Below are 241,932 nucleotides of genomic sequence, written 5' to 3' on the forward strand. Positions count from 1 at the left end.
AGAAAAGTCATTGTCATGTTCCTGGAACCATTCCATAGTGATTCGAGCTTTATGCACCGGCGCATTATCCTGCTGGAAGTAACCATCTGATTGAGGATAAACTGTCAACATGAACGGATGCACTTGGTCAGCAACGATGTTTAGGTACGAAGTGACATTCAGACGTGAATCTATGGGTATCAATGGACCCAACGTGTGCCAAGAAAACGTTCCCCACACCATAACACTGCCCCACCACCTTGCACAGTAGTCGTCAGACAAGACGGGTCCGTGGATTCATGTTGTTTTCGCCAAATTCTGAGCTTTCCATCAACATGAAGCACCAGGAACTTCGACTTGTCTGACCAAGCAACTGTTTTCCAATCCTCGATAGTCCAGTGCTGGTGTTGCTGTGCCCACAGGAGGCGTGCTCTCTTGTTCTTCGTTGATAACAAAGGTACGCGATGTGGCCGTCGGCTGTTGTAGCCCATTCGCGACAAAGTGCGACTAGTGGTCCTTTGCGATATTATGTTCTGCGCCCCAAGGTTGTATTCTGACGTGATGTGTGACATTGTGGCCCCGTCTGTTTGCTTCCACAATTCTAGCCATCCTCCTCTGACCTCTCTCATCATCAAGCGATTTTTTTCCCCACAGGAGTGCCGTTGAGAGGATGTTTTCTGTTCGTTGCACCATTCTCGATACACCCTTGAAACTGTGGTGTGTGAAAAGTTCAGGAGAACTGCCGTTTCAGAGGTGCTTTGTCCAGCACGTCTTGCACCTAATACCATGCCACGTTCGAAGTCCGTTAGATCACTCCTTTTCTCCATTCTTGCTACGGTTTGTACGCTTAACTGATACTAGAAAGGTTGTTCTGCGGCGCCTCCGTAGCCAGGTGGGCAGGAGCAGCAGTGCGTAGCACACGCTTCTTGATTAAACGGGGGTTCGAGCCCGTGCCCACCAAATACGGAGGATGCGGAAAGGTCAGGGAATGACCACCGCATATCCCCGGAGCAATATGGCCTTAGTTGCTAATGCTCCTAAATAACAAAACAAAAAACAAAACGTTGTTCTGCTGCATTTCTGTATGACCACAGTTGTGGATATATGACAAAGACTTGCAACGTTGTGGGATAAACCATTTGTGTGCACAGCAGGGATGTACCTAATAAAGTAGAAGCGCAGTGTATGTTGAATTGGTAAACAATTATTTTATGATAATTGTTTTCTGGTGCTGCGAGAGTAATTTATGCAGACAGTACTCAATTCAAAAAATTATTTACAGGACCTGAGAACACTTACAATAAGTCTGACTGAGAATTGTGTTGTGGGGTTGCGAAATTTTTTCTAGATATATTAAGATATAATATCGAAGTGTGGATCTGTGATGGTTAGTATCCTGTATGTTCTAATGAAATACTTTTTTTGATGACTGGTATGTGTAAAATGTTGGTATGTTCCGTGCTATATTGATATGGCCAGTGTCCATAGAGGATCGTTATTTGTGTTATTGGGAATTTGCACTGTATCAGCTTGCTTGCAGTTTTGGTGTATTCTTAATTCAACTTGTCTATAGTATCTTTAGTGTGTGCGGCCAACTGCAATGAGATCCATAAACGATAGCCAATCATTATTAATGAAAAACTTCTTGTTTACTTACACCGTTTGCATGACAATGTTCTTTTTCCAGGCTACATTAACAGAGGCTCCTTTTGAACAGTGCTGTTATCTGTATATAAAAGAAAACGCCACAAATTGGCCAGAATTAGGCACTGGAGGAAGTTAAAAAAAGGACCATAACATATGTTGGAAGACATTACCAATGTCTTCCAACATGTGGAAGACCGTGGAAGGTCTGGTTTATATAAATATGCACCCTGTTATGTTGATTATCTGTCCCCCTCCCGCCTCTGGTGATTGTTGCTTCCAGCATATATGCTGTATCATCGACACAGCATTATAGGAGTGGCTCCAGAAGAGACAGTGAATTTGCCTTACCACCGTGTAAGGTTCACTAGGTGAGGGTCGCTCCCTTTCACTCTCCTAGAATTGAGAGATAATCGGTCTGAATATGTGACTCAGCGTAACTGGAATGTCATAAAAACTGGTGTACTATGGCACGGTAGTCGTGCGTTTTCCCGAGAACAAAAGCAAGTTGACAGAAGTAGAAGAGAAAGCAGTTATTACCGACAGTGCATCTGTGGGGAGTGGTCTTTGACAAAATTGTGGTCTCCAAAGACGAATCAACACTGTGTCGGGAAGAGTATAGAGTATTTTCGGGTGTTGGCTGGGTCCGAGGTGAAGCCACGGAAGGTAGTGGAACGTTCTCTTCCAAGCAAATATAGATTTCCAGCCCCTGGACCTCGAGCGACCTCGAGGTCCAGGGGCTGGAAGCCAGTAAGTACCTGCAGGGCATGGGTACTGGTGGTGCAGCACGCCCTGGAGACCAGAAGGATCGGCCGCTGAATGATGTTCAGTTTCCTGCTGTCCACCACTGTGGCAGCTCTGTTAAACCAGATACCGGAGCCATACGTGATTGCAGGTACAAACAGTGCTTCATAGTACAAAGCCAGGGTACACTTCTTTAATCCCCACTCTCGACGAGTTACCCTAGCAACCATAGCCGTGTAGTTTTTTATCTTTTTCTGGAGATAATTTAGATGTGGGATGAAGGAGAGCTTTATGTCTATGACAACCCTAAGGAGCTTCAGTTCAGAACCAGTTTGATTGTTGTGCCATTAATTTGATTGTGTCGCGAAAGAATTGAATGTGAAAAAAAAAAAATGGTGCAAGTTGATGCTGTTTCATATAGGATCGAAGTGGCTCGTTCTGGGTGACTGCCCTGTGTCGCCGGGAAAAGAGTACAGTATTAAGATCGTTTTGTTGTCCAAGAATTAGTTGTTTTTTGGGAGCGACGAACGGGTGGAACATGGGTTACTTCATAATATTCTAGTCAAACCGCGTGCCACTGCTAGACGTTGCGGAGAAGTAAATAATCCACTGCGTCCAGTCCTGAACAATCTTAGTAGCCTGCAAAGATTCTTCCCATCAAATGCAGCAAAAATATTTAACTCACTACACATAGATGCCGAAAAACTGTGTGAGGATGCAGCATACTGGAAAGAGATCTTACAGAATTCGTATAGACTTACCGAAATATGAATCGGCTGCAAAGTACCAAAGAATTGTGAGTAAAAGTGAATTTCTGCTTTCAGAACAATAATTTGGTAAGCTGTTGACTGGAAAAATATACCTTCTCTAACAGTTATGTAAATATGTAAGTTATATATGGAATTATTAGTGAATTGTAAATATATGATTTGTATAATGTATGTACAGAATCATTAATGTGTAAATACTGTATATATTAAACAAAATTTGTATATAATATTTCGAGACGAGACTACGTGTTCGGTATATGTAACCCACTGCACGTAGTATCTCCTATCCTGATATGTACTTAGCACCCTCCTGGCACTTTGCCGTCCCGGGGTGGTTTCCTTTACTGGAATAAACAGATGATAATAATAATAATAATATTTATTAGAAAAGTCTAGAAGAATACAAATTGCCGAAATGTTGAAAAGGGTCAGAGTTGTTGTTCCAGTTTTATCGCAATTGGGTAAGATGGGGGAGCTTATGAATTGGAATTACTTGCAAAAATTGCACAGAGACTTGCAAGACGTGATGAAAATTAGTATCAATTGACCTATCCTTCTTGAATGATGCTCTAAAAATCTATTTACAGTATATAGGTTTTTGTAGGGGAAGGGGCGGACTACTATAGAATCTTAATTGACCTTAAAATCTTTCCAGGGACTAACGAAACATACTCCAAACATTTGTTGTCGATCCGACTTTCCCTCTCGAGTAATATTCGAACATCGGAAACTGATACAGTATATGTTTCTGCAGGGGTGGGGACTTGGGGTCATATGGAATCGGAATTGAACCTTACCTTCCCACCGACTAAGAGAACATGTGCTAAAATATTGGTGTCAGTTTGATATTTCCTTGTCCAGCAAACAGCCAAGCATTCGAAACATGCTTCCATTTATGTACAGAATAACTCGAAATTTTACACATAAATAATTGCCGAAATTCTATTGATCCGAATTTAATGAAATTTGGGTTTTTTTTTTTTTTTTTTTTTTTGATTTGATAGTTGTTGGCGCATCGGCTTCTGTGGCCATATTGCACCTCCCAAGGTTTTTGCAGTACTTTGATCCAAGCCCGAGGCGGGAATCGAACCCGCGACCTTTGGGTTGCCGGGCAGGTACTTTACCCACTCGGCTAGCCCGGTCGGCATGAAATTTGGGATGACCCGACAAATCTTTTTAAAAGACTCAAATATAAAATATCATCAAAATCATTACCCTGTAAGAACCATTCTTACATATATTTAGGATATTGAAATTTACCTTTTTTTTTTTTTTTTAAAATATCTAATGTTTAAAACAGACAAGCACTCAGCAGATTTGCTTGTGCTGTGTACATTTCAATAGGGACCGGATTAGCGTGGCAGCAGGAGGGACGCTGACCGATAGGTAGTACAAAGGGAAGGCCAGTTTTGATGCGGTTCTTGTTTACAGAATGTAGGGCTGTACCGAACTTACGGCAGCAGAGGACAAAAGAATGCCCACACCCTAGAACTTTTTTTTTTTTTTTTGGTAGTTGTTGGCGCATCGGCTTCTGTGGCCATAATGCACCTCCCATGGTTTTTGCAGTACTTTGATCCAAGCCCGAGGCGGGATTCGAACCCGCGACCTTTGGGTTGCCAGGCAGGCACTTTACCCACCCGGCCACCCTAGAACGGTTTCGGACTCCATCAGAAAGGGAAGACCCGAGATCAGAGAGCACACCGTGTTGGAGTGATAAAGAAAGTACAAACGAGCCGGCTCGGAAGGCACTCCAACAATTTCAGGGGCGGTGTCTCGAAAGGAAGTGTGACTAAAAGGTAAGTAGTAGCAGACAGTCCCAGATAAAATTCTAGTGATGATGTAGTGCCCGGATGCTCTCATCACAAAGAAGAGAGCTCGACCTACCAGACGCGGGTCGGGACGACGTAGAAAAAAAAATGAGCGAATGAAATTAAGGAGAGATGGAGGACTACCAAATGATTGGACGAAAAATAAGGAAGGGAGTTTGAAACAAAAAGGTGATGCAGGGGAGCAGACGATAGCGAGAGCCCAAGAGTCAGAGTTCCGAAACCGGAAAGGAAAAGGATCCGGAGGAGAGTCCTGGGGACAGGCGTGAGAGAGTGGCGGAAAAATATTTTGGGAGTGGGGGAAATGCGTACGGAAAGTCAGATCATGATAGTTTAGTGGGTGAAGATAATAGCGAAAGGCAGAATGACCTGGAGAAAGTCTTGAGTGTGGGAAGATCGACGTGGAGGCAGAACAGAGCCGTAAGCCTAGCGGATCAGAGAAGAAATCGGAGAAGAGGCACCCTTGAAAGACCGGAAGGACTGGAAATCAACTACTCTTCCAGGAAGAGTGGGAAGAGTCCAAGTAAGTCAGTTTAGAGAATTTTACTAACGCGAACTGTGTTATAAAGAAATCCATGGGAGAAAATTGGACTGGACAGTTTGAGAAGTATTGTAACATGATGACTACTATATTGTAAGGATAGGAATAAGATATAATAGAAATATATAGAGAGAAAGAGAATGAGTGAGTACGTTACTTATCTGTGATTAGAGGTATTGATAAGAAACTTAAAGAAATGTGTTAAAAGTAAAACAGTGGGTTTCGTGAATTGTCTAATTGCTATTAACGGAGTGAATTGTATTCGGTAGAAATTTCCTCCTTAGAGTATGTAAAAGAGAGTGAAAAATTATTGGAGTTATTCAGTATATGTTGGAAAGGATATATATATATATATATATGACCATATAAAAGTGTATAGGATAGAATATTTATGATTTTGTATTGAAAACATAGTGGAAGTTTATGAATTGCTTAAGAAGAGTGATTAAGGGAGGACACCATTTCATGTATAATAATAATTACTGTGTTGTAAAATTTTGATATCATGAATAATTTAGAATGTGTAAATAATTGTTGTACAAATGGTAAATAAATCCTTGTAATGTTAATATCCCATGTTTCGTCTTAATAGACTAACACCTCAGAGCAATTATTAGTAGTACGAACTATCCAAGCTAGGGAAGCTAGTATAAAGAGAAAAAATAATAAAATAAAGTCCTCAGTACTTGGATCTTCTGATTAACAAACAAGATAAAATAAATGGAAATAATATATTACGCAGCAGGTAGCATGTGGGCCTTGGAAGGGAAGTGAGGACCCCCCTGTTTAAAGGAATAAAGAAATAAAAACAACAGCCTTTGTGGTTCCAAGGTAAAAGGGGGAAAGAAATAAGGGATAGATAAATATAAGAGGGATAGAATATATATAATAAATATATAAAAGAGAGAATAAATAATCATTTATTTACCCCGTTCCCACAATTGGTGAGCCAGTTTGTTATTTTTTTATGAGAATAATCAATATTATTCCCCCCCCCCACAACCCCAAAACCGACAGTTTGTTCGTTTGCGGAAATCGAGTTGTTGCATGCGGACGGACAGTGAAGACGATAAGTGCTCCTTACGCATTTGCAACGAGAGATACTCTGAGACGTTGTTAACATTCTCCTAGATCCTGGATGCGATGACCGACAAAATCTTAATTACGGTGTTAGGTGAGTAATAAAACCTTTTATTAAAACTGCATTAATTGCTATTAATTTGTACATTAATAAGATATACTGGAATGTTTTTGCAGAAATTAATATTTTCTTAAGTCAGCATCGTTTTTAAGAATATGAATTTCTTAGTGCCACAATTTTTGTTCATAATAATAATAATAATAAAAAAGCGACATATTTTTGAAAAAGGCCAGTTTATATATTATATATATATATATATAATAAATCTGAGAACACCTTGCGCAACAAGTTCATTGTGGCTCCTGTTGTATAACAAGTAGCTCCATTTTTCCGAAACCACAACTCGCGTAGATTAATTTCATGCAATTGTTTTAGGAGGAAATTTTGGATCGTGTACCGAGTTCTGTGGCCGTATGAAGTTTGTTCGCTTATGAAAATCATTTAAGTCAAAATGAGCTTCGTCATAGTCCACGTATTCACCATGAAATTTTAAAACCTATAATCTGAAAGAAAAGAAAAAGTTACCGGATAATTACCCCGCAGTTCTTTTCCCTTTATTTGTTAATTAAAGTATATTTTAGTGCCAGTTACTTTTTAATTTTTATAAGCGGTTTTTGCTACATTCAGCTTTTTAAATGTTAGCTCCACTGCCGTAGCCGAGTTGTCCAATGCAACAGTACGCGCTTCTGAACTGACTCCGGTTCTAGCTCACGTGACTGCTAAATGGATGTTCTTATATTCTATATGTCTTGTACAATCCTCTGACCCTATGTGACCCTCTCAGAGAATAAAAAGAAATGTTAGTGCCCGTCGTCTGCAAATATAAACTCTTCGCTCGATATAATGTTCGTTTTCTGATGCAAGGGTGGCTTGTCCTCCATGACCGTATAGTGATTTCGCCACTTGTCACTTGTTTGGAGAGGTTTGGGTTCGAATTCCATCGGAGACCGCAAGAATTTTTAAAGGCGTCTTGAAAACGGAATGGGCTGTAGTTAGTCGATCTCAGGTGGAGGGAACATGGATTTTCCTCGTGCGTTTTTCAGCTTTTTCAATCCGAAAAACGTATACAAATTGGCCCGTGAATAGAAGCATCTATGCAGACATAATACACTGGCGCGGTATGACTCGAGATGCTGATGCGCCGTGAAACCTCCAGCAGCAGTAACAACGGGTTGTCTGGCTTTCACGACCCGCCTACGTAAGATGCAGGCGTTGTTTGCTTGTGCCATTGACCTCCGTTGGCAACCTACGGAAGCAGTACTACTGTCTGTAGATGGGCATATTCCTAGGTCAAAGATAATTACCTAGTAAAATTATGATTCTGTTTCGAAAAAAATAATGATACAAGCATGCAAAGAAGTGGTACAAACGAACAGCTGTGTATTGGATGAAGCACACGTCAATTGCTCCAGTTTTTATGATTGCTCGAGTTTTTATTCAAATGTTGAAAAATGAAAAATAATGATGTTTTATGCATTTCTTCATTCAACATAGGGCGCTCAAAAATGAATATTTTCTTTATAATCACGGTTTTGGAAATTGATGTTTATTGACCTGAACTGCCGAATTGGCAAATCTGAATTAACCTTAAAACTCTTCCGATTCCTCTCCCCTCAAAATCAGTGCAGCTTCATACGCAAACAACGGCGCATATTTCAATGTGCGCGGTCTAGTGTCTTCTCTGTATCAATAAACATTTAATTATCCTCTGCAACGACGAATCTTGTGATATTTACATTTACATGGTGGAGATGGTTGTCATAGCAAGTTACTGTCCAGTCTTTGTCCTTCAGCTGGAGAAAAGTGCTATTCTGTAAGCTGGGCTGTCTTTTGTGGATAACAAGATAGTATTGCCATCAAGAATTTAAGAATCGTACATCCACTACGTTAAAAGAACTGTAGTACCCTTTGCTTATAAATCTTAGCGTGATTTAAAATCTCTAAACCAATTTTGCTTAATCTATGGCCTTCGAGCACTTACCAGGTATCTTTAATATTTATTCTTCAGTAGTGAATTTCGCACACGTTGCTATTGACAACATTTATAAGTCATCAAGTTTTCATTAAATGAATCTAATCAATTAATCTTTATTGTACGTAAACATACCATACATTATACCCATCACGGCATGCTGCCAGGGCTCATATGATGACGTCATACGAACAACGGAAGCCTGGTTTGGGGGGCGGTCCTGTTTCTATTCGACAGGTTTACAACGCTGGAACATCTTTGTAGAAGGTGTATGGAATTGATAGCTGAGTATGTTGAAGAGTTCTTGTCTTGTTGAATGTATGAAAAGTTCCGTCGACATATACAAATGATTAAAATACGGAACCAATCGGGCGGAAGCTTCGGCTGGTACAGAAACGAACGCAGAGATCCTGGAATGCAAAGCAACGCGTGTGTGAAGTTAACAGGCTTCCATCTCGCAGGAACCGACTTCAGAGTGCAAGGAGGTTGTGGAGAATTCCGAGACATCACGTTCAACACCGATATCAGCAACTCAGCGACTTCGACAGAGAGCGATTTGTCGACCTCCGAGAGGCTGGATGGTCGCTTCGTTCGTCGTGTAGCGGTACGCACGGTCCGTTACAATACTACGGTGTACAGATGGCGACAGTGGCTGCGAGAAAGAACTACTGCTCGTTGAATGGGTAGTGGAGGACTACAGAATGGGCGCTCGTCTTATCCATCGACAGGTTTACACCCCACCTACAGCCATACTGGCTACCATCCAACGAGCTGGGAATCAGCTGGCTGTCACTCCATCACTGTCGGCCCTAGACTGGCAGAAGGGGGCCGCTGTGCATACCGCCCACTGCGTCCATTGCCCCTGATCACTGCCCATCGTCAACAGCATCTGGAATTGTGCCTCGCACTGGTCACCTGTAATACAGAATGGCGTCAAGTGGTCTTCAGCGATGAATTCTGCTTCTTCTTTGGGCCCGATGATCTCCGCATACACGTGTGGCAACAATGTGGTGAACGCAGTTATGGTTTGGGTCGAGCGATCAGTTTTTAATAGTTGGCCGTCGTTGGTGTTCGTGAACGGAAATCTGACTAGTCGCCGCTATGTAACAAAGATTCTGAAACCCGTTGCGCTCCCCTTTTTTAGTGGGCGCATGACACTATTTATCCGCAGGACAACACCCAAACACATACTGCAGAGGGTATCCTCTATAAGTGTCTTCGTGTGTAGATGCACTGTTCTAGCCAGCCAGGTGCTTGGATTTCTTCCCCATTGAGCGTGTGTGGACCATGATTGGACGCCATCTACAGAGCCACCTGCAGCCAGCACAGACCATGGATGTTCTGCGGGACCAAGTGAAAGAGGCTTGGTGAGAAATAATGCAGGAGGGCATTCAACACCTGTCCGACAATGCCGAGACGACTAGTTCAATGTATCTGCAAGCCTGGTAGATTTACATCATATTTATCTGTCCATTGTAAACATCATTTTGTGTCATTGTGTTCACACACACGTTGGCGTCTGCAACTTTTATCATGTTTTCCTTAACTCCTTGGCGATCTTTAAGTGGCCTCTGTGTATTCCTGTTCCTTCAAGGTGCTACAATTTCAATGTCATAGAGTGTATATAATTGGATTGTCTTGTTTTTTTGTTTTTTTTTTTTGTTTTTTTCTGTTATAGGTCGATGAACTATGAGCAACTTCTCATATATACTTCCCTGGTACCCGGAACAAATGCCCAACGAAAATAATGTACAGAGAAAGAGAGAGAGAGAGAGAGAGAGAGGGGCCGGCGTCGAGGGTAGGGGAAATATCCCCCATATGAATTAGTATATCCTCCATATGCTCTTGTTTAAAAATCGGAAAAGTGGAGTATTTAAAATTGTTAATATGGAGCATTTTTGAAAATAAAATTACTTTTCTCTTCGGTCTATTTGAAGTACCCCTCGGGGGGGGGGGTTATATTTCTCATAAGCCTTTGTTTAAAAATCTTTGTGTATCAGGAGCATCGAGTATATAGGTGGGAACAAACTGAACTGTTATATCAAGGGTTTAGTGTCAAACAACGTTAACTACAAAATCGCATTTTCTTTTTGCGATAACTTCAGTTTTACTTTATACAAATAACAATGCATATCATGTCATAGAACTGTATCGCTGTTCTACTTTACAAGTTAGCTTAGGCTTAAGTACATTTCCGGTAAACCAAGAAAATGTCAAATGACTTTTTTTTTTGATTAATTACAAAAACATCAACTACAAAATGATTTTGTAGTTAACGTTGTTTGACATGAAACCGTCGACATTAGGGTCACCCGTAATTTCTTCAATTTACAGACACAATACCCGTGTGTATTGTGTCTGTAAATTGCGTGTGTTCTCGATTTGCATGTTTAGCTGGACAAAAAAAAAAAAAAAAAACCCCAGTTCCTGGGGGAAAAAAACCTTGCTATCCACGCATGAGACCGACTAACTCAGCTGCGGAGGGAAAAAAAAGTCTATAAAAGTTCCTTGCGTTATCGAACCCGGGCCTTTTCCACCCGGTGTGGGGAGGACGGTGACAATACCACTGTGCTACCGAGCAGACAGGTAGGCGAGGACAGGTGCATAAGTGTCCACGGTCCGAACATTATGAATGGGACCCCAGTCTCCAATTTTGGGTCTCCCACGGGGAAAGGCGGACCAGCCCAAAGTGGCTGTTTACCTTAGAACCCTACTGGTTCTTAACGTCCCTGTGTGTATGTGTGTGCTATATGTTTAGGCGCGTTCGCATATATATACGAGTATGTATATATATATATATATATATATATATATATATATATATATATATATACACACTGAGTGATCATTGAATTATGACCACCTACCTAATGTACTTCGTGGGGCCTCATTTTGCCCTCAGTACAGTAGCTATCCGACGTGGCATTGATTCAACAAGATGTCGGAAGCGTTCGGGAGGTACGGCCAACCAAGCTGTGTGTAATGCGGTCAGCAATGCACGTATGGAGGTAATTGGTGTATCCAGACGCCTGATATGCCTTTCCATAGTGTCCCTCAAGTGCTCTATGGGATTGATATCGAGGGAGTTCGGAGGCCAATCGATATGCTGGAAGTCAGAACTGTGTTACTCAAACCATTCCTGCACAACAAGTGCCCGACGGCTCGGCGCATTGTCATCTTGGAAGACACCATCGCCATTCGGGAAAAAGTGTAACATAAGCGGGGTGTACACAGTCAGCAAGCAGTTGACGACAGCGAACACCAGTGATACATTGTTCCACCTGCACCAGGGGTCCAAGTTCCTGCCAGTGAAACATGCCCCACACCATACAACCGCCTCCACCGGCCTGCACTTTTGATACCATGCATCATGGATCAAGAACCTCATGTTGTTGGCGTCAAATCCGTAAGCGACCATCCACCGTGTGGAGTAAATAACGTGACTTAATCGACCAGCACACCCTCTTCCAGTCTTCTAACGTCCAACTTGCATGCTCTTTGCACCAGGCGAGTCTTTTATGCCAATGAACCTTGGTTAGGAGAGGATGAAATAGGGGTCTTTTGCTGGTATAGCCCATACGTGCGAGGCATTGTCATGCCAGATGTTGTTCCGGATTGGCCCATGTTATATTGGATAGTCAACTCTTCAACAGTGCTGCGCCTGTTCGCCTGTACGAGTCGTCGGACCCTGCGCTCACCTCTAAACACCAACCTTTCGCTGACCTTTGCAGTTTTGCCGTCGGGTCGTTGTTTGGCCATTTTGACGCCAGTCCTGGTACACTTTAACTACGGCGGCTATCGAACACCCCACCAGTTCAGCCATTTGGGAAATCGAGGCGCCAGCTCGTCGAGCTCCCACAATCTGTCCTTTATCAAACTCCGATAAATTCTTCCTTTTACCCATCACGTTCGGAATTTTACTACCTACTGAACCACTGACACCTTATCTATGCTGCGTAGGTCGACTAACTCCGCCCTCTCGTACTTCACGTGGTCCACGGGATGCATTCAGTTTTCATAGAGGTGGTCATAATTCAGTGATCACTCAGTGTATAACATAAATACTGTTTATATATGCATATGTGCCTATTAACTTCACCATGTCCGTTTGTCTGTCTGTCTGTCTGCATGTAACAACTCCACTCACACTGGATGGCATATTTTTATACTAGAATATGTTTAAAAATTTTGATATATCCTGTATTTTCTGCATTTACTCACTTTGAATTTTTCATGCTGCAACTTATACAAATCCCTCATTTCAGTTCCTCGATGTATTGGCTAGAATTTAATTTACTATATATTTTGCGACTGTATATATTTGCTTTTTTAAGATTTTGCTCTTGTTAATTACAGCATTTTCAGTATTTCTTTTTAAATTCAGAGATTTTCTTTTCGTTTACCCAAATTTTATTAAGAACTGTGATAATAACATTAAATGTTCATAGCTCTGTAAACTTATAAATGTCAAACTCGCTCGTCAGTTGAATTGTGGTTTTTAGATAAGAAATAATATGGAGCTTTTCTTGCTACATTCATAATGTCTATATGCGTGGAATCAAGATTTTATTATAATCGTATAACTGTAATTTTGCTATTTATCTATGCTATTTGCTATGTAATCGAATAACTGTAATTTTGCTATTTATTCTCGTGCTATCATAAGGACAGTTTTCTTGTAAGGTGAGTACTAAATAATTACCTGAAGTGCTAAAATAGTAAATTAATCGTTACTCATCCTATTCTTATGAACTGTAATTATTAACATTACATTTTTTATAATGTTCGGGTTATAATCATGCCGCTAAGAAATAAGCACTGTGAATAGTAATCACCAACCACGCACAATGTTTCACCATTTTCCTCAAACCCTTGAGTCGGCCCTGTCTATAATAGTGGCAAGAACGTAACGAGGAGTCTCTTGTTTTGGACATTCCACTTATTCTTTGTAATCCCCGATACTTTCCCCGAAGATGCCACAGTAAACTTGGTAAATAAATATATTTTCGCAACAATCATTAACGACTAAACATTAACATTTATTTACTTGTGGTATGCAGTCTACCGATGGACTACCAGAGGCACCAACAAAGTAAGGTAACTCTTTCAAAACGTCGTGTTTAATTTCAACGTATGTTAATGTTTACCAGCAGACTGTATACCTTTGGAAATGTTGCTGCTATGTTTAGTCTCTTAATGATCGTGGTGAAAGTTTACCTTTATTTCCCAAGAGTCACTATTTCCCAACGAAAAATGGTTTCGCTCAATGAGAGCGCGATAGAAAGCAGTCCATAATGACTGTTTTAGTTTGCAAAGTACAATCCACATTCGTGAATTGTAGTTTAGAAACTAAAATGCTACGTTTTCATTACTTTACAGTTTCGTCTGCGAGCTTTCACTGAAATATCTATTCTTAGAAAACTAAGCTTATGAAGTTTTCTGAGCAATGCAGACAGGCTGCCAGAGCAAGTCATTGGGTTTTGTCAATGATATACAGGCATTTTTCTAGCAGGGAAAAGGAGGTGATTGTCCCTCTGTATAAGGCAATGGTCAGGCCACGCCTTGAGTACTGCGTACAGGTCTGGGACCTCATTTTAGGAAGGATGTAGATTTGCTTGAGCGTGTACAGAGAAGGGCAATAAGATTGGTGAGGGGAATGAAGGGATCCTCTTACCAAGAGAGGCTTAAGTTCTGCAAATTGCAGTGGCTGAAGACTAGGTACCTGCGAGGTGATCTGATTGAGGTGTATAAGGCCTTGAATGGATTGAGCAAGCTGAATTCTGATGGGATTTTTCCGCTTGTTCAGATTACGAACCTAATGGGGCATAAATTCAAATTGAGGAAAGACAGCTGTAAATTTTTTTTGCGGAAATTTGCCTTTAGCCAGCGGGTGGTTAATTGCTGGAACAAACTTCCATCTGTCGTTGTGGAAGTTGATAGGTTAAATAAATTTATGGAGAAACTGCACAAACATTTAGAGGGAATGGTTGTATGAATTTTTTTTTTTTTTTTTTTTTTTGGCTGATGCTACATAAGCTCATACGCTTGCTTTCTTGCATCACATGCCACAATTACTATTACTATTACTTACACTTAGCGTAGTAATACATTTTCATATTATCCGTATAGATTACGTGTGTGCATCGTATAAATGCAGCGCCCCCGTAGCCAGGTGGGAAGGAGCAGCAGTGCGTAGCACACGCTTCTTGATTAGACCAGGGTTCAAGCCCATGACGACCAAATACGCAGGATGCGGAAAGGCCAGGGAATGACCACCGCATATCCCCGGAGCAATATGGCCTTAGTTGCTAATGCTCCTAAAAACCAAATAAACAAACAAACGTATAAATGCACATCATATAAATAAATACAACAAAAATTTGGACTGTTTATAGTATTTGAATATCTAATTACTGTATATGTAATTATTACGTAATCGGTATGCAGGCTTTAAGTTGTAGTAGTGGCATGGGACGCAAGAAAGCAAGCGTATGAGCTTAGGCAGCATCAGCCAAAAAAAAAAAAAAAAAAAAAAATTACAAAACAATCTCCTCTAAATATTTGTCCAGTTCCTCCTTAAATTTATTTAACCTATTAACTACCACAACGACAGATGGAAGTTTGTTCCAGCAATTAACCACCCGCTGGCTAAAGGCAAATTTCCTACATCTGTTCTACCTCTGTCCTTCCTCAATTTCAATTTATGCCCCCTTAAGTTCATAATCTGAACAAGTGGAAGAATCCCATCAGAATTCAGCGTACTCAACCCATTCAAGGCCTTATACACCTCAATCAGATCACCTCGCAGGTGCCTAGTCTCCAGCTGCTGCAATTTGCAGAACTTAAGCCTCTCCTGGTAAGAGGATCCCTTCATTCCCCTCACCAGTCTTGTTGCCCTTCACTGTACACGCTCAAGCAAATCTACATCCTTCCTAAAATGAGGCCCCCAGAACTGCACTCAGTACTCAGGGCGTGGCCTGACCATTGCCTTATACAGAGGGACAATCACCTCCTTTTCCCTGCTAACAAAATTCCTGTATATCATTGACAAGACCCAATGACCTGCCCTGGCAGCCTGTCTGCAGTGCTCAGAAAACTTCATATCCGATTGCACAATTACTTCCAGGTCTTTTTCATTTTCTACCTCCTTAAGTGTAGTACCACACAGTTGGTACGTTTCTCTGGGGTTACTTCTACCCATATGCAGTACTTTGTATTTTTCAATGTTAAACTTCAGTTGCCACTTCTCAGCCCATCTGCCCAAATTATCTAGATCCTGTTGCAGTAACACACTGCCATTACTGTCATTAACAACCCTGCCAACCTTTGTATCATCTGCAAACTTCGATACTAAGCCTGATATACCTTCATCAATATCATTGATAAATATACAAAACAACAGTGGACCCAACACCGAACCCTGTGGAACTCCACTAATAACATTAGTCCACGAAGAGCAGCACCCATTGATTACCACTCTCTGTCTTCTCCCACTGAACCATCCTTTTATCCATTGTAGCAACTTACCGTTAATACCATCCTGCTCCAATTTGTACAGTAGTCTTCCATGCGCAACAGTGTAAAAAGCTTCTCTGAAATCCAAGTATATGATATCAAAATTATTTGTTGTATCCAGTTCCTTTGTAACCACATCATAATAACCAATCAAATTTGTCAGACAAGACTTTCCTTTAACAAACCCATGCTGTGTCTGAATTATTGCTGCAGTCTTGTCTAGATGATCCTGCAATGCATCTTTAACCAGTGACTCCATTATTTTACCCGGAACAGAAGTTAAACTAACTGGTCTGTAATTACTCGTGTCACTCTTCGATCCCCCTGTGTGAATTGGGGACACATTTGCACACATCCAGTCCGTGGGGACTTCCCCTGAGTCCAAGGATGCTCTCATAATTATGGCTAAGAGTTTGCTTACTTCCTTTGCCTCTTCCTTTAATATAACTGGATAGATCCTATCCACCTCAGGTGCCTTTCTTATGTTTAACTTCAACAATTTCTCCTCCACTTTGCTCTCAGTTATTACAAAATCATTAAGCACCCTGCTACAATTTGATAACCTTCTGGCATTTTCAAACCTTAATAACTTCTCATGTGTGAATGTAGATGCAAAATACTCATTCAGTTTGTTTGCTATCTGAGCAGGATCATCAAGTCGATCCATCGATATCAAGTGGACCAATCAGATTGATCCCCTCCCCTTTAGAGTTTATATAAGTAAAGAAATCCTTGCTGTTTTTCTTAGTATCCTTTGCCAAAGATTTCTCGTAATGTGCCTTCACCTGCCTAACCTCCTTTGTGACTTGATTACAGACTAGCTTATATATATAAGCAAGTGTGGCATTGGAGGCAAATTGCTGCTATGGATAAGGGGATGGTTGAGTGGCAGAAGACAGAGAGTGGTAATCAATGGACACTGCTCAACGTGGACTAATGTTATTAGTGGAGTTCCTCAAGGTTCAGTGTTGGGTCCATTGTTGTTTTCGGTGTTTATGAATGATATTGATGATGGGATATCAAGTTTAATGTCTAAGTTTGCAGATGATACAAAGGTTGGCAGGGTCGTTAAGGACACTACTGACGCTATGCTGCTGCAACAGGATCTGGAAAGGTTGAACAGATGGGCTGAGAGGTGGCAAATGAAGTTTAACATTGACAAATGTAAAGTACTACATATGGGAAACAGTAACCCCAGAGCAACGTATCAACTCTGCGGTACTACACTGACAGTGGTGGAGAATGAAAAGGACCTGGGGGTAATTGTGCAGGCAGATATGAAGTTCTCTGAGCAGTGCAGACGAGCTGCAAGAGTAGCTCATGGTGTCTTGTCAATGATATACAGGAATTTTTCTAGCAGGGATAAGGAGGTGATTATTCCCTTGTATAAGGCAATGGTTAGGCCACATCTTGAGTACTGTATACAGGTCTGGAGGCCTCATTTCAAGAAGGATGTAGAGCTGCTGGAACGGGTACAGAGAAGGGCAACAAGATTAGTAAATGGAACAAAGGGTTGCTCTTACGAAGAAAGGCTTAAGTTTTGCAAATTACAGAGTCTGGAGACTAGGCACCGGCGAGGTGATCTGATAGAGGTGTATAAGGCTTTGAATGGTTTGAGCATGCTCAATGCCAATGGGATTCTTCATCTTTCTCAGAATAATCACCTCAGAGGGCATAAATTCAAATTGAGGAAGGACGGATGTCGGATAGATGTGCGGAAATTTGCCTTTGGCCAGCGGATGGTTGGTTGGTGGAACCGACTTCCATCACTTGTTGTTGAAGTTGATAGCCTAAACAAATTTAAAGCTCAACTGGACAGGTATTTCGAACGAACGGAGGGGTGAAATGGGAGAGGGTTTTTTTTTTTTTTTTTTGGCTGATGCTGAATAAGCTTGCTTTCTTGCATCATATGCCTCTACTAATGCTAAATGCTAATGCTATATCATAGGCTACGATGTTACGAATGCATATCTGTTCGATAAACACCAGCACTATTAAACCAATAAAACGTTAACACGTTTATTTACTTTAAAAATAACTAACGCACGTTCGAATTTTCGAACTTCATCAATGAATTTACATACTGTATTTGGTTACGTATTCATAATGTAATCGTTAGATGGCAGCACATCTTCCTAGTAAATCAGTCCTTAAGTTCGCTTAAAATAACAAGCTAACTAGGTGACGAAGGACAGGCATGGCAATGTCATTGTTAATACTGTAGAGGGGGAGGCGCAGTGGTTTTTTTTTTTTTTTTTCTTTCCTGTTCGTAACAGGAAAAAGCCTTTTAACTGTACAGTATCTTCTTACGCGCACCCAAGATTTTTCTTTTGGGTGGGGTGGGAACTGACGATTCGAGCCTTTGGCCGTCAGAAAATTACATACTGAGATTATTATTTTTTTGTTTTTTTAGTTCCATTCAAGTCAGGAAGACCCCCCCTGGCGCCCACGAATGTTATACTAGTAAAATAAGGTTGTATTATGATATAATGCTTTGTTTCAACAGTATTTTTGTTATAATGATTAACTATCAAACGAAACTTTATTTTTCGACGCTTAAAAGTGGCCTGCGCACGAATTATCCTAGAATAAGTGGGGGGGGATGAATACAGATCGCCCCTCCCCAGAGATCGAGTAAATTGAAATAAACTGTGCGTTTTGTGGTATGAATTTGTTGCATGATAGCTCTTCACGTTGTATTCAGAGGCGGACTGGTCATAAGACTTACAGGGGAAACCCTGGAGCGATGGATGCCGGTGTGATTTTCAATATTACACTCTGACCTCTGATACATTTTATTTGTTTTCCCCAGTAAGAATTTTTGACCCAGTCCGCCACTGGTTGTATCATGGTAACTATTCGTGTGGTATGGTTAAAAATTCGACAAATTCAAGCTAAATTTTCAATTACTGCCTATCATGTATATCATCATCATTATATGCAGTCCTCCTAAAAAAGGTCTGGACTATTAAATAGTTCACTGTACCTTCAACAATGAGGTACAGTGAACAGTACAGTACCTTCAACGCTAGAAGTCCGAGCCCGTAAGGCGTTCGGACTTCTAGCGTTATACCTCATTGTTGTTAAACGGAAGGAACTGGAAAGTTGCTGGAGAGGCCTTCATCCTGCAGTGGATTGAAAATGGCTGATGATGATGTTGTTATTAAAAGAAAAAAAAAAAAAAACCTTGGTAAGTGATATATTGCCATCACAATAAACCCTGCAGTTTGTGTGTGTGTGTGTTTTGTAACAAGGGCAACAGTTCTGTCAAATTATCTGTTTTACGGATAATCCAGAAACTTAACATAGAAGAAAGTGCCCATCTTTCGGAATAACCTTGGAGGGAGTGTTACCCACAGTTACCACACTGGAACTGCCCTTATGCAGCAGGGGGTCAAACAATACTATGTTTGATGTCGTAAAAATTCAGTTTTACGGAAGGAATGATTCGTTATCCATCATACATGTTTCTGTAGAAAAAAGGAATATGAATGCGAACTGGAAGAGGGAGAGAAAGCATAGGCTTGCGCACAGGGGGGATTGGAGGATAGCCTGCTCTGTACTTGTTAACAGGAGAGACTGCTTCTACAGGGATTGGTTACACTTAAATAGAAAGGGTGCAAGAATATTTGCTGATGCTATCGAGGCAGTGTTAGGAGGGTCGGAAAACTGCTAGCTTGGGGGGGGATACAAGGACTAATAGATTAATAGTAGCCACTGGCAGAGGTGAAATTGATTCTTGCACTGCTTCTATTAGAATGAGCAGAAGCCTGGAAAACAAAACGCAGGATATTACAGAGACTGCTGGGAGTCATTGCGGTACAAGTAAACACATGGGTTGTTTTAGGGTAGCTAAGAATAGGAACAGGTGCATGTATACTTGCGTGTACACCAATGCTAGGAGTTTGGTAAATAAATTTGATGAATTTGAGGTATTGCTCAAAGCATCAAAGGCGGATATTGTTGGGATATCAGAGATGTGGTGTCACACAGATATAACAAATGCAGAACTGGAATTTGGGGAGTACAATGTGTACAGAAAGAATAGACAGGATAGGAAGGGAGGAGGGGTTATGCTATTAGTTAAGAAACACATAAAATCCAAGGAAGTGAAGCCAGTCAACATCGCTGGACAGTGCAGTGTCCAGCCAGTTTGGTGTGACATAAGCATTGGGAGATCAAAATTGAGAGTAGGAGTGTGCTATAGGCCTAATGACTCTGATGAGTATAATAAGAAACTGTACAGGAAAATAGAGTGGGCCAGTAAATCAGAGAGTCTTATAATGGGGGATTTTAATTTCCCAGATATTGAATGGAATTTGTGGGTTGGTCACTCACACACTAGCAATGCTTTCATGGATTTATTGGATGATTGTTTTCTACATCAGCATGTTTGGGAGGCAACTAGAGGGAGTAATACCCTTGATTTCATTATCAGTAGTGATTCTTCATGCATTAAGAATCTGCAGATAAAGGAACCACTAGATGGCAGTGATCACAGTGTGCTGAAGTGGGATTTACTCAAAGAGGTAACTACCATCAGGGGTAAAGGGAACGGTTTTTGCTTTCGTAAAGGCGACTACGATGGTCTGAGAGAGCATTTAAATTCTACACAGTGGGACCAACTGATGATGTTACCAACAGCAAATTCAAAGTGGGAAGCATTCAAAGAATTGATCTTGTAAGCTACTAGGCTTTACATACCAACTAAGAAATATTGTTCAAGGTTTGGGCCTAAATGGATGTCAGATGAACTAATGAGACATATGGCACAGAAGAAAAATGCATGGGATACATATAAATTAACATGTGACACAGAAACCTATGATAGATATAAGTTGATCTGTAACCAAGTTACAAAGGATGTTAGGCAGGCGAAGGCAGATTACGAGAAACCTTTGGCAAAGGATGCAAAGAAAAACAGCAAAGAGTTCTTTACTTATGTAAACTCTAGAAGGAAGGGGATGAATCAGATTGGTATCCTTGATATCGATGGTTCAACTGTTGATGATCCTGCTCAGGTAGTTAACAAACTAAATGAATATTTTGCATCGACATTCACACATGAGGAGTTATTCAGTGAGGGGAATGCCAGAGGTATATTCAACTCTGGCAGTAAGCTAGATAATCTGGTAATAACTGAGAGTAAAGTGTAGGAGAAATTGTTGAAGATAAACACAAAGAAAGGCACCTGAGGTGGATGGGATCTGTTATATTAAAGGAGGTAGCAAAGGAAGTAAGCAAACCCTTGGCCATAATTATGAGAACTTCTTTGGACTCAGGGGAGGTACCCATAGACTGGAGATGTGCAAATGTGACCCCAATGCACAAAGGAGGATCAAAGGCTGACACAAGTAATTATAGACCTGTGAGTTTAACTTCTGCTCCAGGAAAATTAATGGAGGCACTGGTTAAAGAAGCACTGCAGGATCATCTAGACAAGACTTGAGTTATAGCTCGGACACAGCATGGTTTTGTTAAGGGAAAGTCTTGCTTGACCAATTTGATTGGATAATATGATGCCGTCACAGAAGAACTGGATGCAGGGAATAACTCTGATATTATATATTTGAACCTTAGAAATGCTTTTGATACTGTTGCACATGGAAGACTGCTGCACAAACTGGAGCAGTGTGGCACTGCAGGCAAATTGCTGCTATGGATAAAGGGATGGTTGAGTGGGAGAAGACAGAGAGTGGTAATCAATGGACACTGCTCATCGTGGACTTATGTTATTAGTGGAGTCCCTCAGGGTTCAGTGTTGGGTTCATTGTTGTTTTCTGTATTTATAAATGATATTGATGATGGTATATCAAGCTTAATGTCCAAGTTTGCAGACGATACAAAGGTTGGCAGGGTTGTTAAGGATACTAATGACAGGAGCTGCTGCAACAGGATCTGGAAAGGTTGAGCAGATGGGCTGAGAGGTGGCAAATGAAGTTTAACATTGACAAATGTAAAGTACTACATATGGGAAACAGCAACCCCAGAGCAACGTATCAACTCTGTGGTACTACACTGCCAGTGGTAGAGAATGAAAAGGACCTGGGGGTAATTGTGCAGGCAGATATGAAGTTCTCTGAACAGTGCAGACGGGCTGCAAGAGTAGCTCATGGTGTCTTGTCAATGATATACAGGAATTTTTCTAGCAGGGATAGGGATGTGATTATTCCCTTGTATAAGGCATTGGTCAGGCCACACCTTGAGTACTGTATACAGGTCTGGAGACCTCATTTCAAGAAGGATGTAGAGCTGCTGGAACGAGTACAGAGAAGGGCAGCAAGATTAGTGAATGGAACAATGGTTGCTCTTACGAAGAAAGGCTTAAGTTTTGCAAATTACAGTGTCAGGAGACTAGGCACCGGCAAGGTGATCTGATAGAGGTGTATAAAGCCTTGAATGGTTTGAGCATGCTCAATTCTGATCGGATTCTTCCACTTGCTCAGAATAATCACCTGAGAGGGCTTAAATTCAAATTGAGGAAAGACAGATGTAGGATAGACATGCGGAAATTTGCCTTTAGCCAGCAGGTAGTTGGTTGGTGGAACAGACTTCCATCTTTTGTTGTGGAAGTTGATAACCTAAATAAATTTAAGGCTGAGCTGGACAGGTATTTGGAACGAACGGAAGGGTGAAATGGGATTGTTTTTTTTTTTTGTTAAATCATAAGAAAAAACATTGTTGAATTTTAAAACTAAAAAATTAAAATAAATAAATATCTAAATAACTAGATCGTATGTATTGCTTAGCTTAATTTTCAGCACTCACCTCAAAGTAATCAGCTTAGCTGGTGGAAAGTTTTACCACATACATAGTGGTTATAGGAGTCTAATAACTTACGGGGATTATGGATTTAAAAACTAAGTTATGGGCTTTAAAAATTTTGCTAAGAAAGGAAAGTGCACCTTCCATTCTATGGTTGCCTAATTAAAATAAATTAAATGAAGAAAGATGAAAGCTAATAGCCACGCACGAGCGACTTTCGAAATCGTCCTCAGTTAGCTGTAGGGGGGGGGGGAGAGCACGCGAGTGGGTTATATACGAGTTGGGTTCCCGAAATGCATTTCAGTGCACGTGGAAACTTAATACGTGCTAAATTCCAAATGGGGGACAAGTTGGCAGGAATCTTTTTGTTTAGTATGTTGAGTGATGTATGGCGCTTAAAGCATTCAATGACGAGGGCTTCGTTTTGAAGGATTTTATAGCTGGAATTTAATTTGACTACTGTGATGGCTGAATCGATGAGTGGGTTATGATTATAAGATTGGACATGTTGTGTTAGATCTCTACTTGCTAAATTAGATTTGAAGCTGTTAAAGTGGTAGTATGCATGCGTGTTGGAAATTTTTGATATCCCGAATTTTTCTGTTGTACTGCCTATGTAACATGCTTGGCAATCTGATTGGCATCTGATCAAATATATAATGTTGTTATCTTGTGTCCCATATTCGTGTGTTGTCTTGTATGAATTGAATTTGGAACTTAATTTGTTATAAGATGTGAATATTAATTTGATATCTGTATTCTTAAAAATCTGTTGAAGTCTTTAGCATATTGTTGATGATATGGGAGCGCGTAAGGGGTTTATGTATCTTATTCTTATTCACGTGGTTATTGATTTTGCTTGGGTTATTAGTGTTATTATGAACTTTGGTGATGGTTTCTTTTACTAGTTGTAATGGGTATTTTCTGGCAATGAATTTTTTTGTGAGGTATTGCAATTCTACAGATAGGTCTGTTTGTGTGTGGCTATATTTTACAGCGTTGTATATCTGGTTGTATAGAACTGCTTTTTTGATGTATAGAGGGTGGTGTGAGTGGTAAAGTAAGAATTTACCTGTATGTGTGTTCTTTCTGTATATTTTGGTGCCTAAAGATGTACTTATTTTGTATATAGTGAGGTTTAGAAAATTAATTTTATTATCGGTTTCTACTTCGAGGGTAAATTTGAGTCTTTCATGTGTTGTATTAAACGTGTTCAGTTAAGTATCGATGGTGGTTCTGTTGCCTATTAAGAGGACGTCATCTGCATATCTCATGTATAGTTTAATTCCTGAGGGAAAGGGGTTGGAGTATTTTTTCTTCAATAGAAGCGAGATAGATTTCGGATAAAGGGGCAGAGATACCGAGGCCCATGGGAAGGCCGAAAATTTGTTCGTAGATGTTATTTTGGAATTTAAATTGTTTGGCATTGAGTTTGTTTGGACTCGACGCTGATTACTCTCTTGTGTCATTTCTGCTTCTACTTTCCCGTGACGTTTCCGGTTATGGGTTCCTATGCGATTCACATTCCTTTAGATGTTACCTACCTCCCCTAAGCATTTGTACCAATAATTTTGAGACACCCTGTATAGCTGAAAGTAACAGCTGATGCAATATTATGTCATCAAATACGCGTGTCAATCTTATCTGATGCAATCTGTAAGAAATATTGCCATATACTTACGTTATTCGGACAATTACAATTTTAAGGGGTGATGCATTTTCTTTGAACACCAGTGTAGATCACTACAAAATTAAAAAGATACCGTACACCTTTTATAATGAAATAAATATATAAATTAAAAAAAAAAAAAGTTTAAGTAACTTAAACCCAAATTACATGGCACCCCTGAAATGTTGTTATGGCACCCTGGTTGAAAACGACTGCCCTAAAGGGAAGTATGACTAGTTATAATGGTGGGGGAAAAAATCAGTTGTGCGGAATTAAATCTGGTTCTGTTACACATCAATAAACTGCTGTTCATGGAAGAGATTAACCATAGATTTAATGAAGCATACATTTTTTTTCCATCTGTACCCCCACTGGGTATTTTCTACTGCTCTTTACCCTCATTTGTTCTATAGTGATATAAAACTGGTCATCAGATCACGCAAGTACTGTATAATCTAATTATATAGGTGTAAAATAGGCTCTCATAAGGCTCATATTAATGGCCGATTAGCCTTTTTTGGCTTTCCCTTTGAAATAAGTGCAATACCAGGGCATCTGTTGTGAGAATTGTAGGTTTCAATTATTTTTTTTTTTTTTTGTGTAAAATGTGCCAGATTTTACTGTGAATTGTTGATCACCACCAAAAAGGCCACGGTATGTAGGATACTCTATAAGGCAGGCAATTCCTGACTATTTTGCAGATAATTTTCCTAACGCCTCTGCATGTTGTGAGAGTGATATTGTATGTGATGTTTGAAGTCGTAAAAGCAAAAAAAAAAACATCTCATGAGATGCATTTTTTATTTGGAAGAATGTTTAAAACGCGTTTTTAAAATATAAGAATAAGAAACTGCATTTTTTAGGTTGTTATTAATAGAATGTACCATTTGAAGTTGTTAAAAAAAATCAGTTTCTTGTTGATTAGAGTTGCCATATTTACTCCCCTTGAAATCCAAGTTACAAAATGCTTCAATATAACAAATACAAAAAATAAATGTCTACCATTCTGCAATTTCCAGGGGCAGAATTAAATAATAATAATAATTATTTTTAAATAAAATAAATTATGAATTTTATTACTATGAATTTGTATCATCTGCAAACTTTGACATTAAGCTTGATATACCTTCATCAATACCATTGACAAATATACAAAACAACAATGGACCCAACACTGAACTCTGAGGGACACCACTAATAGCAGTAGTTCACGTAGAGCAGTATCCACTGATTACTACTCTCCGTCTTCCCCCACACAACCATCGTTTTATCCCTTGTAGCAACTTGCCCTTAATGCCACACTGGTCCAATTTGTACAGTAGTCTTCCGTGTGCAATAGCATCAAAAGATTTCCTATGATCCAAGTATATGGCATCAAAATTGGTTTTTGCATCTAGTTCCTTTGTGACCACATCACTGTATCCAATAAAATTGGTCAAACAAGACTTCCCCTTAACAAACCCATGCTGTGTCTAAATTATTACTACTGTCTTGTCTAGATGGTCCTGCAATGCTTCTTTAACCAGTGACTCCATTATTTTCTCTGGAACAGAAGTCAAACTAACAGGTCTGTGATTACTCGTGTCACCCTTTGATCCTCTGTGAATTGGAGATACATTTGCACATTTCCAGTCTGTGGGGACTTCCCTTGAGTCCAAGTTTGCTCTCATAATTATGGCTAAGGCTGATTCCAATAGAAGCAGTGCAAGAATCATTTCTATCTCTGCCTGCGGCTACTGTTAATCTATTATTCTGTGAATCCCCCTAATCTAGCAGTTTTCTGACCCACCTAATATTGCCTCGTAGTATCAACAAATATTCTTGCACCCTTTCTATTTAAGTGTATCCCATCCCGGTAGAAGCAATCTCTCCTGTTAACAGAATTTTTTCCTGTTAACAAATTTAATTGCCACATTTCGTATATGTAGTTAGGACTATTCCATTATCTCATATGTTTTTGTAGTCAACAGGATTTAAACTTAATGTAATGATCTCAATACTCAAAATTGCCTTGCCAATGAGTTGGCCCGGTGTTGCACTACTTTAAAAGAAATGAATTTAGTTAGGTTAGGTGCGTGTGCTTGTAACTGCGTGTATCTTTCGTTAAGTTTAAAGGAGAATAAGCCTGTGGTACTGGATTCCATGATTTAAGAGAATAATACCACACATCCAGTGAAAACAGTAACTAGATTTTAATAAGTAAGTTAAGTTAAAATTAATACAAGTAGCTTTCAGGGTTAACAAACCCCTTCTTTAGCAAGTGAAAATATTTTCACTTACAGCTAGAGCTGAATGCATGAACAATGTAATTTTTGCTCACTCCCGCTACTTACTCTACCGAATTAATGTTAGTGATAACTAAGATACATACGCCTGCTGCTTACTCTGCTGAATCAATGTATGGAAGAGGTTAGGCCAATAACTTAATTAACCATTTGATTGTAGTCATTTGTTGAATAGCATGATTGCAACAATACAAATCTTTGTATTGTTACAATCATACTATCACATTGGATCATGTTACTCTGTTATGCTTTATTGCAAATTACACATGCAGCGCTAACGAGATCTGCAAGAAACAACATATCCATGCATAATACCCTATCGAAACTATGACTTGGCTCAGGATCTCAACGGGTACAAGCATGAAATGGTAACCCTGCACATTCCATTACACAATGAGGAAGCAGAGATACTGTCAGAGAAGAAATAAGTCATCTACAACAACAATAAAGAGCTCATACTAGATCGTAAATTGTATGAATCAGACTTGGACATTTGCAAAACAATTGAAATATGTAAGACAATGTGTCAAGACAAGGACGATGTTGACCCTGATGAAGGATGCGGTAATGACCTGCGCAGCCTTGTAACGCGACTGAGAGAACAATACCCCTTTAAAAACTTTTACAATCATCCAAACAGCGAGATGAACGAGGATCTAAAGCTCTCCATGCTCAACCGATTCGATGCAATTGCAATTGCAAAGAAACACAAAAACTAGATGATCCACGAGGACTTCTGCAACTTAATGAGAATGATCAATGACAAGCATAAGATTCTACCCATACATGCAATTTGGAGTCTGCTATCTCCCAATCACGAACCAATTCAAATAGTTTTGACCGGCCTGGCTAGTTGTCGAAAAATGTTTATAATTCGCCTCTTGATAGAAATATACAACCACTTCAGTAATACAGACAGGTACTGTAATGCCTACATTACATGCGCTTCAACTGGTAAGGTTGAAATGCATGTAATGTAATGATCTTGGATGTGCTCAGAGCTGGCATGAACCAGCTCTGAGCACATCCAAGATCACCTCCCATGATCCTTTGCGTGATCTCCTCTCCCAACTCCATTTTTCTTTGTTATGTAATGGAAATGATGTCAAATTATGTAATTTCTGCATTGCAAAATCGTGACAGATCGATTTTATTACTGTCCGAAATTTAGTAGGTGCCTCCAAAGATGTTTACAGATTCTTGGTAGAATCTTTGTAGAATGTAAAGGTGCAGGGGATCACTGTAATTCTATCTATAAGATATTTACTGAGAAAGTTTACTTTGATGATATCAGTTACACCATTATCTCTCATGGTGTGGAGAATTTATGAGTTGTTCTGACATAATACAGTCAGCACCGAATGAACTTTTTTCCATGTGGAGGGAGTAATGGTGTAGTGATGTGGGCCAGACTGCATACATTGAGGCCCAGATGCCCACCTATTCCTCTATACATGGGGAGTCACATATTGGCATTACTATATGTATTAGCTCCTTATTCATTTAATGAGTTAGAAAGTAAAAGATCGATAGTTTATTAGTGACTACTGTTGTATCACCTTTAAAATTAAACAAAGCTGTGTTAATAAGAAATATGCCAGTTTGATGTTAGAAGTTTTAAGTATTTGATAATTTTGTTAATAATCAATTTGTGCAGTCAGTTGATGAACCAGGACATTAGCATTAGTAGAGGCATACGATGCAAGAAAGCTTATGCAGCATCAGCCAAAAAAAAAAAACCCTCTCCCATTTAATCCCTCCATTCATTCCAAATGCCTGTCCAGCTCAGCCTTAAATTTATTTAGGCTATTAGCTTCCACAACAAAAGATGGAAGCCTGTTCCACCAATCAACTACCCGCTGGCTAAAGGCAAATTTCTGCACATCTGTTCTACAACTATCTTTCCTCAATTTGAAACTGTGCCCCCTCAGGTTCTTAATCTGAGCAAGATGAAGAATCCCATCAGCATTCAGCTTGCTCAACCTATTCAAGGCCTTATACACCTCAATCAGATCACCTTGCAGGTGCCTACTCTCCAGGCACTGCAATTTACAGAACTTAAGCCTTCCTTGGTAAGAGCACCCCTTTGTTCCCCTCACCAATCTCGTTGCCCTTCTTTGTACTCGTTCTAGCAACTCTACATCCTTCCTAAAATGAGGCCTCCAGACCTGCAAACCATACTCTAGGTGTGGCCTGACCATTGCCTTGTATAATGGGATTATCACCTCCCTGTGCCTGCTAGCAAAATTCCTATGTATCATTGACAAGACTCCATGACCTGCCCTGGCAGCCTGTCTGCACTGCTCAGCGAACTTCATATTTGGCTGCACAATTACCCCCAGGTCTTTTTTCACTTTCCACTTCCCTGAGTGGTACATTATGTACCACCCAGTTGGTACATTTCTCTTCGGTTATTGCTACCCATATGCTGCACTACTTTGCATTTGTCAATGTTAAACTCCAGTTGCCACTTCTCAACCCATTTTCCCAACTTATCTAGATCCAGTTGGAGTAGCAAATTGTCATTACTGTCGTTAACAACCATGCCAACCTTTGTATCATCTGCAAACTTGGACATTAAAGCTGATATACCTTCATCAATATCATTGATAAATATGCAAAACAACAATGGGCCCAACACCGAACCCTGGGGAACTCCACTAATAACATTTGTCCATGAAGGGCAGTGTCCACTGATTAGCACTCTCTGTTATCTCCCACTCAATCATCCCTTTATCCATTGTAGCAGCTTCTCCTTGATGCCATACCTTTCCAATTTGTACAGCAGTCTTCTATGTGCAACAGAATCAAACGCTTTCCTGAAATCCATGTACAGTATATGATATCAAAATTATTTTTGGCATTCAGTTCCTTTGTGACCACATCATAGTAACCAATCAAATTGGTCAGACAAGACCTCCCTTTGACAAACCCGTGCTGTGTCTTAACTATTACTGCAGTCTTGTCTAGATGATCCTGCAATGCTTCTTTAACCAGTGATTCCATTATTTTCCCTGGAACACAAGTTAAACTAACAGGTCTGTAGTTAATTGTGTCACCTTTTGAACCTCTTTTGTGAATTGGTGATACATTTGCACACCTCCAGTCCATTGGGGACCTCCCCTGATTCCAAGGAAGCTCTCATAATTATGGCTAAGGGTTTGCTTACTTCCTTTGCTGCCTCCTTTAATATAATTGGATAGATCCTATCCACCCCAGGTGCCTTGCTTATGTTTAACTTCAACAATTTCTCCTCCACTTTGCTCTCAGTTATTACAAAATCACTTAGCTTCCTGTTATCGTTTGATAAACTTCTGGCACTCCCCTCATTGAATGATATAGTCCTAAGGAAAGACTGATGAAGTGCAAAAAACTTTAGTGTCGGCTTCTTCTTGATCTTTACCAAGTAGGAAGTACCAATGAACGATACCTTGGTGAATGGACTTGGACATGTGAATTAACTGAATTAATCAGAGGATTGCTAGGAGATTGCAAAATGTGGAAGATTAGGACTAAGATATTTAGACTGAAAATAGAGATTAAAATGTATAAAAAGATTCTTGGTAAAATTATGTAAAAATAGAGAAAAATGTGTATCCTTGGAATTCAGTCTATAAGATCGTAACTGAGAAAGTTTGATTATGTCATTTACACCGTTATCTCTCATGGTGGAGAATCTATGAGTTGGTATGACACAACACAAAGCAAAGATCACAGACTAGCGAGAGTACTGTGACTTGGGGGAGAAACGAAGGGGGCAATTCTCCAAGGCATCACAGTCTCAAAAAAATATGCTAAATGTGAAATGTTTGCCGACATTTCTAAAACAGGACATGATCTAGCCAAGGAGGATGCCTTTGTGTGTGCTAGGTGTCTACAGTGTCAAGAAATTAGGTGCCAACTCTGTGTTCTGATGGGCATCTATGATAGCTTGAGGTGTAGGGTAAATGCCCTCAAAGAAATTAATATGAGGGGCCCATGCATCTGTCAGTTGCCCACCTCAACAGCAGAGCTCACTCTTGTGCATCAGGCAACACAAAGGCGATCTCTAAGGCAGAATGCACTGGTTCCACAGGAACTAGTTATTGTTGGTGGCTCTATTGTCAGGGAGACGGGGAATATACTTTGCAACAAGGATAGGCGGAACAGGACCAGGGTATGTCTGCCAGGGGCAAAAGTTGATGACATTGTAGAGTATATATCATCTTTAAAGGGCACAAAAGTTGATATTGTTGTACACGTTGGAACTAATGACATGAAGAGTATGAGATCTGCAGATTTACTCAACAAGCACAGGTCAATGTTGAAAAAACATCTTGAGTTGGGGTTGAATGTGACAGTGTGTGAAATTCTGCCCAGACACGAGAGGAGAGAGTATATAATGAGAGCCTTGTCAATCAATTTGGCCCTGGAGAGAGAGAGTGTGAAAGGCTCATGGGGTAGAATTTTTTCAGTGTGGTGTGTGCCTGTTGACAGGAGAGACTACTTCTACAGAGATGTAAAAAAAAAAAAAAAAAAAAAAAAAGAGATGAGGTACACTTAAATAGAAAGGGTGCAAGAATATTTGCTGATGCTATCGAGGCAGTGTTAGGTAGTTCGGAAAACTGCTAGCTTTGGGGGGGGGATATACACAAACTAAAAGGTTAATAGTGGCCGCAAGCAGAGACAAAAGTGATTCTTGCACCGCTTCTATTAGAATGAGCAGCAGCCTGGAAAGAAAGGCAAAGGAGATTTTCAGGACTGCTGGGAGTCATAGTGGAACAAGTAAATACATGGGCTGTGTTAGGGTAACTAAGAGTAGAAACAGGTGCATGTATACTTGCATGTACACCAATGCTAGGAGTATAGTTAATAAATTTGATGAGGTTGAAGTGTTAGTCAAGACGTCAAAGGCGGATATTGTTGGGATATTAGAGACATAGTGTCCTACAGACATAAGCAGTGTTGTTGTTTGTTTGGTTTTTAGGATCATTAGCAACTAAGGACATATTGCTCCAGGATATGCGGTAGTCATTCCCTGACCTTTCCGCATCCTCCGTATTTGGTGGTGACGGGCTCGAACCCCGAGTCTAATCAAGAAGTGTGTGCTACGCATTGCTGCTCCTTCCCACCTGGCTACGGAGGTGCCCCATAAGCAGTGAAGAATCGGAATTTGAGGAGTACAATGTGCAAAGAAAGGACAGACAGAACAGGAAGGGAGGAGGGGTTATGCTGTTAGTTAACAAACACATAAAATCTAAGGAAGTGGCATCCAACTGATGTTGGTGAACAATGCAATGTTGAGTCTGTTTTCTAACATAAGCACTGGGAAAGAAAAAATGAGAGTAGATGTGTGTGTTATAGGCCTAATGAATCTGATGAGTGTAATGCGTAATTTTACGGAGAAATAGAGTGGGCCAGTAAATCAGAATGTCTTATAATGGGGGATTTTAAATTTCCAGATATTGACTGGAACTTGTGGGTTGGTTACTTGCACACTAGCAAGACTTTTGTGGATTTATTGGATGACTGTTTTCTACAGAAACATGTTCGAGAGGCAACTGGAGGGAGTAATACTCTTGATCTGATTATCGGCAGTGATTATTCATGCATTAAGAATTTGCAGATAACGGAATCACTAGGTCACAGTGATGACAAAGTACCGATGTGGGAATTACTTAAAGATGTAACTACCATTAAGGCTAAAGGGAAGGGCTTTTGCTTTCGTAAAGGTGACTACAGGGGTCTCAGAGTTTTTAAATTCTGTACAGTGGGATCAACTGATGATGTTGCCAATGTTGAATTCTAAATGGGAAGCCTTCGGGGACTTAATTTTGGAGGCTACTAGGCTTTTCATTCCAACTAAGAAATACAGTTCATGGTTTAGGCCTAAATGGATGTCAGATGAACTAATGAGACATGTGGCAGAGAAGAAAAATGCATGGGATGCATATAAATTATCAGGTGACACAGAAGCCTATGAAAGATATAAGCTGGTCTGTAACCAAGTTACAAAGGATGTTAGGCAGGCGAAGGCAGATTACGAGAAACCTGTGGCAAAGAATGCAAAGAAAAACAGCACAGAGTTCTTTACTTATGTAAACTCTAGAAGGAAAGGGATGAATCAGATTGGTACACTTGATATCGATGGTTCAACTGTTGATGATCCTGCTCTGATAGCTATCAAACAATGAATATTTTGCATCTACATTTACACAAGGAGTTATTCAAGGAGGAGAATACGAGAGGTGTATTAAACTATGGTAGTGAGTTAAATGATTTTTTAATAACTAAGAAAGTGGAGGAGAAATTGTTGAAGATAAACATAAAAAAGGCACCTGGGGTGGATGGGATCTATCCACTTATATTAAAGGAGGCAGCAAAGAAAGTAAGGAAATCCTTAGCCATAATTATGAGAGCTTTCTTGGACCCAGATTGGGGGGGGCACCCATGGACTGGACATGTGCAAATGTGACCCCAAATCACAAAGGAGGATCAAAGGGTGACACAAGTAATTATAGACCTGTTAGTATAACTTCTGTTCTGGGGAAATTAATGGAGGCACTGGTTAAAGATGCACTGCAGGATCATCTAGAGAACTCTTCAATTATAGTTCGGACACAGCATGGGTTTGTTAAGGGGAAGTCTTGTCTGATCGATTTGATTGGATACTATGATGTGGTCACAACAGAACTGGATGCAAAAAATAATTTTGATACCATATACTTGGATCTTAGGAAAGCTTTTGATACTGTTGCACATAGAAGACAACTTTACAAATTGGAGCAGTATGGCATTAAGGGCAAAATGCTGCTATGGATAAAGGGATGGTTGAGTGGGAGGAGACAGAGTGGTAATCAATGGACATTGCTCTTCGTGGACTAATGTTATTAGTGGTTCAGTGTTAGGTCCATTGTTGTTTTCTGTATTTATTAATGATACTGATGAAGCTACATCACGCTTAATGTCTAAGATTGCAGACGATGATGAAGGTTGGCAGGATTGTTAATGACATTAATGACAGTACGCTACTGCAAGAGGATCTAGAAACTGAGCAGATGGGCTGAGAGGTGGCAACTGAAGTATAACATTCATAAATGTAAAGTACTGCGTATGGGTAGCAGTAACCACAGAGTAACATATCAACTGTATGGTACTACACTCAAGGTGGTAGAGAATGAAAAGGACCTGGGGATAATTGTGCAGTCAGATACGAAGTTTTCTGAGCAGTGCAGACAGTCTGCAAGAGTAGCTCATGGTGTCTTGTCAATGCTATACAGGAATTTTTCTAGCAGGGATAAGGTGATTATCCTGTTGTGTAACAGGCCACACCTTGAGTACTGTATACGGGTCTGGAGGCCTCATTTTAGGAAGGATGTAGAGTTGCTGGAATGAGTACAGAGAAGGGCAACAAGATTGGTGAATGGAACAAAGGGATGCTCTTATAAAGAAAGGCTTAAGAATTGCAAATTACAGTGTCTGGAGACTAGGCACCTGCGAGGTGATCTGATTGGGGTGTATAAGGCCTTGTGCTGATGGGATTCTTCTTCTTGCCCAGATTAATCGCCTGATGGGACATAAATGCAAATTGAGGAAAGACAGTTGTAGAATGGATGTGCAGAAATTTGTCTTTAGCCAACGTGCGGTTGATTGCTGGAACAAACTTCCATATGTCGTTGTAGAAGTTGACAGCTTAAATAAATTCAAGGCAGAACTAGACAAACATTTGGAGCGAATGGACGGGTGAAATGGGAAGGTTTTTTTTTTTTTTCTTTCTTTTTCTAGGTTGTTGCTGTATAAGCTTGCTTCCTTGCATCATTTACCATTACTAATAAATTGAAATGTTTTTAGTTCACCTGACAACATAATTAGATCCACTAACCTGGCCTGTGACACAACATGCCTGATCTTAACTAATTCTTAATAAATTTCAGTTTATAAAACTATCTTGCATGTATATTGGTATACTTGCATGTATACCAATTCTAGAAGTATAGTAAATAAATTTGATGAATTTGAAGTGTTGGTCAAGACAACAAAGGCGGATATTGTTGCGATAGCAGAGACGTTGTATCACACAGATATAAGGAATGCAGAACTGGAATTTGGGGAGTACAATGTGTACAGAAAGGATAGACAGGATAGGAAGGGAGGAGGTGTTATGCTGTTAATTAAGAAAAACATAAAATCAAAAGAAGTGCATCCAGTTGATATAGATGAACAGTGTACTGTTGAGTCAGTTTGGTGTGACATAAGCACTGTGAAAGCAAAAATAAAGAGTAGAGTGTGTTATAGGCCTAATGACTTGAATGAGTATAATGAACAATTTTACAGAGAAATAGAGGGGGCTAGTAAATCAGAATGTCTTATAATCGGGGATTTTAACTTCCCAGATATTGACTGGAACTTGCGGATTGGTTACTCACACACAAGTAAGACTTTTGTGGATTTATTGGATGATTGTTTTCTGCAGCAGCATGTTTGAGAGGCAACCAGACAAGGTAATACTCTTGATCTGGTTATCAGCAGTGAGTATTATTGTATTAAGAATTTGCAGATAAAGGAACCACTAGGTGGCAGTGATCACAGTGTACTGATGTGGGATTTACTTAAAGATATAATTACCATCAGGGGTAAAGGAAAGGGTTTTGCTTTCGTAAAGGTGAGTAGTGGTCTCAGACAGTTTTTAAATTCTGTACAGTGAGATCAACTGATGATGTTACCAACAGTAAATTCTAAGTGGGAAGCATTGAAGGAATTAATCGTGGATGCTACTAAAAGGTTCATACCTATTAAGAAATACTGTTCAAGGTTTAGGCCTAAATGGTTATCAAATGAACTAATGAGACTCATGACAGAGAAGAAAAATGCATGGGATGCATATAAATTATCAAGCAACTCAGAAGCCTATGGCAGATATAAGCTAGTCTGTAATCAGGTCACAAAGGAGGTTAGGCAGGCGAAGGCAGATTACGAGAAATCTTTGGCAAAAGATGCTAAGAAAAACAGCAAGGATTTCTTTACTTATACGAACGCTAAAAGGAAGAGGATGAATCTGATTGGTCCACTTGACACCGATGGTTCGACTGTTGATGATCCTGCTCAGATAGCAAACAAACAATGAGTATTTTGTATCTACATTCACACATGAGAAGTTATTAAGGTTTGAAAATGCCAGAAGGTTATCAAATTGTAGCAGGGTGCTTAATGATTTTGTAATAACTGAGAGCAAAGTGGAGAAGAAATTGTTGAAGTTAAACATAAGAAAGGCACCTGTGGTGGATGGGATCTATCCAGTTATATTAAAGGAGGCGGCAAAGCAAATAAGCAAACCCTTAGCCATAATTATGAGAGCATCCTTGGACTCAGGGGAGGTCCCCATGGACTGGAGATGTGCAAATGTATCCCAAATTCACAAAGGGGGATTGAAGGGTGACACGAATAATTACAGACCAGTTAGTTTAACTTCTGTTCCGGGTAAAATAATGGAGTCACTGGTTAAAGATGCATTGCAGGATCATCTAGACAAGACTGCAGCAATAATTCAGACACAGCATTGGTTTGTTAAGGGAAAGGCTTGTCTGACAAATTTGATAGGATATTATTATGTGGTTACAAAGGAACTGGATACAAAAAATAATTTTGATATCATATATTTGAATTTCAGGAAAGCTTTTGACACTGTTGCACATGGAAGACTACTGTACAAATTGGAGCAGGATGGTATTAAGGGTAAATTGCTACAATGGATAAAAGGATGGTTGAGTGGGAGAAGACAGAGGGTGGTAATTAATGGGTGCTGCTCTTCGTGGACTAATGTTATTAGTGGAGTCCCATAGGGTTCGGTGTTGGGTCCTCTGTTGTTTTGTATATTTATCAACGATATTGATGAAGGTATATCAGGCTTAGTATCGAAGTTTGCAGATGATACAAAGGTTGGCAGGGTTGTTAATGACAGTAATGGCAGTGTGCTACTGCAACAGGGTCTAGATAATTTGGGCAGATGGGCTAAGAAGTGGCAACTGAAGGTTAACCTTGACAAATGCAAAGTACTGCATATGGGTAGAAGTAACCCCAGAGAAACGTACCAACTGTGTGGTACTACACTTAAGGTGGTAAAAAATGAAAAAGACCTGGGAGTAATTGTGCAGTCATATATGAAGTTTTCTGAGCAATGCAGACAGGCTGCCAGGGCAGGTCATGGGGTTTTGTTAATGATATACAGGAATTTTGCTAGTAGGGAAATAGGAGGTGATTGTCCCTCTGTATAAGGTAATGGTCAGGCCACACCTTGAGTACTGTGTACAGGTCTGGAGGCCTCATTTTAGGAAGGATGTAGATTTGCTTGAGCGTGTACAGAGAAGGGCAACAAGATTGGTGAGGGGAATGAAGGGATCCTCTTACCAAGTGAGGCTTAAATTCTGCAAATTGCAGTGGCTGGAAACTAGGCCCCTGCATGGTGATCTGATTGAGGCGTATAAGGCCTTGAATGGGTTGAGCATGCTGAATTCTGATGGGACCCTTCCACTTGTTCAGATTACGAACCTAAGGGGGCATTAATTCAAATTAAGAAAAGACAGATGTAGAATAGATGTGTGGAAATTTGCCTTTAGCCAGCAGGTAGTTAATTGCTGGAACAAACTTCCATCTGTCGTTGTGGAAGTTGATAGGTTAAATAAATTTAAGGAGGAATTGGACAGGCATTTGGAGGGATTGGTGTGATTTTTTTTTTGGCTGATGCTGCATAAGCTCATACACTTGCTTTCTTGCATCAGATGCCACTACTACTACTATCTCTTGATACCGGCCACATTTGTAGGCCGGTTTAGTAAAATTCTGAAATAAAAAAAATCAAAAAAAATCTGAGAAAATATCAAATTATTCTTGTTTCATTCAAAACTTCTAAAGGGGACAGTTCTTCTAATAATAAGCTATTTGGATTTATTATCTGAAAAATTGCCCTTTATTTCAATATACCTTGAGCTTCTTTATCCTTATTAACTCTCATTAATCAGTTTCAATTTTCCTACAGAAAGTTCCAGGCCAAATTGTTCCATTATCACAGTCATTAAAATTTCTTGCTTTCACCGGGTGTATGCCAGATGGCACCTATATAAATAAATATAAATAAATTATCTGTTTATACTCTGGGACAACCAAATGGTCAGAGGAGTTCACAAGATAGACAGAATACAAGAAACAGCACTGTATTCAGCAGTCACGGGCTTGAACCTGGTCACTCAAGGCACGTGTACTTATGCACCCGCGCGCCTCACCACTAGGCTACGGTGGCCTTCCATAATGTGTGTGTGTGTGCTGGCAAGCATTAAAAAACACTGATTGGTGTCTACTTACTCTGGGTGGCAGTTTGTTGTCCCCCCATCCACTCTCATAAAAGTGTTCTCACAGCAGGTTATAAATGTTACCATTCCACCCAATTGAAAAGTGCCGTCTAAGGCTGTCTACTTCGCTAACCTAACCTATCACTAGTACTAGCCCTTCTCTCATCTGTGGCTCTATTACAGAGGAATTTATTTACGTGATGCCAGAAAGGATACCAAAAAACAAGTATATCAAAAAACACTTTTTTTTTGCTGTTCTTATTGGTATCCTGTAAGTAAATTTTGGACAGTTATTTAAACTACAATTAAATTAAAATGCAATATACCATTACTTCAAACTAGTTATTTATGCATTCATTCTTCATCGTGCTGTTCAGTTCCTTTGTAGCTAATAGTAAAGAGAAATTTATCAGAAATTCCTCCATGAAGCCTTTTATTGTTATTGAAAATTGGCTATTATGTAATGTTGGGTTATGTTTTCCAGTGAATATTTATATTCTCATTCATTATGAGATAATTTTGGTATGGCAATTAACATTCAAGAAATTTGTGTGTTTTCTTAAGAAAATTTTACACAGTAAATATTTAAATTTCTCTGCTTCGTGTAGTACTCCTATTACAAAGAAATGTTTTGTGTCATTTTAAGCAAATATAAATTAGTAAATCAATAAAACAAGAAAATCTTCCTAAACATTCAATGTTTAATCATCTGCAAAACAGCACTTCAATAAAAATAACAATCCAGTGACTATCTGATAGCCAGTTTTATCAGTTGAACACAAAAATAGATTTGTTCCCTTTCATGGTAGCCTATTTTTTTTTCTACCAGCTGTGTGATTGTCTGGACGGATATGTTGATTTAGACAAAGCTTCTAGCTTTTGTCTTTTTCAGGTAATGCAAACTATGTACAACTTGAGGTGTTCTTTTTTACACATCTAAAAAAGTAGTCTCTAACTTAGCCATGGCCTAAATAGATTTCTAGTACAATCAAAAACATCAGTTTTATTCTTCATCGCCACCACTGCCACTACCATTGTCCTCTCCATTACTACTTTCTTTCTTTCTTGTGACACGTGGATATAGCTAAAAATAAAGAATTAAAAAAAAGTATTAATAAGGTGGCCATAAGTCAGCATTCTAATGCTTTTATAAATGCTTGTACTAGTATGTATCAATTTATTTTATCAACAAAAACTTCTGGTTTAAGTATAGATTATTAACACTAAACAAGCGTTTGCTGGTGCCAGGACTTGTGTTATTCTATTATTGGACAGTTCACTGACAGAATACCAAGATAAGACAGAATGATTATAAGCATCAAACTGTATACAAGATAAACCTATTCAAAGTATAAAGCAAGCAAGTTATCTTACTGCTTAGAATGTGATAACTGCTTGGCAACTTTGTTTTCTTTGTATTTCTCACCTGTTGGATTCTTGTTTGCCCTGCTTTGCATAGAAAATTGTGACCAATGGCCCAAGAAATTGGATCAGTGGTCACAATTTTAAAGAAAATCAAAAAAGAAATTTAAACACTTTTCACTTTCATTCTGTGGGGGTAGCCTCCCAGACCCACCCCCTTGTTATTAAAATGGACAGACTGCTTCTATTTCTCTACTGCAAGTTTATCATTTCCAGCTTAAGCCTAGTCATATAGCCCATTGGCAAGCATTTTGTGGGTCACACATCAGAAAGAAAGAAAGAAAGAAAGAAAGACAGAGAGAGAGTTGTTGTTGTTGTTTGGTTTTTAGGAGCATTAGCAACTAAGGCCATATTGCTCCGGGATATGCGGTCGTCATTCCCTGACCTTTCCGCATCCTCCGTATTTGGTGGTGACGGGCTCGAACCCCGGTCTAATCAAGAAGCGTGTGCTGCGCACTGCTGCTCCTTCCCACCTGGCTACGGAGGCGCCCAGAGAGAGAGAGAGAGAGAGAGAGAGAGAGAGAGAGAGAGAGAGAGAGAGAGAGAGAGAGAGAGAGAGAGAGAGCAAGCGAGCACACAATAAAATCTCATGAATCTAGTACAGGAACTTCCTGAGTTACGTTATACGCGACTTACGCAAATTGACTTTGCATGTTTTTGCAGGCCGGTGCAAACTGGTTAAAAAAAAAAAAAAAAAAAAAAAAGGAAACATATTTTGCATCTCTAGGGATAAATGGAGGTATTGTGAAAATATCGTATTAACACTTTTTTTTTTTTTTTTTTTGGTAATTCATTCCAAGACCTTGGAAGTTGAAATTTTCACTATATAACTAAGCTATTTATCTCTAAAATATGATTTATATAATGGAATTGCACTACACTCTCATCATTATCATATGTTCCGTTATAAGAATCAATTTTGAATGCCTTTATGATATTTTTCTAAAACATATTTCTGGAGGTCACTACCATAAAACAATAAAAACAATTTGCACTTTCCGGTTTATTGGGCTTTTCTGTTAGCCCAATCTATTATAAAAGGGTAGTAAACTCGATCTTATTGCATTTGCGGTAATACCCATAACTGCAATCATGTGGGTTTTTACACTGTTATGAAATGAGTTCCCCTTCACTGAAATCTTCAATCATATAAAAAACATAAATAAATTTTCAGAATCGTCTCTTCATTCCTATTTATTATTATTATTATTATTATTAGCCATGTGATGCAAGGAAGCCTGAGGCTTATGCTGCACCAGCCAAAAAAACAATATTTTTGAGTTACCCTGAGAGAGAGAGAGTCAGAAGTAAAAGGGAATCACCAAGGATGAGAAGAATGATGATATCCAGCTCAGGACCCTGGGTGTGCCAAGCCCATACTCACCAGATGTGAGCCCCTGGGGGTACTTATTGCAATGGTGAAGGGAAAACAACCAATGGAAAGTGTAAGTGAAAAGGAAACAAAACTGATTTAGAAATGAAGATGATTAATTAAGAAGTACAAAGCAGGACAAAGTTTGTCATCTATTGCATGGAATTAAGCCTCACTGCTTCAACAGTGAATACTATTTTAAAGGACAGTGCACGTATAAAAGAACATATCAAAGGATCAATGCATTTAAGAACAACAGTGATCACAAGCGGTGTTCGGGTGCTATATCGAAGATGGAAAAGCTATTAATAATATGGATTGAAAATCATATTATTAATATGATTTTCAGTATGATTTTGAATGGCCATTGGATTCAGGGGCACTTGCCCCTGAATCCAATGGCCATTCAAGCAAAAGCAAGAAGTATATTTATGAAGATATTAAGGATAAGTACAGCAAACTCCAAGCCAAGTTTGTGGCAAGCAATGGGTGGTTTAATAGGTTCAAGCATTGTGCTGGTTTCCAAAACATTAAAGTATGCGGTAAGTCGCCAGTGCCGATTCTGCAGCTGCAGAGAAATTTTGGGTTGTGTTGGAAAAAATTATTGATGAAGGTGGTTGAAGGTGGTTATTCAACGCAGCAAATTTTTAACGTCGACAAGACTGCTCTGTATTGGGAAAAAATGCTGGATCGAACATACATTGCCAAAGAGGAAAAGACAACGCCAGATTTCAAGGCTTCAAAAAATAGGGTCATGCTCTTGCTTGGGGCTAATGCAGTGGGAGATTACAGATTAAAACCACTGCTTGTGTACCATTCTGGACATCATCGTGCATTTAAGGGCATCAATAAAGCCATCCTACCCGTGAATTTCTGATCGAACCAGAGAGCATGGATAACAATATCTCTCTTTGAGGATTGGTTTAAATGCTGCTTCATTCCCGAGGTTTAAAAATATTGTAAAGACAATGACGTTCCTTTCAAGATTTTGCTTCTATTAGATAATACTCCTGGACATCCTATGCATCTAGATGATTTCAATTTGAACGTGAGAGTCATATTTCTACCGCCAAACACAACTTCACTCATCCAACCTATGGATCAGGGTGTTATTTCGAATTTAAAAGCATACTATTTACGCACACTGCAACGGTTTTGGCAGATCAGCAGCTTAAATTTATTGCCTTCAATAGAAAAAGAAGCCTCAAAGCTAATTAGCCCGGCTGTGGTGGTATCTGCAACCAACAAGATCTGCTGATGACGACATATACTAAACTAGCCACACTCAATATTTTGACACTGTCGGGAAAAACTGGAGTTTGTGGACATATTAAAGGACAGAAAAATAAACATACTTGGATTGAGCGAATCAAAATGGAAAGGAAATGGGTGTAGAGAATTACGAGGAGGCTATTACCTACATTGGTCTGGGGGGATGTAGTGAGGAAGGGTGTAGCCATCAATATAGACCCCAGGATTAAGGAAAGGCTACTGGAGGTGAAAATATCAGCCACAGACTCATGTCAGTTAAACTGCAAATGAATGACAGCGAAACATTGAAGGTAGTACAATGTTATGCACTGCAAACCGGTTGTGAAGAAATGGAGAAGCTGGAGTTTGAGGACAAGCTCGAAGAGAACATCACAGGTGAAGATATAGTTATCGTGGGTGACCTGAACGCAAAAGTCGGAGTGGAGAGACAAGGACTAGAACACGTTATGGGTCCGCATGGTTGGGGACCTAGGAATGATGGTGACAGGCTGTTGAATTTCTGTTTACGGAACAGCTTAGTCATAGGAAACACCTGGTTAAAGAAGAGAATGAGTCACAAAGTGACAAGATATGGTTGGGACAGTGAACAGGAATCCCTCCTTGACTATATACTCATGGATAAAGAGCACCACAGAAGACTAGTGGATGTCAAGGTCATTCCTAGTGTCTCCTTGGATAGTGATCACAGGTTAGTTGTTGGAGTTTTAAGATTCCCTAATTTGAAGAGGATCAAAATAACAAGAGAGAGAGAAAACTAAGGGTGTGGAAGTTGAAAGAAGAGGAAAAAGGGGCGATGTTCAGAGAAGAGTTCAGGAATGTGTACCTAAGACAGTGGTAAACAGCGTGGAATCAGAATGGAAAGCATTCAAAGACTGTATAGTTGGACTGACAGAGCAGGTTTGTGGAAGGAAAAGCAATAGAAGGAGATGGAAAGAAACCCCATGGTGGAATGATAGGATGAGAAAGGCTGTGAAAATCAAGAATAATGCATTCAGGACCTACTTTCAGAACAGAAATGATGAGAATAAAGAGATATATGAAACCGTGAAGAGAGTGGCTAAGGGGATAGTTAACGAGGAGAGAAGACTGTGGTTGGAAGAATGGAGTGAAACTCTATGGCAAGGTATCGACGGTAATAAAAAGACGTTGTATAGTATGGTGAGAAATAGAAGAAGAGATGGTGAACAGAGCAAATACCCTAATAACCAAGGATGAAGAGGTAAGAGAAACATGAAAGAAGTATTTTGAAAATCTGTTGAAGGCAGGCTGATCGTAGAAGAGGGGATGGAAGAGAAGATACGGAGGGGGGGGGGAGAGAGAGAGAGAGAGAGACTTGATGTGGAATGTAGTGCAGGCATGGAAATACATCAAGACAGGTAAGTCTGCTGGTATGCATGAGATAAATGGAGAGATGGTGAAGGCTACAGGTGAGGCAGGGATAGCATGGACATACAGACTGTTACGTAAGATCTGGGATGAGAGACAGCTGCCGAAGGACTGGAAAGAAGGTTTGATCATCCCATTGTTCAAGAAGTGGAACAGGAAAAAGCGTTCCAATTATATAGGCATCATACTGACATCACATGTGAATAAGCTGTATGAGAGAGTGTTAGAGCGGAAGATAAGAGGAACGATTGAAAATAGGATGGCCGAGGGACAGTATGGCTTTGGGCCTGGCAGATCGACGATGGATCTAATTTTCTGCATCAGGCAACTGATGGAAAAGTGTTATGAACACAATAAAGAGTTATGGATGGCATTTTTGGATATAAAGAAAGCGTGTGATGCCGTAAAGAGAGAGAAAGTGTGGGAGGTTTTGAGAAACTTAGGGATATAGGAACATCTTGTGGAGAGAATTGAGAATATGTGCACCAACGCAGTGAGCAAAGTTAGAACAGTGATGGGGTTGACGGAGAGCTTCGAAATAACATCAGGTTTCAGGCAAGGAGGTATCCTGTCACCACTACTATTCATAGCTGCCATGAATGATGTGCAGAGTGGTGGAACAACTTGGACAGTACCAGATGAAAGTCATGCTCTTCGCAGATGACCTCTGCATATGGAGAGAGAGCAGGGAACTAGTGCAACGGCAAGTTGATATATGGGCTAGTGTGGCCAATGAATTTGGACTGGTTTTCAGTCAGAAGAAGAGTGAAGTAATGGTTCTAAAGAGGAGTGGCAGGCTGGATGGATACATTACAATGGAAGGGAAAGAGCTAAAAATGGTTAACAATTTCAAGTATCTAGGAAGCACCATTACAAAGACTGGAGTGATAGATGAAGAAATAAGTAGAAGGATACAAGTGGACAGAAATTTCTATAGGCAGATAAGAGATCTGATCTGGAACAGGAACATACCACTGAAGTGTAAGAAGGCTATATATCAGGCCTATTATGTACCAATTCTGACGTATGCATCTGAAACTTGGACTATGGGGAAAAAGGATGAAAGCAGAATTCAGGGGGCAGAGATGAGATTTGTGAGGAGCATAGCCGGAAAGACAAGACGCGACAAAATCAGAAATGATGTGATTAGGGAGAGAATTCAGGTTGAAAACCTCCAGAATAGGATTGAAAGGTCCCGTTTTAAATGGTTTGGACATGTCAAGAGGATGACCAAGAGGTGTTTGCCAAGAAGAATGTTTAATTTACAATTAAGGGACAAAAGACCAAGTGAGAGACCAAGAATGAGATGGCAAGACATGATAAAGACCGATGTCATTAAGAGAGGAGGAAACTGGAGTGAAATCATCGACGGAGAGAAGTACACGGACAGGGCATGGTGGCAAGGCTTCATATGTCGACCTGTGGAATAGTGGAATGATGAAAAATGTGACTATTTACACACAACATTTGTTCAGGCCTTGTCTGCAGTAGACGGTGAGGAAAATTTTATGTTAAGAGACTTTTGGCAATCTTACAACATTTACCACGCCATCGTAAACGTTAATAAGGCCTGAACAGAAATTAATAAAAGTTGTTTAAATGGCGCATGGAAGAAAATATGCCCGGGCATGTAAAAGGCTTCGAAGGATTTCAAAAAAACAAATCATATGAAGAGGTTACAGATAAGATTGTAAAGGTTGCATAGTTACTTCAGCTGGAGGTAGATGCCAAAGACGTGGAGGAGTTAATAGAGGAAGAAGAGAAGGACTTATCTAACAAAGAACTTATTGACTTGCAGGCAGCAATAGTGAAAGAAAAAAAATGCTGATGACACTCAAGGCGATTCTTAAAAGTTAACAGAGGGGTGAATGATATGCTTGCTTGCTACAAAGAAATCTACGATGAAAAGAAAAAAGCCACCATCCAGTCATCCATTAATATGTTCTTTTGTAAGGTTGTGCGGCCAACCCCTTCTAAATCTCCACAGCCCTCAACCTCTTGCTTATGAGCATACTTATGAGCTGAAGACGTTGATTCTGGCAACGATGCTAGAGAGGTAAAACTTACTGACGTTATGCCTCTCTCTTTTTTTGTAATTTTATAATTTTTAAAATTGCACACTTTTGTAATTTTTCCTCCGTATGAGATAAAAAATTGAATAAATACAATAAATAATTCTATTTATAGGTTCGTAGAACATTTCTTTTTTGATTCAATCAATTCAGCGAGCACAGTTGTGAGTGCTGCACAAGCATGGGGGAAATTACAACTTACGTAGAGTTCCACAGAATGCAACCCTTATGTGATTCGGGGAGTGGCTGTATTCAAAAATTAATCACATTTTGAAAATATTACGTAAAAAAAACCCTGATAATATAGAAATATCACTGTAGTCCCCATGCTTCATTGAGTGCTGCTATTTTGGGTGATTCAAGAGTTGTCATTTGTCAGCAGCAGTGACAGCATTTTGCTTTTGTTTAATTTCAGTTTGGATTGGGTTCAAAAAAGCAAAATGTAAAATCACCTTTAAAAGGAACACCTCTTGCTATGGACATGCAGGCTTGATCCCAGCCAGAAGTATTAGAAATTATATGTTAAATAGCATCTTCAAACAGGCATTTCAGTAGGTGTCCTTTTGTATTTTCAACTGCCCTGTATTGGACACTTTAAAGGATAATTGGCACATGTTCAGTTTTCATAGGTCAGTGATTTGCTATGAAGGCAAGTGAAGGTCAAGCTCATTACACTAATACTAATTCGAGCTGTGATGGCTGTGGATTACTCACAGAACAGATAGCACAGTAAGTCACTAACACTGAATAGTCCAAATAAGGCTTGTCTGTTAGCAGTCCTTATTTAGACTGTCTGATGCAGTACCACCAATGAGCATCATTTAACAAGGTAGTAAAATAGACAAACTGAGAGATGCCATTACCAGAATTAAAAAAAAAAAATCAATTTGTGGGACTAACTTTTAAAAAAAGTGTCGGAACACAGTTGTAATATATTTATTTAAAAAAATAATAAAATAAACAGAAATAATAAATAAATCTGCCAACAGACTACATAGGTAATTTTGACCAGAAGCCCATGGGAATTTTCCATATCCACGAATATACTTAGATTTAAATATATATATATATATATTTATACTCTGGCATGACAACCAAATCAGAAGAAGTTAAAATTATTTTGACAATGAATACAGTCATTAACTGTATTTGGCAATTAATATGTGATACTTAACATTACTTTCATAGCTGTACTTTTTAATTTTTAAATTTAAATTGATTTAAATTCTTTGCAGCATTCATTGAAGTGAAGAGTGCCACAATGGATGAAGTGGAATACAGATCAGTGATCAAACTTCTTTCTGCAAAGGAGTGCACCCAAAACAATCCATGTTGCAACACATGATATACCATGATGTAAATGCATGATAACAGATGTCTAAGAATCACTTTGATATGTGAGAAGCTAACACAGAATTAGAGAAACCACAGGACTGCTTAAGGCTACATTATTCAGAATGTTATAAGATTTTAGAAGATAGAGGAACCACCTAAGATTGAAATAACTGTGGCAGAAGGAAGATATTATAGAAGAGGACAGGGAGTTGGGTAGAGCTTCATGTAGAATTGTGATTTCAACTTAGGCTGAAATCAACTCATATTTATTCAAACAAATGTGCAAGAAACTGAAACCTGTGTCTGGTGATCATCATCCTGTCTATAAACCACTTGTTTCAGCCAAAAATTAGAAACGGCAGTGGTGTTCGAGTCACTGTAGTTGGATTGTCAAAGACTGATAATAGTTATTGTGGCCTGATACGGCATGAATTCGGTCCATTCATGTCTGAGAGGATAACAAAAGGTTGGTACTTATTTAAAAAAGTTATTGCATTGTGTTCCACCCTGCAATGCTTCATTTTTAATCCAGATGATGACCACTTTCAAGATGATAATGCAAACTATCCATCACACTGATCAGTTTGACCTTAGGACTGAGTGATGCTTCTGTTTCAAGACCTGCTAGACACATAATGTAAAACTTACTATGCACTTGTTTAACCCTAATAACAGACACAACCATCAAAAGCCTAGATCATACAGGCAAAACTTAAGAATATTTCTACTGTCTCAGAAATCCGTTAAATCAACATCAAGACTGTAAAGCTTTTGTTTCAAGACCCACTAGACATGTAATGTGAAACTAGATCTGTTTGTAATTGGTTGAAGTATTGTAATGGAGAATTCAATTAATGTCCATGTCCCTCTTCCTTATATCCAAATCTGGATCCTATTTAAAATTTGTGGAATACATTAGAATATGGTGCAGTAATAGTTCCAATTTGTGAATATTCAATCTTATGAACAAAAGTTTTTGACACCAGAAATTTAGGAGCTCAAAGATTGATCTCTTGCTGAACTTCAGTAATTGCATGGTATGTTACCTTACAGTAGTAAAATGAATGAGAATGAAATACTTTCAAGATTTATGTATTTTACCTATAACACACACACACACACACACACACACACACACACACACACACACACACACACACACACACACACACACACACACACACACACACACAAAGCATAACAGAGTTTTATATTGCAAAATTAGCAATTATTTTGTAAAATTTTGTTTTATAAAGTAAAATTATAAAAATATTATACAATTAATGTATTGTATGTTGCTACTATATTTTCTTGTTAATATAGCATTAGTGTAATTGCAAACTTTTGTGAGACCAAGAGCATAAAAATTTGTAATGCCATAATTTTTGCAGCTCCGGCGAACACTACGTTTCTATATATATTTAGTCATTTTATTGACTTAATTGTTATACTAAATTATTTTCTATACGTAGCTTTATAGTTCTAGTCAAGCTCCTTGGTTTATTTGAATTTAGATAGATTTTTTTGAAAGGTAATACTTATTGTCCATAGATCTTACTGTTCATAACTTGCCACCATTGTTATATGATACGGAATAGTGTAATGTAAACCCTGAACTTAATAGCATAAGGTTTAATGTAAAACTAAATAGCAAAATAGGTGGCACTGTATTAGAAATCTAGATTAGTATAGTATTATCAATTAATCAGTAAAATTAATTAAACTTATTAAATTTCACTGTTAATTAAATTATACTTAAACGGAATTATGACAGAGACTAGAGCAGCAAAGCAGCGTTCACAAAGTAGCAGTAGTACTGTGGCTCGTGGAAGAACTGAAGGGGGAGATTGTCCAATGCATCACAGTCTAAAAAAATGTGCAAAATGTGAAATGTTTGCAGACCTGTCTAGAACAGGACATAATCTAGCCAAGGAGGATGTCTTTGTGTGTGTGTGCTAGGTGCAGAGACTGTGCACTTGAACATCAGGCAACACAACGGCAATCCCCAAGGCAGAATGTGCTGGTCTCACAGGAACTAGTTGTTTTCTGTGACTCTATTGTCAGGGAAATGGGGAATATATGGTGCAAAAAGGATAGGTGGAATAGGACCAGGGTATGTCTGCCAGGAACAAAGGTTGATGATGTTGTAGAGCAGATATCATCTTTTAAGGGCACAAAAGGTGATATTGTTGTACACTGGCACTAATTAAGAGAGTTTGGGGTTTGGGTTCGAGGGTAGCCTGTGCGGCCGCAGCTATTTTGCAGCTCCTGGAGAAGAGAAGTTTTTTCTGATTTATTTTCTGTTTTATTAGCTTAAATTGGCATATTTACTTATTTTCTAGAGTAGTTTTATATTCATAGTTACGATACTTAGTTTAAAGTTTAACATGATAGAGATTTTGTGGGTATTACTTAGTATCGGTAATGGTATCAAATCCACGTGTTACAAATTGCAGCTCCATTAAACGAGAGGTTTTAGCCGATTTATTAACCAATTGTTATATCAAATTATTATCTATAAGTAGCTATAGACCTAGTCAGGATCCTTAGTTTATTCTAAATTGAGACAGCGAGATTTGGAAGTTAATCAATACTTAAGAGTCTGTAGAAGTACCGTTCGTAATTACCGCCATTGTAACACGATACAGCATATCCGGAATTCGATAGCATTAGCTTTGTATAGTATAGTGCATAATATAATATTGTCAATTAATCAGTAAATCTATTAATCTTGTTAAACTTCATTGTCAATTAAATTGTATACAGTATTCAAGTATTCAAGTATCCAGACCTGTATACAGTATTCAAGGTGTGGCCTAACCATTGCCTACGGCAATGGTTAGGCCACACCTTGAATACTGTATACAGGTCTGGAGGCCTCATTTTTAGAAGGATGTAGAGCTGCTGGAACGAGCACAGAGGAGGGCAACAAGATTAGTGAATGGAACAAAGGGTTGCTCTTACGAAGAAAGGCCTAAGTTTTGCAAATTACAGTGTCTGGAGACTAGGCACCTGCGAGGTGATGTGATTGAGATGTATAAAGCCTTGAATGTTTTGAGCAGGCTCAATGCCGATGGGATTCTCCCTCTTGCTCAGAATAATCTCCTGAGAGGGCATAAATTAAAATTGAAAGACAGTTGTAGGATAGATGTGTGGAAGTTTGCCTTTAGCCAGCAGGTAGTTGATTGCTGGAACAGACTTCCATCTGTTGTGGAAGTTGATAGCTTAAATAAATTTAAGGCTGAACTAGACATTTGGAGTGACCGTATGGGCGAAATGGGAAGGGGTTTTTTTTTGGCTGATGCTGTATAAACTTGCTTTCTTGCATCATATGCCTCAACTAATGCTAATAATAATTTAAATAATCTATTCAATATTATTTAACAGTGAACATACAATAATTGTGTTACACAATTATTGTAATGTAAAATTATATAGCATAATATGCATCACTGCATTTAGGAGTCTATTCGATAGTGTAGTATTGACAATTAATTAATTAAATTTATTGATCTTATTAATTTAAAATATCGTGCCCCACACTAGAGCAGCAAAGCAACAGGCACAAAGTGGCAGGAGTGCTATGACTAGGGAGAGAAGGGGGGGGGGAGATTCTCCAGCGCATCACAGCCTAAAGAAATGTGCAGCTTGTGAAATGTTTGCCGAACTTTCTGGAACAGAACATGATCTAGCCAAGGAGGATGTCCTTGTGTGTTACAGGTGCAGAGAGTGTCTAGAAATTAGGCGTCAATTCAGCGTTCTGATTGGCGTCTATGAGAGCTTGAGGTGTAGGGTAGATGCCCTCGAAGAAATTGATATGAGGGGCCTGTCAAGCTCTCAGCTGCCCAACTCAATGATGGGATTCTTCCACTTGTTCAGATTACGAACCTAGGGAGGCATAAATTCAAATTGAGACAAGACAGCTGTAGAATAGATGTGTGGAAATTTGCCTTTAGCCAGCGGGTTGTTAATTGCTGGAATAAATTTCCATCTGTCGTGGAAGTTGATAGGTTAAATAAATTTAAGGAGGAACTGGACAAATATCTGGAGGGAATGGTTGTGGGAATTTTTTTTTTGGCTGATGCTACATAAGCTCATATGCTTGCTTTCTTGCATCACATGCCACGATTACTATTACAATGCAAGGGCTGTATTTTGTTGTGTTCATTCTGCCAGCTCTACCTGGCATAGAAAATTCTTTTCCTGATGTTCACTGTGTGGTACAGTATATTAAGATAACTAGATATGCAACACAAACTCTCAAATTTGGTAATGTTGGGAACAGATCACTTTCAGATTTTGGAGTGAAACCTTATTGACACTTGGGATGGCCTTCTCTATTGTACTGCCATTGATAAATTTGTGTCATAATGCTCTGCTGCTATATTGAAAATAAAGTGTAATGCATGCATTAAAGAATGCATCAACTACTAGCTTCCTTGTATCATTTATTTATTCTGATATTAACCATAATGTAACAAATATACAAAAAAAATTTTTTTGCATGTTTTTCTTTTCTATAGTTGGTATTATTTTTGGCTTGCACCCTCCCAGTATATATGTTTTTTATATAATGACAAATTGCTTCCAATTTATGAGCATTAAAACCACTCCTTAGGAATTTATGGTGTACATAAATCAGAAGGTTACTGCTTACTTCTGGCACACAGTCCACTATTCTCATCATTGAAAGAACTAGAATAATTATTGTTACTACATCAATAGGTCAATTCAACATGGCATGTATTAAAATTTTAATTTAGATATGCAAAAGACCTACAAAATATGGAGATTCTTTTCTAATATTTTAGCTGGGTAGCATGGTTTACTAATCCAGCTACTTTATCTAAGTTACAGGATTAGCATTTATTTTTACATATAAGGTGATATAACATATTGCTATTTCATGTAGTGTCAGCTGCTTCAACTATTCTGAAAAACAACATATGAAAATAAACCCAAAGTTTGTTGCAAGGATTACTTATGAATGTGTTGGATATGCATATTACAATTTTTATTGTGCCAGAGTACAATTTATATTTATATATTAAAAATATATCCTGCCATATATGAAAATTTTCTACACCAAAAATATGTTTATATGGTCACTTAATGACATACCCAGTGTGAGTGGGTGTGTGTCTGCACGAGAGAGAGAGAGAGAGAGAGAGAGAGAGAGAGAGAGAGAGAGACGAGAGAGAGAGAGAGACGAGAGAAGAGAGAGAGAGAGAGAGAGAGAGAGAGAGAGAGAGAGAGAGAGAGAGAGAGAGAGAGAGAGAGAGAGAGAGAGAGAACAAACTGCTGTAGATAGTTAACATCAATACAGAATTGGTGAATAGAGCTTTTACTATATAGGCCTACAGTGCAATATATTATTTATATGAAAAAGTTATCAAATAATTCTGATTTCCTTTTACCCAAGTAGGTTTCGTGAATGTATCCTTCTCTATCTTGTAACCTTGACCACCACCATTCTCGCTCTTGATCATCTCCCTTCCGTAAGACGACTATCATATCACTGTCCTGAAAACTGAGTTCATCTGCATTCTGAGCTTCATAATCATATACAGCATAAACAGCACCACCATTCAGAATTCCCAACTTCTCTTGCATACCTACAAAATATAATAATTACATTTTTATGAAAATACAGTACTCACGACAATAACTTAATGATTTTTGGAATGATTACTAAAATGTCAATATGCTTGTGTAATATGCAAGTACAAACATACAAGTGCTTTTCCCCTTTTGTTCTCAAAGGAACTGAAAAATCTTCTGGCCTAACAGTTAAAGACAGTGTAAACCAGGTTTAAAAACAATATATATATTCAAGGTCAGACTGAACTAGAAAGATATCAAAGAAAAATCTATGGGTTCTTATCTTCCTCTGAGCACTGCTAAGGCCTTCTGTATACTTACTCACAAATCCAAACAAAAAGACATTTTCTCTTGGGACATTTTTCTTTCCAATCTCAACTTGTAATTTATGAATAATACTGGTCCAAAAGATTTTAATACAGTTATTTCTTATCTGTTCAATTATCTTTAATACTGGTGCTTTAATACAAAATATTAGTGTAATATTTTGTTAATCAGCATTCAAATGAAAAATACTAACAAGTAAAATATTTGGTAACTAAAATAAGATTAAATATTTTTTTGTCAATAGTTTATACAGTATGTACAAAAAAACATCTGTTCTCATTTCTGACATTTATATTCTATAATTAGATATGAATATGGGTTAGAGCTCGTAATCTGTAACATCTTGACATTACAGAAAGAGTTTCTGGAAGTTAAACACCTGAAATGCTTTTAACTTAAGAAAGTAAACTTATTGAGTGGAATGGTGTTCTAGCATATTACAGCCCAAATGAAGACTATGTGGAAGTCTTCAAATTGACATTTCCATGGTGTAGTAGTTATCGCGTATGCTTCACACGTCCTCACATGTGCTTCAAGGTCCCCAAGTTCAATCCTGGACAGAAATAATTGGATAATTTTGCAGGGTGATAACTGTCATTAATGACAGTTATCACCCTGCAAAAGTTATCACCCTGACAGTTATCACCCTTACCTTGATAACTGTCATTAATGACAGTTATCAAGGTAAGCTATTGCAACAAGATCTAGAAAAATTAAGCCAATGAGCTGAGAAATAGCAGTTGAAGTTAAAACACTGACAAATGCAAGGTACTGCATATGGAGAGCAGTAATCCCAGATTAACATACCAACTGTGTGGTACTGCACCCAGCATAGTGGAAAAGAAAAAAAGATCTGGGGGTAATTGTGCAGTCAGATATAAAGTTCTGTAAGCAGCACAGACAGACTACCAGAACAGCTCATGGATTTTGTCAATGATATACAGGAACTTTGCTAGCAGGGATAAGGAGGTGATTATCCATGTACAAGGTCGTGGTGGCTGCATACTGTATACATGAGTATTTTATACAGGTCTGGAGACTTCATTTTAGGTAGGATGTAAATCTGCTGGAATGGATGCAGAGAAGGGCAACGAGATTGGTGAAGGAAACAAAAGGGTGCTCTTACTAAAAAAGGCTTCAGTTCTGTAAACTGTACTGCTGGAGAAATGGATTGAGTAAGCTCAATGTTGACGGTATTCTTCCGCTTGCTGAGACAACACACATGAGGGAGAGCATAAATTCAAATTGAGGATGGCACATACCCAACAGAGGGGTATGTGCCATCCATTTTTTTTTTTTTTTAGTTGATGATGCAAGAAAGTGAGCTTTATAAGCTCACTTTCTTGCATCATTTGCTACCACTTATACTAATTGGACTGTTTCATTACCGAGCATGGCAAAAGCTTTATAGATGAAGAAGTTATACCACACTCAAGGTGGTAGAGAATGAAAAGGACCTGGGGGGAGGGGTTTGTTTTTTGGTTTTTAGGAGCATTAGCAGGCCATATTGCTCTGGAGATATGTGGTGGTCATTCCCTGACCTTTCCGCATCCTCCGTATTTGGTGGTCATGGGCTCGAACCCCGGTCTAATCAAGAAGCGTGTGCTACACACTGCTGCTTCTGCCCACCTGGCTACGGAGGCTCTGGACCTGGGGGTAATGTGCTGTCAGATATGAAGTTTTCTGAGCAGTGCAGACGGTCTGCAAGAGTAGCTCATTGTGTCTGGTCAATGATATACAGAAATTTTTATAGCAGAGATAAGGTGGTGATTATCCCCTTGTATAAGGCAATGGTCAGGTCACACCTTGAGTACTGTATACAGATCTGGAGGCCTCATTTTAAGAAGGATGTAGAGCTGTTGGAATGAGTACAGAGAAGGGCAACAAGATTAGTGAATGGAACAAAGGGTTGCTCTTACGAAGAAAGGTTTAAGTTTTGCAAATTACAGTGTATGGGGGACTAAACACCGAGGTGATCTGATTGAGGTGTGTAAAGGCTTGAATGGTTTGAGCATGCTCAATGCTGATGAGATTCTTCCTCTTGTTCAGAATAATCGCCTGAGAGGTCATAAATTCAAATTGAGGAAAGACAGTTGTAGGATAGATGTGTGGAAGTTTGCCTTTAGCCAGCGGGTGGTTGATTGCTGGAACAAACTTCCATCTGTTGTTGTAGAAGTTATTGCTTCCGTAAAGGCGACTACGATGGACTGAGACAGTATTTAAATTCTATACAGTGGGACCAACTGATGATGTTACCAACAGCAAATTCAAAATGGGAAGCATTCAAAGAACGTATCTTGGAAGCTACTAGGCTTTACATACCAACTAAGAAATATTGTTCAAGGTTTAGGCCAAAATGGATGTCAGATGAACTAATGAGGCATATGGCAGAGAAGAAAAATGCATGGGATACTTACAAATTAACACATGACACAGAAGCCTATGATAGATACAAGTTGATATGCAACCAAGTTACAAAGGAGGTTAGGCAGGCGAAGGCAGATTACGAGAAATCCTTGGCAAGGGATGCAAAGAAAAACAGCAAAGAGTTCTTTACTTATGTAAACTCTAGAAGGAAGGGGATGAATCAGATTGGTCCACTTGATATTGATGGGTCAACTGTTGATGATCCTGCTCAGGTAGCTAACAAACTAAATGAATATTTTGCATCGACATTCACACATGAGGAGTTATTCAGCAAGGGGAATGCCAGAGGTGTATTCAACTCTAGCAGTAAGCTACAGAATCTTGAAATAACTGGGAGTAAAGTGGAGGAGAAACTGTTGAAGATAAACACAAGAAAGGCACCCGGGGTGGATGGGATCTATCCAGTTATATTAAAGGAGGCAGCAAAGGAAGTAAGCAAACCCTTAGCCATAATTATGAGAGCTTCCTTGGACTCAGGGGAGGTACCCATAGACTGGAAATGTGCAAATGTGACCCCAATTCACAAAGGAGGATCAAAGGCTGACACATGTAACTATAGACCTGTGAGCTTAATTTCTGTTCCAGGAAAATTAATGGAGGCACTGGTTAAAGAAGCACTGCAGGATCATTTAGACAAGACTTCAGTTATAGCTCAGACACAGCATGGTTTTGTTAAGGGGAAGTCTTGCCTGACCAACTTGATTGGATACTATGATGCAGTCACAAAAGAACTGGATGCAGGGAATAACTTTGATATTATATACTTGGATCTTAGAAAGGCTTTTGATACTGTTGCACATGGAAGACTGCTACACAAATTGGAGCAGTGTGACATTGGAGGCAAATTGCTGCTATGGATAAAGGGGTGGTTGAGTGGGAGAAGACAGAGAGTGGTAATCAATGGACACTGCTCATCGTGGACTAATGTTATTAGTGGAGTCCCTCAGGGCTCAGTGTTGGGTCCATTATTGTTTTCTGTATTTATAAATGATATTGATGATGGTATATCAAGCTTAATGTCCAAGTTTGCAGATGATACAAAGGTTGGCAGGGTTGTCAAGGACACTACTGACACTACACTGCTGCAACAGGATCTGGAAAGGTTGAGCAGATGGGCTGAGAGGTGGCAAATGAAGTTTAACATTGACAAATGTAAAGTACTACACATGGGAAACAGCAACCCCAGAGCAACGTATCAACTCTGTGGTACTACACTGACAGTGGTAGAGAATGAAAGGGACTTGGGGGTGATTGTGCAGGCAGATATGAAGTTCTCTGAGCAGTGCAGACGGGCTGCAAGAGTAGCTCATGGAGTATTGTCAATGATATACAGGAATTTTTCCAGCAGGGATAAGGAGGTGATTATTCCATTGTACAAGGCAATGGTCAGGCCACACCTAGAGTACTGTATACAGGTCTGGAGGCCTCATTTCAAGAAGGATGTAGAGCTGCTGGAACGAGTACAGAGAAGGGCAACAAGATTAGTGAATGGAACAAAGGGGTGCTCTTACGAAGAAAGGCTTAAGTTTTGCAAATTACAGTGTCTGGAGACTAGGCACCAGCGAGGTGATCTGATAGAGGTGTATAAAGCCTTGAATGGTTTAAGCATGCTCAATGCTGATGGGATTCTTCCTCTAGCTCAGAAAAATCACCTGAGAGGGCATAAATTCAAATTGAGGAAAGACAGATGTAGGATAGACATGCGGAAATTTGCCTTTAGCCAGCGGGTGGTTGGTTGGTGGAACAGACTGCCATCCCTTGTGGTGGAGGTTGATAGCCTAAATAAGTTTAAGGCTCAGCTGGACAGGTATTTTGAACGAACAGAGGGGTGAAGTGGAAGTGGGTTTTTTTTTTTTTTTTTTTTTTGGCTGATGCTGCATAAGCTTGCTTTCTTGCATCAAATGCCTCTACTAATGCTAATGCTAATGCTAAGTTGATAGCTTAAACAGATTCAAGGCAGAACTAGACAAGCATTTGGAGCAAGCGGATGGGTGAAATGAGAAGGTGTGTGTGTGTGTGTGTGTGTGTGTGTGTGTGTGTGTGTGTGTGTGTGTGTGTGTGTGTGTGTGTTTGTTTGGCTGATGCTGTATAAGCTTGTTTTCTTGCATCATGTGCTAATGGTAATGCTCACGGGATACAGGGTGTGATATAAATTTTGCAGCAGCATAGTTAATGATCAATGCTAAGCAGTGCTTCTTCAGGATGACTTGGGATTCAGAGGATGATTTGAAAAGTGGCAGCCATGTTTTACTGCAGTAAAATGCATTTGGAGAACAACAACCTCAAAATAACTGTACACTTGGTGGAATTGAATTAAAAACAGTATACAAAGAGATTTAGGGGTTAGGTAAACAAAATATAATGGATAATAATATAAAAATTGACAAGCTAAATACTCTTGGTTAGATTTAATTGAACATAATAGGTGAATAGCACAAGGGGTGATCATTTTGCAGTGGAATATTTTATGTTTACCTTGCAAACTTTCCATAAGTGCCACTAGAGGCACTCTCCCCTAATCGCTAGTGAGCAGACTGTGTGTGCATGCCAGTACTTGTCGAGCTAATGTTGTGTGAAGAGTTTTTTTAGCCGCATGTCAGTGACATTCATTTTGAAGCAAGTATCACTTCAGACATACAGATTGAACAGCTTGTTTGCTATTGTTTTTTAGTTATTTGGTTTTTAGGAGCATTAGCAACTAAGGCCATATTGCTCCGGGAATATGCGGTGGTCATTCCCTTGACCTTTCCGCATCCTCCGTATTTGGTGGTGACGGGCTCGAACCCCGGTCTAATCAAGAAGCGTGTGCTTGAACAGCAATATGCAATTTGTTATTGTGTCAGATGGGGCTTAAATGCATCAGAAACAGTTAAAGAGATGAATGAAGCATACAGTATGAGCGTCTTGGTAGGAAGGCCATATTTAAATGTCACAAGTGATTCAGTGGCCTTGAGTCTGTTGCAGATGACCCAAGGCATGGTCGGTCTTCCTCCTCAACAACTCCTGAGCAAATCGCAAAAGCCCAGGAAATCTTAGATGAAGACATGCGAATTACACTTTGTGAATTAGCTGTTAGAATGTCCATTTCATAACCGGTAGTGCTCACTGGATTCCACACAATTTGACTTCAGAGCAAAAATAGCAAAGAGAAGACTTGTGCAAAAAGAAATGCTTGATTGTTTTGAAACATAGGGTCAAAACTTCTTAAATAAAATAGTGATGTTATGAAACTTGGATATTTCACTACGATCCAGAGACAAAACAACAGTGGAGTGAGTGGAAGCGTTCTGATTCACCAAGACCTCTGAAATTTAGCTTCTCGTTCGGCAGACAAACAAATGGTTCTTGTGTTTTTTGACATAAAAAAGGCATTCTTGTTATATATTTTGTGCCTCGTGGAACAACTATGAATAAAGAAGCATACTGAGAAGTTCTCAGAGTCAAACTTCACCACACCAATCATGGGAAATGTCAAGAACTTTCTGGTGTGAAGTGGTTTCTCCATGAAAACAATGCCAGGCTCCATATGGCTAATATTGTGCAGCCAATAATCACTGCCTTAGGTGCAGAGGTTCTGCCACATCCCCCTTATTCACTGGACTTAGCCCTGTGTGATTTCTTCCTGTTTCCACGTCTGAAGAATGCTCTGAAAAGCAAGTGTTTTGTGTCCGAGAATTATTATCGCAGAACCACAATGGAAGCACTTTGCAGTCTTTTGAAAAATGGCCTGCAAGAAGCATGGAAGTGTGTCAAGTTCAAGGTAGAGTACTTAGAGAAGGACAAATCCACAGAAGATTTAGATGATGGCAATTAGGATAAGATCTTGCACCAGTCTGCAAATTAAATGATCACCCCTCGTAGAATTAAAAAGAGAACAAGGTAATTTTAGCATATCACGGGTCAGATTCCTATACAGATTTCCTGTGAAGATTAATTAGTTTCATACCATCAAATATCTAACTCCTAGATGAATAGTTCAGTCAAAGAAGAGGCAAGGAGAACGTGTATTGTGAATAAGAACCTGCAAACCAACATGCTAAGAAATAAGACTTAAAAGAGCACTAGAACCAATAAAATTGTGGACTAAATTGGAAAGACATGAAGTTCTCTGCAGTGCAGGCTGGAGGCAAGTAGGACTCATGGTGTCCTATTGATGGTTTTTTGGATATTTGCTTGTAGAGTTAAGGTCCTAATCCCACTATACAAGGCAATAATGGTTACTCTACAGATTGAGTAATTGTAAGACAACATTTGGGATACTGTCTAGATATGAAGACCACACCTAAAAAAGCCTAGAGCTTCTTAAAGGGTGCAATTTAGCAAAAGAATATAGAATTCTTTCTATTTCCTTATCAAAAAATTATTAAAAGCAGAGTTCAAATTTTGATTAAACTAGCCAAATCTAAAGATGCTCAACAGGAAAGAATATCACCGTGTATCATGATGTTGAAGAGTTCCTTTTACAGTGGTCCTCATCAGTAGAAGTCAAAACTTATCTGTAAGTTCTCCATTCTACAAGCAAATGCTTGTGATCTTATACTCTAAAAAGTTTGGGTCAGCTTTAAGGTATAAAACTTTGAGCCAAGAGAGTCACTGCAACCAGCCACTGCTGGTAGCAGTGACTGAAAAATTGATATAGCATATATTGTAAGGCTATGTAAGGATTTCAAACTCAGATCTTGTCACATGGTTATCCTTTATCAGACATTTATAATGCTGATTAAACAGAACTGTCTGTTTATATTATCATTATTTGGTAATCTATAATAGACTGTGCAATAACTTTAATCAAGTTAAATTCTAATTACAAAATACTCCAGTATGAAGCCCTTCCTATAGAATGGTTTTGACAGAATGCATCACATGAAATCCTAAATGCTAAATTAACGGCAAACCTTTCACCAATATGGTGTCTGACACATCTCAAATTTCCATGTGTTTAACTTTTACTTTTTTACTTACTTTACTTTTGGTAGTTGTTGGCGCATCGGCTTCTGTGGCCATAATACACCTCCAAAGGTTTTTGCAGTACTTTGATCCAAGCCCGAGGCGGGAATCGAACCCGCGACCTTTGGGTTGCCAGGCAGGCACTTTACCCACCCGGCTAGCCATGTGTTTAACGTGATGCATCCTGGGAGTTAAAGATACTATAAATGACTACCTTCTGCTTATGTCACATAACCAACTGATGATGACAACATTGTTGTTATTTGGTTTTTAGGAGCATTAGCAACTAAGGCCATATTGCTCCGGGAATATGCGGTGGTCATTCCCTGACCTTTCCGCATTCTCCGTATTTGGTGGTGACGGGCTCGAACCCCGGTCTAATCAAGAAGCATGTGCTACCACTGCTGCTCCTTCCCACCTGGCTACGGAGGCGCATGACAACATTGAAAGTCTCACATTTAAGCTCTTGGTTTTTGACACTCCATCCTAGTTATTTTTATGCAGTTTTCTTTTATAGACGACAACCAGGGAAAAAGGCGGTGCACTTCTTCCTCAGATCATGTTCTTATTTAATTTAATGTAGTTAATCCTTCACCTTTACTTTTGCTTTTTATGAATTTTAAACCCTAATCATGATCTCAGAGGTGAGTACTGAAATAATAAGCTTTTGCTGGAAATTTTATGAGTAAATTTACAGTACTTCAAGCCTTAGCTGTATATTATATAACTGTCATAATACTATACTCTATTTTCATCCAATTTGTTGGGGTTTGTCTATAAGGAATTAAGATTTCATAGACTCCTTTGAGTTTGTTACAAGCAGGATCATGCATTATATAAGAAAAGGACATTCATTTGACATAATTTAAAAATTAGATGTAATTAAACGATAGCAAAAAAAGTGAATTAAATTATATATAAAGTACGTACTATACAGGTATTCAGAGCAACCATCAAATCCTTCCTCTTCCTCTTCGCACTTTTCAGCTGCTGTTTCATGATCACTCAAAGTAGTTGCAAAAATGCAGGCACCTCGTTCTACCAGAAACTTAACCATTGGAAGATTATTACAAGAAGCAGCACAATGAAGGGGAGTCCTGCAAAGAAGATTCAAAAATATACAAAATTGACCATTCTGAAAGTTTTTGTGATGAAACATTCACACAGCACATTTTTTTTGCATTGATATTAAAAATTTCCTCAATTCTTCAATAGAAGAAATTTTAAAATACGTTTAAGGCTTAACAAGCTTTGTGGGGAAAGCATAAAAAATAACTAAAAATGCAGATCTCTCTCTCTCTCTCTCTCTCTCTCTCATAAATTCATTCAAAATTCTGCAAAAAAATGGCACATGCTCATTTGAACCTCAGAAGACAGATCAGCAGCATCTACTTCAGTGGTTCTTAACTATTATCAGCTGGATTGCAGATTAAGTTTGGGTGTCAGCTTTGGGACTCATGGCTTGGGTTTGAATTAATAATGTATTTTCTCTAATTACTGTTTACAAATTAAGTATGATGTTACTATTATTAAAATATAACTAACACTTGGGAAACTAGGTAATTTAAAAAATATTAATATTAAAATATGGTTAATAATTAATTTATTCATTAGTAGTAGTTTTACATAATAACTTTGGTAGCAGAAAATATACATATGAAGTGAAACCACAGCCTGCTAATTTGTTCAAGGTTAAATTAATACTTAAAATCAGCATATTTCAATCCATAACACTAAGTGAGCAGGAAAAAAAACATGCTTAAGTAGGGCAAAATTTAAATTTATCAAAGGTGATCATAGAGATCATACCTTAAACTACATGGTGACCCCTTTTTGGATCATGATCCACAGGCTAAGGACCCCTGATCTTTCTATATGAACCAAATATAAAATTCCAAGAAAGTCTATCCACTGAGAGTCAGATTGTTAAATACAGGTGGGTGGGTGGATGGACGGACAGACAGAGATGTGGTAAAGATAATAGGTGCTTATGCACATATACTAATGCGGCTAATAGCAAGGAAAAAATTGTGAGATCAGTGACTTTTCAAACAGCAGATGCTTGTAGTCTTTATGTTGTGCATTGCTATATAGGAAATTAGAGGCAGAACCTCCTTGTCCTTATTTACTTGCTTATAAGGTTCTCAAAAAGTGAATTGCTTTACAAATGTGAGTTGATTTGTAAGTGATTCTTTGCAGTTATTATGGTGAGACCAAGAATTGATCTTGCTATAATATTTAGTCTCGTTAGTATAATGAAACTAAAAATGAATAAACAAAAGAAAAAAAATGTAACAAAATAGAAATTTTCATGTTATATTAAAATTATTTATGAATGTGATAAATCATACCACTCAGTTTTAATTTTTAAGCTTATTATTCCATAATCCATACATATTTCTTTTTAATACATAAGATTTCCACTCACCATCCATCACTATCCTGTGCATTAACATCACAACCAAATTCTACAAGAAATGTAACTATCTCAAAGTGACCAGCACAGATAGCATTATGCAGAGCTGTTATTCCTTCATCATTAGCTGCACTTGGGTTAGGAACCTGTAAATGTAAAGGTTGGAACAATAAAACTTAAATTAACATTTGGTGTAAGTTTGTGCTTATGAGTTATGTTATTAAGTGTCAAACTAGGCATGCTGGGAAAATTTATCAACTGAAAAAAAAATTTTTTTTTAAATTTTTCCTCCATTAGAACTTTTCAGTTGTAGCATGGTGTCTAACAGATACCAATTTTTAATATACAGTGTAAGCTCAATATAATGTGGGTATCAGAAAAGTGCGTTATAGCCAAAAAATATTTTATAATTTTTTCCCCATTTTTTTTTTAACAAAAATACACTTAATAAATAAATACTTTATTTACTAATGTTTTATGAGTATACAAACTAAAAGACAAAGTATTAAAGGTTATATCATTCCCTTCACATTCTAATAATACAGTGCTGCTATGGACTTACATTTTACACACCCATTTTGAAATAGCCATGTAATTTAGTTGCTGGAACTGATGACAGTGTTTTATTAATACATAATTCTTAATAATGGTCAGATGCAATAATTGAAGATGTGTACTATCACTGATGTTCTAATCATGCCATTAAGATTTATTAATGTTTTCAAGCACTTTGTTAATTTCTGGTGCTTTTTCCTTACATCCGCATTATCTTCTGAGTCACATCCTGTGTAACTGGACTTCTGTTTGTCTATTGTCTTCCCACTGCTCACAGAGGGTGCAATTTCTTCCTCACTCAGATAATGTGCTGGAGCTTCTGCATCGACTTCAATCCAAGCAGTCAGATCATTTGCTCCAAGACTGCCACCAACAACATTACAAGCAGCCTCTACTTCTTGTTCTGAAAATGCTACTAATTCATGGTTATTATCTTTTCCAATACATTTTTTCCAGCAGTTTTAAATTGATGTTGAAATTACTTTCTCCCATGCTAATCCAATATTGTATTCAGCATCTTTCAGTGTTAATGTTTTCAGAAATTTTTGAATTTGAATTTCTGAGTTCACAACACCAGCAAGTATCTCTCCATGACAGTAGGCTTTGAAGGCTCGAATAATGCCTTGATCCATAGGCTGAATTAGTGTAGTCGTGTTCCTTGGCAGAAATGTAATACTGATCTTGCCTTCTTTTGATTTCAGGACATCAGCCAAAGGATGAGTTGGGCAGTGCTCCAGTAGTAACAGAGCCTTTTCTTCAAGTTTTTTGGAAAGCAAGTGGTGTCTCACCAGAGGTTAAAAACTCACTTTCAAGCCACAAAGCAGAAATATCAAAGCATTGAAGTATTTTTTTATAAATCATAGGTAGAGATTTTATACTGATTGTGCTTAAAACACTGGAGACTGACTTTTATTGATGCACAATGGCTTTAGCTTGTTGTTTCCAGTCTTGTGTGTGCACAGTAACACAATCAATTCTCTCTTGGTTAGTTTTCCCACCTGCTTTGTTGTGTTCCTTTTTAATATCCAATGACTTGTCAGGAAGAAGTTTACAGTATAGCACTGTTTCGTCACAGCTGTACAACTTTTTATCTCTGAATTCATCATCTTGAATCATACACCGATGAACCAAAACATTATGACCAATGAGTTGTTATGCAAATCGAAGCAACTGCAGGTGATTGGTTTGGTTTAAAATTTTTATGCCGCATTAGCAGCAGTGGCACAACTGCAGGTGAAAAACGGGGTGTGCGCAGGTTGGGACATGGTATATAAAAAAAAACACCTGATACTGAGCTCCGTTAATCAGTGTTACTCTTTTTTTTTTTTTTTTTTCCCAGATGGGAAAGGCAGCGGTCTTAAGTGAGTTTGACAAAGGCCAAATTGTAATGGCCAGAAGACTGGGTCAGAGCATATCTGAAACGGCACAGCTGGTGGAGTGCTCACGGTCAGCTGTGGTTAGTACCTACCAAAAGTGGTCTGAGGAGGGGGAACCCACGAACCGCTGGCAAGGTGTTGGACAACCGCGGCTCATCAATGCTCGAGGTAAGCAAAGGCTCTTCCGGATGGTACATGGCAACAGAAGGGCGACTGTGATGCAACTCGCCAGTAATTGGAATGCTGGCGACGGGAGTAATGTGTCACACACCATTTTCAGCAGGGTTCTGAAAATGGGGCTGCATAGTCGCAGGCCGTTCCAAGTGCCCATGCTAAACATGGTTCACCAACAACAGCGCCTACAATGGGCACGCGAGCATCGAAACTGGACCTTGAGTGATTGGAAGAAGGTCATCTGGTCTGATGAATCACGTTTCCTGTTGCACCATGTGGAAGGCTGGATACGTGTATGTCGTTTACCTGGGGAAGTGATGCTGCCTGGATGTACCATGGGATGAAAACAAGCCGGTGGTAGCGGTGTCATGCTTTGGGCAATGTTCTACTTGGATACCCTGGGTCCAGTCATCCATGTGCCGGACACTCTGAGGTCTACCACTTACTTAAACATCATTGCCGACCAGGTACACCGTTTCATGGCAACTCTCTTCCCCTCTGGCAGTGCCGTCTTTCAGCAGTATAATGCGCCATGCCACACCGCCTGGATTGTTCAAGACTGGTTCGCAGAACATGAGGAAGGCTTCCAGGTATTGCCCTGGCCTCCAAATTCTCCAGACATCAATCCCATTGAGCATCTGTGGTGTGTGTTGGAACAGCAACTCCGATCTGTGGCATCTCAAACCACAGACCTTACAGGAGTTAAAGGATCTGCTGGTTACATGTTGGTACCAGATACCACAAGACACATTTAGAAATCTTGTAGCGTCTATGCCTCACCAGGTATGAGCTGTTTTGGCTGCACGTGGAGTACCAACATCATATTAGGCAGGTGGTCGTAATGTTTTGGCTCATCGGTGTATTATGCAGAAATTCAGGAAACACTTCTGCTGCTGTAATGCAGATTCATCTACAAGACTGATCTAGGATATTCTGCGATTAGCCTCCCATCACCAAAACCACCCTTCAGAAGCTTTAAATATGTCATCTCCACTAAATAGCTTATGAATTTAAGTGCCTGTATTTTGAAAATTACCCCCATTTATTGGTACTCCTTCACTATGCTTCTGTAGAAACCACTTGCATAGCAATTCAAAGCCAATTTCTAATTAATTTCCCCCTCTTGGAAATACAGCAGTAGGATACAGCAGCATAAGTATATACAGTGTTCACTTTTTCTGGTTTCCAATATGAAATTGCTATGAATTAAGAGAAATTAATTTTTCTGAATTATGTAAATATATATTTTGTTTGGCATTTAACAGGCTCTCATATCCCACCTTATTCCTTGCAAGATATTTGATTGATGACACTGAGAGTTATGCAACTTTACATATGGCATTTGTTTTGCTGGTATCAACATTACTCTGATATTTAGCATTAGCATTAGAAGAGGCAAAGATGCAAGAAAGCAAGCTTATGCAGCACAAGCCAAAAAAAAAAAAAAAAAAAAAACCCCTCCCCATTTCACCCATGCATTCACTTCAAAAGTTTGTCTAGTTCTTCCTTGAATTTATTTAATCTCTCAACTTCCACAACAACAGATGTAAGTTTGCTCCAGCAATCAACTACCTGCTGGCTAAATGCAAATTTCTGAACATCTATTCTACGACTCTCTTTTCTCAATTTGAGTTTATGTCCCCTCAGATTCATAATCTGAGCAAGGGGACGAATCCCATCAGCATTGAGCCTGCTCAAATCATTCAAGGCATTATACACCTCAATCAGATCACCTCGCAGGTGCCTAGTCTCCAGACTCTGCAATTTGTTACTTTCTCGGTAAGAGCACCCCTTTGTTCCCCTCACAAATCTTGTTGCCGTTCTCTGTACTCGTTCTAGCAATTCTACATCCTTCCAAAAATGAGGCTTTCGGACCTGTACGCAGTACTCAAGGTGTGATCTGACCATTGGCTTATATAAAGGGATAATCACCTCCTTATCCCTGCTAGCAAAATTCTTGACAAGACCCCATGACCTGACATCATGAGGTCTTGTCAACTACAGATCTGACTGCACAATCAACCCCAGGACTTTTTCATTCTCCACTACTCTGAGTGTAGTACCACACAGTTGGTACATTTCTCTGGGGTTACTGCTACCCATATGCAGTACCTTGCATTTATCAATGTTAAACTTCAGTTGCGACTTCTCAGCCCATGTGCTCAACTTTTCTAGATCCTTTTTCAGTAGCATACTGTCATTACTAACCCTGCCAACCTTTGTGTCATCTGCAAACCTGGACATTAAGCCTGATATACCTTCATCAATATCACTGATTAATTTACAAAACAAAAATGGGCCCAACACTGAACCCTGGAGACTCCACTAATAACACTGGTCCACAAAGAGCAGTTTCCATTGATCTTCTCCCACTCAGCCATCCTTTATCCATTGTAGCGACTTGCCCTTAATGCCATACTGCTCCAATCTGTACAGTAGTCTTCCACATGCAACGGTATCAAAAGCTTTCCTGAAATCCAAGTATAGGAAATCAAAATTATTTTTTCCATCCAGTTCCTTTGTGACCACATCATAGTGTCCAATCAGATTGGTCAGACAAGACTTCTCCTTAACAAACCCATGCTTTGTCTGAATTATTACTGCAGTCTTGTCTAGATGATCCTGCAATGTTTCTTTAATCAGTGATTACATTATTTTCCTTAGAACAGAAGTAAACTAACAGGTCTGTAATTACTCGTGTCACCCTTTGATTCCCCTTTGTGAATTGGGGATACATTTGCACATCTCCAGTCCATGGGGATCTCCCCTGAGTCCAAAGATGCTCTAATAATTATGGCTAAGGTTTTCTTACTTCCTTTACTGCCTCCCTTAATATAACTGGATAGATCTCATCCACCCCAGGTGCTTTTCTTATGGTTAACTTCAACAATTTCTTCTCCACTTTCCTCTTGGTTATTACAAAGTTTTGATTTAGCATTGGTAGAGGCATATGATGCAAGAAAGCAAGCTTATTCAGCATCAGCCAAAAAAAAAAAAGGAAAAAAAAGCACAACCACTACTCCCATTTCACCCCTCCGTTCGTTCGAAATACCTGTCCAGCTGAGCCTTAAATTTGTAGGCTATCAACTTCAACAACAAGTGATGGAAGTCTATTCCACAAACCAACTGCCCGCTGGCTAAAGGCAAATTTTCGCACATCTATCCGACATCCGTCCTTCCTCAATTTGAATTTATGCCCTCTCAGGTGATTATTCTGAGCAAGAGGAAGAATCCCATCGGCATTGAGCATGCTCAAGCCATTCAAAGCCTTATACACCTCTATCAGATTACCTCGCCGATGCCTAGTCTCCAGACTCTGTAATTTGCAAAAATTAAGCCTTTCTTCGTAAGAGCAACCCTTTGTTCCATTCACTAATCTTGTTGCCCTTCTCTGTACTCGTTCCAGCAGCTCTACATCCTTCTTGAAATGAGGCCTCCAGACCTGTATACAGTACTCAAGGTGTGGCCTGACCAATGCCTTATACAAGGGAATAATCACATCCCTATCCCTGCTAGAAAAATTCCTGTATATCATTGACAAGACACCATGAGCTACTCTTGCAGCTCGTCTGCACTGCTCAGAGAACTTCATATCTGCCTGCACAATTACCCCCAGGTCCTTTTCAGTCTCTACCACTGTCAGCGTAGTACCACAGAGTTGATACGTTGATCTGGGGTTACTGTTTCCCATATGTAGTACTTTACATTTGTCAATGTTAAACTTCATTTGCCACCTCTCAGCCCATCTGCTCAACCTTTCCAGATCCTGTTGCAGCAGCATAGCATCAGTAGTGTCATTAACAACCCTGCCAACCTTTGTGTCGTCTGCAAACTTGGACATTAAGCTTGATATACCATCATCTATATCATTTATAAATACAGAAAACAACAATGGACCCAACACTGAACCCTGAGGAACTCCACTAATAACATTAGTCCACGTTGAGCAGTGTCCATTGATTACCACTCTCTGTCTTCTGCCACTCAACCATCCCTTTATCCATAGCAGCAATTTGCCTCCAATGCCACACTGCTCCAATTTGTGCAGCAGTTATTTAGCTTCCTATTAGAGTTGGATGAACTTCCACTTCCCTACAGATTTCCTCATGTGTGAATATATATGCAAAATACTAATTCAGTTTATCAGCTACTTGAGCAGGATCATCAATAGTCAAACTATCTATGTTAAGTGGATCAATCTGATTCATCCCCTTCCTTCTAGAGCTTACATAAGAAAAGAACTCTTTGCTGTTTTTCTTTACATCATTTGCCGAAGATTTCTCGTAATCTTCCTTTGCCTGCCTAACCTCCTTTGTGACACATATTTACTTTCCTAGTGCTTATGTCACACCAAACTGACTCACATCGCACTGTCCACCAATGTCAACTGGATGCACTGCCTTAAATTTTATGTATTTCTTAACTAACAGCATAACCCCTTCCAATGCTGTCTATCCTTTTTGTATACATTGTGCTCCTTAATTCCAATTCAGCATTCCTTATATCTGTGTAACACCACATCTCTGATATCCCAACAATATCTACCTTTGATTCCTTGACCAGCGCTTCAAATTCATCAAATTTATTTACTATACTTCTAGCACTGGTGTACATGCACTTGTTCTTACTCTTATTTACCCTAACACAGCCCATGTATTTACTTGTTTCATGATGATTCCTAGCAGCTCTTGAGATCCCCAGCAACTTGCCTTCCAGGCTTTTGCTCATTCCAGTAGAAGCAGTGCAAGAATCACTTTCAAGAATCACTGTATGCCCCTACCAAGCTAGCAGTTTTCTGACCCACCTAACACTGTCTTGATAGCATCAGCAAATATTCTTGCATCCTTTCTATTTAAGTGTATCCCATCTCTGTAGAAGCAGTCTCTCTTGTTAACAAACACAGACCCCAACCACGTAGTGCAAAATTACACAATCTCTCCAGAGCTGAATTGATTGACAAGGCTCTCATCATGTACTTCCTCCTATCATGTCTGGGCAGAATTGCAGGCATTTTCCAATTTAACCCTAACTTGCGGCTTCTTTTCAGCATTGACCTGTACTTGTTAAGTAATTCAGCAGGTCACGCAGATTTCACAATGTGGTAATCAGGAAAAATTTTTTGGATAAAAAGACGGCATTACCTCACTTAAAAAGTATTATTTGTTCATATTATCCAATATCATGTCAGAATTAAAGAACTTATTGGTAATGTGCTGCCTCTATGTGGCAGTCTTACTGGTGCTTGTCATTCAAATTCAACAGTTTATGTGAATTTTCTTCCCCACTGTTCTTGTTAAATTTTTTTTTACATTTTTTATTATAAGCTTATTTTTGTTCTGTATACCTAATGCATGGTTTTAAATTATAATTACAGCAGTGTAAAAACAGACATTATTAAAAGCCACATTCTGAGGGCCCTCTAATTCTATCCCCCCCATCTGAAGTCAGAACTGAATCAAATTAAAACTTCTGCTAGCTAATAACTGCTATTCCCCAACATTTGGTCCAAAAAAAAAATCCAGAAACCTATTCAACAACTTTCACAATTCCCTCCATCTCTCTCCAGCTATCATCCTTTCCTGTTATCCCAGCATTGGTTAGAAAGTGACCAGAATAATCAAGCTTTGCAGCATTTCAAGTGCATTTCCAAGAAAATAAAATGTTAAAACAGATACTGATATCTTCATTTTCTTCTCCACCCACCACAACTGGAAACCAGGGACATTACTTACAAAGTTAATGTAACAAATTTTGCATTAAGCATATGTTCAGGAAAATTGAATGCAGGAAGAGTACACTAATAATGCAATGTTTGGACACCTGCATTCAGATAATGTTCAACCAGTCTATAGACGCACATAACTCTTTCATTCTGCAGATTCTAAATTATTAAAAAGGAAAACAACACTAGGAGAAGAGGGGAGTTTTGGAAGCATTTTACATTCAGTCCACAGCATATAATAAACAGAAACAATGGGTATGTAGCAATCTCTCTTTGCTGCTATGTCTGTTCTCATATTTTCATAAGGAGAACTTCTATCACAAACTTCTTTACCTCTTCTCTTCCAGCTCCCTACATCCCCCCCACCTCCAGGTGCCTTCAAACTCCACAGTAACCTGTTAAAGACTGCCATATTAAACAGCAGAACAGTGAAACCCAAATGTTTGGCCAGATTAACATCAGTAAGAAGTAGCCAGATAGCTTCCTACTGTTGTTCAAAAAACAGAACGACAGTGGGAAGGTATCGGGTACACTGTCGTTTGAACAGAAGAAATCAGTCTGTCGTTTAGACAGACTGATTTTGTCTGTTCTGTCTCAGTTTATAACATGTAACCTTGATCTAAAATTGTTCTTTCTCAGTGATAAAGATTAGAAATTAAAGATTGCAGTATATGGTTCTTTCACAGCATATTTATATATTTTCCCATTAAATTTCAGTTAATCTATTAAAATTTAATATCAATGTTTTTACACAGTTCTTTTGTTCATATTCATTACTATATTCTATATAATTGGATCTTTTAAAGATCACATTAAGTTGTCATTGTGAGAACTAATAATAGCTACAACCCACTCTCAGACTACATAGGCCACAAACATTTTGTGATTGTAGCATAAAAACAGTATGTTTAATGACTAATTTAAATCCATTTTCAAGTCAAAGTTCATCCTCTAAAAGAATCTACTTAATTGACAATCACTGTACAGTTTCTGGTCACCACTTTGATGAGAATACAGGTTATGACAGTTAAAATAAAAAAACAAAAATTATGTTGGTAATAAATTACCTCTTGTGCTGTCTTTTTCACCAGTTCCAATTCACCCTCCAGTGCTGCATCTAGTAGAAGAGCAAGAGGATCAAAGCTTACCCTTCTAGGATTTCGAACTGAATCTGAAGTTTTCAGGTTACCTTTCTTTACCCTCCTTAAAGCTGCACTTTGATATGATGGAGTTTGTTCTACTAGTTCTACCTCAACATTTTCTAATGCTGCTGGGTCTTCTGAAAGGGCATATTATATAATTTCAATAGTTGGATTAATATTGAAATTGGGTGAATCAGAATATACTAGAGGTACAAGATTAAAACATGACAGCAGCACTTAAATATGGAAAAGAGCAAACTAAATCTGCAGGAATTAGGGAAAACAAATTATTGCATTACAAGTAAAAGTAACTTTGCTTTTAAGAATTATTGCTATTTATCAGTAATACAATTTAACCCCCCAACAGTTGTTTTGACATTGCAGATTCCATAGATGCTATTCCTCTATAAAAAAAAAAAAAATAGCTAAAATTGGACATAGCCATAAAGTACTAAGAAATTTTCAGGAGTTTACAGACTATACGGACAGTATATATTTATTTTATGCATAAAATATTCCCATTTTGACTAATTTTTGAAAATGGCCGGAACCATTCTTTTAATGGATGCAAATAATAAAAAAAAAAAAAAGGATAAATATAACTTTAGTTGCCTTGAAATAAAAATTGTGCACTCTCACATGCTGCAGTTTGCAATGTACATGACTGTCTTACTCCCACTATTTTTCTGTCATTAACAGGATTTCTGCAGTAGTGCAGAAATCCTATTATGCTTACAAACATGCATAATTTCATTTAGTACTTTTTTTGCCATTAAACTTTATAGGCTTGTAATTTATGACCTTTTGAGTCACTTGATATTAATTAAAAATAATGCAAAAAAAGTGAATATTTATAAATTTATACAAACTGTAAAAAATAATTTTTGGAGATTGGAAATCTTGGTATATACCCCCCCCTTTTGCTTCACACATACTTAGAAAAACAGATAAATGGTATCTAAGATATTATAAATAGAGACTTTTATTTGTAATTTTTTTTTATTAGTAAGAAAGGGAACTTATGTTTATCCTAGGTCTGCTATTAGACTAGCACAGCAAAAGAACATTACTCCATGCTATTATTACCTATGTTTACTGTTATAAAACAATATGAAGTTTGATCAAAGGTTGACTTTTTTTCCTAAAAAAAATTAAGAGTACATACAACATTCTTATAAGCAGTTCCCGTCTATTTGGTTCCGTGCAAGCATACCAGTGCGTTTGTCACTTCTGAAAGCATCAGTGACAGTCTTCTGTGAGCTGGTTGAGTTTCACCATCATGTTCTGTTGAAATGTCATCATATCTTCACCTTTAAGCTTCATTTTGAGTTTAAGGAAGAGAAGGAAAAAAAAAACACCTTGCAATCCCGCAGTTACGAGGTTGCAAGGTTTCAGTCAGGATCCATTTTCTACCTTCTTTTCCGCTCCTCACTTGATGACAAACTTTGATCGTTGTTTGGAATCTTGGAATGAATTTTGTTGGCACATGCTGAGATTTTCAGTCAAAATCACCAGGCATGATCCAAAGAAGATGCCCATTTCATCAGTAATTTTTTGAATGGTTAATCACCAATCAAACAAATTTTTACCTTCACTTTCATCACCGCTTGAAGTTGAAGCTTATCTTTGATAGATTCTTGGCCATTTTGGAGAGTGATAAACAACAGCTTTACTTGAAAAAGCATCACCAAGTGTAGTTTGTAATATTTAGAGAAATTTTTATGCTCTGTTTTTCCCCATTATTTACATTAAACTTGCTGCACACATGCTGTTCTGCTTTTGTATCCATTACAATTGTGGCAGAAACCTAAGACGTGCACTACCCATTTTGTTGATCTGATTTGGCAGAGTGGGAAGCAGCTTAAACAAGTAATGTGATGACCTCCTCTCATATACTTATGCATCATCTTGGCCCTGTGCCTTCACTGGATCTTTTATGAAAAATAAAGGCTTAGAACTTCATGATATGGCTTTTTAGTCAATTGTTTAAAGCTCATTTATTCTCAGCATCCTAATATACTCAAAGAGGTAACTACCATTAGGGGTAAAGGGAAGGGTTATTGCTTCCGTAAAGGCGACTACGATGGACTGAGACAGTATTTAAATTCTATACAGTGGGACCAACTGATGATGTTACCAACAGCAAATTCAAAATGGGAAGCATTCAAAGAACTTATCTTGGAAGCTACTAGGCTTTACATACCAACTAAGAAATATTGTTCAAGGTTTAGGCCAAAATGGATGTCAGATGAACTAATGAGGCATATGGCAGAGAAGAAAAATGCATGGGATACATACAAATTAACACATGACACAGAAGCCTATGATAGATACAAGTTGATATGCAACCAAGTTACAAAGGAGGTTAGGCAGGCGAAGGCAGATTACAAGAAATCCTTGGCAAGGGATGCAAAGAAAAACAGCAAAGAGTTCTTTACTTATGTAAACTCTAGAAGGAAGGGGATGAATCAGATTGGTCCACTTGATATTGATGGGTCAAGTGTTGATGATCCTGCTCAGGTAGCTAACAAACTAAATGAATATTTTGCATCGACATTCACACATGAGGAGTTATTCAGCGAGGGGAATGCCAGAGGTGTATTCAACTCTAGCAGTAAGCTACAGAATCTTGAAATAACTGGGAGTAAAGTGGAGGAGAAACTGTTGAAGATAAACACAAGAAAGGCACCCGGGGTGGATGGGATCTATCCAGTTATATTAAAGGAGGCAGCAAAGGAAGTAAGCAAACCCTTAGCCATAATTATGAGAGCTTCCTTGGACTCAGGGGAGGTACCCATAGACTGGAAATGTGCAAATGTGACCCAAATTCACAAAGGAGGATCAAAGGCTGACACAAGTAATTATAGACCTGTGAGCTTAACTTCTGTTCCAGGAAAATTAATGGAGGCACTGGTTAAAGAAGCACTGCAGGATCATTTAGACAAGACTTCAGTTATAGCTCAGACACAGCATGGTTTTGTTAAGGGGAAGTCTTGCCTGACCAACTTGATTGGATACTATGATGCAGTCACAAAAGAACTGGATGCAGGGAATAACTTTGATATTATATACTTGGATCTTAGAAAGGCTTTTGATACTGTTGCACATGGAAGACTGCTACACAAATTGGAGCAGTGTGACATTGGAGGCAAATTGCTGCTATGGATAAAGGGGTGGTTGAGGGGGAGAAGACAGAGAGTGGTAATCAATGGACACTGCTCATCGTGGACTGATGTTATTAGTGGAGTCCCTCAGGGCTCAGTGTTGGGTCCATTATTGTTTTCTGTATTTATAAATGATATTGATGATGGTATATCGGGCTTAATGTCCAAGTTTGCAGACGATACAAAGGTTGGCAGGGTTGTCAAGGATACTACTGACACTATGCTGCTGCAACAGGATCTGGAAAGGTTGAGCAGATGGGCTGAGAGGTGGCAAATGAAGTTTAACATTGACAAATGTAAAGTACTACACATGGGAAACAGCAACCCCAGAGCAATGTATCAACTCTGTGGTACTACACTGACAGTGGTAGAGAATGAAAGGGACTTGGGGGTGGTTGTGCAGGCAGATATGAAGTTCTCTGAGCAGTGCAGACGGGCTGCAAGAGTAGCTCATGGAGTATTGTCAATGATATACAGGAATTTTTCCAGCAGGGATAAGGAGGTGATTATTCCATTGTATAAGGCGATGGTCAGGCCACACCTAGAGTACTGTATACAGGTCTGGAGGCCTCATTTCAAGAAGGATGTAGAGCTGCTGGAACGAGTACAGAGAAGGGCAACAAGATTAGTGAATGGAACAAAGGGGTGCTCTTACGAAGAAAGGCTTAAGTTTTGCAAATTACAGTGTCTGGAGACTAGGCACCAGCGAGGTGATCTGATAGAGGTGTATAAAGCCTTGAATGGTTTGAGCATGCTCAATGCTGATGGGATTCTTCCTCTAGCTCAGAAAAATCACCTGAGAGGGCATAAATTCAAATTGAGGAAAGACAGATGTAGGATAGACGTGCGGAAATTTGCCTTTAGCCAGCGGGTGGTTGGTTGGTGGAACAGACTTCCATCCCTTGTGGTGGAGGTTGATAGCCTAAATAAGTTTAAGGCTCAGCTGGACAGGTATTTTGAACGAACAGAGGGGTGAAGTGGAAGTGGGTTTTTTTTTTTTTTTTTGGCTGATGCTGCATAAGCTTGCTTTCTTGCATCAAATGTCTCTACTAATGCTAATGCTAATGCTAATATCTCAATATTCAAAGTCCAGTTTACATTTGAAGTAAGCTACAGTCAGAATACCTAACAAAATTTCAAATTCTCTTGTACTGTAGTATCTTACAGTTTTCACACTTCATGTATGTGAGTTCCACATAATTCTGAACATTCTGAAGTAACTCAGAAGGCATTAAAATCCCTAATGGCAATTATAAAAACTTTTTTCATTTTGTCTTTGAAATACAAAAGTCAAAATTTTACCCTGGAGTGGGCTCTCCTGTCTCGAAACTTACAGAATTTCAATTTCAAGAAATACTCATGTGAGGAATTCTTGATATGCAGCAAGGTCCCAGATTCACTTGACATGAAATACTGATTTTATTATTTTCTGTATTTTCATGTGAGGTTTCAACAGTGTAGGCATTGGCAAGTTTATAATAAAGGAAAAAGTAGCTGCAAGCGTTTGAGGTTAGATCATATAAGAGAAATGATACAAACTGTAAGGGGTGTCTGGAAAGAGATAAATAGGCATGTTAGGAAATGGATGCATATAATAGAAAGCATGATTTCTTCACATGATAGGGTAGTAATAGCATGTGCAGCATTTCACATATACAGGTTGTTTCATAAAATATGGGTCATACTTTCAGAGGCTGAAAACAATTAAAAAGTTTATATAATCATGAACAGTTATGGAGCTAATGGCTGTTTGAATTTTAAAAAATGGCTGTGCAGTTTTAAATGGTAAAAAATAAATAAATAAATAAGTATAAGCATACACATACTTAGTAAGATGTTTATTCATAATAGGTTCACATTTGCTCGTTATCTATTATTTTATTAGTTTTATTATTTTTTCTATTGAAAACACCATAGCCATTTTTTAACATTGAAAGAATTGAATAGATGTTTAAATAAGCTTTTTCATTATTTTCAGGTATCTTGATTTGATCATGAAAGTATAGCTAACACATGATGAAACACTCTGTATTTATATGTGCATATAATGTCAGTAAAAAATATGGTGGTAATAACAGACATAGGGATAAACATTGAAAAGAACAACTATTAACCCCACTCATACTGGACAGATTGAGTGACATTATGAAACACTGTATTTATATATGCATATGTCAGTAAAAAATATGGTGGTAATAACAGACATGGGGATAAACATTGAAAAGAACAACTATTAACTCCACTCATTACTGGATAGATTGAGAGATGCTGTTCTATCCATCAAAAACAAACCCAGAATTGCTACAAAAATGTGCAATCTTGCTTTATGATAAGTGAGTTTGAAGTTGGACAGTAAAAGGATTATGACTGGTTGCGCCATGTGTTCGGACTGCTTTGGAAGAGAGAGTGGGAATTATAGAAGCCAATTCAGAAGAACAGTAGCCATGGAAGTATCTATAGAAAAGGCATGAGACAGAGTGTGAAGAGATTCTGTTAGAGATGAGTCATTAATTAGACTAACTGCCCTGTTTTGAATGGAATCTAGAAACGTGAGAGAGGTTTACAGAGCACTGTACAGAGCGAACAGCTGTTTGAAAGAAAACTAATACCAGAGCAAAAGAGAAAACCCAGTTTTTTAGATGCAGAAGAAACAATATTTGTAATGTGCTTATGCCAAGAGAGATTAGAAGTCAGGGTAATCCCCAATAGAGATATATGACCTTGCCTAGAAATCAGAGTGTCATTGAAGATAAGCATAAGAGCAGTAGAATCCTTTTTGCGAGATATAAGGCAAGACTGAGTTTTAGAAGGATTGTAATCAACTAAGTTGTCTTTGCTCCACTGGATAATTACCTGGAGATCAGCATTTAAGGAATTGGTAGTGGATATTCGAGTAGTTGAAGCTGATCGAGCAGGGCAAGGTTTCTCAAAATGGAAAGTGGAATGCAATGTGCTATCATTGGCAAAACTATGGATAGGATTTCCAGTCAATGGAAGAAGGTCATTAATATACAAGAGGAAAAGAGTGGGGGAAAGAACTGAACCTTGGGGGCCAGCATTAGTGAAGAAGTTAGAAGACAGAGAGCCATCTACCATCACCCTCAGTGAGCAATCAGAGAGAAAACTGGATAATCAATTACAAAAAACAGTTGGCAAACCATAAGATGGAAGCTTGTTTAGAAGCCTTTTATGCCAAACATGATAGAAAGCCTTTGAGATGTCAAGAGCAACTGCTTGTGTTTCACCGAACTTTTCCATTGACTTTGTCCATAAATGGGTAACATAAGCCAGAATATCACCAGTGGATTGAGACTGATGGAATCCATACTGGCAATCATTGATCAGATGGAAAGTTTCTAGGTAGTTTAAGAGTTGCCAGTTAATTGATTTCTCCATTACTTTAGAAAGAGTAGAAGTAATTGCAATGGGACGATAATTGGATGGAAGGGATTTGTCACCCTTTTTAGGAACTGGCTGGATATGGGCAAATTTCCAAGCAGAAGTAAAAACACCTTTGGAATAAGAAAGTGAAAAAAGGCAACAAAGAACAGGACTAAGTTCAGGAGCACAGGTTTTGAGAACAAGTGGAGAAATACCATCAGGACTTGGAGCTTTCTTAGCATCAAGATTTGTCAAAATCCTTCTGATGTCCTTTTGACGGAAGACCACAGGAATCATTGAATGGAGCGTGCTAGGAATGCTGCGAGGTGTTTTACCAAGATCATTAATACACAAGTTGGAAGAAAAATGGGATGCTAGCAGGTCAGATTTATCCTTGGCTGAAGTGACAACAGAACAGTCTGGTTTTGACAGAGATGGGAGCAAAGATGGGCAAAAGTTGCGGCCAATAGCTTTGGGAAGAGACCAGAATGTTCGGCTACCATTAGAGCAAGAAGCAAGTTTTGTACTCTTTGCCTGTTCAAAATCGAGTTTGGAGTGATTAGTAACTGCGTTACAATTGTTGTGAGCTTTGGTGTAGGCAGAAAATGAAACTGAAGAACCGGAAACAAGCCAATTACGATATGCAACACTGTTCTCTTGAACAGCCTTATCACAATTATTGGAAAACAAGGTTTAGATAAAGGATGAGATTTTAAAGTGGAGTGTGGGATAAAGCATTCTATTCCTACAAGAATAATTTCACTGACACGATCTGAGCAAACGTTGACATCAGAACTTTTGAAATAGTAGCCTGACCAAGGAAAAGAAAAGAAATCTGGCAGGTCATCCCATTTTGCATTCTTGTAAAGCCAATCAACATGAGGTTGGGAATAGCCATGAGATAAAGGCTCCATTGCAGAAGAGACAATCACCAAGTTCTGATCTGAGGTGTCTAAAGGGCCACTCACTTCGACTGTGTACTTAGAAGGGTTGTTTGTGAGAAAAAGATCAAGCATGTTGGCTGTATGGTAGGGATTGTCTGGGATTCTTGTAGGTAAATGAATAATCTGTGAAAGGTGTTTAGTAATTGCAAAAGCCTCAGCATCTCAACCAGATGGGTCGGTGTGACTAGAAAACGGAAGCCAGCTGGAGTTGTGAACATTAAAATCACCAAGGAAAATTACCTCACTGTTAGGAAAGTTGGACTGGAAAAGTCAACTTGCAAAGAGAGGAAGTTAAAGAGCTCCAAGTGATTAGCGGAGTTGGGAGAACAGTAGAGACGACAGATGAATTTGACAGACTGAGGTAGAGAGATTTTAAGCCAGAGATGATCGAAAAGAGGAGATACCAAATTACCAAGTCTCTGACAAGGAATATCAGAATGGATATATGCACAAGTACTACCTTTGAGGCAAAAGGAATCATACAGCGAATAATTTGGGCAACTGACATGAGCAGTAGTTGAATCAACTAATAACTGAGATTCTGTCAGAAAAAGTACAGGGGGTTTGGCAGACTGCAAGTGGAAATGGACATCGTTAAGATTAGAATTGAGACCATATATATTTGTGAAATGAACTAGGAAGTGTTTGGGAGGTTTAGATCTTTTTGCAGATAAGCTTACTCTATTAATTTGACAATTCATGGTGTATTCAATAGTAAGAAAAAGTGGGGGGGGGGACATGCTGTATGAAGTAATGAAATTTTTGGATATAGCGTACACATGGTAAGAATATACCCAGAACCTTGACATAACATGGCCTCAACAATGCCCCCCCCTGCACACACACACACTACTCAGACTCCCTCAGTCACTATCTGGCAGAGTAGAGGTAGCAAGATTATACGCTAGTTGATCCGGAAGCCTCCTAAGGAGTTACCAATAGGTTCGGTCCGGTGTACTAACTAGCAGCCGGCCTGCAAACACTGTTTTAGAGCTGTACCCTTGAAATGTAAGGAAGATTGGATTTCACCATGATATCTATCATAACCTCAAAAGTCATCAGTCATACTGCATGATGGAGAAGGGTTGCCGGAACTTAGCTCTGGAGACTAAACATGGGTTCCACCACTTCAAGCCTCCAATATGTTACGAGATTACGATATGAAGAATGCAATGAAAATAACATGGACAATTTTTGGAAACATTTTAATATTCAGCACAGTATAAAAATGATTGGAGAAGCTTGGAAAGAAATTTGTGTAGATTAATGAACAGCTCATGGAAAAAGTTATCCCTTGATTCCTTTCGTGAATACGAACAATGCAATTGACCGGGTTACAAAATGAAATTGTTTGGTTGGTTGTTGGGTTTTAGGAGCATCAGTGACGAAGACCATGTTGCTTCGTGCATATTGTCTGCAAATTGCATGTGTTCCGAGGGAAATTTTCTGTTCAGCAAGGATGAAAAACCCGAGTTTCCGGGAGAAAGAAACCATGCTACCCTCACCCGAGACGGACTAACTCAGCCACATTGTGAAAAAGACCCATAAAAATCCCACACCAGGTCTTTTCCACCTGGTGTGGGAATTCTGCCCACTGTGCTACCCACGAGGGCAAATGAAATGGTCTTGCAAAAGAAGCGGAGTTCCACGAAGTTAATGATTGGGATATTCAAGCGCAAACCACTTACAATTGAGGAGCTAGCAGAATTAGACCAACTACCCACAGAAGAATAGGAAGTTAAAAATGATGACCACCACAGGTTAAAGATTTGAAAATTAAAGAATTAAAGGAATCCATTGAGAAAATTGACCAAGCACTTAAATATTTTTGTGAGAACAATCCTCTTCATTATCGTGCAACAAAAGTTAAGCATGAATTTAAAGACAACTGAATGCTAAGACAAATTTTTTCTGAAAAAATACAGCAAAAAAAAAAAAAAAAAAAAAGTGTAACTTCAATAAACCTTTTTTTTTACCTTAAACTTACATTGTTCAACAAAGTATAAAAAAAAAAATGTCTAATAAAATAATTGTCTCATTTTTCAGTTCCTTAATTTTTTTTTTTTTTTTTACTATGTACAAGTACATAATACACATTATGAAAATTGGTTCCCGTTTTAAGTGGCTTTTTTTTTTTAAGTGGAATTTTCTGGAACCAATTATCCTTGGATAATGAATATCCCTGTACTACCACTTTCCTATGAAAAAACTGAGGCTGTGGAGCTCTGTGCATAATGTGCTCACACAGATCACAACCCTTGTTGATGCTTTGCTTTACAGCAGCGGTTCACAACCTTTTTTGCTTTGCAAACCCCTTTTCAATGTAATATTTTTTATCGCAAACCCCTTTCAACATAATATTTTTAATGCAACCCACTAAGCCTATATTCTCTGAAATCGCATAATATTTCTGAACTTTTATTACTTTTATTACTTAATAAAAATTATTATTAAGTATTATTTATACTTTGCAAAGCAGTTATTAATAAGTCCAAACTAGATTTCGAACAGGCTAAGAGTAGAAAACTTTCTTTTAGTCCAAATGGTAGCTGAGCATTCTGGTCTCTTGCCAAAGCTATTGGCCGCAATTTTTGCCCATCTTGTTTCCACCTCTGACAAAACCAGATGGTTCTGTTGCCACATCAGCCAAAGATAAAGCTGACCTGCTAGCATCCTATTTTTCTTCCAGCTCATGTATTGATGATCTTGGTAAATCACCTCCACCCATTCCCAGTACACTCCATTCAATGCTTCCTGTGGGCTTCCGTCAAAAGGATGTCAGAAGGATTTTGATGAATCTGATGCTAAGAAAACTCCAGGTCCTGATGGTATTTCTCCACTTGTTCTCTAAACCTGTGTTCCTGAGCTTACTCCTGTTTTGTGTCGTCTTTTTTCACTTTCTTATTCCAAAGGTGTTTTTTCTTCTGCTTGGAAATTTGCTCATATCCAGCCAATTCCTAAAAAGGGTGACAAATTCCTTCCATCCAATTATTGTCCCATTGCGATTACTTCTACTGTTTCCAAAGTAATGGAGAAATAAATTAACAATTAACCACGAACTCTTAAAACTATCTGGAAATCTTTCATCTGATCAACGATTGCCAGTATGGATTCTGTCAGTGTTGGTCCACTGGTGATATTCTGGCTTATGTTATCCATCAATAGACAAATTCAATAGAAAAGTTTGGTGAAGCTCAAGCCATTTCTCTTGCATTTCAAAGGCTTTTGGTTGTGTTTGGCATAAAGGTCTTCTAAAAAAGCTTCCATCCTATGATTTTCCAGCTGTTCTTTGTAACGGGGTATCCAGTTTTCTCTCTAACCGCTTACTGCAGGTGATGGCATATGGCTCTCTGTCTTCTAACTTGTCCACTAACGCTGGTGTTCCCCAAGGTTCAGTTCTTTCCCCCACCCTTTTCCTCTTGTATTTTAATGACCTTCTTCCATTGACCGGAAATTATATCCATAGTTTTGCTCATGATAGCACATTGCATTCCACCTTCCAGTTTGAGAAAACTTGCTCTGCTCAAACAGCTTCAACTTCGAGTATCCACTGCCAAATCCTTAAATGCTGATCTCCAGATAATTCTCCAGTGTGGCAAAGATAACTTAATTTCAATCCTCCTAAAACCCAGTCCTGTCTTATATCTCGCAAAAAGGATTCTTCTGCTCCTCTTCGATGATGCTCCGATTTCTAGGCAAGATCTTGGGGATTACCCTGACTTCTAATCTCTCTTGGCATAAAGCACATTACAAATATTGCTTCCTCTGCATCTAATAAACTTTCACTCTTGGCGTTACCTTTCTTCCAAACAGTTGTTGACTCTGTACAAATCACAAATCCGCCCTACCATGGAATATTGTTCCCACATCTGGGGCAGTGCCTCCAAAACCTCTCTCAGGCTTCTGGATTCCATTCAAAGGAGGGCAGTTAGACTAATTGATGTCTCATCTCTAACAGAATCTCTCCACTCTCTGTCTCATAGACTTTCTGTTTCTGTTGCATGCCTTTTCTATAGATACTTGCATGGCACTGTTCTTCTGAATTGGCTGCTATAATTCCTGCTCTCTCTTTCAAAGCAGTCTGAACACATGCCACAACCAGTCAACATCATTTTTCTGTCCAAGTTCAAACTCATAGAACCAACTTTTCTTCTTCCTCATTTATTCATCCAACTTCTGTTTTCTGGAACCATCTTACTTCATACGTATTTCCTGAAAATTACAATCTATAGAAGTTCAAATTTAATGTCAGCAAGTATTTTCTTTCAAATTTTGAACCTTCAACCCATGTATGATACTAAGTACTATAAGTTCTAAAAAAAAAAAAAAAAGTACCTATACATAACAATGATCCTTGAGAATGAAAAAAAATTTAGTATGGAAAACATATTTATTTAACATGATACACTGTAAGATAGTAAACTAATTATAAGGAATTATGGGAGAGGTGGTTTCTTTATTTTGCAATTTTTACTTTTTATTTAATTTTATTTTACTTTATTGATTATTATTAGTTATATTTTGTAGTTTACAATAATATACCTATGTAAATCTAAGCAGACACCATTACAGAATTTTTATTGCGAACCCCCTGGAACACTTTTGCAAACCCCTGTGGGTTTGCAAACCACCGGTTGGGAACCGCTGCTTTATAGGAATATCTGAAGAGATTATTATACTGCCCTTCTGAGTATCCTCTGATCACATGGAGTGAACTTCATTGGGTTGCCTGTGTGTTACTGAATGGTGGTGGTGGTGCCATCACACTTCCATTACATGATAACATCATTGATGTTATCACTGATTTGATTTTGGATGGCGTTGGCTATCAGCAATTGCACAAATCAACAAGCCAGTCAGTTGGCATCCTACAAAAATACTCCTCTCGGAATCAGTCAGTTTTGATCTCATGATAAGTATAACCAAGAGAAGTGGCAATGAGGTTTAACATTGAAAAATGCCAGGTATTGGCATATGGAAAACAGTAATCCCAGAATAACATACCAATGAAGCAATAATACAACCAAGGCAGTGGAGAAATATATAAAAAAAAAAAAAAAAAAAAAAAAAAAAGGCCCACGTGCGTGCGGTAGATGATTTTATGTGAAACATCCTTTGCATTTCTTTTTAGATATTTTGATTTGTATATATTGATTACAAAATAAAAGAGCTTTTGTATTGTAAATATTTTATTAATCATCCACAAATTTCCATAATATCAGCTGGAAGATGAGATACAATGGATTTATGATAGCTAAAGTAAGAGATGTGTACTTGTGATTGCAATGTATCTAAATTTCTCTGGAAAACAGCATTGATTAAGGTACACGCTTTAACCACTTACTTCCTTACTAACTCAATCACATAGCTGAACTTGTGTTTTATATACACTTTTATACAATGATCATTGTCAATCTCTCTTGCAAGCAATGGACCATTGTGTTGACTGAAACAGGCACATTGATCACTTGGCCCAGAATGCTGTATTGTCCATATGAGTGTCTCAGGTGTCTTAATCTGCCTGAACAGTAAGCGAGGAGAAATGAGCCTCTCTTTCACTAAATTCAGCTTCAGTAAATGCAATGGAATTTCTTGATAGACTTAGATATTGGTGGAATGGTGTTGTTCTTAAGTGATCCTCTACAGCTATTGCACACAAGGATAACATCAACATCAGTAAATGCATTGCGTATCAATGGTGCATCTTTAGCAGCTGGTTTCTTTGTGCCATTTTTGAACCATAGATGATCGCAAATGTAGCATATAGAATAAATATACAAAAATAATTTTTCATAAATCTCCTTTCAAACTCTCGATGCACATTCTTATGCAAATTCACTCTTGGCGTTACCTTTCTTCCAAACAGTTGTTGACTCTGTACAAATCACAAATCCGCCCTACCATGGAATATTGTCTGTGTAGTCTGTGTAAGGAAAAGGAGCTTGATCACTTAAACTCATCTGCTCCACAATTGGAGAAATGTTCTCTTGTACATAATTAATAGTCACTTCAGGTACATCATTGTTAGATGGAGCAGCATTGCTGGTTGAAGGCACTGCTAAATCCAGTGCTTGATTTTCTGTTTGTCTTTTATGCAATCTCGATAGTCTTTTTCATTCTCATGCACTCATTGCTACCTTCGTCTTTATTTTCTTAAGTTTCTTAGGTCTTGTCACTTTCATTCTTTCTTGATAATTTCAGGAATGCATCTTGACTCCATCCTCATTTACCACTGAAATTTTATTTTTGAAAATTATTTGTTTTATTGTGTTTTTCTAATGCAGTTTAACGAAATTCAAACGAATGCCATTTGAATTTTGTAAATTGGTTCACCAGAACATGAGATATTGTACTGGTCACGAAAATATGTGTCACACTCTCCAATCACACTACAGTTGTGTCGAGTGCTCAGCACAGACTAGTGGTGGGAGCGTGGGAAGTGCCTCTGGTGGAGACTGTGGATGATGTAATCACTTCAATGATGCATGTTTTGGATTTACTCAGTTGAACATTTTGTAGATGCCCGCAAGGATGTTTCACATCAACAAACTGGGGGTAATTGTACAGTCTGAAATGAAGTTTTTCAAGCAGTGTAGATAGGCTGCTAAGACAGCTCATGGGTTCTGTCAATGATATACAGGAATTTTCCAGTAGAGACAAGGAGGTGATTATCCCACTGTATAAGGCCACACCTTGAGTACTGCATACAGGTCTGGAAACCTCATTTTAGGAAGGATGTGGATCTTTTGGAAGGGGTGCAGAAAAGAGCAACAAGTTTAGTGAGGGACACAAAAGTTCTGAAATTTGTAGCATCTGGAAAATAGGTGCCTGTGAGGAGACCCGATTGAAGCGTTTAAGGCCTTAAATGGATTGAGTAAAGTAAATGCAGATGGCATCCAACTCTTGCTTGGACAAAACATATACGGGGACAGTATAAATGAAAAAGGGATGTAAAAATGGAACAGATTTATGAAAATTTGCTTTCAGCTAGAAAGTGATTAACTGTTGGAACAAACTTCTATCTTATGTTGTGGAGGTGGGTAGTTTGAATAAATTTAAGAAAGAATTAGACAAATTATTAGAGGAGGTATATGGATTAGGTGGATAGTTTTTTTTTTTTGGCTGATGCTGTATAAGTTGCTTCCTGCCATCATTTTCCACTACTATTACTAACTTGTGTGGCTTGTAGACCTTATACAATATATTGGTCTTAGTCACTTGTTTATCTGGGAAGGTCTGGTAGACTTTGAAAAGAAAGGTGTCTGGACACTTTTTTGAGGGTAGCGTATATCAGCCTTAAATGCTTTAAACTATTACCATTCCTAGGCTGGTGAAACATCCACATTTGCACCCTAATTCTTTCTCTGCCCATCTTAAGTTTTCAATAAATCATTATTAATTTAAAATTTCTGTTTTAAATAAAGTCATTACATGATAGCATTTCTCGATATAGTTTTAAATGCTATCCATCCATGATAGCATTTCTCGATATAGTTTTAAACCAGCTGAGTTAAATTTAAAAGTGAGCTGAATTTCAACAGCTGTGTATATATAATTTTCAAAGAAACATATGTATAGTTTTTATTTTCTTGCTGTTAGAAATTTACATTTCTACGTTGGCAGCACACTGTGATTCAAATAAAATAACACATTTACAATATAATGAAATAGTTACCAGAAGATGATCCAGCTGGTGGTGCTACATCACCATCGCCTTCTGTTCGAACTTCATTTTCCTGTACACCTCCATCCAAAATGTCAGGTAAATTTCCATTACACCGATCCAGCTGTTCTTTACTATAGCATGGCTTTTCAGCTCCATTCACTTGATGCAACTCTAATTCAGATTCTTCACTTTTATTAGTCCTATTGTTGGGATCGAGACATTTTTCTATTGTTTCAATTTCTGCATCAGATTTACTTAAAGGATCAGTTTGAGGTTCCTCAGCAAGTAAGAACACAGGTGGGATTTCAATTTTACGAGTATTATTAATGTGTGGCTGAACATTAGTATTTTCAAAAAGTTTTTTGTAAGATGCAATATAGTTTCCTTTAGATTTTGTTAATTCTGGTCCAGAAGTTTGGTTTACTTTTAATCTGGGTGGCTCAAGTCCTGGGGTTTTTCTAATGGTTAATGGCTTTGGACGAATAGGAAGCTGAATGGGACTTCGTCGTTTTCCATTATCTGTTGGCTTTTCATTTTCATCAACTCTGTTACTTAGAGACACTTCTGATGGTTGATCTGACTTTATACCACCTGCATGCCTCTGGCAAGAAGATGCTGGAGTTGGCACTTGACCCAGTTTAATTCGAAACCTAGCATAAAAATAAATAAGATGCTCAAATTAGGTAAAATACTAACTGGTGTTGAAAATTAATAAAGCTTTAGTACTTATGCACATACATTCATGCACATGCACACTACTGTACACTTTTTACTGAGTAAAATGCATTTTGCACTTTTTTAACATCATTATTGCATTATGGTTAGAAAAATCATTTTATATGATTTCACAGATTAATAATGATAGGAGGTAAAATCATATTTAATATGAGGTCAGATAATAAGGCAACCAGATTAATTTTCTGTGCAACTTCTGGAAACACTGGTGAGGGGGTAGTGTTTTTTCGGATTACACGAGTCATCACTATTGTGTAATATGAGTTGTTCTGATTGAGCTTGTTCTGTGGTAGGAGTCTTATTGTGGCAGGTTTGTTTCTAGTCAAAAAAAAAAAATGGGCGATTGTCAGAACAGAGAATTAATCGACATTAAATTAAACTGAATTTGTATAAAAATGCCATGGCCCATTTTAAAAGTGTTATAAGTTCATGGTGACAGAACAATATACAGATGTTAACAAAGATATCAGTGATGAGGGATCATTCAGTCATCTGGCGTCTTCAAAATCTTATTCAAATGTATGCAAAATTTAACTTAAATGGTGAGAAATGGTTAATGACTGGCTGTTCAAAAGTTAGCACAAGAACTGAATGTGAATACAAAAATTATTAAACTGAGCATGGCCAGAGATCTGAACATGATTAAGTCTGTGTCAAGGCATTTCCAAAAAATTGCATGACAAAAAAATTGGAAAAGAAAAATCTGTTCAGCTCTTTCAGAAAGGAATTTAGAAGAACCAGACCTTTTGGCAAAAACTGTAACAGGTGATAAAACTTCAGTTTTGCAGTATGATCCAGAAACTCCAATAGAAAAAGTGTGCATCAAAATTAAAGGTCAAAACCATGTTGCTCTCCTTTTTACATTTGAAATTAATCATCCATTATTATTTGTTCTTTCACAACAGTTATTCAGACATTATCTTCAAGTTTTGGAACAATTTTATCAGTGCTCATTAATCAAAAATGAGCGAATTTTTGACTGGATAAATACTTAAAAGCCTGAAAACCTCAATCAGATCTCCTTACAGGTGCTCAGTCTCTAGAGTCTACAATTTGTAGAAATGAAGCTTTTCTTTGGTAAGAACACCCTTTTGTTCTCCTCACTAAATCTCACTGCTATAATCTGCACCTGTTCCTACAGATTCACATTCTTCCTAAAATGAGAATTCCAAACTTATATGCAGTACTCAAGATGTGGCTTAACCATTGCCTTATAACAACGGAATAATCACCTCCTTATCCCTTCTGCCAAATTTCTTGTATATCATTGACAAAACCTCAGGAGCTGTCCTAGCAGCCTGTCTGCACACTGCTCAGAGAACTTAACATCCAACTGCACAATTATGCCCCAGATCTTTTTCATTCTCTGCTACCCCTACCTTGAGTGTAGTACCATACAGTTGATATGTTATTCTGGGATTATTGCTACCAATATGCTACATGCATTTGTCAACCTGCCTAATTTTTCTAGATATTGTTGCAGTAGCCTACACTGATTGCTGTCATTAGTCAACCTTCCACCTTTGTATCATCTGCAGCCTTTGACATTAAGCCTGATATGCCGTCATCAGTATCATTAAAAAATAGAGAAAACAACACTAGGCCCACCACTGAACCCTCAGGAACTTCATTAATAACAGTAGTTCAGAAGAGCAGTGCCTATTGATAACCATTCTCTTCTCATGCTCAATCATACCTTTATTCATAGCAGTAACTTGCCCCTAATGTCACACTGCTCCAAAATTATACTGTGCTTACTTAACTTTTAGGCTTTACTGAGAAGCAGGAATATTATTTTGGTTCTCATTATTCATGTAGTGGGAACCGTATGTTGAGTTGGAGTGGGCTGATCTGGAAAAGTAAGAGCTTTCTCTGGAACTCTGTGGTTCATAAGCAAGCTAAGTTCACAAAAACAAATGGAAATAAGTATCTAAATATGAAAACATGCATCAAAATGCATATTTCAATAGCCAGTTAGGAATATTCCATAATTTATGTGATAGCATTCAGATGAACAAGAAACAGTAGTGCCACTCTTGCTGGCACACCCAAAACTAATTAGACTTTTTTAACTCCTGAAAAGGTCAGAGGTTTGGTATGTGTGTGTGTGTGTGTGTGTGTGGTGGGGGTAGTAGATATACGATTCAAAAGTTGAATCAATGCCATCGCTGAATTGTGCATTTGATACATAATCTACAAGATGGTTAAATCTTAAGTTTTCTTTTCATTACAGTTATTTTCTTTTCTCTCTTTTTTTTTTTTAACATGTGAAGAATAAATATTTAAAACAAATGATACGAAATTATGATACGAACAATTATTATTACATATTTTGCAGAAAAATTTAGTAAGGAAGTAATAATGAATATTTATTAGGTTTTGCATTATTTTGAATCATGCATCTGATAGTTTTTGTTCCATACTAACAAACACTTCTTCAGATAAATAACATGCAAAATAGGATATTAAAATCCTATAGAAAATCAGTTTGGGCAACCAGTTAGTATAACAACCACTATTCTATCAACGTGGTTAATACAGGCAAGACAACAGGTGATACTGTGCAATAAAATTTTGTAGTTACCTCTGCATACACTGGTAATACAGCAGACGTTCTCTGAAGTCACTGAATAAAGAAAATACATAATTTTCAGTCATTGCTATAAATAATATTTCTGGTTGGTATACTGTTTTCAGAAAAATGTGTTTCGTATTCATTAAATTTTTTTTCCAAAAACCAGTATGTATGCGATTAATAATGGAAAGTTTCAGTTATGTTTAACAGCAATTTATAAGTAATCCCTCTCCAACCACAGGTTTGCTCACTGCAAATTTGAGATAACATGGTTTTATATTTGGTATACATCATAATTTTCCAAAAGAGAGAGAGAGAGAGAGAGAGAGAGAGAGAGAGAGAGAGAGAGAGAGAGAGAGAGAGAGAGAGAGAGAGAGAGAGAGTGTGTGTGTGTGTGTGTGTGTGTGTGTGTGTGTGTGTGTGTGTGTGTGTGTGGTGCAGGCATTTGATTGTACAGTAGAGCATCAAAAATCCAAACGTCAATAATCTGAATGAGCCAGCATTTATTTTTTTTTATGCTGGTGCCATAAAATAATTACAGTAAGTGCCAGTTATTGTGATCACATTTTCAAATTGAATTTTTATTCTATTAAATGGCAATTCTAATAAGCAAAAATCAGAGGAGTATCATCCACAGGCTATAAAAATTAAGATATAAAGCACAAATTTACACCTTTTTTTCCCCTTACCAATTAACAAAATTAAATGATATGTGAAAATTGAAAGAATATCATCTATAGGTTAGCAAAATAAAAATAAACTTATGCTTACATACATAGCTTTATTAATATACGTACAATATTAACTGAACATAATACTTTGTAATCTGTTATTCAGTGCACTTTTTAATCCGATATTTCTGTTCACTGACATTTTTTTAGGGGGTTGCAAAATCTAAAACAGTAAATCGTCAATCAATAACAAAGAACATGGCATGAAGAAATTGCAACTAACACGATACACACAAGTGAGATACAGAGTAAAAGATTCTGAACAGAGAGTTTTTACAGAGTTTAATTTTATAATTTTACTGTACTCTAATTTTCTTTGTCTTTTAAAAGGAAGCGGAAATTTTTAACAGTTGAATCGAAGATTGATATTTTAAACACTCTTTCAAAGGGAGAAAGCGAGTCTTTATTAGCAAAATTTTATGAGGTTGGAAAGTCAACTATAACAGACATTAAAAACAACAAGGAAAAAATTTTAAAGTTTGCATTGAAATTTGATTCAGATAGTGCAAAAAAAAAAAAAAACCTATGGGAACAGCTAATGACCCATCCCTCAGAGATGCCTTTTATTTGTGGTTCAGACAGAAATTAAGTTTAAGAGAACCCATATCTGAACCTTTATTGTGTGAAAAGGTGCTATATTTTAACAAAAATTAGGCAGTCCCTCAGATTTTAAAGCCAGTGTTTTTATTTCTAAGCTTACTAAACCTCTTTTTTTTTTAGTTTCCAGAACAGTATTTTTGATAAGTTCGAAAATCAGAAGTCTGAACTACCCCCGGTCCCAATTAGTTCGTATTATCGACTCCCTACTGTATTCTAGTCTAGTAGTTTCAAAACTTTTGTCACCCAGGTCACACTGAGTTATATGACTGTATTTGTGGCACGCTTAAAGGTAGCGGCACACTGTGGTGCCAAGACTGTTTTGGAACAACTGCAGGCTAACCTCTCAGTGAAGTACTCATCAGTACCATATATAATATTGCTGCTTCTATGTAGATTTTCATGTTTTTGGCTTTTAATGTTTTTCCAAAGCATATTTTGTATTGGTCTTAAAGATTACCATGTTTCACGGTATAAAATTAAGGTGTGACCTAGGAGTATAGTTGATATTTTGCATGTGTGTGTGGGGCCTCCGTAGCCAGGTGGGAAGGAGCAGCAGTGCGCAGCACACGCTTCTTGATTAGACCGGGGTTCGAGCCCGTCACCACCAAATACGGAGGATGTGGAAAGGTCAGGGAATGACCACCGCATATCCCGGAGCAATATGGCCTTAGTTGCTAATGCTCCTAAAAACCAAATAACAAACAAACAAACAAAACAAGCATATGTGTGTATATCTTGTTCCATCACCTTGTTCTTATCATTTTTGCTTGGGGGTGGTTCTAATGTCAACCTTATCATCATTTTTATGTTATACGAGGGATGATCATTTTGCAGACTGGTGAAAGATTTTATGTTTACCATGCGAAGGAACTGAATTTAAAAAAAAGTAGAGGAAGAGATTTAGGAGTTAGTTAAACAAAATATAATGGATAATAATATAAAAATTTACAAGCTAAATACCTTGGTTAGATTTAATTGAACATAATACGTGAATAGTATGAGGGGCGATTATTTCACAGACTGGTGTAAGATTTTAATGTTTACTTTTATTTTTATTTTATTTATGTTTATTTTATTTTTATAGTAAAAATTTTTTTATTCCTTGGCTGGTGTTTGTCTTTAATTATTGCAGTATTTTATGTTTACTGTATGAACTTTCCATAACTACTGCTAAAGGCACTCTCCCTGATCACTACTGAGCAGACTGTGTGTGCATGCCAGTACTTGTTGAGCTAGTGTTGTGTGAAGAGAGTTTTTTAGCTGTGTGTCACTGATTTAAGCAAGTATCATGTTGGATATAATAACTGAACAGCGCTATGTGATTCATTATTGTGTCAGATGGGACTTAAATGCATCAGAAACAGTTAAAGAGATGGATGAAGCATATGGTATTGAGTGTCTTGGTAGGATGGCTGTATTTAAATGGCACAAGTGATTCAGTGAAGGCCATGATTCTGTTGCAGATGACCCAAGACCTTGTCAGCCTTCCTCCTGAACAACTCCTGAGCAAATCGCAAAAGCCCAGGAAACCTTGAATGAAGACAGGAGACTTACACTTTGTGAATTAGCTATTACGATGTCCATTTTATATGGTATTGCTCACGATATTGTGAAAGATCACCTGAAAATGTCGCGAATCTGTGCCCACTGGATTCCACACAATTTGACTCCAAAACAAAAACAGCAAAGAGTAGACTTTGCTGTTTTTGTTTTGCAAAGAAATGCTTCATCGTTTTGAAACACAGGGTCAAAACTTCTTAAATCAAATAGTGACTTGTTATGAAACTTGATTTTTCACTATGATCCAGAGATAAAACAACAGTTGAGTGAGTGAGTGGAAGCATTCTGATTCACCAAGATCGAAGAAATTTTGAGCTTCTTGTTTGGCTGACAAACAAATGGTCCATGTGTTTTTTGACATAAAAGGCATTCTTGTTAGATATTTTGTGCCTTGTGGAACAACTATGAATAAGGGAGCATACTCCGAGGTTCTCAGAGTCAAACTTTGCTGCACCATTTGTGAGAAATGTCAAGAACTTTTTCGGTGTGAAGTGGTTTCTCCACGAAGACAGTGCCAGGCCCCATACAGCTAATATTATGCAGCCAATGATTGCTGCCATAGGTGCTGAGGTTGTGCCACATCCCCCTTAATCACTGGACTTAGTCTTCCTGTTTCCAAGTCTGGAGAAAGCTCTGAAAGGCAAGCATTTCACGTCCGACAATGATGCTCACAGAGCCACAACGGAAGCACTTCCAGTCTTTGGAAAAATGGCTTGCAAGAAGCATTTAATGCATGGGTACGATGGTGGAAAAAGTGTGTAAAGTGTAAGGGAGAGTATTTCAAGAAGGAAAAATCCACAGAAGATTCAGATGATGACAATTAAGATAAGATCTTGCACCAGTCCACAAATTAAATGATCACCCCCTCGTATAAAAGGAAAACGAAGTTTGTGTTATTTTATGTATTATATTGGCATATTTATTGTTTTTTTTTCCACAATTGCCTATTTTCTGTGGGACCTTAGTCTTGCCAGCTGTGGTTCCATCAGGCATGGTACTTTTCATGAGCCTATTCCCCATAGGTAGTGAGGGATTACTGTATATTAATTATAATCCTGATTCCAAACAAAACACAGTGCTCACCTGCAACAATTGCAGATAACTATAATTGTTTTGGAATAGTATTGAAGATTTAGAATTACAATATATTTTCAATTTAAGAATAAAGAACAGAAATTAGCAACAAGACTGGAATTTTTATCATTTTTAGTTGAACAGGACACATCTGTTCTATAATGGGACTAAATGAATAAAAATTTGCTTTGGAAACAACGTAAAACTATGCCTAAAAATGCTCATCTCTTATTCTTATGCTGTTGTAAATTGTCTTAATATTGCACTATACATAAATAGCACTTTTCTTTTAAGATATACGCTACTATTTATTTGTTATATGGTGTTGTCATTCTTGAAACTTTTACAATACTTTTTTTTTTTTTTTTTGCGATCACCAGATTGTTGGACGATGCACTAATGGATACACAGCCCCTCTCTGAGAGACAGCAAAACTATGAAAACAACTGTAAATAATAAGTTGTGGTGGCACTACCTTACAAGCACTGCAGTTTGAGGGACCAGTGTCTTTATATTAAGCTTCTATGACAGAAAAGCACTAAGTCATCTGCTGTTTGTTTTCCTTAGTTCACATCTTGTTGGTCACGAAAGGAACCTACTAAGGACAATAAATTTCGTTTGTTTTTTTTCTTTTCCCCCCCACAGTTTATGAAGCAGTGGTTTATATATAAGGTGAAAACTTGCACATGTAATGTACTGCTCTTGTTTTTTTGGCACCGTCAACCGCTTTCTTTCTTTCTTTTTTTTTTTTTTTGCTGAAAAAGAATGAAGATTTTTTAAAAGGATTTTATTAAATTAAAATAAACATATAATAATAAAGGTTGGAATTAAATATGAAATGCACTGAGAATGATTTCTATAAAGTAAACAAACTGCATGATTAACAATTCCTAGAATTTAGTTTCATCATCTCTTTCTCAAAACCAAAATTCAAGAGAAAGGAGGGTCATGTCAATGTTTATTCCTTCTTGGGACCTTAAAAAAAAAGTGAGATAAGCAGGAAATCATTTAAATGAAAGTGCTACAGCTATTAAAAAAAATGCATGATGTCATTTCACAGAACTGATGATGAGGCCAGAAGAAAAAGTGTTAAAAGCGATAGTTGACTGTATTATAATTTTCTTGGTGTGTTGGTAACTGATTAACTAACTAACTAACTAGGACTGGGTTTTCATTGGGCACAATGGGAATAGTACCCACGGTCCTAAAAAACGTTTTAGGCTTAAAAAAAGTTCAGATGACTTAAAAAAATTGGAAAAGGAAAACTGCCAAATCAAACTTTAATTGAATTACTGTACAAACCTTTCTCATTACAGTAACACTGTACATCCAAGCAATATACACATGCATGCTTAACTAAATCATTAGTCTTTATATAACTTTTTTTTCAGTGTATTCCAATTGAAAACAAGTTTGATGGACATATTTTCACTCAAAGCTACTCGGGAGGAAAAATGTGTGTGTGTGTGTGTGTGTGTGTGTGTGTGTGTGTGTGTGTGTGTGTGTGTGTGTGTGTGTGTGTGTGTGTGTGTGTATAAATATATATACACACACTAAACCCCCGCTATTTGCGGTATCTGTATTCGCGGTCACTGATTTAATAAAAAAAAAAAAAAAAAAAAAAAAAAAAAAAATGTGAATTTTAAATCGCCGTGAACATTTTCCGCCATAAAAAAAAAACATGGGCGTGGCTAAAATCATCTTTCCCGGTCAAAACAGTGCTCAGTGGGTGGGGGGGTGACAAAATCACGAGCGTGGATGTTTCTCGCTAATCCTTGTTCAGTATGTGCTATGCGCTTGTCATGGAAGATTTCGTGGTTTGCTTTTAATTTATAGGCTTATAAATTGAATAAATTTATCAATTTATAAATTGATATGCTTACACAAGGAGGCGCCTCCGTAGCCAGGTGGGAAGGAGCAGCAGTGCGTAGTACACGCTTCTTGATTAGACCGGGGTTCGAGCCCGTCACCACCAAATACGGAGGATGCGGAAAGGTCAGGGAATGACCACTGCATATCCCGGAGCAATATGGCCTTAGTTGCTAATGCTCCTAAAAACCAAATAATAACAACAACAACAGCTTACACAAGTGAGAAATCTACCGTTTTGAGTGTGTTAGTGTAAACAGATTTTTTCGAGTGTGTTAACGGAAGAAAGTGACTTTATTGTGTACAAGTTCTTTTCTAACCCCTACAAAAATATGGCTACGAATAACAATGGAATTGTGAAAAGATCAAAGAAGGTGATGACATTAGTGAATAAAATTTTTGTCTAATAACTGAATAAAATTCAGTTATTAGACAAAATTTCTAATGGTGAAAGTGTCTCGTCAGTGGCAAAACATTATAAAATCAATAGGTCAATGGTACGATCAATCAAGAAATTGGAAGAAAAAATCCGCCGTAGTGTCCGTGAAAATGCGCTAATTGCTTCAAAAATTTGCTCTGTAACTAGTGATGTTAAATTAGAAAAAAATGGAAAAAGCTATAAATCTGTGGATAGAAGACCGAACTCAAAATAAAATTCCCTCAAGTTCACTCATCATTCGTGAAAAGGCAAAACACCTTTATCAACACTTTAGCGAAACTGGTGATAGCACTGGCACGATAAGTTTTTTAGCTATAGCAAAGGTGCTGGATTGAAGGATTTGTTTGAAATTTCTAATAAATATTACATTTAATATTAAATTGTTTCTTATTTTCATTTCAACGCCTTATGCTTGCATTTCACTATGTACTGTCTATGTACATAGTCATATTATGAAGGTACATATAATACATACATAGACAAAATTTTAGACTAGTTTTTCTTATATATTTCATACTTTGGAATGGAACCCCTTTATTACTATGGGAGCCATAACTCAGTATTCGCGTTTTCGGTATTCGTGGCATTTCTCGGGAACATAACCCCCTCGAATAGCGGGGGTTTACTGTATATATATATAAATATATTCATAAGATGTTCATGTTCTTATTTAAACTTTTCTCTCTATTAATGGTTTGACATTGCTTTTTTGAGTGCTCTATATTTTAATTTTCACTGTATAAAGGCTACTTTTATACAAATATATAGATCAGAGTGCTGATTAAAGTAGCTGCATTTATTTGTTTAATGTTTGGAATGCAGTGGTTACATGGCCATCATTGCCTTCTGGTCTTCTGGTTATTTGTTATTTGGTTTTTAGGAGCATTAGCAACTAAGGTCATATTGCTCCGTGTGGTCTTCTGGTGAGATGAGACTTAATGGCCAGTCCATTTTAATTTATTTTTACTTCAAATTACTGGCCATGATGTAGTAGGTTTTCCTTTCTGTAGTGATATTTCATAATTCTGATGGTGTCATTAAATGTATTTCGATTGACTTTTAACTTCTAGATTATTTTAAAAACATATTCCTTCTACAACACCTTTATTATTAATTTATTTCCTTCCCCCACCTCTTGATGCTGTAGCATTAGCATTAGTAGAAGCATATGATGCAAGAAAGCAAGCTTATGCAGCATCAGCCAAAAAAAAAAAAAAAACACTTCCATTTCACCCCTCTGTTCATTTGAAATACCTGTCCAGCTGAGCCTTAAATTTATTTAGGCTATCAACTTCCACAACAAGGGATGGAAGTCTGTTCCACCAACCAACTACCTGCTGGCTTAAGGCAAATTGCTGCACATCTATCCGTCATCTGTCTTTCCTCAATTTGAATTTATGCCATCTCAGGTGATTATTCTGAGCAAGAGGAAGAATCCCATCAGCATTGAGCATGCTCAAACCATTCACGGCTTTATACACCTCTATCAGATCACCTCGCTGGTGCCTAGTCTCCAGACACTGTAATTTGCAAAACTTAAGCCTTTCTTCGTAAGAGCAACCCTTTGTTCCATTCACTAATCTTGTTGCCCTTCTCTGTACTTGTTCCAGCAGCTCTACATCCTACTTGAAATGAGGCTTCCAGACCTGTATATAGTACTCAAGGTGTGGCCTGACCATTGCCTTATACAAGGGAATAATCACCTCCTTATCCCTGCTAGAAAAATTCCTGTATATCATTGACAAGACACCATGAGCTACTCTTGCAGACCATCTGCACTGCTCAGAAAACTCCATATCTGCTTGCACAATTACCCCCAGGTCCTTTTCGTTCTCTACCACTGTCAGTATAGTACCACAGAGTTGATACGTTACTCTGGGGTTACTTCTTCCAATATGTAGTACTTCTCATTTGTCAATGTTAAACTTCATTTGCCACCTCTCAGCCCATCTGCTCAATTTTTGTAGATCCTGTTGCAGCAGCGTACTGTCATTAGTGTCATTAACAACCCTGCCGAGCTTCATATCATCTGCAAACTTGGACATTAAGCCTGATATACCATCATCAATATCATTTATAAATACAGAAAACAACAATGGACCCAACACTGAACCCTGAGGGACTCCACTAATAACATCAGTCCACGAAGAGCAGTGTCCATTGATTACCACTCTCTGTCTTCTCCCACTCAACCATCCCTTTATCCATAGCAATTTGCCTCCAATGCCGCACTGATCCAATTTGTGCAGCAGTCTTCCATGTGCAACAGTATCAAAAGCCTTTCTAAGATCCAAATATATGATATCATATGTTCCCTGTTTCCCTAACAATAGAGTCACCGACAACAACAAGAGGAAGTATGTCTTTCTCTTGTTGTCTCTCTAACATTCTACCATAGAAAACAGTCCTCTCCAATAAATCCACAAAAATCTTGCTATTGTATGAGTGACCAACCAACAAGTTCCAGTCAATATCTGGAAAGTTAAAATCCCATTATAAGACATTCTGATTTACTGGTCCACTCTGTTTCTCTGTATAGTTGTTTGTTTATGCGCATCACAATCATTAGGCCTATAACACACTTCTACTCATTTTTGTTTTCCCAGTGCTTATGTCAACACCAAACTGAAACTTTATCCATAATTCTTGGTATATATGACAATTGTGACACCTGCAGAGTGTGGCTAGCTTTTCTTTCTTCTGGTAACAGGTTGTTAACATTCTCGTATATCTTTTTATAGTAGTCTGTTTTCAAGGTTCTGGAATGCTTCACGATTTATGGCATCCCTAGTTTCTATATCATGAATTTTACTGTGGCTTGAATCTACATAGATGAGCTAGAAAATCTTGGGTTGGCATGGTGCCTGGAGTAGGTTTGAAATTTATACCTTTGTTAAGAAATTGAAGTTCAGCATTAGATAGAGGCTTAGCTAAAGTGGCTAATGCATTCATTAATCTCATTTGCTGTTGCGGGAGTGATTGGTAATGAAATTGTTCTCTTCATTAAAGGGAACAATTTCATTACTAATCACTCGACAAGGTTCTGGTGGTTAGAATGACAGTATTCTGAGTGAAATGGTATTGATTAGAATCATTATTAAGATTAAAATTATTGCTGTGAATAAGATTATATTTATGGTTAAAATTATTTTCTTGATTAAAATTATTTGTAGGCTGCTAACGATGTCTAAAACAGGGAAAACTTTACTTAACTTATTCTATCTAAATTATTCAAGATATTCTCAGCTGCAACATGTACTTAATACATTGAACCTCTACTTTACTTATGTCGCTGTAAATACACCACTAATTTTAAATGATTACCTGTAGTTCTTCTTTTCTTGATCTGAACCTCTTAAAACAGATAAGGCTAAATTGATATCACCCTTCTCTTGTGGACTACCACCTACTACATGTGTTTGCCGGGGTGGTGGAATTGGTTTTACTGGAATTGATGGTTTTGGTGGAAGGGCAGGTTTAGATAAAGAGTCACAAGAAAGTGAAACTTGTCTTTCTTCAACTGATTCTGTTGCTTTAATGTTCTGAGACTGATCACCATTAGCTTGTGGCAGTTGGGCATCTGATGAACAGGAATGCTTAGTTGGTCCCTCTGTGTTTTCTTGGTAGGGTATTGATGGAGGCCGTGTATCTTGATGAGTACCCCTTGACACAGGTAAAATATTGAGTGAGGAGTTAGAAGTCTAAAAAGAAAGAAAACTTCTTTTTAAGTTGTGATTATATTTATATACAAAAGAAATTTTATGATAAGATTTCTATATTGAAGGAAACTTATAATATCTGCAAATTTCACATTGAAACTAGTAACCAAAGAATCTCTCTCTCTCTCTCTCTCTCTCTCTCTCTCTCTCTCTCTTTTTCCAAGTTAATCTCAAACATGAATAGTTATCAAAACCTGTAGCACTCTAGTAAATCGTGAGGAAATATCTGTACAAAGGCATGTAGCATAAATTGAACATCTATGTGATAGGGTTTGAAATGAAGATTCATTAACCTGACTACTCTTCTTTTGGATAATCTAGTTTTAGAGAAGTTCCGGAGGAATCACGCAGAATGGTAATTTTGGCAAATTTGCGATTTATGCAAAGTTAAGCAGCTGTTTAGAAGAAAAATAATGCCAAGAATGAAGAAGAAAGTAAAGTTTTTTCCCAATACTTGTGATATACTTACATTAAAAAAAGTTGGACGTTAAAGTTATCCCTATTAAAAATAGGTATTCTTGTATAGAAATTTGAGTGTTGTTGATGTTGAGCATTGGGTTGGTAGATTCTTTTTGTGAAAAATAAAACAGGACTGGACTTCTGAAAGATTAAAGTTAACTAAGTGTACTTTTCCCCACTGGAGACTTAGCTGAAAATCAGCATTTAAGGAATTATGGTGGATATTTGAGAAGTTGGGGCTCTTTGCACAAAACATTGTTTGTAAAACTGGAATGTATTTCATCAGCAGAATTATGTGTGGGATTTCTAGTTAAGGGGAAGAAGGTCATTAATATACAGGAGGAAAAGAGTTGGTGAAAGAATGGTTAACATTTTATTTTAAATATTATTTGTGGATATTTAATAGTCAGAATCATTAGAAAAGTTGCTAATTAATTTTACATTTTATTTAAAATTTTATATCCTTTCTTTGATATGCAAGATATGAAAAATCCAAACAAAGTCATGGTGAGCCTTCAAGAAAATGTTTTTTTTTTCTCTTTGTATTGAGTTGTTTTCTCTGATCAACTCGGTGTTATTTTTTCAAAATGAAATAGAAAATTAGGTATATGCACGCAATTTCATATTAAAAGAACAAAACTTTGAATTTAATCAAAATGATTTTAAGCAAAAGTGCTCCTTTGTTGTTTTAATTATGAAAGGCAAGATTGGATGGGGAAAAAAAAAAGAAATTACTGTTTTCACAGCTCATGATTTTTATAAGTGCTGCACTTTTTTAACTGTTTCAAATTATTCTTTTATTATGAAATCTAAGTGCACAAAGAAAGGCTACATTTTAAAAGCCTCAACTGCATGGCACAAATACAAGTAACTGATATGACAGGTTCATTACTCCTTGATCACACAGCAAAGGTTTGCTAAACTTGCACTCCTTTTTAAATCTAAAATCAGAATACAGCAATAGCTTATTATTCTTGCCAATTTAAATAATAAATAAAAGCAAGAAAGAAAGACTTTTAGAAAACAGTAGCGAACATCCTTACAAAGATTATTCTATTATGAAAATATCAAGATTTTTTTTCAGCTATGAGAGAACAATAAATCCAGTTATGTTAATGAACTATATATATGTGCTGTAATTAAAGTTTTCATCTGTGTATTCCAGAATGTCTTGTGTACAGGCATGTGAACATTATATGCAAATCATAAATATGTTACAAACTGCAAATGGGAGGCTGGGTCAAATTTACAGTATAAGTTGAAAAATAACTATAGGTTGACCGTCACTAATCCGGCAGCATTGAGACCTGTGGAGTGCCGGATTAGTGAGTTTGCCAGATCACCGGTAGTTATTTTAGCACATACAGTTTACCCAACAGCTAACCACCTCATCCTACCTTTAACATGTTGACTGCCAAGCTAGTTTAAGAAAAAAATTCCCCGGGGGCCAAAAAATATTTAGCAAATAATTTGATTAGTAATTCTAAAATACAAATTGTAATGTCAGTGTTGTCGTTTTTTTGCTTAAAATATCAAAAAAAAAAAAGTCTTTTTCTTTTTTTTTTCTTTCTTTTTTTTTTTTTTTTTTGTCGCATATATGTGGCCAACGTAGGTTACTTTATTTCTTGAGAAGCTGTGTTGGCCACATACATATTACTATTATGGCATATGTATGAAGATCGTTTGTGATTATTTTATTGCATGCGCGGTGAGCGCATGCAATAAAACTAATTGCGATAAAATAAACATTCAAATGTCGCAAAAGTTTGTCAGTATTGTTAGAGATTTTGTGAAAACAAGTTTGTTAGTATGCTGTATTATCCATCATATTGCGTTGTGTTCTTCCGCAAGTTTGTATAAGTGTGTTGTAAAAAAAAAAAAAAAAAAAAAAAAAGGAATGGCTTAAAGAAAATTACTAAAATAAGAGGAACTGAGAGAAATTGCTGGAATTTACAATTAAGCAGAGTTAAACTTCTCACAGACACACCACTGTCACATTTAGTCCCAACCATGGCTGGGACTAAATGTGAGCAGGTTAAAATAATAAATGCAGAAAAATAAGTGGGAATGGCTTGCCAGTGTTTACGAGTTTGCGCCAACAGCTGATGCTGCAACCAATGCCACCAAAACAGTGGCGGCAGGTCGGTGCGCCGACCTGGGAAATTTGAAATTATGTTCGTGGAAATTAAGTCCGAATTAGTGGTGGAACCGGATTTCCAGTGGCCAGATTAGTGATGGTAGACCTGTACGTGCAAATAAGAAGCAAGTTCTGTCAGTTTCTGGAAGAACAAAAGACAAATACTAAGAAAACTTTGAATGTTAAGATCTTAAACAAAAGTTTTTCTCTCTTTGTTTTAAATAAAATAATTAAATTTTCTGTTTATACTCCAAGACAACAACATAAAGTCAGAGTTCACCAGATAGAGAGAATATAAGAACATTATACTGTATTTAATAGTTATGTGGACTTGTGAAAATAGTTTCTGCTACTACCACCAGATTTGTTGATCTTTACTCATTTTAGATTGGTAAAAGTTGAAAGTTTTAAAAAGATACAGTAATGCAAATTTTAGACACAAATATACTGAATTCTGTTTGAATCTGAGCTATTAATAAAAACGGCGTGAAATTGTAATTACGTATTAATTTAATTCATAATTGCCTAAGGGCAATAATCTAAGGGGGCTTAGAGGGGAACAGGTATCCTGTGTGTTATCAGACACTCAGCCTAAAACACTGATGGATCCATATCTCTCTATTACAGAAGATTTAGGAGAAGTCCGGTTGGCCTGCCTCCCTAAAATCCACTCATGCACACCTTCTCGATGGTAAGCCCTGTTACGTCACTTAGGTGGCAACGAACGTGTAGAGTGGTTCTCTTCAAGACGCCTGGTCAGCGTGAAGAGGAAAAGACCAAACCCTCCAGCAATGAGAGCACAACAATACAAATGGCCCTCAGTCCCCAGCAGCTTTCACTCTCCCTCTTACGGCAGTGAGAGGATCAGAGTGGAAGCAGAGGGTGCTAAGAATCTCTGGGTACAACCAGGCTGCCATGCACGGAAATTGAACTTGGCCTGTTATAACGTACGATCACTCATCAGTGAAGACAGGATATTAGAGCTGGAAAAGGAATTAGAAAATGTGAATTGGAATATCATCGGTTTGGCTGAAACAAGAAGAAGAAATGAGTCACTTATAAGTCTATCAAGTGGAAATCTGCTGTACACCAATGGAAACAGTGAAAGGAGCGAAGGTGGAGTTGGGTTTCTGGTCCATAAAGATTTAAAAAACAACATTTTGGAATTCAAAAGTACATCACCAAGGGTGTCAAGACTAATACTCAAGATTTCTAAGAGGTACAAGCTAAAGATTATAATGATTTATGCACCAACATCGAGCCATGATGATGAAGAGGTTGAAGAAATGTACACTGAAATTGAGAGTCTTCTAGATGAGCAGAAAACCCACTACACTATTCTTATGGGGGACTTCAATGCTAAGGTTGGAAAAAGGCAAAACAGCACAGAAAGAGGAACTATAGGAAATTTTGGAATTGGTGAAAGAAATAAAAGAGGTGAAAGACTTGTGGAATTTGCAGAATCTCAAGGACTGTCAGTAATGAACACTTTTTTCAAGAAAAGGGTGAACAGAAAGTGGACATGGAAGAGTCCAAATGGATTAACAACTAATGAAATCGACTTCATCCTCACTAACAGAAGATATATTGTGAATGATGTTACCGTCCTGAATAAGGTAAATGTTGGAAGTGATCACAGAATGGTAAGATGTACACTTGATATAGATGTAGGAAAGGAAAGGAAAAAACTGACTCGAGTAAATAATACAAAGGTCTTTGAAATAACAGAGGAGGAGAAAAAGCAGTATGTACTGGAACTTAAGAACAAGTTTGAGCTTCTGCAGACTGCTCAGGACCAAGATATCGACGAGGAATATTACAACTTTCTGAAAGTGATAAAGCCCAAGAAACCTATAGGGAAACAGAAATCCAAAGAAGAAAAAATTAGTCAAGAAACACTTGTCATGATGAACCAAAGACGACAAATGAAGAGCAAGAAAAACACTGACAGGGAGAAAATTGAGTATACTGAGTTATGCAAAGCCATTAGAAAGAGACTCAGAGAGGACATAAGAAGATTTAACACAAGAAAAGTAGAACAAGCATTAAGGGAAAACAAAGGATTTAAATCAGCAGCCATCAGCAGTAATACAGAAAGACAAATGATACTGAAACTGAAGAATAGCGATGGTGTACTTATAAACAGCAGAGAAGGCATAATTCAAATAGCAGAAGACTACTATAGAGAATTATACAAGGAGCGAGGGAATGATACCAGCAGTGGGGAACATGGATTGCAAAGTAGCAACACATACGACATACCCGATATTCTTCCTGATGAGGTAGAACATGCATTGAAGAAAATGAAGAATCGGAAAGCCCCTGGGGAAGATGAAGTTACTGTAGAGTTGTTAAAATTGGGAGGAAGAGACATAACACAAAAACTGGCAAGGCTCTTCACAAAGTGCATTAGAAAAGGTGTGATGCCTAAGCAGTGGAATAATGCAGTCATAGTTTTGCTGCATAAGAAAGGAGATAAATCAGAAATTGGAAATTATAGACCAATTAGCTTGTTATCCCATATCTACAAGTTGTTCACAAGGGTCATTACTAACAGATTAGAAAGAATACTTGATGAGAATCAACCGAAAGAGCAAGCTGGCTTTAGGACAGGATTCTCAACTATGGATCACCTTCACGTAATATCACAGCTAATGGAGAAAGCAAATGAATATAAAACACCATTATGCCTGGCATTTGTGGATTATGAAAAGGCATTTGACTCCATACAGCATAAGGCAATGTTTCGGGCACTGGAAAGACAAGGCATAGATACTCCATATATTATGATTTTGAAGAAAATATATGAGAGTGCTACATCCTTTATTAGACTGGACAAAGACAGTAGCAAATTTAAAATCGAGAAAGGAGTTCGACAAGGAGACACAATATCTCCGAAGCTGTTTACTGCTGCCCTTGAGGAAGCTTTCAGAAGATTAGACTGGTCGCAGAAAGGAGTCAATGTGAACGGAGAGTACCTAAACCATTTACGATTTGCAGATGACATTGTGGTCATAAGCCACGATCCCAAAGAATTAGAGGAAAATCTTAATCAGTTATGCACAGTTAGTAAGGATTTTGGACTAAAGATGAATATGGATAAAACAAAAGTAATGATGAACAAGTATGCCACGGAAAGGGAAATAATGATTGAAGGAGCAGTAATTGAAAAGGTGGAGTCATATACTTATCTGGGACAAGTTATTAGCTGTAATAATGATAAATGGCTGGAAGTCAAGAGAAGAATAAATTTTGGATGGATAGCATTCAGGAAATATAGCCACATACTGAAGAGCAATATCCCAGTTTGTCTGAAACGTAAAATAATGAATCAATGTATACTCCCCACCATGACTTATGGAAGTGAAACTTGGGCACTCACCAAAAGAATGGAAGAGAAGCTAAGAACTACACAGCGAAGAATGGAACGAATTATATTGGGAATCAGACTGTTAGATAAGAAGAGAAACACATGGATTAGGCAGCAAACTCAAGTAAAGGACATTCTTATCAAAACTAAAGAACTAAAATGGTCTTGGGCAGGACACATAGCTTGAAGACATGATGACAGATGGACTAAGAAAATAACCGAATGGTACCCAAGAGGGGCTAGAAGAAAACCTGGAAGACAAAGGCGGAGATGGATAGATGAAATTCATGAGTTTTTGAGTAGTAAATGGATGGCCAGTGCTCAAAACAGAAGGAACTGGAAAGTTGCTGGAGAGGCCTTCATCCTGCAGTGGATTGAAAATGGCTGATGATGATGATGATGAATTGCCAACTGTTCTGCTTTGTAATGGAGAATCTGTCTTTTTGACTTGTTTTGATCCCTTCTCCATCTTGTTGTAACATATTTTTTCTTTGCCTTTTACTAAAATTACATTAAAACTAGAACCTTTTTAAAAAAATTCTGTGAATTTCTGCTTATTTTTGTTAACACATTCACTGTCAACTTGAACCCTACCAGACAAACTCGTTTCCCGCTACAGTAGTTTCTCCCTGCATTCTCGATAAACAGATGGTGTGTATTATTGGTAGTGGCAGTAGAAGTCATTAACAAGGTACTGATTAGTTTTTTCTCATTAGTAAAAGCAGATTACTGGAGTTCATGAGTGGGCTAAAATTTACTAATGAGTACAACCCTCCAGACTGTTTACCGAGAATGCATGGAGAAACTGCAGTAGCGGGAAAAGAGTTTACCCAATAAGTTTTCCGAAGTTTGCCATGGTTCTCATGTTGGCTTTCTTTACCTTCACCGAAAATGGTTCTTAGAGTGTTATCCCCCCCCCTTCTTGTTGTTTTAATATAAGAAAACGACTTCTACTGCCACTACTGATAACACGCACTGTCTGTAGAAGTCGTTTTCCTATTTTAAAACAGCAGGAAGGGGGATAAACACCAAGACTGTGGCAGTCTGGAGGGTGAACTCCAACACTCATGAACTCCAATGATCTGCTTTTGATAATGAGAAAAAAAAAAATAAATAAATAATCAATACACCGTTATCGACTTCTACTGCCACTACTGATAATATGCACCATCTGTTTACCGAGAATGCATGGAGAAACTACCTTCGCCGAAATGGTTCTTAAAGTCACATGGTTTTTCATCCAGATTAAAAACCCCTTCGCACATATATGCATTAATTTGCAGTGAAAGTGTTAATAAATTAACCTTCAGGTACACCAGTCTACTTTGCAAAATAGAATAACAGCATTATTCTATTATACAAAACAGAATATCCTATTTTGTATGGGATAACAGCATTATTCTCTGTAATGTGACTGTTTCATTGTACTTGTGTGGTGTGAAGCTAATTAATAATGTCTTTCAGTATGATGCCAAAGAAAGATAACATACATTTCAGAAAACACATACAGCCATACCATACTGGAAATACAGTATTGTAAAATCTGGAAAAGGTTATGTGTGTTGTATATAGATGTGATTTTTCAATTTCAAGTGGAAGGAAACACAATGTAATCAGCATGATGTCTTTCTGTTTATTTGCAAACAAATAAACAAAGACAATGTGCAGTACACAGAAACAAAAATTAGACATGGTGTTTTAGAGTGTCAATGATATTGTCATATTAGTATTAGTAGTGGTAAACAATGCAAGAAAGCAAGCTTATACAGCATCAGCCAAAAAAAACACTGTATATATCATGTGTCTGCACCACTCTAATAGTTTGTTTTCTGATTCTTCCTTGAATTAATTCAAACTAATTACCTACTTCTATAACCCCAGATGGAAGCCTGTTCTGATAATCAACTACCTGATAACTGAGGGCAGACTTCTGCACAGCTATCCTGCAACCATCCTTCCTCAATTTCAGTTTATGCTCCTCATGTGTCATTATGTATGTGGTCTGAACAAGAGGAAGTATTCCATCAGTAGCAAGCTTACTCAGTCCATTCAAAGACTTAAATACTTCAATCCCATCTCCTTGCAGGTGCCTAGTTTTCAGATGTTGCAGTTTGCAGAACTTTCCTGGTAAGAGCACTCTTTTGTTCCTTTCACTAATCCCACTGCTCTTCTTTGCACCCATTCCAACAGATCCATATCCTTCCTAAAATGAGGCTTCCAGACCTGCTGCAGTACTCAGGATGTTGTCTAACAATTGCCTCATACAATTGGATAATCACCCCTTACACCTCTGTTGGCAAAATTCTTGTATATCATTGACAGAACCTCATGAGCTGTCCTGGCAGCTTGCCTGCAGTGCTCAGAGAACTTCATAGCTGATTGTGGAGTTCCCTCCAGGTCCCTTTCATTCTTCACTACCCTGAATGTGGTACCATACAGTTTGTATGTTAACCTGGTATTACTGCTACCCATGTAGTACCTTACATATGTGATAAATGTTTTTTCATATTGTTTATCATAGAATATAAGCTTCTTCCAGTTCTGTAAATCAAGCTGGCTTGCTGTCCAGAAATGTTTCCCTGACAGTGAAATAGCAAAAAAAAAAAAAAAGGTGTGGAAGAACAAAAACAGCAAACACTGTTTACTGAAATTTCTCAGATAAGGAAAGAAGTCATAGTGATGGCTCTAAAAAAAATGTGCCATTGCTATAGATGTCAAAATTCAAAGTTATTCCAAGCTATATATGATTGTGGTGGCCTCTCCTCATAATAAAAAATCATAAAATTGAAAGCAACATGTTCTCAGTGCCAGCATTGGATGATCATTCTAGAGGCTGAAAGCATTTAGAATTCCATTAAAAAATTAATCTTTCACCTACTTTTGACAATGCCCCTGTTACGGTATGCATAAAAATTGAAGTGGCAACAGTCTTAAAACAGGAAACTGAGTACTTGGTGGTAATAAGCTGTCTGTCTGGGTCATCTCATGTGCTGTAAAAGGGGCAGTTGTTGTTGTGTTTAGATTTTTCTGGTGCAAAGGCTATTCAGGCCATATTGCACCTATCATAGTATTTAATACTAGTTTTATTGGCTTCTATGGAAGCAGTTAGAAACAGTTATATAAACCTATTTGTTTCAGAAAGAAGAAAAATTCTGCAAGTTTTGAATTTTCCCCTATCATATGGCTAAGTGACAATTCCTGTAAGTTTGAAAGAGAAGTGAATGAAATTAGACGAGAGTTGTTATACAAGGTGCATTCCAGGAGTATGTGTTTTATTGTGAGTGACCTGTGGCAATGCGAACACTGTGGAGGGTCATTACCTGATAACAGGAATAGATGGGTCAAATGAGTGTGGCCTATTCCGGCTCTGGCCAGGACTATCTCTTCTTGTCTGTTTGTGCGAAAATTGGAAGCCCATAATTGCAGTACAGGTTTAATTTCAAGGAGTTTGTTATGTATATGTATTTGCCACTGAAGTGTCCATCGTTTCTTACATATATATATGCATTTTGTAATCACTGAACGGGACCAGAAAATTCATTGGGGCTGTGCTAGATGGATGCTTGGCAGCAGCATCTGCAATTTTGTTTCCTGGTATTCCAGTATGACCTGGGATCCAGCAGAAGACAACCTTTTGCTGATGATCTCTGAGACAAATCAACTCTGATCTGATGAGCTGTAGTAATGGATGAGTAGGTGGGGAAATCTTCTGCATTGCTAAAGGGCACTTTGCGAGTCTGTGTAGATTATGCTCTTTTCGATTGAGAGATGGAAAGTGTTTTCCAGAGCAAGCTTTATGGCATATAATTCAGTGGTGTAACTACTGCATTCAGTCGGAAGTGATACAGAAATTGTAGTGTCGTGGAATACTGCTGCTGTACTTGTTCCACTCTCGGACTTCAATCCATCAGTATATATTTTAGAGAAGTCAAGATAACATTGTATATGAGCAATGTGCAGCTGTTGGATGTTATTATCCGTTAAGGCGTGTTTTCCCCATTGGTGGAAATAATTGTCACAAGACGGCATGATGATAGACCATGGAGGAATGTGATCTATACGTTCTTGGTGGACTTTATTGAGTTGTATATTCCAGTTTTCTACTAGTTCCATTAACATAATACCTGCAAGCCTAGTTGCTTGTGGTTTGTTTCTATAAAAGGTCGTGAGTTGCAGATCATTAAATATTGACCAGTTAGGATGGGTCAACTGGCTTTTGATCTTGGTTGCATAGTTCAGTAATAACATCTTTCTTCTGATCTTTAGAGGAGCTTCATAGGCTTTTACATACAGACTTTGCACTGGAGATGTTCTGAACGCACCTAGGGCTGTTCTAAGAGCTGAATGTTGAATAGGGTTCGGCGAGATAAAGCACTTTCCCTAGTAGAATCGAAGACAGGTGTGCCATAGTCCAATCGAGATCTGATTATGGATCTATATAAGTGAAGCGAGGTGTAACGATCTGCTCCCTAGGTTGTTGCTGATAAGGCTCTGAGTAAGTTCGTTTTTTTTGACAAGCTTTCCAGAGATGTTCAATGTGTTTTTGATAGTTTAACTTGCTGTCAAAATTAAGCCAAGCATACGAATACTATTTGCTATTGGAATAGGATGGTTATCTAATTGGAGTTCAGGATCAGGATGTATTTTACGAATGGTACAGAAGTGAATGGCAGTCGATTTCTGGCTGGATAGTCTGTAACCGTTTTGTGTCATCCAGATCTGGATCCGATTTATTGATATCTGCAATTGTCTCTCAATATAGTTCATGTTTTGAGAATGGCAGGAGATTGTGAGATCATCGGCATAAAGGTGAGTCCACTGTTTCTGGAATGAGTTCAGTTAATTGATTAATTCTAATTGCGAATAGAGTGGTGCTGAGAACAGACCCTTGAGGGATTCCTTCTTCCTGGACAAAGTTTTTAGAAAGAGTTCCCTGATAACGAAATTGAAAGGATCTTTGTTGTAAGAAATTTTGGATGAAATATGGCAAATTTCCTCTCAGGCCAAGAGAATGTATATCCTTTAAGATGCCGTAATGCCATGTGGTGTCAAAGGCTTCCTCAATATCCAGACAGACCATAACGAGATGCTCCTTTTTGATGAATGCATTTCTGATGTTTGCTTCAGCTTTAATCATAAGGTCCAGTGATGATCGATTTTTTCTGAATCCAAATTGATTGTTATTGATCAAATTTTGGGATTCAAGATACCAAGTCAGACGGTGATGAATCATTTTTTCAAGGGTTTTGCTCAGACAGCTGGTAAGTGAAATTGGTCTATAGTTATGAGGAACAGAATAGTCTTTACCAGGTTTTGGGATAGCCAGTATGTAGAAATGATGCCAGGAGCTTGGGAATGTATGTTCAGTGAAGATTCGATTGAAGAAGATGAGTAGTGATGAGTATGATTTTGGATCTGAATTTTTGAGCATAACATAAAATATCCCATCAGGGCCAGCAGCACTGTTCCTTGGGTTGGTAAGGTTATGCTGCAGTTCAACCATAGTGAATGGTTGATTATATGTTAATGCACATTTGTCAGTGAATTCAGTTTGGATTTTTTTAGTTACATGTTTAATTTTTGAAATGATTAGTCATAAGCAGTTGAGGAGGACAACTGAGAAAATACAGATCCTAGTGCATTTGCGATTTCTGCAGGGGTAGAGAGTTCCTGTCCATTCCATTTAATTAGTGGAGTAGATGTTGGACGAAATTTGCCATTTAACAGTTTTATCTTGTTCCAAATCAGTCTGATGTCTGTATTTTTATTAACTGAGGAAGCGAATTTAATCCAAGATTCTTTTTTTGCTTTTCGTCTGATATAACAATCTCTTGCTCTAAGTCGCTTATAATTAATAAGATTGGAAGTGGTTGGATGTTTGTGGAATTGATTCCATGCTTTGTTTTTCTCTTTTTTTTTTTGCATTGTTGCACTCTTTGTTCCACCAATAATTTAATTTTTGCCTTTTTCTGACTTGGTATTGTGGAATGGCAGCGGTTGCAGCTGTTAGAATTTGGTTTGTAACGTGTTCAGTAACATGGTTGATAGAAGAGCACTGTATGATATGGTTGTTGAACGAGACAAGCCTGCTGTATTTTATCCAGTCAGCCTTTGGAAATTTCTATTTTGCTGGATTATCTCTTGGTGATGAACAGGAAGTTTGAACTTTGCATATTATTGGGAAATGATCACTGTTGTAAGGATCATTAAGAGTTACCCAATCAATACTTGGATAAAGCACTGGAGAGCAAATGGAAAGATCTACTGTGGAGGTTGATCCGGTAGGAAAATGAACATAGGTAGGAGAGCCAGTATTCAACAATGTTAAATCCTATCTGTCTATCAACATTTCAGTAAGCTTACCATGCCTGTCTAAGCTGGAGGAACCCCATAATGGGTGGTGAGCATTAAAGTCACCTAGTAGACAGAAGGGAGGTGGTAGTTGCAACACAAGATCTTCCATTTCCTGAATAGAATATGGACAATTAGGTGGAAGATAAATTGAAACTAATGTAACAGTGATTCCAATTACTATGCATGTGGCAACAGCTTCTAAGGAAGTTTACAATGGAATGCATCTGGATGAAACTCTTGAGTCCAACAGGATGGCTACTTTTCCATGTGTGGTATTTTTTCATTAGTGTGGCTACTTTTTCATTAGTGGTATCTATCCGTAAAAGGGGCTGCATGCCTTCCAGTGAAAATGGAAGCATATTGGTTGATATTTACTACTATCTATAAAGAAGTGCTAAAAGGAAAGATAGAACAGATTTAAATAATTTCAATTAATGCACACTGAAGCAAGAAAAAAGGTTTTGAAGCATGTCTGTATGTGTTGACTGTCTTTGGGTAAATGTTTAACCTTCAGTTTTACACAAAATTCCTACTATAAGAGAGACCATTAATTGTAAATAAAATGTTACATACAACATTGACATCAGTGTCACTTTTAGTATTCCTCAATGTGATTTCCACAAACAAATAAAATAACATGTTTTCATTAAATCTAATGTAATTTTAAATTCATTAAAATGAATTTAAAATTAGTGTAGTTTTTCAATTTAATTCTGACAGTGTACTACCATCATGTACTTTACAAGCAGCTCATGTATTTAGAGCACAAATAATGAAGAATGAGAGGGTTTCATTTTCATAATCGTAAACAAGGGGTGCTCATATAAACAAATTGAACACCAGTAATGAGGAAATGCAGGAGTTCCATTTTTCAAGAGTTCCACAATCTGCTATTCTCGGTGGTGTGAGCCTTAGCAACTCATACTAATTCCCCCAGCAATAAATGAACCTCATGCCCAAGGAAGGGAGGAGAGTTCAAATGTTAACAAATGTGCATGCTGCAAAAGTTTTATTTTAAAAATATCCATTTTCAATATAAAGAAGTGGATGTTCATAGATGTGTCCATAATAGCTTTAAAATGTAGAGTGGTGTTAAAAAGTGAACAATTTTGAATTATTTTTTGCTGATAAAAGGTTTTAAAAAAGTAACACTTTGAAGGAAAAGCATTTCCCAGTGTTAAGGGGTAGTAATGCCTGTTTGGTGTTTTAACTTTAAAGTGCACTAATAGGTTTTGAATGGTATATCAAACAAAATGTTGAATTCATTTCTGCAGAAGAGTTCTCTTTGGTTGGGGAACTGGAAAGTGCACAAGGAAACTGAGATATAACAAATTATCCCAAGTCATGCTTGGCATTTTAACAATTCCTCACCAATTGTGAGAGGTCTAATCTTCACCAGAAAGAGAAGATGTGAACTCAGGGTATGCTGCATGTGAGAAACACATGCAGCATAGCTTGTGTTCACATCTTCTCTTTCTGGTTAAGACTTAGAAATGCTCTTGACAGCCAAGTATAAACAGCAGTAGCATTATTATAAACAAAACTGTGATGCTCAACATTTCAGAAAAGGGCACTCTGCTTTCTAGAAGCAATCTTATTCAGCTGATGTCAAACAGACAATGTGAACAGAAATCCACAAACAAAAATCCTGTTACAGTATGAAAGCATACTGTACTAGTAAATAACCCTATGGCTGTATTTTAATGTAAGATGTGCATATTGTTGGTGAAACTTGATTTTTAGTGCAGTTTGGACTTAAAAAAAAAGCTCCTGCTTTTTCTGAAATACAGCCCCTCCCTGGCTTATGTAATACTAGACTTACGGAAATTTGACTTTACGTAAGTTTTTGCCGGCCAGTGCAAACTTAAAAAAAATCGTGTAAACGTATTTTACATCCTGTAGGAATAAATGGAGGTATTGTGAAAATATCATTATGTGAACCCAATTACACGTTGGTTTTTTTTTTTTTGGTAATTCGTTCCAAGACCTTGGAAGTTGAAATTTTCATTATATAACTAAGTTATTTAACTCTCTAACTAAAAGGTCATTTTTATAATGGAAATTGCACTACACTTTCATCATTATCATAAGTTCCATTATAAGAATCAATTTTGAACACCTTTGTCATATTTTTCTAAAACACATTTCTGGAGGTCACTACCACAAAAAACAATAAAAACAATTTGTACTTTCCGGTTTATTGGGCTTTTCTGTTAGCGCAATCTATTATAAATGGGTAGTAAACTCGATTTTATCGCATTTGCGATAATACCAATAACCGGAATTCTGTGTGTTTTTACCTTACAGTATTATGGTGAAATAAGTTCCCCTTCACTGAAATCTTCAATCATATAAAAAAATATAAATAAATTTTCAGAATCTTCTCTTCATTCCTATTTACTTATTACAATGGTGAAGGGAAAGGGACCAACAGAAAGTGCAAGCGCTGGCAGTGCTAGGAAACAAAACAAAATTGATTTAGAAATGAAGATGAAAATGATTAAGAAGTACGAAGCAGGACAAAGTTTGTCATCTGTTGCACAGAATTAAATCTCGCTGCCTCAACAGTGAATACTATTTTAAGGGATAGTGCATGTATAAAAGAACATGTTAAAGGATCAACGCATTTAAGATCAGCAGTGAGCACAAAACAGCATTTAGGTGCTGTATAGAGGATGGAAAAGCTATTAATAATATGGATAGAAAATCAGATTCAGAAGCAAGTGTCCCTGAGTCTAATGGCCATTCAAGCAAAAGCAAGAAGTATTTATGAAGATATTAAGGATAAGTACGGCGAACTCCAAGCCGAGTTCGTGGCGAGAAATGGATGGTTTAATAGGTTCAAGCATCACACTAGTTTCCAAAATATTAAAGTATGCGTGACATCGCCAGTGCCAATTTTGCAGCTGCAGAGAAATTTTGTGATGTGTTGGAAAAACCCCCTTCTAAATCTCTCTCTCCAGTCCTGAACTTCCGTAGCAGCATGCTTATCAGCAGGAGAGTTAATTCTGGCAATGATGCTCAAAAGGTAAAACTTGCTGATGTTATGCCTGTCTCCTCTCTCTTTCTGTAATTTTATAATTTTGAAATTTTTGTAATTTTGTACACTTTTGTAATTTTTCCTGCACATGAGATAAAAAAAAAAATTGAATAAATAATTCTATTTATATTTGTGTCAAACATTAATTTTTTGCTTCAATTAAATTCAATCAAATTTGTCAGTGCTGTATAAGCATTTAGAAAAATTCTGACTTACGTAGAGTTCCGCGGAACGCAACCCTAATGTAAGTCGAGGAGTGGCTGTACTCTTTTTTTTTTTTTTTTTTTTTTTGTAGTTGTTGGCGCATCGGCTTCTGTGGCCATAGTGCACCTCCCAAGGTTTTTGCAGTACTTTGATCCAAGCCCGAGGCGGGATTCGAACCCGCGACCTTTGGGTTGCCAGGCAGGCACTTTACCCACCTGGCTAGCCCGGTCGGCGTGGCTGTACTCATTTTTCAACCTGATTTTTTGCTGAAAAGGCTTCCATTTTCTACCTGTTACGGCCAAAAAAAAAAAAAAAAATCTCTCATTTGTCTCCTGCTTACAGTTACCCAGCTTTTTGAAAATCAAAAGTTGGCAGCTGTGTGTATCTTGCACATTTTGTAAATCTAGAATTCAAATACTAATTATCACATCTTAGAAACATTCTTTCATCTTATTCATTGGTACTCATTCTTCTGTTGAGACAGAATTATGTTTGTAACTGCTTAAACTTATCCATAATGGTAAAGCAGCAGTTATGAAGACTATTTTATTTAAAAATACATGAAAATTAAGACTTTATTATTAAATAATTTCTACAGAAACTTATTGGCTCTTTGCTGCTTAAGAGGCATTTGCTAGTAGCATTGTACAAATTGTGTTTAGACTGGAAGTAAACTTTCAAATATTTTATCATTAGAAATATTTTCTTAATGATTTTTTCTGTTGTTGTCATGTACTCTTGTCAGCACATGGACTCACTGCAAGTGTAAAGAATATAGTGGCACCTCTGAAAAACAGGACTTAATTTAATAAAGACTTTAATTTTGGACTAATACACTAAAGTATGCTATTATGAATTAAATTTTATAAAATTATTTTCATACTTCTATTGAAAAAAAATACATACAATATCTATAAATAAGGGTGGGGTGCACAGAAGAAATTTAAATTAGAGGGGTGTAAAATACAAAGATATAGTGCCTTTTCAGCCAAATATTATATTTTGCAGAAGGAAATCTAACATACCGTTACTGCAGAGAGTGAAGTTGTTACTAAAGGTGGTATGGTGGCAGTATTATCGTTTGACTGCTGTTGTCCTCTTGTAGAGGATAAGAGAGTGGCTGCCAAGGGTCCAAGGAGGGAAGAACTGTATGTTGTGCCAAATGGGCGGGGAGTGAAGTTGGTGAGGCTGTGCGTAGGTTTAGAAGGTGTAACAGGAGATGCATAATTTACCGATGAAGAATGCTGAGAAACAGAAAGAGGTATATTTCCATTCTGTATAGGAGCAGAATCCCTTTCTGTAGTTGGGATCCAGCTGTCTGTGTTCTCATTATCAGCTGTTTGTTGAACATCCTCTTGGTCCTTAATACCCTTCATCAAAAACTTGGTATTGTATGGCAGAGTCTGATATTTTGGATCATTCTTAGAGGGAGTGAATTCTGCAAAATCATCAGCTTGCTTTGAACCATGCAATTTTGCATGAAGATCATCCTGACTTCTATCAGGTTCCTGAGAAGTTCTCTGAAGGGGTTCCACAGTTGCAATATTTGTGCTAAGTGGCCGAATTCGAGTCTTATTCTGAGTCTGCATGTGAGGCTGTTTAGCAACTGTAGCGGAATGGATCTGATTTGCTAGCTGTTGATTGAGTATCCTTTTTCTCTGAAGACGTTGTTGTAATTCTGTTATTTTTTGATCCATGTGTGAAGCTTCTTGTTGCCGTTGTGCTAAAAGTTCTCTTTGTTGGGCAATGCGTGCATTTTGCTGTTCTGTTAACTTTGTTTGATACTGTAAAAAAAAAAAAAGAAAGAACTTTAATAAAACAACTTGAGTAAAAATGTTATCACTACATATTCTCACTAGCTTTAAACTGGTATGTGCACACCGTGATACATATAGAACTGTATAATGTAATTTTATGCAAAACTGAAATTTAATAATAATAATATAAACAAATTATAAAAAAATAACAAAAAGGTTTAGAAATAATTTAAAAATAAATTTATCCATACTACAAGAATTTTTTCTTACATTATATTTATCTACTTGTTTCATTAAAATGATACAGAAGATTATTCAACTATAACACCAAATTACTTAGGTCAATACATCAGTGATTCAAAGGTTTTCAGATTTGTAGACAAACTAGAATGACAGTGAAATTTTTGAGGAACAGAATCACACATGGTACAAACAGGATCGATCATCCATTAATTAAATTACCAAAATAATACAACATAATTTGCTTTTCTATCTGCTACTCTGAAATCTAATAGGAGGCAATATAGTTTCTTAATTTTTGCAGGCTGGTAGTCCTATCTCAGCTGATGGAAAAAAAGACCACACTATGTGGATAAAGGGAAAATCACTATGCTTAATGCAAGGTTCATAACTGTGCCAATAAGCTTACAATTAACAAGATATAATGAATTCTGAATTTGGAATGAGTGAAAAACAGTAACTTGAAATAAATTTAGAAACAAATTTTAAAAAAATTTTGCAAAATGGCTTTCATCTGTTCATTAGCGGAAAAAGTAAATATAAAAGTTAAATACTATATATAGGATTGCAGGTTTGAAAAAGTTGCATTATTTGATGTAAAGGATTTTTTTATTTTTTTTTTGTATAGTTTCTTTTTAGGAATGGTACAGGAACACATGCATATCCTTTTGTTCTCTGACACTTTTTGTTTAACTTTTCTACTGCTTTTTTGCCACTGACCTGAAAGTCAGCTTAATGTATGACTTATGGCCATGTTTTTAAAATTTATTCAGAATTCAATTAGCATTAGCAAGGGCACATGATGCAAGAAAGCAAGCTTATATAGCATCAGCCAAACCCCCCCCTTATTTCACCCATCCACTTGCTCCAAATTTTGTCAAGTTCTGCCTTGAATCTATTTAAGCTATCAACTTCTACAATGACAGATGGAAGTTTGTTCCAGCAATCACCCATCCGCTGGCTAAAGGCAAACTTCTGCACATCTATCCTACAACTGTCTTTTCTCAATTTGAATTTATGCCCTCTCAGGCGATTATTCTGAGCAAGAGGAAGAATCCCATCAGCATTGAGCATGCTCAAACCATTCAAGGCTTTATACACCTCAATTAGATCACCTCGCAAGTGCCTAATCTCCAGACACTGTAATTTGCAAAACTTAAGCCTTCTTCGTAAAAGCAACCCTTTGTTCCATTCACTAATCTTGTTGCCCTTCTCTGTACTCATTCCACCAGCTCTACATCCTTCTTAAAATGAGGCCTCCAGACCTGTATACAGTACTCAAGGTGTGGCCTGCCCATTGCCTTATACAAGGGGATAATCACCTCCTTATCTATGCTAGAAAAATTGCTGTATACCATAAGCATTAACAGAGGCATATGATGCAAGAAAGCAAGCTTATGCAGCATCAGCCAAAAAAAAAAAAAAAAAAACTCACTCCCATTTCACCCCTCTGTATCATTGACAAGACACCATGAGCTACTCTTGCAGACTGTCTGCACTGCTCAGAAAACTTCATATCTGCCTGCACAATTACCCCCAAGTCCTTTTCATTCTCTACCACAGAGTTGATACGTTACTCTGGGATTACTGCTTCCCATATGTAGTACTTTACATTTGTCAATATTAAACTTCATTTGCCACCTCTCAGCCCATCGGCTCAACTTTTCTAGATCCTGTTGCAGCAGTGTACTGTCATTAGTGTCATTAACAACCCTGCCAACCTTCGTATCGTCTGCAAACTTGGACATTAAGCCTGATATACCATCATCAGTATCATTTATAAATACAGAAAACAACAATGGACCCAACAGTGAACCCTGAGGGACTCCACTAATAACAATATTCCACGAAGAGCAGTGTCCATTGATTATCACTCTCTGTCTTCTCCCACTTAACCATTTTTTTATCCATAGCAGCAATTTGCCTCCAATGCCACACTGCTCCAATTTGTGCAGCAGACTTCCATGTGCAACAGTATCAAAGGCCTTTCTAAGATCCAAATATATGATATCAAAATTATTCTTTGCATCCAGTTCCTTTGTGACTACATCATAGTATCCAATCAAATTTGTCACTCAAGACTTCCCGTTAACAAACTCATGCTGTGTCCAAGCTATAACTGAAGTCTTGTCTAGATGATCCTGTAATGCTTCTTTATCCAGTGTCTCCATTAATTTCCCTGGAACAGAAGTTAAACTAACAGATCTGTAATTACTTGTCTCCCCCTTTGATCCTCCTTTGTGGATTGGGGTCACGTTTGCACATCTCCAGTCCATGGCTACCTCCCTGAGTCCAGGGAGGTACCCATGATAAGCTCTCATAATTATAGCTAAGGGTTTGCTTACTTCCTTTGCCGGCTCCTTTAATATAACTGGATAGATTCCATCCACCCCAGGTGCCTTTTTTATGTTTATCTTCAACAATTTCTCCTCCCCTTTACTCTCAGTTATTACAAGATTATCTAGCTTACTGCCAGAGTTGAATACACCTCTGGCATTCCCCTCACTGAATAACTCCTCATGTGTGAATGTCGATGAAAAATATTCATTTAGTTTGTTAACTACCTGAGCAGGATCATCAACAGTCGAACCATCGATATCAAGTGGACCAATCTGATTCATCCCCTTGTTTCTAGAGTTTACGTAAGTAAAGAACTCTTTGCTGTTTTTCTTTGCATCCTTTGCCAAAGATTTCTCGTAATCTGCCTTCGCCTGCTTAACCTCCTCTGTAACTTGGTTACAGACCAGCTTATATCTATCATAGGCTTCTGTGTCACATGTTAATTTATATGTATCCGATGCATTTTTCTTCTCTGTCACATTAAATTTGAATTTTTCACTTAATTCTGAATTCAAAGTTGTAGCAGTTATAATTTTGTATTAAATATTGTAATTTTCCTTCAGCCATGCAGTGCACATTTTTTATCAGCTTTAGTTTCAAAGTAATACTATTATTCCATTAAATGAATATATCAGAAAAAATTCTATTTTTTTGAAAGAATGATGGAGAAACAAACAACTGTTATTAGAGGAAAGTCACTGATGAGGCCACACAAAATTCCATACTTGAACAGATTCTACAATTGTATTGCTAAGTTAAATTATCCTTGAAATTATTATAAATTTATCAAAGTCATTCTTGAATATATATTCATCCACAATTTTACCTTTGAGTTTTGTATCTGCAAAGACATTATATATCATTCAGAAGGCCTTTATGAGTATTCGAGTTATGATACTAATCATAATTAAAAAACATTTAATTTTTAATTATGAAATTATCGAAATGAATGAGACAAATGCTTTTTGTTCGTCTCTGATAATTTGGAAAGTTTGACTCCTTGATATTATGACATGACAGTACAACACTGTGAGCATATGTATTAGTGTTAGCAAAGATACTAGGAAGCATGCACCGGGGGGGGGAAACCTACCAAACCTCATCTTTCCATCTCCCCTAATAATTTGTCTATAATTCTTTCTTAAATTTATTAAACCTACCCACTTCCACAAAACCAGATGAAAGTTAACTCCAGCGATCAACCACTCTCTGGTTGAAAGCAAAATTTGCACACCTATTGTACAACCATCCCTTTTACAGTTTAAATGTTCTTGTTTTGGAAAACACACGTGAAGTGTGTTTTCCAAAACAAGAATAAGGATGCCATCAGCATTTAATTTATTCAATCCATTTAAAGCATTAAAAACTTTAATCAGGTCTTCTTGCAGATGTCTAGTTTCCAAATTTTCAGAACTGAAGTCTCTCATGGAAAGAGTACCTTTTTTGCATCCTTGGCTAATCTTGCTGCTCTTCCCTGCACCTGTTTCAATAGATCCACATCCTTCTTAAAATGGGGCATCCAGATCTGTGTGCAGTACTCAAACTTAAACATTGTCTAATACATGGGATAACCACCTCCTTGTCCCTGCTGGCAAAATTCATGTATATCATTGGCAGGTCCCCATGAGCTGTGCTAGAAGCTTATCCACAGTGCTTAGAGAACTTCTTCTCATCTGCAATACCCATATTCAATACCTTGCATTTATCAATGATAAACCTCAACTGCTATTTCTCAGCTCATCTGTCCAGTTATTCTAATCCTTGTTGCAGTGGTAAGCCTTGTTTCCTGTCATTAACTACCTTGCCAACATTTTTATCATCTGAAAACTTAGACAATAAACTTGATATGCCTTTATCAGTATCATTAACAAATATTAAAAACAGTAAGGGACCCAGCACTGAACATCTGTCTTCTGCCACACAACCACCCCTATATCCATATCAGTAACTTGCCCCAATAGTAAACTGCTCCAATTTGTACAGCAGTCCTTCATGTGGAACAGTGCCAAATGCTTTACCAAAGTACACAATGTTTATTTTGATGAATTATTTTTTTGCATCCAGTGCCTTTGTTACTGTGTCACAGTAACTAATCAGAGTGGTCAGACAAGATTAGCAAATCTTGTCTGACCACTGCTTAGCAAATCTTTGCTTCAATTTCTGGATAACTGAATTGCTGTCAAGATGATCCTTAAATAGTTCTTTAAACTGGCTCCATCATTTTCTTTGTAACAGAAGTAAACCTAATGGGTCTGTAATTACTCATTTCTTCCTTTGATCCTACTCCTTTGTGAATAGGAGAGGCATTTGCACATCTACAGTCCATAGGGACCTCCCTTAAATAAATGGATGCTCTTCTCATAATTATGCTGCCCTTGTGGGTAGGCACAGTTGCTAGAATCACTGTCTCCCCCCCCCCACACACTGGGTGAAATGACCTGAGTTTGAATTCCTTTGATGATGTGAGGAATTTTTATGAGCCTTTTTTCACAATGTGCTGAGTTAGTTAATCTCAGGTGAGGCTAGAATGGTTTTTTCATCCTGGAAACTGGTTTCTCATCCAGCAAAGAGGAAAACTGACCAAAGAACACGTGCAATTTACAGACAATACATATCTGGTGCAATATGGCCTAAGTCACTGATGTGCCTTAAACCAATGCTGTAGTCATAAAATTAGCAGAAGATATACTCTATGAATGTTACAAAAAGCAGAGTATATCTTTCATATCAGGCTTATTAATCGAATTCCAGAGGGTATATGGTGTAACCTGTGTGTGTGTATATATATATACAGCATATTTACTCACTTAAATATATGGCATATATATATTAAAAATAATAAAACTATAAGTACTGTCTAAAATTAAATTCTAATAAATTTATTTTTTAATTTCAGTAAATATTTTAATAATACTTGTTTCTTCAAGTCATTCAAAAACCAGAAAGTATACACTATTCACCTAAAAAAATCCAGAAGGTATATGGCATATACCCTCCACTACAGCCCCCTAAAACCCTACGACAATAAACAAAAAACCTCGTTTGCTGTTTCTGTTACTATTATTGGATAGATTCCATCATCCCAATGCTTTATTTACTTTTAGCTTAAAATAATTTCTCTTTTATTTCTTCTCAATTATCACAAAATCATTTAGCTCCCAGTTACAACTTGATATACTTCTGGTATTTCCATCCCTGAAAACTTCATGCATGAGTGCAGATGCAAATTATTTATTCAATTTGTCAAAAGTCTGAAGAGGAACACTGGTAGTTATCCATTTATATCTAGTGGGTCAATGTGGTTTAACCCTTTCCAATTAGTGTTAGCATAAGCAAAAAATTCTTTGCCTTCTTAGTCAAGAACTTCTCATAATCTGCCTTATCTTGCCTAACCCCCTTAGTGATTTGATTTAAGATCATTTTGTGCTTACTTGTAGATTATCAGTCTTCCCTGATAATTTATAATCATTCCATGAATTTTTGATCTCTGCTACTAGTCTCATCAGTTCACTTGATACCCTTTAGGTCTAAACCTCGAACAGTATCTCTCAGTTAGCATAAAAAGCTTAGTAGTTTCTATGATTACTTCCCTGAATATTTCCCATTTAGAATTTTCATTTGGTAATGTTATCACTTATCCCACTGAAAAGAATTTAAAAGCTGTCTAAAGCCACTGTAGTCACCTTTATAAGAGAAATATCCCTTCCCTTTATTTACCCTTGACAGTCATTATATATTTAAACCCACATCAATATTTTATGATCACTACCACCTAATAGTTCCTTTATTTTTGGAGATTCTTAATGAATGAAAGGTCACCATTGATAATCAGATCAAGAGTATTGCATACTCTTGTTGTACCTATAACATGCTGGTATAGAAAGCAGGCATTCAGTGCATCCAGAAAAGCTCTGCTACTGTGGGGAATGTTGTTGACCAACATTAGCAGTAGCTGATGTTAGTAGTTGGCCTACAACATTCTCCTACTCTCTTTTTGTTTTCACCACACCAAACTGATTTAATATTGCACTAGCCACCTGCATCAACTGGATGCACTGCCTTAGATTCTATATGTGCTTCTTGACCAAGATCATAATCAACCCCCCCTCCTGCCCACATTGCACTCAATATAATCAAATTCTGCAACTCTTATGTGTCAGTGGCACCATGTTTCCAATATCCCTATAGTGTTGACTTTGATGACTTCACCAATACATCAATCCTAACTCTATACTTTTTCTCAACATTGCCCCATATCTACTATATAAATCCTCAGATCTTCTATTGATTCAATTAATCACTGAATATTAAAATTCACCTTTTTTATCTGACAGGTAAATTAAATAAATAATTTGTGTAAAATGCTTGATTAAATTTAGAGTACTTCACCTTTCCAGCAGAATTCTGTGAATCTGTGATCTGGTTATTTGTTATTTCAATGCTACCAATAATAATACCCCCCTTGAGTTTCTATATTGGAAAATGCATTTCCAACTTTAATCTTATAATATTTATTGAAATCTAATAATTTAACTTGGATAATTCTTCAAATATCCCACTATGTCTGGTAATCTTTATATAAACATATAGAAATTACATATATGTAATTTTTATATGTGGTAAATGAATGTAAAAATTGTTTAGAAAGCTGAAGTTATAAACCTCAAGCCAAAACAAATCTTGTTACTAAACAAAAGCTTTTTTACAAATTGTCAATAGATGAACTAGGACTAAATACCAACAAAATGGCTACAAATTCATCTTGATAAGCCATTGACAGTTTCACTTGATATGCAGAGGCTAACATTCATAGAGGGAGAGCTATGTATCCTGACATTTAAATTGAATACTTCTCCATATTTTGTTGTCCATGTTTCCCCTTTTCTTATTGTTAACATGTGTAAGTAAAAGGCCACCAGACAAATCAACTATGATCAGCAAGCAACCAACTATTCCATTTAAGCTGCCTCAATTCGAACAAACCAAACTAACATATCAGTTTTATCTACAGTTGTACAAAATCTCTGTTTTAGATAAACGGCAACTCTGTAAACATCTTAACTTGTATGCTAGTAGTGATATAACACAAATATAAGACATAATTTACATTATGAATGCCCTTCAACTTGTAACTGGCAATAAACACCTTAATATATTCAAAACTTTGAGACGTTTAACAACAAAATGCCTTGAACTTAATTTAAAAGAGAAAACATGCTACCCAGCCCAATTTGAAGTTAAATTTTGAAGAGGCAAACTCAGTATGTATGTGTGATGTTCCTTGCTTAAATTCCAACAAACTTGTTAAACTGAGAATTTGATTTAATTTTTGAGAAAGCTTTGTCTGATCACTAAACTTAAAAGGAACTGATCACATTACCACACCTCTGAATACCAAACTACTACATTTGACAACTGGAATTCAGTAACAAATTTGTGGAGATATTTACATATTTTTTTCTGTAGCTGCCAATACATTAATAATCCATTCTTGAATGGAAAAAAGTGAAAAGCAAAAAAAGAAAAGAATCTAAAAGGATAAACAATGTTTAGTCTCGATAATACTGTAATACCCAGCAATGGATATCATGGCATTAGGATTATTCAAATGGATTAGTAATATGTTCGACAGTTGCAAGAATTACATCTACAGCAAACAAAATAAACTTACTACTAATTCTCTCCGTAATTTTTCCAGCTCAGCAGCTGCCACAGAAGCGGAATTAACATAATTTCTTAACCCATTACTTCTTCTCAATTCTTCCAGCTGCCTAGTTAATTCTTCAACCTTTGCTACTGCAAGAGATAATTCTTTCTCTTTTTCATTAAATAAGGCTCTTATTGATTCTAATTCAGCACCTAAAAAAAAAAAAAAAAAAAAAAAATACACATATATATATAAATAAATAAATAAAAACAAATAATGAAAAGAATAAATAATCCTGAAATTTTTTTTTTTTTTTTTTTTTTCATGTGAACCCCAAACACGAGAGGTATTAGCATTAGCATTAGCATTAGCATTTAGCATTAGCATTAGTAGAGGCATTTGATGCAAGAAAGCAAGCTTATGCAGCATCAGCCAAAAAAAAAAAAAAAAAACCCACTTCCACTTCACCCCTCTGTTCGTTCAAAATACCTGTCCAGCTGAGCCTTAAACTTATTTAGGCTATCAACCTCCACCACAAGGGATGGCAGTCTGTTCCACCAACCAACCACCCGCTGGCTAAAGGCAAATTTCCGCACGTCTATCCTACATCTGTCTTTCCTCAATTTGAATTTATGCCCTCTCAGGTGATTTTTCTGAGCTAGAGGAAGAATCCCATCAGCATTGAGCATGCTTAAACCATTCAAGGCTTTATACACCTCTATCAGATCACCTCGCTGGTGCCTAGTCTCCAGACACTGTAATTTGCAAAACTTAAGCCTTTCCTCGTAAGAGCACCCCTTTGTTCCATTCACTAATCTTGTTGCCCTTCTCTGTACTCGTTCCAGCAGCTCTACATCCTTCTTGAAATGAGGCCTCCAGACCTGTATACAGTACTCTAGGTGTGGCCTGACCATTGCCTTATACAATGGAATAATCACCTCCTTATCCCTGCTGGAAAAATTCCTGTATATCATTGACAATACTCCATGAGCTACTCTTGCAGCCCGTCTGCACTGCTCAGAGAACTTCATATCTGCCTGCACAATCACCCCCAAGTCCCTTTCATTCTCTACCACTGTCAGTGTATTAGAACCTATAGTACTTAGTACCGTGCTTGGGTTGGAGGTTGAGAAGACGAAAGAAGTTATTTGTTGACATTGGACTTGAACTTCTGTAGATTGTAATTTTCAGGAAATACATATGAAGGTTGTTCCAGAAAACGGCAGTTGAATGAATAAATGAGGAAGATGAAAAGTTGGTTCTGTGGGTTTGAAGTTGGACAGTAAATGGATGTTGGCTGGTGGCGGCACGTGTTCGGACTGTTTTGAAAGGGAGAGCAGGAATTATAGAAGCCAATTCAGAAGAACAGTGCCCATGGAAGTATCTGTAGAAGAGGCATGCAGCAGAAACAGTACGTCTATGAGAAAGCGAGTGGAGAGACTCTGTTAGAGATGAATCAATAATTAACCTAACTGCCCTCTTCTGAATGGAATCAAGAAGCTTGAGAGAAGTTTTGGGGGCACCACCCCAGTTGTGGGAACAATATTCCATGGCAGGGCAGATTTGCGATTTATACAGAGTGAGCAGCTGTTTGGAAGAAAAGCAACGCCGAGAGCGAAAGAGAAAACCAAGTTTTTTAGATGCAGAGGAAGCAATGTTTGTAATGTGCTTGTGCCAAGAGAAATTAGAAGTCAAGGTAATCCCCAAAAGAGATATATCATTTTGCCTAGAAATCGGAGTGTCACTAAAGATAAGCATAGGAGCAGAAGAATCCTTTATGCGAGATATAAGACAAGACTGAGTTTTAGAAAGGTTGAAATCAACTAAGTTGTCTTTGCCCCACTGGGGAATTATCTGAAGATTGGCATTTAAGGAATTGGTAGCATATTTTCTTAAAGTTGAAGCTGATTGAGCAGGAAAGGTTTCTCAAAATGGAAAGTGGAATGCAATGTGCTATCATCGGCAAAACTATGGATAGGATTTCCAGTTAACGGAAGAAGGTCATTAATATACAAGAGGAAAAGAGTGGGGGAAAGAACTGAACCTTGGGGGACACCGGCATTAGTGGAGAAGTTAGAAGACAGAGAGCCATCTACCATCACCCTCAGTGAGCGATCAGAGAGAAATCTGGATAACCAATTACTAAACACAGTTGGCAAACCATAAGATGGAAGCTTGTTTAGAAGACCTTTATGCCAAACACGATCAAAAGCCTTTGAGATGTCAAGAGCAACTACCTGTGTTTCACCGAACCTTTCCATTGAATTAGTCCATAAATGGGTAACATAAGCCAGAATATCACCAGTGGGTCGACACTGACGGAATCCATACTGGCGATCGTTGATCAGACGGAAGGTTTATAGGTAGTTTAAGAGTTGGCGGTTAATTGATTTCTCCATTACTTTAGAAAGAGTAGAAGTAATTGCAATGGGACGATAATTGGATGGGAGGGATTTGTCACCCTTTTTAGGAACTGGCTGGATATGAGCAAATTTCCAAACAGAAGGAAAAACATCTTTGGAATAAGAAAGTGAAAAAAGGCGGCAAAGAATAGGAGTAAGTTCAGGAGCACAGGTTTTGAGAACAAGTGGAGAAATACCATCAGGACCTGGAGCTTTCTTAGCATCAAGATTCATCAAAATCCTTCTGATATCCTTTTGACGGAAGACCACAGGAGGCATTGAATGGAGCGTGTTGGGAATGGTGGGAGGTGTTTTACCAAGATCATTAATACATGAGCTGGAAGAAAAATGGGATGCTAGCAGGTCAGCTTTATCCTTGGCTGAAGTGAAAACAAAACCATCTGGTTTGGACAGAGGTGGCAGCAGAGATGGGCAAAAGTTGCAGCCAATAGCTTTGGCAAGAGACCAGAATGCTCGGCTACCATTAGGGCAAGAAGCAAGTTTTCTACTCTTAGCCTGTTCAAACTCTAGTTTGGACTGATTAATAACTGCAGTATTAACATAATAATAAGGCTCTCATTAATGAGAGAGAGAGAGAGAGAGAGAGAGCGCACACCAAAGTTAAAATTTAATAAAGAGTACCATTTTTATCTTAGCATTAGCAGAAGTATATGATGCAAGAAAGCAAGCTTATACAGCATCAACCAAGAAAAAACCTTCCCATTGCACCTGTCCATTCACTCCATATGTTTGTCTAGTTCTGCCTTGAATTGATTTAAGCTGTCAACTTCTACAACATCACATGGAAGTTTGTTCCAGCAGTCAACTACCCGCTGGCTAAAGGCAAATTTCCGCACATCTATTCTACAACTGTGTTCCTTCAATTTGAATTCATGTCCCCTTGGGCGATTAATCTGGGCAAGAAGAAGAATCCCATCAGCATTGAGTATGCTCAAACCATTCAAGGCCTTATACACTTTAATCAGATCACCTCGCAGGTGCCTAGTCTACAGACACTGTAATTTGCAAATCTAAGCCTTTCTTTATAAGAGCAACCCTTTGTTCCAGTCACCAATCTTGTTGCCCTTCTCTGTACTCGTTCCAACAGCTCTACATCTTTCTTAAAAGGAGGCCTCCAGACCTGTATACAGTACTCAAGGTGTGGCCTGACCATTGCCTTATACAAGAGGATAATCACATCCTTATCCATGCTAAAAAAATTCCTGTATATCATTGACAAGACACCATGAGCTACTCTTGCAGACTGTCTGCACTGCTCAGAAAACTTCATATCTGACAACAATTATCCCCAAGGTCCTTTTCATTCTCTACCACCCTGTGTGTAATACCACACAGTTGACATGTTACTCTGGGGCTACTGCTACTCATACGCAGTACTTTACATTTATCAATGTTAAACTTCAGTTGCCACCTCTCAGCCCATCTGTTCACCTTTTCTAGATCCTGTTGCAGTAGCATACTGTCATTAACAACCCTGCCAACCTCCATGTCATCTGTAAACTTAGACATTACGCCTGATATTCCATTATTAATAAATACAGACAATAATGGACCCAACACTGAACCCTGAGGGACTCCACTAATAACATTAGTTCACAAAGAGCAGTGACCATTGATTACCACTCTCTGTCTTCTCCCACTCAACTATCCCTTTATCCATAGCGCAATTTGTCTCCAATGCCACACTGCTCCAATTTGTGCAGCAGTCTTCCATGTGCAACAGAATCAAAAGCCTTAACAAGATCCAAGTATATGACAGCAAAATTATTCTTTGCATCCAGTTCCTTTGTGACCACATCATAGTATCCAATCATATTGGTTAGACAAGATTTCCCCTTAACAAACCCATGCTGTGTCTGAACTATAACTGAAGTCTTGTCTACATGATCCTGCACTGCTTCTTTAATCAGTGCCTCCATTAATTTTCCCGGAACAGAAGTTAAACTAACAGGTCTGTAATTACTTGTATCACCCTTTAATCCTCCTTTGTGAATTCTGGTCACATTTGTACATCTATAATTATGAGAGTCCAAGGAAACTCTCATAATTATAGCTAAGAGTTTGCTTACTTCCTTTGCTACCTCCTTTAATATAACTGGATAGATTCCATCCACCCCAGGTGCCTTTCTTATGTTTATCTTCAACAATTTCTCCTCCACTTTACTCTCAGTTATAACAAGATTATCTAGCTTACTGCCAGAGTTTAATACACTTCTGGCATTCCCCTTCCTGAATAACTCTTCATCTGTAAATGTAGCTTTAAAAAACTCATTCAGTTTGTTAGCTACCTGAGCAGGATCATCAACAGTTCAACCATTGATATTAAGTGGACCAATCTGATTCATTCCTTTCCTTCTAGAGTTTACATAAGTAAAGAACTCTTTGCTGTTTTTCTTTGTATCCTTTGCCAAAGATTTCTCGTAATATGCTTTTGCCTGTCTAACCTTTTTTGTGACTTGATTACAGACCAGCTTATGTCTACCACAGGCTTCTGTGTCACCTGTTAATTTATGTGTATCCCATGCATTTTTCTTCTCTGCCACATGTTTCATTAATTCATCTGACATCCATTTAGGTCTAAACCTTGAACAGTATTTCTTAGTTGATAGAAAAGCCTAGTAGCTTCCAAGATTAATTCTTTGAATGCTTCCCATTTAGAATTTGCTGTTGGTAACATCATCAGTTGGTCCCACTGTATAGAATTTAAAAATTCTATACAGTGGGACCAACTGATGTGTCTCAGACCACTGAGACACATCAGTTGGTCTACAGTGTCTCAGACCACTGTAGTCACATTTACAAAAACAAAACCCTTCCCTTTATCCCTGATAGTAGTTAAATCTTTGAATAAATTCCCCATCAGCACACTGATCACTGCCACCTAGTGGTTCCTTTATCTGCACATTCTTAATGCATGAAGAATCACTACTGATAATCAAATCAAGAGTGTTACTCCCTCTAGTTACTTCCCGAACATGTTGCTGTAGAAAACAATCATCCAATAAATCGACAAAAGCCTTTCTGGTGTGTGGGTGATCAACCCACAAGTTCCAGTCAATATCTGAGAAATTAAAATCCCCCATTATAAGACAATCTGATTTACTGGCCCACTCTATTTCTCTGTTCAGTTGTTCATTATACTTACCAGAGTCATTTGGCCTATAACACACTCCTACTCTCAATTTTTCTTTCCCAGTGCTTATGTCACACCAAACTGACTTGACACTGCACCATCCATCCATGTCAACTGGCTGCACTTCCTTAGATTTTATGTGTTTCTTAACTAATAGTATAACTCCTCCTCCCTTCCTATCCTGTCTATCCTTCCTGTACATATTGTACTCCCCAAATTCCAATTCTGCATTCCTTATATCTGTGTGACACCATGTCTGTGATATTCCAACAATATCTGGCCTTGATGTTCTGACCAACACCTCAAATTCATCAAATTTATTTACCAAACTCCTAGCATTGGTGTACCCCAATATACATACACCTGTTCTTATTCTTAGCTACCCTAACACAGCCCATTTTTTTACTTTTTCCGTGATGACTCCCAGCAGTCTCTGAAATCCTCCGCACCTTGTTTTCCAGGCTGCTTTTCATTCCAATAGAAGCAGTGCAACCACTTTCATCTCTGCCAGCGGCTACTGATAATCTATTAGTCTGTGTATTCCTCCAAGCTAGCAGTTTTCCGACCCACCTAACACTGCCTCAATAGCATCAGCAAATATTTTTGCACCCTTTTTATTTAAGTGTATCCCATCCCTGTAGAAGCAGTCTCTTCTGTTAACAAGTACAGACCAGTCTGAAAAAAATTCTATCCCTTGAGCCTTGCACAATCTCTCCAGGGTTGAATTGATTGACAAGGCTGTCATCATATACTCGCTCGTATCATGTGCGGGCAGAATTGTAGACACTTTCAAATTTAACCCTAACTCATTGCTTTTTTTTACAACATTGACCTGTACTTGTTAAGTAATTCCGCTAGTCTCTTACTCTTAATATCATTAGTGCTAACATGTATAACAATAACACCTTTTGTGCCCTTAAAAGATGATATCTGCTCTACAAAGTCATCAACCTTTGCCTCTGGCAGACATACCCTGGTCCTTTTCCTATATACCCTGGTTCTGTTCCAAAAGCATTGAGTTAAATATAAAATAAACCAGTGTTATTTTCATTGAAAATCATTTCTACGAAGTAAACAAACTGCACCATCAATAATTTTATAATTTAATTTTTATCATCCCTTTCCCAAAATCAAAAATTAAGAGATGGAATTATATCTGAGTATTCTTTCTTAGAACTTTATTTGTTGAGGCCCTAAAAAAAATATGTGGGGAAATATATTAAATGGGAGCACTGCTCTTATGTTAAAAAATGCATGGCACTTCATAGGATTTAATGTGAAACCAAAAGAAAAAGAGTATTTAAAGCAGGATTGTCATAATTGGAGCTTACTATATTATTAGCAATGAACTGGATTAGTTTATGCACCTATGGGCTTTTATTAATTCTTTATAGAAATAAATTAATTTTTATTATTACAGTGAAACTGCACTTTATTGAACTATATGGGAATAATGATTGTCTGCTAAATCCGAAAGTGCATTAAACTCAAAACAAATATACATAGTTGCTGAAGTTGCTAGAATATTATGAAAAAAAAAAAAAGTGCTGTACTACAAAATAAAAAACAAAATTGTTGAAATACTAAATTTTATTGCACTAGGAGAAGAGCAGTGATTATTCATGCATTAAGAATTTGCAGATAAAAGAACCACTAGGTGACAGTGATCAAAGTATCTAACTACCATCAAGGGTAAAGGGAATATATATAACTACCTCAAATATAACTCAAATATATAACTACCATCAAGGGTAAAGGGAAGGGATTTTGTTTTTGTAAAGGTGACTACAGTGGTCTCACTGTAGTCACCCACTGTATAGAATTTAAAAAGTTTTTAAATTCTATACAGTAGGATCCAGTGATGATGTTAAAAACAGTGAATTCTAAATAAAGGAATTAATCAAGGAATTCAAGGAATTAATCTTGGAAGCTACTAGGAGTTCATGCGGGATGGTAACAGGTATGGGCCGACTAAGCAGTCACCGACAATACCTGTCCACACATTTATTGCAAAGCGATGTTGTGCCGCATGGGGGCGCACACCGTGTGGGTTGTTGTGAGTCCACACATGAGCATTGTGCTGATTGAATAAGCCTCATCCGTGAACAAAACATAAGCTGGAAAATTCAAGTCTTGAACACTTTCTTGGAGAAACCACTGCGCAAAAGCCACATGTGCAGGATGATCTTGGGGGAGCAGTAACTGAACCCTTTGGAAATGAAAGGGGTGTAAGGAATCGTCGTGCTAGACACGCTGTACACTCCTAAGGCAGAGGCAATGGCACGTGTGCTGGTAGTAGGATTATTCTGGATGGCATTCAACACACTTTCTTCCATGGCGGGAGTTCGCATCGAACGTGGTCTGCCCGCACTACTCCTGTTACCTCTAAATGACCTATAATCGCACAAATTTTGATGCACACATGCAAACAAACAGTGGTTCGGTATATGTCTGTCTGGGAAGCGTTCTCCATAAATTCGTTGAGCGGCTCGTCCATTGCCCTCTGCTAATCCATACACTAGGTGCACGTCTGCCAGCTCACAGTTTGTATATCGATGCATGCTCTTCATGTGGCGGCTACTGCTTGAATGAGTAAACCAGAAATTTTCCCTCTTGCGAACTGATGAACAACACCGTCTACTGACTTACGGTGATGTTTACGGTTATGGGTTCCTATGCGATTCACATTCCCTTAGATGTTACCTACCTCCCTTAAACGTTTGTACCAATATTTTTGAGACACTCTGTATACATATACCATCAGGCATCTCATATTGTAGATTTATACTTCACAACTGTTTTGTCATCATTATAGTACCTACCCATCTACCAAAGAAGGGCCAAATAGTCCTGAAATGGTGCCGTCTGGGTGGTGGTATCCGCTGAGAATAAGTAACAGTCTTCTCCTTTGGTGAAGCGTTACTTATTCGAAGTAGTGCAATATCATGGCAACTCATTGTGAAGGTATTCACAATATGAGATATAACTTAAACAATGCCACCTTTGCAAAAGTTTGCTAATTCAGAGATTAGCTGTGTACTACTTTTTGTATGATGCATTTGAACTAACTTGTATGTATATCACTGAGAATTATTTCAAAAGTACCATTACTTATTCAAATAATTCTACTACACTTTTTTAATATACAAAAGTAGGGAATTTCCATTTTATTTTACTTAAATATTGAATTTAAAATCAATAATAAATACTATCGAAAGTTGTAGCCCCTGAAAGCTTTTAGTTATCAAAAAAAGAAATTTCTGAACATATTTTTAATCAGTAATAAATAAATAAAATTACAAAAAAAATTACTGAAAAAAAAAGTAAAAATATCTGTTCTGATATATCATCTTTTTGAAAACATATTGTATTTATGATTAGTATTAGTAACGGCCGCATGGTGCAAGAAAGCCTATGGCTTATGCTGCACCAGCCAAAAAAAAAAAAAAAAAAAAAAGATAAAAAAAGAAAATGATAAAAAAATAAATGATAAAAAAAATAAATAAAAAAATAAAATATAATAAATAAAATAAAAAAATAAAAAATAAATAAAAAAAAAATAAATAATAATAATTAATAAAAAAAAGGAAATTAAACCTATCATCCTATGCGCTTCCCTTACCGGAAAGTACTATCCAGATGACCTTTGAATTTCCCCAAACTGTCGGCCTCTACCACCCATGAAGGCAACTTATTCCAGTAATTTATAACTCGCTGGCTAAAATAAAACTTCCTGCAGTCCAATCTAAACATTTCCCCCCCGTAACTTGAATTTATGTCCCCTAGTTCTAGCATCATTTATAATCTTGAAATTATCATCCTCATTCATTTTACTGATGCCTCTCAGAGCCTTAAACACCTCAGTCAAATCTCCTCTAAGGTGTCTAGTTTCCAAACTCTGCAACCCACATATTCGAAGTCTTTCTTCATAAGGACGCCCTTTTGCCGATCTCACCAGGCGAGTTACCCGTCTTTGCACCCTTTAAAGAAGCTCGATGTCTTTCTTTAGGTGCGGTCTCCATACTTGAACACAGTATTCCAAGTGTGGTCTAACATAAGCCTTATATAATGGGATTATCACATCCCTATCTCTACTTGCAAAAGTTCGATAGATCATCGATAGGACACCATGGGCCTTCCTTGCAACCTGTTTACAATGCTCAGAGAATTTCATGTCTGACCGTATTGTAACACCTAAGTCCATAATAATTACTATAGCATATAAAATTTTATAAACTCACACATTCAGAAATATGGTACAGTAAAAATTTATTATAACTTTGTACTTATTAATTATTATTATTTTTATTATCTAACATTTTCTCTCTTGCATTAATTCAAATATTTAGTGCAACTGAAAATATGCATTGTTTGAGTTGCATTATGTTAAATTAGATTATATTCTAATGGTAGTTTATACTTATCATTTTGAAAAATGAGCAAACCCGTTTTCTTTGAGTGTTCTTTCCTGCCAGATAAAAAAAAAAAAGAAAAAGAAAAAGAAAAAGAAAAAAAAAAGTAACTAGTGAAAGTCAGTAATCTGTTGCATTCACTCCTTGCATATTCATCATCTCACATCATCTGCTTTTTGTTCTATTTTTTATTTTTTTTTTTATTTTTAGGTTTGGGAGAAAAAGGTGCCATATGCTGTACCAAATTGGATTTTTGCATGATAATTTAAAAATGTAGAAAACTTAGGGGGTGTGAGGCTGAGTTCTTTAGCCACATCTATTAAAATTAATTTTTTTTCTTCGCTTTAAAAACCATCTATTTCTTTATTTAAATTATGTAGGTCTTTCATAGATAAGTAAAGCGAAACATAGGTAAAGTGTCATTCGTAATTTTCACATATGCATAGGTGGAACTCTGAAAATAATTTATTGTATTGAATTATTCATTACAACTATTTTTCTCAAATGACATTTACAAAACATTAATAAAGAATTAACAAAACATTAATAAAGAATTAACAAATTATTAAGAAAGCTGGGATCTGGAAATATTTTTGTTACTTTCATTAAAACAATATTCTTTATAATAGGATTTTACTGTATATAATTTTGCTTTATATAATTTTTAGATATATATACATACTGTTATTATTATCATTATTTTTCATGTGCCCCTGGTGAGGCTTCATGTACATCCCTGGGGGATACATGGACCTAATGGCGAATAAGTAAACCCAATTTCTCAATTTATCACCCAAGCATATTGGAGGCAGACTGGCTGGATAATGTCAGTGGCATAGCAGAAGATTCTCCACTGCAGGAGGAGGCTCCAAATAGGTTTTGAAAAATATCATAAAAATGTTCTGAAAGTATAAGTATTCACCTAAATAAAATATACAAGGTTCCACTTAAAGATAAGAATATACATTTCTTCCCTTAAGGTTCCTCACTGATCAGTTCAGCAGGAGCATCTCCCCTGCTAATCAGTGTTGTGTAAGAGGAGGGCCCTTTGATTTCCCACTATGCCACTTGTGTGCATTTCTTCATGTGGAAAAGAAAGCAAAAATTATACAATCAACATGTCATATGAGCAAGTCGGATTGCTTAAATTATAACATGGCAGCAGTTCACTTACAGAACATAAGCAAGTCAGGGACTGTTTTTTTTTTGTTATTTGGTTTTTAGGAGCATTAGCAACTAAGGCCGCATTGCCCCAGGGATATGTGTTGGTCATTCTGCATCCTGACCTTTCCACATCCTCCATATTTGGTGGGCATGGGCTCGAACCTCGGTCTAATCAAGAAGCGTGTGCCACGCACTGCCGCTCCTGCCCACCTGGCTACGGAGGCAAGTCAAGGATTGCCTGTATTTATTTCTTCTCATATTAATGAAATGTCTTCAATTAATAAAAATAAAGCATTTTATGTAGTAACATTCTCTTTATACTTAATTTTATTTTAGTATTCACCTAGATTGCTGTTGCTTGATCGTTGTTGATCTACCTGTCCCCTAAGTGCCCTCAAGCGGCGAAGTTTCAGTTCTTGTGCCTCAACTGTCTCTCGCAGTTGCCGTAACCGTTCAGCCTCTGCCATATCTACTCCTTGATGATGACGAGCCTCTTGCTGTTTTAAAAATTTAAGCCTCTGTTCTTTAGCTACTAAAAGTTGCTGTTGAGCTTCGATTTGTTGTTGTTGACGGGCTGCCATCTCACGAAGCTCTGCAAGAGTCAGCTCTCCTCCTTCTGGTAACTAAAAAAAATTAAAATTAGTTACTAAGGATACTATAATTAACAGTATTACATTACTAATACAAATACTGTATAGAAATTAATAATTTAATAAAACAACCATAAACATTTAACTTGATTCAGCTGCAGTAGTAGTAGTAGTGTCAGTAATAGCAAACAATGCAAGAAAGCAAGCTTATACAGCATCAGCCAAAAAAAAAAAAAAAAAAAAACTCATTTCATCTATTTATTCCATCCAATAGCTTGTTCAGTTCTTCCTTCCATCCACTGTTATCATCCATTGTTATCAAAGTGGATAATTTATTCAAATTATCCACTTTGATAACAATGGATGGAAGTTTGTTCCAGTAATAAACCACCCTTGGCTGAAGGAAAACTTCACATTTATTTTGCAACAAGTCTTCCTCAATTTGAATTTATGTCTCCTCTTGTGCATAGCCTGGGCAATAGGAAGAATTCCATCAGCATTGAGCCAACACCTCAATCAGTATTTTCTGATTGAGGTGTTGAGTTGATTTTTAGTGTGTGGTGGAGGGAATGCTTAATGCTCTTCCTTCACCACTTAGCAGACCATGGTTTGAAGAATGAAAAATAAGTTTCTGCAAGGAAAAGAAAAGCCATCTAACAACTCACCTACCTCAGCTGCAGTAGGAAAACTGCCCATAAAAGTTCCATCTTCACAGGATATGAATCCTGTCAAGATGGAACTTTAATGGCCTTGATTACATCCATGTGGCACAAGCTGTGGCTATGACTACTGTCGTAACCAGAGCCAGTACTAGCCTTAGTAGTATCCCAACAATAAGCTAGCTTAAGTAGTGCTGGCCCCTAACAGTACTAAATCATCTTTAAATGGTACTCAGGCACATGGGCACACCCTGAGCAATCATCACTTTAGGGAGTCTTATCAGCATTGACTCTAACCATTATGGTATCTGCAAGAGATTTTCTATCTATACAAAAGAGTGCAAATTGAATTCATCAGTCCAAAATACCAGTATCAATCTTTTATAGTCCAATATCGTTGACTCAAACACCACTAGTCCTTGTTTACAATTTTTGTCTAAAATTAGTGGTTTAAGAATAGAGTGTGACTGCCAGATTCAGAGGTGTAGGGATAAGAGGCCATTTAGGACCTTGGAAGGGGGGACTGTACAAGGGTGGCTGTTAAATAATGAGACTGCACAGGCAGGCACTACACACCAAGTTCCACCTGTGAAAAAGGGCACAGCAGTTAACCTTGAACCCTTCCCTAGTTCTCTGCAAAGTCACATTCCAACACACTCATTTGCTTTGCAGGGAGATAGGTTCATTATAATTTGTGTTTTTGCAGTTTCCAGAAAAATGACAGACAAAAGAATCGAACAACAAATTTTTAACAAAACTAAAGAAAACACTAACTGAAAGTTATGAGCTATTATGTCAAGTTTATAGGGAAGATATTATGTCAAGAGCTTGCATGTTTGAATGGAATAAAAAGATTTTTAGAAGAAAGAGAGAATGTGGAAGGCTATGAATGACTAGGCTGTCTGGTATCCATGAAAACTGATGAAAATGTTCACTGGGTAAGAACATTAGAAGTGATTGTCATTTAAGCATTGGAATGGTTGCATCAGAACTCAATATGGACAAAGAAACAGAGAAATTTTAACTGAAAATTTAGCAAGAGAAGTGTGTGCCAAGATGGTGCCAAAAATTTTGAATGAAGATCAAAAAGAATAAGATGTTTTGAAAGAAAACAAAGATCCAGAATTTCTGAGTACTGTAATTACTGGCAATGAATATTGGCTGTTCCAGTACAACCCAGAAACTAAAAGACTGTCAATGCAATGGCAGACAAAACAATCCCCCAGATCAAAAAGAGTAAGAATGTCAAAATCAAAAATGAAAACCATGCTTCTTGTTTTCTTTGATATTAAAGGAATTATTACGGCTGAATACATCCCACCAAATCAGACTGTCAATCAAACCACTTACTACATTGAAGTTTTGACAAGGCTGTGGGAAAAAATTAAGTTCCAAAAATCAAATCCCTGTGTTAATATGCACAATGCTTGCCAGACCTAGCCCCCTTGTGACATTTCCTCTTCCCTAAACTGAAAAAGTGTGCTTAAGAGAACCATTTTCAGTCCATTGAAGATATTCAGGAAAAAAAAAAAGCAGCAACCGAAGTGTTAAAAGGGCTTAGATAAGATGACTTCCAGAAATGTTTCTGTGCTTGGATGAGATGTATGGAACAGTGTGTGCAAGCCTGAGGCAATTATTTTGAAGGGATAACTTGTAAAGTATGAACTATTTCATTATATTTATTTTAATGCAACAGTCTTGTTATTTAATAACCACACCTCATATTATTATTATTATTATTAGCCATATGGTGCAAGGAAGCCTGAGGCTTATGTTGCACCAGCCAAAAAAAAAAAAAATTCCCAAGTTACCCTGAGAGACAGAGGGAGTTTGTTTGTTTAAGAATTTTTTTAGGCGCATGGGCATCTATGGCTATAGTGCACCAGACAGAGAGAGAGTCAGAAGTAGAAAGGAATCACCTGGGTTTACCAAGCCCATACTCACCAGATATGAGCCCCTGGGGTTCTCTAAGAATACTGTCAAGATCTAAGACTTCTGTCATTGAAATATACTGCATACAAATGTCTCAATGTTAATTCATTAAAAACAAAACTTTCATGAGCATTGTGCAAGTAGGTACATTGTTAATGTAATTTTTACATGTTTACAATGCTTCACCCAAAAAATGCACTCTCATTTAGGATCTCACAAGTTCTACAGCACTTACTGGCCAAACCCTACATTCCATAGTTCACTGCGTACATACTGTTTGACAGATGTGGGTTTACCTCAGCCTGGGTTGAAGATGTTTCACAAACAGGTTGACAGAAGAATTCTGATTTGGCCTCACAGTTCCTTTGCATATCTCTGCAATCACTCAGAAAACCCTTGAATTTCACAGTGCTTGTTACTGAAGGCTTAGCCTCTCAATACCCCAGTAATAAGTGCTTTTTAGAAATCAGTTATAACACTGATTTTTTTGCTGGCTGCAAAAAAAACATGCGAGGACAGGATGCTCCTCTGAACTCCATATAATTTAAAAATTATTTTATTTTTATAATCTAATTAATATTAAAATTAGATTAATATTATAACTATATTTATAGTATATTATGAGGCTTCGCCCCCTGCTCGCTTTGCTCACCAACCCTCACACACTTTTCTACATAAAATGTAGAGGTATGACATAGTAAGTTCAAATCTTTTCTACATAAAAGATGCACATATTGAAATGCACTGATTGATATCTAATCAGGAAATGACCTATGTAATTATTTACCTGTGCATTTGTAGTGACGTAATTGCCCCACTCACTTGTACCATGTGACCTGCATCCCTCTTCTTCCACTGGCTACCCCACCCCCACCACACGTCATTCTCAAGGTCAAATAAATATCACTATGTAATTATTTACCTGTGTTTACATAGGTCTTTGGCTTCAGATTCCATAATGCATGAGGAATATTATTATTATTAGCCATATGGTGCAAGGAAGCCTGAGGCTTATGCTGCAACAGAAAAAAAAAAAAAAAAAAAAAAAAAAATTTCTGAATTACCAGAGAGAGAGAGAGAGAGAGAGAGAGAGAGAGAGAGAGAGAGAGAATCACCAAGAAAGAGATGAATGATGATATCCAGCATGGGACCCTGGGTGTGCCAAGCCCGTACTCACCAGATGTGTCGCATCTGAAAGAGCAGGACTAAAATATTTACAAACCATACAAATATTTAAAATATTTACAAAATATTAAACTATTTACAAATATACAAACTATATCGGGACGATGGGTCCCTTCATCAACTGACATTAATATACAAAACATGTTACAATGAAACATCAAATGATGCCAGGCATGGTCATGTATTAGACAGTGAAGCATATGCAAGAGGTTGGTGAATGTTATGGGGACAGTTGTCTTGCAATGCGATGAATGTTGGCATGCATCCCACATATGCACTCTACATGATCAACAGCAAGTGTCTGATTCTGCCCAGTAACCCATTTGTGTTCCTTCCATTTAACGTTCACCAACCTCATGCACATGCTTCACTGTCTAATACATGACCACACCCAGCATCATGGAACATCAAGTTCCATTGTAATGTTTTTTGTATATTAATGTCAGATGGATGAAGGAACCCATCGTTCCGATATAGTTGAGATATGATTGTAAATAGTTTAGTATTTCGTAAATATTTTAAGTTTTTTGTAAATATTTATATAGTTTTCTTATTATTTGTATAATAATAACATTACTGTTTGTTGTTTTCATCCGTTCAGTCGCAGCCGACTTTCGGAGACTTCATTGGCGAGCTGCCGCCATGCCATCCGGTCTTCAACAGCTTCTTCAAGTCCTTCATGCTCATGCCAGTATTGCTCTTGATGGTGTCAAGGCAGCATGTTCTTTGCCAACCTGTTCTCCTTGTTCCACTGACCTTTCCTAGCATTATCGATTTTTCCAATGAATTGGATTGCATTACGTGACTGAAATACGTCAATCGTAACTTGGTGGTCTTGGCTTCCCGTGATGTTTCTGAGATTCTTGAGCTCGTTCCTAAAATTTTCCGGTGAAAAATACCGGAGTAGGTTTCCATGTCTTTCTCCAGTGGTGATGCTATTATATGGTAGGCCTTTACTAATTAAAACTCAAGTCGTTAAAAATCTATATCTTTTCCGATAAGGTGATATTTTGTCCCAAAATTAGATACAACTAATCAATGTGACAAACTCCTCAGCCTAATTAAAGTCCCCTGCATTCATAACTTGTAGAATTTAAAAAGCAGCTCTTCAAACACCAGTGCTATGCTAAAGCATAGGCATCTGAAATTGACAGTTACAACAAAGAATGCTCTAACGGCCAAAACAGAATTATTGGAAATTTAGCATAAATATTATCTTCCCATGATTATAAATAGTCAAACCTTATGAATCTTATCACACTATACTCGAGTTTCACAAAAGAATTTAAAATAAACACCTTAAAACCATATGTATAAACTATTTAGCAAGAGCACATATAAAAAAAATCATCACAGCTAACCACCATTGTTGGCCACGTAATTATTTATGTGGCCAACAAAATAACTTATGTAATTATTTACTTGTGCATTTGCACCACCCTCTTCTCCCATTGGCTCGAATGCAGAATGGTAGACATTTATTTTTTGTATTTGTTATATTGAAGCCATTTTGTACCTTGGATTACAAGGGGGAAATATGGCAACTCTAATCAACAAGAGATTGATTTTTTTTTAACAACTTCAAATGGTACATTCTATTAATAACAATCTAAAAAAATGCACAGTTTCTTATTCTTATTTATTATATTTTAAAAACACGTTTTAAACATTCTTCCAAATAAAAAATACATCTCATGAGACTATTTTTGCTTTTACAACTTCGACATCACATACGATTTTATTATTTTTTTTTTGATTAGTTGTTGGCACATCGGCTTCTGTGGCCATAATGCACCCCCCAAAGTTTTTGTATTTTACTCTGATCCAAGCCCGAGGCGGGATTCGAAACCGCGACCTTTTGGGTTGCCAGGCAGGCCCTTTACCCACCTGGCTAGCCCGGTCGGCGTCATCACATATGATATCACTATCACAATACAATATGCAGAGGTGTTTGGGAAAATCATCTGCAAAATAGTCGGGAATTGCCTGCTTTATACAGCAGCCTATATACCTTGGCCTTTTCTCGGTGATCAACACTTTACAGTAAGATCTAGCAGCACATTTTACACAAAAAAAAAAATAATAATAATAATAATTGAGACCTAATGCATTGACAATTCTCACAACAGATGCCCTAGTATCGCACTTATTTCAAAGAGAAAGCCACAAAAGGCTAATCGGCCATTAAGATGAGACTATTTTAGGGCGAATTGGTCCATCAGGGAATGGATAGTCAGTACAGCATGTGTAGACAACAAAAGTTGTAAAGAATTTGTTCGATGTGAGCTGACATGCAATACACAAAATTAGAGTCTTCAAAGTTGTGATATGGTTAAAGCTATCTTTCCATCTGAGTGTTACCACTATAGACCACCTGCTGTCTGATGAGACTCTAGTCAATCCTGGAGCAGACTGTTATAACAGACTTGTCTTTTAAAGAAATAGTCACACATTTGGCAAGGCGATCAGTTTGAAAGTAGTGCAATACTAAGGAAACTTATTACAAAGGAAAACTTGTTCTACTGTGAGAATTAAGACCCTTTCGTTATCATTGCAGTTTAAATCTTTCTGGATAGTTCTACAAGCAAGTTACTTCTCTGAAGCCAAATAGCTTTAGCTATATTATAACTTTGAATTTCTTTCTTTTAATGCTATTTCTTATTCAGTAAAGTTTGTAACTTAGTGCAAAGAGCTCTTGAATATTACACTTATATATGATTAGGTTATACCAGGGGTCATCAACCTTTTAATTCCTACCACCCACTTTTGTATCTTTGTTGATGGTAAAATTTCCTTACTGCCTACCGGTGCCGCAGTAACTCAATTTAGCCTCGTCCACGAGTATACTTCAAAAAGTGTCCAGTGAATTATTATCTATATTCAAAGTTTAGAGATGGAATTCAAAAGTAAATTACAAAAGCATTTTAAAAAGTAAAACTCGCAAAGTTGTTAGGAATGTATTCGATATATGGAGGAAGAACAAAATTTGTAACAACAGACAAAAACCCCCACCGCCCACCATGAAAGTTTTAATCACCCACTAGTGGGTGGTAAGGACCAGGTTGACGACCACTGGGTTATACAGTGCTTGCATGAGCTGATGACCAGTTTTATGTCACTATAGAACAAATGAGGGTAAAGAGCAATAGAAAATACCTAGTGGGGGGTACAGATGGTAAAAAATGTATGCTTCATTAAATCTCTTCCACGAACAACAGCTTATTGATGTGTACTAGCAACAGATTTAATTCTGCGCATTTTTTTTCTCCCACTATTATAACTAGTCATACTTTCCATTAGGGCAGTCGTTTTTAACCAGGATTATACAACAACATTCCAGGGGTGCCACGTAATTTGGGTTTAAGTTACTTGAACTTATTTTTTTTTTAAATTTATATATTTATTTCATTATAAAAAGTGTACAGTATCTTTTTAATTTTGTGGTAATCTACATTGGTGTTCAAAGAAAGCGCATCACTCCTTAAAATTGTAATCGTCGTCCAAATAACGTAAGTATATGGCAATATTTCTTACAGATTGCATCACATAAGATTGACACACATAAATGATGACATAATATTGCCTCAGCTGTTACTTTCAGCTATATAAACACGCTCGACAGGAGTTGCAGTCACTCCTTGTTTCTGTCAGGATGACGAGTTACGTGCAGTTTACGCCATGAAGAAAGAGTGCTATTGTTGCTTTACGTGAGGAAGGATGTTCTTCCTGTCATATTGCTTATAGAGTGTCTTGTAATCAGTCGACAATGAGTAGATTTCTTTCCAAACTCAAGAATACTGGTTCTGCTGATAGGATAAAGCTTCTTCGTCTGAGCTGAAAGGAGAATGGGAAGAACATATAGGCCTGATAGCAAATGCAGTAACAGTCAGAAGACGCCTCTTCAAAAATGGACTTGTAGCCCGTCGTCCTAAGAAGAAGCCCCTCCTCACACAAAAAATGAAAAAGGCCTGATTAATTTGGTATAAGGAGCATGTCAAATGGACCTCCAAGCAGCGGAGGTCAGTTATTTTCTCGGATGAGAAGAAATTCAACCTGCATGGCTCTGACGGGAGACAAATGATTCGCCATAGACATGGTGAAGAATACCATCCAGACTGTATTATGTTTACAGTGAAATTCCCTACCAGCTAAATGATATAGAGGTGCATTTCGTATAGCGGAGTAGGTCACCTGTGGTTTATAAAATGTTCTGTAAATGCCAATGGATACCTGGCTATATTGGAAGGCTTGCTTGTTTGTTATTTGGTTTTTAGGAACATTAGCAACTAAGGCCATATTGCTCTGGGGATATGCGGTGATCATTCCCTGACCTTTCTGCATTCTCCGTATTTGGTGGTCACGGGCACGAAGCCCAGTCTAATCAAGAAGCGTGTGCTATGCACTGCTGCTCCTACCCACCTGGCTACGGAGGCGCCTGCTATATTGGAAGGCAAATTGCCGCCAACTATTAGAGACCATTTCAACCTGCCAAGTAATTGCATCTTTCAGGATGACTCTGCTCCTTGTCGTCAGGCAAAAAGTAAGCAGGCAATTCTGTAGTTACTTTAGCTTCATTTCTGCATTAGAGGTTCGACAGTAATGTGTTTACATTTGTTACAGGTAAAAAAATGGTTGGAAGAACGATCCATTACAACTCTTAGCTGGCCAGGAAACAGCATCATGTGGAATCTGCAGTTGCCAGAAAGAAACCAAAGACCCTTTGTGAACTTTGGGAAGCCATAATTCGTGTTTGGAACCACAAACTATCAGTTGATTGTCTTCAGAAATTGATCTTGTCAATGCCTCGACGGTGTGCTGCTGTCATCACGGCCAGAGGCAGTTCAACTAAATATTAGTTTGCACTTGGTGAACTTTTCATTTTGTTTTCCATTTAAAACGATAAACTAAAGCAAATTGAGGGCTTCTCATAACATTTCAGCCATAATTGTCGTGTTTATCAACAGATGCTGATTTTGGAATATTTTGATTGTACCTATCAATTATTACTTAGCTTTGCCATAAATATCTTTTGTTTATATTTCTATTTGTGATGCTAGTCATTAATGTAACATACCATTGCGAAAAAGGGTTAGAAATGTGAAATTCGTAGGTGATGCACTTTTTTTGAACACCAGTGTATATAAATAAAATATTTATTTATATTAAATAGAATTAAACAAATAATATAATTAAACATAAAAAATATAGGTTCATACCTGTGTTTGTGAATTTATCTGTATTCACCTCTGAAGAAGTGGAATAGTGGAATCCACAAAATCAGATTATTCACTCACTCTCCTAGCATTACAGCCCCTGTACCGCTTTGGGTTCCTGAACAGTGCCTTCTCTTTTTTCTGCTTCTTGCCTTCCTTCACCAGCCACAACTCCTATTCTTCTCAGATCTTCTATGTCATTGAGCTTTCTGTGGTCTTCCATCAGAGTTACTCATGTATAACAGACAGCAGCTCTGTTCTCTTCCAGCCTCTCCAAATGTCTCAGCCATTTCAGTCTTCCTTTCTTTATTTCTGTTACCAGATTTAGGTCTTTGTAAATCTGGTACAATTCCCTGTTTGTTCTTATCACCCTCCATCTGTCCTCACTGAATGCTCCATACATTTTCCCGAGGACTTTTCCTTTCCACACTTGAAGCATGTTCTCATCTCACTTCTTTGGTGTCTTATGTTTTGGTGCCATACGGAACAACTAACTGGTCTTATTATCGTTTTGTGAATGGTCAATGTAAACTTTTAACTGATGACAAGAAGCTATTGATACTGTTGCATAGAAGGCTGCTGTACAAATTGGAGCAGTATGGCATTAAGGGAAAGTTGCTGCTATGAATAAAAGGATGATTGAATGGGAAAAAACAGAGTGGTAATCAGTGGACACTGATTGGTGGACTAATGTTGTCATTGGAGTTTCCCACAGTTCGGTGTTGGGACCATTGTTGTTTTCTATATTTATCAATGATATTGATGAAGGTATAATGGGTTTAACATCCAAGTTTGCATATGATTCAAAGGTTGGGAGGATTGTTAATGACAGTAACAATGGTATATGGCTGCAACAGGATCTAGAAAAGTTGGGTAGATGGGCTGAGAGGTGGCAACTGAAGTTGAACATTGACAAATGCAAAGTACTACATATGGGTAGCAGTAAACCCAAAGTAACGTACCAACTGTACAGTATTACACTCAGGTTAGTGGAGGAAGAAAAAGATCTGGAGGTAATTGTGCCATTAGATATGAAGTTTTCAGAGCAGCTCATGGTGTCTTGTCAATGATATACAGGAACTCTGCTAGCAGGGATAAGGAGGTGATTATCCATTTATGTAAGGTAGTAATCAGTCCTGTACTTCATATAGGTCTGGAGAGGCTTTATTTTATTATTATTATTATTATTATTATTATTATTATCATCATCAGCAAGGTGCTTATGCTGCACCAGCCAAAAATAATTCCCCAGTTACCCTGAGAGAAAGAGAGAGAGAGAGAGTCACCAAGAAAGATGATATCCAGCTCAGGACCCTGGGTGTGCTAAGCTCATTATCCCCTTGTATAAAGCAATAGTCAGGACACACCTTGAGTACTGTGTACAGGTCTAGAAGCCTCATTTTAGGAAGTATGTAGAGTTGCTAGAATAAGTACTAGACACCTGCGAGGTGATCTGATTGAGGTGTATAAGGCTTTGAATGGTTTGAGCAGGCTTGATGCTGGTGGGATTCTTCCTCCAGCACAGATTATGCATCTGGGGGGGGGGGGCATAAATTCAAACTGAGGAAAGTCAGTTGTAGAATAAATGTGTGGAAATTTGCCTTCAGCCTATGGGATTGCTGGAACAAACTTCCATCTGTCATTGTGGAAGTTGATAGCTTATATAATTTCAAGGAAGAACTGGATAAACTTTTGGAATGGATGGAGAGGTGAATGGGAAATAGGTTTTTTTTTTTGGTTGATGCTATATAAGCTTGCATCATATGCCACTAATAATGCTATTCTAGCTTTTACCTCTGCAGTATTATCACCCAAGTACTTAAACTGCTAGTCTCTCAAATCCCTTTCCTTCTCCCATCCCAAAACTCTTGATGTCTTCAAATTCCTTTGTTTCTGGTGTAAATCATATACTGTACTTGGCTTTATCAGTGTTGATCTCTAGGCCCACCTCCTTTGTTTCCTCGTCCAGTCGCTGTATACCTTTCTTTCAGATAAATCATCACCTGGGGCGGAAACCACTATTTGCTGCACCTGTCCATCCCCTCTAATAATTTGTCTAATTCTGAAATTTATTAATATCACCTATCTCCACAACACCAGATGGAAGTTCATTACAATGATCAGTCACTCTCTGGCTGCAAACAAATTTTCACATGTCTATCCTGCAACCAGCCTTTTCAGTTTAAATTTATGTCCCTTTATGTGTGCCAATTGAGCAAGGGTTAAGATGACATCAGCATTTAAGGCTTAAACACTTAAATTAGGTCTCCTCAGGGATGCCTACTTTCAAGATGTTGCAGTTTTCAGAACTGAATTCTTTCTTGGTAGGGGTACCCTTTTGTGTCCCTGACTAATCTTGTTGCTCTTCTCTGTACCTTCTCTATAACAGCATCACCCTTCCTAAAATGAGGCTTCCACACCTGTATGCAACAGTCAGAATGTATTGCCTTGCACAGTGAGATAATCATCTTGTTCCTTCTGTCAAAATTCCTATATACCACTGACAGAACACCACGAGCTGTCCTAGCAGCCTCTGTGCACTGCTCAGAGAACTTCATGTTAGAAATAAATTTATATTTTTTTCTGTTGTAATGCCAATTCAAAACTTAATACTTGAGCATTGTAATAATTTGGTAATTGTAACTGTAATATTCTAGAATATTCAAAATTTGTAACCTTTTCTATTTTCTATTTCCCCAGCGGCATGGTCTGATGATGGGTATTGGTAAGATACCCGAAACTTCACTTTAATGTATAGTAATGTAGGTGAACAGCCTAATAAACTATATTATTGATTTCACGTGGTATAAGAGTGGTATTAATATAATAATAACTTTAATGGAAAACAACCGTGTAGCATCCTTCCATAACTATATTAATAAATTTATAATTTCATTTATTTAATAATTATTTAATTCTGTCCATGGAAATATTGAATGGTATATGTTTGTTTTCCATATTCTTTATGCTGACGCCAATTTGTCCATGGTGAAAATAGTGGGTGAAAATAGGGGGTGAAAATAGTAACCCTGTAGTCTGTTCACTCTAATTGTAATCCAGATGCAGAGGATCTGAAAATGTTGGGCATCCTGGGGTGGAGGATTTATGAAATGTTTTAAGGAAGAGTGCAAAATACAACAGTTTTGGAACCTCAGGAGTCAAGTTCTACTACTGTATTGTTTGCAGCTGCCCAACAAGAGTTTTACTGGATGGCATATGTTTGTAATGTCAAGACTAATGTTACCGAACAGAGTAACCATACCGCGTGTACATTTTACAGATTTTTTTCTCTCTCCCAGGATTCAGTCATCCATTCAGCGATGCATAATTTTGCTAGCGTGCCTCTCCCAACTCCTAATGCTGCAGCCGTTTTTTCATAAACAGATTTAACTTCCATTATGAGGCCCGTTGCACTTGCTTGTAAAATAATTGATGCCGCATAATTTGGGGTGTCGTTTGTAAATTTTTCCCTTTCAGTAACACGGATTGTTGCATATTTTCGCTTTAGCTAGTAATCATATTAATTATACAGAGTATCACTAATTACTGCCATATTATATCACAACAAATACGGTCCCAAAAATATCACGCACTACTGAACGGGTTGCTTGAATGTCATATTAGCGCGCTCGCTCTCCTGGGCGGATCCAGCGCAATCGGTCATCCAATCACAAATGGGCTAATTAAAAAGAACACACCTCACTGTCGTAAGGTGATTAGTATGTGTGTGTGTGTGTGTGTGTGTTTTTTTTTTTTTTCTCCCCAACTGTACTTTGTTTTAATTAACGTACTTATGTTTGAAGGTTTCTATCCAATCTGGCAGCCTTTTACTGAGTTCGACTTTAGTAGTCTACTTTTTAAGCTGACATAAATAGGTCAAATAAATAAATAAATGAGGTGGTTGATGTACCATCTCATTGGTCAGTTGCCGAAGTTCTACTGTCCAATACTGATTAGCTGTTGACAAACTAGAGATTTTGTCAACCACGTGCATTTGTTTATAACGTAATTCTAAATAAACAAGGTCAAAGATGAAAAAAAGCCGATGAAAGTTTTACCCGTCAAAACGGGAATTAACTCAGAACCTTTTCCACACGATGGAACCCAAAATAGTTTATACCTGTGCCACAGTTACAAGAGCAGAGCCAGGGGGAGAATACCCCCCCCCCCCCAATTATTCCAAAAGCAAATTTTGTTGGGTAACCAGATTTTCAGGTATGAAAATCGAGACAAAACGCACTCTGAAAAAGATCTGGATATTTCCGGAACCCATTTATAAAAGTCAGAGCGATGTCATTTTTATTGCTCTAGCTTTTCAAGCATTTCCTAATATTAGCAATGCTATTATTCTTCATAAAACATTGCACAAAAAAAAAAATAATAATTTTATTTTTGGTTCAGGTAAAATCAGTTAAGGGTCGTAATACAAAAATCGTGATAGTGTGCGGGGAAAGGCGCCTCCCGTGGTTTCCCACATCTGCGCCATATGAACTCTGTGGAGACAAACAGTATCACTGTGAAAGCCAGAAAAAAATTTTTGTGTTGTAAATGAAGTATTCTGCTGGGTTCTGTTGGGTGTCCTGGCTTTTGGCCGCAGGGACCACACGTTGCCCGCATGCACAAACCACTAGGAGGTAGCCAGGCTGCCCATAATTCTCTGATAGTCTCCTCCAGGTCGCCTGAGCTTCCTGGAAAGAGACCAAGTGAAAAAAAAAAAATAGGGTACAGGGAGTACAGGATGTACCGGAGAGGGTAAAGGAAAGGATGTAAGGGAAGGCATCCTCCGCAGGTTGGGTGAGAATTCTCCCGCCTAAGCGGAAGTAGAAGAAGAGGGCCCTCGAGAGGGTGGGAAGACAATCACGTATCAAGAGAGACACGGATGAAACAATTCAAGCGACCTGAGTGTCAAGTTCAGTAGCTAGAAGTGGTCACAATCTAGGTGAAGATGTTCAGTATATGAGAAAATGGTGTTGATCAATGTGCATCAGTTCCAGGACGTTGTACCAGTGATCTTCTTCTGGTGAAGAGATCATGGGCGAAGGCAGAGAAAGCGTGGTACTGGTCTTCCTCATTTATCAGAAAATATTCATTTCCTCGAGGCAAGGCATGTATTTTTGATATGAGCAACGTTCGCAGGTCCTCGTAGAGCGGGCAAACATAGAACAGGTGATCCCAGTCTTCGTTTTCACCACAAAAATCGTGATGCAGATGCAATTATCATGTTTTATATATTAAAAAAAATAATAAAAAAATTATTGTAACAAAAATAAGCAAATTACACTGATATAAAAAAAAATTAGAAACCTTTATTCAGCGCTGCACGCGTGGCATGGTTTCTACTAAGGTGTCTGAGAGAATCCAGCTCGAGATTTGCCTGTTCTTCCATCAAGATATTTGTCAGCTACTGTATTGTGGTCAGTGAAGAACTGCGAAGCCGAACTACCCTTTCCAACAAAGGAAATCACCCCATGATTTTCTTTGTTTTTTCAATTGTGGCTCCTGCTAAACGTGCTCCAACAATAACACCTTTCTGAAAATGCGAAATATAACTTGTCTTCCGTATGGCCGGATTGACCAATAAGCCCCGGGAAACCTTATAGTATTTTATACCAAGAACTTCTGATCATACCATGTAACAGCTTATATTTGCATACCGTACGTTTAATTATCTGTTGACGCCAACTGTAAAAGGGTTTTAATTTTCTGGCCAGTGAGTCTACATTGTACATTAAAAATACTAGATAATCCTGTTCATAAGTGTATGTATTTGTATTCTGCACTATATGCTATTTCGTTTAGATTTTTGTGTTTTGTAGCAATGTTAAAACAAGTCGATTTGTAATCAGTTGCCACCTGCAACTGATTACAAATCGCTTGCAGAATCGCTTTCAGTGTGAAGACGCCCATCCGATTTCGCATTTCTGTGCAGTGTGTATACAGTATTCGAAAAAAAAAAAAAAAGACAATACAGTACTTCATATTGGCATAATGTTAAAAAATTTCGGAGGGAGGGGATATTAGCACAGCTTTAAGTCTTCTGAGTATGTAAAAGACCTCAGTTCGTATTTCGTATCGACAGGAGAAAATTTGAATAGCTTGTTTCACATGGTCGAATCATAGTCCGTCTTGGCCGGTTTGCATGACTTTTATCACCTGAAAACTTGGGTTTTTTGTTCAGTAAGCAATAAACCGATCGAAGAATACACGCTATTTCATAACCGTAGTTGCTTTGGCACTTAATGCACTCCACCACCTTTTGAGTATTCGTTCATATTTTGTAAAAGAATGGTACCATCCTTGCTCTCAGCATTTTGCTTTCAGGATCATGAAACCTACAGCCACCGTTAACCTAGAGGCCGCTACCTATAGGTGTCATCTCTCATCGGTGACAAAAGAGTATGTAGTTTTATTATACTCTTTTTATGTAATGAGCGGCGTAATTTGCTGTTTGCATCCAGGCATTGGGATGGCTTGACACGGGCCTGCAGTGGCAATTTTGCAATTGAGGAAACAATTTTTCAATCATTTATCGATAAATGATTGATAAAAAAAATTCGGATTATCGATAATTATCAATAAATTTTCTAATTAAAGTAGCTGTCTCATTGATAGAAGGAAAACACAAAATTATAAGAACAGATTTTAATGATCTCATTCAACATTGTGACAGCCATTAAACATTATTTAAACAGATTTTAGTTTTTTATCCTTATTAAGGAAGTAACATTTTGAAAAGCATGAGGCTGGAGAGAGACTGCATCGAATCTTCGTTATGAAAATTCCCGCTGAAGAAAATGTACGTTCTGCTTCACGGCTTGTAGGTTCTTAATGCATCGTACAATCGATCTAGATTTTCGCTTCTCTTTTTTCTTTACTTCGTACATTGCGAATTCACGGCCTGCATTGAACATAGAGGACTTACTTAAGGACTCGGAAGTTTTTGATTCCAATTTGCTCATCTCATGATAGAGGCATTTTTTGAAATCCTCCTCTTCTTCGTCGTCATCATTTACGTTGCCCTCATCTGGAGTTTCTTCTGCACTACTTATATCCGTAGGAGGTTCAGGAAACAATCGAAAATATATAGAAGTGGCATATTTCTTCAAGGAAACTGGAGAAGATATCGCAAAAGGGAAACAGTATTTTGAACTCTTCCTGATTCATACCGTTGCTTGAGAGAAAGATGTACTTGACGAGCTGTTCCACTATTTTTCGTTGACAACTTTTTAAGAAGAAGCATCATAGATTTGTTTGCTTTCAATAAGTTTGCATCTTTAGAACACAAAGAAGTTAATACTGTTTCAACTGGCCTTAAAGTGTCACATAGACTCTTGATTGCGGTCCAATCTTTTTTAGAAAATTCTTCAAAGCAGCAGATTTCTAAAGCTTGTGTGATGCTGGATTTCAGTTTATAAAACCCTTCGCACATTTCAAGTAAACTGTTCCAGCGAGTTCTGACATCAAGGATTAATTGTAGCTAATTTCCGTGTTTTGATTTCACAAATCCTTGGAGAATTTCATTCTTTAAAGTATACTGATCAAACCAAAATAATCGTCTTTAAGTGTCAATGACTGAATATTGTCTTCTTCGCTGTCTTCATGAACATCACATTCATAAGTCTCTTGATCTACTTCATCTTCAATGACATTTTCCTTATAAAGAACGTCCAATACAGCAAGACGAATGCTGTGCGCCAAACATTCTTGGTGTTCTGGGAGTATTTCTTGGCCAAATTTGACCATGACAGATGCACCGTCGGTTGTAGAGGCCGTGATGTGCTGATTGATGTAGAGTCCGAATTCTTTTAATCTGATATTGACGAACTCCTTACATTTAGCGCTATTTAGTGATCCTCTGATTAATATCATTCTCAAAGACCTATGCTCATTTTCATCATGGACATTTATGTTCATAAATCTTTTATTTTGAAGAGACGTATATTCATCTAGAGTGAAGGAAAATCGTTGACCATTTTTCACTTTCTCTTTGAATAAGTCAGTTAATTCCTTTTTCTTTTCCTCATAAAATGAAACAATTATATTTTTGACTGTATTAAGACAAGTTGGTGGAGGATTATCGTATTCATCCCTTCGTTTTTTTAAACAATTTTTATAAAGTCACTTTTTGCAATATGTTTAAAACTGAAACCATGAACACTAGCCATTTTGGATACTTCTTCTTTCATTGAAAATTTAGTTTTGTAGAAGTCGAGTTTTCTGTCTTTTTGTTGCCACTTCGTCATCATCACTCAAATCAATATGGTGAACATTCTTTATGTGAAAGGTTAATCCTGTTGTTATACTTCCAGCACATTTTAATGTTTTATTGCGTATGTTACACTTAGCTTCAACACTACTAGATTTGGTAAAATAGTTCCAAACATTTTGACTTTCTTGGCATTATTAGGCTTATATATAAAAAAAAAAAAGTAATTTAATTTGTATACTGTGTGAAGAAAACGTTTTGAGTGAAAAATAACACGCACCCTAACCACACTTCATGTTTCCACATTATGAATAATTAAATTCGTGGAACTTCAGCCAAATCTTACGCTTTCGCACTTTGATTAATTAATTACTAATTAGACTAATTTTTACAGAATCAGTAAACTGAGATCATGCCTCTACAAGAACCTCTAAGTAAAATGAAGGGCTGCAGCATTCCTGGCGTGCACTTATAGTGCAGAACTGAAATCGATTAGATAAATGACAGAAATTGAAACAAAATCCCAGAATTGAAATCAATTTAACACATACATTATCACGTTCGAACTTTGGTGAACGCAGTAACATGCAACGCATACGCTAGTTTTAGAATTAAGGGACGTTTGCGTGTTGCAATTAATTTATAGAATGGGGAAATTATAGGATTGTCTGTTGCTATTTGTGTGCAAAATCAGTGAGAATAAAATAAAAAAAAAAACTTTCTCCCTCCCGTGTTTTCATACATGAAATAACCTTCTTATACGTTTCCATTCACCTCTGGGCTGGAAACGCCTCCCTTGGAGCCATCTTTATGATCACTTGTATGGAAAATTATAGTCTCGCTAGTGATATTGAAGTTCTGTAAATAGTCAAATTTCACTTTGAGCACATATATGGAAAGCAGGAAGTAAGGGGAAAGGGCTCAAATAATTCTGGTTGAAAAAGTTAACCGTAGGGGTTGTATCACCGTGATGAAAAACAAACTGCAGCTCGCAGCCGGTCTGATCTCATTTCGTGCAAACCAGGAAGCAGTTTCTTGTTAAGAACAACTGAAGAACTGTTTCGAGATTTCTAAAACTGTCTCGATGCGGCGATACCTCACAAAGTCACCTCTGTTGTAAATATGTCCATAATATTTTGTTTTTCATCGATTCACGTGTATTCAGCTGGGCTCCAGATGCAGTATAACGGTTCCCTTCCTGTTAACAAATCGAGGTGAGAAAATTGTATAAGCTGAAGAATAAATAAAATTTTAAAATTTAATAAAAAAATTTTAAAAGTGTTACCACACTTTTAAAAATTCTTTCCTCCCCGCGTCTCTCACATCAAACGCGCTTATTAATTAATTCAATATACAGTATTACAACTCTGTGTGCGGTATTTTATAATTTTTATTGCTCAGTTGAAACCGTTATTAGATGTAAACTATTACAGACTATTTGAAAATATGAAGGAGTTGGTTTATGCATGGGTAATGCACACATCATTTCTACCCAAGGTAGTTTTAATTATATCTCATATTGTGAACAGCGAGTTTCCATGGTATTGCACTACTTCGAATAAGCAACACTTCACCTATGGAGAAGATTAATGTTACTTATTCTCGGCGGATACCACCACCCAGACAGCACCGTTTGCAAAATGGGATAAGAAACGGTGGTATCCACATAGGCCTGACATAGCCGACTGGTCAAGAGCGCGAGTCCAGTAGCACGCGCTCTTTGAGCGGACCGGGGTTCAAGTCCGTGACTACCAAATACGATTAACATTTGTATTGATTGATTTATTGTAAACTCCACTGAATTGGTGGTCGTGCCGGAGTATAAACCAGAACATTTTTTTTTTTTTTTTATCATCCCTATTAGACTTAGGAAAGCAAAAAGGTGTAGAAAAGTGATAGTAGAGGAGGAAGAAATGACGTCCAAAGAGGAAAGGGACAGTTACTCCTCACACTCACTCACTCTCATAGATCCCCCGAATAGACAACGCTTCCCCATGAGGAAAGACTGTTACCTATTCGCGGTAACGAGGGCCCCATCAAGTATAACTCCGCAATATGAGAGATGCCTGATAAATAATAAATAAATAAATTTTCTGTTTATACTCCGGGACGACCAAACGGTCAGAGGAGTTCACACTATAGACAGAATACAAGAAACAGCACCGTATTTAGCAGTCACCGGCTTGAACCCCGTTCACTCAAGGCACGTGTGCAAATGCAACCGCGCGATGACCGCTCGGCTACGGATGGTGTGCGTGGTTTAATCTAAAAGATATTTCTTGGCTAAATGCCTAAGATTATGAAGGAGTTTATGCATGGATAATGCACACACACAATTTCTAATACCAAGGTAGTTTTAATGCATCGTTTTAATTATATTTCATATTGTGAATACCTTCACAATATGAGATATAAATAGATTAAACCACGCACACCATCAGGCATCTCTCATATTGTGGAGTTATACTTCATAACTGGGTTGTCACTATTGCAACAACAGGGTACCTGCCTACCCACCGATGAGAAGCCAGTAAGCTTCGAAACGGTGCCGTCTGGGTGGTGGTATCCGCCTAGAATAAGTAACATTACTTAGTCTTCTCCATAGGTGAAGCGCTACTTATTCGAGGTAGTGCAATACCATGGAAACTCTTTGTGAAGGTATTCACAATATGAGATGTAATTAAAACATTACTCATGCATAAGCAGCAAACACCCTCTCTACTTTTAGGCATTTTGCCAAGAAATATCTTTTAGATATTTGAAAATAGTTATAAATTAGTGCGTTTTCGCTGTTCCGAAAACGACTGTTGCTTGCTATGAATAAAAATGTTCGTCCAATGAGTTAAGTTATACAACTTGTACTGTAACAGCCAAAAACCAACCGTTAACTGGCAATGATTGGCAACATAACACTTTGAAAGAAGCGCCTGTCAGCTGACAACATAGAACGCTCCTGTGGTCGCATGAGTCTCGAATTATAAAAGTGCGAGTAAATAAATAGGGCGTGACTGGGTTGCACAACCGGTCGCATTTATTTATTAGTGCTGTATTTATCATCAGCATAATGTATTCGTATTTACAGCTGGAGGAGACACCATATTAACGAATTAGTTAACTTTGAAATACATTTCAAGCGAATGTTTCAATACCGAGAGTGTTACTATCCATATAAATAATTATCTCCTGCGCCTCCACCTGTTCTGGCAGGCAATAGACACGTGTTTTCTTAATTAAGAAAAATTCTCATCTTTTGAAATAATAATACCGTAACATAATAAGAATTCTAATGGAGAAAGATATATTTTTTATTATATAAGGTCTCTATTTAAAATATAAAGAAAGCTACTAACTATATTTCGCACCTAGAATTTCTAGCCTAAGAAATTAGCAATGTCCACAACCGCTTCTTCTCTCTTCCCCCCCCCCTTTATATATATCAGCAAAAGGAACCATTATAATGGAACCATTAAGGTGCCCTTGGAATTATTTATGTACAACTTATATAATTTTACTGCGTAGCTTTTTATGAGTTGTTTTGAAGAGAAAATTATCTTTCACATCCAAAAATTTGGAAAGTATATTAAAATAAAGGTTAAATTTTCCATTTTAGCCCTAGTTGCAAAGTGATTTTTAGACTCTTAAAACACACTTCCCCTCATGGTTACATGGTGAAATGCTTATTATTTTTTTTTTAAATAAAAAAACATGCTAATATGATATTTGTGGGACCAATCTTTCTCCACTTCGAATACATATCAACATTTTATCTACTCCCGTCCTTGTGTTACGTAATTTGGTGAATAGCTTTTGTGAGATGTTAAAATGGATGTTGAAACATGAATTACTCGTATGATTCCAGTTTTAAAATATTACATCTTAAAAATAAATAAGTCCTATATTAGAATGTTAATTGAGGACGAGTAACAAACGTTCATTTCGTATTTTGTTTAAGGTATTTACACATTAGAAAGGAGGACAAGGACTAAAGAATGAGTCATTAATTAATAAAGAATGCGACTTAGAAACACGACCTCCTTTTAAGTCAGAATTTTTTAACCTTTCAGTTACGTTTTCTTATTCGTATTTCTTCAAAATCTTGTATATATTTTTTTTTTTAACTGGTAAATATGAAATTTCTTGCCGTTAGAAAATGTAATTTTTTTTTTTTTTTATATAATGAGAAAAGTTGATCGAAAACGGTTGGAGGGGAGGCATTAAGTAATTCTGTAACAGATTTGCGATATGAATTTATACACCAAGACCCAGTCAGTCAAATACAGTAAACATTTCATACGAGGCCATGAAAGAAGAAAATCATATTTTGGTTGCTTTTCTTTTAACTGCCACAAAAATATGAAAATTTGTAAAAATAGTATAAAAACTTTGCTCGGTCAAGATCAAAACCTGTTCGTTGGCATAAATATTTTACAGACTGAAAAAGCTGGCGTAGAACAGGATTTCTACACCCAGACGCCTTTTCACATCAGTCAGACATGACTTGTGGCAGTTAGCGCAGTTGCTCTTGGAGACAAACAACCCGTGTTTAGAAAGCTCGTTGAACATTTCAAAACATAACACTCTCTTCCCCCCTCCGAGGGCTGCTGACTCGAGGATTTGCAAAGCTGGGTACAAAATAGTGTGAGACGCGAGTGATTGGTATTTACCATGATCTAAAAAAAAATTAAAATAATAATACATGTAATAATAAAGCGGCATATTATAAAAACAAGAACATTAGTTGCAACTTAATTATAACCGTAAAAAGTACATTTTCAAGACATAAAATAATTATTTTAGCACACTAGTATAATATCATATATTTTATGCCTTAAATGTACAGTTTATGTTTATAATTATAGATGAATACTAAATAATTTAGTATTTTATTGTTTATTTGTTTTAGACGTCAACTGCGCCACAGATACATTAGTCTGCAAATTGCATGTGTTTATGATCGATCTGCCTCTTTGCTGGACGAAAAACCTGAGTTTCTTGGAGGTAAAAAAAAACCATGCTACCCTTGCTTGAAACCAACTAACTCAGCCACGCTGTGAAAAAGGCCCATAAAAATTTCTCCAAACCTGGTGTAGTGAGGAGTGCGATTATATCCACTGTGCTACTATCCGCGAGGGCAGTGTTTTATTACCTGCGTAATTATTTAGCATTTATCCCAGAAGAACACACTCCTTGCGCTAGCATGAAAATAAATTTACACTACAGGAATTCCAGTTAATGGAATACTGATTATCCGAACATTTTGAATTAACGAAAAATTTTTCAGCTTTTATTTTTCCCTGCATAATTTCACTCAAAAGAAACTGAGTTATTTAATATTTAAAACTGTGGGAGTTTACGCTTTCTCTTTCGCTCTCGGCATTACTTTTCTTCCAAACAGCTGCTCAATCCGTACAAATCTCAAATCTGCCGGTAGGGCAGATTTGAGATTTGCACAGAGAGGTTTTGGAGGAGGTGCCCCCAAAAAGTCTCTGTCTTCTACACTCCATTCAAACGAAAGCAGCTAGTTAATTAATGACCCATCTCTAACAAAGTCCCTCCACTCTGTTTCATAGAAGTGCTGATTCTGCTGCATGCCTTTTCTATAGATACTTCCATTGGCACTGTTCTTCTGAATTGGCTTCTGTAATTCCCGTTCTCTCTTCCAAAGCAGTCCGAACACATGCCGCAACCAGTCAACATCCTTTTACTGTCCAACTTCAAACTCACAGAACCAGCTCTTCTTTTATTCCTTCAACTTCCGGTTTCTGGAACAACCTCCTTCATACGTATTTCCTGAAAATTACAGTCTACAGAAGTTCAAGTCTAATGTCAACAAATATTCTTCTTTCGTCTTCTCAACCTTCCCACGCACAGTACTAAGTAATACAGATACTAACACCTCTTGTGCTTGGGATTTTCATAAAAAAAAATATATAATAATAATAAACTTGATTCCATTCGTATGAAGCATTATGAACGTAGCAAAGAAAGGTTCCTTGTTTCTTTTCGTCTAATAATAACCATAGTGATACATTGCATAAAAACTTTACTATAAAAAAATAAATTATTATTAAATACTATTCTGAATCAGACAGGAACTGAAAATGAAGAGGGACAGTTTGATGTATACACACAACGAAAACCAACAGCTAGTGAAGCAATTATTTTACTCCTGCTAGGTCTGAATCACAAAAAGAATAGGTGATCTGAATCATAAAAAGAAACTTTTCTGAATAGAAAAGTTTCAAACACATTGAAATAAATCAATGTGTTTGAAATGAATACGGTATAGAATTATGTAGCGTAAAAACGAGTAGAAACCATTGGCAATTATTTTAAAGCAATTATTTTTAAATAATTTTAAATTATTTTTTACATAATGTATAAATAAATGCAAATATAATTTACTTTAATTTCTTTTCCTGCTTATCTTTTTAAAAAAAGGGGGGGGGGTGTAAATTAAATAGGATCAGAGGAGCTTTAAATACAATTTTTGCTCCCCTCCCCCATTTTTTTTTAAATACAGTGTAATCGGAACGCCAGCTACAGTACCCCATATTCTAGTGCACTATTGTTTATCACCTATATTGTAATGCTGTATGGATTGCAGTTAAGCGCGGGGTTATTCAATGCTCAATGGCCAGAACAAGCAAAATTCTAAAAAGCAGAGCCAATTAAGAGCGATCTGAAATACATCCTACCCTATGTTTCGTACAAAATCATCTACAGAAATAAAATGATTAGAAAGAGAACAGAAGAGGGTAGAATTTATTAAAACCGCTTTATACAACTGTTATGCGTTTATGTTCATCAATTTCAAATATTGAAATAAAATATGCTTCATAACTGGATTAGTGGCGTGGTTTGTCCATATTTCGTTAAAAAAAAAAAAAAAAAAAAAAAAAGCTTCATAAAAACAACACGCCCCTCCCCATAAAACAAATGCACCCCAAAGGGGAGATGCCCCACATTTTGGGAACCCGTAGTCTTTCTCATTCAACTTCACAGACTGCAGTTGATCTGAACTTAATATCATACGTTGCATTGAATGCTTTTTCGAATTACTGATGCCATAGAACTTATATTATATATTAATTTTATTTTATAATATAGTTTAATAATTAAATTAATTATGTTGAAACCACTTAACTATCACTAAATTTAAAGAGGATGATATTGGTTCTTTCCCCCTACCCTTATTCCTTTGCAGATGCTACATAAACTTGCTTCTTTTCATTATTTTGCTAATACCAATTTTTGAAATTTATCAGCATATTTTACCTTTATAACTGCAACTGTCTTGTTTCCACGAAGCCGGCCTATGACTCTCTCAAACTGGTTATAATTTCTTCAAACTGTTCGTGTGGAGTTAACTTTATTATCTGTAACCAAACGAAAATGCCTTCGAGTTTTTCATCGAATAAACTTGGAAATTGATTGCAGAGATACTGGAAGCAATTACGTGCACATAATGCCTTCATTAATTATTATTATGGTTGTTATTATATTATTTCTTCCTGATGGGGAAGGGGTTTCCCACACCGTGACGGTACTAGTACCAAGTGCACAAAGCAGTTGTTATTTCCGATGTTACTGTTGGTCGAGGAACTCTCTGACTGTCCTACAGGTGTTCAGAATTGCGACTTTCTGGAGTTCCTTGTAGGTGTTCTCTGGGAGACCTATTGCTGCTAGGCCCTAGGGTCTTTGGCACGACGATCGGGATTATTATTATTGACATTTACCGTAATCCGTTATGAAGTGGAGGTAACAGGGCTTAGAGTTCAGTACTTTTTGAGCATAGTACAGTACATGACTGTTCCTGATATGGCCAGTGCTTCCTGGTCCAGTGTTTCGTGCTTCGTAGTCGCATTCACTTATGAAACATGGCATTTTAGTGTAACCTGATTGCTGACCTAACAACATACACACGTCCTTCAAGTCTCCACAAAGAAGCTGATTATATCATTCATATTTAATCTTATCAAGACGTTTGAAGTTTTCATACGTTACCTTTAAGTTAACTAAATGTACGACTGAAACAGAAGCATAAATGTTCTCCTTATGAAGGAGAACTATTGTGTGTGCGTTCAGAGGGGAGGAGTTAAAGTGATATGCGAAACTGAAAAAAAAGAAAATTGCTGTTTGCTGTGAGTTTCGTTTAGTCAAATAAGCGATCCATAGTTCGGGGAAAAACAAACACGTACAGCTGAGGAAGGAGGATACGATATAAACGACAGATCACCAGTTTCTTTGCTTGAATAATCACAAGTTGCAGAATTTTTATTTTAGTTTTTATATAAAGTTTACATTTATTGCATATAATTATTTATTGCGTATGAATTACAGGAATGTTCGCATGATTTCTTATGGGGAACTGTATCCCAAGTTTAAAATAACCGATTTACTAACAAACTTCTGGAACAACTTGCTTGTAAGTTGGGTAACACGATGTGTTTCGATTGAAAATTCTCTGTTGCTCCTCAACCACACAATGAATACCTGCCAATTCTTAGTCCTCCTTTCAAAGAAGAGAGGAGACCTCATTTGAAGTCTGTTCAAATAAAACCACATTTTCTTAATTATCAAAAATTAGGTGACTTTGTTGTGAAGGTATGAACTTACAACATTAAATCCCTTAACTCCTGCCCCAGTTCGCAAGATTGGAAGGCTCAGAAATTAAGGGACTTAATGATGTAAGTTCATATGATATAGTTGGGGTTATACTCCTAGCCAGAGACAGCATTCATATCTATATAGTGTTTGTTTATATATTGTGCGGGTTGAAAAAGAAATAGCTTATTACAGAAAAAAATAAAATCGTACTCCCTCCGTCTGAGATCGGCTGACTACATCCTCGATTGAAGATTCAAGTTATCGACGGGAATCGAGAACACAAACCTCTCCAATGTACCCTTTCAGAAAGTCGAGAGTGAGTGGTGCCACATCATTCATTGTTTCCTATTACACCTCAGATGGGGGTAATAAAAGTGTGGATATGCTGCTACTTAAAGCTTAGTCTTGGACGCGGCTTTTGGTGTCTCGGTTAGAGCTAGGACGAGATATTTCTGCAGACGAAGCTATTTAGAAGTAGATTCTCTCTCCTTCCTAACTATATAGTACGAACTTGCACTATTAAATTTCTTAACTCTTGTGCCTGAGGCAGGCTCCTTGATTGGTACATCCTCTTTTCTATAATTAAGTTTCTCAAGTCGTAGGCAAACTCAGGAATGATTTTTCCCCTCCCTTGAAATAATACAGTTTAGCTTTTTTGATGTTTCATCAAGTGAACTTTAACCTACAAACCCAAAGTCGTTCCCAAACACTTTTGGTTATAACAGAAGTCTGAAACATATTTCAAAATTAACTGTTTACAGGATGATTGTGATGTTGATGACGTCGAATTACATTGAGTTAAACCTATTAGGTACACCTACCTAATAGCGAGTAGGCCTCTATCCGTTTACCCCTCAGAACAACCTGGATTCGTCAAGGCATGGACTCAAAAAAAGTGGCAAAAGCGTGCAACAAGGATCCAAGTCCTTATTGACTTAGTTGCTTCAGAGTTGGTGCAAATCTCTATCCCTAAGAGTTCATTCCCAACTACTCAATTGGATTGAAATCTGGTGACTGGGGGATGTCACCACAGTAAGCAGGATTCGCTATGATGTTCTTGGAAACAGTTTAATTCTGGCCTTATTACACTGTGCATTATCGTGTTGGAAGAGTCCGTTCACAGATGGATACTGCAGATATGAGGGGATGAGCCTGATCGGAAAAAATTTCCAAATAACCTATAGCATCCAAATGTTTCTCCACTGCTATCAAGGGGCCCAAAATACATCACGAAGACACTCCCCATACCGTTACATTACCAGCTTGCATTATTGACACCAGGAAGGATGGGTCCATGGATTCATGCTGTTTTGGTCATATTATGATCCTCCATCAGCATAAAACGAATTTCAGTGAGGATCATCAACTTAAAACAGTAACTGGATTCCTCAGACCAGGCAACCTTTTTGTAATGGTCTGTCTAGTGTTGGGCTGAGTCCACTGTAACCGAGGGGTGGAACGTGGTTCCGATGTCGCTTCGATATCCTATTCTTGACAAAGCATGACGAGTTATGTATTATGAAGTTCCTATTTGGTTACCACTGTTGTACTGACCTCCGCAACTGAGTGGTCAAGCGCGAGGGTGCATAAGTACACGCACTTTGAGTTGCCGCAGTTCAAGCCCGCAAGACTGAAGAATACGATGTTGATTCTTGTATTCTCTATCTTGTGAACTCCTCTGACCATATGGCCTTCCGGGAATATACAGTACACAGATTATTTATTTATTTTCTTTAAGTGCTACGGTCAAAGGTTTTGTCAGCCTTCATTGGCCTCTCGCATCAACGAACTGTTTCCTACCACAGGATCGCCATTTGCTGAATTTTATTTGCTTATTTGACCAATCTTGATACATCGGAGACCTAACAGTACTTTAAAACCCCATTAGAGATACAGTACTCTAATCTCAGTATGAGTATCTCAGCTTCTGAGATACTCGCACCGGCGCGTCTGGCACACCTCGACTACCATGCTACGTTCAAAGTCAGTTAAATCTTTTGTCTTCCCCATCCTTGCACTGAATTGCACACATACGTATTTACCCACCTTTACATCGCAAGGTACTAATACGTGTGCTATATACTGAAGTTGCCCTTTCCCCCGTAGCTCAGCGGTTATAATTCCACACCCGATATCATGTGGACATGTGTGTATATGTAAGGGCGGCACCTAGAACGTCGTTCAAATCCGCCTCGTGTCTATGTTAATTGAACAAACTTTATAATGGTCTCAGATGAGACAAAACAAAAGCTCACTCCAGAGTTAAATAAAAAAATAATAATAATAAAATAAAAAATAAATAAATAAAATAATAATAATAAATAAACTAAAACAAACTCTCAACACTACACCTCGACAACAGTCTCTGATGATCAAGACTCCACCATAATGAACCCAAACACTAAGTACGTAAAATTGGCATTAAAGATCTATGTTCGAACACTGGTTTTGAGAATTCTTGAAAAAGATCAAAATTCTTTTGATCAGCCAAAAATAATCTTTCCTGGCCTGGTATCAGATCCTCCATTATTCCTCGAATTTGAATCCTTAAGTTTTCGTAAAAAGCACAATCATAAAGTATATGGTCCCAACTTTCTCGCGCCACAAAAACATATATCATTGTCCGACAATCCCAGGGCAAACAACTTAGCATTAAGTGACCTGTGTACCATCATTAAAAACAAGGATTCCAAACTTGGTGTAAACCATTTTGTAATCTGTCCACTGTTTAAAAATGTGAATTCAGGTATAAAACACCAGGTAACCCGTCCAGCCTCAACATTATCTCACCTATGCGCTACAATTTAAAGATTTCATTCAAGCATCGGTTCTTTTCTTGTTTAATACCAGTATTTAACTCTATACTCAAGGTACTAATGGGCATTTGTCTCTATATAGTAACAAAGACCTCTGTACACCAAGAATAAATCCCACGGAACACACCCAGCAAGCACCTGTAAAGCAACGGTTGAAACAGTTCTACAAACTCTCATGATAGTAAGGAACATTGTTCGCTGTATAGTGTTCAACTTGGCTTGAAACTGTGTAATTGTAGCACGCCGAAACCAGGCTCCTGCTGCGCGTGGTTATAGGAAGGAAAACCGCCCGAAAACTTCAAAGTTTTCAATGATAGGCCTCAGTCCGATTTTGATATTCTAATAACAGATCCAGAAAACTTCCTAACTTTTTCACTAAGATAATTCAGGTGTGAATAGAATAATAATCTGTGATTAATAAGTACTCCCAAATATGTTATCTCAGCCACTAACGGTATTTGACATCCTTGTAGCTTTATTTGTGGGGGACGATTTAAATCTAATTTAGTTTTAAAAATCATCGTTTTAGTTTTCCGAGAACTTATGCAGCAGTAAGTTTGTTAGTTTGAGAACAGGAATATAAATCATTCAATATGTTGTTAGCTTTCTGTTCTAGCATCACCCTGGACCTTCCGGCAATCACTATAGTAAGATCGTCTGCGAAAGCAAACATTTTACAATCCGAATAGGACCGCTCCAACCAATCTTACAACACCAAATTCCAGATGAGAGGCCCCGGCACCGAGCCCTGGGGGCACCCACGTGCCACCTGTCTTTTAACATAAAAGTATTTAGATTTAACTATAACACACCTGTCAGAGAAATAACTTTTGAAGAGACGATAGATCTCAAATGAACATTCTGCACGCCGCAACTGAAACAGGGCAGCCTCCCACCAGACTGAATCAAATGCCTCTTCAAAATCTATATATATATATAGCTAATTCATATTTAGCTTCAGAATTCTCAGTGTGCGCTAAGAAATCAACCAAAGCATCTTCACAAGATTTTCCAGGCGTGAAGCCATACTGTCTAGAGGATATCAAGTTTTTAGATGGCAACAGTTCAGAGACTCGTAATGCCATAAGCCGTTCAAGTATTTCTTCCAAGTTAGCCAAGAGAGTCATTGGGCGGTATGATCTAGGGTCCAATGCTGGCTTCCCTGGTTTCTTGATGAGCTTTAGTAAATCCATTTTCCAATCACTGGGAAAGACATCTTCAACTAAACATTTATTATACATCAGAAGTAGCACATTTGGAAACAACTCGTGAAACCTCACAATGAAAGCATTTTCCAATAAATCCAGTCCATTAATCTTAACTTTCTTTATGGCTGCCAATAATTCTTCATATAAAAAATAGATCTGTAGCCGCATTTGTTCCATATTCACGATTTCCAGATCTAATATCCAATTGTAATTGAATGTCATGTGTGGAATCATCCTTTGGCAATAACTGATTTAATATAACTTCAATGGAATCTTTCCAATCAACGGTCTAATGATTGCCTTCCGTAACTGTTCCAAAAATCTCTCCAGTTCGCAGTTTACCACTAGTTATTTTATAGAGTAACCCCCATGGGTTAGCATTCTCAGATTCCTGAACAGATAAACGCCATGTGTCAAGCTACCTATGTGCAATTTCCTTCCTGTATGTATTTTTTAACTGTATGTGGTGTAGACTTCATGCAGCCGATTCATCTCACTAAGAGACCAATTCCGATGAAGTTGATATTGACGCCTAGCTTGGTTTACAGATTTATGTAAAACAGTTAGTTCTCTTGACCACCATAGACAAGTTCTTGAATTGACAACTTTCTTTTTAGCAGATTTATAAGCTGCTCATAATATAGATTTTTGTACAAAACTAACTAAATCTACTGCAGTTGCCAACTAATTGATTTCGCTTATACACAGGAAAATCAAGACGAATAGAATCATCAAATGAAGATCAATCTATTGTGAGAACCTAATAAGTTCGGGAAGTCGAGGCTCCCCAACTGAAGACTGTGGAAGAACATCTATAAAAAACAAAATAGCCCGATGGTCACTCGACGTCCAATCCGCTATTGTTCGCCAATGCGTACTTGCCCTCTCAGTCCCGCGGTTATTATGGTATGCATTTTTCTTACATCCGATGTCAGTCTTAATTCTGTCAGCGACGCGAGGAATTGTTATGGACGTTTTTTTTTTTTTTTTTTTTCCCACAATCTGGCTGAGTTAGTTGGTTTGCTCGCGGGTTGCTTTTTTATTTAATTTTTTTTAATTTTGTCCCGAAAACCCCAGTTTTTCGTCCAACAAAGCGACCAAAGAATATAGATTACAGATACAATACACCAACACCGCATAGCCTGAGTTGCTTTGGCTCTTAATAAACATACACTTTGTTGTTGATGCAGCGTTCTATTTCATAAAACGAGGTGTGCCTAATAAAGTGGCAACTCAGTGTAATCGCATATTACTAACACGTCGTGCTGTTACTGAAGGAATGTTCCATTTCACGGAAAGGATAGGTATACCTAATAAAGTGGCCACTGCTTGTATTCATTTCGAGTTAGGAAAACGAGAAACCTCAGAAGTTTTATAATCATCTGCAGTTAGTCATATAAATTATGTACAAATTTTTCCACGAATGAAAGTTCAATTTAAGCTGATTAAATGAGCTTCAATTAACTAGTTTTATTGTTTTGAATAATAGATTATTTTTTTAGTATACAGAAAATAGAAAGAAGGAATAAGTTAAATGATTAAAAACAAAAATAAACAAAAAAGTAAGAACGGTGAAAGTGCGCGCGCACACACTTCTTCACAGCTTCTTACAAAAATAAGCATATACTTATTTTTGAGGCACCCTCCAACTTCTTAAAAATATACAAAAGGCACCCGGCCAGCTAGCCAAAAAGGTTGGACAGCGCTGAGCTATATTTTTCCAGGTTAGGTAATGTTCTTTATAGATTTATTACGAAATCATAAATACAAGTAAAATAAATAGATTGTCACTTTAAGAATTGCCTTAACTGTGCAGTAACTGTAGCAACAACTGAAAGAAGTTTCTCAGAACTAAAAGTAATAAAAAATTATTTGAAGTCTTCCAGTAGGAAACGAATAATTAATAGACTTTACACTGCTTACAGATTAACATTGGACTGCTAATAATGCCGATTATACTGAAGAAAACGAGATTTGAGCTTCGATGAAACGTACAAAGATAGTTTTAATGCGAGTTTTGAGTCACGAGTTTTACCACAACTTCCTAATGACAAGTATAAACTAATGGTTTTACTAAAATATAAGTTAAAATGTAGAAATAGTTTGTTTGTTTTTTTATCGTCCATTTTTTCATGTTTATATAATTCATAAAACACTGAATCAGTATTTAAAATTTACGTAAGTTTTTTTTTTTTTAATATTTATTTTACATTAGTTGTAATTAATGTATACAGGGTATTTCAAGAGCATGTGCAAAAAATTGTGGGACAGATTCCAGAGGCCAAAATAAGATAAAATTATAATAAGCAGACAGGTACAGTAAAATATTTATTCACTTTAGTTACGCGTCTACTTATTCTTATTTAGCATTTCATTATTTTTTAAACTTTTAAACTACATAACTATTTTTGACAAAACAGCCATAGCTCCGCCCTTCAGAATAGGACACATGTTTACATTACCTTTTTTTTCCCCCTCTTATTTTAGGCCTTAGAATAAATCTAAGTTTTTTGCACATAGTTTTGAAATATCCTGAATATATACAAATATATAGTATAAAAGAAATAAAAAAGCAAACCAGTTTTTCGTTATTTATATGATCCACAAACATTTAAAGGAAAAAAAAAAATAGTCTTGTATGCACCCATGAAAAAAACAGCTCCTTAAAAAATCTGTTTAATTTGTCCATGACCAACGTTCTGAATTTTGGTTGTTATTTGTACATATAACTGATATGTACATATACACTAACATACCAAAATTCGTAGGACATCCTCTGCTTGTAGGAAGTTGTGTACGCATATGAAGTATGCAAACATTTTGGCCTATAAAGATGATCACCGGTTATCCGGAATTCAATTCAAATGTATACGCTGAGCTAACACTTTCATAGGGAGAATATGGATGTCATGTGAGGGACAATGTCTGTGTATGCTGCTGCTCAGTATCAAAACATTCACAAGGTTAAAATTGGCTGCGTGCTAAAAATGTAAGTCCAAAGGTGACACTAAGCCCGAAAAACGACCAGGTAGGCATAAAATACCGACAAACAGAAGCCGACATGACACCCCTTGAGGCGGCTAGTTACCTCATCTCGCCATGAAGCCCTAGAGAGAATTTGAGTTTAGCTGCGATCGGCCACAGATAAGACTGTAAGTGTTTCAATGACACTTACTGGCTTAGCTGTGAGCCGCTGCATAGCATGAATTTTCACGAAACAGCTATAACCCCCAAGCCTTTGATGGAAAAAAAAAAAAAAGTGCACCTTTCTTTAGCATGGCACACCAAACCTAGACTGTGAATAAATGGAAATCGGATAGATTTCCATTGATTCACAAGTTGATTACAAGTACTACTGAGACTATCTGACAGACAGGAGTAACTTGTACTACCTGAGTACTGTATATTGTCCCAACTGTGAAGTTGGAAAGAAGGAGTCATAGATCTCGGGGGACGGATTAAGTACAATTGTCGCAAATCATGAAACTATGAATGCTGTTTCTCACATTTACCCTTACACTTTCCAACACGACAGTTCTCCATATTACAAAACAAGATTTGAAGAATACCAAAACACAATAACTAGCAGAGAGCACAGACTTCAACGTAACAAACATCGTTAAGCTGAAATGGAATGCAGAGTTAGGACAACTCCAAGACGACCTTTGTTAGTGGAGCATGATTGATACTACTAGCTTTCTACCAGAGATTACAGTCTTCCAAAAACTGGACTAACACACTATTAATTTCTTTGAATAAAGAAATTAAAAATAGCAGATTGTCTCATAGCGGGCATGTCTGTTTACTAGGTGGAATACAAAGTAACGCGATCGTTCACGTTTGGAGCCAGGTAGATGACCATGGTGGTCATGCAGCCAATTCTCGGGAAACAGCTTCTAAGCCGTCTCACCGACAATGCACGTCATCCCCTATTCTGGCGCAGAGAACGGAAGTATCAGACGTTACAGGTAACTCACGTGATGGGGTGTGATGAATTACACTACACAATCCAGGCATCAGCTGGACGCACCTGGGTGTGGTGTATGCCCAAAGAACGCTTTCACCTAGAGTCCTAGACTGTACTACATCAACAATGTAGTTTAGTAGTAGTAGTTGTTGTGATGTTACGAGGTTGTTTTACGTGGTTTGGACTTGGCCAACTGGTTGTCGTCGAAGCAACTATAAATGCAGCTGCCGATGTGACAACTGAACAATTCTGCCTTACCCGCAATTGTGGTAAATCTTTGGAGTGAGATCGTATTTGTGTTAGAATAACAACGCACCCTCTCACAAAGCTCGCCCAGTACGACCTTGACAAGAATAATGTTGTGAACGTACCATTTCCAACCCAGAGCCCAGATCTGAAATCAGTTGAACACCTTTGGATGCAAAAAGAATACATAAATGAAAAAAATAATGAAGAACATACGCGCAATTGGCCTGCACCAATTTATAAAACTATTTTTTATTATTACTCAGTGCCGTATTAAGGTATGTTAGTGTCTAACGGCTCCTGGGATTTCTCCCATCTCCGCGGGTGTACATTGTATCGGGGCCAGAGATTTGAAGTGTGTGGGGGTCATGTGCTGTGTATTGTGTTGTGCCCTTTGTTCCTCCGGTCTATTAGCCGCCGAGCCCCTAGTGGGACCCGACGTTACCACACCATGCCACGGGGAGGCTGACCGGGTGTACCACTGTAGCTAGAGTACTCTGGCGGGTCCTGCCACCTACTTTCCTGGGATTTCAGTGGCTAGGACCAGATTTGAGAATGAGATGATCGCTGTTTGGGCTGTTAAGGCTCTTGTCCGGGGCGCCAAAAAACAGAAGTACAATGAGAAAAGAAATATATATACAAATTTGTATATCCTTAATAAAAGGGCGCCGAAAACATTTCTGCACAGGGCGCGGAAATACCTTGGTCCGACACTGTTATTACTGCTTGTAGACGAGTTAAATATTGTACTGCATCTATTTCGCTTACCACCTGACGGTCAGTTAGTAAGAAAACAAGATAAAGAAAATAGGAGTCTCTGAAAAATAACCTGCATTGGCCAAATCGTATATACAAATACACTGTGCTGCCACTTCATAGGCTGCCGTAGCCTAGTGGTCAGGCGCGCGGGTGCATAAGTACACGTGCCTTGAGTGACCGGGGTTCAAGCCCGTGACTGCTGAATACGGTGCTGTTTCTTGTATTCTGTTTATCTTGTTAACTCCTCTGACTGTTTGGTCGTCCCGGAGTATAAACAGAAAATTTATTTAAATTTATTTATTTTATTTATTAGGTACAGCCCTGCTGTACACACAAATGGTTTGTCCCACAACGTTGCAAGTCACATGACCACAGTTGTGGGTATAAATGCAGTAGAACAACCTTTCTAGTGTCAGTTAAGCATACAAACCGTAGCAAGAGTGGGAAAAAGGAGTGATTAACGGGCTTCGAACGTGGCATGGTAGTAGGTGCACGACCTGCTGGATCGTGCACCTACTACCATCACGCACCACAGTTTCAAGGGTGTATTGAGAACGGTGTAACGAACAGAAAACATCCTCTCAACGGCACTCCTGTGGAAGAAAATCGCTTGTTGATGAGAGAGTTCAGAGGAGGATGGCTAGAATTGTGCAAGCAAACAGACAGGCCACAATGTCGCACATCACGTCAGAATACAACCTTGGTGCGCAGAACAAAATATCGCAACGGACCACTAGTCGCACTTTGTCGCGAATGGGCTACAACAGCCGACGGCCGCATCGCGTAACTTGGTTATCAATGAAGAACAAGAGAGCACGCCTCCTGTGTGCACAGCAACACCAGCACTGGACTATCGAGGATTGGAAAACAGTTGCTTGGTCAGACGAGTCGAAGTTCCTGGTGCTTCATGTTGATGGAAGGCTCAGAATTTGGCGAAAACAACATGAATTCATGGACCTGTCATGTCTGACTACTACTGTGCAAGGTTGTGGGGACAGTGTTATGGTGTGGGGAATGTTTTCTTGGCACACGTTGGGTCCATTGATACCCATAGATTCACGTCTGAATGTCACGTCGTACCGAAACATCGTTGTTGACCAAGTGCATCCGTTCATGTTGACAGTTTATCCTCAGTCAAATGGTTACTTCCAGCAGGATAATGCGCCGGTGCACAAAGCTCTAATCACTATGGAATCGTTCCAGGAACATGACAATGACTTTTCTTTGCTGCAGTGGCCCGCTCAGTTCCTCGGATCTCAATCCTATTGAACATCTTTGGGATAAGCTAGAAAGGGCTGTTCGCTGCAGGCCTACACCTCCGTCGAATCTCAAGGAACTGCGTGACACACTCATGTCTGCATGGTACTGCATTCCTGCACAACGTTTTCAGCATCTCGTTCAATCCATGCTTAGACGAACTGAGGCTGTTTTGAAGGCTAAAGGAGGCTCAACACGCTACTAGGTAGGTGTATCTAATAAAGCGGCAGCACAGTGTAGATGTGCACACATGATTTATGTACGTACGTTCTAGCAACCTCACCAGATTTACATTTACAATGTCATACATACAATATTACGTACATTTACAGTGTCATATATATATATATATATAATATTACAGACACAGATTTGCAATATACAGGTAACCCTCGTATAACACGGTAGTTTATTTCCTACAAAATCTCGTGTAATGCGAAACCGTGTTATACGGGACTATGAACCAGTACAAAAAGGGGGATTACGTTCCAAAAGCTAACAACAATAGACAAGTTTTTTTATAACTATCGGAAACTTAATTTTATAGTAGTAATAACTTAATATTTTGGTTTAATATTTTTATATTTAATTTATAATTTATATTATAGTTTAATTATAATTTACTTTATTATTTAATATTATAATATTTAATATTTTTATAATAGTAGTAGTAACTTAAGTAGTAATAACTGAACAAACGTCTTACCTTACAAACTGCTAAACACAATCTCCTCTGCAGCATCTAGATTTCGTGTACCTTCTGCTCTCTTTAAACGTCGCGAACTGCACGCTTGTCACAATTTTTTACGGTCTCAAACAAGCACAAGTTCAATAGCGCAGAACTTAACTCAGTGATCTCCCAACAAAATACAGTAAACTCCCGCTTTAAAGATAATAAAGCACACATTTAACTTTATTACCTTACCAATAAACAAAGTTAAATGATACGTGAAAATCGGAATATTTTCCAGTTAGCAAAATAAATTTACGCTTACGTATACGACTTAATTAATTAATACTTACTGTAATATGTACATAATAACTAATTGATATTTCTGTTTCACTGACTTTTTTTTTTTTTTTGTAAAATTTAAAACAGTAAAAATAATAAAGATCACGGTACGCACAAGTGAGATACGGAATACTGTAATTAGTTTCTGAAAATTTATTTATGTTTTTTATGATTGAATATTTCATGAAAGGGGAAACACATTTCACCATAATAACTTGAAAACCCACAGAATTCCAGATATCGGTACAATAGCAATTGCAAGAAGCCCAATAAACCGGAAACTGAGTATTGTTTTTATAGTAGTGACCTCCAGAAATGTGCTATAGAAAAAAATATCACGAAGGCGATAACGACTAGTGAGTCAACAGCGGAGATTCACAAAAAGGAATGGAACCGCTGAAAATTACATCTAACATAATAGCAGGGTTTTCCCCCAGCACCAAAATACACATACCGTGTTATGCGAGATTTCCAGGAATTTTCTAACCGTGTTGTAGTAGTACCGTGTTATACGGGGGGGGGGGGGTTGCCTGTAGTACAGAAAATGAGGTACAACCGTTCAAAAATAGGCAGCAATTTCCAGAGTCCATCTGACTGATTCAGAATTCAAGAACAGGCAGCAAACAATACTGTAATGTACTGAGCCACTGGGATTAGGGTCTTGTCCATATCCGATTATGCTGTTCTCAACGCTAGAATCACTACTGAGCTCCGAAATATGAATTCTGAGACTTCAGTCAATCACTTCTTCGGTTCTCGGTAAGAAAATGGAGAAGCTTGTTGTATGGGACGCAAGTTGTAGTGTTGTTGAATAATGTATTTTCTAATGACGATTTGTGTATTAAAATTCAACAATTATTGGATCACTGAAACGGACATTTGGTTCCCATCATTGGCCGAAGTTGCAAGATGCTTCTTGTCAGAAGAGCAAATACATTTATGGGACTACCCCCACCATGTCTTATTTAATTTCCCTCATGTGAGGGTTGCATGTTTTTCCCCCAAAATATTTTTAATCCTGCTAAACGTAACACTGAATACACGAGTTACAGATACAAAGCGGTATATTTTAAATCCTAACAATATCAAACTGAACGGGGCACGTTTTTTAATTAGAACAGCGAAAGCCACAGAAAGGAAGCGTTAGTTTGAGATGTCCAATTTTGATATGACACATATCTTAAATTTTTTTTCTGTTGCTTCTGGCATGTAAAACGTTACAACCTACAAAAATTCAACTCTAATGTCAACAAGTATCTTCTGTTGGTTATATTCCAGATTATGGGTACACCTTCGGAGGAAATGGCTTCTTTTGCTTGAATCCGTCCCGAATTACTGGCGTAAACTAACCTTTTTTTTTTTTGTTAGCCCAAAATGAAAGTCTGTTTAAAAAAAATTCTTTTGCTTGAATCTGTCCTGAATTTGGCCATGCCCGCAACGCAGTGACAAGGTGTACCCATAATCTGGAGTTCAGCCCTTTTGTTTTCTGTCTTCATTCATGAACGGTACCAAGTACTATTCAGTTCTAATACGTTTCATGTTTGTAGTTGCAGAAAGAATACGCAGTTGCTGTTGTTGGGTTTTAGGGGGCATTAGCGACTAAGGCCATATTGCACCGTGTATATTGTCTGTAAATTGCGTGTGTTCTGAGGTCGATTTTCTGTTTTGTTGGACGAAAAATCCGAGTTTCAGAGAGAAAAACCATGTTGCCCTCGCCTGAGGCCGACTAACTCAGCCACGTTGTGAAAAAGCCCATAAAAATTCCTCACGTCATCGACGGGACTCGAACTCAGGTCTTTTCCACCCGGTGGTGGGTAGGACAGCGATCCTACCAACTGTGCTACCCACGAGGGCAATGCAGTTGCAAATACACTCATAAAGCAGCATATTCGTGAAAGTGCTAGTGTGACTAAAGTGGCAACAAAATCAGTGAAAAGACTAAAGTGAAAACAAAGTGCCGGCACACTGCTTCGGGTAGGAATCATCGTCTGCAACGTAGTAGTAGGTTATACCACGACAGGATGTGCAAAACTCTCAAGAAATTAAGGTGAACTGCGAAGCGTGACAAAAGCATGCCGAATGTGTACCGCTACCTACCTGCAAATATCTTAACCACAAATTCAGTCGCGTCATCGTCTGGTTAGTGAAAATGTCAAGGGTGGGACACATCAGCCGCCATATCTGCATAAATGTACTCACCATTTTCTCCACGGAATAAAAACTTGTTCCCTGATCTCCAATTTACTTGGTATTCTTCCCGTTACGAGCCTCTCCCCAAGAAAAGGATCACAAGAATAGTTACCGTATCTGGGTCGGGGGTCATTATAGCATAAGTACTCCTTTAGTTTGGGCGTCTAACCGTCACTGCCCTCCCCAGGTCCCGTTTCGTGTGAACTCGGGATACCCTACTGTGGACACGGAGCCAAACGGAAATAATCCAAGGCCGGAGAGCGATATTTTTGGAATGTGTTTCGGGGAGGGGTTACTTCGGTCTCTAGGTAACTGCAGACGTCAAAAACGTGTAATTGGGGAGTGTCTAGATTAGTGAATGAGAGCAGTGTACCCCCTCTGCTCCCTTCCAGCATAAGCGTAAACTTCACCGATGCGCAAAGTGTGAATTTGGCAAGCTGTAGGTTCCAATTTGTACAGAAAAAAAGAAAAGGGTAATCACATTTCGTATTCTTACTATATAGTCTCTGGAGTGACGACAACTTTCTTTTAATTATCCCTCTTGATTAAAACAAATTACTTGCAGAAGGTTTAAATCGTTCTTATTTGAGGAATCATTAAAGAGAACGTTTGAAAAGTAGGAACCAGAGCTTCAGTCAGTCTGGAAAGCATTTGAAGCTTTTGATGGGGTGAGATGATTAGCAATGAGGATATCAGATACGTTGTAACACTAATAGAGAAGAACGTTGATCTTAAGAGGTTGACAGACCTAAATAGTCTAGAGCGCAGTCCTATTAAAAAAGAAGCTCAATATTTAAGTACATGTGTGGTGTAAAAATAAAATCTCAGGGTTCGCTTTTCCTCGGGGGAAAAAAGTAGTTGAGAGTTACTTTGGTAATAGCCCATTAAAAACAAATATCCATAATGCTGAAATGGTTCCTCTTTCTATTGGGACGGCTGTGCAATCAAAATATCCATATTAGCTAAGAGCTGGAGAAAGTTATAACCATCCATCATTTGCCTTTTCTAAAAGTAATAATATAATATATGCATTTAATTCACCGGAATACTCCCATCATCTTTATGACTGGAGATCCCTCTTGGTAAGTACATCACTTAAGTAACAAAAAAATAAATAAATAAATAATAAAAAAAAAAAAAAAAAAAAATATATATATATATATATATATATATATATATATATATATATATATACACACACACTGTGCTGCCACTTTATTAGGTACACCTCCCTAGTAGCGTGTTGAGCCTCCTTTAGCCTTCAAAACAGATTCGTCTAGGCATGGATTGAACAAGATGCTGAAAACGTTGTGCAGGAATGGAGTACCATGCAAACATGAGTGTGTCACGCAGTTCCTTGAGATTTGACGGAGTTGTAGGCCTGCAGCGAACAGCCCTTTCCAGCTCATCCCAAAGGTGTTCAATAGGATTGAGATCCGAGGAACTGAGTGGGTCACTGCAGCAAAGAAAAGTTATTGTCATATTTCTGGAACCATTCCATAGTCATTCAGGCTTTGTGCACCGGCGCATTATCCTGCTGGAAGTAACCATTTGACTGAAGATAAATCAACATGAACGGATGCACTTGGTCAGCAAAGATGTGGCATTCAGACGTGAATCTATGGGTATCAATGGACCCAACGTGTGCCAGGAAAACATTCCCCACAACATAACACTACCCCCACCACCTTGCACAGTAGTCGTCAGACGTGACGGGTCCATGGATTCATATTGTTTTCGCCAAATTCTGAGTCGTCCATCGACATGATGCACCAGGAACTTCCACTTGTCAGACCAAGCAACTGTTTTCCAATCTTCTATAGTCCAGTGCTGCTGTTGCTCTGCCCACATGAGGCGTGCTCTCTTGTTCTTCATTGATAACAAAGGTACACGATGTGGCCGTCGGCTGTTGTAGCCCATTCGCGACAAAGTGCGACTAGTGGTCCGTTGCGATATTTTGTTCTGCGCACCAAGGTTATATTCTGACGTGATGTGCGACATTGTGGCCCGTCTGTTTGCTTGCACAATTCTAGCCATCCTCCTCTGACCTCTCTCATCAACAAGCGATTTTCTTCCACAGGAGTGCCGTTGAGAGGATGTTTTCTGTTCCTTTTACCATTCTCGATACACCCTTGAAACTGTGGTGCATGAAAATTTCAGGAGAACTGCCGTTTCAGAGATGCTTTGTCCAGCACGTCTTGCACCTACTGTCATGCAACGTTCGAAGTCCATTAGATCACTCCTTTTCCCCATTCGTGCTACGGTTTGTACGCTTAACTGATACTAGAAAGGTTGTTCTGCTGCATCTATACCCACAATTGTTGTCATGTGACTTGCAACGTTTTGAGACAAACCATTTGTGTGAACAGCAGGGGTGTACCTAATAAAATGGCAGCACATTGTGTGTGTGTGTGTGTGTGTGCACCTGACACCACGAGACTTTATCGGATTTAATGCTACTTTAAAAGGTACCAATAATAGAGTACTGTTTCGATAATCCGAGATAAATGGGAAGGGACGGCTGGAAATATGAATTGTGATGAAATAAAGTGTATTTCATTATTTTATTTATTAAAACTTTGGGAACAATTATTATTAAAGAAAAAATTTCATATTTTCGTTTTTAATATCTGTGCAAATCCATGATCGTACTAAATACGAAGGGGTAACCCGGATTAACGGGACTGCTGTATATACATTTCATGTTTATACACCACAACGGTTCGATTTCATCTTCTACTGGTGTTGCTAATTCGATGACAAAATAATACACTGAAAGTGGAAAACTTTCTCTTCACATCCACCATTCTTCATTTGATTGAGCGTTTTTAGAACGGGTATTTTCATCGTTATACGATTTTATAAAACCTAAACCATAATGGAATCACTGGTTAAACAAAAAATGCAGGAACATCTGGACAGGCATGCAATTATACTGCAATCACAGCATGGAATCATTAAGGGCGGTTTTATCTAACCAATCTGATAGGATACTATCATGCAGTGACCACGTAACTCGATGCAAAAAAATAATTTTGACATCATATACTTGGATTTCAGAAAGCTTTTGATACTGTTGTGCAAACTGGAGCAATGTGGCATTAAGGGCAAGACTGCTATCGATGGTTGGTTAAGTGGAAGAAGATAGAGAGTAGCTTGCTCTTCGTGGACTAATGTTATTAGTGGAGTTCCCCTGGGTACAGTGCTGTGCCCACTGTTGTTTTCAATATTTATCAATGATATTGATGAAGTTGTTGTTATTTGGTTTTTAGGAGCATTAGCAACTGAGGCCATATTGCTCCGGGGATATGCGGTGGTCATTCCCTGACCTTTCCGCATCCTCCGTATTTGGTGGGCACGGGCTCTAACCCCGGTCTAATCAAGAAGCGTGTGCGACGTACTGCTGCTCCTGCCCACTTGGCTACGGAGGTGCCGGTACTACGCTTAGCGTAGTGGAGAATGAAAAGGACCTGGGGTAATTGTGCAGTCAGAGATAAAATTCTCTGAAATTCTCAATGCAGTCATGCTACCAGGGTAGCTCATGGATGATATACAGAAACTTTGCTAGCAGGGATAAGGAAGTGATTATCCCTTTGTATAAGGCCATGATGGTTAGGCCACATCTTGAGTATTGTATAGAGGTCCGGAGACCTCACTTTAGGAAGGATGTAGATCTGCTGGAATGCAGAGAAGAACAATCAGCTAGTGAAGAGAACAAAATGGTACTCTTACGTAGAAAGGCTTCAGTTCTGTAAATTGCAGCGTCTCGAGACCAGGCATATGTGGGGTGATCTGATTGGTGTGCTTAAAGTCTTGAATGTATTGAGCAAGCTGAATATTAACGGCATCTTTCCAATTGCTGAGATTACACGCATGAGGGGGTATAAATTCAGTTGAGGAAGGGTGAAGTTGCGGGATAGATGTGCAGAGTTTGCCTTCAGCCAGCGGGTGGTTGATTGTTGAAACAGGCTTCCATCTGTTGTGGAAGTGGATAGGTTGAATAAATTCAAGAAAGAACTAGGCAAATTCTTGGAGGGTAGAGATGTGTGAACTGTGCAGGTTTTTTTTTTTTTTTTTTTGGCCGATGCTATATATACTTGTCTTCTTGCATCATTTGCCATTACTACTACTACTATTTTGTTTTTTGTTAATAACAGATGTCAATAAATTCAGTGTAAAATGTAATACTAATAGCAATGTTAGGACTACAGAAAGTGTCCAAAATTGGCTATGTGCATACAAACAGGCATCCACACGCGCTTGCATATTCTCGAAGGTACGAATCAAATCAGACTGGGTGATAAAGTTGGTAATGGCTTCCTTCAACTCTTGCAAATGTGGGGATTACCCTTATAAACAGTGTTTTCTATTTCTCCCACCACGAAGAGAAAGTCTGGGGGTGTGAGATCGGCGAAACGCGGTGGTCAAATTTTCTCTGATATCGCTCCAAACGCGCACCACATTGAATTGGACTCGTAATAACTTTCTGATGACAATACACAGATATTTTGGCTATTAACACAGCTGGATAAATGAAGACAGACTTTAATCAATGAAAAAGGTCATCCAAAATATCCTTTGCAAAGATAATCCATCACCCTTCATGAGAGATGGTGGAAGCCATTACCAGCATCAACAGTACAGCTCAGGTTGACTTTATTCATTTCTTCGCGATAACTTAATAATTGCATTTTTGAAGTCTTCACATTATTATTACTATTTTTCTCAGGGATTAAATTATTTGAACGTTCTAGAATTGCGTAGAGCTTTACGAACACCCAGTGTGTCTGGATTCTGTGACTGACATCGGCAGCAAATTCCACACTTGTCTGTTTAGTTGAAGCTTTCTTCGGATATCTGAAGTGAGTAAGTCTTGGTACCTGAAGGTTGTCCTTATCTCTTGGATTTTTCCCGGATATGTCCTTGATGAAAGATTTCCTAACTCAGGACGGTGCAATGCTTTCTTGGGGACCAGGAACACGAATGATTATTGAGACTCCTACTTTTGTTATAATTGTGTCATAATTTAGCAGACATTTAGAAGAAATCCTCTTGTGTTCAGATCCGGATGCTTTACTTCCATTGTTTCTTCCCCTCACTATCAAAACCTTTGAAGAACAATGTCCTTTCCTAAGTAAAGCCATAATTGTAAATTTACTTACGTGTTGTAATCCCTGTATAATTACAAAATCACATAATATTCTTGTACTTTCAACCTTTGAAACTACTCTCATCCTTATGTGGTTGTCCCAGATTATAAAGTGAAAATTTATAGAACCAATTTATTGAACCGACACCATTAAAAGTCCAGCTTTTAGTCTTTTCTTTACAAGTACGGTACCAGTTTACGCTTTTTACGTTTTCCCCCACTTTTAGGTCGAGTATAACTATAACTATAATATCAGACCTTCTTTGGGGGCGCGGGATTCCTCCATGGAATTCAGAAGATTTCATTCCACTTACCACACTCTGCTATCGCAAGAAACTGAATAGCACTTTCTGGGAGAATACGCTAGCCTTGACCATACTACATAGACTTGCGATAACACGATTATCTTGCATAAATACTGTGTGAATAACCTTTAGCAGATTATAGGCGTAATTCTTCAGCGTTGAAGTCCAGTCAATTACTGTTATACGCAGTCGCTACCATCGTGCTACAGAACAAATCTCTGTTTTCCTTTCCTTTGTGTTTTCTAATACGAAAGTCATGTAGGTGGTGCCGTGAGAGGCAAGGGCATTCACGTCATCAAAATACATACACACAAGGTACTGTAAGATTGATATGCGTGTCTGCAATCATGACGAAGGATAATTTTCCCTTTTTCACCTAGCCGTTTCCCGTCACGAGATAACAATGACGGAGCTGTCGGAAGTGGCGATGGCTTTGTTAAAAAATCAACCACAAGAGGCGAAAACGAAAAGAGCGAGGTTAACAAAAAAAAAAAAAAAAACTGCACGGATGTACTGTTTCCTTCCGTAACTTACTCTACTCATTGTAACGGCACAGCATTGAAGTATGCGAGTGATTACGGTACTGTGGAAAGCGAGGAAACGACTGATCAGAACAGCAGAGGACCTCCGGGTGTGGATAGAAAAATCGTAATCTGGCCATTTCTGTATATACAGAAACAGAGGAGCACAGTACAAAATAGGATTTGCAACCAATTTCCGTTAATGGTTGCTAACAAGAAAGAAAAAAAAAAATTGCAACAAAACTCCATTTCAGTTAAAGGTTACTATCAAAATAGTTCTACTAAGTTCATGACATTGAGAACGATCCCTTTTGTTGCATTTCAGCCAAGGAATGTAAAACTGGTTTCAACTAGTTTTTCTCTGCAGAAACAGAACCTGCTGCTGGAATCATCTTGAAAAAGTGGGGGGGGGGGGGGGGGGGGTGCAGTTATGCCGATTATATTCTCCCGGTGAATTTACCCTTGATTTTAACTTTCTCTCTTTTCATAGTGAAAGCAGAAACGCCAGTTAAATCTACATAAGTGGCATAGTGTTGACGGTAAGGCGCCACCTGTAGTCTACAACATCACCATCTGTACTCTTGTGAAGTATACAGGACTCTGTAAATGCCAGAAATGTGTGGCATGTATGCGTATAGTATTGTGTTCTGTTGTTTCTCTGGCTTCTTGGCCGTAAGGCCCCTAATGGAACCCTACGTTGCCCGCCATCGCTAGTGGGAGGTGAGCCAGGCTGCCCATCATACTCTGGCCGGCCTCCGCCACAATCGCCTGAGCTTCCTGGCGGAGACCACAATTAAAAAAAAAAGAGAGTTCACAGGGAATAAAAGAGGAGGAGGTCGTCAGACTGTGGGGTGAAAGAAAGGTGGACTAATAGAGGATAAACTCCACTGACCTGGTGGTAGTGCTAGAGTATAAACAAGAACTTTTTTTTATAAAGTGTTCATTGTCTAACGGCCCCAGGGGTTTCTCCCATCTCCGCGTTGTGTACAGTACCTTGTTTGTGTGTCACAGTACTCTGCGAAGGCCAGAGATTTCAAAAGTGTAAGTGTGTGTTAGTATTGGTAGTGTCGTGTTGTGTTGTTCCTCTGGTCATTTAGCCGTTGGGCCCCTAGGGGGACACTCCGTTGGACTAATAGTGAAGACAGTCCACCGTGGATTTAGGCGAAGTGGGGGTAAGGAAGAGAATTAAAAGTTCCAGTAACAGTTGCCCCTGTGCGAATGCCATTGGCCAAGCGCTCTGTGTGTTGATCCCGCACTCAAAAGTGGGTGCCAGCATGTATAGTACCCATAAAGGGTTTGCAGTATAGTTTCCGTAGATTTACATTTATCCTACTCCCGAAGGTGTTAGCAGGGAGTGGGGAGTATTCTGGACTGACTGTCTTAGCAGTGGTGAGCTTGGCACGTCTTGTGGTGAAGACAGCCTGGGCAAATCGAGTGAATGCAATATACACTGTTTTGCCACTTTATTAGGTACACCTACCTAGTAGCATGTTGAGTATCTTTTAGCCTTCAAAACAGCTTGAATTCGTCTAGGCATGGATTGAACAAGATGCTGAAAACGTTGTGCAGGAATGGGGTACCATGCAGACATGAGTGTGTCAAGCAGTTCCTTGAGATTTGACGGAGGTGTAGGCCTGCAGCGAACAGCCCTTTCCAGCTCATCCCAAAGATGTTCAATAGGATTGAGCGGACCACTGCAGCAAAGAAAAGTCATTGTCATGTTCCTGGAATCATTCCATAGTGATTCGGGCTTTGTGTACCGGCGCATTATCTTGCTGGAAGTAACCATCTAACTGAGGATAAACTGTCAACATGAACGGATGCACTTGGTCAGCAAAGATGTGGCATTCAGACGTGAATCTATGGGTATCAATGGACCCAACGTGTGCCAGGAAAACATTCCCCACAACATAACACTGCCCCCACCACCTTGCACAGTAGTCGTCAGACGTGACGGGTCCATGGATTCATATTGTTTTCGCCAAATTCTGAGTCTTCCATCGACATGATGCACCAGGAACTTCCACTTGTCAGACCAAGCAACTGTTTTCCAATCTTCTATAGTCCAGTGCTGCTGTTGCTCTGCCCACATGAGGCGTGCTCTCTTGTTCTTCATTGATAACAAAGGTACACGATGTGGCCGTCGGCTGTTGTAACCCCATTCGCGACAAAGTTCGAACAGTGGTCCATTGAGATATTTGTTCTGCACAACAAGGTTGTATTCTGACGTGATGTACGACACTGTGGCCCGTCTGTTTGCTTGCACAATTCTAGCCATCCTCCTCTGACCTCTCTCATCAACAAGCGATTTTCTTTCACAGGAGTGCAGTTGAGAGGATATTTTCTGTTCGTTGCAACGTTCTCGATACACCCTTGAAACTGTGGTGAGTGAAAAGTTCAGAACTGCCGTTTCAGAGATGCTTTGTCCAGCACGTCGTGCACCTATTACCATGCCACGTTCGAAGTCCGTTAGATCGTTCCTTTTCCCCATTCTTGCTACGGTTTGTACGCTTATCTGATACTAGAAATGTTGTTCTGCTGCATTTATATCTACAACTGTGGTCATGTGACTTGCAATGTTGTGGGACGAATCATTTGTGTGCACAGGAGGGGTGTGCCTAATAAAGTGGCAGCACAGTGTATGTATCCTCGTCATTTACTAGATCTTGCTCCTGATTGCGGGGAGTTCCTCGGATTGCTGTAAACAGTTGTAACCGGTGGTTTTCATAGGAGAGGCACTCATAACGTGGGCCCAGGACTCCTCAATTTCCGCAATGGCAGAAGGGATGTGACTCGATACCCATAGAGTTGAGTTTTTTCTGGAATGATCCGTGTCCTGTTAATAAAATGGCTGCTTGCAATCCATGTGAGTACCAGGGAGGAGACTTGGGAAAGGTGAAGCTAACTGAGGAGAAGAACTTCTTTGTTATTTCTCCTTTGTGGGTTGAGTTAAATCTACTGTTCGAGCAATGATTTCGTTATGAGGTATACCGAACTTCTTTACAGAATTCATTTCAAGCTTGCCTACGTATATGACAGGTGGAGCGACCTTAGCTGACTAGTTAAGATTTGCACACGCTGTATGCAAATACATGTGATGCCATTGTGAAAAATAAATCTCACCTCTAACTTACTGTATTTTATAGCGTTAAGTGCAGTAACATGACATTTTCTTAAGAAAATGTCATGTTACTTTTAAAGGTTTATTTTAAAGGATATTTATAAACATTTTTGACCTTTTAAATACGAGGTTCCATGTGATGCCTATTCCTCATCATCCGCTACACTTTTTTTAAAATAAATAAATAAATATATATATATATTATTATATTTCCACTCCTGGCAACCATATAGGGCTAAAAGAGTTTACAGTATAATTAAACTGTTGTCAAATATGATGCTCGTCATATGTGTAGGGGAAGAATTTGTTTGCACTGCAATCTGGTTTTCTTTTGTATGCACTGCTATAAGAATGCCTACAATGGCGTCAGTGACAGGTACTTCAGTCGGAAAGCGAAAAGAACTTGTATTTTTAAGTTAATTATACAGGGTACCTTTTCTGCTTGGTCACGAATAAGAACCAGTCGTAACTGATCGCGAAAAATAAGGAGAAATACTTGGGGGAGGGGGAGATATTTGGCAAACTGGTTTTGACAACTTTCTTCACACACTTTATCAAGAATGACAGATAAATCGTGAGCATGTTAATGCAATAAAAACAGAAATACGGTATTGATAAAGAAAAGTATCAAATGAAGACCTCTCACGAGGGACAATTAACGTTAAAACATATAATTCACAATGTGTACATACTGTACATATTTATGAAGAAAAGTTGTACACATTCAAGAAACAGATGGCGGTGTTGTATTCAGGTATATTTAGAAAAAACTGAAAATACACAGAAGGGGAGGAGAGAAAAGGGGAAAAAGCGAATTATCAAATTTCTATATGTTCGATAAAGTCTAGAATGGCTACAAAAGTTAGGTTATTTTATTTATTTAAAATAAGTTAATTAAAGTAAAAAATAAAAAAAAAAACGACTGTATATCGGAATAGGCAATATGGGACAAGATTATAAAAACAAAAAAAAAAAAAAAAAAGCCTCTTTAATAAGTTAGGTAATAATGCAGTGTTATATTTCAAGAAGTACGTTCGATTTTTTTTTTAATTGAATATTTTTCATTTGTTATGATTAATTAATAGAAGTGAAATGTAAATACCATATATTCCGGAGTATAAGTCAACCTCCGTTGTCTTAAATTCATGCTTAAGAACCAGAGTCCACTTTTTAATTCTGCATTTTCTTTTAAACGTTCACAGTGTGACGTTTTACTACATTGCATAGTAAAGTGTAAAGAAAGCGGTAAGCGTATATAGTATTCCCTTCTGTAGAAAATGACAAAACGAAAACATACGGGCACAGGTGGCGAAGTGACATCGCTCTTATTGATGGCTCATCTGTACATGGGAGGCTGATTATGCAACTGAGCCATTCGTTGTTATCTGTTATTACAACCAGAAAACTGGTTTCTATAAACTATGTCTCGATATGGAAATGCGCTTGCTTTATCAGAAACTGGCAATAGTTTACTTTTCGAAAACTCGAAAATAAATCCTTAGAGATAATTTCGACGAATTGCATGAACTGTTTTCATTTTATGAAGAAAATGAAAAATATTATTGGGATTGAGAAGGTAAGCAACAATGTAGATTTGTGTAATAAATTGTAAATATATTGTATAATTCATGTCTTTCCAACCCTAAGCACTGCTTAACCCCGCTTTGATCCGGCCCCTTTTAACATGCTCAGAATTTGAACTAAAAATTTCTTTTCTGCGCGTCCGCCATATTGTCTGTTTATTCTTCCAATCAGTCCGATTTTAATAAAATCTATAATGGCTACAAAACTTTCTAAAAAAAAGCCAAATACTGTATAAAACTTTATTGGAAAGGGAGTCGTGTATGTATACAATATACAGTGTGTGGTCTACTGAAATCATGCAGAAGCGGCCCCAGGTCTATCAGGGCCCTATGCGAGATTTTTTGGTGCGCCCTCTCCGACTTTAAATTTACAGCAAATCAGTGAATTTTAGCGCCCTGTTCATGGGAATCGCTCGATCGTGCCTTAAGCAGCCCCTGCTGAAATGGAATATATTTTACTCTAAAGATTTGTTGCTTCTTAGCCTAAAATTATATCTTTCATTCTGTTCCCTGTTGCAGTCACTATCTCAGGGAGAGGGCCAATGATTTTTAAGGAGGGGGAGAGCATGTAGCAACCAAAGACATTCCTATGAACAATAAGTCAGTCAATTTCACGGTCCACGAAGTCCAGACTCATTCTTCCGGTATCACGCGTAGAATCTGAATAAATCAAATCTGAAGGAACAGTAACGCTGTATTAAGCTATTGTGGTTGTACCCTCCAACAGAAAAGTATAACAGCGAGATATAGTAAGCAAGGCCTTAACAGTAAGTCCAAGAAATTACCGTGGTAAACCACCAATTTAATTCCATATTATTAACCAATTGAACATAATTAGGCGCATTCAGAAGCTAAGCGAAAGAGGGCGCAATGAAAGATAACTGTTGTTAATAAAGAGGAAACAGACCAGACAATTGTAGAGCGGGTATGTTGTCTTGGAGGTAGGCAGATATTGAACATGGCAATTTAAAATATTTGTGTTTTCTCCTATGAGGTGGATAATTTGAACGAACCATTCGTCACCTTGAGATGAAATTTAACTATATGCTGTCATGGAGACTAATGACTCAAGGAGTACTTTCATTTCATCTACCTCCAGAGAATTCCATTGATTTGCTCCCTTCGTATCGTACGTTAAATAAGAGTTGTCTTTCTTTTTTTTTTTAAACCTGGACATTTAAATTCCTTTGCTGTATTAGTACATGAAACTATGCATGAAAGACGGATAGTTTCAACAGAGTTTGATTTTAATTATAATGCTTCATTATTCATGTCAATGTCCGCAGTAAGAGAAGGCCCATCAAAGTAATTAACTGATTTGGCTTCCATGGTGCGTTTACCAAGTAGAAAAGTTTAGGATTTAAATTCCTTCAGTGATTTGGGGGGGGGGAAGGAATTTCTTCTAGTGCCGATTTAAATTATCACAAAAAAGTAGACAAGAGTTAACTAAACGACCTTTTTTTTTTTTTTTTTTTTATCCTACCGAGAATTTTTCTGCAATTTTCATATAAGTCGACAGCTTGGCAACCTTACTGTATAATGTTTGTCTCTACTGATAATGACTGACAGATGTCAGCCAAACACCTCACAATACATTTCCGCAGGCCAGTTTTGTAGAAGTCCTCTGACTGTCATTCAAACCACGACTCGGCAGCAGAAATCACCTTGTCATCAGCAGCAAAGGGTTTTCTACGAAGAAAGAACTTCAGGGCAGGAAAGAGGAAGAAATCAAAGGGTGCAAGGTTGGGGGAATAAGCAGAATAGAGCAATATTTCAGTTTTTCCTGGCACATTGACATTTCATGTGCACATTGTGCCCTTCCCTTCTTCTGGTAAGTGGTCAGAAGCCTGGAAACTCATCTAGCCAGACACTTTACTCATATGCTGATGAATGACAGACCTTACACTAATTTCGAGCTCTGCAACCAGTTCTTTGACGCTAACACGGCGATCTTTCAGGATTAAATCAACACTCTCTGGGCAGTCTTCTCCATAAACAGCGGCCATTTCTTCATGGATTGTTTTGGTTGTTTTCCCTTGCAGAAAGATTAACCGAATCACTGATCGATATTCCATTGTGATACTTCATTTCATTCAGCGCTGCAAAGAAAAAAAATGAATTATCAATTGGGGCTGTAGTTAACCATCTCAGGCGGAGGAAGTAAGGTTTCCCAATGAGTTATTTCAGCCCGCACAATATGTAAATCGTTCCGTGTACACACACTTATACAGACATAACACACGATGTTCATGCGCTATAGCAATCATGATAACAATAACAACAGTTTCGCCACGTCCATCCACTGATGAGAAGGCAATAACCTTCAAAACAGCCTTGTGGACGGTAGTTTTTTGGATAGTGCTGGTTATTCGCATTTCAATACTGCGATTATATCTAGCGATCGATTTAAAATACAAGTGATAAATAATGTAGTTAAAAGACTTGCCTTTTTTGATGAAAACTTTTTTTTTGGTTTACATAAGTATAAATAAATTACTATAATGCTGGTCTTCAAAATTTAGTAAGCCTAAAGTTAATATGCCCTAAAATTATTTGAGACTGGGATAATATAATTTAAAATACTATCAGGAATTATATTTTAATGAAATGAATTATACACAGTACATGTATCTGTTCATACATTTAAAATGAATTCTTCGCTGAAGACCATCTGTTCATCGACCTTTTATAATTATATATCAGTCTGCTATTATTTGTGGAACTTATTTCCAGAAACTAGGCAAACAAGTTTCATTACAACACTGTTGGCAAAGTTACTTGACCGTAAAAATATCAGTAGCAGAGAACATACGAACATTCCAAGATAAAGTAGTTTCTCTGACGTAACCGGTTTATTAGTAAACAATCAAAGAACAAATTAAAAAGATACAACATCAACGGAAGATAAACAAAGTTACAGCCATACTTGTAAATGAATTTTAACTTTTATCCGAAGAGACAAGTAAAATCTTTTGAATGCGGAACGAAATGATTTATAAACCATAAAAAGCAACCACCCTGAGGGGATGGAGGTTGACCTAAAAATATTTTTCGGCCAATCCTCGTACCATGAAGTACTTATTCGGTCTCCATTATTAAATGAAATAGTGCCAATAAACTCGCGATATTATGACTTGCTTTTATTGGCATAGATATCCAACTGCACCCATTGCAGATTGATAAGAAGAAACAATTCGAGGCCTTAACTGCTATCCCTCTCCATAATAATTTGAGGCTTTATTTTTGATTCTTTCAATTTTTTGCAAATGTTGGCCAGATATATAAGTAAATTTTATTTACTTTATAGCGCCCTCTTTCATTTATAACATTGACATTAATTATTGTATTATCACGCATATTTTCTAAATTCGATTTAAAGTTTCCAGTAAATCTCAGTAAGTGAAAGATGTTTTCGTTTAACGAGAAAGAATATTTAATATACTTCACATAACTCAACTGATTCATTAATAACATCTATATCGCAGATTTTTCAAGCAAAATTGTAGCTTTTTTTTTTTTTTTTTTTTACTTATCGTCGCGAGTTGTTAAAATGACATTTATAGCGTCCTCTTTCGTTAATAGAAGGATGACCTTTAATTATTAATATTGCAATCGATAATGACGTTAATTAGAAAGAAATTTCAATTCATTAAAATAATTAATGCATTAAAAATAACACGGAGGGGCACACCCCTAGGATGCAATATGGATGTAATACGGCGCACACACGGGCTCTATTATTAAAGATGATGCAACGTAGGGCTGAGAAGCTCGTACTTTACTTTGAAGTTGGGAGATTGTTTTGACTATTGCATCTTGCACTGTTGAGACTTCATGGTTGACGCTTCAAATTCCCAACCAGGGAGTTTAAAGTCACGTTTTTCTTTCTGAAGCTACTCCCCATTCATTTGACCGGGGAGTCTCCGTTTTGATCAGATGAAAAATGTGGGCATTACACAGCATTCCTCACAAAGAGAGAGAGTACTTGGGGGGACAAAATAATGGAAACACTTGGTATGAAAATAGTTTTTGTAATGGCTATATGACATATTTATGAACATGCAGCGATGATTTTTTTTTTTTTAATTTCTTGCAGTAGTACTATGAAGGAAAGACTTAAAGTGATGTTTATTCAGAGGCTGTTGTTGTTTTTTTGGTTTTTAGGAGCATTAGCAACTAAGGCCATATTGCTCCGGGATATGCGTTGGTCATTCCCTGACCTTTCAGCATCCTCCGTATTTGGTGGTGACGGGCTCGAACCCCGGTCTAATCAAGAAGCGTGTGCTACGCACTGCTGCTCCTTCCCACCTGGCTACGCAGGCGCCTTATTCAGAGGCGATATAAAAAGGTACATGAAGAAAATTACTGATTGTCCGCATTCCAAAAAGATCTAATTGTTGGTGCACGTTTAGCAGAAAGATCGATGACTAAAACTGCTGATTTGTTTAATGTATCTAGAGCAACTTTATCGAAAGTGATGTCTGCGTTCACCATATGGAAAATCCGATAGGACGAATTGTGGCAGAAAATTGAAGCTGACTGAAAGAGACCGCTGAACAGGATTACTGGAACAGGGCTACAGCCCGAAAACATAAAACTACTGCCTCGAAAATAACTACAGAACTTAATGCGAGTTTCCTTGCAAAGTTCGGCGAGAACTTCATAAAACTGAAATATATGGCAGAGCCGCTATTGCCAAGCCATTCCTCATAACACTGCATCCTTTTTCTAGCAGTATCAGTAACGAGTGCTTACTGATGGTAATGCTAATACTGTATCAGTAAATCATCAAGCACACAACAACTGAACAGGATGATTGCAAACATGTAATTTTCAAGCGAATCATTCATGGTTTTCCCAACATCAGGGAGAGTATGTTTAGCGAATACCAAAGGAAGTACATCATCCTGAGTCCTGACTGTCTTGTGCAGACTGTCAAACATGGAAGAGGATAAACAATGGTTCGGGCAGCAATAACTTGGTATCCTTTAGGTCCTGTCATCACCCTGAACGGGCGAATTACTGCCACTTAATTACCTTCATATTCTGAGTGACCAGGTTCGTCCAAATCATTCAAGCTGATAATGCTCCAATACACAGCCAGATGTGTCCAATTTTGGTTTGAGGAGCATGAAACTGTGATCCCATAATCATCAAACTTAAATGTAATTGAGCTATTGTGGGCATATTTGGAGAGGAGCGTGAGAAGCAGATTTCCTCCATCTTCATCACTTGAAACGTTCCTCCATGAAGAATGGTCCAATTTTCTTCTTAAGACAGCTCAAGATCTATTTGAATAAATCTATTCCACCAAAGGGTGGATCAACGCCATATTAATCCATACCTATACTCTTATCACAGATATTTTCATTATTTTGTCCATTTCTTGTGTATTATTAACGTGTTGAGTCTTAATAGGCATAAAAATGGTGAGATATTCAGTGGACATAGCTTAATGTGAAAGAAAAAAAACATCATTAAATAAATTTTATCGTTAAAACTTTATTCGATTATACTTATATATTGGATCATTGATGGGATTACTGTGTTAGTAGCTGAGTGATAATCTACATAATTTTTTGACAAAAATTTCCCCCCCCCCTAGACTCTGGATTTATCTTTTAGGACAACAATCAAGCATTATGTGGTTGATATCATCTTTATTATGCACTGCGTACATAAAAGACTAACATCCACCTATATCACTGTTGGTTATCAAGAAACTGTTAAGGACCAATTCACACGAAAGTTATGTTTGGGAAGACGATCGTGAATTCATGTACACCAGCATTTCTCAAACTGTAGTCCAAGGACCCCTGAGGGTTCGCGAATTATTTCCGAAATTTCTTACAAGTATTTAAAAGGGTGGAATAATTTACAGCATAGAAGCAATTTTATTAAGTTTGTTGTCCGTGGAAAAAGTTTTCAGACTAAAAGGAGATTGTTACATCATTAAAGATTGAGAACCGCTACTTTAAAGGGTTTGTTAATTTAGATGTTCAGTGGCTGCATTTGCCTAAAGCCTACTGGAATTACACCCACGATTAATTCAGCAGCTGTCCTTTTTGTTGCCTCCGTTACTATATGACGTGTCACACACTAAAGAGCAGCTAGGTTTTTCAGAAGGCTACCGACCTGCATGTTTTGACCACATTTTCTTTAACCACAGCTAGAGTAAAAAGGGTTTTAGGATTGAAAGCCTCAGACTACGGAAAATTTACTAATCGAATAAGTTAGTGCATAGCATCGTTTTCGTTATATTTCGTATTGTGAATGCATTCACGACGAATTGTCCTGATATTGCACTACCTCGAATAAGTAAAGCTAGTAGAGAAGACTAATGTTACTAATTCTCGGCGGATACCACCACCCAGACGCGTTTCGAAGCTTGTTGGCCTCTCATCAGTGGGCGTTGCTTATTCGAGGAAGTGCAATATCATGGCAACTCGTTGTGAAGGCATTCACAATATGAAATGTAACAAAAACGATGCCATTTCACCTACTTCGGTGATTTACTACGAACTAAAATGATGCTTGGCGCTCACTCGTTCGACCACAGCTAGAGATAAGAAATATATATATATATATATATATATATATATATATTAAAAAATTACTTCTAGAATACCTTGGGTTCATAAGGAGTATGGAAGTTTTATGTAAATTTTCCAGGAAAACATGTGGGTAAATACCGTATAAATTCCCTCTGAATAAATTACCGTATGCCCCAGTCTATAGTCTGGGGCATACGGTAATTTATTCAGAGGGAGTTGTTTGTTTTAAATATAGCATTGAGGCAGGTGTATCTAAAACAAACACGGGGCATAAGTATGTATGAAGGCTGCTTGAAAAGTTTCTGACCTACCATAGAAAGAATGAAGCAATCTAGAAATAGATCCACTTCTACTCGCCATAGTTATATTAAGACCTACGCGTACTTGATGCAATGTTCTCTCACCTTTTCTACACCCCTCTCAGTCTTGCTCTTAGCAACCTCTCGGCAGCATGAATGATGCCAGTATTTGTCCCTAAATATCGCGCTTAACTATTTTTCAGTGCAATAAACGAGTATTATTTTAAAAGAGCCACATCTGATAAATAGGGCGGGTGTATCGTTGTTGGTTTTATTATTATTATTACTAGCCATATTGTGCAAGAAAGCCTGAGGCTTATGCTGCACCAGCTAAAAAAAAAATTTCCGAGTTACCCTGAGAGAGAGAGAGACAGAAGGGAATCACCAAGAGAGAGAAGAATGATGATATCCAGCTCAGGACCCTGGGTGTGCCAAGCCCATACTCACCAGATGTGAGCCCCTGTGGTTAACAACTGCATCAACATCTTAAGCCATATTGTACCAAGGTATTCTCTCTATACTGTATATGTATTCCGGGCAGATTTACTTGTTGTTCTGGCTGAAATAACTCAATGAAAAATCGCCACTCCTTCACTCCTAGAGCAGCATTTAGCTTCCCAATTTTATCCTTCAATCGATAATGATTATTAGAATTGGAAATTTTAATAACTCACGTATAAAATTGAAGCGAAAATTTTCAGGTATAGGTTTCATAGTTTTCACTATGGCGCTGACACACTATTATAATTATAGGTTATTATTTCATAATACTGTATTTATTTCAATGATATATCCTTTTTTTTATCTCTTTCTGGTTGGATAACAAAGGCATGGATGTGCTATTATTTTCGTCATTATGGTCTGCTTACGAATTGGAAAAGTGATTTAATTTGATATTTTAACTGCTCCTTCCATATGATAATTTAACTTTTCCAAGGATAACTTTATATTGTAAACAAATTGACTAATAAAAAAGTACACAATCAGTTAATTTAAGCGTAATGCATTTTTGGCATCACGCCAAAATAAATCCATTAATTTGAGTGTAAATGTATTTACATATTATTGTTAATCATTGTAAGAGTGAAATTAAAACACTATTAATACCAAGTAGCCCTTTCGCAAAAGCGAAAAATCTGTCGTAAAATAGGGCTTAAACAGATTGCTTCATTAATGAGTTTGCCATTTTAAAATGCCACGCTTTATTTTTGTAACAAAAAGAGGCAAGTTTTGTATATATATATATATATATATATATATAAGAAGAATACAAATGCGTTAATTTACATTAACCTGTATTAATTTACATTCATTTATTTTGCAACGACTTTTTCCGATGGAGAACAAAATTGACTTTGGGTAATGAGTTTTATTAATTCTACAAATTTCCAATTTCTGTTTTAAGGTTAACAAACAGAACTGGACGAAAATTGTTCACACAGTTGTTAGTCATCTCTGCCTGATCTCTTTTAGATGTTTTTATTATTAGCCATATGGTGCAAGGAAGCCTGAGGCTTATGCTGCACCAGCCAAAAAAAGTTCCTGAGTTATCCTGAGAGAGAGAGAGACATAGTAGAAAGGAATCATCAAGAAAGAAAAGAATGATGATATCATTCTTTTTATACCAGCTCAGGACCCTGGGTGTGCCAAGCCCATACTCACCAGATGTGAATGTGTTTAAGGATGTCGAATATAAAATTTAAAATGTGTTCAGCCAGATCTCCACTGTCATGTGTATACGAACAGATTGATGCAGTTGACAGACATCGTATACGCATGACTGGATTAATGAAATATGGTTAGGGGGAAAAAAAAGAAAAGGAATTCAATGCATACAACAGTTCTTTTACGATTTTGGCATTCATTAAAATGATGATTTTTTACGAGGATTTTCAATCTAGTTCCGAGTCAATTGTACGCATGTCAATGCACGTAGGACCATGGTGCAGCAAGCCGTGGTAGCTAACTTACGTCCCTACAGGGTCATTTACTTATCGTAAGTCGTTCGCATGCAGTCTTGTTAGAGCTATTGCGTTATTCAGCGCGATGTCAATGTGTTAAGCGATAGAACAAGGACGAACTTATTACTTACAGTAGACTGTCGAAATAAAGGAACATTCCAGCCAACGGCACATTGAAATCGGATGTTTACATATAGCGCAAATGTCTTGCAGTACCGAGAAAAAAAAAAAAAAAAAAAAAAAAGGAAAGTCAAGTGATTATTGTATTTGTTTACGTTCGCCATTTTGAAAGTGAATTCTGTACTGATATCACGGATTATATCGATGTTTTATATTTATTTTAAATTAAAAACCCCTCACTATGGCTCCTAAAGTTAAAAAACCACATACAGAGAAGAATAGAAGAACATTAAAGCTTAGTGACAAACTTGATATAATCCAAACTATTACATTAGGGTCACTCGGAAAGTTTATTCATGTGTATTGCGTCTCTAAACTGCGTGTGTTCTTTGGTCGATTTGCCTGCTTTGCGTGATGAGAAAAAAAAAAAAAAAACCCAGTTTCTGGGAGGGGGAACCTTGCTATCCATGCATGAGACCGACTAACTCAGCCACGGAGTCAAAAAAGACCATAAAAGTTCCTCGCGTTATCAACGGGATTCGAACCCGGACCTTTTCTACCCGGTGTGGACGGTGACGATACCGCTGTGTACCGCGCAGACTAAACTTGATATAATAAAGAAAACAGAAGGGGGCGTAAGCAGGAGTGTATTAATGGCAGATTATAACACTGGATCGTCAACATGTTTATGTTTTTTTATGTGCAATTAATAAAATTGCATTCTTAATCTCTCTATTTCTCATTTAACCTCATTATTTCTGCATTAAATATATTAAAAAATAAAAAAACTTTCTAGATAACGGAAAAATCGAAACAATGGCACCTTGACGCCCCAAAGGTGCCGTTATTCTGAAAGTCTACTGTATTATATTCCATTATGTAAGATAGTGAATAAGGCGTACTATTCACCAGTTAGTTTAAAAGAACTGAACGAGTAGGGCCACAGTTTCTATACAATGCTCAAACCGCATTCTGCGCTAATTATATATATTTTTTTTTTGTCGGGGGTGGAGGCTTCGGAGGTACATTCCCTTGATTTAACCTTCCGTACCCCAAATCAAATCCGCGCTGAAAGAACGACAGTTTGAGAGGACATTAAAAATAATATGACAAACGAACTGATGGCGGTAAGTTCAAATGTCTTTTAGCTTCCAGCAACCCCGCAAGCGATCTGACAAGTGTTTAGCTGCTAAGGAGATTACTTTGGAAAATATTAAATTAAAAGCTTTTTTCATTCTACCATCTGGTTTTCTGTAACTTAATCGTAGAACTTAATTGTCAGACCTCGTACATATACTTTATGCAATTCGAAAATAAAGAAGCACGATAGGGCAACTGTAGTATAACGTACAGTAGAAATAAAATACTGTACAACTTTAATTGTAAGCTTTCAACTAACAATTTCTCAAGGTAAGCATAAGTAGACAAAAACTTTCTACCTTAACTGTTTATAAACTTTTTTGTGACAGAATACACCAGATTGTTTATATTCTTGTGGTTATGTCTGGGTCCGTTAGGCACGCGCGCGTGACTCTACGTTATTACAATTAAATATAACCTTGACAAACTACTAGTAGCAGAGGTTAACAGAGTCTAGAGTAGGAAAAGTGCACGGTAGCAGGCGCAGAATCAGGTAGAAAAGTTTCTGTAACCAACTTAATTACAAGCCGAACTGAAGGCCGCAGTAGTAGACTGTTGAAGAAACAACGATAGAAAAATAATTGGGAGGAAAATTCTGTTACAGAACGTGATGTTCACGTGATCAAGGCTTAACGGATGAAACATGTTACTCAATTCGTGCTTTTTACACTGCTGACGGAGGAGGGGAGGGGTTCCCGTGCCAGGAATCCCAAGGTCCCTTTTCGTTGCTGTAGACACGTAACATTACACCATACACTGTGCAGTCAAAACATTATGGCCACCTACCTAACAGTGTTCTCCTCTTGTTGCCACACGGCGAGGTATGAACTCTATAAGGCCTCAGAACGTTGTTTTACCACATCGCCAGGATTGCGTCCCGGAAATCTGCAGTAATCTGTGGTTGAGGATTCAAACGCCGGATCTGTTGATTGATTATGTACTTTGATTATGTTGGTTTAAATAATCAGAGAGATGTTCTATGGGATTTATATCTGGTGAATTCAGCGACCAAAATAACACCTGGAAGTCACTTTCATGTTCGGCGAACTTCTCTCGAACAATACAGGAAACGTAGCATCTGGGAAGACAGTCACCTCGAAGAGGTGTACATGATCGGCCACAGTGGATAGGCAGGTTTAGCATTCAGAACGCGGTCTAGGGGTATGAGGACTCCAAGAGATTCCCAGGAAAACATCCTCCCTACCAAAACACTGCCGCTGTCTGCTTGTTTCTGTTGGACCGAGACATCGGAGCGTAGGGCTAAACCGCTGGGTGTAGGGAAATCCCTGGTGGCCCAAGTCAGGGAAAGGGTTAAAAATAAATAAATAAAATAGAAAGAAAAGTTACCGTTAGCAGCAAGAAATCATAGGTCTAGATTGCTCAAAATCTTAGGTCTAGTCTTGGATATTTACAATTACAGTATATATATTGTATTTTCAACTATAAAGTAGCCTATAAGTAGGTAACAAGTTCAGAAAATGATGATTACAATATTTACAATCGACGGCAGCTTAACAAAAGTTCCACAGTCTTTTAGAAAAATAATCTTCTAGTTTTAACATTTTCCTTCCTGGCAGTTAACTTCAAACTTCTTTCATCTGTGGTTTATCCTCTATCCAATTGTCAAATATCTATGAAGTTTACAACTATGAGTTGCACTGTACTAGATTATATGATACAGGATTTGGATAAGACAACAAATACCGTAAGATAGAGTATACTAACTTGCAGAACTGTTGGCAGTTTTTGCAAGGATGGTAGGTCGTGTAGTGAAGAAAATATCACAAGTAAAGGTTTGAAACTCCTAGAAAATTGAAGCTGTCTGAACCAACCAGGATTCTTGGTCAGGAATGAAATCACAATCTTATTTTTAAGTTTTATATAATATCGATAATCAAATAGTATATGCTTCCAACTTTCAGAAAGACCACACGGCCACAAATCAGTACTGGAAAGTCCAAATTAGTAGTGGTCTGACACCAAGGTGTCGCTCAAGTACTCTGTATAGATCGCATACCACGAACTAGTAAACAGTAGTCTTGATGTCAGCCCGTTTACTATTTAATTGGTAAATCATAGATTCACTGACGTTTTTCAGTTTGTAAAAAGAAAAACTTATCTATCAAACATCGTGAACACTTAAGTATTGTTACCGATGGAGAAGCTAACGTAATGTGTGTTGGTTATCAGCTTAAATCGAAATCGAAAGTCTGGTTTATTGATATTGTTCATTGTCCGAGAGAAATTCCCTTAACTCACTGGCTACATCTTGTTAGTGATCATGTTAACCGATAAATAAAATGTCATTTTACTTAAAAATGTTGCTGGCTGAACACAATTATGTCAAATTCAAGACGATCCCCTACCCGACTTCCCGTTTGTACAATTTTCAATATGTCTGACGTATGCAACCATCTTAAGAGGCCCTTACGTTTTTTTATACATGAGAGTCAAATGCATAGCTAATAATTCTCGTGTTGAAATCGATAAATAAACGTATTAAAAAAAAGGAAAATTAATCTAATTATTTTGTGTGGTAAATTAACCCAGTCGATGTTTCCTTGGCTTCCGTTACAGTATAGTAGTTTCGCCACTAATCACTCGTTTATAGGTCTAGATTCGAATAGGGTCGGAGATCAGATGAATTCTCAAACTTCTCTTCAATCGCTACTATAGTTAGCCAACCTCAGGCGGAGAAAGCAGGTGTCTCTTCTTGAGTTATTCCGAGTTTTTCAACTCACACATCATCCAGTGAACTACACAGACAATTCACACAGCGCAATATATGGCCTTAAATGCTAATACTGTACTCTATACGAATCCTAAACAACAACGTCTCCTAATGACAGCAGTTTTTTTTTATTCCTTAAACTCAGCGTTTACCTAGCATAAACCCCAGGGGCTCACATCTGGTGAGTATGGGCATGGTACACCCAGGGTCCTGAGCTGGATATCATCATTCTTCTCTTTCTTGGTGATTCCCTTCTCTCTCTCTCTCTCTCTTTCTCAGGGTGGGGCGCGCCGTCCCTGTGGAGAGGGTGGGGGGATTGCTTGTTTTCGTGAAGCACTTTTAATATGGGCAAACGATCCTACTAATCCAGGTACGAAGCGTTTTTTATGTAATTCTATTCTTATTTTATTCTTTGAGATTAAATGTATCGAGAATTAATTTATAAAATTATGTGTATATATAGCGGGTCAAATCTCTTTATTTGCAGTTGTTCTGGAACTTGGGGGGGGGGGGGATTTGAAATTTATGAAAATTTCAAGGGGGCTCAAGGTATAAAAGTTTGGAAGCCTCTGAGATAAAGCAGTACAGGACGTGAAAAATTTTTGCTCAGAAAACAACTGTATTAAATTTATAAAAAAACTGGAGAAATGAGAATATCTTTGTCAATCGCAATAAAAGTTGTACACATTCTTCGATTATGTATTTTTCATAAATGGAACACAATCCATGTCTTTTTAATCAGTGTTTCTCAACGTAACAAAATCATCCACTGTGCTTTTGGTTTGTTTTCTTCTTGTTAGTGATTAAAAACTTCGAACTTTTCTCGCTGATAACATGCGATGTGTTCTCTCATTTCGGCTCTTCTGGATTGTTAGAAGGGACGCAGATGTTGTTTCTGGTTTTCGCTATTTCATCAGTTTCTGGAAATATCAAACCCTCGAAAGTCTGACTAACCATGGATTGCAACTCGTGTTGTGTTACATCACTAGGTAGACAGCTGAATGACCCATCACACATCTCTCAGTAGTTTCAACGATGGCACAGTTGATGTGAGCTGATAGAGAAACAAGGACCCGATGCTTTAAACTTTGCGAAATGATGCACACCAATTCACCAAAACATTGCGCAGACACTGGAAATTCCCATTAGTACGGCTTCCTTCATTGGCTATCTCACATGTTACGAAACTTTGATTCTACTACATCTTTCTTGATCCCGCTGAATCACAACTAAAACCAAGGTTGAATAAAAAAAATAAATTAATTAAAAAAAAATTCTTGATGAGCTTGAAGATTTAATCACAAACTGGCTGTAACCAATTTCCTACTTGGCCTATAACAAATTTGGTTCCAGTCCAATTCGCAAACTGATTACGTGCGGTCAACCCATCAAATAATTTCTGGGATTAAATCTCAATTATTCATGCTATACTAGTAAAGGAAATTAAAAAGGGACGATCAAGAAGGAGTTAAGTATGTTCAACCAGTACAGCTATCGCAAAGCCGTTTTATGCTCTTATGAATTTAATGTGCAGGTTTTTTAATTTTATTTTACTGTTCTTAAGCTTTTATAATTGATAAATGAAGGGGGGAAAGACATCTTTATGCAAGCAGCACCGGTCCTTCACACCGTTTCTGGGACAATATTTAAACTGCTAAGAATTTTCACACTTCCAAGTTTGTACCCGTGAAAGAACTGAAGAAAATTATTGGTATCGTTTATCAAAGGTACTTTCTTTGATAAACGACGTCAGTGATTTCCTTAAGTAATTTTTCCCTAAGTGATTTCCTTTTTAATAACCATGTCCAATTCCAATATACTCGAGAGAAGAAAGCGTTATGGAGCTGTTGGGCTCTACAGAATTAGTGCCAAGCAGTGGCGGCGACAGGTATTTTCCCGCCCGAGGCACACCTGAATTTTGTCGTCCCTTTAAGACATCATTTGCTAGAATTCCACCTTCTATATACATATATATTTTTTTCTGTTACCCGGAAATCTAGGAGAGGGGTAGGGGTGTCGTTCTTGAAAAACATGTTTGAATTTAAGATGGTAATTTATACGGGGAAGCTTGGAAAGTGCAAAAGAAATATTTTTTTAAATCTATTATCATTTTTTGCTGCCTATAAGGTTTTGGCACTCAAAGGATCACTGACTCGAGAGATTAGAAGTGATGTTAATACCCTACAGATTATTCTGAATGTCATCGAAGATGAACATAGGAGAAGTAGATTCTTTTTTTACGAGAAATAAGACAGGAATGAGTTTTAGAAGAATTGAAGTAAACGAAGTTTTCATCGCCTCATTGGAGAATTAAGGAAGATTATCTCATTATCAAGAAAGTTAGATTGAAGAAAGTTCAACGAAAGAAAGTAAAAAAAAAAAAAAAAGTTCCAAGTGATTTGTGGAGTTGGAAGAATGATAAAGGCAAACAGATGAATAGAATGGGTTAAAGAGATCTTAAATCAAAGGATTTCAAAAAGAGGAATTTCCAGATTACGAAGTTTCTGACAAGAAATATCAGAGCGGACATATGCGCAAGTACCTCCTTTAAAACGAAAGGAATCATAGAACAATTAAAGCAACTGAAGTTGGGGAGGGGGATAACTGATAATTGAGATTCCGTCAGAAAAAGTAAGTGACCACATATGTTTGTGAAATGAAGAGGCAGTTTTTGGGAGATTTAATCTTTTTGCAGATAAGTTTTTTCGATTAGTTAGACTATTCATGATGCCTTCAATAGGTAGAGTAAAAGTATACGTGGGAACATGTTGTATGAAGTAATGGATATTGCGCGCACACATGGGGCTCGCTCATTAATTTATTGCTTGATACAACTGTGTTTGTCTCTCAAAAGCTACTAGATTTTGCTTGGTCAGTGAGACTTTTTTCCTGCTAACTATGTCCTTCAATCCTCCTATTCTGATACAGTGTAGACATATGCTAAAAACTGCAAAGAATCAGGCCATGGTGTCAACTACAAATTTAGGTAGCTGATGTATTTGTCACCCTCATTCGCAGTCACCATGGCCCGATTCATTGTCAGATATATCGAACACAGATGGGGCCATAATATACGAGAAATAAAGCAATGGATTAATATTGGCTAAACAGAAAGGAACTACTATCTGACACTTACAAACTACAAATTGAAAACTAAGAATCGGCGAGGGGAAAAAAAAAAAAAAAAAAAAAAGTAAAAAATGAAGAGTAGCAGAATTTTGAATAATTTTGATTTTACATTAGGGCGAAAAATCAAAATAATTCGTTTCTTACCATTTATGAAAAAAATAACTTTGTTATTGTGTATATCACCCTACATCAGTAACTGTCAACTGTTCCCCTCCCCTGCACTGACAGCAAATTATTTGCATTCGAGACAAAAGCCAGTCCTGTGTGGCTGTTGGGTCAAGTACTATTTATGGTTTAATGCTACACCAGTCCTCAAATACTGTTTTTTTTTTTTTTTTTTTTTTTTTTTGTCTGAAAAAATTTTTGTCTGTCAAAACGCCACTCAGGATCAGTGATCTTCAGAGGATTCGATAGAATCCGTTTATATAAATTCTGGGTTCGACGAATCTATTGATTCAAACATTTTTATTCAGAGGAGAAATTAAATATATTTTTCTGCTCGTCAAGTCTCTTTCCCACCCCCCCAAATAATTAGCAAACAGTTTAATAAAAAAAATAGCAACTTGCAACTACTCAGGATACACTATTTGAAACAAAAGAGGGCGTAACCTGTGATAGACAGAACTGTTTAATTTGAACTAAGAAAGGAATAATTTGTAAATCAGCTCAAGTGCAAAAATGGTTTGACTAAACTGTTAATTAAACTGAGGGCCAATAGTATCTCCTGTAGTGTTATAATTTATTTATTGTAGATAATGTGCGAATCAATGAATTGCATGTTATATATTTGTTTTTATTCGCCCATGCACTAGAATTTTTTTTTAAAACCAAACTGTTCTGTTATATACACACTTTCCTTGAGGGTAAGATGCAATTCTATTTATTTCACGGGAGTGAATGGGGAGGAATTCAATATTAGGAGATATATACACCTTATTCCTGGCCTGTTAATCGGAATTTTTTTTTTATACAAAAATCAGAAAGGGGAGTTCCTCCCCCACCTGTACGTACGCCCCCGGCATCATCTCCACGAACTGGCTACTGCATTACCTGGAGAAGCAGTTATTCCGCGACACATACCTCAGAGAATGCAACCGGCTGTGTAAGGGTTGACCGATGAATATAGGCTACCATTCAAGCGAAAGGAAATATGACCCATATTACATCAATTATAGAAAGTTCCATGCATGAGTAGGCAAGTTACTTTTGCTTATGTGTAATGGAAGACCTATTATGCCGGTGTTTTGCCTGACTAATTTGCTGTAACATTACGGTTAGTTTGTTTTAAAAATGATTATGATTTTTCTTTCACTTCAGTGGAGTTCGTACGTTAAAGAATGATCACTCATCTAGTCTGATCAGCGTGGAGATATAGCAGGCTCTCTTAAACGAACTGCATCTACAATTAAAATTTCTTGAGCAAACTTTTCATTTAAAATAACAGTTCATCTGAGCAAATGACAAAAATATTCTAAATTTCACCGATTTGAAAACTAATAATATGAACGGTGCGCGCAACAGAAATCGATGAGTGTACTGAATATTCCCATTGTGGAGCAACACATTTATCAAACTTTTACTTCAATTGTGTATGAATTAGCCACCTTTCAGGAGTGTGACTAATGCCAATTTCTTTATAAAGACCAATGAAATCAAAACAATAGCAAAGGGATTATGCAACAGTGTGAAAATGTGCATACACGATATCTTTTTTTCTGTATGTGGAAGTCTTGTTGGTAGGATCCTGTAAATTTCACTCTTTTTAAATCAGATATGTGAAGTTCTGCACTGGATTTGTTTAGACCTAAGTACTGAATTCTTTCTGATTAGGGAAATGTCGTAGTTCTTTACTTGAACAGGTTTTTGAAGTGTAATGTAAATTATCCTACCCACCAGATTCATCATCCAATTCTGAACACTGTTCTCTGGACAGTGGATAGGGAATCGTCAGGTCTCCTTTGTAAACCACCCTAGTAATGGAGGGTGGTATGTTGGGATATACTTAAACTTTGATATATATATTGAGGTATAGCAAAAGCAGCATACACGTACAATTACTACGAAACCATCCCTCTAATGATGACCTGCAGCTACCACAGCAGACACGAGGTTCCCACAATTTGTCTTAATCACGCATCAAGCATAGGTATTCCAAAAGAAGCTTTATCCACCACAAACCTGGTACACCAAAGATGTTCTTCACCTCCTTCGGACCTACATAATATCCACAAACATAGTAGTACGAGTTAGGAGATAATACACACCTTCCTTAGTAGACACAGTAAACTTCAAAAAAAAAAAAAAAAAAAAAACACGAATACTAATAAATCACACCGTTATTGAACGCACTTATGTAATACATATAATTATCGCAAGACAAAACCCTCAATTGTTGACAAAATATTGATACTAGAGAAAAACCAATGATACCATTGGAAGCAGCACACAAAATATCTGCCAGAAACAGTTAAACATGAACACATTTTTTGTTGCATAGTTTACTGTAGTTTGCATATTCATCCCACATATTTAGACACGTAATGAACTTTTACGCTTCTAGATCGTGGATATAGCTTAGTTTAATTCTTTTACGCTTCTTAATTAATGGCTACCACCATGAAGTGGGTGTTTGTCCAGTACAGTAAACGCGCTCGTACCGCCAAAACAATTACGTGCAGTTGGAAGCCATACCAGCGAATTAACTGGAGTTCCTGTTTGGACTTTCCTGAGAATAAAAGCTGCAATGACGTCATTGGAAAATTAACTGTCTTGAATAACATCAGTCAGGAACAGAAAGATTAACTTGAATAGTTAAACTTTTCCGTGTCACAAGCTGGCTTGCTAGTTAGTAACCACGCAGTTTCAGGGGTGTACGTTGATTACTTTTTGGTACTGTATTGTTATCAAGTACGGTACATAGAGCCGTGCGAAGGTGTGGTCGATGGGGGTGCTCAAAATAAAATACATATACTGTTTGTTTGTTTGTTATTTGGTTTTTAGGAGCATTAGCAACTAAGGCCATATTGCTCCGGGATATGCGGTGGTCATTCCCTGACGTGTCCGCATCCTCCGTATTTGGTGGTGACGGGCTCGAACCCCGGTCTAATCAAGAAGCTTGTGCTACGCACTGCTGCTCCTTCCCACCTGGCTACGGAGGCGCCACACATATACTGTAAATGATATTTCAACCCTTAGGGGCGTAATATGAACAGTTCGCTCCGGGCGCTAAATTAGCCAGGAATGTCCCTAACAGTATATAGTATTAAAAGAATCTCTTGTACATCAAAAGAAAAAATCCACGCTTTTGTTTATTTATGAAAGCAGAACATGAGCTGTATAATAAATTGTTCCTTGTGAAACTTAAAGGTAATTATATTATAGTGCCTTTTTTTTTTTTTTATTAAAGAAAGACGGAAATGTGAAACATTGTTAAAGAAGATCAAATACTGTATATAAATGGAACGCCCTTTGGGGTTGCAGGGTAGTTTTTCATTACGTTCCCTCTCTTTCTCTGCAACACAACGGGGGAGTAGATCAGCACTAGAAGAGAAAAGAACGGTTTGCTAGGATTGAGTTTCAGCCTGACGCCCTCAATTTAGTAAACACTACCTAAGAAATAACGCATTGCTTCCAACGCTCCATATCTATCTCAGATTGGTCAAATAATTTGCTAACAGCAATGGATCTTTGAGATGGCACTGTCAAGCATATGCGATCTGCATTTCCTGAATTGCGTGATGCAGTAGTGAAAGGTAGCAATTTTTATTGTCTCCACAAGAATTGGAAGCAAAACAACTAATGCTGAGCGAAATTCCTAGCAGTCGTAATCGTTTCTCCTTATATTGAATATCATTCTAGGTAATAACATTAAGAGTGAAAATTACAAAAAAAAAAAAAAACCTGACAGATTGATAAAAAAGTAGAGAAAATGGGATGAAAAATTACAGTCAAGGATCTCGAAATTCTTACCGAGGAGTAGATTAAAAGAATGTTTTTAATTTTATTTTGCGTAAATCAATTTCGCCTAAAAAAAAAAAAAAAACTAGTTAGGTAACTACTAATAATTTCTTCAAGTGCAGTGTTTCTTAGTGAGCCATGAAGTTCTCAACACTTAGGCCAATAACCAGACGAAAATTTTTTTGCCTGATTTCCAAGGCTAAGGGCATACGAAAAAGGTTTGCCCTACTAAAACAAAAGTTTAAGTCCTTGGCTGACTTTCTTGCGCTACATAAGCTGGATCTGCTGTGCCTTAAGTTCGGAAATAGGACAAAGAATTTTTATTTAACCGCACTTGTAGGGATACTTAACTTAAGCCTTTTTTTGGCTCTAAAATGTCTGTCACCATAGGCCGATCAAGCTTCTGATCACGATGAATCATTTCTAATTTTTTTAAATATAACTTGCACCTTTTTTGTTATTTGATGAAAATATTTTGAAACGCGAAGCGTATTAGTAAAAATGCAGAGCGTAGTAGTGGCAGAAGATAAGCAGACGTTTGAATTTTGACATTAATATTTTGATTATTAATCGTTTGATTAATATATTGTATTTATAACAAAAACCTCAAGTCTCGTAAATGAAAGAAATAGCTTATATATTTGAGACTCACTTATTAATTCATGCAGTTAGACTTTAATTAAAATAAATTAAATTAAAAAGCGAGTTGCAAATACCGTACGAGTTTTTTTTTTAACGGTTCCTGAAAATGTATGCTCATATAGTAGATTTACGAGAAGGTTTCATAATAATATCCATTTTAGAGGGGGCGTCGTAATCGCAAAATCAGTATTATTTGCAAGACGATATCAAACACTAAATATTTTCACGTTTTTAAACTAGATGCTGAAAGAAACTCAAAAAGTTTAGATGTTAAGAAGGTAATTGCTGATTGTGTATACTAATTTCAGAAGTATTTTGTAATGATTTTAAAATAAGTAATTTTTACTTATATAACAGTGATAAGGTGCTACGAAATTAGTTTCATAACCAACAAAAAATCATTTTCTACTGATATTAAAAAGCTGTTAGACCATACTGACTTTTTTACAATTTATTTGAAATTCCATTTACACAGCAGACTGAATTCAATGAATTGTTAAATACAAAAGCAGCATTACATCTGAAATTTCTCAACTAGCCACACTGATTGGATCAGAGGTTCTCAGCAGCAGATCAGGACAATAAGGAGATTTGATGAATATTATGGGGATAAACGTACTATAATCAGTTAAAACGGTCTCAAATGAAGAAGGAACCATGATTTTGCAACAGTAAGAGCGGATTTTAGTTCGTTCAAAGAGGGGTCAGCAGAAGTAGCAGAGAAACATGCATTTAGGTCCTTATTTTTATATACGAGGGGGGAGGGGGTTGAAAAGTTCATGGCTTCAGTGTGAAAGGGTAGTAGTAAAGTGTTAAAAATTTCTGTAATTAATGTATAACACTTGAAATAGTAACCCACCAAGTTTAATGCAGTTTCAATAACGATTTTTTTTTTTTTTTTTTAATTACAGGTCCTAAAGTCAAAGTTGTGTGAATGAGGAAAGATGGACAAAACCGTTCACCGTGCAGTCATCCAGTTGGGAAAGGAAAAAAAAAAAAAAGACTAATGCCAAAAGCAATTCAGGAGGATATGGTTATAACATTGGGGAAGGATATCCATTCCTATTCCCTAGTTAAGAAATGGGCAGCAGAATTTAAACGAAAGAGGTTAGACATCTCGTGTAAACGTTTGTACCACGTAATAATGGAGCTGACACTTTTTCATAGAGGTTTTTTTCTCTATGAAATCGACTTTGAAATCTTGGACCATCCCCCATATTCCCGCATCTAGCACAATCAGACTTTCACCTATTTCCTAATTTGAAAAAAAAAAAAAAAAAAATCCTGACTGGCATCCATTATCCTTACCGACAGTATCATTGCCGCAGTGGATGCATTCCTGGAAGTCCAAGCGAAGCCTTTCTTCGCAGCTGGAATCAACGCATTGGAGTATAGGTAGCAAAAGTGGACTCAATACACTCCAAATGGACTCAATACATTTTTGACTCCTATGTTGAAAAGTAACATATCAAACTCAAATAAACCCTTCATATTCAGGCCACAAACTTTTCAAACTCCCCTCGTAACGTACAAGAGATTTCGTTACTTCTTTTACCTAGTACATGTACTGTATATTGACTTGAAGAGCGAAAAAAAAGCAACTACCCAAATACAAATATCGAACCAAGAAATCCTACGTGTTCAAGGGTCTATGTTTCAGGGTCATGAGGTTTACTTGTATAATACCTCACTCAGATAAATTGCTTTTCTTCCAAGGGAGAAATAAAGGGCTCAGAAACATACTACGCCAAAATTTTATTTATTTCTCTATCACCAGACAGCAGCTACAAACTGAATGCATTTTTGTAAAGCTAGCACGCGTATACAACTGGATAACCTGTTTAAAGGAAGTAGTTTCTGGGCGCACACCCACAACCTAACGGGCGTTTTATAGTAAATACAGTACTTCTGTTTGTTGCCATGACAACAGCACAGACACGAAGTTTAATTATTCCGTTGTGTAAATAAATAATTTAAATTTTCATAAGTTATATTTAATATTATTTGCTATTCGCGGAAGAATGCTCTGCTTTGTAAATTTAAGAAATTGTCTCATCCACTAGTTTATAAAAACCTAGAAAGATATAAATAAAATGAGGAAATAACTGGCCTACATCTTATATTTCCCGAATTATATTTAGGAATGCCCTACTTAAGAGACAAGCTTTTACTAAATGGTTGGTACTTTGGTTGTTAATCTAGGTAAGATTCTCCAGTCAGAGTTATCGTTCTCATCAGAAAAACAACTTTTGCAACAGTGACCAAATGAGCGATGCTTCTTAGTAATGGCCAAGGACAAGTAGGGTTTTTTTTTTTTTTTTAACCTGAGATAAGAACCTTTTTTCAAAATAAAACGATTGCTTCATTCTGCACTAATTTTTTCAGCTTTCGATGATCCCAAAAAGACTTTTTCGGAACCATCGAATGACCCAGTTTCACTCACAGTCACAAAGTAAATTCACGTAAAAAAAAATAATAATAATAAATAAATAAAAATTTTTTTTAAATTTTAGGGTTATATTGGAGCATATGTAACGAACAAAACAGTTACTTCAGAGCTTTCTTAAATATCTTAATACCTCAAGTCTTGATTCTTTAGAATATCTATTTCAACATAATATTCTGGTTAAGTTGCCATTCAATGTTTGGATTGCTTTATTTATTTAAAACAGCGATAAATAATTCGTTATTTTTATTTAATTGTTTTCTGCATAACACAATAGGAGTACATAATTTCTTTATAATTTTGTTTTCGATGGCTTATTTTTGTTAACTTATTTATACCATATTAAATTTCTTAATTATTAAATTAGGCTCTGTAAGACATAGTTAAACCTATTTTTTTTTTTTTTTTTTTTGGTTGGTTGGTTTGGATTTTATTGGCGCATTTGCAACTAAGGCTATATAATGCACCAAAACCAGTACGTTAGATGAGATTTCAAAATAATGGTAACCCTAATTGTAGACTGAAGAAACTGCATTAATTAAAGACTTGTTCACATGCAGATGTAACTAACTTGTCGGGCGTCTATCCCAGTCAGTTCGGATTTTTAATACTTCAAAAAAACTTATATCCGAAGCCCCATCGACGTTAAATAAACAAACACATGAACAAAAGGAGCTATATTAAGCCTAACTTGTAATGCCTTAAAGCAACTGTTTTAGATCTAACTCATTCCCTTCTTGACGGGATTCAAATTCTGGGTTTTACCAAATGGTGTGGAATGGTTGTGACCGTACAAATCGCTGGAGGGGTTACATACCCCTTACCACTACCACTGGTAAGGGGTATGTAACCTGGTATAACCCCTTACCAGTGGCAAATCAACAATCGAGAACTGAAGAAAGGGTCTATTTTTTTAATTAGTCGCCACAAAACTGATGTTAATATATGGTTATGTTATCAGTTTTATTATCACGTGCTGATCGTTTCTTTACACATACAGTATAGTGTTCATACTCTCACCGTAAAGTAAATAAACAAAATTCTTAGTGCTATTTCACACATTATTAAAGAAAATTAAATTGTTTTACAATCAGTAAACACCATCAAGGACTGCACTGCCTATTGATGTCGAAACTGAAGTTGTGGTATGTGACTTCCCTGAGGCACTAGCATACCGGAAACTGCCCTAATGAGTTATAGTCTATCTGTTGAATCAGATGACAGAACATTCGGGCAATTAAGATGATCATTATCAAAGTTTTTGAAGAGCTGCAATCCAGCTTATGGTTTCTTTCCATGTGCATGTCTCATTAGAAGAAAAATTCGGACTACTGAGTTCTCGCCTTGAGAAAATTATGGAGTGTAAAGCCGATGGAATTTCCTACTTCGTAAATCCCTAATTTATACGTGGATGGCTTTTGAAGTCATCACCAGAGCTGGGGAATGGGGATTGAATATAGTTGATTAAATGATAGGTTCAGGTAAAAACTAAAGATTATAGAGGAAAGTGGAACGCTTATAATCACACATCAGGGAATGCATTTTGATTTTATCTGGAGTTAATTTACCCTTGAACTCGGTTATGTACGCATCACCGGAAAAAAAAAAAAAAAAAATTCAAATATAGGTTTAAATGTTTCAATAATGAAACAATTGAAGAACTCCCAAATGATAAATAAATATTCTGGGTCCTGCTGTCGTTTCTTGCTTTCGCAAAATTTATTTAAATTTCCGTTACTTCAAGATTATATTAATTCATTTAAAGGTTAAACTTCAGAACAAGATTCTTACCCATGAATCTCTGCGACAACAAATAATGATCACGTTTAGTTTTTTCCCCTTCTTCACACTGATTGGACAATCTATTCTTTCGCGTAACTTTGTTTCCCGATTTAAAACCAGGGATAATGGAGGGAAAATCGTTTCCTGATTTTAAACCAGCACTGTGAAGGGGGTAAACTCGTTTCCAGGTAAACGGATTAGGGGTTGCCCCTTAACACTGGCTTTAAATCTGGAAACAAAATTATTAGGCGAAGGTATAGATGGCCCAATCACTGGGAGGCAGTAGGAGCTAAACTTATCCATTGCTCCGTGCTACAAAGATCCATGGATAAGAGCCTTGGTTTAACCAAATTATATATACTATATTTTTAAACAGCTATTTTAAAGTCCTATTCTGCTGTTTCTATTTCTATTTAGGATCTGATTCGTTTAAGAAGTTCACAGAGCAAATCACTCTAGTTATGGGGCAAACAATAAAATTTCCAGTATTTTCAATACTGCCTGTAACTGTTTTGGACAAGAAAGCTGGAAAAATGCTAATTACTGGTGTTTCATTATTTACATCTGCACCACACATAAATATACAAATAAAGATCTGATTGGGAGAGTGGTAATATTTTAAGGAAGTTACGACAATTATAATAAATAATGAACATAATAAAATTTGAGGTGAACTGTTCTAAGGTTAGTTAGGTCAATTATTTGCTATACAAATAATTATAATATTTACCGGCTACTCGGATCAACAAAATATTGTTTAACAGATATTTATTTAAAGTATACCCAGTAAAATAAAATAAAATAAAATAAATATATAAAATAAAAATAAAATATAAAATTTTTCATTAAAAAAAAAAAAAAAAAAAAAATTCTGTCAGTTGAGAAAGGGACACGAGTTCCGAAAGCTTCTGGAAATATTTTATTTTATTTTATTTTATTTTACTGGGTATACTTTAAATAAATATCTGTTAAACTATGGACCCCAGTACTCCAGGCCCATTTGTCAAAATATTGTTTGGCACAACGTAAAGTCTATCTGTTTTTAATATAAATGTTAGATTCATTAACACGTGTCTGCTGAAAATAATACCATTCTGAACAAGAATATCATAGACGTCAATCATTTTATTGATTTAAAATCTGTGGAAAGCTCTGCTGTAAGCTGTCACAAAAAATGGACTGCCCGTTATTAATTGTAACACCGATTTATGAAGTTGGAAATTCCTGTGGCCTCTTAAGAGTATAAAATTAATTTTATTTTAAAATACTGTACTATTCCCTCACTTTAACTCTTATTAAAGTGTAAATACATCGATAATGTAAACATTATTTTTAGAATTTTAATTATAATTTAATTATTTTCGTAATAATTCAAACAAATACTTCTGATGATCATACGATTGTAAACAGCTGTATTTTATGTTTGCGTTATTATTATTATTATTATTTTCAGTATGTAGACCTATTGAAAAACATTATATTGGGCGCCAAAATCATGCATACAGAACCCAACTATTGCAAGAAAGAGGAAGACCCAGATGGTTGGGGGGGTTAATTTGATGGGGAGGAAAATGCCCTTTGAATGCTTTTGTATACACAACGTTATTCTCAATGGGGTTCCAAATAACAAACACTTAATTGATTGTACTTATTGTGGCGTTATTAATTCATTATCAACCATGCAAAACCTACACCTATAGCGATTGACGACCTCTTTGACCCTACTGCCTATAATAATCGTTCTCCCACCGGTTCACTTAACCACTCATTAACACCCACTCACCATTCGATCGCAACTAAGCACATTGACTCGAGCGGAATAGCAAATCACATGGAACTGCCACGGGTTAGACAAGTCTACTCGCAGATCAAAAGAAGCCCTAGAACTCTTACAAGTTATGTATGATAATTGAGCCAGTGAAGGAGCAGTTTATCTTAGAGAACTTAAGGTCAACGGCACCGAAAGTAAATTGTCACACTGGGCTACTTACATTAGTAAGCTGTATTCACATAACTTGAGAATCCGTTTCAAATTAATACAGGAAAGAATGGCATAAAGAATACATTTACACTAACAGCAATAAATACGTATTTACTTAAAAAAACAGAGACCATTTCAACCGATTTCCTTCAGGTAATGTAAATATTTGACACGAACAATTGTTTGTCAAAGAATTTATCTCCAGTTGAGACGCATAATAACATACACGCACCCGTGTTCTACTTTATTCACCTTTGGTAGCTCCGATAAACCAGGTTCATTGTATTAGAAATCAGTTCACAGACGTGATAAAGCACAACAGTTTCAACTTATCGTATCTGTATCAAAAGGTTATCAAATTCATAAGGTTTACAGAGCAAACGCGTAGTTATAAATGGCAACTTCTTGGTACAATTTTTTTCTTTTTTTAAATAATGGGCAAGATCATCACTTACCAAGACCATGGCGATTATATCCACGCGTATTTCCGTAACCGTCTACCTGTGGTGATAACCAGCTTTAACTTTAACCTCTCCTTTCGAAGTTTTCCTTCGCTGAATATCACGTGGCCATGTCGGCAGTGACGTCACGACGTGTCGTTATATTGGGTTTGTTTTTGTTGACTGTTACGACCAGATTAGGTTGATTTCAGTGGTCGTCCGGACGAAAATACGGCCGGTCACATCGTTACATTTGTCACCTCGACTCCCAACGGTTCAGTCGCGAAGAAGGACGCTTACTATCCCGACTGACGGCCACATTCCTGTTCGGGACGTCTGTTGCCGGAGCGGCATTCCACGGTCTCTACCACTTGTCAGCAAAGGGGAGTTGGGGGAACAGGGAGAGAGAAAACAAACGGTGGGAAGGTCGTTCATGCTTGGCTGATACAGGAGGTAGACCACCACATCTTGAAGTACACAAAAGCAGGGATGTTCTGGTTAACGTAAAAACTTCACGTAAAAGCACCTTGGCTCCTGTATGTAGTCTTCTTCTTTTAAAGAGGTTACTTAAATGGAGGTTGTGATCGTAAGATGAAGAATTACAGATAAGGATAAGACTGTTGAGGATTATCGATTACAACAGTGGCCATCCGAGATTTGTTATTATCAGCTCGGATAACTTTACGTGCCAGTATTACAATAATTACTCTAACGTCCATAGGATTTATTTTAATGATTAGAACTGTTCCACATATTTCTAAAAAAATCTTATTGTATGGTGGCCTGAAGGTTAGTTCAAATCCATTTAGAGAGCATTTTTTTAAATGGTATCGATCCAAAATGTGCGTTTATAACTGTAAGTGTATTATTTCTGTAGAAGTGTGACTCACGGGGGGAAACCATACAACCTCAATGATTTTTAAAATTCATCCAATCATCGACAGGAATCGAGCCCAGGCTTCGCTTTTCCAAAGTTGCAGACATATTGTGTCGACTAGACTGCCACGAAGAGCGCTTAAAGAGCAGGGAGGGATAAAATTTGTAGTTACTCATTAGGCTGAAATTCTCCAATACAACAACAGATTGCTGAACACCAAAATAAACTTGGAACAAAAAACATCCGAGTATAAAAGGCGTGCAATAAATGGGGATGGATAAGTGTGTTTCCCTGTTCTCAGAACTGTTTTGATCGTCTAGGCCACGGTTTACCAATTAGTTTTCTTCACAGTCCGTTAAAAAAAAAAAAAAAAAAAAAAAGGCGCAATTCTTCGCGCGCCGGATCCCTGTTTGGCATAAAATTAATAGAAGTTAATAAAGTACAGTATCCTCAACAGTTTGCCCGATTCTGAATTGTCGACAACAAGACGGGTTGAATGCGGTTTTATTTTCTAACTCATCTTGTTGGTGTATTCAAGTAAAATGTGCTGAATATCTATAAGGCGACGCCTTTCGAAAACATTGCATTGTAGCAGGTCCGACGGGTGGGAAGGGGAATAAGGGAATACAGTACCCGGCCATGCATTTCTTTAAATGACCCGACCCAGACTTTAACCTCACATTTTTAACTAATTAAATTAATTTTTAATTAACAAAAAAATTCTACAGACAATTAAAATATATTTTTTTATCTTATTGATTTATTATATATCAGATTTCACTTGTCTTTTAACCCTCACATCCCCTATGAGCACACATGCCACTCGTCAAGCACTTTTCACCGCTGCCCGCGTTAGCTCTAGACGCCCCATCAGCAGTCTGTGCGTTCATTTTTTCAGAATGTTACATCATGTTTAAGATACCTGCGTGCTTTATTTGTGTATATCCAGGGCCGAACCGAGGTACTTTCGTTCACGGGCAGAAAGATTTTTCGGCGCCCCTTTATTAAGGATATATATATATATATATATTATTTATTTATTTATTTTTTTTTTTTTTATGATTTGTAAAATTTGGCGCCTCCTTAAAAATGGCGTCCCGGGCAAGAGCCCTGCTACCCTGTACCTTAATCCGGCACTGTATATCTTCTATTGTAAGCCCTGAAGCTCGCCGTAGTCACGTATTATGTAGTTGTACTTCCCTTTAGTGCATAAAGAGCATTCATTTATTATAAATATTACGATAATATGCAGTATTTTTATTTCCTTTTATTACAGAAAACTTATGAAACCTATTTATTAGGAGCGTGTACTAGAAAGGTAATGAATCATTCCCTTTTTTCTGTATTTAAGCAAGGGCATGGGAGGATATTCCATTCTCCTATCCCCGAAAGGTTGTTGGATAATGCAGTAGTTTGAAAAGGGAAGCAATGATCATTTGGAAAATTAACGCTTCATTCTCTTACTGTAGTAGTAAGTCAGTTTTATTAATCAGTTTTAATGTGAGTCACCGACACGAATGTTTAAAAACGAAAATTGAAGGATATAATCAAAAACGTATAACAGACTACAATTTGTTAAATGTTTAGGGTAATGTTTTAAAATGAAAGTTGTTTTTTAAAACACAGCTGACTTTTATTTTTTTATCATAATACTTCCTTATATGTAAATGGTTAATCCCCTGCTTGGTGAGCTATTTACCAGTAGGATAGAAACCCTAATCTTCCTCTTGGTGCGAATATGCAAAACAAAAGAGTTATGTACATATTATTCAGCTGAAAAGATGTTTCAACTCTTCTGACCTTATGTAGTCATCCCAGAGTATAAACATAATACGTATTTTATTTAAATCACTCCCTGTTCTTGAAAAATCGTTAGCGATCTGCTATTTGGTGACCTCTGATTTATATTGATGCCCTCGTGGGTAACACAGTTGGTATAATCACTGTCCTCCCCACACCGGATGGAAAAGACCTGAGTTCGAATCCCGTCAATGATGCGAAGAATTCTTATGGGCCTTTACAGATTGTGGCCGACTTAGTCGGCCTCAGGCGAGGGTAGCATGGTTTTTTTCTTCCAGAAACTAGTTTTTCGTCCAGCAAACAGCAAATCGACCACAGAACACGCTAAAGTGCTTTAAACCCAACAACCAACTAGCCAACCTATAATGATAATAAAGTACTGTGATTTAGGTCTGTCTTCCTAGAGCCATGTAAATAAAGCGTCCACCTTGTTCTGAAAACCCATTTCCACCACTATTTTTTTTTAAAATACATTTCTTAACAAAAAGTTTTTTTTTTAAATTACAATTTCGAGGAGTTGCAACCTTTAAAATAACGTATAAATCTAGTAGCAGTGACAAATCCCATATTATTGTGCTACCTAACGATTGAGGTCCTCAGGGCTCAGAATGAACCGGAGCGCACCGAAACACCGTTCCGGTTCGTTACACATATCGGTACTGTTATGTACTTACTCGATTATTATAGATAAGATATTTTATTACCTAGCGTTCTGTTTCGTAAAATTTCCCATTTTGTCCCCTGGGTAGTACGCGCAGATCAGAATCGTTGAACTGCAAATAAGGCACAGGTGTAATAATAAGCATTACAATCTCAAAGAAGAGAATTTATCTATTTCTGTGCCTGGCCTAGTGGCGTATCCAGGTATCGTCGTAAGGGGGAGCAGGACAACCAGGTCCTAGGTATCGTCGTAAGGGGGGGGGGGGTATGACGACAAGGCTTTTGAGTTTTTCTTTATAACGCCTCCTACATTCTTTTTCTTTAATTTCAAAATTTTGGTTAAGGGGCATATGCCCTCTGCGCACCCCTGAATACGCCCCTGGGACCCTGACCCATCATACCAGTTAACTATATTATATGAAGTATATCCAGTGTGTGGAGGACGGTGATTATATCAACTGTGTTACCCACGAAGCAGAAGTGGCCCCAGGCAGTGGCGATAGGGGCACTGGGGTACATGCCCACTTTAAATTCCCTTTAGCTACAAAAAAAATTTTTTTTTCATTGTTAACGTAGGATTTTATCTATTTTTGTATTGTGACTCAGCTATTTTCAACTGACTACACTCGGCAACACTGATGCTAATGTGATCGCCATTCTAGTGCACAAAATGGTGCCCCAGTTGTGACAGAGGGGCACCATTTGTGACATTTTTTCTGGATCCGGTCTAGATCTGGTCTCAGGTGTATCAGTACCCTGTGCGAGGTTTTTTGGTGCGCCCTCCGTGACTTGAAATTTACAGAAAATCAGTAAATTTTTGGGAAATTTTGCGGCTCCTAAAGTTTGGCGTGTTGTTCGGGGGAACGCTCGATCGTGCCTTAATAGCAGATCGCTAACGATTTTTCACGGACAGCGAGTGATTTAAATAAAATATATGAAGTGGTTTATACTCTAGGACGACCATGTAAGGTCAGAGGAGTTAAACATCTTTTGATCCGAATAATTCATAGTCAATTTTGCTTCACCTTCTTTCACTCGCATGCCCTTTCCTTTATTTCTTACCTGAGCCCGCTATTGTCAGTCGTAACGTTAGAAGAAGTCGGTTGCAGTCTTGATCCCCTATCAAAGTGAATGAAGGACTTTTTGTTGTTGTTGTAGGGTTTTAAGAGCATTAGTGATTTAGGCCATATTGCACCACATACACTGATGAGCCAAAACATTATGACCACCTACCTAATATGATATTGGTTCTCCACGTGCATCCAAAAAGCTCGTACCCGGCCAGGCATGAACGCTACAGTTTTCTTAATGTGTCTTGTGTTATCTGGTACCAACACATAACCAGCAGAACTTTTAACTCCTGTAAGGTCCGTGGTTGAGACGCCGCAGATCGGAGTTGCTGTTCCAACACAAACCACAGATGCTCGATGGCATTGATGTCTGGGGAATTTGGAGGCCAGGGCAATACCTAGAAGTCTTCCTCCTGTTCTGCAAACCAGACTCAAACAATCCGGGTGTTGTGGCATGGCGCATTATCCTGCTGAAAGACGGCACCGCCAGAGGGGAGGACTGTTGCTATGAAAGGGTGTACCTGGTCAGCAATAGTGTTTAGGTAGGTGGTAGTCGTCAGAGTGCCCGGCACATGGATGACTGGACCCAGGGTATCCCAGCAGAACATCACCCAAAGCATGACATCACTGCCACAGGCTTGTTTTCATCCCATTGTGCATCTAGGTACCATCATTTCCCCAAGTAAACGACGCACACGTACCCGGTCGTCCACATGGTGTAGGGATATTCATGTGTTGTTGTGCAGACCCAAAAGTTTCCCCCATTAGCCGCTATTGAACTTCTTGTGTTGAAGCTCACACCAAAACCAGCCATTTGTATGTAGTGTGTTGAGTGTGTAAATGTTATGATGTGTTCTGTTGTTCTGTAGTCGGTCGGTACCTGGGACTTAGTAGGTGGGAAGTGGCAATACTTGGTCACAGTGTCCCCTTCCCTATCCCCGCCACATGGAGGCGGCCAGGAACTACTACCTTCATGCTAGTCTATACCGGAACACGGTTCTAGGATAGGCAAAGTTATGGAAACAGCTGGAAAAGTTAGGGAAGGGTTGGCAAGGAAATACGGGAAACGGGGGGGGGGGTCAGAGAAGAGACCGCCATAGCAAAAGGAAGTTAAGAGAAATTGAGAAAAGATAAAAGAAAAAAATGATATCCAGCTGAGGACCCTGCTTATGTCAAGCCCATACTCACCAGATGTCAGCCTCAGGCTTGAGAATGTTAGCTCCCTTCAGTTGGGCAGCTTCTGCCAATCAAGTTGAGGCATTAGGGTCACGTGACCAAACAACGTCAACAAAAGCCCTTTGTTCTCAGTCGTCGAAGAAGAAGCAATAGCTGTCTCCAGGCAACATAATTATTCTAGTCACTAATTCAATCACTCATAAAACCAAAATAAATAACTCTAACATTATTAAACCAGTAATGATTAGATGACCTGAGTTCAAGTCGGGTCATCTAATGAAGGTTTAATCTAGTAGAAAATGTTACAAAGAGCATAAATTAACTTTAGCAACTTCCAATGTTAATTAACGGACAAACCTATATGGCGTTGCCATGTTGCTGATCGCCGACACGAGCGATATGTAAAAAGAATTTAAAAACTTTCATATCTTTTCAACGCCTTAGAAATTCGGCATGGAACAAACGTCTGTGGACTCACCATCACCTGGAGATCTTGATAGACACGAAATAAATCCAATTTGAGCGAATTAAACCACTAAACAGAGCACTCTCCACATGGTGCAACAGGAAACGTGATTCATCGGACCAGAGGACCTTCTTCCAATCACTCAAGATCCAGTTTCGATGCTCGCGTGTCCATTGTTAACGCTGTCGCCGGTGAACCGTGGTTAGCATGGGTATTCGGAGCTCAGCGCCATTTTCAGCAGGGTTCGATGTACTGTGTGTTGTGACACATTTCTCCCATCACCAGCATTCCAATTACCGGCAAGTTGCGCTACAGTCGCCCTTCTGTTGCCATGTACCATCCGGGAGAGTCTTCGCTCACCTCGAACATCCATGAGCTGGGGTCGTCCAACACCTCGCCAGCGGTTTGTGGGATTCCCCTTCTTGGACCACTTTTGGTAGGTATTAACCACGGATGACTGTGAGCATCCCACCAGCTGTGCCGTTTCGGACATGCTCTGACCAAGTCGTCTGGCCGTTACAATTTGGTTTTTGTCAAACTCGCTTAAGCCCGCTGCCTTTCCCATCTGAAGAACAAAAGTAACACTGATTAACGGAGCTCAGTATCAGGTGTTTTTTATACCGTGTCCCGACCTGCGCACGCGCCGTAGTTCATCTGCAGTTGCTTCGATTTGCATAATGATTCGCTGGTCATAATGTTTTGGCTCGGCGGTGTATATTATGTCTGTAAATTGTGTGTGTTCTGTGGTCGATTTGCAGTTTGCTGGATGAAAAACCCGCGTTTCCGAGAGAAAAAACCACCCTACCATTGTCTGAGATCAACTAACTCAGTGATGTTAGTTGTCTGACGGCACCGTGGGTTCCCCCTATGTACTCAGTGATATTGTGAGAGAAAGAGAAAAAAAAAAAAAAAAAATCCTCAAGTCATCGGTGGGGTTCGAACTCAGGTTTTTTCCAGCCGATGTGGGGTGGACGGCGATGCTACCAGCTGAACGACGGAGGAGAATAAAAAAAAACCAGCCGAGCCAAAACCAGACTACTGTAGGTTCATCCATTCCAAAGTACGTGACTTGTTCAAGGGTTATTTTATGTTCTGTTCAATTAATTACTTCAAGAGAAGGTAGGATTCTTTCTTTTCTTCCTCTTTTTTTTTTTTTTTTTTTTTGACTATTTCAGAATATCGCAGAACTTCTTTAAAAAATTTTGAAAGTTTTCTCTTTCTGCAGTCCAGTGGTTATAATCACCGTCCTTGCACATCGAATGGAAATGGATTCAGTTAATTGAGTTAAAAAGTGAGCTAGATAAATCTTCTGTTATTCCCTAAGAATTTATATTTGTGCCTCCTAGTTCTTCTCTCACCTAAGAAGGAGAAGAGACCTTCCTCATTGATTTTGCGTTACCCCTGAGCACCCTATAGGCCTCAATGAGATCTTCCCGATGTGTAACTGTTAAACTTTGCAGTCCACCCCTTCTAAGTTGTTCTTCATATGGGCAGCGACTTCCAGTGATCTAGGCGCTCTTCTTTAAATCCTCTACAGTAGTTCCTCGTCTTTTTACACAGAATGGAAAATTCAGTGTAAAAAGACAAGACCTTTCACTTGTCTAATGCTCTCTTGAAGATGACATCCGAGTAAATGTTAAACAGGAGGGGGAAGAGTACACATCCTTGCCTCACTCCACGTTCAATGATGGGTGGATCAACTCTTATCTATCTATCTACTTACACTCTATCCCCTTTAATCCCTTCTTCTTCTGTGTCCCATTCTTCATGCGCTCCTTTATTTTTATTATTACTATTATTTTATTTTTTTATATTTGGTCTCTGTCAGGAAGCTCAGACGACCCCCAGCGGAGGCTAGCCAAAGTATGATGGGCAGCCTGGCTCACCTCCCAATGGTGGTGGCGGGTAACGCGAGGTCCCACTATGGGGCCCTGCGGCCAAGAAGCCAGACACACAACAACAAAACATAACACTACTCTGACAGAAACCAGACATTACACTTTTTCTGGCTTTTACAGAGATTCTGTTTTTTTTTTTTTTTTTAATGGAAACCCCAAACACGAGAAGTATTAGAACCTATAGTACTTAGTACTGTGCTTGGGTTGGAGGTTGAGAAGACGAAAGAAGATGTATGGTGACATTAGACTTGAACTTCTGTAGATTGTAGTTTTCAGGAAATACATATGAAATGAGGTTGTACCAGAAAACGGCAGTTGAATGAATAAACGAGGAAGATGAAAAGTTGGTTCTGTGAGTTTGAAGTTGGACAGTAAATGGATGTTGGCTGGTGGCGGCGGCACGTGTTCGCACTGTTTTGAAAGGAGAGCGGGAATTATAGAAGCCAATTCAGAAGAACAGTGCCCATGGAAGTATCTGTAGAAAAGGCATGTAGCAGAAACAGTACGTCTATGAGACAGAGTGGAAAGACTCTGTTATAGATGAGTCATTAATTAACCTAACTGCCCTCTTATAAATTTCTTTTAAAAAAAAAATATTATATTATTATTATTATATATATAGTGCAAGGAAGCCTGAGGCTTATGCTGCACCAGCCAAAAAAAAAATTCCCGAGTTACCCTGAGAGAGTGAAAAGTAGAAGGGAATCACCAAGAAAGAGAAGAACGATGATATCCAGCTCAGGATCCTGGGTGTGCCAAGCCCAATACTCACCAGATATGAGCCCCTTGGGTTAATAAGAGTAGTATGATCTATAATACAGAGTCAAAAGCTATACATTGTAGTTATGAACTCGCTAGGCACTCTTTCTGAAGTCATTTCTGTCACAATGCTAGTATCCTCGTGGGAACAAGGGATCATGATCATTTTTGCTCATGACCACTGTATGGCTTGGGTTTAAAGAGAAGGAACTTTTATCAGGTTTTTTTTTTGTTTTAAAATGTGGCTGACTGAATGGTTTTATTCTTCAGAAAACTTAGGTTTTTCATCCAGCAAACAGGCAAACTAACTTTTATACATGCAGTTACAGACACAATATATTTTATACAGGAAGTTAGCATTAGCATTAGCATTAGTAGAGGCATACGATGCAAGAAAGCAAGCTTATTCAGCATCAGCCCAAAAAAAAAAATAAAAATAAAAAACCCTCTCCCATTTCACCCCTCCGTTCGTTCGAAATACCTGTCCAGTTGAGCTTTAAATTTGTTTAGGCTATCAACTTCAACAACAAGTGATGGAAGTCGGTTCCACCAACCAACCACCCGCTGGCCAAAGGCAAATTTCCGCACATCTATCCGACATCCGTCCTTCCTCAATTTGAATTTAAGCCCTCTGAGGTGATTATTCTGAGAAAGATGAAGAATCCCATTGGCATTGAGCATGCTCAAACCATTCAAGGCCTTATACACCTCTATCAGATCACCTCGCCGGTGCCTAGTCTCCAGACTCTGTAATTTGCAAAACTTAAGCCTTTCTTCGTAAGAGCAACCCTTTGTTCCATTCACTAATCTTGTTGCCCTTCTCTGTACCCGTTCCAGCAGCTCTACATCCTTCTTGAAATGAGGCCTCCAGACCTGTATACAGTACTCAAGATGTGGCCTAACCATTGCCTTATACAAGGGAATAATCACCTCCTTATCCCTGCTAGAAAAATTCCTGTATATCATTGACAAGACACCATGAGCTACTCTTGCAGCTCGTCTGCACTGCTCAGAGAACTTCATATCTCCCTGCACAATTACCCCCAGGTCCTTTTCATTCTCCACCACTGTCAGTGTGGTACCGCAGAGTTGATACGTTGCTCTGGGGTTACTGTTTCCCATATGCAGTACTTTACATTTGTCAATGTTAAACTTCATTTGCCACCTCTCAGCCCATCTGTTCAACCTTTCCAGATCCTGTTGCAGCAGCATAGCGTCAGTAGTGTCCTTGACGACCCTGCCAACCTTTGTATCATCTGCAAACTTGGACATTAAACTTGATATCCCATCATCAATATCATTCATAAACACCGAAAACAACAATGGACCCAACACTGAACCTTGAGGAACTCCACTAATAACATTAGTCCACGTTGAGCAGTGTCCATTGATTACCACTCTCTGTCTTCTGCCACTCAACCATCCCCTTATCCATAGCAGCAATTTGCCTCCAATGCCACACTGCTCCAATTTGTGCAGCAGTCTTCCATGTGCAACAGTATCAAAAGCCTTTCTAAGATCCAAATATATAATATCAAAGTTATTCCCTGCATCCAGTTCTTTTGTGACTACATCATAGTATCCAATCAAATTGGTCAGGCAAGACCTGCCCTTAACAAAACCATGCTGCGTCTGAGCTATAACTGAATTCTTGTCTAGATGATCCTGCAGTGCTTCTTTAACCAGTGCCTCCATTAATTTACCTGGAACAGAAGTTAAACTAACAGGTCTATAATTACTTGTGTCAGCCTTTGATCCTCCTTTGTGAATTGGGGTTACATTTGCACATCTCCAGTCTATGGGTACCTCCCCTGAGTCCAAAGAAGCTCTCATAATTATGGCTAGGGGTTTGCATACTTCCTTTGCTGCCTCCTTTAATATAACTGGATAGATCCCATCCACCCCAGGTGCCTTTTTTATGTTTATCCTCAACAATCTCTCCTCCACTTTCCTCTCAGTTATTACAAAATCATCCAGCTCACTGCCAATGTTTACTTTACCTACATCATTCTCCTTCCTGAATAACTCCTCATGCGTGAATGTAGATGCAAAATACTCGTTTAGATTGTTAGCCACCTGAGCAGGATCCTCAACTGTTGAACCATCAATATCCAGTGGACCAATCTGATTCATCCCTTTCCTTCTCGAGTTCAAGTATGTAAAGAACTCTTTTCTGTTTTTCTTTGCATCCTTTGCCAAGGATTTTTCGTAGTCTGCCTTTGCCTGCCTAATCTCCTTTGTGACTTGGTTACAGACCAACTTATATCTATCATAGGCTTCCATGTCACCCATTAATTTATATGTATCCCATGCATTTTTCTTCTCTGCCACGTGTCTCATTAGTTCATCTGACAACCATTTAGGCCTAAACCTTGAACAATATTTCTTAGTTGGTATGTAAAGCCTGGTAGCCTCCAAGATTAGTTCCTTGAATGCTTCCCATTTTGAGTTTGCTGTTGGTAACATCATCAGTTGGTCCCACTGTATAGAATTTAAATACTGTCTCAGACCATCATAGTCGCCTTTACGAAAACAAAAACCCTTCCCTTTACCTCTGATGGTAGTTACCTCCTTGAGTAAATCCCACTTCAACACACTGTGATCACTGCCACCTAGTGGTTCATTTATCTGCAGCTTCTTAATGCATGAAGAGTCACTACTGATAATCAGATCAAGAGTATTGCTCCCTCTTGTTGCCTCACGAACATGCTGGTGTAGAAAACAATCATCCAATAAATCCACAAAAGCCTTGCTAGTGTGCGAGTGACCAACCCACAAATTCCAGTCAATATCTGGGAAATTAAAATCCCCCATTATAAGACTCTCTGATTTACTGGCCCACTCTATTTCCCTGTACAATATCTTATTATACTCATCAGAGTCATTAGGCCTATAGCACACTCCTACTCTCAATTTTGATTTCCCTATGCTTATGTCACACCAAACTGATTCGGCACTGCCCTGTCCATCGATGTCGACTGGCTTCACTTCCTTGGACTTTATGTGTTTCTTAATTAATAGCATAACCCCTCCTCCCCTCCTGTCCTGTCTATCCTTTCTATACACATTGTATTCCCCAAATTCCAGTTCCGCATTACTTATATCTGTGTGACACCACGTCTCTGATATCCCAACAATATCTGCCTTTGATGTTTTGAGCAATACCTCAAATTCATCAAATTTATTTACCAAACTCCTAGCATTGGTGTACACGCAGGTATACATGCACCTGTTTCTATTCTTAGCTACCCTAACACAACCCATGTGTTTACTTGTAACGCAATGACTATCAGCAGTCTCTGAAATATCCTGCATCTTGTTTTTCAGACTTCTGCTCATTTCAATAGAAGCAGTGCAAGAATCACTTCCACCTCTGCCAGTGGCTACTGTTAATCTATTAGTCCTTGTATCCCCCCCAACTAGCAGTTTTCCGACCCAAATGGAATCTAGAAGCCTGAGAGAGGTTTTGGGGGCACCGCCCCAGATGTGGGAACGATATTCCATGGCAGGACAGATTTGCGATTTATACAGAGTGAACAGCTGTTCGGAAGAAAAGTAGCGCGAAAGAGAAAATCAAGATTTTTGGATGCACAGGAAACAATATTTGTAATATGCTTGTGCCAAGAGAGATTAGAAGTCAGGGTTATCGCCAAAAGAGATATATCATCTTGCCTAGAAATCGGAGTGTCACCAAGATGAGCATAGGAGCAGAAGAATCCTTTCTGCGAGATAAAAGACAGGACTGAGTTTTAGAAGGGTTGAAGTCAACTAAGTTGTCTTTGCCTCACTGGAGAATTACTTGGAGATCAGCATTTAAGGAATTGGTAGCGGATATTGGAGAAGTTGAAGCTGATTGAGCAGGGCAAGGTTTCTCAACATGGAAAGTGGAATGCAATCTGCTATCCTCAGCAAAACTATGGATAAGATATCCAGTCAATGGAAGAAGGTCATTAATATACAAGAGGAAAAGAGTGGGGGGAGAGAACTGAACATTGGGTAATACCAGCATTAGTGGAGAAGTTAGAAGGCAGAGAGCAATCTACCATCACCCTCGGTGAGCGATCAGAGAGAAATCTGGATAACCGATTACAAAAAACAGTTGAAAAACCATAAGATGGAAACTTTTTTTTTTTTAGAAGACCTTTATGCCCAACACGATCGAAAGCCTTTGAGATATAAATGCCCAGGTTTTCCGAAATATTAAACGTAAAAAAAAAAAAAAAAAAAAGTAAACTGCAGCCATTATCAACCCACTGCAGGATGGAAGCCTCCTCAACAATTCATGTTCAGGGAAATGGACCATAATCTGCCACGCTGGTCCAGTGCGGGTTGGCAGATCGACCGTATTTAGCAGTCAGGGGCTTGAATCCCGGTCTACTCAAGGAGCGTGTGTTTCTGCACTCTCGCTTCTGACCACTCGGCTACGGAGGCCTTTCGCAATTTTTAGCATATCCGTTTGCACAAATTCTAGTTTCAGTTTCAAACTAGATCTTGTTCGATTTTATAAAAGTCAGTTGCATTTCTATCTGTGAAAAAAACACGTATATGTTAAGAGCTGATTCTAAGAAAATATGGTTGACAGCCGGGCATACGAGGTATGGCAAATAAAGTTCCCGAACAGTTGCAATAAAAAGAACACAAAGTGAAGGAACTTAAAATGATTTTATTTTTATTCAAAGCAATCACCACCTGATTGAATGAACTTATTACACCGTTCTAAAAGAGTTAGCGAAAGAGGTCAGTGTATAAAGAGATGATGTTCAGTTCCGCGGTTACGTTTTTCTTTATGTCTTCAGCTTCCTGAAATCTCTTTTCTATGAGGGCAGTTTTCACCTTGGGGAAGAGAAAGAAGTCCGCTGGTGCTAGTTCAAGAGAGTAAGGCGAATGGTTGATCCGTACAATGCTATGTTTTGCCTTTCTCTCGAAATCGCGGCCTCACTAGGGAAATGTGATTCAAGTGTCTTCGAAGCACTGTACGTAGAATGAAGCATTGATTCTCTCCCCTTCAGGTACAAATTCCTTGTGAATCACACCTTGTTCGTCGAAAAACATGATTAGAATAGCTTTGACCCATGACTTCTGTAAACGAAAATTTTGGGGGCTTGGTGGTGATTTTGAAGTCCACTGCATTCTCTGACGCTTCGTCTTTGGGTCTTGCTGAAACACCCAACGCTCATCTCCAGTGACCATACAACATTCGATGGAACTGTAATATCTGCCACTCCTACCCATGCAGATTTCGTAATAGTATTTGACCCAAAACTTCACTTCTATGTTCATGTAGACAAGCTCACGTCCAGAGCAGCCTATCTTTGATGGGCAGCTAAATAGCAGTTAATCTATGTCAAGGATACTCAAATAATTAGGAAATTCATTAAAACAGTAATTTATACGCCACTCCTCTATGCCGCTGAAGTGTGGGCATTAGCAGTTACTGCAACGAAGAAGCCAATCCTTACTGCAGGATTCTAGTTCCTTAAATGGGCTAATCGAAAAGCTTGTCTCCCACGCAGGACAGAACTACAACCGTAGCTATTTCAATAGGGATACAGCGACTACCTGTAGTACAGCGACTGGTAGCCACAGTTAAGATGGTCATAGACCAAATCTCAACACCATCCATTTGGGATTCGTGTTGCCGGCGAATACCCAAGCCAGAACTTCTGTCGACCCCGATGCTCTGCGCGAAGCATCGGAGACTTTGTGTTTCAGGTCGCTTCCTCCCAAATCAAATGCTAACGGAAGTACAGCACCTCGATGCCGACTTGAATAAGTTCTGGAAAATCTATAGGAAAAAGGTCTTAGCAACTTGCTCGAATCACAGAAGCCAATAAGAAGCTCGTGCTTCTCGTCACACCATCTGCCAAGCTCTCTTGTACTACGACAAAACTGTTTGCTACGTGTAGGGGAAAAGTCTCACCACACCCACGCGTCTTTAAACAAGAGCACAGATGCGTTTTCACTCATAGCTGCTATAAATTACACAATTTTGCACTTGTTTCGTCCATGCGAACACAGTACCACACGATGTGGGTAAGAAAACTTTTCGTGTTTTTTTATTTATTTTTTTATTTTGTATTTTTGTATTTTAAGGTTTAGGACCATGTTATGTCTGTGCAGGTTTGTATGTTGTGCAAGCTGAAAAAGTTGAGATAACTGACGTGGGGAGGAGGGTACTCTACTTCCTCCGCCTGATATCGGGTAACTACAGCCTTGATTGAAACTGTCTGTAGGACGAGATTTAGCTATATGGCACAAGGAAGCTCGCGGTTTGCCGTACCAGCCATAAAAATCAATAAAATAAAATAAAGAAATAAAAGATGTAAATAAATAATAAATTAAAAGAAACTCTTTTAGAAATTCCTCCAGTCATAGATAGGAATTAAACACAGGCCTCTCTCACAAGTTTTCCACTCGTTTGGGGCAAAGCATTGATACTGAGTTGTAAACGTTCTGCAAACCTAACAAGCCGTATGGCTCTGAGGAAGATGCGATCATTGAATATACACTTTCAAATCAAAACATCATGACCACCTACCTAATAATGTATATGCCCTCTCCTTGTCTGCACACGACGAGGTATGGCTTCTATAAGGACTCTGAACGTTGCTGGAGATATGTTGTTCCATGTTGTCAGGACTGTGTCCATACATCTGCTATAGTCCGTGTTGGTGTCGGCGCAGATGTGGGAAACTAAAGGAGGCACCTTTCCCCTAACAAAAAAGAAAAGAAAAAAAAGTCCATGGTGGAGGATCCAAACGCTGGATCTATCGACCTACGTAGTCCCAGAAATTCTATGAAATGCAGTTTCGAAAGTCGAAAAGTAACACCTGAAAGTGGCTTCCAGGTGTTTTCAAGTAGCATCTGGAAACCATTTTCGTGTTTACCTGTACAGCGTGGCTGTCCGCGTTTGACAGGTAGTTTTTAGCATTCAGCGTAGGGTCTAGGGGTATGAGGGCTCCAAGCGATTCTCAGGAAAAAATCCCCAATACCATAAACTGCCGCCACATGCCCGTTTCTGTTGGACTAGGAGGATATCGGAGCGATTCTTCACCGCAGTTTTTCGCCTTACTCTCCATCTACCGTACACACGGCATAACAGAAAATGTGATTTAACAGAAAGGGCAACTTTTTTCCAGTCGTCAATGGTCCAATGATGACGTTCAGATGCAAACTGGGGATATCGTTAGCGATGTGGACATGTGGACATGTGTTTTGTAAAGGGCGGCTCCTAGAACGTCTGTTCAACTCCCCCTCGTATCTCTGTGAAGAGCAGTATCACTACAAATGGGCCAGAATGTGAATGACGTAGGTTTGTGTGTATTATGTGTGTGTTCTGTTGTTCTGTTCTGGCCTCTTGGCTTACCCAGAAGCATCAGTCACCTGGACAGATGATTCTGGGTACTCGTCCACACCACGGGAAGGTGGGCCAATCCCAATAAAACACGTACCATCTCAAAAGAAACTCTGACCCACCTGATGTTGTCAAAAGGTGGACCAGGTTCCTCTGGGGGCCCATTCCAGAGGAAGTGAGAAAAAAAAAATAATAATAATAATTTAAAAAATAAATAAATAAAATAAAATAAATAAAAATAAAAAATAAATAAAAAATAATAATAATAAAAAAAAAAAATCCCGTGGTGTAATTTAAAAAAAAAAAAAAGAAAAGAAAAGAGAGAGATTAGTTAGTTAGTTATTTGATTTTTAGGAGCATTAGCAACTAAGGCCATATTGCTCCGGGATATGCGGTGGTCATTCCCTGACCTTTCCGTCATCCTCCATATTTAGTGGTGACGGGCTCGAACCCCGGTCTAATCAAGAAGCGTGTGCTACGTACTGCTGCTCCTTCCCACCTGGCTACGGAGGCGCCAAGAGAGAGAGAGAGAGAGAGAGAGAGAGAGAGAGAGAGAGAGACTACACTAGTGGGGAGAGGAATGAAAAAAAAAAAAAAAGTACGTTATCACGAAGAAAAATTAAAAATAAAATTTTTAAGCTGCTGTCAGGGGATCCCCATTAGTAGCCTGCGTTAGGAGGCTATTCTGTAGGAGGCTAGCAATGGGTGGCATTGGTACCTTGACCGGTCTTCTTCTCCTGTGGCCCATACGGAGGAGGATTTGTTGAATTGTGATTTTGCAAACACCGCCGTTCGTCCCCTGGTTATCTATGTATGGTACAGTAGGATGGCTCCGCGGATTAGATCAACTCCGAAAGTTGAAATTTGAGAAGGATTAACGTATTGTTTGAAACGAGTCAATTATAATATTTCAAGAAAATCCATTCATTGGGGTTCGAGTTATTACATGCGGATGGACGGACAAGAAAATAATAATTGTCAGATTTCTGTTTGTCCCATTTAAATTAAATTTAGAGTGGTTTGACAAGTCTTTCTAAAAGTTTCATATATAGGATTTCATGAAAATCCATCTACTGGGGTTCAAGTTATTACAGATGATGGAAAAAAAAAAAAAAAAATAAGAAAATAAAGAAAGAAATAATAATTACTGGATTTCTATTGTTCCAATTTTAATGAAACTCCGTCCACTGGTAGTTGAATTCTTACATGCAGACAGACAGATATGGTGAAGAAAACAGGCGCGTTATGCCTATATGCTAAGGCGCTTAAAATAGAAACATAACTCACCTCTTTGACCGTGAAGTTGATAGTCCGATGAGGAATGTAAAAATAAATAAATACTGTAAATAAAATAAAATAAAATGTACACGAACTAAAAGAATTCCCCAAGAAAATTTCCAAATGATGAGCCTAAAGCTAGCGCACTCTTTCTGTAGGTTAACTTATTTTCCAAATATTTATTTATTTATTTAAACAGTTAGAAAACAGCAAACATGCCTTAGTGCGCAGCAACAAAAATAAAGTCACACAGCTCCAAAGCAGAGACTTGAATACAAATTTCATCAGGGAAAAAATGGCAAAAGTACATAAATGAAGAAAAAAGCAATAGCAATGGCTCAGGTAAGTGGTGTGCTGTTGGAGATTTTAATTGCCTCTTGAAGTGTCCAGGGGTATCGAATATCTCAAAGTTTACTTTATTAATTGATCTTGCAGTCCTGTGGTAGTGTTTGTAATATCCATAATTTGTTCTTGCATAGGATGGTTTCTTAAATCTCTTTTCGGTGCGCTGAAGTTAATTTGTGAGACAAGGTGAGGGCAATTTATGGTACCATTTACTAGCCGGTTAAAAAGGAGTAGATTGGCTTTGTATCTTCTTTCTTCCAGCGTTTCAAATCCTTTAACTTTCATTATGAAAGTTAAAAAAGGAATTTTTATTTTTTTAGTTGGCTATGGCACTAACGTGTCTTTTAACTTTCATAATGACGAATCTACGAAAGTGTTTACTTTAAAAACATTGAATATCAAAATTCTTTATTATCCGATGTATTTCATTAAATAGTGCAATTACTTTGATATATGGCACGTGCCGTGAAATTGAAAATACCCATGTATATGGAAGCACTACAATTATGTTTAATACACAACTATAAAAATACTGCATAAAAACTGATTCTGCTATAACGTTGCATTATTAAAAGTAATGTGTGTACCAAGTGTAAAGAAAACGGTAACTTAACTTCATTAATAAATAAATAAAATAAAATTTTTGTTATTACAAAGTCTTTTTTGCATTGCTTGCCATAACGAAACGTCCTGCAAAAGACCCGAGCAATTCGGGAAGGTTGAGTTCAACGCACAAGTAAAATGCAATATTTCATGCCTGCCACTTTCTTTCTCTCGCTATCTTCACGGAGCTGGAAAGAAGAGCTTTAATACTGCACTGAAATGGAAGAGTGAGAAAATTGCACCCGTGGTTCTTGTGGAGGCACGAGTAAGTACACCAAAAAGAAACTACGTCACTTGGAACGCAGGAAGTTTACCTTAACGCCCCCGTACGTCTCGTTTTCATTGTCGAAGCGATATATTAGAGTTGTCTACATGTGGGTTGTAAACTGGTGGAATTAAAGGGGTCATAGTTCGATAGTGAGCAGTGCACGACGAAATCACAATAAAGTGAGGTGGGTAAGGAATGTAGAATAAAAGACGCTGGCAGCTCTCCTCTTTGTGCCCACGCAAAAATCCATTTCTTTGTTCATCTTTAGTATTAGCTCACTGTTTGTATCCCTAAGAAGGGAAAGGCTGACTTCCAGGTGGGCGTGCCGTGGGCTTATTAGGACCTAAATCAGATCTTCAGATTAAAACTATTGTCGATCACGATAGAACGAGTTTTGGACTTCTAACAAGCATCGGAAAGAAATAAAAGAGGAAAGAAATCCTCTCTGGATTTTATACTATTTTTTTTAACATCATGCATTTTATAAGATTATCGATCAGACACATATTGGATGTCATAACCTACGTTATGATATACAAACAACAAAAATATGGGAACACTCGTATTCGCATATTATTTAATAGTTTGCAAGAAAAGTAGAGATGTAGCATGGCAAGGTAAGAAGAAAACCCAGGAAGAAAGTTTGACAAGCTTTTGGTACAGTAGGATAGCATTATTTGAAATTGTTTTTTTCTTGCACAACCTTCTACTAATCTAAATTTTCTGTGGGACCGTAATATCATTAAAAACAACAACAGCAAATCTGAAAACCTTGAGATCTTGAAAACGTTTCCAAATATGGCTCATCTATCTCTGCAGGAGCATACAGAGAACACAAAACAGAGCTTGCATACTACATTAAATTGCATACGGACAGGGCCGGCCCTAGGGCAAGGCAATGTGCTTTGGGCTCTGTGCTTTCAAAAGCTTGCGTATTTTCTTTCTCTGTATTTTTTTAAAGTTTTCCTATTCGTTAGTCACCCACGTGTAACAGTTGAGAAACGTCAAAATATTTCTATAAAGGTTAAAAAACGAATACTTGACAACAGCAATTACTGTTTGCATAGGCGCAACAATTGTCAAATATTTTCAACTTATAGTAGTAATAGCAAATGATGCAAGAAAGCAAGCTTACATAGTATCAGCAAAAAAAACCTACCCCACAAAAAAAAAAAAAAAAACACAGTTCACCCACCATGTACCCACCAAGAATTTGTCCAGTTCCTCCTTGAATTTATTCAACTCACCCACTTCCACAACAACAGCTAGAAGCCTGTTCCAACAATCAACCACCAGTTGGCTGACAGCAAACTTCCGCACATCTTTCCTGCAACCATCTTATCTCAACTTGAATTTAAGACCCCCACATGTGTGTAGTCTCACCAAGTGGAAGGATGCCATTAACATTCAGCTTACACAGTCCATTCAAGGCTTGAAACACCTCATCCAGATCATCCCACAGTTGCTTAGTCTCAAGATGCTGCAATTTGCAGAACTGAAGCCTTTCTAGGTGAGAGCACCCTTTTGTTCCCTTCACCAGTGTGGTTGCCCTTCTCTGCACCCGTTCTAGCAGTCTACATCCTTTCTAAAGTGAAGCCGCCAGACCTGTATACAATACTCAAGATGCGGCATAATCATGGCCTTGTACAAAGGGATAATTACCTCCTTATCACTGCTAACAAAGTTTCTGTATATCATTGACAAAATCCCATGAGCTGTCCTGGCAGCATGGCTGCACTTCTCAGAGAATTTCATGTCTGGCTGCACAATTAGCTCAAGGTCTTTTTCATTCTCCACTACCCGGAGTTGATAAGTTACACCACACATTTGATATATTACTGTGGGGTTACTGGTACCCATGTGCAGTGCCTTGCATTTGTCAATGTTAAACTTCAATTACCATTTCTAAACCCATCGACCCAATTTTCCTACATCGTGTAGCAGCTCACCCTGATGACTGCCTTTAATCACCATGCCAACCTTTGTATCATCTGCAATCTTAGACATTAAGCCTGATATACCTTCATCATTATCGTTGATAGATACTAAAAACAGCAATGGGCTTAGCACTGAACCCTGAGGAGCTCCTCTAATAACTCCTCTGTCTTCTTCCACTTAACCCTCCCTTTATCCATGGCACTAACTTGCCCTTAATGCCACATTGCTTCAGTTTGTACAGCAGTCTTTTATGTGCAGCAGTATCAGAAGCCTTTCTGAAATCCAGGTATATGATGTCAGAATTGTTTTTGGCATCCTGTTCCTTTGTCTGTCTGACATTGCATCATAGTAACATATGAAATTGGTCAGACAAGAGCGCCCTTAACAAATTCATGCTGTGATTGTCATAGCCAAACAGAGCGTCCACTAAACAGAAAATCAACCTCTGAACACACGAAATTTACAGATATACACGGAGCAATGTGGCGTTAGGCGCTGCTGCTCCTAAAACCCTGTCACAACAACAGCAAAACTAACATGCTGCTGCTGTAGAAAACAGTCATCCAAGAAATATATAAAAGTCTTGCTAGCGTGTGTGTGACCACCCACAAATTCCATTTAACATCTTGAAAGTTAAAATTCCCCCTTATAGTAATAGTATTCGCTGTATAGTTCAAGGAAGCTACAGGCTCTTGCTGCAATGGGGGAAAAAAGTAGACAAGAAAATACAAATTATGTTTCGCTCCTCACATAGGTAAGTATCCAATTGACCCTTGAATTTATTCAAACTGTTAGTCTCAACCGCCTGCGAGGGCAACTTATTCCATCTATCAACGACTCGCTGGCTAAAAGAAAATTTCCTATCATCTGATCTAAACCTCAACACCTGTAATTTGAATTTATGATCCCTAGTTCTGGAGTTCTTTATAACAGTGAAAATTTCACCTTCATTCATTTTACTAGTCCAACTGAGAGCCTTATAAACCTCGATAAAGACACCTCTGAGATGCCTGATTGCCAAGCTTCGTAGCCCACATAATCGGAGTCTTTCCTAATATGGTCGTCCTTTCGTTGATCTCACCATTCGAGTTGCTGTCTTTGGATCTCTTCAAGAAGCTCGATGTCTTTTTTTTTTTTTTTTTTTTCCAGATGAAGTCTCCATACTTGAACACAGTGTTCCAAACATTGTCTTACAACTGCCTTGTAAAGTGGAATTCTGATCTCTATCTCTAGAGGGTAGCGTTCGATAAATCATCGATTGGACACCATGAGCTTTCCTGGCGGCCTGTTTGCACTGTTCAGAAAACATCATATCTGCCCGTATTGTAACTCCCAGATTCATTTTCTTCTCCACTGTTTTTATTATAATTTATTTAATATATTTGGGTATAATTTATTTGTGGGTTGCTATTCCCCAATTGTAAGACCTTGCATTTAGCAGCATGAAAATATAGCTGCCACTTTTCTAATCATCCTTGAAGTCTGTTCAAGTCATCCTGAAGGAGCGCTGCTTAGCACTGATCAGTAACGACTCTGCCAATCTTTACGTCACTGCAAATTTTGACATCACCAATTCTATCCCTTCGCCAATGTCATTAATGAAAATGAGTAACAACAGTGGTTCAAGGACCGATCCCCACTCCTGACGTTACACCAATCAGAAGAGTACCCATTACTCACAATTCTCTGCCTTCTTCCCTGCAGCCATCTATAAATTCATCTTAGAATCTTACCAGTAATCCCAACCTGTTCAAGCTTATACAGTCCCAATAAACTATGTCGAAATTGTTTCCTAAATCCAGATCATGAGGCTGTGTCAAAATAGTCTACTAAGTTATTTAAACATAATTTTTCCTTACAAAAGCCACGTTATGTGTCCTTCAGAATGTCATATGTATCTAAATGTCCCTGGATTGTACTCTTAATCATTGCCTCTAAGATTTTTCCTAACATTGAAGTCAGACTAACCAGTCTGTAATTACCAACTTCACTCTTAGGACCGCTTTTATGTATTGGTGATACATTGGCACTTCTCGAATTGAGACGAATCTCCCCTGAATCTCTTACTTGCCTTTTTATACTGGTCTGTAAAACTTAAGGACCAACACTATCTCTAAAGGTTACAACCACAAAATCTTTACTTAAGATACTCTTTACTGATGAGAGTAGATTCAGTCTCAGCAGCGATTCTGGACGTCAGCTAATCGGGCGAGACGTCGGCACACGGTATTACCCCGCAAATATCACTGAAAGGGATCGATATGGCGGTCGAGGTGTTCTCGTCTGGGGATGCGTTATCTTGGATGGACATACACAAATCCAGATACTGGAAGTCGGTACTGTAACCAGTGCATGCTACTGTACTGAGGTAATCCTTCTACATATTCATCTGTTCCGAAGTTCCATTGCCCCGGAGTTTCTTGTTTATGGATGATAACGCCACACCCCATCGCTCTGCAGCTTTTGATATTCTTTTTGGAAAGTGAGGACATTGTTCGTATGGATTGGCCTGCCCGTTCCATCAATCTAAATCCCATCGAACACATATGGGACGCTCTGGGGAGACGCCTAGCTGCACGTCCACACCCACCAGAAAACGTTCACCAGCTGAAGATGACGCTGACAGAGGAAGGGACGATGTTACCGCAAGAACTTATGAACAACATTGTTGTAAGTATGGATAGGCGGTGCAAAGCCTGCATCTACATTAGGGGTGGCCACATCTCCTACTGAGGACCACCTCTTCCCTTTGTTTCATCTTTGGCAGTGATGCATCTGTATCATGGCAGCCAGCGCTATGTTGCCATTTTTGAATCAAGTCCCTCTGTACCGTTGTGTTGGTGTTGTTTCCTTCATAATTTCTGTACCTCACGAGGTTCCTTTGGTATGCTTTTCCGATATCCAGGCCACTCCTATGAGAAGCTACAGGTGAAAACCTGACGGGTCCTTACATTTTGCACGCCAGTATACTCAAAAGCTTTTCTAATAAACAGTCATCTGTAATCACGACACCATTAACTTCATTTAGCTCAGTCTCTTCTCAGCACGAAGAGCCTTTCGTCAGTATAAAGCGACGCAAAAGTACATATTCAATTAATCCACAACATCAGCTGGGTTATCTAAGACATTTCCACACGCAATGCTCAAGGGTACGATCTGTTTAGACTTCTACTTTGTTGTATTCACATACATGAAAAATTCATTTCCCCATTCTTTGCTCTCTTAGTCAATGTTTTCTCATACGCAGCCTTGACCTCTTTGATCTTATTTGTGGAACTATTACAGATCAACTTGTACCTATTGTAGGCTTCAGTACTTTCATCGAAACGTAACTGTTCCATACCATTTTTTCTGCTTTATTTCACCAACCAGTTCCACAGTCATCCATTTTGGCATCCACCTCCTGCAATATTTTCTTAAAGGTATGTATGAGTTCATGGGCTCTGTGATTTTTGCTTTGAAAGTATTTCATAATTCACATGTATTCGCCATCCTACGGCAATGTGCCCAATTCATAGATGCCATATATCGCCTTAAACTGTCAAAGTCCCCTCTTATAAAGTTAAAACCCGCGCTTTTACCTTTAACTACTGCAGCCTCTTTCTTTATCCTCCAACTGACGATTGCACGACCACTTCCTGACAATGGTTCCTGTACTTTAAGCACTGTGATATCATGTGATTCGTTAGTAATGATGAAGTCAAGAATATTCTCACCCCTAGTACTTTTTCTAACATGCTGGTACAAATAATAATCGTTTAGTTTATTTAAAAAAGTTTTTCCCAATGGTGAGTTTCCCTCTCACTTATTCCGATCAATCTGGGGAAGATTAAAGTCACCCATAATAAGATATTCACGCTTGTCTACCCATTCTATTTGCATGTAAAGACCTTCGTCATATTATCTACAATCTTCTGGTCTGTGGATTACTCCCACTCTCATTGTTTCTTTGCTTCCAACTAACTTATTATGAGACCATCTGATTTGCTGGCCCACTATTTCTTATAGCTGTTTGGTATACTCATCACACTCATTAGGGCTATTGCATTCTCCTACCCTCAGTTTTGTTTTGCCAGTGCTTATATCACACCAAACTTACTCAACATTGCACTCGTCACCAATGTCAACTCGATGCATTGCCTTAGATTTAATATGCTTCTTAACTAATATACTTTAATATACTTCTTAACTAAGAACATAACACCTCCACCTTTCCTGTCCTGTCTGTCCTTTTTGTGTACATTGTACTCTCCATATTCAAATTCAGCATCACATATGTCTTAGTGAAACGATTTTCCCTCTATTCCTACAATGTCAGCATTTGATGAGTTAACCAGTACTTCAAATTCATCAAATTTATTTACAATTCTCCTAGCGTTAGTGTTCATGCACATGTTCTTATTCTTATTTACTTTAACACACCAGATGTATTTATTTGTTGCATGATGACCCACACCAGGGCCTGAAATCATCAGACACTTTGCTATCCAGGCTATCTAGGCTGATGCATATATCAATAGCAGCAGTGAAAGAATCACTTTCACCTCTGCCTACGGCTCTAGTAAGCTATTAGTCTGTGTATCCCTCCATCCCCAAACTGAGTTTTACTCAATTCTCGCCTTCTCGCTGCGAATGGCTTTGCCTCCACTAATGCTAAGCCATTCTCGCCTTCTGGCTGCGAATGGCTTAGCATTAGTGGAGGCACATGATGCAAGAAAGCAAGCTTATACAGCATCAGCCACAAAAAAAAAAAAAAAAAACCCTTCCCATTTCACTGATCCATTCGTTCTAAATGTTTGTCTAGTTCTGCATTCAATTTATTTAAGCTCTCAACTTCCACAAAAACAGATGGAAGAATCCCACCAGCATTACGTCTGCTCAAGCCATTCCCTTGTACAACAGTAGTGTAAGGTACAACAGTGGTGTTAATTTGGCTCATTATATAATAAACAGTATTTTGATATGATGTTTAAAAATTTTTCGAGCGACTGTTCAGTTGGCCCTGAATGGATTCCTGTCATTTTCTAGAGGAGGGGGAAAAAAAAAAACTTCCGCACATTGAAATTAATTAGATTTTACATCTTTAATCTCTCTCTTCACACTGGCATAAACATTTTCCACCACTTCGGATAGGTAAATTTACTGCCTTTATTTAGAAAGGGCTCCAAATCTCCTACTAGCTATACACCAGTTTCTCTCCAGAAGCCTTGCAAACTATTTGATACCATTGTTGAAAAATATCTTTGCAGTTTCTTGCAGTCCTTCATTTCTGAATATCACCATGGATTTAGCCCAGTGGTTTTCAACCGGGGTGCCAAATAATTTGGGTTTAAGTTACTTAAACTTATTATTTTTTAAAATTTATATGTTTATTTCATTATAAAACGGTGTATAGTATGGTAGGGGTGCCGCAAAATAAAATAAATTACTTAGGGGTGCCGTTATTAAAAAAAGGTTGAAACCACTGATTTAGCCAATGCAAATTAATTATTATCTATTTGCACCCCTGATGCTGATTCATCTCAGAATTTTCGTATCACCACACTCAAGTCGGTGTAACCTTCCTCTGATGTTCCAATGCTTTTTGAAGGTTACCATTATCTGATTAGTAAACCCAAGGCCTATGGATTTCACGATCCCATTCTTTCTGGACTGCACAGTTACATCACAAATCATGTCCCGACAGTCATCGCCAATTAAATAAAATCTAGAAACTTTCACTCCTCGAGCGGGATGATTTATTGTGCGTGGATCCATTTAACTCTATTTTTTTCCCTTTTTTTTTTTTGCTGACGACCTAAAAATCGCCTTCGTAAGTAGCACATTTGTATAATCACCGTCCTCCCCACACCGGATGGTAAAGATGTGACTCCCGTCGATGACGTGAGGAATTTTTATGGGTCTTTTTCACAAAATGGCTAAGTTTAGTTGATCTCAGAAGGGGGTAACATGGTTCTCCTCCCGGAAACTCGGGTTTCCCGTCCAGCGAACAGCAAATCGAACCACAGAACACACGCAATTTACAGAAGTATTATATATGGTGTAATATGACTTAAGTTGCTGATGTGCCAGAAACCATACAACCAACAAAAACCAAACCAACCAACCTAAAAGTCAACTTAAACACAAATATGATGTTTTAAAGCTCCAGCTCACTCTTGATAAGTTGCATCAGTGGTCCAGTTTGATTGGAATGGCCATAAATTATTTCATAGTTCATTTCCTTCATCTAAGTGTGTGGCATGCTACTTTTCCAACTGCCAATTCATTTGCGAGTGTGAAGGATCTGGACGTCATTTGTCTCCCACAATAGCCACTTTGATCTACACATTAGTGAAATTGCCATGAAGGCTAAAAACATTTGGATCCAGGAAGGGCACTTATAGGTTTTAAAACCGCAATTATGCATGTATTCTATACAAATCCTTGGTTATTAGAATTACCTTTATTAGAATTTTGTTTGGTTCTGTATGCAGTCCCTTACAATCACCCTCAACAAAACAAGCTGTCCTGAAGAATCTTGTGCTACACATAATGTAGAAACATCTCCAGTACCTGAAAATCAACTACGAATCCCTCTGTGTCTATTTTAATTTCCAGTCATTTCATTCCAGAAGAATTAGTGCAGACCTGAAACTTCTAGTGTGTGTTCTTTTAGGCAAATATGTGCACCAGATTTGCGAAGTACAAAAATTCATGCCTAGATCCACTACGAATTTCAGCTACGTCCGCATTTACAAATTAGATATGTATTATTATAACTTACATATTTGATTTTGAAATGTACTAAAAATGTACTCATAATAATGATAATCTCTTGTCCTCCCATTGCAACAGGCTTTTCAGATCTATGAATGACTCTGACATTGAGTCA

At 37.9% G+C, this 241,932-nt stretch overlaps 2 protein-coding genes across 2 annotated transcripts; one reads left to right on the top strand and one right to left on the bottom strand.

Moving 5' to 3' along the window:
• Window positions 1–42,486: 42,486 nt before the first annotated feature.
• LOC150088655 (protein CFDP2-like) lies at window positions 42,487–46,941 on the top strand. Its single transcript, XM_090370280.1, has 2 exons — window positions 42,487–42,926; window positions 46,932–46,941. Exons 1-2 carry the CDS (start codon window positions 42,487–42,489, stop codon window positions 46,939–46,941), a joined length of 450 nt encoding a protein of 149 aa, XP_090226406.1.
• Window positions 46,942–52,407: 5,466 nt separating this feature from the next.
• Window positions 52,408–214,895, bottom strand: LOC150088656 (apoptosis-stimulating of p53 protein 2-like). Its single transcript, XM_090370281.1, has 11 exons — window positions 214,582–214,895; window positions 137,199–137,478; window positions 125,748–125,935; window positions 116,765–117,523; window positions 99,781–100,157; window positions 90,193–90,234; window positions 86,883–87,523; window positions 71,644–71,855; window positions 62,762–62,895; window positions 61,264–61,430; window positions 52,408–52,646 (listed from the first exon to the last, which is right to left on the bottom strand). The coding sequence occupies exons 1-11, from the start codon at window positions 214,588–214,590 to the stop codon at window positions 52,408–52,410; spliced, it is 3,048 nt and encodes a 1,015-aa protein (XP_090226407.1). The 5' UTR covers window positions 214,591–214,895.
• Between the last annotated feature and the right edge of the window lie 27,037 nt (window positions 214,896–241,932).

This window comes from Mastigoproctus giganteus, chromosome 3 (assembly GCF_048544385.1).
Source record: "Mastigoproctus giganteus isolate SK-2022 chromosome 3, ASM4854438v1, whole genome shotgun sequence".
NCBI classification, from domain to species: Eukaryota; Metazoa; Arthropoda; class Arachnida; order Uropygi; family Thelyphonidae; genus Mastigoproctus; species Mastigoproctus giganteus.

Excerpts from the sequence above, each read along its gene's own strand:
- LOC150088655 (XM_090370280.1), top strand. The coding sequence starts at position 42,487 with ATGTCAGTTAAACTGCAAATGAATGACAGCGAAACATTGAAGGTAGTA.
- LOC150088656 (XM_090370281.1), bottom strand. Across the intron at positions 71,856-86,882 it reads ACCAGCTGGATCATCTTCTG|AAGACCCAGCAGCATTAGAA; the intron begins GTAACTATTTCA and ends ATGCCCTTTCAG. Across the intron at positions 61,431-62,761 it reads GCACAGGATAGTGATGGATG|GACTCCCCTTCATTGTGCTG; the intron begins GTGAGTGGAAAT and ends TCTTCTTTGCAG.